Source organism: Anopheles gambiae, chromosome 3 (genome assembly GCF_943734735.2).
Source record: "Anopheles gambiae chromosome 3, idAnoGambNW_F1_1, whole genome shotgun sequence".
Classification (NCBI taxonomy): domain Eukaryota; kingdom Metazoa; phylum Arthropoda; class Insecta; order Diptera; family Culicidae; genus Anopheles; species Anopheles gambiae.
In genome coordinates, this window is record NC_064602.1 from 17,391,028 (window position 1) to 17,679,385 (window position 288,358).

The window sequence follows — 288,358 nt, forward strand, 5'->3', positions numbered from 1 at the left end:
GCGCCGCCGACAGCACCATCGATGACGAAACGCGCTACGGGGAAAATCAAACCATAATCACAGCTTTTGACACCCGGCCGGAAACGGCGGTGACGACGGTAACCGTGTAACCACCACGAACGTATCGACAGGTACGGTTGGAGGGAATAAAAACGAACCCTCGTGTGGTGCGATTCGGCTGGCTCGCTCACTCCTTGGTGTTACTAATCATGTTGGTCTCTTTTGCTTACACAAACAATTGTAGTCCTGTGAAAGTTAAGTGCTTTCTCTCTCACTCTCTTGTTTGTTTTTCTCTCACTCTGTCTCTCTTCCACTGTCTATTTCTCTTTGTTTCTTTTTGTTTCAAGATTTTCTTGTTCTGTGGGGAACTCTGCGGGAAAGGACATCACCATTGCGGCGGTAACAGCTGGTCGGAAAACGGTGTTTGAGTCGTTTACGATTTTTCGCATGTTTACACAACAAACGAGACTCGTGGAGTGAGTTGCACCCGACTTGCGGCTCGTCGCTCGGGCGTTTGTTGCAAGAGTGAACGACTAAAGGGTGACTTATAATGGTGAATTTAAACAAATGAATCCGGATGCAGTGTGGTTTACAAGAAAAGAAAATAAAACAGTTTCTACTGTACAAAACGAATGTATGGACAACTATAAAGCATTCAACTTACTGCTTGATGGGTACAATTACACTGAGAAGCGTTGTTTTGCAAAACATCGTTGTGAGAGAGATCTGTATGCATGGTAGAAACAGTTTCTGCTTCGGTATACAGACGCGCAGTATTATGATGATTTTCCGTCTGGTAGAGAATATTACTTCTGGCACGTGGCACAACAATACAGTGGCATTGGATTTCCGTTGGTTGTTGTGGTAAGTGTGCCGATGTTAAGTGGAAGAGGGTTTATGTGTGTGCAGATATTTTTAATTTTATCATGGTTAGTATATTAAATTAGTCAAAGATTGACTTAAGGTTAAATTGTTTAGTAAGTTAAGAGTTCCGTGACAAATAACTTATTTTTAATATATGAAAACATATTCCGCCAACATCCGTTAATTGGAATGTCATAGAAAAATAATGTTAATTATGATTTATTTTAATATTTTCACATACTATTTACTTATTTTCAAAATATCAACCCCTGCCATCGCTTTATATTGCATCATTTAAACAACTTGAACGAGCCCATGTAAAGAGACTTGCTAACAATAAAAGAAAAAAACAATCCGAAAGCTAGCATATTTTCCCTTTCAGCTTCAACAGACATGTCGCGACGCCTTCATTCCCATCTTAATAGCGCAGTCTATTTCCACTTTACCTAAGAGGAAGAAATCGCAAGGAAATGGGCACTGTTTGTTCTCCTTCCCCAGCTCCACATCAAAACTGGCCGCTTATTTAGATTTTGTGCTGATTTCGACTTCTTTTACCTTCCATCGAGGGAGTGCAAAACGAGCGTAAAAAACACGAGCGAAAGGTGGAGGCGAAAACGATGAAACGAGCATCAAATCGAGGCCAGTCAAAAAGTTGACCGGTAAACGATTTGGCAACAATTATCACCTAATTAACGAGCGAAGCGAATCGGAAACTTCCACGGAAGTGTATCAGCGTTTTGCCGTGTAGATTTTATTTTTTGCTCAAGGGATGCAAGAATAAAAAAATCTGCTGACCGATGGTGGTTTTGATTGGTGGCGTAGATTATGCCCTGGTGAGGGAGAAAGTAAAAATAATAAAGCGAAGAAAGCCGTACAGGAATGTGGTATGTTATGTTGATGAACAAAGTTTTAAGTAAAACAGTTAGGCAATTGTTTCACGATGACGATTCAATGATAATTTAAGTTGATAAGTTGAACTTTTTTTAGTAAAAATGTCCAAAAGTCTGATAATGTAGTCGCATCGTCCAAATTGGAATACTTTAGTTAAACGTAGAGATACATAAAAGAAAACTTGCTATTTTAACACGATTTCTCATTGGTGTTGAAATACTTAAAAGCATCCCACTTATTCTGTAAGCTATACGGCTGTGCTATACAATTTAGCATACAAGGGTAAAGCTTTTGCAGCAGGAAGCTTTTATACGAATGTAGTAGATTTCTCTACCAACCACCAGGTGGCTCCTTTCTGCGGGGCTTTACTAGCAACCATGCGGCTCCATTGTAGTACGCAGCGATACTTGACTCTGATGGATGCAATGTACACAAAGGATGATGTGATGACCAAAAAAGCTACATAATACCAACTTTCAAAATAATTCGAGGATTTAACATTATTTCAATAAAAACTGAGCATTTTTCATAGCAATCAGTGTGACTTCCTTTACGTCAAAGCTATTTTAAACAAAACGATTGTTATTCACTTTGCAAGTAAATGTCATACGTTATTTTTTTATAATTTGATAATTACTTTTTAGCGTTAGAAAAAGAGTTAGTGGAAAAACTTTTTTTTAAATAGCTGGAAGGACTCACAATCGAGTGGCCTTTTTTATAAAAAAAGAGAATACTAACAATCACCACATACAGAATTTTACAGAATATTATGTCGTTCTGGCTGTAAAAGTCGCCCTAGCCACCTACAGGAAAGGCACTATATAAAATCTGAATATCTTGCTATAATATGAAACAAATATTTGAGTGCCATATTATTCATCAGTGGCTTTTGGAAGTTTTGCATCGTTCGTTTGTTTCATCAATGAAATAATCAATAAAAATAGCTGTTACAATATTTTTATTGTTTTTTTTTTTTAGTTTCTAGTCCAAATAAAAATAGGATTAGCGAACAGTGTTAGCATTTTTCTGCTACGTTAGCAGTTTGTAAGAGACTTTTACATCTATTCATGCGTACACACGAGATACACTTTCCACGCACACGATATAGATTTAAAATCTGTTACTATGAAATAAATCATCACAGCGTTTCCTTGGATTAAGTAAGTGAAATAATACAAAAACTTAGATTTTATTTATTTTTGGTAAAAAGTACAAACACATTTATTGATATTCGAATATTCCAGTACCTATCACCACATACATGCATTTATTGATCCCTACAACAAATCACCGGGTCCTTATTAGTCGTGTTTTGAAATTCGCCCGAGACACGAGTAGTTGAATGCTGAATAATTAGGAGACGAACAAAACCATGGACTGGTGTGCATCGTTCACCGCCCCAGTTGTGCGTTCCCGATTTGAGTTTCCAATCAAAAACATATCTCCGTCTGGTACAATATCCCCTATCAGCGTATTGTAGGTCGGTTCAACGTTGCCAGTTTGTTCGACTCCCGGGTGGAACAATGTGCAACCTCAAGCGCGATGATGAGCATGGTGACGTTTCGGCACAATTTTGACGCATCTTGTATGAATACCAGTCCCGGTGGAAATTACAGCCACGAATGGTTGATGAATATATACGAATATCGGATCAGCAGCAGCAGACCAGCAGTTGTCATAGATACAGCGAGCGAATGCTGAACAGATATGCAACCTCGGGACCCAATCCGGCAGCTGTGGTCAGAGTGCAGTTGGTTCCCCGCTGAATAGACCGATGACATCGAAGGACTTATTAATTTCAGCACAACAACGCAGCCCACTGCCGCTTGCCGTCTCGACCGTTTGTAAGGGCAGCTGGAGCTTGTGCGCCTTCTTTACACTTGCACATATTTTGGGTCGGGAAAAGGGAACGTTCTGAGTGAGACTTTGTAGGTCGTGTGCGGTGTAAAGTGATGTGACGGAAGAATAAAGACATGGAGAAAATATTATCAGTGATGAAGGTACGATAGTCCTAGAGGATAAACCATCTAGCAGATGCGATTCGTTTCGTCACGTACTGATGGTGTGGAAATTGACGATGAATCGTTACCAAGTATGATTTGTAATTTGTCACCACTGGTGGAGTATTGTACAGGTTTTGAGAGGGATATTTTCTATTATAAAACATATTTTTATCCATTTTAGTTTAAAAACAGTCAATATCAATATCAATAGTTACTTGAAAATATTATGTTTATAATATGAGAGACAATGTTCAGACGTTTCTCTATTTTTTATTGGGTACAAGTTTAAACTGCAAATTGTTTTAATGTCGTTGCTTCAAAAGTGGTTTCTGTTCAATATTTAAACAAATGGGTTTTAACTGCAAGGAATTATTGTAAGCCATGAAATGTGATTGATTTTATGTATTTATGACCTTAAAATATTTTGTCCTTATTTTTGGTCTTAAAACATTTACTATTTCTTTTACATTTTCAGTTGCATTTTAAACTCCCCGTAATGTATTATAACCATAACTGGTTGATTTGAATGTAAATGTATTACCACTGCTTCTATTAAATAAAATAAGGCCGATCCGAATAGGAATCGAACTCGCACGGGTTAGTAAGATACAAAGATACCAGGGGACAGGTTCTGCATAAGAACTCTTCTCCCACAACCACCGATTACTGCACGCCGTACCGAATTATACTGTGTGAAATCAACTTTATAAAGTAAGCACACAACACACCAGCTATCTAATCCTTGACTATTTTCCAAGTATCGCCTCTCACTCCTACCCACTCAAGCACACGCTCGCCCATCTTTCCACAAACGATATCCGGCATCCAGCGGAGCCCGTAGTAAGCGGTGGGTAACGTTCTTGACGCCCGTTTTGCCATTTCAGCAGGAGATCAACGCCAACGCGGGGGGTCGGCCACTTTCCCACCGTCATTTGGAAGTCGACAGACAGTCGCATGTTGCACAACGTTGCTGCTTCATCGGTTTGCACGACCATTTGCATGGCCGGGCTTGAGATGGCGTTATCTATCACCGGCCACTCGACTGCTTGTGCACTCGCCCTCCTCTCGTGTACGGAGTGCTAAAAAGTAGCGTGCACTCTTTACATACGTACATTCCGTTTCGAGGGATCCTTGCAATGCGTCCTTTTCGCCCTGGAAAACAAGGCCGCATTTCCGTCAGCTGCGACGATCGCACAGTTGAGATATGGCAATGCAAATTGCATCGAATGTCTATAAATTTGCATTTGATTATGAAATCTATTGCTCGAAGTTGCTGGAGCTGCCCGACGGAAGGGCAACAGAAACGTATGGTGGGAAGTGTGTTTCCCAGATAAGACCTTACCCGTACAGCTTGTAACGAAGGAAGCAACTTTCATCGCCATTGGGAAGTAACGAAAACATAAAGAAGATTTGAATAATTAGTACAGAGCAGATTATGTTAACATTTTTGTTCCTTTCTGTTTCTGAAGTGAAGTTCTCCAAATACGTGACGGTTACACCTCATTTTGACTGACCGAATGGTCACACAGCATACAGCATGTGCGATAGTCCTTTAAAATCATCACTCTTTGCTACCACACAGCTGCCTCGTCTTTCCTTCCGTTCTTCCCACCCGAAAGCATTGCTTGCCTTCCGTGCAGACGGAAAGGATTTTCGGACACGCTCGATAATGGTTGAACATTGCCGTAAAGGATAAGCAGTCACTCGATGCCCGGCGGCCTAATGGACGCGATGCCGCTAAGGACAAAATTTATGTCACCCCGTGTCAGTCGCTGCGCGTTCGTGTGCCGTGTTTGTGCGTTGTTTTTGGCAAACTCGCAACCACTTCTCCGGTACGCCGATGTTCATTTCGCTACGGGTACATACGACACTACTGCTGCTGCTGCTGCTGCCACTGCTACTGGCGCGAAGATGAAACAACATCGCACTAGACTGCAGCAACGCCATCCCCGAATGCCACGAGTGACTTACGTTGAAAATCTGTAAATGATGGCAACATATGCTGTGCCTGCGTGCGTTTGCGTGCCCTTGCGTACGGGGGCGGACGTACCACGTTTGCCAAGTACGAACTGGTGCGGGCCGGTGTACTTTCTGCGCGGGATGAGATTTTAATGAAATTCTGCAACATAAAACACACCATCTACACCAGCACGCTGGTAGCGCAGGCCGGCGTGCGTGAGTGTGTCCACCCGCTACCGTATACCAGGGGTAATGGGGAGTGAAATGAAGCCAATTGCATTTAGTCCCGCGACCCTTTTGGACGGCCAGCACGGTAGCAGGATGGTGAATTATAGATATTAGCGGGCAATTTTCACGCATAAGCAGGCGGTACCGGTTGGTCCCCTAGCCAGCAGCCGTTGATTCGGGTGTGCCCGTGTGCCGCTTTGGCGGTGGATTTGGAAATAGAAGCAAAATTATGACCACTTTAGAAGCTAAATGATCTGTTCTTTATGTTTCGCTTGTTCACGGGTTGTTTGGCGCGAGAGTCATACGGCGAAATTAAGTGTTTCTTCTGATTGTAGGTGTCGGTTATTGTTTAATGAAAATGTACTATTTATTGTGTTTTTTTGTTGTTTTAGATGATTTACCGTTGATAGACAGAATTATAAGTATTTTTAATGCAATTTTTACATCTTTTTATTGATGTTTTTTTTTGTAATTTAATTTAGCAAAAACATTGGAGACTTTAGAGACTTTAATTTTTCATTTTGAATATATTGATTACTTGTTTATAGTTATTGTCGAAAGGTATCAAGCCTCTTTCTTTTTCCTGAATTTTCTGAAAGTTATTTTTCAATACAACAATGCGTTTTGAAGCAGCGTTATTTTAGTTATCGCAAGTAAAACACCGCTCGCTTGTTTTAGGGTTAATCAGAAAATTGCCTTCAGCTCATACCCTTCGTCGCTATTGGGTGCATTGGATCATTTGGGAATCCTAGGCCCGTTCAATGCAATCCGCTGTTTTTTCTAAACTGCATCTGTTAGCTTCCTTAGAAATCTGTGGGCCAGCGAGTGAGTATCTTCTATAACTAAGTTTACAGTTTATTCCTGAGTAACTCGTGTTATATGTTCTTAAGAGATCAGAAAATTCTTCAATCATTAAGCCCGTTTTAGACCTTGCGTGAAAGTGTACATGAAATTTTGGTTTTTGCTATATTTTTTAGAGTATTGTTCGGAATATTGAGGATCGGAATATTCACCATCAAAAAAGTCAACGGCCATATATGGTAAATATATGGTTCAAAGATTTTTATAATATGTTAAGTTTTAACTTTAAACTTTTATATTGATATTTTTTCATTCAATTCATTTTAAAATAATAAGTAAATAATATCTTTCTTCTAATATATGGAATAAGTTCATTAATAGATTTTTAAATAATGAAAACATTAATTATATGGAAACAAGCTTATATGATCATCCAGAGTCCTACGTATAGATGATATGGTCCTAACGGGTCATGTTTGAATTCCTGTATTGTTTATTTTGATCTAAGTTTTGATTCCTCGCCGACAAAGCGACTAAATTTGCCAGATATTAATAAAATAAATAATCGTTTCGCCTGGCGATTTTACTTTCACGTTCATTTCGACTGCAAAGTGACCTCAAGTTAGATAAATTCAATAAGTCGTTAAAAAATGAATAAATTTTGGGAAACAGATAGAAAATCCTTTAAAAGAGTGTCAAAAAATCTTGTGTGTGTTACACAGTAGTGTTTACTGACAAATTTGTACAATAGCGTTTTGTTAATAATAATATTAGTCAGTAATGATTCTATCAAAACACTGTCATACATTTTTCATTTGAATTTTCTCACCAAAACTGTTACGAAAAGGAAAATAAGCTATCTTGTTTCAGTAGTTTCATTCTTCTTCTTTGGCACAACACAACCGTTGTCGGTCAAGGCCTGCTTGTACCACTAGTGGACTTGGCATTCAGTGACTTACTGTTTACACATTGCAGGGTAGTCAGGCTTCAGAGCTTGAACCCATGACGCGCATGTTGAGAAGACATACGAGTACCACCAGACTGGCCCTTAGTAGTTCATAGCAAACAGATTTAAGGAACCAAAGCAACCGAAAAGCTCCATTTTTGTATGCTTCGTGTGGCTAAGAATTAAAATGATTTTACTTTTATCGACGGGAAATTGGATTGCACTCTTCCAGGCGTGGTTGATATTCTCTTCTTTTTTGTCATAATCCTTCTTCTGCCCTATTATTCGGTGCGAAAAATCTTCCCTGGCTGGTGCAGGCAATGTCGCCATATGCAGAACGGTAAGCCAGCATAACAAATTGAATTTATTACTTGATCTTACACTTTGCCTTTTTTTCGATTGCTTTGCCCTTTCCGGCGGCACCGCGCTGCGCCTAGCGATGTGAGTTTTAAAGCTTATGAAATATGTAAATAGCCACTGACATGGCTAAGCGATCGGTGGCATCCTTGTGCTCAGCAAACCGCAAACTCCCCACCACATTCGTCGCACACACACACACACACACTCACCCACATACCCGTCGATGGGAAGGAAGGTGTTTCAAAATGCAAGGTAAAGTTTGAAGGAAATCCGGCGATTGACCTGCTCCGACAAGGCGGCCGATGGAAGAACCGGAGCAGGAAGACGTCTGTGCAGCAGGGCGATGATGATGCTGTCGACGCCCACACCACACCGCTGACAGGATCCACTCGACGTAAGATTTAAATTGAATGAAGCAGGGCGCCCGTCAAACAAAAAAAAAAAGAAGGACGAAAAGCAATGGCTGCCGGTTGAATCCATCCGGGCTAAAGTAAATCGTCTGCAGGTATTTCCCTACCAGCAGCACACTCACCGTACGCGACTTTCCCTTCTGCGCTTACCCTTGAATGCTCTCTTTCTTTCACGAAATGGAGCATGATGGTGAAAGAGATGCGCTTTTATTCCAAAACCGTGTATGGTGCAAAATAAAACCCCCCTTCCCCTTTTCTAACACACCGTACCCCTTTGCACGGTGACGATGGCGTAGCACCGTATTCTAACGAGCTTAAATAAAGATATAAATTATGCAAATGGTAAGAGTGCATTTTTACGGTCGAAATCGTTCGCCGAAGTGGCGATGAAAATGATTACGACACTACGAGCTTTTCACGTGTGGTGCTCGCTGTAGCATATGCTTTGCGCTCATACTACTTGAGCGTGGGGTTTTTTTTTTTGTTTGCTTTCACGCTGTTGCTGCTTGATGATGGTTGTTAACGTTGGAACTATTGTTTGGTGAAAATATTTCGTTCAACGTCGTTTGCTGCTAAACAGAACATGTAAAAGCAAAGATGACTCTTGCGCCTTTGGTTGTGTAGATAATTACTATCAATAGTGATGCCCTGGATTGAATTTTATATAATTTATTGAAGATGTAGTGGTAAAGATTAATAATAAAAAAACAAGAACGTGTGGATGTTTAAATGTAATTTTTATTCCTTTATTAGTTTTTTGGACCGTATTTGGATTTAAATTGAATAATTCTGGTTGAGCAGAACCTTTCATGTGGGAACAACAATACAGAATTTTTGGTAGCGTACCTTTCTGATTTTGTAACTTATTTTATAATTTTATAATAATCGAAACAAGTTATTTGATTTTTTTATATATTTCATTGACCATATCTTCCAAAGAAAGATGCACCAACAAGGCTAGAAGTAGATCGGTTTCGAAACAAAAAGTTGCATGTACTTCTTCATTTTCTTCTTCTTCTTCTTCTTCTTCTTCATTTTCTTCTTCTTCTTCTTCTTCTTCTTCATTTTCTTCTTCTTCTTCTTCTTCTTCTTCTTCTTCTTCTTCTTCTTTTTCTTTTTCTTCTTCTTCTTCTTCTTCTTCTTCTTCTTCTTCTTCTTCTTCTTCTTCTTCTTCTTCTTCTTCTTCTTCTTCTTCTTCTTCTTCTTCTTCTTCTTCTTCTTCTTCTTCTTCTTCTTCTTCTTCTTCTTCTTCTTCTTCTTCTTCTTCTTCTTCTTCTTCTTCTTCTTCTTCTTCTTCTTCTTCTTCTTCTTCTTCTTCTTCTTCTTCTTCTTCTTCTTCTTCTTCTTCTATTTGACGAAACGCGGAGATGCTGACCTATACAGGCACTTGAGACTTAATTTATTATCACACCGCCGAATAGTCAATCCTTGCAACGGGGGAAACAGTTTATTTCAGGCTTGAACCCATGACGGGCATGTTATTGAGTCGTTTGAGTTGAAAACTGTACCACAGAACCGCCCCCCTCAAGTAGTTACGTGATGTACGTAAGGCGAATTACACATTGATGAGATTTAGTACACATTAGAGGCTTTCTAGTCATAGCATGTATGGCCACGACCAGTGTTACGAACGGTGATACTAGTCGACATGAAACTTTACCAAATGAAACTGTTTGAAGCATCGCAACAAACATTATTGATTCACGCTTTCGTGCGAAAGTCACTTTTTGCAATTATTTATGCAAAAAGATACGCCTTGCAATTATTTAACCAACATAATCACAATACGATGCTCATATGCATAAAATGAGTATCGTCTGTAACATTGTCGCAATATCTCTTCAATCTTAAACCATATTACAAGTGGCAACAGTAAAGCAATGTTGCTATAACATAAGGACTTTTTTATTATTCCACTTGATATGCAAAAATCAACACTTTTTGCTACAGATTGTTTTGTACTTACCTTGTCTCAACATGCATTCTGCCATCTACAAAGGGCAAATATCGTTCACTTACCTTATTCTTAGTTGATTCCTTGTCTCGCAAGCGTACCAAGCTGCTCGCCACTGCAAACATCCCACAGACTTGATCAAACAAATGCTCACAATTTCCACACCCGTAATCATATTAATGCATTTTACGTGTAACGTCACCAATTGCTCTGGTACTGGCTCTGCTTCTGTCCCATTTCTTACGCAGTACGGTGTTCTCTTCCTTACCTGCAATTTCGTATCAAACCAAAGGTACAGCTACTTCAGGCAACTCTTGCACGGTGGCACAGTTCATTGCTTTTCATCCACATGAACACAGGTTTGCATGGTAAATTTGATTTCTTTGAATCGAGATTAAATTCTGTCAACCGGTGCCGGCTGCCTGCTTGCAGCTGACCTGGTGAAGATGATGGTGATGATGGTGGTGCGTGCGCCCAGGCCATTGCGGTCAGGTTGTGGTAAGATTTTATTGACTTCGGTGTCGGGTTGGCTTGTTTCCGTTAGCTGCAAACGTTACCAAAATCGATTTTTTTTTCTCCCATCGATTAGAACCAGATGACAAGATTGCTAACAAACGAATGAACGTCCGTTCGCACATTGTAACGACAGAGAAGGATGTGAAGGATGTATGCTTTGCATGATTTGCTGAACGTTACTATTTGCTGAGTTATGAAAAATGTATGTAACAACAGTCGGTTTCATTATTTACCCATTGCTCGCATCGGAAATGCGACGACAAGCTGCAGTGCCGGAAGTGGTTTGCAAGCAACACAAACCCCCTGCCTGCCTTACAGCTTACTCTCTCACTGATTTGTCTGAAGGCATCTACAAGATGGGTGGAAAAAATCGCCTCGTTGTGAAATAATATGCATCCGTCTCTTCAATGCTTTTCAATGCTGTTTGTATCCTTTCTCCATCATATTTCAGACTCACAGTAGCAACTGCCCGAAGGAACTCGTTTGGCTGGAAGTTGAGCTATTATTTGCTCGTTTCTTCCTCGTTTTTTTTGCTACCTTCTCTTCCGTATGAGACAGAAGGGCAGACACTGGTTCTAGTGCTCGACGTGCACACAGTGAAGGAGATTTTTGATGCATGATATTTCAAAGTGTTCAACACTAATAGGCATTAACAGTGATTTCTGCCATGCCTTCATGTCAGCAGCTTTGCTGCCGGTTCTCCATCAGGAGAGGATGAATAGAGCATACTCTTGGGTTATCTTTTCCTTCCCTGTCGTACCATCCCTAAAACTCACTCCCATAATCATGCAACCGTATTGACTGGCTTCGTACTACCAGAGCTACCAGGAGGTCTTGCGGTCATATTTCGTTCAGTGTTTCGGATGTCAAATGGAAGATGTTGACCAAGATTTAAAATTTCAATGACACAAAGAAGAATAGCAGCCATTCAGCTAAGTTGCGGAAATACTGCCCCGAGGTTGGCAAAGTTTGCTACTGACCATCGAAGGCATCATGACTTGTACTATACTTAAAAAAAAGTCACAACCTCCCACAACCCTCAAAGTACCTCGAAAGTGGTTGGAAAAGGTAGAGCTGGCGAGAAGTACGAGGACATGTTTTCATAATTTTCACTCCTGTAATCATTGCCGTAGTGATCGGCGAAAGTTTTCCAAACAATAGCACCCAGTGAACCACTTGGCTTATGTGGCGAGGGGTTCAGGGTTTTTAGTGGCCTTTAAGTCTGCATGGTGTAAGTGTGCCGTTCGGTTTGGCTAGTGAACGTTTTCTTTTGTTTGCTCTTGTTGCCGTTGCTGCAGTAAGGTCAGTTATGTGAACATTGCAGCTATTCGGTTCGGTTCACACGTTCCCCACTGACAGTGCAAGATGTGTCCCTTTCGTGCAGCGTACGGGACGAACGAGACGGACGCTTTTCCCCACATTTCCCAAGCATCTGTTTTACGCTCGCAAGCGTGCTTGCAAACTACTCAAAGTGGCAGCGGCCGTGTGCTTGATCGTGCCATTGAAGCAGTTTGGAAGTTTTCTCTACCATCCCGAGCGGTGCCTCTTGGGTGTGTAACTTTCCCACATCCGCATCGCACGTCGTTCGGTTCGGCTAGGTTAGAGTGGTGAAAGGAGCAACGAGCTTACGTGATGATTTTTAGATTTTCTGACAGGCTGAAAAGCTCGTGTTTGGCATCAGGCTTATACAGCGCCATCCACTTTTTGCAACCCACGCCCAGCGCTCGGTTCTGCCGTAGGACAGGCACCCGGAGCACAAGTTGAATACAATGAGAACGGCCCTGTCCACCGACCGGTTATGAGTAATGGGCGCCTGATGAAAAAGCCTTGCCCCATGCAAAATGGATCAATGATGAGGTGGAGTGAATGTTTTCATCCCTTCCAGCTTCCTTTGTAGGTGTGCTCTTTATTCAACTGGTTTCGGGCTCACTCCGACGGCCACCACGACGGAAGTAAAGGAGAGAATTGCTCATCATTGCACCGCTCGCTCAAGTGCCTGTGGATGGTTATTGTCTCGAGCACGGTCATCGCAGTAACGGATCGTCCTTCCCGGCAACATCTTCGCTCGTATTTGGTGATGGAAACGTTTGCAAAACCAAAGCACCATCGACGATGGGATTATCGTATAGGTTTGGGGCAAAATCTGCACTGAAAAAGTAAGCTGCCTTGGGTAAAGCCTAAGGGGTGCTTTTACATATTGCGCAGTCCGGAAGCTGCTGTTTGGGCGTTTTTTCGGTGCTCTGTTGATTCATTCGTATTCGCACATCGACGATGTGTGCTGTGTAAACCAACTGCCCCTTTTTTCCGCCATCACAAGCTACTGTTGCCCGTGCCTAGATTACAAGAGCAAACATTGATCGGCTTCATGATAATGGGCAGGACCTGTTTGTGCAGGGATTGTTGTATTAAACGGGCTGCTCAGAACTTTGTACATATGGAAGGATGTTTACCCTATCAATAAACTTACATGCTGCACTTTTTGTGGGTTATTTTACAGAAAAAGAAAGAAATATTCTACCTTTGAATTGTTTATTTAGAGATAACATTTCACATGTTTTATTGTATTTGGAAAATAATAAATAATAAATAAATATGACGCTGCAAAAATGTTACTCTTACAATATTTGTTCGTATTTTCTTTTCTAATTTTGACTTCTACACGTTTATCATTGAGTCTGTAATAAACATGGTGTACAGAGTGACTAGATGTTTTATTCCTATTACACAAGGACCGATATGAAAGAATTTTTTGCCCAGCTAGTATATTAATTTGTTAATTCTTGAGCTAGTCGCGTCATGGGTTGATTCTTTGTATGAATAAGTTACTAAAACATGAGTCCATTAGTGACTTAGGTAGACCTCGACTGACTTTAGATTTTGTTTAAATCAACAAGACGATGAGAAACGTTTTTATTTCACAGACTGTGATTGCCTGATTTTATTGCAAACATATATCATTATCCAAGAAAGTCCATAAAAATAATAAAAAATGTTTTAAATTCCAAAGTGCTCAAAATCTAAAATTGAAAGTAATGGTACCTTTTGAAACCTTTAAAAAATAAGTTAAAATGTATAAAAACAAACCGACTTCAAAAAAAGTAATCATTCAAACATTGGAACTAGTAAATCAGTTTAAAGCTATCCATAATGATTTCCATCCAATATATTAATTCAAATATTTATTAGTATACACATAAATATTATTGTCCTAGCAATATTTAACTTAAACTGTTTCCTGTACAATGCACCACTAATTCTAGCTTGCGATGATTTATTAAAAACAATTCCAATCCGTATTCTGTGCAAAAATGCTACGTTTCTTTAGAAGAAGAAAAACCAGTACTCCACCAATGCAACCCTTCTCACTGCTCACACTATACCGCGCGATGGCCGGAAGGAAGGAAACACATCTTTTCCCCACAACCGGGGCACAGGAGCGTGACATCGTCCAATCCAGCAACCCGCATCCGGTCACGACATAACTCACCCGAAATCCGACGACCGCCTGAAAGACGCTCCTGGAAGAAGATAAATTCCTTCCCCAACCAGTTCGCAGGAGTGCCGCGCCAGGGAGCCACCGGATAAGTTAAATAATAAAATATCATATAAAATAAATATATAGCTTTTCACACCAGCTGTTCCAGCTCGTTCTTATTGTGGCACTCCGGTCGGCTCAGTGGATGACAAAAAAAAACGCTCGAGAGAAAGCTCGATTTTTAAATCCTGTTCCATCGAACGGGCTCACTCGAAAGGGTCACACAGGTGACTGGTACGACTGTAGCGATGCCACTCGGATACTCGGATTAAGCTTCAAATCTAAAGCCTATGACACGTTTTTACTTTTGCAAAATAGAAGAAAAAGAAGAGGTAAGGGGTAAAAAAAACGGAAACACAAGATACAAAGCAACCATTTTGCAAACCTTTTCCACCCGCCCTGGCGATGGTACCAAGGCCACCTTTCGAACGTGCCGCGAATGTGCGTCCGGCGATGATCATTTTTGAGATAAATGTTACGGAAAGGTACTCCAACTTTCCCGCCTTCTCCCCGTCTATCCCTGGTGCTTTCGTCTGCAGCAAAAAGTCATTCAAATCGTAAAAGAAAAGAAACGAACCCGGGCTGGGAGGCGTCGGGATCGGGTGTGGAAAATTGCATTGAACCATCGTGCAATTTCTGCAACCGTTTTGTGGCAAAGCGCAAACGAGCTGTGCACGATCGACGCTCGCGCTGGATAATGTTAAGAGCGAGCTAACGATGGCGAACGGTGAAAATGAATGGTGGCCATCCCCGGACGTACAGGATGGGGCTCCCTTTTTTTTGCTTTCTTTTTGCAGTTCCGGCGTGTGCCGTAAGAGAAAGAGGGCCCACACGCTGGGAAGGAAGCATAATCGTCACGTAATTTAACGTCAAAATGCTACACAATTTATGATCTATTTTGTCCAACCGGTGGTACCGGGAGTAGTTTCTAAGGATTTGTACCGGCTGGAATGTTCCGTTTTTATTCTCGTTTCATCTTAGCAAAATGGTCACATTCACGGGAGCAAAAGGGGGGCGGGAGAAAGGGGAAGAGTTAGAGGATTTGGTGTCCGTTAAGCCGCAGGACAAAAAACTGTCCTGCAGAAGAGATAACACTTGTGTGAAGCAGATACTGTTTCGGGTGGGATGGAGCACGGGAACGAGGGAAAGAATTAAAAAAAGAGATGAAAATATAAAGTAGAGACAAGGGTCTGTTAGGGTGCGCGCTCACCATGAGTCGGTATATTTTCTTCGTCGATCGTGCAGGATTTGTAGCAGTCGAACGACGTTGGGGACGCGGGTGGACGGGTGGGTTGACCGTCTCATAAAATATCTTAAAGCACGAACGTCAACCGGTGCAAATGTGGGAAAGGTCGTAAGGAGCCAGCTGCTAACCGTTTCTGCTCGACCGAGCTGTTCGGGGCAGAAGGGCCAAGCGGGCGTTGGGAAACGGTTCCAGCAATGGCGTTGAAATCGTTTCGTAGCGAAATAGAAAATCCAACTACTATATATCGCCAGGCCCTGTCTTACGTTCTCCCTTTTCCGTGTGCATCCCCCGAGCACCGGAAACGAGGTTTGATTTTTATCGAATTATAATGTGAGAAATATTGTAGAGGAAAAACGACGTCGTTACGACTGACGTTGTCGTCGGGGTGACTCTCTGCCGGCAGTGCTTGGTCTTTGCAGCGTTAGCTACGGGCACTTACTAAGTGCCAGCCTGAGGAAGAAGTGTGTGATCCGTGGTGTGGGGTTCGGTGCGCGGCAAGGACGAGATACGGTTGACACTTTCGTTATTCGAATGGAATATGTTACATGCTTCGAGTTCTGGCGCGCGTGGGGAAATATGAAATTGGAACCTGGAGCTGCGAAGAGCGGAGGGAAATGTTTTATCGAAACTATTCGCCAGAGCAGCAGTTCGCTGGTTTTGGGGAGTCGTGCGAGCAGGAGTGGATGAGACAGAAGTTGCTTTCAATATTCAATATGCGATTTGCCAGACGGTGCTGCCTGAGTTCACATGTCGCCGGAATGTGTTGCTTTATTGGGTTAAGGCAGTTTAAGGAAGTTAAATTTGAAGTATTTTGCGTAGGATTACCATTTTTGATAAAATTAATAACACATTGATGCTTTTGAAGATGAAACATTGGAAAGAAAGAAAATCTTCAGCTGTGTTATTTGGAAGCTATGCTTAATATTGTTGGCAATTTACTAAAAAACGGTTATGATATCATGAAATATAAAAGAATATAAGAATAAATATTTAGACGCCAGATTTTGATAAAATTTGGCAAACGTTTCAACAATAAACAATATTATCATTTCGCAACCCTTTCGCACATCGTTGTCCAAACCCATAACCCCATCAAAAGCGATGGTACGGTCATAAAAATCGAAAGGATATTGAAATAAAAATTTATGTGCCAGGTCTGCACAGTGACTCACGTTTCGATTTCTTCAAGAATGTCCATTTGATTTTTTTGTTGCTCTGCAGATGGTCCATTGGAAGAACCGTGGAGGGTGTGTGTAATATCAATAAGCTGGCTTAAAGGTGTCAATTTTGGGGGTCCACGGGTGTGAGTAAAAGCATACACACAGATGCTTTGGTCGCAAGAGAAGCTCCCGAAGCAGCATGCGTCGATTCATGTGCTGGCGGGGATAGCGTTTTGATTCAATTTAAAACCGAATATTGTGCACACTATTTCATCGCGAAACTGCAGCGACATGTGCGAGGGAATCAGATTTCATACTGGTAATAATGATTTCGTACCACGTAGATTTTAGATAAACAGTGGCTATCAAAATGACGTTTAACAAAAATGATTGATAAGCTTGATTTTTAGAATGAGTAATAGTTCTTAAAAATCTTTGGAGAGTGACTCAAGCATGTTAAAGGAAAACTCGTATCAAGGAATGAATTTTCAGTTATACAGTATTACGTCTACGCCTTACGGGCTTGCCTGTAAAGGCCATTATGCTCGCGCAGGACTATACGGCTAATAAGCAGAACGAGATTAAGATACATCGTGGATGTTTGTAATACAATATTTTTTCTCCTAAATGTACTGACTTTTATACTAAGCATTTTACCTTAAATCTTTAAAGCAATTTCGAGTTATAGACGTTATTCTTCTTATGTTAAAACAACAAATAAACAAGAAATTATAGCTTTGTATTCTTTTAAAAATATCTATTCTGCTTATGAACACATGAACATGAAACTACCTGACAAGAATTGAAATGAAAACTTAGGTCATACTTTAATCCAGGGGTTTATAGTTTATAACAGCAGTGGAAGAAGAAATCACACTTGGAGTTGATTCGTTAGAGATGTTTTCTCAAAGCTTTTTGGTTGTCTCACAAATACTTGTAGATACATCGACTCCAGGATTTATTGAATTTTCTTTCTTTGGCTTATATTGCTACTCTGATTTATTGACAATTAATATCATGATATCATTATTATTTATTTATTATATTATATTTATTTTCAAAAATTACAAAAGAAAATAATTAAAACATAAGTTGAAAAATAAAGTCAAATTTAAAGTAAAATAAAAATTTAGTTCAAATTTGAAAACATAATTATATTCATAACATAAACTGAGCACATTGAAGCACCAATACAATAATTTCAAACTTAATCATAACAATCATATATGATAAATAGCTATTTGATTATGAGCTACCAAGTTCTACAGATTGACGTTGCTCCCACAAGAGAACTATGTAAGACATGTCCAATATTTGCCCTTCTAAATGTACCAGACACGTGGTAAATTTTTTCCATATTTTAAACCTCAACCTGCTCTAACTTGTTCACTTATCCTTCCGTAAAGCATCAACGCTACGCATCCCAAGGTAATCTGCCTAAATTAGTGTTGCCAAACTAGCAGTCGATTGCAGCGAAAGCAGCACCGTTCAACCCCTAAACCCATCGACAACTAAATCTTTCCTCACTATTTGCTAGTACAAAGATAATGCTGTAGAGGGAGAGAGACGTAGAAGCAAAAAAAAAAAAATAGACCAGAGACGGAAGCAGTCGAGTTGCAATTTGGGCGGTGCTCGAATCAGCCGTAGAAAAGTTACACAAAACCGAGGCCTCGTGCACGGTGGTCTCGAATTTGGCGTCTGGCATCGGTGCCGCACGAAGAAGTGCACTCGCACGATCTAATTACGGGTGCCAAATTGAGTTTAAATCATTAATTTAATTCTCATAATTAAACGAAATTGACTTACCGTCAATGAGTTGGGGACTGGTTTAGGAGTTGGCTGGAAGGCCGCGAGTTTACCGTTGATGCTCCCGCTTGGTGCTATGAATGCAATCACGGATTGAGGCTGGGATTCACCGGCCCGCAGCCGGTTGATGTTACGAAAATTTCAGATTTAAATGTAGACACAAAAATGTCCCACCGAGGCCATGCCACTGGTCCACAGGATAGCATCCAGGTGCAAATGCAGCCATACTGCAATGGTTCCCAGTGCCAAAGCGGCACAGTTAGTAGCGAGTACGACAACCAAGGCACTGAATGTTGGAAGGCTTCCTCAACAGACGGTCCTTAGCGTGTCCTTCTGAGTCTGTTCCGTTTCCTTCACGCCCTTTCCTAGCCCAGCACAGCCAGCACAATGGAAGCACATCCTTACCGCGCTGAAGTTGAAGTGGATAATTAACTTAAAAAGAACATTTATTTTCATCTTACCCATGGCTTGCCTCGTTTTCTTGAGGATGCTCAAGACTCGGGCAGAAACTGGTGCATCGGACTTGGGGAAGACTTGGAATGGGCTTGCTTCGGTTCGCTATAATCCTTGAGCTTCTTCGCGAGTTGCTGCTTCGTCGTCGTGCCAACAAGCCCGAACCAACGGTGCAGTGCAGTGCGGTTTGCGGGAAGAAAGTTTGCGGAAACGGCAGAAACTGGCAAGATTAAAACGGGTACTAATGGAAGTGAGGTCCCTGGAATGGGGCTCTCCCGGCGCTCTATACTGTCTCCTTCACCATCCCCGTGGCCCATGTACTACACTCGCTGTAGTGTTGTAAATCTAGGAGAAAACGCATAAAAAACCGAGCTTGGAACAGCCAGTCCACCGATTCTCTGACCAAACTGGGTGGGTGCAAGTAAAATTTAGAGCAAGCAAAACAACACTTTATCTTTATTCTGAGCGCGAGACTAATGAACCTAAAGTTGGCAATGCTTCTTCGGATGGTTGGTGGAACGGTTTTGCTATGGGGCGATGATGGGTGACGACGGCCTACCCATACCCCCAACGTTCGTATGCTTCTCTTTTGCGACTACGTCGTCTGCCGCACAGCAGTCGCCATTTTGTGATAGGTCAAGGTTTCTGCATTGTTTCTTGCACAAGTAACAACGGGTAACAATCGGCCTTTCATCGACACCACTTTCCGTTTGATAAAGTGCAGGGAGCGGCACGTTCGCACCGTCTCCGTCGCATGAGCTTGTTTCTTGATGACTGCGGCACTGGAAACAGCCTTGCGCTGGAACTTGCGCTTGCTGTATAGATGGCAATGTTTCGCTTTTATTTCTAAAACGTTGCACTATAGGACTTAAAGACGATGAGGGTGAATTGTTTCGTGCGACACTTATAACCAGCATGGTTGGAAGCATGTACTATATTCACGCCCATGAAATTGACTGCTAGAGCGTACATTGTTGTTGATAAGTGTCATAAGTTGCTGCTCCACACAAAAATCGGTGGTGAAGTCGCCCAGCCAAAAAGTGCAATTTGACCTTAACATTGCTTTAAAAGCATTCGTTTTGGCTGAAATTAAACACAAACCCGTAAGTTGGTACTGGTTTGAAGAAGACTGTAAAAGTTAAACGTTTGACTTCTGCGGGACAGCTTTGTCCAACAGTATGCGAAAACTTAGCCAAAGCCTTCGAGCTTGGTTGACCAACCTTCCTTACGACCATCTTGAATGTAAGGTATTGTTTTCATTTACTGTAGCTCGTTTCCGTGATAACGAACTCGTCGTACGCGACAGGCAAAGCAAAGTTTTTAAAACATGAAGATCTATGCCTGCCCCTGGCTGACGATCCGCATCCACTCTGATGCGGATGCGACTGTGCGCAGTGCCACTACATTGAAAACTCTGCCACGAGCCATACGAGGATGTTTTGTCCGGCGCATCTGTGCAGTTCCGGAAGGAACAATCCGGAAGGGCTAAAGGCTCCAGTTGTTGCGGTTTGTTGGTTTCGGCTGAGAGAGGCAAAGAACTAGAGAGAGGGAGAGAGTGAGAGAGAGAAGGTACCGTCGGTGGAGTGGCCTATTGCTGGTTCGGGGTAGGGTTTGATCTGAGTTGCTGAACGTACTCGTTGAGGAAGAGTTATCTCCACTGCATCCGGTTGTGGGCTTTCCGCACAAAACTCGTTTGCCTCCTTGCCCCATCGACTGCCGGTTGCTACGTCTCGGTTGTTGGGACCACAGAGAGCCCTTGGCAATGAATAAATTAAACCATACCTATGGCTATTTATCCGTGGGTACAAGCACGGAAGGCAACTGAACTGGAGGGAAACGGAAAAAAGCTCGAGAAGAATGATACGATCCAAATTAGATGTGTGCAGTAAATGATTATTGTGAATGAGGTTTAAATAACTGCAATTAGATTAAACAAATAAATGTAAGTAATCTAATCATGTACAACTTCCATAATACGATTGGCTTTTTCTTGAAACTTGAAACAAAAACAAATATGCACAGTGCTTAGAGTTATCAGACACTGCAATTCGAGAAACTACGTTCAGTTATTGATCATATTCGAAATGTATTATCGAGCTCGAGAAATCGAGGAAAGATACATGACTAGACTATAATTTGAAGATATATCTAAGAACAATGTTATGAATAGCTTGCACTTGCTAGTTTAATAAATATTTAGAAGCTTCAGTGAGGTATTTTATGGCGTTTAGCCTTCAGACAATACCCAGTTTGTATACAGGGTTTTCCAAGGTTTTTTGGTTATGTCCCGACATTGTTTGATTATCTTCCATATTTTTTTGATGTGTTACCACGATTTTTTGGGCGTTTCCCAGAATTTCTGATTCAATTGTATTGAATTCTAATGGGACGATACAAATAAATCGTGAGAACGTGCCCAATATATGTAGGATTCGTTGAATATATCGTGAGAGGAGCTCAACTAATTACGTTAATCAACCAATCAATCATGGGAAACCTCTGTAATGTAAATAGAAATCCAGCATCAATTAAATGTTTAATTCTGATCCAATATTTTTCGATTTTCAGAAGCAACAGACCTCAACCCTTTATCATTTTATCGAATTCATCATGTCACTAAAAGTAGGGAGCAGTCATAGAAGATGATAGACCCATCTATTCCTCAGCATCGTGTAGTGTAATTTTGTCATTTAGCGGAAAAAGTGATATCTTTGGAAAGACAACAACGATTTGTTGAAAGGTCTGCATCATACGATAACGGAATCATATATAAAGGTGTCCCTGCCAATTAAGATCGCGAAAAAATCTACTTTTGAGCAGGATAGCAGGGCCACAACAGCATAAAAATACTATACAGACCATAAATAACATAATTTATCACTTTCTGTTAGGCTGAGCGAAACATTATTCATGCAATTAACTTTATAAATAAATGAATAAATAAATAAAGCAAATGAAAACGATAAAACGTTGCAATTTTATTCAAAAAAAATCAAACAAACAAGTTCGGGAGCTTTGAGTTCAAGAATGTAAATAGAAAAATCAATCTGTCAAAGTTAACAAAAATATCGATAACGTGCAAGTGAGCTTCCGTAAAATCAAGTAAAAAGCACAATTATTATCGTTCTACTTCAATATCTTCAAAACCCTATATTTTGTACTGTCGTTGTATTGAGTGTTTTGTATCGCAAACAGACGCCAAACCTCCAGCGAAAAACATGCATTGTTTCAGAAACTTCATAGTTTCATTCAACCACTGTTTGTTGGCTGCCCCTTTTTTTCTCCTCCCAAACCAAACGCCTAAGGATTGTTTTCCGCTGTGTTGTGATTTCGGTTCCAACCCGCCGTAGCCCAACTCGTCAGCTTTGATCATGATCCAACCACATTCAGTGGCTCGTGATTGAAACCACTTGAAGCAGATGCATCTTGCATATGGTGGAAAGAAAAACAGCCTCCATCTTGCCACCCGAGGTCCTTCCGGGGCGTTGCGTGCCACCGGCAAGCACGGCACTCGAGCGGACCAAAGTGTGCCACACGGAACGGAACAAAGGCACCTGCCGATTGGTTGTCATTTAGTGTGGCTCCCCAGTGAGAATGGAGACCACTTCAGCCCGAAGGTGAGAATCTCTTTCTTCCCCCCCTGTCCCGGAGCGTACGGTGAAAAGCGACACTAATCAGCAGAAGCCCCAACCGGTCGGGCAGGCAGGCAGGTAGATGCGGAATGGAATGGCACGAGGGGCTGTGATCTTCAGGGTGAGGTCAACAAGGTGCGGATTATCCCGACAATCGAGCAGCACCGGTGGTGCACCGGTGTCAAGATTGTGCATCCTGATTGCTAGCAGCTTCCGAGCGGTTTGCTCGGTGCTTGAGGTACGGTGATTTGTCTTTTCCCGTTAACCGGTGCCCCGATTGTTGTTGTTGTTGGTGGTGGTAGTGGTGGTACCATCGTCCACAAGATCGTCCATTTTACGGTGTTTTCAATCCGGCCCGGTGTTCTTCCTGTGCGTCTCGTTCGCACCCGTTCACCACCACCGTCCAGGACGATGTTTCGACAGGTGCCGAGAAGAACCACTTCCGGTGCTTAAAAATCTCACCCATTCCTGCTTTTGCTGCTGCTGTCAGGCTGAGAAGAGGAGTCAAAACCCCACGAGATCACACGCTACCCAAGCCGTTACGGAGTGATTTATTCCGCTGGACCTAGCCCGTGTTTCCGTGTTCCCAGCATCCCTCCCAGGTCCGGTAGTGTGCGAGAGCGCGCGCGCTTGCACCGTTTTATTTATTCAACTACTCTGCTCTTTTGTGTGCAGTCGTTGTCATTGCAGATGGAACCGTCTCACAGTAGGGCGTTGCGGGAGGGTAGCGGGGGCTGAGCAGAGCAGCACGTGCGGGGGAGAAACAGTGTTTGGTAGCGTTTTTCATTAAAGGGTACATCTTGCTTGGTCGATAAATATTCTCACGTTTTGCTTGGACCCGGTCCGATGGGATTAATTGACGTTGTTTTACACGACGGCAGAGGGGATTGTGAGGTGTGCTTTTATGTGTGAGTTTAAATGTTTCATCAAACGTGCAGCTTGTTTGACAATTGAGCAATGTTTGCATTAGATTTTGTTTCAAATTGGTTTGACATTCTTGCTTCGATTGTCTCATCTATCGATGCGAAACATGGATAGTTTGTATGAAACACTCAACATCATAGAAATAATTCATGTAATTGTTTCGTAATTGTCTAACACACAAAAGCTATATACGTAAATCAGTGCTTTAGTGTCTGTATTATTACACTTGATAAAATTGAAGGATTGTTTAGGAACTCTAGCCAATGTTTGATACATACACTGCGCGACAGAGAGTCAAAAAATTGTGCAGAATATGTTATACTTCAAAGCATAACTGCATTAGAAATCAGGTTAAATACAATGTTTCAGAATTAATAACACCTATAAAACGAGCACTTACCTATGCATTTGTGTAGCTAAAATACTAAAAAAAATCAGAAATTGTGGAATAGTTTGCGTACTTTTTTCTTTCCCTTTTTGTCTTTCTTTCATTGTCTCTGTTTTCCTCTCTCTCTCTCTCTCTCTCTCTCTATCTGTCTATCAATCTCTCTCTCGCTCTCTCTCTCACTCTCTCTCTCTCTCTCTCTCTCTCTCTCTCTCTCTCTCTGATTTGCTTAGGATCAGTGGTATAGCCTTAAATAAATATTCTCCACGATACGTGTTCATTCCTACTGTGTTCATTTACAGTTATTTTATTCATAGCCTTTAACTAAAATTTTATTTAATACAAATTTAAACTAAATTATAAATATTCATTATTTCATCATAAATTTGAAAAACTCTAAACAATATCTGACATCTTGGTTAAAACATAACAAAAACATGGAAAATGTCGAAACAGCTTTGCAAGAAGCATCAAATCATCTTGCCAAACATCGATAACTATGCTTCTTCCCTAACCAAAAATTACAATTCCTGTCGCTTGGTAAAATTGAGCATTCAATCTCTTGTTGCTGGTTTTATTGCAATTTTTATCTTTTGCCTTGATTTTTTCCTTCCCCGTTTTCCGGCGCATTATCTTCGGTCGCCGCGTTGAAATGCGGTAAACGTTGTAGCAATCTTCCGTTTTTGTGCCATTCCGCGATTGTATCCCGGTCCCGTTCCCGATCGTCATGAAAGCATCTAGCACCACCCGAAAAGCTCTCTCCCGTAGTGTCTCCGCCGGAAGCATGGAAAAAAGGGAAACCGAACCCGAACCCATCCGAGGGTGAGCTTGGGAGGAAAATTGCTACTCACCGGCGATTTTCCTACCGTCTTGGTGTCGTTTACCCAAAAGGAACGCTTCGGCGAGCCAGGCTGCGAGAATGCGGTAAACGCTCTCGGTGGAAAGACATAAGAAGACATTAACCTGGACAAGATAGATGGATGACTTCAGGGTAAATAATAGAGGGTAATTGAGGTGAAATGAAACCAACTCTTCGCAGAAACGTATGCTCGAGACGTGAATACCCGTTGTCGTCGTCGGCGGCGGCTTACTTACCCCCACAGTAGCAGGTGAGGTATCGTTTGGCACTTGTGCAGGTTGTGAGCTGCCGTTTGCTGTCTGGTCGAACCAACCGCAGCGTTTGCGAACAATTTTTGCTATTAGTCTTCTTCACTGCAGTCCTTTTGTATTTTTTTTTGTTGAGACAGATTTTTTCACCATTCACCTTCCTTTGTGGGCGATGTGTTGGATTTGATGTATTTTTTTTTGTTTCGTCCCACAGTTCGTTGGTCGTGCGAGCAATTGTTCTCCGTTTCGTCAGGTACAAAGTGTCTCCTCTGCTCACAATTCGTGCATTGTCTAACGGTGTGTCTTAGTGCGGGGGGTTATGTTTCTTTTCTACAAAAACCGTCTGCAGCGCACTGGGGGAAAGCTCTCCTTCAGCTGGAAAACGGGTAACGCTCGTGGGCACATAATGGCTCATAGTGGAAACATAAGTCATGCGCTAACAGTCAAATGCTTCGCCGGAGTGCTAGAGTAGAAAAAAAGCTGAAAATATTGCATATGTGGCTGGGTGTAAAAATGTGATAAGCGATACAATGGTTGTGTGAAGAGTAGAATAGAAATGTGTGCTACTGTTTGATCAGATTGTTTCACAAGTACTGCATATGTTTCGAAGCAGAACACGGAACCGAACGGAGTAATAATGTGCTTTGCATTTTACTGCAGACAGAATTAGCTGTTTAATGCATGAACAATGTGTTACACCATTATAATTGTGGTATAATAATGGTTTTGAATTTTAGTACATTTTCTTTCTACTAGAAATGTTTCGTCGTAGATTTTTGCATTGAATTTTGTTTAATTATTTTTTTTAATAATTCCATTTATTATACTAGCTCTTTAACTATGTTTTGGCATAAAAAAGAAGTAACATATATGAGAAAACATACGATTAAGATAATTAATTATTTTACATGTCGATTGAATTAAATATTGTGTGAAATAATCAATGAAGCTAGATGGAAAATAATTTAATACTATTTTGCTGGGACGAATGCCGATAAATAATTAAATATTAAATTTTTTGAATCACTTCATTCGATGTATCGATGACGTTGAAGTGTCATCCAATATGTAAAAAACCATCATTTAAATAGCGCACTAAGTTGATTTTATTATGACGTTTATGCGCAAAATACTTATTGTTGATATCTTTTGAAGGACACATTCGTTTATAGCCTTTAAATTTTCTCTTGTTACACTTTCTCACTCCTCCTCGCCATTTCAATCCAACGATCAATGTTTCAAAAATCAAACGCAATATTACAATTGACACGTTCTTTTCACTCACCTGCTACCCGAAGATTGATTTGGGAACGGTGCTAAAAGAAATGCTCAATCCAGCAAACCAACCAGCGTTGGCAGCATGTGCGAACAGCTAAGCTTGAAACATATGTGCTTCTCATTCTTTTCGTAAAGCAAAGAGTTTCCTCTCTTCGCCTTATTGGTGCTCATCATTCACCCAAGCAGGTGGTGTTTGCAAGGGACGCCAGTAAGGGATATATATGTATTCCCCGGCAGTGGCAGGCTCCATCAGACAGACAGACAACCCATTTAATACACATACACTAGCACAGCAAACACTCTCGCACACATGCGGTGTGTCGAGTAAAGCGGACCGCCAGAGCGCACTCTAATGTATCATATTTCGATCTAATCTGCATAAATCAATAATCCATATCTTCGATTCCGGCTGGTCGGTGGCGGTGGCTTTGCAAACCCTTCGAGCTTCTCTTCTCCGAACCTGGAATTTGCTACTGCCATGGCATCGGGACCACCTTTTTCCCGATGGCTTTTTATTTGTTTATATATTTATGTGCATTCCGACCGGCTGGCTCAGTACGTGCGGGACCCATTTCGCACGTACGGGCCGTGAAATATCGAGCCTGCCTGGGCCGTAGGATGGAACACACGTCTACATATATTGAAAATATTGATATGAAATAATATCCTCTCCCCTCTCTCTCTCTCTCCCGCACGATCATACCGATCCCATTCCCCAAACGTTCCGGAATGCCGAAAAACCCCGTACCCAGTTTGATCGAGCATTTGGGTAGGGAGCAGGTCTGCGTTTCTTGTTTGCTTCGTGCTGTTTTTTTTGTTACTGTTTTTGCTCTAGTAACTGAAAAGCTTTCACTCTTGTTTATTTCGGAGCACACATTTATGGAAGTCACATACACTGCCTAGCCGGTCTTGCTTTCTCGTCGCCTCCTCATTGCCTGAAGCTAGTTGGCAGGCAGTCAAACGTATCAATCGCAATTCGCGCACGTTCGTTTTCACGTGGCCAGGCGAGATGGAAATCGATGCAAGTAGCGGGAAAAAAGCACTTCTGCTCAATAGGCAATGAAAATTCGTGTACGCTTGCAAGCGCAGAAACGATCGATAGTTGATAACTGAAATCGTGCCAATGCATGGACGGATGTGTGTTTATACCAGTGATTGAATTTGATGCTTGAGTGTTGGACTGTAGAGGTTTGTAAATAAAGTTGTAAAAATTATTCAGCTATTATTTCCTTACTAATTAGCTCGTTCTTGCAATGATTCGTTCTTTAAAATCATGTTTCAATGTTACAAGTCAAAACGTGTTTTGTATGCTTAGCTTTAATTAGCTGGGTTATTCCAATGTCTTTTGTGAGATGAATGTTTTTCCTGGCGCATTTCTGCCATTTATCATCAAAAATAAAAATCGACAGACATGTTTCAAACTGACGTGCTAGCTTAAAGTGCCTAAAAAATGTTCAACATACGGCTGTAAAGAAAAAAAAATAAGTAAAAGAAAATTGTAACATCTCTCAAGACACGTCCCCTTACATGATGGAAACATGAGAACATAATGTGCAATCGCGACGAACACGCCCGTGTCGGCTGTGTGTGTGTGAGAGAGAGAGAGAGTGTGATATGTTTGAGCAAGATTATTGATGGCAAGGTTATCACTCACCAAACCAAGCACATTGCGGCCAAATCTTACCATGCGCATGGTGATTGTGTCACGCTAGCAATCGTTTGGTGGACATAATTCGCAGGAGGTAGCAGGTTGTAAAGTCGATTCAGAAAGGGTGGGTAACCAACGCTCAGGCCTGGTCCTGGGGTAACCTGTTATGGAGAAGATTTATTTTGACACGTTCGTCTGTACGCCAAAGTCCTGGCACCAGTTGAAGTGAGCGATCCTTCGGCACAACCCTTCCCCGGTGTAGGCAAATGAAGAGAAGGTTGGCATTTGCTTGAACCATCTTCACGAGGTAGGCCAATGTTTTTGCTTGCAATGTTGCCTTGGACCGTGTGAGAACGTATGCTATCTGTGGTTATCAATCATCGGTTACCCAACGCGGGACTAAATTACAGAATGTGTGTGCTGGTGGCGAACAAGAATTTGCTTTAAAATGGGTTAAAGCATTTCGTTTTTGTTGAGTTCAAACAATTTTAAATTATGTTCTGTCTTCAAAGATACATTCTCGTTGAGGACATTTGTTTTTCGCTGTGATACATTTGTTAAAATGTTTAAAGTATATGTTTTTATATATATTTTATTTGAATGGTTTGAAATGAAATATTTCATTCTTTTAAAATACATTTCAACGATAAGGAACTCGAATGATCTGATCATTACTCACATCATTTGATAATGGTGATTGTGATTTTGGGGATTGAAAATAAGGCTTACGATATTGAACTGGCTATAGAAATCCTGCATGTCTGAACAACATGGTATTTAAAACCAATTTGGCAGAAACACAAAAATCTTTTGACGTTTCTTACTGATACTTCCATGACCGTCCTCAAAATTCCTTTACAATCTTTAAGAGAATAACAATTTTTTTCAACATACTCAATAAGGGCGTCTAAACTAGTGATGTGCTCTTTGGAGCACAACCACGACTCCGATCCGACTCCGGCAAAATCCGAACCACTAGTTTTGAGACTAGTCGTTCAAATGACTCCGAATGACTCCGACTTCGATCATCTCCGGCGGACTCTGAACTACTACGGACGACTCCGGCTGATTCCGAACAAATCCGAACGTCTCTGGTCGATTCCGAACGACTCCAAATGACTCCGGTCGACTCCGGGCGATTCCGTACGATTCCGAACGATTCCTGTTGGGTGGATTCCTGCTAATCATTGTGGGCGAACCTACCTTCTGGAGTCGATTCCTAAGTTATCGGAGACGGGTCGGAGTCGACACGGTATTTTTGCCAACTTTACCGATGCCAAGGACTTACTATCCGGGTGCGTCGTACTAAATAGGTCTTGAAAGTCTGTATCGGTCGGCATGTCCGCATATGACGTTACAGTAAAATAGAACAAAAAGAAGAGAATAATTCATTTACACTGGGAAACGTGATGAACGGTTCAATAGTACAATTTTTACGAATTAATGTTAACCAGTTCACCTGAATGTTCATGCTATAGATCGATATGAAATTGATTCTATTGTATTTTAATGAGGAGTGCTTTAAGAGAAATCATTATCCACATTCAGGCATAATTCATCTCTTTCCTCAGAACACAATCGATTAGTTTTCACCAGAATGATTTTCCAACCGTCCAGCGCAACACTACCGAGAAAAGTGTGTCGCTTTTAAATTAATCACTTTCATTTTCACATACTCGCACGTTAATGTTCGCTCCGTTGATGCGTTCGTACATCGTACGCAAGTGAGTGAAACAATCTCTCCGACTGATACTTTTAATTGCCATTCCGTTATGTAGCACACCGTGAACATTATGCTGCATATTGTAGTAGCATTGATATACTTTTGAGCAGCATCAATTCAGTCCCGAGCCCCGAGTGACGCTCATAAACAATGCACACGTACATGTTCTTGATACACCGCTTTAAAAAACGAAGTTCAAAATTAAAAAAAAAGGAAAGCATCCTCCCAGTTTCCATTGAAGTTTTTTCCACATTAGGCTTCATTGGTTCGAGTGATCATACAAAAACCAAACATGATATGAAGAGCCTGCGTTGGCATGCTGAATGCGGTACGGGTCACACGAGCACGAGGAAATGTGCAAAAGCCAGCTTAGGAAATGATGAACGTGCGGGCATGATGGTTCGAGAAGGTAGCAATGGTGCGGGTAGGCAAGAATCGTTCGCGCACATGTCGCGTACGCCGTTGCAAATTATTTGCATATATTCCATGCATTTATAATGCAAATTTGCCGTTATCATATTATTTGTACATATGTGCGGAGTGTTACTATCATTATTGCTCTGCCCACTGGCTGGCAAAAGTGGGAGAAGGGATGATAGGACTAAAACAAAAAATCGACCGACCGAACACACCCTCGTACAGGGCGCTTTGACCGTGGCGTGGTATGATTTTCCCAATCACTGAGCTCACGTAGGCCCGGAAGTGGTGGAGGGAAATGAACATATGAGGCATAGCCGGGGGCTCTTCCACTCGCTGAGCGTCAGTTTCAGTGCCAACCCAGTGCGGTGCGTTGAAGCTATGGAGTCAGCGGTGTGCATTTTCTCCATTTGCAACCAAATGGATAAAGCCTTTTGAAGGTTGGCAACGGTGAAGTTGAAATGCATGACATTTAGCGCAATTGCTTCGAGGTCACTCGAGGTGGTGCCTGAATGTGCAAAGCCGAGTACATTTTAATGGATGTAAAACAAAGGACGGGGAAAAGTATGGGTTCATCAATGGACGTTCTGTGGTACGTTCGGGATGCAACAGATTATGTGGAGTTTTAATTTTTTACAGGGTTTCCCACGATATATTGGTTGGTTCCCATCAATTTTTGGTGGATTCCCATATTTTTTTGGTGCGTTCCCACGATTTTTTGGTCGTTTCCCAGAATTTTTTGGTCTAATTGTATTGATATCCAATCGGAAAATACCAATAAATTATAGGATCGAACCAAAAATCTATGGGATACAACCAAAAAATCGTGGGAACGCACCAAAAAATCATGGGAACTGACCAATAAATCGTGGGAAACCCTGTAAGAGAAACCATCTATAGTTTGTCATGAAATGGATATAAAAACCATTGGCACATTATTGTTTGATAGTCAGAAACAATGCAATCTATCATAACCAAACCAAATTCAATTTTTTACTACTTTTTTCAGCTTAAATTGTTCTCATTACGCACAATATATGTCATTATTCTGCGCAGTGTATTCATTGGTGAATAATAAGGCATTTGATTGCTGTTATCTATATTTTCTGACCTGTGAAATCCATATTTGATTCCCATTTCAAATGTAACATAAAATTTTTGGTATTGATTGGTGTTTTATAAATATCCTAAATAAATTATTACCATCAGGAAACTTCAAACTACGTCCCGCTTGTTAAATAAAGTCAACGCAGAATTATGAAATATTTAAAAACATTTTTTAGTTCTTTTCGTCTGATTTAGATTATTCACAAAAAAAGATTGGTATTTAGTACATTGATTGATTATCACCACTTTAGTATCTGATTTTTATGAAAATAAATATGAACACATCGATAATTCAGAAGACAATCGAATGATGACAACAATAACCAACCGCTAACAACCAATCCATCCATCGATTCCATCGTTTTCCAATTGCATGGCAAATATGCTCCGGCAACCTGCACGTACATCGCATCGCTTCATCGTTTACCGATGAATGGAGAGCGCCTCACGAGTGATGAAGCCAACCTGTCACAAGTGAAAACCATCTCGCTGCTTGTCAACTGCCAAATCCTTCGAAACAACTTTGACGAACCATTGCTGCGTCTGACTGTGTTTGTGTGTGTGTATTCATGAGCGATTGCTTTGATCGTGCTCGCAGTTTCCGTTTCGGTGATGCTAATACCAGCCCCAGCGTGGCTTCCCTCCAACAAGCAGCACATGCAGCACACGCGGACGGTTTAGTGACGCAAAACATGACAACCGAAGGCTTTCGCAGCAGACGCCAGCTAATCTCGGGAGAGGAAATGCCATCGAGACACGCGATGCCTATCAGTAGTCAACGCGTCACGCACAATGGTAAGTCGCTTTTACTTTCTTCCGCCGTGCCGATGTCGTCGTCGTCGTCGTCGTCGTCGTTGTGCTTTATTATCCAGATTTCCAGAAGATTTTGCTTCCCCCGCTCGGTGATGAACGATGAAGAATTCATGGAATCATTTCGACGGAGTAGAATAAAGAACAACTCTCCGGCGCCTTTTGCACGAGCTGCTGTGCGAGTAAGTTGTTGTTCGCTCAGGGCTTCGGTTAGCTTTCCCGGCAAGCAACTTGCTAGCGATGTGTGAAATTTAGGACATGCGTTTTTTCTGTTTGGCTACGTGCATTTGCGGGAAGAAATTTTGCATAACAAACATCAAACGGAATGAATTATACATGCTACGGGACACAACACACAGCAGCAGCTAGACTTTAAATGGTTGAGGCAGGACAGGTTGGTTTGTTGATTGGTTTGCTTGTGGGAGTGTAGTGTAGAAATAGGCAAAAATTTCGATGAGTCTGGGAGAAACATGAAACACTTTAGAACAGTTGATCATACAAGTGAACTCTTGAGGTCTTTCGATCACTTTTTGTTTTGATTTCTTCTTTTTCAGTTTAGTTCTGTTTTATTACTCAGAAATTATTTTATTGAAACTTCTTTTCGGGTACCTTTCTAAAAAAATATTTCATAGGTTCAATTCCTTTTTCGTTAAATTACACCATTTTTAATAAAAATCGCGTTCATTGTACAAAACAACTGCTTCTTTTTATTATTGCACTAACAACTTCCAAAGATCTTCCAATTTTATCAATTATTTTTATAGTAAAGTGCAGTTCATTATTGCTGTAGTAACGTTAAAGTTTAAATTTATACAGCTTTTCATTCAAAAACATCATTTTTTTCCATTCGCGTAATTTTGAATTGCATTTCTCCCTTAAAAATACAACCGTATTTAATGACATTTTTATTACAAAATAATGGTTTTATTTTCCATTACTGATTGCAGTATTACCCGGTCAAATCAATCGTAATAGATCTGTTAAGATCTGCGGTAGAAAAGCTTTTTCTCGACATACCTTCGAACAAAACTAGCGTAGCGTGTTGTTGCAATTCCAGCATACCTAGAACTACCATCATCAGTCCAGCAGACTGGGGTACGGCAAATGTTTTTTTTTGTCTCTCTTTATTTACGCTCAGTTTTCCATGTTTTCCCCCAATCATACCGCAAAAGTTTGCCAGAACGCTAGTCAATATTTTAGGGAAAGCAAGAAAACATGCGAAAAACTATTAAAAGTTATGACAGAAACAGATTTTGCAGAATTCATCTGCAGCAAAGCGATTGAAGAAGAAAGTCCCCGCCACAAAGAGCAATGCGCAAGTAAGCGAGAAACAATTGTTTCAATCATTCTGAGCCGTATTGTTTTATTTTGCTGTGGACGCGTGACACACAAAAACAAAACAGCAAAAACCACCTCAAGCAACCAAGGCGAACTGAAAAAAAATAAAGCCTCCGTGCAGGGAAGAATGTTCTTCGACGCCAAAAGATGACAACGCCAGCGGGAAACGTCGAACGTGCCATTTTTCTAGACTTCAGTTTTTAATGAGAAACAAGTACCGTTTCGCGCCGCCCAGCGCCACACTTCAAGCCGGTACGCTAAGCCGCCGTAACGTTTGCACAAAGATCACGATGCCGCAAAATGACGCCAATATTATGATCTCTCTTACGACGCGCCAGAGGATACCGACGTATGCTATGTGCGGACTAGGGATGAGCCACAACGGTTGGCACACTGAGGCGGCGTCCAAATGCACCAGACGATGGGAAAGTTGGAGTTAGGGCGAAACAGACCGAGCACCGGATGAAGTTCTCGATGGATGAAGTTATGCAATAATCGTTAGCGAAATCGGACGCACAGAGAGAAATAAAACTAACGCGCCACCGTACGGACAGTCGTTTCGGACGGGTTTTTGGGATAGGAGGAAAAGTTCATCGTTGGAAAACGCTGGCAAACTGTCCCATCTCGAAAGCGGGGATTTGAGAGAGAGAGAGAGTTAGCGGGAGCGGCGGGAAGATCCCATGGAAATCATAATCTCGAGAATTCATAAAGTTTTCATTTTAGATTTTCATTAATTTCCAATTTACAGTACCACCCGAAAACCGTGTCCGGCCGGTGGGAGAAACGTCTCAAGATTGCGAAGCTCGGTGTCGTCGAGTGGATCGAGTTTACATTGCATTTAGCGGAGGCCGGTGGGAAACATTCTCCAGACAGTGAGGGAAGGGCTCTGTTGATGGTCACGAATGAGACAATGTTCACAAGATGAATTTTCACTTGACGAATTATTTGCATCCCAAGCAGTAGCTAGAAGACACGGGATGGGTGGAGTTGGCGTACAACTGAGGGATGGAATTCATTGTCTTGGATTATGATTCGTTCCTGTGGTGTTTGTGTTCACGGTGAGTATGTTTAAGAATGTTGTGGTATGAATTTAGAATGGAATTGAGTTTCTGTTGAATATAATTTCTGCACATTCTTTTCATGTACTTGAGTATGTTCTTGTGGTTTAACATGAGTATGCAAACTTGCTATAAATCAACGATGTTAAATATTGTCCCGAGAACTCTCACATCGTCTTGTATAAATCACGAAACATCGTAGCTTTTAAAATGATTTTTGTGGGTCTTTTACGTTTTTAACATATCATATTGAACTATTTAGATGTTTTAAGCAAAAAATAGCATAAAAAATCATTTGCCAATCATGACATTTAAATTCTTTATAGTTTTGAACGAAAAAAACTAATAAAATGAAGAATCTTAAAATAACGAATAGCCTTAACAATATTTGATGAAAGATAATATAAACAGCGGTTCAAATTATTGTCATGTTATCTTTATGTGAAACTCATGAAACACTTTTATTCTGTATCAAATAACGACCACATACGTACCTATTCTCGCACATTCTGAGGCACAAATTTCTACTTCCGTCTCTTCCTAGCGCGCACGCTCGTACCGACAAATCGCTCCATTTCGTAATTGGCCAAATGCGATAAACTGTTGGCAAAACAAAGAGTTACTTACTCGAGCCAATAAGGAAGGGACGGAAGCGATGCCGGATATTTTTTTTTTGCAACTGCTCCCCAACCAACGCTCATGTCGAAGTTGGAAGCTAAAACATCAAACGAAAACAAAACCAAAAAAACGAACGAAAAACCACCAACACTCCCACGTGCCTTCCACCTTCTGTTACACCTCCAGCCAGGGGAAAAAGTTGGCCGCTGAAACATAACGAAAAGTTCTGTCAGCTTCCAGCTGGGTTCTTGGGTGCCTTGAGTTCGGGGCCACTTTTGCTTCGTCAGTCGAACGAGACGAATTGGTTCGGAAACAAACACAGCCGGGTGCAAAGTAATAGAAGAAATACGGTGGGCAAAAAAAGTATCGCAAACAAACACCCGAGACGGGCAAAAAATGGGGCTAGAAAGAACGAAGTTGAAAAAAAAACAGCAACGGCACAATGAAAATCAAACGACCTAGGCGGAAGCAGAAACAAAGACAACACATCGAGCAAATTCATAAGAAACGTACAACGTGGAATGGAAAATGTACGAGCAGGATGGCTAGCATGAGAGTGAGATAGCAAGTGAGTGAGAAAACCCCCTAAGAAGGGCACCAGTGTGCGATGGAATCGAAAAACTTTCCCGAAACACACCCGGCATGAATATATCCTCTGACCTCCGTGCCGAAAATCAACTCCTGCAGCGCTTAACCAATATTGGAAGGGAAGGGCTGGGCAGGGGGTGAAAACCGCCAATGAAGAACTTCCCGGATTGTTGTAAAAAGTACACATCCGAAAGGAAAACACTTCCTTCTTTGGTTTCGGAATTTTTCAACACCATACTACCGGGTGGGCGCTCCGGATTCCACAACCGGGTGGGAAGCAACCAGGATGAAGATCAATGGCAGAACGATAATGGTTGTGTATTGGTGGACCTCCCCAATACCTATCCTTCTCGCAGCTCCCCCTCGTGTAACGGCGTCGCGTGAGATTAAAGTATTGAACAAACGAAAACGGTGCGGTATGGTGGGACTCTGTGTGCCCAACCCGGCGAAGATTTATGGGAACTCACCAGAGTCGATCTATCTTTTTAACGTTTCAGTAGGTGTGTGTGTGTGTGTGTGTGGATATGTATGTGTGTGTAAGAGTTCTATTTTTTTTTGTTACTTCTTGCCATGGAATTCTCTAAGAATGGAAATCCGATGGGAGAATTACTTCCCCTTTCGTTATATCCCGTACACCACACTTACTTCCACGGTCGATGCTAACGCTCGGTAAAGATTTTGCTCAATTGACAGAATGGTGGAAAATTTATTGGGACATTCGATTCGATATTCGAATTCGTCGTGTGATTTCTTTTACTTTCTATTTTTCGTTCGCTTTTTTATTACGCTTTGAACCCTGTAAGCGAAGAACAAAAAAGTATAACGAAAGAAACACCAGGAATAGAATTGAGAATAACAAACAGCTGAAAAAAGTGGCTTGTGCAGGTCTTCACAAAAATCAACGAATCGACAGTTTTGGTCACATAAGAAACAGGAAATGTAAGAAAGCTGAGAACTTGTTGTCTACTGTTGCGTCGGTAGGAAGCAAAGCTGTTCGAATGTATTGCTAGATGTATCTGTCTTTTCTTTGCATTTTACAACGCTCTTCTAGGAAATAGAAGAAGATAAATTAAGAGCTTATCGCCTTAAGCATAAGCGTTAAAATTACATGAAATATCTAAGCGGAGAATGTATCTTTTTATGATTGGTGGTATAACTAGTTTACTTTGGAAAGGCCACCTGCAAAAGTAATGAAAAATGGGATAAAAATATGCATTAAAGGGTTTCCCACGAATTATTGGTTGGCTCCCATAATTGCCTGGGATTTGTCTCACGATGTATTCATCGTATCTTGAAGATTTTTGGCTTGTTCTCACGATATATTGGTATCGTCCGTTTGAACACCATTACAAATGAACCATAATTTTCTGGAAAAGGCCCCACGAGCCATGAGAGTATACCAACAAATATGGGAAGCAACCAAACACGTTTGGTAAGCAACCAAAAACCTTAAATATGTGTTATATGTGAAGAGCATCTCAATGTAACTTTACAATCCAAGAAACAAGTAAATGTGGGAGTTTAAGTGACTGTGTATTTAATTAGACATTGCATTTTGAGAAGCATGATAACCGAATACTTGCAGATGTTGATTGCACTTACCTAAATACCTATCGAGAGTCGGGGTTCAGCCCCGTATAGACTGTGCCTCCCATACGTTGGACTGACTATCCTACTAAAGGTAGTCAACAAGTCAAGGAGAGCCAAGATCATTTAGTGGTAAAAGCAGACTTAGACCGACAGCTTTTACAATGCCAAAGGATAAGAAATACCTATCGATCAATTCTATTCAATTAATCGTAGTACATGACGCTTTATCGGGGTTAAATGTTAGATAACAAATGACGGGTAGGAATCAGCTCATTATTTCTTAAAAAGAGGTACTTCTTATAAAATAACAAACAATATGGTAAAAAATATAGATATGTTCACAGGTGCACAGACGCAAGCGAGCCGTCGATGTAACTCCACGCGCGGTGTCTTGTTCCAACAGGAACCATACTGGAAGCGGGTTCCCACGACAACCGGCGCGGATCGTGAACGGACCTCCGGTTTCGGAGTCGAACATTAAACATCTCTTATTTAAAACTCACTTGGGACCTTCCCAAAAATAATTTGGGTGAAAAGTCGAACCTAAAATCAGAACTAAAGTCTCTCGTAGAATATAATCGAATTCAATACGTGCGACATGTCACTGAGCGGCCTCAAATTAAAGTTAATCCAATTCTGATAATAATCAACGGATTATTGGAAAGATCGACATTTCGTCATAATTATTCAAAGACTTGTATTAAAACGCATGTCCTTTTTTTAACTGAATATTTTAAATATAGTATGTACAATTGTCAATGATGCATACTATGATTAAAGAAATTTAATACGATCTTTACGTTAGAATAACAAACGCATTTTAAACAGGAACATATTACAAACCTTATTTTGTTGTTTCGTTTTAGATATTCTGGCTTGATTTTGCTTCCGTAAGCAATTCTTTAAACATCCACTCCCTCCGTGGAAGTGAGTTTTATTATCCCAATGTCATCAGGTTTCAATAAGTCCTTGAGCATTCCTGCTTTTGCTTTATTTACTTTCTTTCGCTACAATACCCCCAGTGAAAAACGATTCTTTATGGATGAAGTTCTTTCATTTGGTTAATAAAAGAAAAAATCCCTACACCATTTTTCATGACATTCACCGACGCTCCTCCGACCCTTGCCAGATCTAATAATGCCTGCGGTTTCGGCAAGCGATGTAAAATTCTCATTAACTTGCGTCCAGACTGTATTAACTGCCCTACCATTACGCCGCAGCTCGGTCGAGCACACAAATGGACTCTTAAATTTTGTCCATCAAACACCATCCGCTTAGCAGCTTAAGCTGTTGAAATACGGCAGACACACACAAAAAAGGCGAATATAAAAGAGACGTCTCCTACCTGCTGGAATTTATCTTAGCCGCCTGTCTCCCGCTTCCACCGCGAAACCGGATTAACAACGATCCAATCGATCAGAGAGGAAGCGGCACCGGGAAAGGGAACATAAAATTTACTATCATGCTTTCCCGATCGCCACAAAATGGTTTAGCTGTCGCAGCATTAAAAAAGAAAGACTTTGTCGGAGGAATTATAGCAACGGGGAAGCGGAAACGGCCGCTCATCATATTACGCTACAAACCGCCGTGCTGCCCGTGTTTAAGCGGTCAGCTTGGGAATTTCTGTGTCATTCGCTTTCGCACCGTGGTTGGAGATGAGAATTCCTCGTGGCCGTTTCCGGGCAGATAGCTACTGCCGTTTCAAGACGGTCCAGTCGACACTCACAATTTGAGATCGTGAATTGTTTCCGCTTTTGCTGTCCATTCGTGCTCTGCCGCGCTCGCTGGGGACGCTGCATGTGGGCAGGAACGATTAAACGAATGGTACCGTTTGGTCCGGCTATTATATCCTTCTTACGCCCTTTTTCCGGTGCCATTGGGATACGATAGAATTTTATGTACGTTCGTGCACGTCTTTTCCACGATGTGTTCGCACGTTCGCTCTTTCCGATTTCCACGCTCTAGCGGCAATCGTACCGAGGCTTCGTTTTCGGCTTGTTAAAAACTCATCTGCGACAAAGAGGAAACAGCGAAGCAAGTGCTGAGGACCGGGTAATTTTAACGATAAGAGGATAGTTTCATTAATGCGGAAACGATTTACACAAAGACCTTTGCAATACCCGTATGTATCCTGTCCGCATCGCTTGGGGCGATCGTCTGCAAAGGGAATATTGGAAAACAGTGCAGCAATCGGGGTGGATTTGTTTAACACTCTTCGGGGCTTCGTTTTCAACACCCAAGCAATCGGGTTTTTGCCATCGATTGAGAAGAATCGCTTTTTTGTTTTTGGTTTCACTGAAATGGCTTTCTTGTGCTGGCAAGTTTAACGAAATGGAGAAGCCCTCCGAATCTTCGAGCAAAGTAAACCACAAGGACCACCAAATGCCATCCTTCTTATCGTAACATTTATCCTACGAGACGGAGGACAACGATGCTACCAACGTCACAACGTCTGCGGTCTTTTCTTTGTAATTTTCCGTTGGTGGTGTGTACCCCCCCCCCCCCCCCCCCCCCCCCCCCCGAAAAGCGATAAAGACGAAAGCCGACCATCGGTGGGCTAGCGACTTGGGGCCTGTTCCTGATCTTTCCTTCTCACTAATCCTTCCTCAATAACACACTCTTCCGCAGTTTCTGCGACTGATTTAACCTTCTGCATCTCGTGCATTTATCAGCATGCAAACCGGCTGCACCTTCTTTTCACGACCCTTCCACCCACCACCCGGTTCGGGTCGCTTTGTTCTGCGGGGATGAGGGCGCCCGTGTAAGAGTGCCACCGTGTGCGATTACCTCTGTATGACACCGATCCTGTGTACGTGCCGGATAAGCTAACAGGGGATTAGGGTATTAGGGCGCGCGGGCGGACCCACCAAACCCGACCATTTCGGAGAGGGCACAGCCTGGGATGTCCTATTACCGAGTGCGGTGCTAAATCCTGTCAGCTGAGACTGTGGAACATGGCTTGCCCAAATGCCTTCGCTTCGGGTGGACGTTGCTGTCATTTCCTTCTCCCTACTTTTAGAAGCGTTCGTTTTGAGGTATGTGTACACAGTTGCTTCTTTTGTGTAATCGGTACACTTTTCTTTCGCTCACCGCAAGCAAACTCCCAGCTTGACTTTCCTTCCCCGTCTCAATCTCGATCCCGCGCGAAAGCGCCAGCATCAACCCACTCGGACAAAAGGGGGACAAAGGCACGCAGAAGGTAACGATATTATTACACTCATTCTTTGTTCACTGCTCGCTTCCGGTTGCGCACTTGGTCGCTGGTGCTTGTGTTTCCCTTGCACCGGACGAAGCTCGTCAGTGCTTTCGTTTGGTTCGGACAGGGGGTGTTTGTGTGCGGGGAACAGCAAAAAAAAAGCTGTGAACTGCACGAGTATGTAATTAGTATGATGAACTAACGTTGTACCAGACAAGACAGTGTTTCTCATGTGGGTGTGTGGGTGTGTGATCTTGTGTGAGCCATCCTGCGCTGCGAACGTGTTGGGAAATATTTATTCTGGACCAACTAATTCGTGGTAACATCATAATTGGTCCTGACAGATAGTGTACGTGGGGCCGGATTTATTTACACTGCACCACCACCACTAGCTGATGTTCATTATCATAGTGATGAAACATAATTCCACTCTGGTTTTATTTCTTTGTAGTTTAGGTTTGTTTTCATCTTTTCAACATCCTCTACAATTAGTAATCTTGAGTCAGTTTTTGGTCGAGAAATACAAGGCAGCTAGTGATTGACACTGAAATGAAACAAAGCACAAGTAATAACGGTGTTAGAAATTCTACTGATTTAAAATATGTGTTTTTTTTCAACAAGATATTGGATAAAGATTTTTAGTGATTCTTGTATTATTGCTTAATTATGTAAATTACATTTAAATAAAAAAAATAGTTATTCTGTAGGGGTTATGAGAAGAATCATCTTTTATTTCAGTTTTGATATCTGGTTTTCAATTTGATGCAAAAGATTTCTGAACGGAATAACATAGCTGGTCTTAGAGCCGTGGTGCAATCGTCAACTTGCCTACATGGCCGTTGAAATAACATGCCCGTAATAGGTTCAAGCCTAGAATGAACTGTCTTCCCGTAGCAAGGATTTGAATATCCGACTGCTACGTTGTAATGAATTAAGTCTCGAAAGCCTGTATAGGCCGGCATGTCCGCGTAGGACTTTACGCCAAATAGAAAAAGATTCCTAACGACGTTAATCCAAACGACAGGACGTTACGCCAAATAGAAATCCCTTCTTCATCTTCGGTGGTGTTTAACGTGTTTAGATTCATGTGCATTGTTTTTGTAGGATGTCACCCACAAGCATTCATCAACGTGATTGATGATTATTTTTTATTTTATTTTTATTCTGAAATAGGATTTTTATTTGAACAAACATAATAAACATTGGTGAGAGTCTTAGTAGATTTGAGACTCGCGAGCGTAAAATTTACTATGAACATATGTCAAGATTTTTGGACTTAGTTTTGGATGGCTTGGTAAAGTTCCATATCATCCTTTCATAAATATTTTATTTAAAATAATGAAAACAACGTATCTAACGATAATTTCGTCCTTACCGAACCAATGAAGGGAAAAGGGCGCAATCATCATCAACATCATCATTATCATCTTTTTGACGTAACGATATTTTTTTTATCTACGCGAACATTCCGATCTTTGCATAGGCTTTCGAGACTTGTTAAGTACGATACAGCCAGTGAGTTACTTCTCCTTGCTATAAAAAACGGTCCATGCGAGGATTAAGCGCAAGACGAGTATGTTGTTAATTTGTTCGCCTTAACGATTATAAAGACGATTATAAAGGTACTCGATTCACATATGATACTCTTCAGCGATGAATTTGATTGCAACCAGATAAGTTGACCTATTCGGTTCAGATCAATGATTGTAGCTACAGAAGTTACTTAAACACCTCGCTTTACATTCATCGGTAGGTTTTGTTGATTGAAAAAATATAATTTTTCTTCTGTCTTTACACAATGCTTTCTAGTTTTTTTACGTGTTGATCATGCCTTGCCGTTGGCATGGTCATTTAAATTTTTCAGATTTATAGCAGTTCCTTTCCAGTCCCCTTTCCAAGGTATCATTTATCTTTTTCTTTTTGTAGTTTTCAATGAGGATATACCTGTTAAAATATTTTAAATTCATATAAATGATTGAGGTTAAAAATAACACATCATGAAACTTAAAAAATATGTACGGAAATTTAACAATTAATGTTTATATAATGTATGATATTATTTTTATTTACCTCAATGCCTGTAGCTCTCTATCATCTGGATACTAGTCACATGTAAGTATTACATTTATCGCCATAATCACACCCAGCGCATCGACACAGTTGTTGTGCAGCTCTTCTCAACGCAGAGGGAGAAATTTAACAAGCACCTAACTCATAACGACTGCCAGCCAGTGTGGCAAAACATAGCCCCATCACGGTAAGCTGGAACACACTTTGCGCCGCAACACAAGTGTGTAATCGAAACCAGCGGCCAACCAACACGCCGTTTTTCCTCAAAGCTCCACATTGTTCGCAGCCCTCTAGTGGTGGAGTGCTTCTTAGCCTTAGCTCCGCTTTTCAGCTTCCCTTTCGAGTGCCATCGGCCGTTGGTTCCACCCGGAGTGGTGCCTCGGCATTCATACGAACACACACACACACACACACACACATATTGCCAGCACTTAGTGAGGTGTGTTTGTGTGGCGATACTTACCTCTTTTAATGTTGATGATGCTCCTGTTGCTTGCTTTGTTGCGGCTTCGGTAACGCAGGTCTTGCAGCAATGCTCTCCTTTACCTGTGATGTGAATGCTTCCCGGAGCTGTTTAGGGAACAGGAACGCTCACCTAGCTGGAATAAATTCCTACTCAACAGCAGATTCCAGTGGCTGCCACCCGGTTTGCCGCTCAACAACTGGGTAAAACCGTAGCCTCTTGTCGCCTTCCAATCCCTGCTTTGATGCATCCATGTGCACTGCTCTGCTACGGCCACGACATTCATGTGAGCTGCAGTATGCAGCCGGAATGGCATCTCCGACGTAGAAACCTCAGACGTCAAGGGTTAAAAACTGCCGCATCAAACATGGAAGTTTCAAGAACCGGTGGAAACGAGAGCTGCTGCGTGAGGTAAAGCGAAAAATGCTTCTCCTCGTTGAGCATGCACCGGCGTATAGCCGGCAGTTCCCAACGGGCGAAAACAACTCGTCCTGCACATTGTTGCACCGGGCACAGCGTTTGCCTCTGCTGTAGTACTCATCATCAGTATGCTTCTCGCCTATGTGGTAGATGTCTCTAAGCGTTCCTAAGCGAAAACATTTAACGATAACGTTGGCTGTATAGTATAGTACACACCTAAGGAAAGAATGGCTATTAAATCACTACAAAAAATACAGCACACGACTTGTGTCATATTTTTTTTTCTTCTGCAAAGTTTTCCCATTCTCGTTTATTTCATCACGTTTTCATCCTCTTTTCCTCTTCCTTCTTTTCACATACTCTTTAGCGCACACACGCACACATACAAATACACAAACATCTCTGTTTTAACAGCAGCTTTGTATTTCACGTATTTGCCATTTGCATTTATTACTTACTTGTAGACCTGTTTGCCTTTCTCTACTATGCAACCGCGCTGAGCTGAACTCGTCCCTTACCGTTTCACACTCCTCTTCAACCCTTTTGCACGCTGCACTTTATTGGTAGAAGCAGCGTAATAAGACGGCCAATTTTCTACCTTCTTCTCCGATAACCAGCGCTTAAGAACTGTTTGTTGTTTGCTCTGCAATTTCTGTGTGTTTTTTGGTTTCATCTAAGCAGCAATATTTACACAACACTACACCTTATACACGGGGGATTTTGGTTTTGCTCTATGAAGTAAAAGGGGAAGAGGGATACAAGTTGCTTTTTGTTTTTGCCTTTACCTCTTTTCCTACATTATTGTACATCGTTTGCCCGCACTTGCGGCCTTGCCACATTTCTCGTTGACTGATTCCTGCGTTTGACACGATTCAATATCGTTTCGTTTCTTTTGGTGGTTTTGCAACAATGCGATTTTTTTACTTTGCATTTACATTGAAAATACCTTTTCTTTCCCATTCAATGCAGCTTTATTATGTACAAACGGAAACGGTTTCGAGCAGATGTGTTTAATGAACTAACTCCTGGCTTCAGGAGCTTGTCTGTGTGCGCTGGTTTGAATCGGCATTTTGTTTAGCTATTTTAACAAGTGCGTGTGCCTTATGACGTTCAGTTGATTTGTTGGCGTTCGAATGCTACAGTACGAATGCTCAACCTGTTCGCAATAAGCATCGTGAAACAGGTCATCATCAAAATATGATTTTGATACAAAACATTTTTAATTGGTTTTCAACAAATTTCGTGCTCAGTGTGGAAAAATATAAAAATTAGAATTTAACATATGATACCTAAAGTGATCTTAGAACTCATAATAAAGCAAATCATTTACTCGCAGGATTAGAAAGCAACGCGGAAAATCAAAAGTAAAAGCAACGTCAAACACACTTCTACCGCGCTCATGACCCTTTGCGCTTTTCAAAGCTTTTTGAAGGATTGTCACCAAATGTCTTGTTTCCTGTCGTATCGATACGTCGACCATACAAAAAGGATACAGACTGAAGTCAACGTAGCATCTCCTCTGTCACAAACAGCAAGCCCGATTAGGGGGCACTGCTGGTGAAGTGGCACCGAGGAGAAGCTTATGCTTCGTCCCCTGCCCATACCAACGCGTTCCCTATCCGTATGCCTTATCCTTTCGAATCATTGACATTTCCTATCACCATTTGCCTGTATTAACAACCAGACGAAACGAAATGAGGAACGTCATAGGAACATGAATAGAAGCCAAACAGCCCACCTCTCGTTCCATGCCGTCAAGTGCTGCCTTCGTGCAATTTCATCAATATTTGAAATTCGCAATTCCACCATCGTCGAGACCGTTGCCAGTTGCCGAATTCCCGCTGTGTGCATACCCACACACACATACATACCCACCATTGCCCTGATCGTGTGTTTCCATTCTTACTGTGAAAAAGGCAGTGAAAGGGAAACGAGCTTTACCGCCAAAAGCAGGGGGCAATCCGGTGAAATTACTCTGCACGGTTTGGTGAAGGTGAAATTTGCCAACCGAAGAAAAGGCAGCACAAGCCCAGAAAACGTGGGCTGGAAAATAATTTGGTTTTCAGTTTAAGCATTTCCTGCCACCACTGCTGTCATGCTCCCTACCCTGCCGAGGCTGATTTTGAATGGTGGTGGTGGTGGTTTTTCTACTGCTTCGCTACTGAACAGGCATGTTACTTATCCGTTATCGTTCTGCAATAACGTTTATTTGTCTGCTTCACGTTGTTCGATACACTGATTGGGCAATGTACAGGGTACTCATTCAGCCAGTACAGGTTACGCGGGACGTGGTTGATCTGTTCCCCGTTGAAGTGGAAACAAATATGGCCATACGAGTGATGAGCTGGGAGTGAATGTTGTACCATTTGCGTTCGGCGATGGGTTTATCAAAATCATTTATTCACGTTCGCTTAATCTGGTCCTTCACTCGGGCGGTGGTTTGAATTCTTGTCGAGGTTGGCAGTTTTGTCATGGTTGGAGTTCTTAAGAAAACTCTTCCCAAAATTGCCATTTCCTGTTCGATGAATCCACTTCAAGCGGGAAGGTTAATCGGGGAAGCTACGGGCCCGCGAGCACCCAGTCAATCCAGACCCATTCATCATCGATGGGTGAAGTCGTTGCACCGGAAGGCAAAAAGACAGTCCGGATCGTGAATCGATTTTCTACCTAATATGAGTTCCGTGATTTAACTTCAAGTCAATTGAAAAAAAAAAACACACTGTAAGCGGGTGAACATCCCGCAAAGTAGAAGCGGTGGTGGTGATGGGGACATTTTTTGATTACTTTGCCTCATTTCTTCTCCTTCCAGACGCTTCGCGGGAAGGTGGGATAATGCGGTGGCGAGGGATACAGATACGAAAGATCGTGGAGTAACGAAGTGTCTCATTCGTTTCGCATTACTTCCTAAGCTCTACCGCGCTGCCTCCTGCCCTGGTGCGAGTGATCAATCATTACCGTCCGGACTGTTGCCGATGTACACATATTCCCAATGCCAATGGTGGTTGAAACACGGTGAACCTTCAAAATCATCTCATCAGCTTGAAAGTGACAACTTTCATCGCCGTTTCACGGTATGGCTTCGCGAGCTGAAGTTCGATCAGCATCCATCATTTGGTGGCCCCGGGGCTTTCGAGCACACAAAATGACGTACGAAATTAATTTTCCTACGAGTGCAAGTGGAAAACGATGTTTAGTTCTGAAATAAGTATCCATGAAGCGTAAGTATCTTAGAGCGCGCGTCCGGAAGGACCCAGCATGCTGCGGGAAACGAATGCAATTCGATTGATTGATGTAATTCGATTTCTAGCAAGGGCATCTGGGCAAGTTTGCTCGCGAGCCAAAATGTGAGTGCCTGAGCAGAAAATCATAATGTTCGATTGTTCTAGCGCTCTTGAATTTGTCAATGCGTTTCCAATTATTTTGTGCGCATTCATTAGAAAGCTGTTTTTTTTCGCAAGCCTAGTTGCGACACAAATTTTGCGCAATGGTCGTTTCGGTCATTTAGCAGAAATAGGGCATAGTTTGCTCGCGGAATAGTCTATTGATTATTGTATGACGAGTTGCACCACACCGCTTGCTAATGTGACCACCTTTGATGAGATCCTTAAAACTGTCGTGTACTGTGTAAAGCACCATGCGTACATTTTGTCATAATCAAAAGCATCTAACGGTGTTTCATCTCTTTCGAGTGTGTTTTAGACCGCATTGAACGTTCCCCGAGAGCATTCATTTCCCTTACCCCTAGTGGGAAGTTGTTCATTTGGTATATAAAGTGGAACATTTTCCCAGTGAAATCAATTAAATAATCATCAACCGATACGCATAAGGATCGTTTTGTGTGGTTACTAACTCGTTCCATTGCGATATGAGTTGCTGCGTAATGATGAAAATTGTATGACGGGGAAAATCATTTCTAGCATATTGGTTAGCCTTTTCAATGTAACTAGGCTCGTTGCAAGGGAATAGCAACACTAGAATCGCAATTATTGCTTTGCACGAATTGAATGTATGTTTCACTGATGTTGCACAGCAAACATTTCTTATATATTAGTTTTGTGATAAACAAAATGGGCTTAGAAATTAGAAAAAATGTTCTTAAAATAAATGAAAAAATACTGTTGTTGAAATATCGTGCAAAAATTATAAAAAAATATTAGCTTAAACGCCTCACAAAACTATTCTTAATTAGGATTATTAAATTACTCAATTTTGTCAATAATATCCGCTTAAAGACACCATTATTGTGAATCTCATCCGATTTTCATATAAGATGGTTACAAATTGACGAAAATTACTTTTCAGATAACCTTCACGACACTTCCTTGCCAATGTTTGAGCTTCATCCAATCAACCCAACCCGAACGTCATAACTCCACAGAAGCTTGAGTGAAGCTCTCTTCCGCATACCATATGAAACTACTCTGATAGTAATATATTTACAAGGTGTGTTTCAGCAACACAGACCGTTTTTTCTCTTGTTTTTGTTCTGTTTTGTGTTTCCTACGACTTATATCCTTTACAGTTATCAGCTGACTTAAACTTAACCATTGTAAATCAATCAACACTACAGCTTCATCCGGCATGTTACATTCGTGTTTTAAATGCATAGAAAAAATGGTCTTCTATGCACACTCACAACATGACCGCGTGCCGGGTGCGTTACGGTTATACTTACAGCTACCATTTCCTACACCACGTCCCACAATCCCTTTGTAAGGGATTGGATTTTAATTTTATTTTTTTTATATTTATGTTTGTTGTTTTGTTCTGGAATGTCCACTACGCAACTCCCTACTCACTTACTCGGTTGGTTTCGTTTGGTTTCACTTCTCCCCCCCGGTGCTACGATTTCTAATCTACCGGAGTTTCCGTTCGTACGGCTGACCGTTGCCATCGTTTGCGTAAAAGCATGCCGCTCGCTGCACGTCCCTGCAACCGTTCCAGCCAATGGAGCGTGTGGAGTCTCACTTTCATCTCGGCTGGCTGCGTTGGTATTGAAGCTGCGATGTCAGTGCCGATACTAGGCAGTGTAGCAGGAAGAGTACGCCGCAGCAAACCGTGACGGTATGTGCAGTCGGGCAGACTGCACCGTTGTGGAATGCTCCCGGTGGATGTCGTATCGAAGGTCCTGTTGAGAAGGTTGGGAACGAGAAGGAAACGTTAACCAGCTGCCAACATTAGTGGTGAATGTTTTCGTGAAGACTAGACCACATGAACTGTTAATCGTATCGTGTTCGGGTGTGTTGCGCGATGTATCATGCGTGACAGAAGGATGGTAATTAATTCACGAAAGCTCACTACATACTTGCATGGTGGCAATTTGATAACTACAGAGCTGGTGCTCTTTGCAGCGTTTCAAGTGACATAGAGAATGGGACGGGAAATTAAGGCCTACGCAATCACTAGCACGTGGAATGAAATCATAGCAAATCTGTGAGTATGTGTGTGCGCGCTTCCTTTGAAGATGTTACATTTCTCCAAGTGGAGGTGAAGTTTCGAATCGCCTCTAATCGATTCGCAGCTGCTCCCACGAAAAGCCTACCCAGCACGATGCATTGATAAATGTGCGAATAATTGAGGCACGCTCGAACATAATTAATTGTACTTTGAGAACTGGAGCGTTCCCGTGCCTTAATGCACAGCCTGTAACAACCCACCGCCAAGCACGTTTGTGTGGCGGAGAGAGACATTGACGAAAAAAAGGGGAGCAAAAGCCCAACCAAGCAAAGACACGCTTCGCTGCTCCACGCTAGTGACCAGCAGGGACCCGTCCCAAGCCTTGTCAAAGCTGTCAAATGGGATCGGTCTCGGGGCTCCCGTTCCGTAGCTGTAATTAATTACCTTCCGGGGACAGTCGGACAAATAATGTGCACCCTGTGGCTGTCGAAGTTAGTGCCTCGTTCCGACCCAACACCCCTTTAGCCAGCGAGCTTAGAGTGTTGCCGTTTTAGGCCACCGCACACACCGACTGGCAGGTTAGAAAGTGAGGCAACGCACCGGACCATTTGTTAACAAGCTGCGAAACACAACCGTCCCGGGATGAGTGTACAAAGATTTATTGAACCACACTTAGGGAATCGGGCATAAACACGTTTCGGGATCCGCATTTTAAGGGTGAAAATCGTTGCATGATTTGCAGTTAGTTAGAAGCCAAGCCTGCTGCTTGGGCGAGAGTGATTTTGCCCCGCAGCCGGTCTCGCTGCACTGTGTGCTAATTGGTGTTTTATGTTTGGAGGATAATTGAATAGTCATAGTTTTCGGCTGGGCGCACCCAAGCTATGCCAAGCGCTCGGGCCCAGAAGTGCTGGAGCGTTTGGGAAGGAGATTAATTATGATATGGTGATAATCGGATTACCGAGGTTAATTTATATCCACCAGTGAAGGTGTTTATGATTGAGATGATGTGCTAAAGTGTTTGAATATCAATTAAAATGTTACTGTTACTGCCGTTAATGAACTGTTCGGCATGGGTGGATCTCGCATTACATCATCGACGTGCACTGTGTGGCTGAGAATGTAAATGAAATGGAATATGTTCGTTGTAGGAAATGGAATGTTTCAAATCTATGCAAAAGTATACTTAAAGCTCAACTTCATTTTCAGGTTTATTATTAGCTAGTATGTGTGTTCAGCGGCGATCAGGATCGATTGTGATCGTCACCATCGGAACATGTTGCTTGTCGCTTTTTTAACTGTATTTGTGCTGTGTGACCTACTTCGTGTTAGTATATTTTCTCCGTATTTAGGTTCTTATATTACATTTTGTGTACAATTTTTTGAAATATTACTTAAAGAGAGCCTTCTGCAGTCCCTTAAATTTAAAAATATATCTAGATCAATGTATTCAAAACATCAAAATAAAGTAAAAAGTCTTCTTGATACCGATAATGTATCGTATCCGTTAATATGTATTAAGTTTAATATCATATGAATAAAATTGACCAACGCTTTCGCCTCGTCTGCTCTGGGTAAGTCTACCTCTCTAAATGAATGTAAAATATCTTTCAAACGCATGATTTGGATGCTAAAATATATCATTGTAAAATGCTCGTCACAGTACAAAGTGCTATTGTTAATCAAAGGACAAAAGGGCTCTTTTTTTCGCCAACAACAAGTGTTTTTAAGCTGTCTTATTCTTTACGTTTTATTTAGAGATGCTAAAATATCCGTCACCTGTCGTGGGCTTTGACGAGGTCGTGTGACCTTGCATCTTTCGCTTAGCCTAGATCGTGATTCTTCTGGAATGCTTATCCCGATAAGTGGTAGACGCTGATCACACTAAACACTATTTGTGTCGTCCTCTTTTGGGAATCACAAGAAACAACACTGTGCCAGCGAAACCGTTAATAATTATAATCACATTCTTTTCAAATAAATAATAATTCTCATGGTATTACAGGGTTTCAAATCATATAATGGAATTTGAAATCAGTTGAGAGATTGTTTCAAACCAATAAAGGAATCGTGTAAGCATTCTGTGGAGGTTTGCAATCATATAATGGAGTGTTGCAACCGAATTGTGGAATTTTGCAAACATACTGTGCAGCGGCTGTCAGACTGTGGGTGCCGGTTTAAAAAGATTCGGTGTTGATACCAATGATGTTTTATAAAAAAGCATGATTTTGATTTGTTTTCGTATGGTATTCAGCTTTAGTCATGATAAACTAAGTAAATCCTGCCGCAGAGGCATAATTAAACATGGAAAAAAAAATAAAATTAAGAAAATGTTTTGGGATATTTACAGCGGCACCCATATTCTGACAACCGTTCCACAGTATGCTTGCAAAATTCCACAATTCGGTTGCACCACTCCATTATATGATTGCAAACCTCCACAGAATAGTTGCACGATTCCACTACCCGTTTGGAAGACCCTTAACCGGAAGAATTATCCATTATATGACTCAAAACCCTGTAATAAGTCTAAAGGGGTTTGATAAGCTTTTCAGGTACAAACATCGTAAGCTACTAGTGTTATTGTTGTGAGCGATACCGCAGCAATACTTAATCCTTTTTAAAGTATGTTTTTCCCCAGGAACTATGGATTTTAAGAATGACATGAAGCTATATTTTTTAATTGCCTTTAAGCAAATTGATTATCATGTTTCTCTTTTGTTCATCTATAAAGGATAATAAAAATGATTGAAACATTCAACTTAAACTTATTTCAACATCGGTGTCTATCAAAGCACCATCTTAAAGGAAAATAGGGCCAACACAATAACAATCAAAACCTCAACAAAAGTATCGCCTAGCAATATTGCATGCTAAAGGCCAGATGAGCCTATTTAACGTTTCATAAATACATAAAAGCAAGACAATAAATTGTTGAAAGTATTTCGTGGTCATATGAATGCATTCAACATACAAACACTGCTATTTCATGCAGCACCACGCAAAGCAAAAATGTCTGTCATTACGTTTTGGCGAGAAATTTTAGCTAATGTTACAGTTTTTTTGTCAACAGCGTTTTGTCGGTATTTAATTCTAATGTTTCTTCTTTCCGGTATGACATTTGCGCATTCCAAAACAACCAAATGTGATAACTATTTTATGAACATGCCTCACTTGGAAGCGTGCTGGCCCGCCCGGCACATGTACACGGCCTTACGCGCCGCACAATGAAGTGATAATTGACTCGTAAATTTCACCGGGATGCTCCAAATTTCTGGCGCTTGGTTTGTTTTGTGTAACGCACGAATGCATTCCGCCAGATGGTCGCTGCAGTAGCCATGTACCAGTAAACCATTACGCCATCCGTAACGGAGTTTCTAGTTTGGTGGTGAAGTTTGTTATTTTTTTTTACCCCTTCTGCTGTTGATTGTTTGCCAAAAGCGTGATCGCGCGGTGGGTGGATCGACACACGTTTCGCCACGTACAGCTATTTTTATTTCATTTGCTATGCATGCCTGCTGACCAAGTATTGGCGTATGGTGTGTGGCGTAGGATGAATGGTGGTGGTAGGACTTTATTTATTTATTTTTTGCCAACCCCCTTCACGCCTGTTCAAATGGTAGTTTGATTTTGCGGTACGTTTAAGGCAGGAGAGAGAAAATCAACAGCAAGCGAAACACGAACAACCAATAACGTCCAATTGAAAAGAAATTGATTGTCGATGACCGACCGCACAGCGAAACGAAAAATGCAACATGTACGCCTACCAACATGTGCATTTGCATTGTTTTTTGTTGTTGTTGTGTGCTTGCAGTTGCGATGCATTCTACCTCTTTTTTTAGATGCAGCTTAGATTTCAGCTTGTTTATTACGTTTTTCAATGTGGGTTTTAGTACCGTTACTAAACCGGGTATTTGATGCAGTTACGCTTTTTGCGTTAAATGATGTGGCACATCCATGCGAAAAGAAAAACCACAACCGATCGTGGTCGATGGTATGGTTTAGTGGCTCGCTAGCTTAAACAGAGCGCGATTAAGTGCTAACGATGGTTTGCACTTTTCGCAGCCACACGGTAATTCGCTATACAATATACAATCAGGGCGTGTTTCCGTATCGGTATTAGATAACAGCATTGCAAGAGCTGAAACGCGTTTGATCAGGATGGGAAAAATGAACCGATAATAATGGTTTGCCATAGGGATGGGCTTGAAATGTTTTAAAATTAAATATTTCATGCGTGTTGTATTGGCCACAGCAATAGCGGAGACAGCCAAACTGGTTTCAACTTACCATTTTCCTTCCACTCTTCCACTCCGTAGTCACCAACCATCATCGGATCATGCTTTTTGTTTGCTTTCCGTCCTGAAAAAAGGGAAATTATCAACACATTAAAGCAGGAAATGACCATAATCCTATTGAAAATAAACAAGCCATGAGGAAATAATGACATTTATTTATAATATTTTGTTAGTTTGTTGTGCTAGTTCAAAATTTACCACAGATTTTAATTTTTTTTTTATCCGCAGGTCATTTGAAAGGTCCAAGGTAATTCTGCTAAACAAAATAGTTGTTACAAAGAAGTGTTCCAAAGATAACAATCACGAAGAATTACGCACAGAAGATGGATATTTTAACTGGGCCTTGTGTGTTGTAATCAATTTCATTCAAGGAATTCAAAAAAAGAACTTCCTCACTGTACAAAGCCTAAAAAAGTAAAGAAACATTTGCTCATCAGCAACCGGTCCGATGCTGCAAACACCAAATTGCTGTGGTGAAGTACATTGACAGCGAAACCCGGAAAAGGTTCATCAGCGAGCCGCAACGAGCTTTAGTTCCGTATCACAGGGGTTGAGATAAGGCATTGAAACGAAGCGGCAGAGGTAATGATGAGGAAAAGTCCTCTCCAATATTTTCCGTTTTTTTTTTTTGGTTTGGTTTGGCCTTCACCTCTTGCAATGAATTCCACTTGCGGTCGGTACAGCACGATTTGAGCCAGAGAGGACGAGCGGAAAATACACAAACAACACCGACAACAAGGGCTGCTATCGTAGGCGCTGATGGCAGAAGTGCTCTCATGAATACGCTCAACCGCACGATGCGTTCTTATGGTGGCATAGTGGCGGACGCGAAGAGCAGAAGGGAACGTACCGGCCACTCCGCCATCGGCTCGCGCCACGACGGATGAAATGAAAATACATTTTAAAATTTACATTTAAATTACCTTTTGATCGATTGTTATAAAGTGATTCGGTTGTCAATATTGTCGTCGGGGCCGGTATTTCTGCATATAAATTAAAAAACGGAAAGCAAACGAAAGGAATCATTAGTTCGAGGGCGTACCGGTGCGGTGCGGGCCGGGGCAAGGACAGCTGGTCGCACTTGGTGGTTCGGGGAAAACCGGGAATGGCTGGTTCCGGGCAAATGACTGTTGATGTAAGCGAGATCGGTTGATCTATTCCGTAACTAAGTTTTCTTTTTGGTTATTGTATGCAACGTGTGTATGTGTGTGTGTGCGGGTGGGTGATCGGGTTTTCATTGTTTTCCAGTAAAAATGTATTGCGCTTCTCGTCGGCCATCGTCCTGAGATCGGTTGCAAAGGATGTCCTTTTGCGTTGTGGTTGCGTGGTTTTGAGCATGATGATGATGATGTTTTCCTTTGCCAGTACGGTCGATTGACCACCGTGGGATGGGCGTGTTAGCCGGCGGTGAGTGTTGATAGATGTTTCTAATTTTCGCAAGCAATTGGCTTCACCTACTGGGCTTTGTTGTGTGGCGGGCTGTACGACAGAGGGCACAGGGACCATACGATATCGGTAAATTGGTTTTTCACTTCCAGGCGCAACGTGAGGTGGGAGGTGGCAGGTGTCAAATCGAAAGTTGTTTGTGAAAACACGAGTCCCAGGCTGGGTGTTGCAGAGTGTTGTAAACAATTTACCTTTGCAGCAGTAGCTAGGAGGGCGTTCAATGCAAACACCAACAATAGCGTAGAACGTAGCAAGTAATGTTTTCTCGAGTTGCAGAATGAAATAAGTCATAACAACCAATACTATTTTAAAAATAACTACATAAATTGATAAATGCCACAAACCAGTTTGTATATGTTTCTTTAAGAACAATTGTAATTGTTGTCATGTGATGCAAAGACTACACATTGCATTTTGTTTTTATGTTTCACGTCCCAAACACTATGTTACATTAAAAGAAATGTTTTTCAAAGAGAGCAAAAGAACAATATAGAGAGCAAACAGCCTAAATATATAGATATGCAATGTGTGATCCAACAACAACTGTAATAATGTAAATGTTCAAGGGTTGTATGCATAAAATTTACACATTTAGCAACTAAGAATTCATCTTAAAAATAATCCAATACGGTAATTTCAGGATCTCTGATGTCCTTAAAATTTAATAAATTGGAGACATTTTCTGCGCAAAAAGATACTATCAGATCTTTAACCAATGAAACCTTGCGCTATTTACTCTAAGCATTACCTGTCAAAATTTTTTGTTTTTGTTTTTGTGTTTAGATTTACTAGCTTCAAATATTTGTTAAATTCTTAACGAATAGGACTACTTTATTAAGACTATCATAGCATAAGATTTAGTCATAAAAAATGTTATAGGTAAATGTAGTAGGGGGCCGTCCATAAATTACGTAAAATGATCGAACACCCCCCCCCCCTTAATTTGGTTTTGAATCAACAAATACAAAAAATATGGGTTTATATTTTTTTATTTGATTGCTTTTATAAAGTATGCAGAGTTGTTTTAATTAATGTTTAATTAAAATTAATGTTTAATTAATGAAAGGAAAGTTAGATAAAAAATTTATAATTAAAGAAACGCATAATATATATGTTGAGCATTTTTAGACATCTTGCCAGATTGGCTTCAATTGTAAGATTGAAAACTACAGTCTTTACCTGAGACACACGGCTCTTAAACCTGTATTACACGGTGGATTTTTTCATGGCAATTTTCTGTCAAACCTCTGTTTTGGTATTTTATAAATGTCAAGTTCGTATTCCCTATCAAAAGATATAAAGAAATAAAAGTGCAAAACTTACCCAGGTGGGCGATCATTTGTCAGTGACCAGTGATAGGATTGTATTACGTTACGTAACAGAATGTGAACCCCCCTCTCCCCTATGTAACAAACCGTAACGCTACAGGGAACCCCCTCCCCCCACCTTTGAGCGTTACGTAATTTATGGACGCCCCCTAGTTGGACAATTATACTGATTCAATTGAATTTGAAATTGAAATTCTTTAAGTTTTACTTCAATAGCTTTGATCAAATCATTTCTAGATTAAAAATATTATATTTTTTGGTAAAATAAACAACAAACTTATAAAAATAATAAAAAAAAAACAAATAACAACAATCACCAATTTCAAAATAAGGATATTAATACACGGGTAGAAAATTGAGTGTGCAAATACAATTTTAACTTACAAGACATGGGCCCACAACACATAATTCTGACAATAATTTTATTTGCGTTCCTTGAGAAGCAAGAATACATCAGATAAAGTGTCATTGTTGACTTTGAAACCAATGAAGCAAACACAATAGTCCATTTTACTTTACTTAAGTGTTTATCATCGTAATACAAAAAATAACACAATTTCATCAGCTCCAAAGTTATATTGAAGCGTCGTATATTGAAGATATTTATATCATGCAAAAATAAAATACCATGTAAAAAAACTCTTTTGTTTAATCCCGATGGATTTTTTACAAGCTCACATCGTTGTTCGTGAAATAATCAATCCCCGATCTCAATCTCGTCTAGTACCCAGACAGCGGATAATCGATTCGAAAGGTATTGCTAAAGAGCGAATCATAAAAAGCTGGAAATCATTAAACCACAGCACATTGTACAATCCACAAAACCGATTCGGTGAAGCTCGATGCCCTTCGCCTATAAGTAGATGCAAAATGAAGGCAGCCCATTCCTATCAACGCCAACCTGCTTCAGTCCCGGGGGCGATCGGGACGGATTTACAATCCATACCCCCCTCCCCCCCCCCCCCCCTCTCCTCCATCATCGACCATCGATGGGCTGATCACGTTCATTCGTGAGCGTAAATCTGCCAGCGGAAAAAGTGCGTAAAATCACTTCCATCATGCATTCCTCCTCTTTCTCTCTTCCTCTCGGTAACGTTTTTGTTTCACTCTCGGCTTGATCCGGCACAGTTTGTTGCGATGTGCACGGTGAAATTCCATTAGCTCAGAAAACTCAATTACATACGGCTTCGAGCGAACGCGCGTTTCCGGCGTTGTCCTCTCCGCGTGAGCCTCGATGCTCGGTTGCAAATCACATCATCACACTGCCCTCCGGGGTTACTATGCGTGTATCGGTTGCATCATGGAATCGACGCTCATCCTTTCCGATGCACAACATCCGCTAATTATGCGATGGGAAACAATGGGGAAATGGGTACGACTAAGCAAGACTTTTTATTCTTGTGTTTCAGTGGCTGCGATCTACTCTGCTTTGCCCACAAAAAGGGAATCAAAAGTTTTACGGAGCGCGTGTGGTTGGTTCTCTGTCGTAGTGCGTAATCGATACCGAAGCGCAAGGGTTTTTTTGTCGTTTTAGTGAAAACGAGCCTATCTCCTCACCGGGCGATGCGTCACATCCTTTCACGCATCCATCGTTTATGCGCTTGCTGCTTTAACATCTCGTCTACCGTTCTTCGCCGTCAATACGATGCATAGATGCAGTGGCAAAGTGTGGGGATGAGTGAGGTTTTTTGAATCGCTTTGGACGTTTGCATGCCCCGCAGAAATACGGCACTCACACGAGAGCACATGAAAGCACATACCGTGCACCAATATCGGGTATCTTATCCGCTCTTGACCTGGGACGGGTCCCCGTCTGAATGAAAAGTATTGATCCCGGGTTCAATTTTGTGTTCTACACTGTTCCGGCCACAGTGCAAATAGGCAACCGTACGGGGGGCAATTCATGAGGGGTTAAACTCATGCTTTTTTCTGTTCTATTTTGTATAGTTTTTTGTCTCGCTATCCCTGAAGCATTGCAAACACGATAGTCTATACATAGATCGTATGGATGCATCGACACACGCACGCACAAACCCACATTGCAAGTGAGCTGCAAAACTTTCATCGAAAACGCTCGGCATCCAGGAACCCACAGCACGTCCAATACAGGCCATCCCAGTTTTTAGCCTCGAGAAGAGAGGGAGCGGGTACCGGAACAAAGGGAACGCGGGCAAGGATGGGAACAGGAATGGAGGGTTTGGTTCATATCGGAAACTCTGGAAGCTCAGTTACCGTCCAATTTGATTAGTCCGTCGGTTTCGCCTAATGAGTTTTTCGCCACGCATCGGTACGAGCCAAAATCCGCCAGTCCGACGTTGCGAATCTTCAGGCTCATATACTTCGTGTAGCCGGTGTTGCGGGACATCGTTTCGAACTTATCGCCCGTGCGGGAGGTATCTGAAAGAAATTACAAAAAAAAAAAACAGAGAACATAAATGAATGAGCGGTACTGCGAAACACTGGAAAAATGCTGCTCGGATGCTGCGAAAGGTAATAATAGCCATATGGTTTTTACTTTAGCCCCGTCACTCCTGTCCCTTCTGTAAGCTTTTTGTTTAATGAAAATGTCAATCAAATGCGCACCTGCATTGAATGCAAATAAGTTACGCTTTTTGTTTCTGGGAAGTAAGATGTATTTTTGGAATTTGAAGCAAATTAAATGATTTTTCAAGTAGAGCACCAGGCGCCTCCATGAGAATTTTAGTACAAAAAGCCCACACCCCTCACAGGATGGCTGAACAACAGTTTGAGTGGTGTTCAATTAGTTTTAGACACATCCCAAACACAAAACGCTCATTTGACCTAATGATCGTTTAGAATTTACTTCTCCGACCGGGCATCGTACGTGGCCGTTACCTGCCAGCGTGGGTCGATGTCACGCTAATGTGTTTGGATTGAGTGGGCTAATTTTGAGAATCGTTTCCTGTTAACGAAGCGCACGATGGACTTCAACCGGATTATGCCAATCAGTGTAATGGTTTGTTTATCGAGCGGATTTTCTGGTGCAATTTTGGTGAAATTCAGGGGAAAATAGTAAGAGTTGCGCAGAATTATCAATATACCTGACTTTAGTAACAGATTATTATTTTTTATAACTGTTTCCTGAAACTTTTCAAATTGATAAATGGAAATGTTGATAGGAAAATATTTCTAAAATTTTCCTGAACATAACAAGAAAATGTGGCAAAATGACGTTCTTGATTTTCTAGTTCTCCAATTTGCTACTTTTTGTATTTTTTGTGTCCTTCCCCAACTTACCGGATTCAAAGTTGGAAGAACAGCAACGTGCTGGTTGAGGGTATAGCTTGAATTTTACTTTATTGTAAATGAAAATTATTTCAAAAAAGAACCTTGACATAATTTCAAACCATAACTATCAACAACAAATCCATTTAAAGGATCTAAAAAAAAAACACACACACGTGCAAAACTCACCACCAACCAACACCGACCATTGGAGATGTTGATCTGGTCGTGACAGATCTGTACATTTGATGCAAGCGGTCCACCCGGCACTGCGGTCAAAATGGTGCCAGATCACTCGAACCGGCCACCTCCCGGGTGGTCGATGTGCTAATTTAATTGTTTTATTAGCAAGTGCCATAATAAAACCCTCAACACGTCAGTCACACAGTTCGGGTGTGCGGTTGCACCAAGAGTGTGCTGCTCACTCTATTGTGTGCTTTTTTCCAGCAGCGTTATGAGAGCGCTAAAATAGCTTTTGTATGATAGTATTCAGCACTAAACTATTGCTGTGTGGTTGCGGAAGCGCATATGTATGATGCTTGAAATTTGATGGTGTAGTTTTTGATGACATTTGTTCAAGTCGGCCTCGGTGGTATTGGAAAAATGGGGTTTGAAAAGCCCTTGAAATTATTCATTGCACTTCAAATAAGTCCATAAACAGTTGGTTAAGCAATTTGAGAATTTTTTGAGTAACAAAATGGTAGCAATTACGATATATGTTGCATTTTTTGAAGATTAAAGTCGGCTTGAATGAATATTTGCAACAAGCGTTTCAAGTGGTATTCCTCTGTGGAAGTACACACAGTGTACATTCCTAGAAAATACCTTGAAAAAACGTTCCATACGTCGTAACGATTACTTGTGAAACGACCCGGTTAGTCTTAAAGGGTTCTCGTTGAAAAAATAGCCGTACATGTGAATCGATCCACAGCCATTCTGGGCTATTTCCTCAGCATTCTATTCAAGCCTGTCAATGCCAAGGCTATCGAAAGCGCAAACGTTCCTTGCATTTCCACTCGGGACTTGAATTGATACCGATTTAGGTAGATTCCATTCCACAGTATCATCTCCGTTTCAACCACAGTTTTAGTGTTGAAATTTTCTCCTCCCCTAAGAGCGGGAAAAAACGAGAATCCCTCCAGATCTACGCCAACGAGTTGCACGGAACGACACGAGTAGATAAAATGTAGATCTACAAACATGTGTTCCCGTGCTGCCTGAGTTATGGTGGGCAATTTAGATTCGAATGAGTTGATATTGGAAATGCGAAACCAGTCTTTCGGCCTGCACCACACTCTTTCACCGGTTTCACGTTAACGAGCTCAGACGAACCAGAACCAAAGCGACAACGTATCCGTTTTGCCCGCTCCTATACCGAATCGATTCCGTTGCACATTGGTGATTTTCGGTGCTGTGGTCCCGTCCCACTAGCCTGTGCGGCACTGTGTGCCATCACCAATAGCGGACGACATGTTAGCGGACGTAATTGAGATCGTCCTTGTCGGTGTTTCCAGCATCCAGCTGGTCGAGTTCCGGTATTGTACGCCCACCGCGAGCACTACCAGGGTGGGGGAAGCGATGTGCACTCGGAAAGGTGCGCTCTTTTCACCGCGATCAGTACGGACCTCCCGCTTTGCCAACATTAAATTGATTTAATTATAGCGAATGAAACGTTAACATAGATAATTCTGTTTCGATGAGTTTCCACCGTGGGTGGCCAGCGGATGTAGCAAAGGCAAGGCTGAAAGAGGCGGACGTTGTGTTGTGCGGATTAATTTATCGCAGCATTACGCACCAAGAGCGAGCCGAGCCTCCCGAACCGGTAGTGTGTAGGGCTGGCCGGATCCAACGAGTCGATGGATAGTGTGTGTGTGTGTGCCCGATAGCAGCAAATGTGAACTGTAAACCACAAGCCAAAATACCTTCTCTGCTTTTGTGTGCTCCTCTATCTCACTGTGCCCTTCCGTGACCGATTACTGCGGACAGTTGGGCTGGTGTATCCGTTTTTGTAAGAGTTTACTATATCGATTGCTGCGATAGTAACATGTTCGATCGGTGCTAGATCTGAGATACGGGCGCGAAGTTTAGAAGGAGGCACTGTGAAAGGGGGAACCAGTGCGTAAAAGCTACAAAGCTCCATCTAGCGACCGAGCAGGGTTCAGGTCAGTTTGAAGAGCAAAGCGGCGGCTAAAGAGAGGTGACAGTTGCGGGTAATTTAATATGCATGCCATCGATCCTGCTCGGTCGGGCTGGAGTCGCATTATCATAACATAACCACAACCATAATGAGCCAGTTGCGAACAAGCGTTTGATTAGCCGAGGGAGCGGCACTGGGGCATTGAGAGTGAAAGATTACTGGGATCGGTCGTATAGCTGTAATAAATGAGCCGTACGGTGAAGTAACTAACAGGAAGGTTTTGCTGAATGCTGAATCATGCTTGGAAGGATTGATAGTATAAATATTACTAAAATACTAATTAAAATGCTCTCATAGTTTTAAGTAGTAATAATTCTCCCTATTTGTCCTGGTATCAAATGCCTTAAAAAAATGTTTAAATGTGAACTGCATGAGGCTTGGTTTATTTTATTAATTATAGTTGGACGCCTACGATTGAATAAATATATTTCAGAATAGTGGTTAGTTTTTAGCATCTCTTACATTAATTGAACGAAGAATGAATACAAAACAGAATATAGCTCTAAATGTTAAAGAACTTAAAGCGCTTGGTGATATCTCTCAAACTACATAACGAATGCTCCGTACACATAAAAATATATCTATTGATGATTAAAAAGAACATTGAACATCCTGAGTCTTGGTCAAAACCTAGGAGGGCCAAGACACGAACTTCGTATGGATGTGATGATAAATTCGCTTGCTTGCTTAAAGTTAATGTTAGATTTACTGTAATAAGCTTCTTTTCTTCATGGTAAAGGCTAGTTTTTGAACTATTATGGATTAGGTTTCATAATTATGTAAATGATTGCCAAAAATCGTGTTTGAACATACATTTGATTATGCATACAAGCAAAATACTTTGTATAAATTTAACAGTCCACAATGATTCAACTAAGATCAAAAACACATTAAATCGATGAAATAAACCAGCTTATCCATTCCGTAGAAACATTTAACCTGCCCTTGATTGCACATGAAAGCTTAATACGTATGTCGCAAAGTGCATGTTTATATTGCAATGAATTCTGGAGAGTTCGCTTTACGTTTATGATACGAAATACGATAGAAACAATGCCTGGCTTTGTTCAATATCTGTAACAAGGCCATTCAAGGAATCATATTGTTTACAGTTTCGCAAAACCACTCATCCAAAGTGTTTCTCTGTTTTGTTGCAATTCTTAAAAGCCGTTCCTTATTGAAACGGCATAAGTACATGGAAAAAGGTATGTTTTAGAGAAACACTTTATGGGAATGAAGCATGAAGAAGTTTCGCAATAAAAACAACAGTGTTTATTTGTGATTACAATATTCTCTGAAATGATTTACTACAACTTCTTCATTCGTTAGCCGCTGATGGTAGCTGATATTCTGTTACTCTTATATTTCGTTGAGAGTAACTTCAGGTCATAAATTGACTTGTCGTTTTAGTCGACAGTCCGTTAGCTACCAGTTAACAGTGGCTAAGAAAGCCGCATTCAATCACTTCAATGGAATAATATTGCTTCCGTATTGCGTAGAATTGGTTAGCGTTTTTTTTTTCTAACTTGCCCTTTTTTCCGATACGATTGCTCACATACATCAAGCGAAAAATCATTCAACCGTCCTGCGAAACGGTCACTTATTTCGCACATTGGCGTTGTCGTTTGGCAAGCGCTATGTTTTCGTTTTTTTTTTATTGTTACACCGTGTCCTAGTGTAGCTCCATCCGGTGCGACACACAAGCATCAGCAGCTTTGAACTTCACACACAAAAACCTGTGCATGTCACTGTTGGAACGGTAACTGCAGTCACGAACCATCGGTTCCTTCTTGATGGTACCAAAAATAAATAAAAAAAAAAAAACGAGAAGCAAGATGAATCAACCGGTATTGGACATGAACGTTGCGAGATTGCTTTACAGGACAGGTTCCGTTATGTTAAGCCCTTCTCAGTGCATTGGATTTCATGCGCCCTTCTGCAGTGGCCTGCATCCGACAGCAGCCCGTTGATACCGATTAAGGAAAAAAAGGTTAATATGAACGGGAGACGTTTCTCACCGAGCACGTGTTTATGTGTGCGTCAATGGGTATCTATCCACCGCGCGCACATTTTAGCTATGGAAAATGGGTTCACCCTCCCCACCAACGGCACATAGCTTTTCATTCCCTGGTGTGGTAGCCGGGTGCAGCAGGATGTTTTTCCTGCAATGTGAACCCGGCTTCCGGTTGTACGGCCATTGCCAAACAGCTCTAGTGCATATGAGTTTATTAGAACCGTTGTGTCCCTGTCAAGGCACCGTGGTTTGCGTCGTTTGCGTGCGTACAAAAAGATACCATCTATTGGCGGTTATCTGATCCACTAACAGAATGCGCTGCACACACACACACACACACACACACACACACACAGACACAAACACGTTCATAAAAGGACACAAAAGTGCAACTGGCAACGGGACAACGGGGATGAAACGGGAGCTTACAGCTTCCTCCGCGCAAGCGGAAGCGAACCGGGCCACGATATCGTGTGCGGGCGGAATGACAGCAGATTGAAACTGACTACACGGTCTGGAATGTCTCCGTCCATGCGGTGGAGTGCTCCGAAGGGGTTGTTCGGTAGACGGAAGGACAGTGTGCGATGAAAGATACCGCCAGTTAACCGGGTAATGTGTGAAGCTTGGCTCCGTTATCATCGAGATTTATCTCTTTATCGAGCGCTTTGATTGTGTGTCGAGTGTGTGGTGGAGGCGCAGGAGCAGGAGAAAGGCTAACATATCTGTGGTATCTTTATTCGCCTCAATGGCCCTCTAAATAGGTTCATTTCCTGTTGAAACCCCCACACGCTTGGGCTTGGTGATGATTGGTGGTAGAAGAGGAAGAAGGGATGGAATGGGGTTGGTTTGCTTATTTCCTGTGTGGGCATGGATGGAGCCATACGCTGTGAGCGTATAAACGGTATAAAATTGGAAAAGAAGACAGTACACATTTTAAGCCGCTTTTCAATGGTGATGTTAAATGTTACATTTAAAGGAATATTTGTTTAAACATGTAATCGGAAACCATGATTATTGCACCATGTGAAAAGAGAATAAAAATAAAAGGATTTACTTGCGGTTTTTAACAGCAGTAATGTACTCAATTAAACGTAAACTCATAAAATTAAAATGATCTTTCCATGATATAAAATGACTGCATTTCGAGCCATTTTCCAGAATCAGTCGTTTTGATTAAAATTTAAATTTTAAGAGTAATAAATATGCATACAGTTTTTTTTTTATTTACACTCCTCAATGTAACTGTCACTCAGAATACGTGGAATCTGTCATCCATGCAATAACAAAAACCAATTATTAATTATTCTCTGTAGTGATCGTTGCGACATCTATGCGTCAGGCACGGGAACCACTCCACTCACTTAGCATAGTTCCAAACCGTATCAACCAGGAGCTAGGATCGAGCTAGGTGATAAGATCGGATGCGCCGATCTGATTACGAGAGAGGGTCGGATGCGCCGAAGATAGGATCGGGTCGCCGATCTAATGAAGAGAGGAGATCGGATGCGCCGATCTAGCGAGACGATAGGATCGAGTGCGTCGATCGAGTTAGGGACGGACCACTTCTCACACGCACCTGAACCGAAGCACACGTGCCAATAAACGAGACCAAACGTATCACAAAAGTATACAGAATACAATACAAGTGGTGACCCCGACGTGATACAAGTGAAACACAAAAAGTTTTTTTCAGCTCGGTGCTTATTTGCTCTCGTTTGCCTCGTTTTCGTGCCCGCGAGTGATTATCGTGCACGCCAGTGAGAGTTGTGCCGCGAGTGATACTCGATTCCGCTAGTGATCCGTTCCGTCGTTATTCTGCCAATCGCGATTCGTGTGCTGAAACAGCCAGTGTCTCCCCACTTCCGTCGAGATACAGCTTAGTCGAGACCATCACGGTGACGTCGGACTAGACGCTGGCACCCTGCGCAGCCATCGCGAATCTGCACCAGACGGACGGACCACGTGGTCCGGCCATCGCGATAAGCCGTCGGAGAAGACGCACCCACGCGGTTCGGCCATCGCGATTCCACGTCGAACAAGACGCAACCCAGTGGTGTAATTTCACTTCGGACGAAACGTGCCAAGCGGTGCAGCCACTGTGTACAACGAACGTGACGTACCACAAGGTGCGCCTACGGCAAAAATCGGCGGACGAGAAGCAACACGTTGGTGCTATCATTACATATATACGTCGTGTGAGACGCAACAACTCGGAGCGCCAATTCCGAATCCACATCCGACGTACGTACCACGCCGCGTAGTCACTGTGAATAAGCGACTGGTGAGACGCAACCACACGGTGTGGCCAGGTTCCACGTCGGACGAGACGTGCCACGCAGAGCGGCCACTGTGAACAGCCGTCGGACGAGACGTAACCATCGCAGTTCCACGCGGTGCGGCCATCGCGATTCAACGTCGGACGAGACGCAACACGGCGGTTCGGCCATCGCGGTTCCACGTCGGACGAGACGTGCCACGCGGTGGGGCCATCGCGATTCAACGTCGGACGAGACGCAACACGGCGGTTCGGCCATCGCGGTTCCACGTCGGACGAGACGTGCCACGCGGTGGGGCCATCGCGACTCAACGTAGGACGAGACGCAACACGGCGGTTCGGCCATCGCGGTTCCACGTCGGACGAGACGTGCCACGCGGTGGGGCCATCGCGACTCAACGTAGGACGAGACGCAACACGGCGGTTCGGCCATCGCGGTTCCACGTCGGACGAGACGTGCCACGCGGTGGGGCCATCGCGATTCAACGTCGGACGAGACGCAACACGGCGGTTCGGCCATCGCGGTTCCACGTCGGACGAGACGTGCCACGCGGTGCGACCATCGCGGTTCCACGTCGGAAGAGACGTGTCAGGCGGTGCGGCCATCGCGAACAACCATCGTACATGGCCAACGCAGGAGTATTCCGCATCGAATACAGCTAAGCATTTTCATTTTTTTTATCATTATCATTCTTTTCAATCATTATTATCATTTATATATATATATATATATATATTATTATAATCATTATATGATCGTTGATTGCGTGTGTCCGGAAATATTATATCTTAGTTAGGATAGTTTTTTTTCTCTATCATTATTATTACTAGTATTATTCTAAATATTCATTCATTTATTTTACATTATTATTGCGTTTTTTTTATTTAGTTTTTTTTTTTTCAATTTACATTTCTTGGTTTTCGACCAATTTTCCAAAAGAGAAAAATTTAAACACGATTACTCTGTAATAAGTCACGTGAAAAGGATTTAGTTTTTACTATGAATGAACAGAGTGGTAAAGTTTCGGTTACCGTGAGTGGGGAACCTTCCAAAGTGCCAAAAACGCAACCATGCTCGCCGTCACGCAGCGAACCTCAACCAGAGATCGAAAAAATTTCTATGAAGCTTCCTGAATTCTGGGAGGATGCACCGGACGTTTGGTTTGCCCAAGCTGAGGCAGAATTTGAAATTTCAAAAATCATTCGCGAAAGAACAAAATATTCGTACTTGTTGGGCGCTTTACCGAAACAAATACTGGTAAAAGTGATTGACGTGTTGAAAAAACCCGATGTGGACAACCCTTACACCTCACTCAAACATCATATTTTGAATAGAGTTACTCAAAGTGAAGAGGCAAGATTAACAAAATTGCTCTATCACGTGGAGATTGGTGACAGGACCCCTTCGGACTTGTTCCGCCATATGGTGCAGTTAGCAGGAGATTCGAGTATGGTAGGTTCGGCCCTCATTCAGAAACTATGGAAATCGAGGTTGCTCAAAGCAATAGAAACGGCACTAATAGCAGTTGACACAAAGGAACAAGAAGAACAGCTGCGGATCGCAGACAGACTGTGGGAGTGTGCTCAAGTGGGAATGGTAGCAGAGGTAAAGAACAAGAGTGAATCTGATTATGATACACAAAATATCACCTCTGAAATAAGGGCAGAAATCCGCGAGCTTCGCGAGGCAATTAAAAAATTGACTTTTCAAGAGCGAGGAAGAAGCCCATCGCGCTCTCAAAGTGGTCGTGCTAGGCAACGTTCCAAGTCTGCTCGGTCAACCTCACAGTCGCGCATGTGCTGGTACCATTTTCGGTTTGGAAAAGACGCCGAAAAATGTGTTGCACCATGCACCTTCAGCAAAAATAACAAAAAAAACTAACGAACTCGCGTGAACTAGCGGATGTCCCGCGAGCTCACATTAGCTTCTCGCCCCGTCTTTTTATCGAGGACGAAATGTCCAAATTAACATTTTTGGTCGATACAGGAGCTGATGTGTCTGTAATTCCGCACACCATGATAGGAAAGGCAACGCGTAAAACAGAGGCAATGCTCACCGCAGCCAACGGCAGTGCCATTGCAACGTATGGTACGATGCTGCTAAGAGTTAGCCTCGGATTACGACGTGTTTTTAGCCATATATTTATGGTGGCTGCAGTCAACCGACCTATATTGGGAGCAGATTTTCTTTTTAGTAATGATATCGCAGTAGACTTGAAGCGACGCAAGTTAGTAGATTCGTCTACTCACATTACTGCTCAAGGGAGAATTGCTCAGGTTGACACGCCTACACCTAAACATTTTTCACATGAACCTTCCGCATTCACGAAGGTGTTAGAAGAGTTTCCAAATCTACTGGAGCCTCCGAATTTCAATGAGCCAGTGCGTCATTCGGTCCAACACCACATCGAGACCAAAGGGACTCTTCCCTTCTCAAGGCCTCGGCGCCTGGACCCCACAAAACAGAAGATTGCACAGGCAGAGTTTCAACAGATGTTGCAACTAGGAATCTGCCGTGTGTCATCATCACCTGTTTCGTCACCTCTACATATGGTGCCTAAATCGAATCAGGATTGGAGACCGTGTGGTGATTATCGGCGACTCAATGCCATCACCACACCAGACCGATATCCAATTCCCCATGTACAGGACTTCACCATGAACCTCAACGGGTGCACATTTTTTTCAAAGTTGGATATAATCAGAGCCTACCACCTGATTCCGGTTGCAGAAGAGGACATTCACAAAACTGCAATCACCACACCGTTCGGATTATTCGAATTTGTTCGAATGCCGTTCGGCCTTAGAAATGCTGGACAGACATTCCAGCGATTCATGAACACCATATTCAGTGATTTAGATTTCGTTTTCATTTATATAGACGATATCCTTATTGCCAGTCCAACAAAGGAAAAACACGTGGAACACCTTCGAATAGTGTTGAAGCGTCTCTCAGAGAACGGCGTAAGGATAAAATCGTCGAAGTGCCGTTTCGGGGTAAGCGAGATAGAATTTCTCAGCCACCGCATAACGGCCGAGGGCATTATTCCTTGCCCAAGCAAAATAATTGCTATCAGAGATTTTCCGACTCCAACTACAGTTAAACAGGCCCAACGCATAGTTGGAATGGTGAACTATTACCACCGGTTTATTAAAAATGTTTCGGAAAAACTGCGTCCTATTCACCAACTAATAGCTGAGCATAGCAACAAAAAAAATAAAAAGATTTTTGAATGGTCTCAAGAATGCGAGAAAGCATTGCAATCCATAAAAATCGACCTTGAAAAAACGACCTTGCTGGCCCATCCCATCAGTGATGCCAAACTATCGGTCTCAACGGATGCCTCCAATTATGCCGTCGGCGCTGTTCTCGAACAGACAACAAACGGCAAGCGAGTACCTTTAGCGTTCTTTTCAAAAACCTTATCGCCAACGGAAACAAGATACTCGACTTACGATCGCGAATTACTTGCGATAGTTCTCGCTATTAAACATTTCAGACATTTTCTTGAAGGCAGATCTTTTGCGGTATATACCGATCATAAACCGCTGATTTCAGCATTAACTTCCAAATCGGAAAAATCACCGCGACAAAGTCGCCAGCTAGATTTTATTTCCCAATATACCTCTGATATACGCTATATTACGGGAGATAGCAATGTGATAGCTGATGCACTCTCAAGGATAGGGGAAACAGAGGCAATCACGAGAAATAGCTACGAAATTTTTTCTAGAGAACAGAAAAATGATGAACAACTAGTGAAGCTCATGCATAGTGCAACAAAAGACGTGAACTCAAAATACAGGTTGGAACGCCTAACCTTATTCGACACAGATTTAGTGTTCGAGTCCTCGACTGGGACTAACAGACTTTACGTCCCATCAACCTTAAGGAAACAAACTTTTGAGAGCCTTCATAATCTGGCACATCCAGGCATACGCGCTTCACGCAAAATTGTAACGGATAGATTTTTCTGGCCGTCCATGAAAATAGATATTGGCATGTGGACGCGAGCTTGTCTGGGATGCCAAAAAGCTAAAGTGGTTCGCCACGTGAAATCCCCAATCGAGGAATTCAAGCCTACGAAAGGCAGGTTCGAACACATTCACATGGATTTGGTCGGACCATTGCCCCCGTCAGAAAACATGACATACCTACTAACAATTGTGGACCGATTCACAAGGTGGCCAGAGTGCTACCCGTTAAACGATATAACTGCACCCACAATAGCTAGAAAATTCGTTGACGAGTACATCTCACGTTTTGGCTGCCCTGCAGTTATTACTACCGATAGAGGTAGACAGTTTACTTCAAAGCTATTCAACGAGCTTACACAAATAATGGGAGTACACCATATTAAAACAACAGCATATCACCCCCAGTCAAACGGTATGGTGGAGCGTTTCCACAGACATTTAAAGGAAGCAATCAAGGCAAATGAAAACACCAATCAGTGGACGAAATGCCTACCATTGATACTTTTGGGAATCAGAGTCGCTTTTAAAGAAGACCTTAAAGGCGCACCTGCGGAAATGGTCTATGGCCAGAACCTGAGGTTACCTTCTGAAATATTTACCCCATCACAAGACAACTGCTTGACGGATCGAACCGAATTTATCAAAGATTTAAAAGAAAAATTTAGATCGGTGAAACCAAAGACCCCAAGGTACGATCGTCATAAGCACGTTTACTTTCCAAAAACCTTAGAGGATTGCAAACAAGTTTATGTTCGAGTTGATAAAGTGAGAACAGGACTTACTGCACCATATGAAGGACCCTACGACGTTATAAGAAGATGTCGAAAATACTACGTCGTAAAAATTAACGAGAAAAACGAATCAATTTCTGTTGATCGACTGAAACCAGCGTTCGAATCGGAAGAGAGCCCAGACATGGTAAAATCACCAACCTCACTTCCGGTTTGTCCTTCCAGAGGCGCAAGGAAAAAAACAGTCCGTTTCAAATGATACAATTGTCCGCGTTTTTTTCTTCGCGTTTGACTGTTCATCGAATTCGCGACTGGGTCACTGGGGGAGGGTCATGTAGTGATCGTTGCGACATCTATGCGTCAGGCACGGGAACCACTCCACTCACTTAGCATAGTTCCAAACCGTATCAACCAGGAGCTAGGATCGAGCTAGGTGATAAGATCGGATGCGCCGATCTGATTACGAGAGAGGGTCGGATGCGCCGAAGATAGGATCGGGTCGCCGATCTAATGAAGAGAGGAGATCGGATGCGCCGATCTAGCGAGACGATAGGATCGAGTGCGTCGATCGAGTTAGGGACGGACCACTTCTCACACGCACCTGAACCGAAGCACACGTGCCAATAAACGAGACCAAACGTATCACAAAAGTATACAGAATACAATACAAGTATAGTATGGAATCGCCGAAAGATACTCCACTTGCTTAACACTAAAGATTGTTAAGAGTTGATCTTTTGTTTTTATTTTTTTATTCAGTAGGGACGGCTTTGCTGTTGATCTTTTGTTTATCAACAGTGGATTCATCTTTGTCGTGGTAATTGTAGCGACATCAGAAAGCGTGCTGGGTCGAAGCAAAAGCGGCGAAATGACGAGGACAGAAATATTTCAATTCGGAAGATCCTTGTGCGTAATGTACAAACTGAGTAACGAATGACTGCAATCGAGGTTTCACGATGTTCTAAAAAGGGTTAGAAGGTAGTAAGTAACAAATCTTATGAGCCGAGAAAATTACCAATGCAAGAAAACTTATTAATTCATCAATAGCTCCGGTTTTGACTAAGCTGTTTAACGAATTCATACACACAGGAACCTTTCCATGACTGTTGAAAGGTCTCGTGGTTAACATCCATACACAAAAAGGGCTTCAAACACGAAGCATCGAATGATGGTATGCAAGTCGATGCCATTTACTGTTTCAAAGTGGATAAAATTGTATATATGTGATCGTTCATATGTAGTTAGATTGTGTTCCCTATCTAGATCTATTGGTGCTACTTCCGGCGTACCCCAGGGCAGCAACCTAGGGCCTCTGTTGTGCCTGCTCTACATAAATGACTTGCGCACGATTATCTCGGATAATAGTTGTCTACTATACGCAAATGATGCTAAAATCTATTGTAAAATCCGTGACCCAGAGGAACATCTTTGACTACAAGCCACTAAGCGTCTGGAACGATAAGTGCGCCATAAACTCATTCAGTCGGTTAAGAGCTCCAGCGCTGTTTAATCATACGCTTGACGATCAGAACCTTGAAAGAGTGTGCTGCGTCAAGGATCTATGAGGAACAAATAGACCAAGTAATCGCTAGTGGCAATCGGCTACTTGGTTTGGTCATAAACATGACGCGCGAGCTTCGTGATCTTATGTGGTAGAAGGATCAACTGTATTAACACTGTGTAATCAGACCACTGCTGGAGTACGCTAGCTTTGTTTGGTGGCCTGCATCTACCCAGGCGCTTGCGCGGCTAGAGTCCATCCAACGGAAGGCAACACGCTTCGCCCTGCATGATTAGCCGTTTCGTCTCGACTACAGGTCTAGGTGTTTACTGCTTGGGATCCCACCCCTCGCCGAATGCGTTGAGCACGCCAGAAATCTTGAACGGAACCAATGACTGTCCCGAGCTGCTTTCGCGGATTCACCTCTCTATTCAGAATACTCCGTCGCCGGCCAATACTGGCAGTCGCTGAAATCCAGACAACCTTTAGCTCTCGTAACCCCTTTCTTTGTATGTGCCGTTTATTAAATTCTGCTGACGATCTCTACGAGCCTAGAATGACTATAACAGAACTGAATTCACGTTTAAGTGTTCGAAATGCGTCCAAACATAACAATATATAAACGTTATCTTTGTTATCTATTGTATATTGTAAACAAAAATTAACTCGAAAGGTCCCATTGTTAAAAATCATATAAACCATTGATTATAACCATTAAAACCATAAATCATGAGCTGTTATTTGAAACAGCTCAATGGATTTTTTTATATAGCTTTAATGAATCATCCTCCTAAAACACGAAACAGAATATACTCTTCCTACCCATCCACAAAAGCAGCAAAACGTTACATAAATTGTAACGCCACACATTCAATGGTTGAATTTCATTGGGCAAAAATCAATCGTGAAAAAGCAGAGGGAGAAGAAACCCCCAAACCAACCAACATACGACTGCTCAATTCGATGCTCATCAACGAACATGTCGAACCTTCGAACCTCTTCAATTTCCACAAAATTGGCTGTTAATGCCACTTGACAGGGAAAAGCGACACCATTTAGAGTGCCGGGCGCCCAACTGTACATCCCACGTCCGGAGGACCTAACCACGCCAGTCATGGGGGCCCGTTACAGCACGTATCATCCGGCCAGTGGAAATGGAATTAGCAGGAAAAGCCCCTCCCGAAAAGTCGACAAGTATCTCTATCACTTAGTCTCAATTCAATTAACCGAGGTGTGAGAGATGGTGTGCGGTGAGTGTGTGTGTGTGCGGAAGATCAAATCAGACTGCTTGGCAGCAGGTTTCCTTGGGTAAACTGACCCTCGCCGGCCACCGATACCAGGAACCGATGAGTTGGACTTCAAACGCATGGGCGCAGATAATTTATTTCGGTGTCCTTCCTGATTGGATTTGACTTGCTTTTTAAGCCAACCGAATCGATACGCCGTCTCGTTCCGTTCACGCATACACACACACACACACACACACCTACGCACGGTCGGTTCGTGTCAAGATGTTATCCCGCTCCGCTGTGAATGTGTGTTGGTTGTGGTGGGTCTCCCCCGACTGGTTGGGGTCCGGTTTATTTATTCACGAAGGAAACACACACTTTCGCTCCAAATCGGAGGAGTTTGTCGTTGCCTCAAGGGTCGGTTTGGGATACGGTTCTGTTTGTTTTTATCCTGCTAGCCAGCGGTCGACGTTTGAACTTGTCGACCGGGTTCGACTGTCCAGTATGTGGTCGGGATCGGTTCAGCTGACTGGCTACGGATTGGATTGGTGCCATTCAGCTTTTCCTCCACTCCATTATGTAACTAATTCACGAAATTGAGTTAAGTTTCATTGATTGCCAATTGATTGGTGTTAAACGGTGCAAGTTAGCATTACAAAGATCACGCCCCAAGCGTGTAGGACCATCGTAGTCGTATTGCTTACCCGGGCCGTGCAAAGAATTTCACATGAAATCAAACAGCGAGAAAAAAGAGCAATCGTTTCACCCCGTACAACTTTCACCTTACACCTTGAATTTCCCCCTTCATTCTGTACGATTCGGAAACATTCATTCTCATTAAGGGCTTGTTTGCGTTTGAAATGTGTCACCGGGTGGACGGAACGCCTCCGGACTGATTTCCCAGCAAATTAATTTCTATCCAATGCAAAAGATTTGACAGGAAGAGGATGTTTGTCGCTGTGTGCTTACCGGATATTATCATATCGCCTCGCTCCGTCGTCCAGTAATTGATTGATGCTGGGTACGCCTCCGTGTGACACTCGAGCACGACATCCTGGCCGACGTAAGCTCCCTCGAGCTGGTTCGGTATCGACAGCATCGGTGGAACTGGGTATTTCCAGTGGAAAGAGAAACGAAGAGAGACATTAGCATTACGGGTCGAAAGTCAAACATAAACTAGCTATTGGCAGTGTAATCCATCAAAATCGTTTTGAATTAATGCTTTGTAGGCTCCTTGCCGCTGAATTTAAATACTTTCACATTGAATTCTATATTTAGCTCTCGACCTTAACACATTCGAACAGTTCGGTGTATACTTACACTGTACCCTGAGTTGCACTCGCTTGCTGATGGACGGTGGGACGCCGTTCGATGCAACGCACAGGTACGCCGCCATGTGGAGCCTGCTGACCTTGGTTATGTGTAATATTTCACCATCAACGACATTTACTGCGAAGTGAAAGAGTGACGCGTCAGTAACGTCAGCAGGGATTGAAAAATTGGAATTCATTTGTCTTACCATTTTCTCCACTGATCGCCATCTCGTCACCATCCTCCCGCCGCCACATCACGTACGGCTCGGGGAACCCCTTCGCCTTGCAGTTGAGCGTTACGTTGGTACCTTCGCGCACGACCATATCGTTGCTGGTCATCGATTCAATGATTGCGGGAGGAACTGGAAGTAAAATTATAGGGAAAAAAGTATGTTGTTATAGAAATTTTAGTGTTGAACCTTATAAAGTTTGCTTCTTGAAAAAATTCTATAAACTTTTCGATCAATTTTATAACTAAAATACAAATTTTCGGACATAAAAAATAGTGTCTCCTCTGACGAGAACGATTTACATTCCTGAAAACAATAAAGAACCAACATTCTAAAATAAATTCATCAAAATTGGTTACACATTATAACAACTGTTGAGAATCGTTCAATTAATATGTTGATACGCGCTTAGAATGTGGGTATTATTCTCAATAATCTTTTAAATTAAAAGATTTTCCATATTTAACTAAATATGGCTCAAATGTTTGAAATTGTGTTACATTATCCATCAGTAAGATGATTAAGAAAATTAAAAACCTTTCGCAATGGCTGGATATTGTATCAAGAATACGGAACAATTTGGTTTTAGGCGGAATATTTACAACCGCTTAAGGTTATTCAAACATCATAACGACAAATGCTTTTCACATATGACGCAAACATCAGTCTCCTCTTCTCTTGCATGCATTATAAAACATTCCTTTTGAAATATATAGAATGATTTGTTTTAATCAGAACGAGCTGCTTTTTCCATGTTTTTCATGGAAAAATTTCCATATTGTTGTATTCGTATGCAATAATTTATAATTAAAAACATCCCGATAACAACCATGTACACGAAAATCAAATCAAAATATGACATTTAAAAATTCAACACTGATCAACCAACCACCCGTTCAATAAGCGTGTCAGCGCGTTGCGAACAAGCGGGCCCCGGGGGTAGCGATGAAACATTAATTCGCAAAGCTCGGGCATTATCTCGCTGCTCGTAAACAATGCCCGGTGGCGATGCTTAATCGGGTGATGAAAATATTGAAAATGCACCAGTGCCAGGCACGCCGCACCAAGTGTGTGAATTCGGGACGTATCCGTACAGACAGACAGATCGCTTGCAATGTTAACTTTACCCAGCACACACGCCGCACACTGAGAGGCCCAGTTGCTGTTGAGCATAAACAAACAGCCGACGGTGTCGTTAATCGTTCCCGGGCCATCCCAGCGCCACCGTTTCGCACTGTTTGTTTGACCGCCGGCCACTGCAATAATGGTTCGTGCATAATGTGCAAAAGCATAAAGAGCTTTGCCGTTTTTCTTCCATTCCCTCCGCACAGCTACTGCTCTTTTCAGCCGTGCCGTTTTTGGTGATAGGTGATAATCGTGTGAGCAGAAACACACCCCTTGCCCGGGTGGCTAATCCGTTAAGCAGCGTGGGGACGTTTGTTTTTTGATGTCTGGCCCGCATGATGTTTGGCCCCGGCCGGTATCGGTTTACCCACACTGTGCAGAGGTGTGACACGGTTGTGATATGTTTGCGCGATAAATGCTGCACGCCGGCAGGGCAGATAAAGCTTAATCGCATTGCTGATGAATTGAATTTCTGTTATGCTTTCGGGGTGTAGGAAGGGCACAAACACAAAAATACACATACACAAAAACACGCGGAACAATTTCCTATCGCTGCTATCGGAATGTTTTGGCGGTTAATGCAAATTGCATTGCGATCTCACCGTACCGTTGGCACTCAATTTACATTTCACAAGTCGATTAGTGTGATGGGCAATGTTGTGCAATAAAGCAGGAGTGAATGTTTCGCTCTGAGGGCTAGCAGGCGGTGCTGTATTAGTAGTGACACGTTTTGTACATTTTTAATCTTCCTTTGTGCGGCGAAGGTAAACAATAAGAAATGAATAATTTCTGGAATTGGACCTTTTAAGAGATGAAACGGAATTGCGTGTATTTGTTGTTGCAGAAAGCAGCACGAGCTTGAACGAATTATTATTTTTCCGCGAATCTCAATCTTTTGCAATTGAGCACTAATTGGCCGAGTGCTCACTCAAGCAGCTCTAGAATTCCTGGAATTGCTCTCATCCAGTAAACTTATGTTTGTCTGTTAGGAGAGCGGTCGATATTTTTGTATCATCTTTCCATTTCCAGGAGCTTGAGGCTAACCAAAGTTCAACAAGAAACTAAGTTGTAGATTTTAATTTTACCACGTTAGAATAACATTTGGATGGTGGCTTTTAAGTTTTCAGCTTCCGAAAATTTAGAGGAATGTTGGTAACTGACGTAAAAGACAAATATTATTTGTGGATATCGAATGCAAAACAGCTTCAAACATTGGTAAAAAGTAAATTGAAAACTTTAGAATGTACAAAAAATGTAAAATACTACTTTTAATTATGATTTGTAGGGCGGTCTCGTGGTACATTCGTCAACTCAAATGACTCAATAGCATGCCCGTCATGAGTTCAAGCCTAGAATGGATCGCGTGGTAATGAATTAAGTCTCGAAGGCCTGTATAGGCCGGCATGTCTACGTAGGACCTTACGCCAAATAGAAGAAAAAGTTAAAGAAAAAGAATAAAAAGAAGTATGATTTGCAGAGGGCAATGTACGTAGTCAATCTAGATTTTTGTGATATTAAAAGCAATATCTACCTCATTTTAAAAGGATCAGACAGTCATTTAATCATAATTTAGAGTGCTAGGCGATACTAATCGTAGAAATCGATAAAGTTAGCTATATTTGAAATTTGAATACTAATAAAACCAACTGTACTATGTCATTAGAAAATTACAAAAATTTATTAAATAAAAAAAATGTTTCTCCTTTTAAGATACACATTTTTAGAATTTATTTTGGCATTTTGGCAACCTTTGAGTGCCTTTAATGTGCTTTGCGATGATTACGTAAAGTTGAAAAAAATCGATGTTTTTTAATAATTTTATCTAGATTTTATGTTTTCTTTAAGGTCTAAATCAAGCTGTAATTACACACAGCTATATAAATTTGTTATATTTAGTTACTTCAACGTTAAGAAAGGTAAAACTAATTTCGAAATGGCCCTCAACAACGTTATTTGCGAAGAAATCCATTTTTCCAAATGAATAGTTTGGAGACTCTTGCTTGAAACGATAGTTATTATCTCTTGAACAGATATCATAAAACTACAACAATTCTTGTCGAAACCAAATTAATCACTTAATATGTTTCTTCTAAAATGATTTAATTAAACTTCTACTCTTGCATTGAGTTGAGTATTTACCATATTAAATATTATTGAAAACCTCCAGCACTACTGGTAATTACTTTGCAGTGCCGAACGTAATTGCTATACTAACTAGCAACGGCTTCATAAGAATGGCATAACAGAATTGAATTACAAGCCCTGCAATCGGTGTGGTGCACTGTTTACCATTGCGCCATACTTACCCACAACCTGTAAGTAGCCCTTGCGAGATCTCATGGGATCGGTGTTGACCTGGCACATGTACCAGCCCCGGTCGCTCTCCTCCACCTCCCGGATGTGCAGGTACCAGGACCGGTGGTCGTTATAGGTGAGGCTAATGCGTGGGTTCTGCGTTATCACGTTGTGGTGTATCGAGAGGATGGTTTGCGTGTCCACCCGCACCCAGGCCACCTGCAATGAAACGATACAGCAGCAGCGCAACGAAGGGAGAGAAGTGGTAAGAAAATATGTTGAATAAATAAGCGGGTGGAGGTCAGAAAAGGGTTGGAGGGTGGAAGGTATAGCATGGGCAAAAGATGATACGTTGCGTGCTTAAACCGGTAGCACATCGATGAGTTTGTCGATGTCACAGCTTGATTCAAGCGTCCCCCGTCCCCTTTTGGTGGTACTCGTGGTCGGTCGTTGTCCTCGCCCTGTTCACCCACTCACTCGACCGTAAGGGGCAGGTTGTGTGTTGTCGTAATAAATAACAAATTGAATAATAATATAAATTGCTTAATTCAAACTTTGCCACTGCATGAATAATGAATTTTAGAAATTGAATAAATCTCTATGTTTGTTGTGTGTACTACTGGCGGGCTAGCCTTCGCCTTGCCATCCAGCCCAACGAAGGGGCGCCGTTGACATCGACATCGAGCAAAGTGCAAATGAAATTACCATCAATCGGCAACGAAGCCAAGCAGGAAAAGGTGTACCAGCGTACCGGTGCGGTCCGCCCGTGTCGTAAAACCCACCAAAGACGGCATAAGCTCCCCCAGCGCGGCACACACCGAGGGACAAAACTACGTATAATTCACCGAAATGACGCAACCCAACTCACGGGAGAGAGAGAGAATGTGTGCGGAGTGAGAGATGAGAATCTGAGGATGAGTGGTTGGCAGCTAGTCAGTGGGTCCGCTGCTGTAACTGCTTCTTAACGGCCACTGCCGGGCACGTTCTCTGCTCACGGGCGTATAATGGTCACCCGAAAAACGGGGGGACCCAACCGAGGACGGTTCGTTTCGTTCTCGGTCCGGTGCAAAGAACGGCGCAATTTGGCGGACTGTTTCTTGGCCACCATCACGGACGGAAAGCGACAGCTGGGACGAAATCCAATTGACGCCTCATTAACCTGTCTGCCGTGACCGTGACAGCAGGGCTCTGTGGCACTGTGAGCCTCCGGCACGAGGCTGGAGTTGCCCGTTCGACGGGGGTTTTCTGGTCATCGTCGTCTTCGTCAAGCTTGCAGCGGTAAAAACTTTGCGAACAGAACTTCTCGCAGTAACGGTGGGAGTGTTGCAAATGTCGATTCGCACGAAAAAGGCGAAAGTCGTTCATGTCTTACAAAAAGATTTATAATGTAACCATTAGGTGAGGGAGTCTTTCTTTTGGTTGCTTTGGTGGTTTCTTTAGAGCCATTTGCTATCCTTGGGGCACTTAAAGCTCGTTTTGAAGTAGAGTTTTTAAGCATATAAAATTCAATAAACTCGATTTCGATACAATTTTATTTAAAAATAAATAAATTCAAATATTTATTTCAGTGCGTTGCCTTTTCTTGCTATTTGCATCTGAGTCATTAAGTTTGTTTTTAAGGGATCAATGTTTGACTATTTGTGTTTTGTTGCTTACAATTTTTAAAATAATGTCAATTCGCTGTTCTCAGAAACAGTATATTTCAATTTTTGTCACATTAAATCGCATAATGACGTAATTGTATCGCCGATATTAATAAGGTATAGTAATATCTCAAATATTACAATTGCTATGCTGATTTTAGATATTTTCATAGAGTCTTGCAAGTTGGCTTACAGTTTAATGTAAGAGAATGTAGTGTAAAAACATTAAATTGTATTGTTTTTTCACATACTACAATAAAATCAAAGTCGGTTGAACATTAAACTAAGATAAAATGAAATCAAAGTTGGCAAAATCTGCTTAAATACTTGCTCTGTTTAATAATTATTTCCTAATGGAAATTAAAATATTTAACAAAAACAAAAAAACAAAAATATGGGCGTTTCAGGCATCTATTGATGCAAACAGTAAAATAAACTAATACAATAAACTAATATAATTACTGCACTGCCCGTCCGTGATGACCGATGTTCGTACGTTTGCTCAACCACAAATCGCTTACAGAAATTCCACCTGTGAAGGGTTATTATATATTCAACAGTGCTGCAATGTGCCTCAACCCCGTGAGAGAGCTAGTTACACACATCCACATATGGATCATCGTATTTGTGACTCAATTGAATAGCATTACGGAGTTTTGTGCACCGGAAAAAAGGGAAATATCCGTTAGACTTTCCACCCAGCCACCGTTCAACGAGCATCCGGTAGCTTGCTCTTACTTCAAACGAAATCAAAAGAATCTCACCCACCAGCTCCGATAACGAATCCGTCAGATCATGGAAAATAAAATTCAAACATAGACAAACACATGCTCGTATGTGCGTGTTTGTGTCTGCTATTTGGCTGGCTATATCCGTGCCGTAATGCAACCGTGCTTCAGCGATGGCCCTTTTTCTTACGTTCGTATGCTTTTGTGTAGATCTCCAAGGAGCGCTTCTGGAAGGGACGAGCCAGCACCAAACTGGACCTCGGAAACCAACGCCGTACGCTCGCAACGAGCGCAAAGGGCAATACCATCACATAAAGGATGAAAAGGGGAAAATTTCAACCGGACCGGAAACCAGATCGGATACCGAGCCAAATATCCTTGCCCTTCCGTTCGGTGTGTTTGAGTGTGTGTGTGTGTGTGTGTGTGTATGGGTTGAGCTGGTTGGAACACTAAAATTGGAAGGCAAACGAGTGGATTGAAACGATTTCCTTAACTGTACAGCGTGCGAAAAACCATCAGTAGCGGTCCCGAACCGAGGACGGCCACTTTTTGTGTTGCTCGAGAACGTGAGGGAGAGTAAGCAGCAACAAAAAAGCTCCTCTTCAAACACTCCAACACACACACACACACACATACAGACGCACTGAAGAAAGTGTAGAAGAAGAAAAAACACACCGTGTGGCCGATATACACATTGGATTGAGTAATACTCCGGTAAGAGTTTCAGGGTTTTATTCCATTTATATTCAAATTTTATCAATTTATTCTGCAAATAAAAAGGGGACGTTGAGTGAGTGGCCAATGTTGAGTGCCGTGCCGGGCAGCAGCAATTCGGGAGTGCCATTTTTTTTCGTTCGTTCTTTCTCATCGTTGCCGTATAGTCATCATCGGCACACACACATACATTCAGAGCATGGGAACGGAAAAAGGTGAAAACAGCAGCAGCAACGGCAAAGCGAGGTCGGCGCTTTGTGAAACCGGAACAACATCAGCCGCACACAAACATTCAAAACATAGCGATCAGCGGGTGTGCCGAAAGGGTTTTGCAGGTGAGCGTGCAAAGAGTAGAAGGGTATGAAAAAATAAAATACAAAAACAACATCACCCCATCACATCCAACAACATTGCACCAGTGAGGAAAAACAACAGCCAAACGACCAATTCAAACGACCAGCCGAATGAACCAGCAAACGAACGAACCGACGAACGAACGAACGTATGAACGTACGAATGAACGGGTTGAATGGTGCCTCCCCCCCTCTTTATTTGGGTATTCTGAAAAGGCTCAAGGCAAAATAAGAAAACCTCGTAATAGAGTATGCCCTGCGGGCCGCAGGACATGACACAGAAGTGGTGGAGGCTGTATCGTAAAGTTGTTTTTGCTGGACGTTTATGTTGTCACTTGTACACACCCGGAGCCCCAAGGATCCCGATTGCAAGATTGGACGTCGTTTAGGGAGCCGAATTAATGAACATCAGCATCGACAAACATGACCGACGCTTGCCATCAAGGTGAAATATTTTCTAGCATATTCGGTCTTCTATTGGTGTTGTTGCGGTACAGGTAAGAGTGTGAAGCGCATTTGGAGTTTATTTGAATAAAAGGTGTGAACTGAAATTAACGTGAAATATAAAAAAGTGGACTAGCGCATAAAAATGATTGGTAACAAAAACTGTGTTTTTGTCCAAGCTTATACACCAAAAAATGCATGACAAATGTTAAACACAAAGCTGTAGTGTAGTATGAAAAAAGGTTTTATACAATGTGTACAATGGAACTAAGCAAACTTTTAGCCAAGAGAATTTTTTCTTGAATAAAAATATCATTACAAACTGTAAACCGGAGCTATACAACAAGTAGACGGGAGTGAATTAGCAGTATGCAAACTAAGTGACTTCGTAGGGCCCTGAGGTCTGAGGCCCTGAGGACCCCAATAAATGAAAATCATCTCCCGCTTACAAGTAAATTTGCTTCTCAATTGTTTAATGGTTTAGAATTTCCCATACCAATACTCGCTGGACACTTCAGAATGGCCTACATTTGTGTGATCACTAACGGCCTCCAGTGTTGTTATTCCACCACTAAATTATGGGTATAACATTTCATTTAAATGCTTCTTAATGAGTTTTTACATGAACTTGGACGACTTCTCTCAGAATTCGTTCTCGAGGGACCCTATTCTCTAGCTTTCTGTTCATCGCCCATTGCATTTAATCAATGAGATATGACTTTCTGAGATACTCCAAGGGTTTTCTCAATGTGTTTGTGCAGTATTTTCCTCCAGCATCTTCTGTAGCTGTCCACCCTGCAATGTTCGTGGCGTTCTGGAAAGTTGTTGATTTATTAGAACAAAACTACCATTATTATATCAGGAAAACCGCTTCCGATAAGCAGCTTTAACTAAAGCATGCAATAAAGCATCTGCTTTTGGCTGATATTGTATCTTAAAAGGTAATAGTTAAATTACCTAATGAGAATTAAAATAGGCTCATCAGATTGTTATCCTATAATTGCATTGTAATAGATTGTGACATATCTCTTGAATGCTCAGTTGAACAACAGGCTTTTTGTCATATTAACTCTACTGTTATCAGTAGCTATTTCAGGCTACACGGATTCAGAGATCCAATTCAATGTGCTAATTATCTGAAAAATAAATAATAAAAAACATTTCCAAAAAGTATGTATTCCACTTATTTTACTTTTAAGCCCTGAATAGTCCGTGCCCCCATACGTAGGACTGACTATCCTGCTATGATAACAAAGAGTCACTTAAAGCCAAGCCCACTTTCACTAGTGGGTGCACGCAGGCCATAAATTCCAATAGTACAAACATTATAACACTTCATTACTAAAACATAATTTTATTAAATTTTAACATCTTTTCATGTAACAAAAAATCACTTTTCACAGTTTTACTGCATTAACAAAAAAAACTCAACTGTGATCTTCGCCTTAATACAGGGTAAAATAAACTCTTCTGTTTTTGAACTTCCTATGAAACCCTATCAAAAGCTAATTTCAGCGTGAACTTCTTCAGAACTACCGCCTTTTTTCTTTCATCGTTTTTTGCCTCACCTTGCTCTCTATTGTCACATTTTCCACGTCAAAAGAAAAATCGAAACACAATGCCAATGCAACACTGCCTTCGAGGGTAATGAGTTGACGAAGAACAATAACACAGGGGGAAAAAACTCTCCACCCCTCTACCTCACGTAACATAATTGAGGTGGTAATAATTGAAAATTAATTGACTGCAGCTTGATCAAACAGGAGCAACTCGACGCGCAGGTTAAAGCAAAAAAAAAAAGTTTGTCCTTATTGTCCGCCCCGGGATCGCCCGGTTCCGTCTAGCGCGGCGAGGCGCTGGTAACATGACACGCCAGTCTGCTGACTCATTAGCCTTCTTCCATATCGACACCATCCCGGTCGGTTTGTTGTTGCTCGGTCGCCAGACCCGGGCGCACATGCAAGCTCATGATCATTCATACAATTTTTCCTTATTTTTTTTTTGCCTGCACCGTGCTCGTTTAGTATGCTTAACGGCGGGAGATTTTCACTGGGAAACGGGGGTGTTGTTGGACGGAGGGTCACAGGGATGATTGTCCTTTCTTTGCGTCCTTTGATCGTTTGACTTTTTACTTTCCTCGTTTCATCGCGTTCATCAATGCATCACCTTGTACACCTCCTGCTCACTACCCGGAGAGTGGTGCTGACTTCTTGGCTTCTTTTTGTTTCGCCCCTTGCTCCTGTGCTGCTAGTCTGGGAGTTTGTATCACCCTCACAGCAGTGGCAGCCCGCGTGTAGGACGGGAGGTTTCTTTCGCTTTAGTTAGTTTTACTTTTTCGCTACCGAGCACAGTGCTAAATAAGCTGTCTTATGAATAATACATTTCCACTTTCCCAGCCCGCCCAGCGTATATTGAAAGCCTCGATTGGCCATGCCTGCTGACTGGGAGTGAAAAATCTTTTCATTCACGGTGTGTATGTGTGTTGGTTGGTTGGATGGATGGCAAGTCGCTTGCTAACGCCTGTGTCGTTTCTTTTTTTTTCAACATTACCATACAAAAACAAAATGAAAAAAGGGGGAAAATGGAAGAAAACGAGCAAAAGCAAACTTTGACAGCGGCTGGAAACAGAATGCCCAGACAAAAGAATGCTTGAAGAATAAAACAACACAAAAAACTGCCACACAGACACACACACTGTATTGAAAATGATCGACACGAGGTTGAAGTTAGCCGGTTAGAAGGTATAAAGCAACATGCCCTTTGTAAAGTGACTTCATCTCGTTGACAAAAAAGTGGCCAAGAAAACACACGATCAGTAAAAAAATAATTATTCATCATATTTTACTTGTGCCAGGGTGTCAACGAACGTTGGGAGTAAATTCATGGAAGAAATAAAGAAAAAAAAAAACGATGGGGCTCGCAAGTCGCTCAATGCATGCACTCCAATGAGTGTCATGATTACAGCAACCGACAACAGCTTTTTCCCATTCTTAGCTCCTTTTAGAAGCCATAAGATATCTGTTTGTTTGCTTTTTTTCTTCTTATTCCATCAACCACTCCTTACATGGCTCGTTTTAATTCCATTCTTAAGTTCCGTTTACGGCGGATGGATCGTTTTGAATGGTAAATTGATTTTCCTTTACCCCATACTTTGCTCAAGCATTATCCACGGGGCGGAGGCGCTGCAATGAGACATGTTTGTACGCCGAATGGGTTCCCGAGCTCCCCTGCACAGCACCCAGGACCCAGGACGGGGTAAGGCGTAATAGCATATTCATGAGCCACATTTCACTGCATGGGATGATAATTTATCTGCCGCAGTGCGCACGGCTTTCGGTGCTAAATTTTCATCAGCCTTGATGGCCTATTAACGTTTGCACTGGGCCCGGTTGCATGGTGATCTTCACCCTGTGATAGCGATCGAGATTGATGCGCACATGGAGACACGCTACGGCACGCTGGTGAAATGGTTTGCTAGTATGTGGATTAGCATGAGTCGGAGCTTTTGTGGATATGAAACAGAAACGAATGAAACTCAATGAAGTCCCATCGGAAATGTCCATAAATACATAATTTTGGAGTCAACCTAATAGTCGTGATAGTACATTTAAGAAGATACTTTGTGCGAATAAATTAGCGAAAATTCATTTATCATGCTGTCGATGGTTTAATTGTTGGTTTTGGTGGTAATTATTTGCCGTTGCTTTCAATTTCTATTCGATTAACTACAACTTGAAGTTAACATATAAATGACAATAATTGTAAAAACTATCGAATGATATAAATGAGAGACTTTAGAGCAAACCAAACTAGAATAAGACTACTTTATCATTTCTTCAAAACTATTTCCATAGCTAAACCGAAATAGAGAGTTCTAGAAGCATTTTCTTAACGGCAAGACTGCTACTTCCCTGCGCCAACCCTAAACGCTGAACCCAGTCCATGGTAATCGGCAAACATTTTGCTTCGCCAACGTGAGTTTTGGTCATCCGGACACCGGAAGTCATCTGCCAGCTCCAACCATCCTGGCGCTATTGACAGAGTAGCCCTTCCTGTTTGCCGAGGGCCAAGCGACCACTCGTCCGGATGCAACTACCCGGAACAATCGACATCGAGGCTCATGCCTGCTTCCGGTGTCGGTGTCTCACTCATTGGAAAGATTTCCGGACACAGTCGAATTATTTGCATAGAGTGTGGCACGGGATGGAAAGTTGAAAGCTAGCACATGACGAGAGAAAAAGAAAAGATAACTCACTCCCGAAGTGTTGACTTTGAGGCCTGCCGTACGCTCTTTCACACCCAACGCCAATATCTATAACCGATCGAACATCGAGGGAAAAAGGTCACGAGCGTAAGCCCATCCCAAACCGTCCGCAAGTGTTTGTTCGGGTCAGGGTAAACGCTGCCCTATCGAGAACGCTCTATCCTCAGTGATGGAGAATGGTAACGTTTAATTATTTTACAGCACATTCTGAGAACGGAATATTGATTTCACCTTCTCCCTGTTTTGCACTAACTCGTGGGATTAGGAACAATTCAATTGGAAAGCATTAAAAGGTTTAAAGCGTCACGATCGTCATGGTCGATGATTAATGTTCGATGGTTGTGGTTCGGATGGGTTACTGAGTGGTACAGCGAATCTTGATAACTCCACTGTCACTTTTCTGAATACAGTGAAAAGTAAACCTCAAAACACAGTGAAAAATTCAACGTAATTTTGATGTAAAAAATATTTGAAAGAAGTGTAATAAATTTTGTTTCACAAAGTTATTTGTTAAGTGCAATTTTGTATTTCAACCAAATGAAATTTAGAAAATCAACTGAGTTTTAAAAATCACATTCCTGGCCCGGTTTTCTGTAGGATTTCACTTTACAAAAATATTTTTTATTAATTTTTCATGATTCTTCTGAGACATAATAACAGTACTTTTCAAACTTTAACATTTCGTACTTCTTCTTCTTCTTTTGGCACAACAACCGCTGCCGGTCAAGGCCTGCCTGTACCCCCCACTAGTGAAGTGTGCTTGGCTCTCAGTGTCTTTTTGTTACCAAAGCAGGATAGTCAAGTCCTACGTATAGGGGCAAGGTCTATTCGGGGATTGAATACATGACGGACATGTTGTTAAATCGTTCGAGTTGACGACTGTACCACCAGACTGGCGCCGTATACATCTCGTACACAGTTAATAATTCCCTCCAACTACGACGTAAGAGTCATTGTAGTAAAAATGGCTTGGCTGTATCACTAAAAACGTCATCTTTTTTCAAAATTACATTTGTTTAATGTGTTTGTGATGATGTTCAAATCGACAGCAGGCGTCGAATCGAACGGTAGCAAAATTCACCGTATTGCAAGCTATACGAATTGATCATTGACAAGTTGAAGCTATCAAGCTGAAAAAACACACGACAAAAGGTTCATCATCTATACTTGATGTAAATAGACATTTTTGTGTAAAGTCTAACATGTATTGGGAAAATTATATAATTTCTTGTTAATAGTTGAACTAGTGATGATACAACTAGTTTCGAACAGTACCTGGAACCTTCCAATCTTGGAGCATGATCAGGTTGCAAATGTCAGATCTTGCAGTCGAAGTATAAAGTAACAATACTGTGTGTTGATTTACAACATTTTGGCTGTATTACTATAACTGTTATAATTTATTGTTAAATTAACTTAATAAAGATGGAAGAGCTGTTATTATTGTTATACCAATAAACCTTTGTAGCTAATGTCTTTCACACGCTTTTTCATATCTGATACTGTGAGTTGCTAATGAATGGCATATCTATTCAGAAATATGTCATTCAAATGATAGGTTCAGTGTTTTTTTTAGAAAATTGATTATCGATTGGACAGTTACTTCATAATGATAACATCCAGAAAACCAATAAAGAAGCTTTCCGAATCCAATACAAGAGAGGCAGTGCTTGCATTAGGCTTTATGCTGGACGAGGTGTAGAATTACATTGCAACTAATAATTAGCTGTGTGCTGCATTTAATAAAAGCACAAATCCTTTAATGCACAATAATTGCAGCCAAGAGCTACAACGCTGTCTTTGTAGTCTATTAAGTGAAGCTTCATAATATTCTCCCTATCTTAAACCATCCATTTAATTGCTGGTATTAACATTTCAAACACCCACACAGACACCTAAAGGCAAGTAATGGTGCGTGCAGAATGGGTACGAGCTGGGTGGAAACGAAACTGTCATCCAATCGAACTCCCAACAGCACGATAGTACCGTTTCCTGTTTGTTAAAGCATACTTTATTGGCATCCCGGGGACCGCTTCCCGGGACAGTGCAACACGTTAGCAAGCGGTACGGTTGAACGTGCTACGAAGTGGCAAATAAAGTTAACTTTTATTTGGATGTATGCCCACCACTATCTCATTCTCTCTCTTTCTCCCTGAACCCAGCGTTTGTTTATTTATATCGGTTTTTCTTTCGCTGCTACCGTTTGCTTTTTTGTGCTTTCGTTCTGCCCATTTCTTATAACCTTTTCGCTCCTTTCCACTCACTTGGGCTGTATCGTACGAGATCCGGTTTGTTAGCTTCCTAAAAAGTATGCCTCACACAAACCATACTCCAGGTCGGGGAAAAAGTTTCAAAGTTTACAACAACCCCCGCAGCAGCACCTTCCGAACAAACTTATGGCAGCAAAAAGAGTTCAACAACAACAACAACAACAACAAAAACAACTTTTTTCAACAGAACTACCCAAAATTGCACAAGCTCTTGGTGCAGTTTTTCGCTGTAAACTAGCAATGCCCTAGCTCGTTAGATTTTTTGTTTTATTTCGCAAAACCACTTTGCGCTGCTCCGGTACTTCAAACCAAACCCGGCGGGCTGTCTAGCCCGGTACCCGTTGTGGATCATAAACTTTAGTGGCCTAACCGTTTCCTTCTCTTTTTTTACTTATTCAAGTCTCAGTACACGGAAAGGCATTGCCGCAAGTACAGCTAGACGCGGGCGATTCCTTTGGGATGCAGCGATGCAACAACGGTTCGTTCGAAGAAGCGAAGCCGTCTGCTTGCTTCCTGTTTGCTGGTCCCAGTTTGCTGCCCCTAACAAGGCACTTCAATTTATTTATGTTTGCTCAATCTCAATTGTGCGGACGTGCGCGTACAGCTTGTGTGTGTGTGAGTGTGGTATAGTTTCATCCCTCATCACGAGTGTGGGCATGTGTGTAAAGATGTCGAAGTGCAGAGAAAAATAAAATTCCCAACGCGTGGCTAACAGTTCCCCCCGAGAAGATAAGGATGGCCCAAGAAGATTGTTGGAGAACAGTGGAGAACGTAGTTGAGGAGAGTTGTTTGCTTCTTACAGATCGTCAGGAGTGGAAAAGGAATGAGTTTGATGCGCTCCCGTGCATCCCAATTCTATCGTACTAGCGAGCTTCAATTCAATCGTTTTACGCCATGTCAGTTAGCGCAAGAGAAAAGGTTGGAGGAGTGAGATTGAGAAGAAAAAGAATAACTACATCAGCCATCAGCTACGCTGCAAACATCTTCACTAGCAATACAACAACAGGCGCAGCGTCTATTTTCCTTCCTTCTGATCAATCGAGCGAGCACTCTGGCGGAAAAGTGAAGCTGAATGGCTGGCTCAAGACCGTCCCAACTAGCGCCAAACGAAGTCCTACCCATCGTTATTACAAGAATTTCTCAAATGAGATTTCCCGTTCCACTTACGATGTCGCTCCTATCGACTGGCTACTGCCACTGACCTGAGCACTTTTCTGCGTCCCCGGGTAGACTAACACGAGTAACATAACAGGCAAAGAGAAAAAGCAAGTGAACAAAAAACATAGCAGTAACACAGCAAAAAGTACACAGTAAAAGTACGGAAAAACGTAAGCTGCTTTTCTCTTGATGCCATTTCCTTGATGCCGTTTGTTTTCCAGCAGGGCAATGGTATTTTCCTCCTTCACGCTGAACCAATTGTGGGATGCTGTGTGCTCGCGAGAGAGAGAGGAGTTTTCCAAATGGAAGTCGAACCGGGGTTGTAAATTGATTGGAAGAAAAATATAAATAAATGTCAATTACAGCGTTCGGCACCTAGCTCGGAAGGGCACGGCAAGGCAACGAGTTGCTTGGGGATGGTTCAGGTCGAGAGTGCTGTGCCGGTGAGTGGTGGATGCACTTTCGTTAAAACGAGGACTATCTCACTGTGATAGTATCGGCGCTCCACCACCGCTTCAAGCTAATGCTGTCGAGTTGGTTTGTTTATTTGCATTCCAATTACATTCCATCGCAGGTTTAAACGTTGATTCCATTTCGCTTCATAATTATATTCCTCCACTAGAGTCGTATGAGGGTAGGGATTGATCCCGTGCAGAATAAGTAGTGTTTAAGTCGCGTAAATAAGAGTCTTCATTCAAAATGTGTATGGCAATGCAAGCAACATAATTTTTCCTAATTGTATTACCCAACTATGGTTTATTTATACCGTTTATTGATTTATTTATTTGATCGCGAATGAAACGGTTTTCCATGATTGACTAAAGTTAACAGTTGGAGTTAAATTGTTGATAATATTTGTTTGGTTCTTGAAAGCTATTAAATAACCGCGATCAATATTCCTTTACAACAAGCTTCCAATATAACTTGAACATCTTTAACATTCCTGGATTCATCGATCCTTATTTTTCCTCGCATCTCAGAAAAATTGTTGAAATGCCTGTATTTATAAGACTTCTATTGGTTTTTTCCAAGTTTTTTTTTATTATTTCGTTATTGATTTGTGTCATTCTGGGTAGGTGCAATAATAAAATTGTGACTACTTTAGGTTTCTTTTTTAAGCTTTATTAAGATCTTATTTTAGACTGAGTCGATTTTAACAGGGAAAAAAATGCTAATGAAAATGGAAATTATTGAGCTTCTTTATTTTTTTTTTTTCATTTTTTGTACTTAGGCATCAATAAAAAAATTAACTCATTTTAACATTTTAACAGTGAAAACGGTATGACAATTTTAAATTGTACTAAAAAGCAAAATTTTGGAATTTAGTTTTTGGATAATATGAGATAAGTAGCTATTCCAATAAAATTGTGTGATCACGGTGGTAATAATACACACATTTCCAATCTTAGACCAATGTGTTTATCTATTGTGTGTGTGTTTTTTTAAATCAGCCTTTGCCGTTTTACTTTTGACTGGTGTGTTTAATTTCATTTGCCCTAAATATATTAAACTTTCATTTAAAATGTAAGAACTCCAACAAGGTTCTTTCCTTTGGCTTCATTTTAAATTTGCAAAAATCTGTTTACCAGTCAGTAGGCCAATCGGCGTAAACTGAGCTGAACAACTAAGCCGTTCACGTTTTTTCCACAATTTGTACCTACCGCCATACACATCTTGTTTGCTAAAGCATAACTTATGCAAACAAAACAATGGTTGTGCATTTTAGCCATGGGAATCCACATTTCTGTCCGAGACTGAATTCACACACGCCAATATGTGTGGCTTGTCCAAATCACATCGCATCTACACGCTACCATAAAACTGTACAAGCTGTTCCTTATGCGCATGAATAACTATACTGCTACTGATTTAGTAAATCACAAAACACATTAGTGGTTAAGATCAGGACTATACCCATTACGGTTATTGTGATAAATATTTAAAAAAGGAAATGTCCTATTTAAATGGAGAAACAGTTTAAAAATATCACGTAAATGCAACAACTTAGCAAATGTGAAACCTTTCAAACGAGCCAGATTACAAAAATCTCACTTAATTCAATTATCCGCTTCTTCACTGATCCGGCAGAATCTCGTTACATTACGCTAACAATTGTAAGGATAAAGTCTTTAATCCACACTTGAAAAGCTCTTTCAACAATCTTCAGCAAAAGAGAAAAGGTTGGAACAGCATCATAGTAGTGCGAGATGGTCCGCATCTTCTGCAATGCTTCCAACAAACGGTGTACTACGTATTTGAAAGCGCACTGTTTCATCTGTTTGATAAGCTTCCCTCTTATCCTGCCCAGTACCGATACGGAACGGTTACGGCGCACGGCACGGCGAGGAATGAACTTCTTGTACGCCAGTGCAAGTGTTTGAAGCTTTTCCTTCATGCCAATTTTCTTTAATATGTGGAAAAGCGGTACAAACAGCAGAAAAACACTTCAACCTGTCCGGTACCGGGCACAACCGGGCGGGAAGCTGTAGTAAAACGCTAACGAGGCTCTCGGTATCGAAACCGAGTATCCTGCGTCCATGGCCGCTCTTTTCCGCATTTTGTAAGCCTACAAAAAAAGAAGAAGAATGGTAGAAAGGCGAGGCAACGTCCAGCAGCGAGGAACAATTGCAATAAATGCAATCAGAGAAAGAGATGTTTTCTGTTTATCGAACACATAAACCTTGAGTAGATCGGTGGGCTGGGAGCTGGTGTGCCGCTGGTCGAGATTGCTGTTAGGCAGCATTCCGTTGCCAGGGCCATTTGGACGGCATACATCTTTCGGGTGCTTTTCCGGCTCCATTCCTTCTATTCGATATTTTCTAGCAGCTTCCACGTTCACACACACACACAGCTCTGGCAATGCTTTTGCCCGAGAGAAAACTGCAACTGACCAGCTACGAAGAAACAATCGAAGCTGTAGTTTTCCACCAAATCATAGCGGTCAGAGTTGTATTGGTCGGTCGGTTCAGAACCGAAAACGAAACAGCCGGAGAATGCGGTTCGGTGCAGAAATGAAATGAAATTCCTTCGACGAAGCATCGTGGTCAGGCAGCAGACTTGTGGCTGGTCCGCTGGCTGGCAGGTGGGGAGGATGGTTGGCAAATATATATTACCATTCACAGTCACATCACGTACTCGTGCTAGTCGTTTTCTTCGTTGCAATGGCCTGGTACGAAAGCGAAACCCGAGCTCACATTCAACTGATGTACCGATGTTTTCCATGTTTCTTGTCTCAACAGGGGGGGGGGGGGGGGGCGGGGGAGGATATGCATTCCAGTCACCCCTTCGTTCCACCGTTTCTAGGGACCACAATAGATAATAAGACGATGCTAGGATATTCCCCCCCACAAGTGTACGGTGAAGCTTTTGCGTGTTTGTCCGCATTGATGCAAGTGCTAAGCTGTTAAGCGGTGTTATGAAAGAAAAAAGGGGATAAAATCAAACCAAAACCTATGGAACTTGAATATCTGGAGTGGGATCGTTATCCTTTTTACGGTTAATTTGATTTCGTTTGCCGGTAAATGCTTCCAGTGCTTTATGTTATCATTTTGATCGTTAAAACGTGTTTTTAGCATACGTTTTAAACTGGACTTTCAAATAACAAACTGATAACGATTTTCTTACGCTTGACCTTGGGTTATTTCACCCAAATAGTAAAAATGTCCGAAAAAAACATAATGTCCTGATTTTTTCTGATTTTATGACTATAATCACGGCAGGGACATGCTTCTTTTATATACTTGCTATGGCACAACGGGAAAAACGCCTTAAACATGAGAAAAACGAGTCAAATGGCAACGAGTTTCATTAAATCAATGACATTTACTCATAGTTGTGATGAAAGCATATTTGATTTCACAGTTTTGTAGTTATTTTAGTGCATTACCACCACCATGCTACCATTACTATATGTACGTTGACAATACTACTCTATTAATAAGAATATTTTCTAGTAATTGAATAGTGAAAAATCTCATTAAAAAAATCCCCTTTATAAAAGAATGATGAAGGTCGTAGATGTAAAATGCTTTAAAAAGTGAAATAAGTAAACAACAACTAATTGTTGATAAGGACCAGTATTGCGGTCTATCTAACTCTATTAGTGCCATAATCAGACCTGGATCAAATGTTGTTGTGCTATGTTAAAAACTGTTAATAACTGCCTGTTTGAAACAAAACAAAGAAAAAATATGATTTATAAAAATAAATTTTAAGTAACTAAAAAACATTAAAAATCCTAAGAAACCAAACACTATTTATATGTCGCATTTTGACATCAATTACTCGTTAGCACAGAACTTCATTTGGTGAAACCAACAAAACAACACTATAAGTATATGTTTTTTAAACTATTTGGAATACGTCATGTACCCCAAGCACCAGTTCACACTTCACTCAATAATGAAGAATGAATAATCATGATGAAATAACATGATCTCTTTTCCATGAAAAAGTCTAAACAATCCATTACACAAATCTTAAATTATCATAATATCATAAACCCCTACATGCGCATAATTACGTCAAAATCAGAGAAAAAAACGACAGCAACTCGCTATCTTCCATAAATGAAGCAAATTTACCCATTGCATAAACCTTACTTAATATTTTCGATGAAATCTCACCCATAAAGTCCCGGAGAAATGTGCGCTACTTAGCAGCGGAAGAAAATCTCAGCATCCAATGCTCACCAGACCCAATTGCTACCGTTCGTCCAGAGAAACACAGTGGTGTTCGGATTTAATTTGTAAGTCCCATATTTCAAAGTGCTACGTGAGCTAAATTGTGAACCCAGTTACTACCGCGCCTCACCACCCTCTCAGCCCAACCACAGCATTCACCTGGGAAAATACAATTCTGAGGCGTTCGCTCGTACTGTGCGGCTTTCTGTTTGCCGAGTTGTTCTGTTACGGGTTTGATTGTTTTTCATCGTATTGTTTTGTTTTCCTTAAATCTTCCACAACGCGCAAGGCGACGGGGTGTGTAACTCGAACGTGAGCGGGCCAGCTTTCGCTCCTCGCAAGCGGTGAGGATGTGTAGCGGTGGAGGATCAAAGTTCGAATTCAATTGCAAGACAAACTTAATTTCCCGTTTCCCCCTCGTTTCTGCACCACCAACATCACTACCCGCACCACCGTCAATGGTTTCAACGATCGGTTGAGCTGATTGTTGATGCTACAAACATTTCTAAATATTTTCTTAACACCATTTGCCAACCGCCATCCTCCGCTGTCTATTGCCACGGAGGTTGCTGCCTAACCGAGCAGTAAGTTTTCTCACCAAATTGTTTCCCCGAAAGTAAGTGACGAAAACAACAAAAAAAAAAACACACACACACAGACAACACAAAAACCATGACCCAACAGCACACAACACGCTAACACGGGAGGAAAGCGGATTGGCAAAAGCAAACGAACCCCATTGCGGATATCGTTGTTTGCTGACTGCGAAAGATCACGTCCCGGCTTACCCGGGCTAAACGGGGACCGGGGCTCGGGCTTCCAAGGAAAAAGGCATTTTAATAATAAAACATAGATTTAATGATGAGTGAAAGTGTTTTCGTCGTTTTATCCCGCCTTCTCGGGCCGGTTGGCTGTTGCTTTTTTTTCGGCAGGCATTAGCGATGCCACTGTTGCTGCTGCTGCTGCTGCTGCTGATGGAATTCATTGACATTCATTTATCTTTTCCCTTTGCAAAACAACACCGCACGGAAGGAGCCGGTACCAGCAAATGGTACCAGAAACTTTGCCCGTGGCCTTTGCCTCCCTTCCCCGGGCTGACAACGGAGGCGAAGGATACGACAAGGCAGGTCAAAAGAAAAGAAAAAAAACTGGGACATTCTGGAAAACGTCTGTTTGAAATGACTTGGAGACACGCTCGCACTTACGAAAATGTCCTCGAACGGTAGAAAGGGACACCCGACGCCTTCCGAAAGCAATCTCGTGGGAAAGGGAAAAAATGGCATACACCCAAAAAAAAGCTCAAAATGAATGAGATGAATGTTTAACTTCTTCTGTCCTTACTTTTTCTTCTTCTCGCTTCTCCCTGTTGCTCTCGTATGTGTGTGTGTGCGTGTCTTTGTGTGTGTTGTCAACTGCCCTCCCCTTACCAGCAGAAGCCCGCAAAGCTTCACTTCACTCCCGGAGAGGAATAGTCGGCGTTTTGATTTATCGTTCGCCAGCGTTCACCCTGGGTGCGGTCATGTCCTTTGTGCGGCTTGCAGCTTATGCGACGCAACAACAACTACTAGCAGTAAGCAACAGCAACAATAACAACAACAACAAAAAACCGAGCAAAGAAACCGTCAACCATCCGTTTCCGAGATGACATTGTCCACGTCCGGCAACGAGTCTGGTCTGGAGAGCTAGGGAGCCAATGGACCCATGTAAACAACATTAAGTTCTCCCCGAGGGCCACATCCGCCCGTGGCTTGCTCCGGTTAAACAGAAACATGCCCCAGTTCCCCGAACCCTTTCTGACGAGGGCAAATCAACGCACAGTGACAGGCTCAAAGCCCGGAACGCTTGACCCGCTGGGTGTCGGTCCTGATGGCCGTGACCTGGGACGCGCGGTTTTGAAAAATGGAAAATCTCAGACTCAAGGGTAGCTCCCACCCCGTAGTTGAAGGTCGTGCAAGATGGATGGCAGACGCGCGCCGAGGCGCAAACACGTTTGTGATGTTTGCAACGTGATTTTTGTGCGATGCAAGGACTGAACGGGATCCCGTACCTGGAGGCAAACAAATTGCACTTTGCCAAGAAGTCAACTCTTTTTTTCTAATGGGATTGTGTTGCCGCTGGCCAAATCGTGTTTGAAAAGACCTTGTCTATACAATCTTTGTCGTGGGTGATAGTATCGAGGGTAATTTGTCAAATGATTTTTGAATTGGCATTCAATGCACAGTTCCATCCAAAATCACACGGAATACATGAATGACTGGCAAATGTTTATTACTGTAACAGGCATTACAAAAAAATACAATCGATGGAAAAATAATGTCAAACGTATGCGCTTATGCTAGCAGTCTCGGGAATTTCGCTATGTAAAATATAGAATGACAACTGGTTAGGCTTTAGCAAGATTGAATTATTATAGTTTTTAGAATATAAATGACTCCGTTCATTTGATTAATTACATTATTTAGTTGTGCATTACAGATGAGCTAGTCTTATTCGCTATTTGTTTTACTTTGACGTTGCCGAATAAATGTCTCCACCCAATGCCCACATTCCTTTTTTGCAGTTTATTCCATAGCGATCTATTATTTAAATAATCAGCATTTATAACCTGTTGTATTGTATTGTATTGTATTGTATTGTATTGTATTGTATTGTAGTTATTTATTTATTTATTTATTTATTTATTTATTTATTTATTTAAATCAAAGCTATCGGGCAGTATGCCTAAATAAATAAATGATTACAGAGTACATGTTTAAAGTATGACCCTAGAACTAACTTGGATATACTAACGCAGCTGACTAACGGATTGATTGAAATCTGATAATAACCTTAACCTATTATAAACATCATTCATTTTGAGCAATCATTGTCACCAAAACCAGTCAATCTAAAAGGGCTTCTTAGTAGCTCTCTACTTCTAGGACCTCTTGAGGGGGAAGAAAAGCAAATAAAATTTAAAATGTCAGGTGCATCAAAATCTCCAATTAATAATTTATGCATAAAAGTAATCTGAGCAGTAGTTTTCGTATGCTGTAAAGTCTCAATAAATTAACACTCACATCCGTTTACCTTTTACCAGAAAACCTTAACATTTAATCTAATTATCTCACTCATTGGTTTTAAAAATATGCTGCGCTTGATTCATACAACCACTTGTGTCTATATAAAATGTGTTTTCTTCTTTTAAGGATGCTTCAAACACACCCACGGTTGGATTTCTATTGATCTCCGAGAAGATTCAGCACAAGAAGTTCCCAAATATTTTCGCCAGAATCATGAAGTGCTCTTTAGCAGACACACTGACCATCCTACGAATGAATGAATCATTGACGGTTAGTCAACATGCACAACTGATAAGATAATCGTGAACTGCTGCATAGTGCATCCTTATGTCATTCATTAAAAAGAAATTTACACGCTGTTATGGGACCGTAACTGTAGTCTAATTAGAAAATCAAACCGTCAGCACTTATGATGAAATTTTGTGATAGATATGGATACAGTGAGGCAGAAAAGCAACCACCAGCCGTGGTAATTTGAATCGATCTAAATGGCCACTTCTTTTTATCTCTTCCAGCTGAACCCGAATCAGACTGACTTTTTGATCCTTTTCTCCTAGAACCAAAAGTTGTATCATCAATATCGATGAATGAAACTTTCACTCTGCGATGCGAATGAAAGCATGAGCGTGCGTGTAAACACTACTGGGATCATCACATTTTCCCAGGGCTCACTGATGCGTAAATTATCGGCACCGTTTCGCCTCGCTTCCTAATGCTCCTTCACCCTCACTTGTCTGAAGTTTTCTCCGCTTGACCTTCATCAACGCCAACCGCATCCAAGTGACATGCTTAACTTTTGACTGGGATAAAATTACCAACGCATGCCATCCTTCCTTCCCCTTCCTTCTAAAGCTCTTCATTTTGTATTTTTACGCTTACTCCAATCAGCTTACCATTTTTTTTTCTTCGAAAAAGCGGAAAGGCTCATGCGTGCTTGATAGGCAAAGTACCTATCCCCTGTCAGCGGCAGGATGATCATTTGATTTTATTTATTTATTTATGACCCAAACGCTTGCCCCATCACCACCGTTAGTGCTCGGCGTGAATGGGTTTTCCACGCAATCGCGTGCGTTTCGTATTCGATTGGGGTTTGGAGGAGGTGTTGAAGCATAACAACAACAAAAAGCCTTCACCCACAACATCCCATTCAGCACCGTGTTGCGGATTGCTGTCGATGGATATCTCCGGAACGGCAACTAAATCCCCTTAATCTGCGTGTTGTTATGATATTATTGCACCGAAACGAAGGTGCTAGATTTGGAAGGATTTGGAATCGCTTTGCGTGAAACAGACCAAACACACACACATGAAACAAAAACAAGGAGCAATCGTCAGTGGAAAAGTTAAAATGCGATGCGAACTTTAACGGCTATACGCTGAAACTTCTCGTAACCTAAACCCCTCGCACTCGATGGGTCAATCTTCTCCTCCCGAGAACCAGTTTCTAGGTCGATGGGAAATGCTACAGCGGTACGGCACGAGCTCGAGCTTAGGGAGATAAACGAATTGATTTTAAATCAATAATAAAATTATGCTTTATTGATATTAAATCCAACCCACATCATCATCAACATCGTCATCACGGACCATTTCGGGCGACAGGTTTACGATGCCAGCAGATACTTCCCCTGTTCGCTCCTGCTCGGGGGTTTGGTTTGGAAAACTCGGCGCCCCATATGAACCATCGTTACACGTTTGATCCCAGTCTGTTTCCTTTTTGGACAGAAGCGTATACAGTTCCATGAGACAGCCGTGCGGGCAGCCGTGAAAGGGATGCCGCTGGAATGAGCAACCGCTCGAGTTTTGATCCAGAAAGAACGTGTGATTGCTGACTCTACTAACCCCGAAGTCAATCGCTTTGGCTTGCTGCTCCTTTTTGCCGTAGAGTGGCTTTTGCTGTCAGTGAGCTGGCGTCAACCGTCACCCTTCCAAAAAAGTACCTCACCAACCTCTCCAACAACCTGCACCATGGCACCACAATGGATGAAGACGATGCTGCTGCTGCTGATGATGATGTGATAGAAAATATATCAATTTTTATATTTCGTTCTCGCCCTAAATCTTGCCATCGATCATCAGCTGGATTGTGCCGAGGCAAAGACACATGCTTTTACCCCTGGCTCTGGTGGTGTGCGGCGCTCTTGCAAGATCTTGACATTATCACCAGGACGGCAGAGAAAACGTCGTAAACGGCACTGCTCGAATGAATGACGACGATGTTTGCTGTCAGCTCGTTCGCTTCGAGCGAAAGTGGATCAACGTCAACGGGACTGGTCGCTTGGTCGGCGAGTTAGTGTCTGTCGCTTCACGGAACCTGACATGTGAAGCTCCGTGTAGCAAAATGAACATGTTCCTGTGAACTTCCCTCTCTTGCGCTTAAAAAGGACCAAACACTACCCAAACGGCCGCAAGCCTCTTCCTTCGAACAACATCAGCATTTCGTGAGGAAGAAAATTTCTAAACGTCAATTTCTATTCCCTCTCACACAGCACCCTTTCCTCACGGCCCGCTGCAAGCAACGAAAATCACTAGACGCACCAAACACAGACTACGTGAAATTATCCATCCATCCTTCCATCCGCCACGGCTGCATTCGTCAGGCAGCAGGGGAGGGGCATCAGTTCAAATCTTGCATTTCGATCACGTACCGCACAACTTTTATGAACCGATCGAAGAAGCTTAAATTTCACAAATGCTGAGCAGAAATGTGTTTTCTGACGCCGATGCAAGAAAATAAAGCACCACACAACAACACCGAGCCACGTGAGGCTGGGGATGACTGGGAAAGATTGTAGCTCGCCTGGTTTCCCAATCATCGACATGTCGGTTAGATGCGAGTTTCTAAGAAATCTATCAATACTAACTGGATTTGACAGTCTACTTGTAAAAATCTGGTTGAAAAAAAATTATATTCGCTTCCATGTCTTACAAGACCAGGAATTTTGAGACAGAAATTTAGGAAATGTGTAATTTAATCTTGCAAGAATTTAGTTTTATCTTCTTTTGTTGACAGAGAGAGCATGTGTTTCTTTTGAAAGTAAAATTTCAATTTTATTTTCTCTTTATTCATATCAACAAAGTTTTTAAGTTGATTGAATACCGTGTCGTTATTTAAATTTAAAAAAAATATTTCGCTCAGTCATAATGCAGCATCTCGTGACACACCATGCGCCTCCATTATAAGCAATTATTTCCCCGGCGATTGAATAGCGCATGGACTATTTAAAATAAGTAATAAATAAGTAATAAGTAATAATAAATAAAGTAAATAATAAGTTATAAAATAAAGTAATAAAGTATGTGCCGTCTATTAAATTCAGCTGACGATATTTACGAGCCTAGAATGACGATAACGGAACTGACTTCACTTTTAAGTGTTTGGAATGCGTTCAACAATAATAATATATAAATGTTCTGTTCGTTATCTAATGTGTATTGTAAACAAATTTTGACTCGAGAGGGCTTCATAGTCCATTGATTAATAAACTAAACTAAACTAAAACTAAACCGAATCATAGCTATAATGACTCATATTTCGTATATGTGTCTTTTGACGTAATGAATAAAAAAGCTGTACTTCCAATGACCAAGCTACTTTGTACTGAAATCAAAAGCACCAATCATTTCATAGATAAGTTTCCGGTTCAAGTTTTAACTCACATAAAAATTATTTTTTTCAACACAAACTGTCCAAAATACCGTTACTCGTTGATTAACCATGAGATTCCTAGAAAAAATTACATATTTACAAGCTACATATTTTAGCACGTGTTTCCCCAATCTTTATTCGTGTGATTTTTTTTTATTCAGTAGGAATGGTCAGGCAAAATTAAATGCATATGTGATATAAATAGGCAAAATCTCCTTCCACGAAGGCTAACCAGACCATGATTTTGCACAGTGGCTAGATCATTCGGCTTGCACGCTCTTTTACCAAATGATCGATGCAGATTATGAAACGCTCAATCACCTTTAACTTTATTCTGCCTTCGTAACATTAAATACACCGGTTGGTAAAAGACTCGACCGTTTGAATACATTTAAGTTGAACGTCACATTCTACTTAACTCAACGTTATATTTACATTTAAAAATATATTTGAAACATGCCATTTTATCTTTTCAATTTACTCCACAAACATTGACCAACATGCGCCTTCAAAACAACTGCAGCATAGCACATGATGTAGTGTTTTTTTTTTTTTTTTTGTAATGACTTAGTGAAATATATTCACGAACGTTACTGCACAGTGATATTTGAGTGTAAATTTGATGTAAAAAGCGTGCACCTTAATCACCGGTCTGTTTGCAACTGTATATTCGTTTGTCCCATAGTTCATTACATAATTCATTACAAAGTTATTTCGTGTAGTTCGAGCAGTTCATTTCATGCAGTCTAAATAAGTCTATTAGTTTAATCTATATGCTGCAGTTTAGTTACTTCTAACTCATGTGTGTTTTCTCATTTGAATTCAAATTCGAATTATTTAATATATAAACCCAAAAATCCAACAGAACGGCATATTCTTACTTGAATCGAGAATTTATGTTGGGTTTTTCATAATTTTAAGCTTTTAAAATTAAAATTCATAAAAGACAAATGGACAAGAGTCGATTAAGAGTTGCTTTTATAGGAAAATTTTAGCTATTGACAAAATTAAAAGGTAAAACCGCACAACACATACTACAAGAGTAATCTCCATTCTGTCAAGCATTCGGAAGTATCACCATCAACGGTTCAGATTGCTATCAAAAAGCTGGTATCGTCTTCAATTATTTCGTCCAAATAGCTCAACAACATATACACACTAACAAACCTCACTTATTTACGAACTAAACTGTATAACTTCCAAATGCGGGCTCTACCATAGCAGCACGCATCAGCCTACCGCAGCTTTTGCAAATTTTTCATGCGATAAATAGGATCGAACTAAAAACACCCACCATAGCACTCACCGCCAGAGTAAGCGTGTCGACCAGTGTGTGTGTGTGTGTGTGTGTGTGCCGTCCCAAAGTAATCCCACACGAGCACGAAGCATAGTGCGGTTGAAAATCGGATTTCACACCCGAACGCACCGACCACCAGCATTGATCCGCCCGAAAGGTGCAAAGGGGCAGGTTTTGAAACACCCCCCCCCCCTCCACAAAAAAAAACGAGAATCGGAGGAACATTCCTAAAAACCATTACTCCCCCAAAAGGGGAATAGAGTTTTTGGTATAGAGCGTGGCCCGTAACCACGTGTCATGCATATCGCCCCCGGTGATCGGTGGTCTGTTTGTGCAATGGTGGTCAGGAATTGAACAAAATTCCGCTCCGGTACTGTTTGCTCGCCTGCCTCTTAGCCCTGTGCGCATCACACTGTGTGGGGTGCACGGTTTTGATAATGACCAGAGCCACTGCGGATGCAAACAAGCCCATCATCAGTGTCCCGGTTCTAATCTGTGTCATTCTTCTCCACTTCAACCCCGTACATGGAATACCACAGAAGCCACAGAAAGTTTTTTTTTATTTATAAAAAATAACACAACGTATGCACAGTGCTATGATTGCGTACACGCGCTAATTGTGGTGCGATGAAATGCGTCCAACGCGTGACACCAACAATGGGACACAAACACTCACACACTTACACAAAAGATACGTCAACACAAATAAGCTTCTCATCCAGGTACGGCCTACAAAAACCGCCTGGACAGTGCTATTGGGACTGTGCAAATGGGAGCTTTTTTTTGTTCGCAGTTTCATTTTCCACTCTGTAAAGCATTCACTTATCACTAAAAGGCTGACCCAAAATCCCCACCAACACCCGGGCGCCTGGATGCGGAACCATTGAACCATTTTGTTACGGGGTTGTTTGTGGGTGGTTTTATTTTATTTTTTTTACTCCAAGCTGGTATCAGGTCCTCTGTGTCTGTCCTGTTTTGAAGCAGCTCCATCCGTTCGCGGGATTCGTTTCACACTTGCAGGACACACCATTTTTACACTACGCTGTACACAGAATAAAAGCAAAAAGCTCCACCGCTGAAGTCAGCCTTACCTTGTATCCTTTTAGATTATCCACCACGCAGGCCAGCAGTGCGTCACGCCCTATCGTGACCGTTATGTTCGGGATTGGCTCAGCAAACCGCGGAAAGCTCGCTTCTAGTGGTCGGACGAAGAGGAGAGCATGGAAATATATATAGAGAGAGAAAAAAATGGAAAGGAAATGTTCAATGATGATGTGTGACGGTTGATCAATTCTTCAAAATCGCACCGAGATCAGACACACGCGGGACGGGTGACACGTGAAGCTTAGATGTTGCAAATGAAAACCAAATAAACTGATCCCGCCGAGGGAATAGGTACGGAACTCGAACTGTCACAGTTAATAAACCAAAAAAACCCGAAAAAGGCTTTGATGATTATAAACCATGCCTTCAATGGAAGTAAAAAAAAAAGGTTTATTTAATTAGAAAACTGCCCGAACAGCCTTTGGTACCGTACGCGAATGAATGCAATGGGCTTTCACTTCCGTGCTTTCAATCATCGACGGAGTTTCGCGTTCGAAAGATCAGGGAAGGTATAACTTTGTCCACCACACTTCATACATCATCATTTAGGGCTCTGCATTTTGTGGGAATGTTTTGGACAAGGGTCATTTGAATGGAAGAAGAGAAACTCGCTGTGTTGTCGTTCGCCAGAGGGCAACAAAAAAGGCATGGAATATATGAAAAACTGGGGCAATATGGACATGTTTAAAATATCAGTTTTTTAATATTTCTATACTTTTTAGCATAATAAAGCATGTAATGTATGTACAGTTCAGCAAGCTGGTGGTTCATCCTTCTCCTTCAAATTCCATGCTTTAACACACCAATAAAGTTGATTCGGAGGATGCGTCACTCAAACACGCCCTGAGCGTTTACATCCTCCGCTCGGATGGTCCAGGATTCGTGTCCGAAGAGAACCACCGGGCGAATCAATATGCAATATATCTCACATTTCGTGCGGGCTTGAAGTCTTCTGGATCTCAGCAGTCGGTGAAGCTCATAGTAGGGACTATTCCCCTGCACAATGCGTCTCCGGATTTCGCTGCTGATGGCGTTGTACGAAGTAACGACCGTCCCGAGATAGCAAAACTCCTTTATTACCTCTGAATTGTCGCCTACATGTACTACACTACTTCCCAAATGGTCTGAGTCTCCGGGAAGCAGGTACTTTGTCTTCGTTGCATTGATTCTCAATCTAGTTCTTGCTGCTTCGCGTTTGAATCGAGTGTACGCCTCACACACCTTCGCTGTTGTCCTGCCGATGATGTCAATGTCATCCGCGAAGCCAAGATATTATAAAAACCGGTAGAGGATCGTGCCACGGATAAGAGTACCCACCGGCTTTTATTACAGGGTTGCGAATCATGTAAGGGAATAGTTAAATCACTTAAGGGAATGTTGAAAATCGGTAGGGGAATGTTGCATGCAAGCTGTGGAAGTTTGCAATCATATAGGGGAGTGTTGCAATCGACAAGGGGAATTTTGCAAGCATACTGTGGAGCTGTGGTCAGACGGTGGGTGCCGCTGTAAATACCTCAAAATATTTTCGTCAATCTTATTAACTTATCATGTTTAATTATGGCTCCGCAGCAGGATTTATTTAGTTTATCATGTGTACAGCTGAATCCCATACGAAAATAACTAATTTAAAAAAAAACATCATCGGTATCAATTCGAAGCAACGATTGCAACACTCCCCTATATGATTGCAAACATCCACAGCTTGTATGCAACATTCCCCTACCGATTTGCAACATTCCCCTAAGTGATTGAACTATTCCCTTATATGATTCGAAACCCTGTATAGCTTTATTTAGGTCAACTTTACCTATTTTACCATTTGAATGAGGCTCGAACCCCATCCGGCTATGTAAATTGTTGTCAACAGTGTTTTCCGATTTTTATAATAAAATGATGAAAATGTTTCAAATTTCTGCAAACCATCGCTCTCAATAAAGCCTAGTTTAGCTTGCCCACTTCACCCCGTGTGCCCATATTGCTCGTGTGTTTTTGTATGCTCACCTACACACACGCAGCTAAACGGGGACCGTTAACACGCTCCAGTTGCACGATGGGTTCCGATGTGTTTGTTTGGACCTTGTTTTTTTTTTCGTTTCTCCGTTATGGTTATTTAGGAAAGGTCCGGCAAAGGAAAACAAAAACCGCTGGCCACACGAACCGTCCCCGCCATACAACGGTAGCAGCAAAAACTGAAAAACCCCCGTACGGGCTGAATATTTTGACAGGTTGAAGAGCAAATAAGCGACGTTTACAAAAGAGTGGGACGGTTGTTTGAATCGGTCTCGAATGTATGTAAGCCTGCTGTACTGCTGCGGGGCAGCGTAAAGCTTTGCTTCAGTGTAACATTTTTCAGCTGAACCTTTTTATATGAATTATGCGTGCGTACGTCGGTATGGATGTGTGAAGCGGGAGCAATGCGACTACCGGTGAGATTTATGCCACTGTCCTTTTCCACGAGGACTCATTAAGCGTAGCCTCGCTCTTACCGAAGGGGGCAAGCGCAGAAGGAAAACAATATCCACGGATGCTGTGGATCCGTGGACCAGAGTGACACAAAATTGGGATTAATTTGCAAACCATTTTTCCACTTCGGCACGCGATGCGTTACTTCCGGACCCCGCCGGGCCGGGGTTTGTGTGAACGCATAAAAAAAGAGTCAAACAACCGACAAGAGAAAAAAACAACAACATTTACACAAGCACAAACACAAACCAACGGAACTATAGAAGGTCGGCTGAGGGAGGAGAGTAATTAAGCTTAATGAAGGGCAGCAAACCATTGCTGGTATTGTACGCGAGTAAACGGCAGAACCGCCGCTTGACTGCTTGATCTCACCCACTGTCCTTTTGTGAGGGCAATGCAGCCCTTTTTTTGTTGTTGTTGACCACCATGTCAAGTGTCCGCTTGCGGAACATTCTGGTGAAACGAACTGGTTACTCTAGATACGTACCGGTATTGAAATCCGACGGATTCTCGTGCATATGTGATTGTTTGGCTGAAAAGAGAATACAAAAAGAAGAATTAGTCATGTGGCTTTATTGGCAATTTCATTTGGATGCAAGTGTCTCTTAGTGTCGACTTTGCGGGAAGAAGAAGTAGTAGTCTGATAGAACAAGGCAAACATATTACGTTTGCACAATTCAAGAATGTGTATAAGCCTCTAGGTTCTATATGTATCTGTCTATGTATTTGTATTTTATCAGAGCATTTTAAGCATTACTTTGTATACTTGAATAATAATGACATCGTTTGTGCTTGAACTGGTTTTTTTCGGATCAGTACTATCAAAGACAAGTTAAAAGTGTAAGCATTGCTAACCCAGCATCTGAAAAAACGCAGATTTCATAGTGTAAAATTAATTAAACTTTCATTTTCATTAGAACTCTTCTATGGTTTGTTTCGGTAAATTATCATGATTAGAGAATTTCATTGCTATTTGTGTAACAAATTTAAGGCTGAATAGAATAAATTTTCTTTAAACTTTACCGTTGGTATAGGAAGTTGTAGCATTGAATTGAGTTTCATTTAGCCACTCTAGAGACAAGAATGTCATGGTCATGGTCTCCGAACTTTAAAGGTTTGCAAGACACTTTAACTTCCATTGTGGAGCACTTGAGCAATTTTATCGTTTTGATAAGAATATATATAAACTGAATTAATCAGAATTCTACTGCTTTCAAATTTTCAAGATTTAATTTCGTTTTTAAAAAGAAAAACAAATAGAAAATTGAATTAAAAAAGTCTCAAAAATAAGATTATGTTTACTTTTACAAAGTCATCGCGGGCCGCTGACGAACCACATTGACCCCAGTGCTGTAGTTTAGAGTCTCAATGTGAAACGTACTAGATTTCTACGTTATATTGTTTGCAACTTTTATAAAAGCTATTTTCAAGTTAAATAGAGTATTAAACTCTTGTGGTGGACTCTTAAAACTTAGTTTTTATCACAGTCGATCTGACCACTTTTAAAACCAAAATCAGAATGCATCACAAAGAAATCATTGTGCATTCATGTCATTCTAATTTAAACATTCTCAAGAAATCTCTTCTCAAACATCTTGAAGCATCATCACTTGAATAACACAGCACACTAAACCATCTCACTACCCCATCTATAACATTCTTCAAGCATCTATTAGTGTAGTGCTCTTGTAAAAACAGAAAAACAAACACCCATTCAACCATGCACAGAAAACCAAAACCTTCGTGTCAAACTTCGTCCGACTGCTGTCACCGTGAGCCATAACACAAGCGACTGGAATCATAAATTCTAAAGAGTTAACAGCAACCAACATACACTCTCCCTCCCTGTTACACCCTCCGAGCGCATGGGCCGTAAAATGTAGCGGAATTCCCATTTTAAAAGCAGGTGATGACACATCCATCCATACCACGAAGGCAGACCGACGACAGATATGTCACTCCATACCAAGCAGCAAACGGTACGTTTTGCCGTTAGACTAAAGAGGGGATTTTATTACCTCGCGCTTTCATTGTGCGGTCACACCGATGCTTTCCACGCCGTATAAACGGAAAAAGGCTCAAATTGTTGCGCCGTAAAGAGCCACTTAGTTCACACCTTGGCGCTGGCGCGCGCGTTGGTCGTCTTGTGACGCGCCCGGCACCGCGAAAAAGGCGCTTTTTGATGGAACGCAACGGCAAAACCTGCCAGCCTAGTCGCCCACAAAGACGCAACACGAAGGAACGGGTGTGGGTTTTGGTGCCGAAATTTATGTTACCTCAGCAACGCGTGCCATTCCACGAAATAACGATGGATTTTACGCAAGAGCACGCTGCGCGATGGAAAGAGAGAATGAGATGGAAGGGAGAGCTAGCAAAGGAAAGACGGTGGTGCAAACCTAACCGCACCAAAAAACGCACCACCACTGTTGCGTAAAACGAAATTGGTGAAAATATAAGAAGCTTTTTGCTCGTTAGTGGCTGTGAGCTGCGGCAAAAAACCCCTATCCTGGCCGTGGGAGTCTTCTACCAGCTTTTCCTGCATTAGTGTTTGACTTGTTCTGAAGACCTGAATAGTACAATGGAAAGAGGGAAGAGAGCGGAAAGGTTTTCATTCGCTACCTTTACCACATACCGAACCAGCCCGGTCCTAGGAGGGCAATTACTTTCGCACAGCAGCATCTCAGAACAAATCCGTCGATCGATCGGGGCAAAAGCCGATCCGTGAAAACAACCAGACGAACAAATACATTCTACCGACAACTTTTATTTATCAATCTTCGGGACCTTTTCCCTACGTCGGGGTTACATCGGTCCGATTTCATTGCGTATCGTCAGCCGGGGATGTATCGTTGTTGTGTAGGAAGGAACGGGAGCCATGCTGCCACAGAAGCTGCCACCGTCTTCACCTGGTTAGCGGCCGAGCGGGAAATGATGATTTCGGGTGATTTAGGGAGAAAATATGGCCAAATATCACAAACCTTCTGCGATGAAGGAGTGTTTCCTTGTTTTCCTTCCACACCCGGTAATCAGACAGTCAAGGGAGCGAGGGAGCACCAACCAGTGCTAGTTTGGGAAAAGATTCCACCCAAGCATTCCAAACCCGTCCGGCGTTCCATTTCGGGAAAGTTTTTCGGCATCATCGATTTTTAAGCCTTCCGTCCAGGGAACGCGGGCTGCTGGAGGGAGGAAACTTTCAAAGAAACCAACCAAAGCCGAAATATATTCTGCAAGCTTTCAGGAAAAGGCAATAAACGGGCGTCGAAAGAGTTATCACCGGAAAACTGTATAACCCTGCCCACCAACCACCAGGACACTAGGTTGGTATCGTTTGTGGCCACCCATCCAATAAATGGGATGATATAACCATTTTCCAACCCAAAACAACCGGTACACACACACACACAAACCCGCACACATATTTGCATCAGCAGTATTTCCTAGCGATGGAACACAATAAAGAGTGGACGCTGGAGGTTGGCTCGGGTTGAGCTGTTGTTGGCCCTTGGACGAAGGAAAACGTTGCCGCAGATGAAGATGCGAGGAAGATACATTTTAATGATATTCTACCACCCGTATCATATCATCTTTCACGGGGGCTCGGAATCGGGCCGGTTTGTGCCAATGCAGCACAAATTAGTCCCTGCTGGAACGTAAATGATGACCTATTGGTCATTCACGTTCGATGGGGCCACTTTTGGGGGCTGATGTGTACATTGATTGGTTTAATAGTTTTCATAATCACTGGGACGACTGTGTCCTGGTTTGGAGTTTGTGTTTGCAATTGATAGCATCGTATTATCTAATGATGATCCTACGGTAAGAATTAATATTCCAAAAGGTTCGAAAAATGACCACGACTTGTCCTCGGTGACTCCTCTCATTATACAGGTTGTGTGTGTGTGTGTGTGTGTGTGTGTTTATAAAAAAAATCCAATCGACCTGTGCCAATTCTTGTTGCAAAGCATCCAACTATCACGTTCTTCTAAAAGTCCCCTGAGCAATATGTATTCTGCGACCCACCAGAGACTGCACAATGTGTATCACAAAACGCTTCGGAGCATTAAATTTCCCTAATCCAAGCGTTAAGCCCAGCTACATGTGGGAAAGTGGACCAAACATAAACAAATGGAGCCGTTTGCCCATTCGCCGGAGTCAAAACCAGGGGGCTTGTGTTTGTTTCGCCATGTTTGCTATTAATTATTTATGCATTTTTTATGTGTTCTACTCCATGTGCGGTGGAAATACGAGCAATGGTTTTTATCGGTAGTGGTGTTCGATAAAAATGGATGAATCTTTTCGTTGTGCTGCTGCTTGAATGAAGCGGCCATGTGAAGCTATAATATTGAAAAGCTTTTCTGAACTCTTTTTAAGTGTATCGATCATAACTGTGTCAGATGGTATCGTAATATCATATAGTTACACTCTCTCAAAATTTTAGTTTAATTTATATTTTATGTAAAAATATTTCACTAAATGTTTAAAGCAGTCTAATGCAATGTGGTAGTTTCCTTGAAATATGATAAACTAGTTGCTCACATGAAGATGTTTGTTAGCTAAAGACTCATTTTTATTTATTTAAGAACTTAAATTCATGCGAAGGATATTAAAAATTGTAGTTTATTTATTCTTTTTTTCATCTTAAAACATACAAAACTTAAAATCACAAACGTTTATGTTACAATGTACAATATAACATTGTTTACATACTCAAGCATAAATCGAACGACTGGCCCTACCGCATCAAAACAAGCTTCTTCTATTTGGCGTAACGTCCTACGCGGACATGCCGGCCTATACACTTAAATAGCTTTTGAGATTTAATTCATTACCACGCAGCCGAATAGTCAATCCTTGCTACGGGAGGACAGTCCATTCTAGGCTTGAACCCATGACGGGCATGTTATTGAGTTTGAGTTGACGACTGTACCACGGGATCGCCCCAAGAGCTTATAATCTGATAATGGGGCCCTTTCCGTTTGAATTTCGTCGGCTGAAATTTCAGCTGTTTGCATTGTATAGCAGTTTTCGAGCAGCTATCTATGTGAGTATAATATACAGGTGGGTTTATCTCAAGGTGTATGAATTTAGAAGGCTGATTTTTATCGCTTCTGCTTCCGAATGAAGATTTTAAGAATGTTTTGAGTATTCGTCAAGCCTTCAGAAAGCTCGTTGGAACCAAAGTTTTCACCCATCCTGTCAGAAAGTGATATTCAAATTTGGTTTGAAAAACACGCTATGAGACCACCTGGACTACATACACTTTGATTCTAGATTCCAGCACCTGACCTCTTTAATGCACCTTGGGATAAATGTAACCAATACCGTGTTTTCGAGCAGGTACTTGAATCTAATTCTAGCTTTGTGGCTAGAATAATCTTGACTGAAAATTGCAGGCTAGTTTTTTGTGTTGTTTTGTATGGAGTGTTTACATGATTTCATCCTCCAACTGTCAAACTCCATACAAAAAACTAACTAGAATCGTGAAGGCCCCCAATAAAATGTTCTATCAAATATATAGTCGCTTTGAAATATACCAAAGTGCATTTTTCTGTTCAATGGTTAACAATAAATACATTTCAATACTATTTTTGAACTTGTATTGTTTCATTATTATATATATCAAAATTTTCAATTATCTGACAATCTACAAAAGAGGATTTATCTAAACAAGAAGACAAAATTTTGAGACTATCGACAAAAATGTAATAAGTCAAAACGTATTTAAATATTTAAATAAACTATTATAATTATATTTCATATTCATAATAAGCCAAAACTTTCCATTTATCATTCATAAACAATAAAAAATGATTTCATCCAGGTAATTTTAATAAACCAAAGTGCGTTAATGCACAAGAATCTTTCACCTTTTATAAACGATAAAAATCCAACTCAGCCCAAGCGACACCGCACCGGTCAGCAATAGTTTGAGATACAGTCGAGGAAGCTTAATCTGACAGCTTCTTTTGCTCTTTCGGAACATTACCATCGCTGAACTGGCTGCCTTCACAACCAATAGCAGTAAAATTGTAAACTGTGACGAACGGCCAATCTGACCAACGGGGGGAAAAATCTCCAGTTAAACCCAGCTTTCCCTTCCTGTGGGGGCCACTGTCAAGTTCTGCCTGCTGCTAGTGATGGGGAAAGAAAGCGTTTACTATTCGCGCACTGTTCTTTAAATTTATGTGCGACGTTATTACGGTGACAGAATTTACGTGTTCAGTTTTTTACTTTTTACATTTTTAAGCCGCTTTTTCGCTCCACCACCGCGGGCTCAACAAATGCGGACTGAAATGGAAACAGGCTTGTCTGTAAGTGGGTATTCAAATGTCCTTCTGGTGCTGACTATGGAGAGGGGAAAGTGGAGAGTGGATGGAGGAAGAAAAAAGAAATTTAATATTTTTTCCCACCATTCACAGCGCACCGGTAAAACTGTGCGCTTCCCACCCAACAAAAAGAGTGGAAAAATATTTCACAAAACCCAAAAAATAAAGCACTGCAACTACTGATCCTGAGCTGACACAGTTGCGTTTTTTCCGTGGCAGATGCACACACACACAAAAAGCTGCCTCCGAAAAAAGAACTTTCAAAAAAATCTCCCACCGAGCAAGCCAACAGCTTCTCCATCGTCGTCCGAATTATAAGCTCCATAGATCGTAACTGGCACGCTGGGTTTGCTTTTGACGGTTAAAGTGTGTAGCGCACACACACACACAAAGAATGCTCACACACTTGGACATCCCCGTCCGATCTACTGTGGTCCTTCCCTACCCTTCCCGGGCGGGTAGAAAGTAATCTTTTATTCAACAAACCGTGCTGCATCTCAATGGCCGAGCTGGAGGAAAAAGTTGACAGCAGCACCGGGGAAAATGTTCAACCTCCTGGATGGAAAATCTGTGCCATGCGAAAGACAACAGCCCGCGCGTTTAAGCAGGGAAACGACGAACGCGCTGCGCCACAGCTCCTCGGGAGACTTCGCATCGCATGGCTCTGCCCTGCGGGCCAAGCCATCCTTCCCAAGGTTCCCAAGCTGACTAGATAAAAACTTTGCAAAAGAAGACACTTTTTTCTTGTGTGTGTTTGAGTGCAAATGTGTCTGTGGGGCTAACGGACAAGGAAAAAAACGACACCATGGCAAACACGGAAGCATGACTGTATGACTGACTTCCAGACGACTTGGTTGACGGCTTGCCTTTTTGCCAAGATTCATCTCGTGCAACTTTGCTTCTCATCACACCACGCAAATGGGAGGGAAACGTTGAGAAATTGATCTTTTGATTTATTGCACCTTGGCACCCTTTGCCGGCAGTGTGTCTGTTCGGGGCCAGTGTCGGTCCATCCCGAGGCAAAGATGATGAAGTGGCGTGGCCAGAATGGACCGGAATATTAAATTCTCATACACTTCAGCGCTAGACAAGTGCAGCGAACAGTCAAGCTGTGCGTTGGCATGAATGGTGTACCGAAAACCTTGTTCTTTTTTTTCGAACTCACGAAGAAGCAAAACGAGTGTCTCTTTGTGGTAAAGGAAAATGTTCAAGATAAGGAAAATTTCATTTTTATCAAACAAAACCAAAAGTAAATATATATAGCTAGCACGTTCGTGATCCTCTCGAGCACACAGTCTTGCTTTAATGCCAATTATAAATTAATGTTTATTGTGACCGAAAGAACCGATCATTGCGAGGGAATTAAAACGGGATGGCACCGCATAGGGTTGGAGATAAATGTTCCGGCGCATTCATTTATCTTCCAGGTAGGCCATTCCCAATCGCATTAGTGCGGAAAACGTACTGCCTGGCTCGTTTCCTTCTGCCGACTACCGAAACTGCTGTACTGATTGCGATCCAACACGCATTCGCCCCTCCGGTAATAGTACAGCCCGGCCATTTCAGCCGGCCGTTTTACTACACCGCCCAAGTATTTCGATTTAATCCTGCCCATCGAAACCACCCTCACACACATACACCCACTCACGTGTCGCTCAGGGGGCGTTATGTTCGATTCCAGTTTTTTGTGTGTGCTTTTTTTTTGTTGCTCGTATTATTTCTTTCCTTTTCTAGAGAAGCGCTTCTTCACTGAATGCTGCAGCATCCCAACACGTTTCCACGAAGGCGCTGTCCGGAAACATCCAGTAAATATTTATAGAGCCTCCCTGTTTCGTCTTAAAGTCCTGTATGATTGCTTGCCCGGTGGGCCGGAGGCAGTTTGACCGTTTCGAAATCGTTTCTTACCAATGCTAGATGAGGAAGGTGGGAGTGCGTGTGCTCCCAAGAGTAAGTGGGGACGGTTCAAGGATCGAAGCGGGTCATAAAAATAAATTCCTATTGTACTGGCAGATCGAACATTGCCCCTCCCTTCACGGGATTTGGTTTGCCACGCCAAGCCGTTTGGCCCGTTGCCCGCAATGGGCGTAAGAAAAGCGTTCCTTGCCTGCAGTCAGTCAGGGTTTGGTCAATGCTGGGACTGCTTAGTGTGCTTCTTGGACATTAGGCCATCTCACAGCTCTCGATACAGCGCTACAAACTGCAAAACGATTCCCTCAGTGCACAATGGGATATTTCATCCTTTAAAATTGTTGTTTGTTGTAATACACACATAACAAAAGAGATCTTTCAAACTTGTCCAAAAACATTTGTTTTAATGTTTCTATCAACTCTATTCGTTTCTGTTCTTTATTATACATTTCAAACAACTGATAAACTAATTTAATGTACACTCACTATACTTATACTTATTAAATAATTTCATCTTTTTCGTCAAATTTATCAAAAAACACTAAGTACTTCTATATCCTTCGTTCCATTTAGTTCTCTTTGAAACAAAATAAATAGCACAAAAAGCTTCCTGACCAGCAGTTAATGAAAAATGTATAAAAACAACCGCATGTAAAGGCGCATAACATTTTTGGAGTTATTTTTCAATGAACTACAATCATCTGTTCCTACCTTTAAAGCGTTTGTTTGAACTTGAATCGTAATCGGTCACTTTTTTGGCTTGATTTTAAGTAAGTTTTTCTTCTTTGTGTGTCTTCATTAGATGATAGGGTTTTATCATCTTTTGAATAATATTTTCGATTTGAATTTCTATATTAAAACTATTATATTAAAAACAGTCGTTTCAATACAATTTAACTGCATTGCTAAACATTATTCCATCATCTAAATAAAGCCACCCACTGTGCAGTGGTGTGCAAATAAAATACAATCGTTCAAAAATTGCACAACCTGCTCCCTCAAACTAAGATGCAGTAAAATAGTGTTATTTATTTTTAATGGGACAGCTTCGACCAGCCCAGATGCAGCCCAGATTCCGCATTCCCCACAATCGATGTGCTAAATTGCTTCAACAGCCTCAGCACCGGGTAACACCTTCTTTACGGAGCCGATCACTCGATGGGGGAATTTATTGTGTTTCCACTTTGGTTCAATCTAACTTTCCCCCTGGCGCATCATAATCGAGCATAAAACATGACTGGCTGTCCCAGCGCCGGTCGTCTTCGCGAGCCTTCGAACTTTGCCAACAGCTTTATCTTCGGCGGAAAAGTTATGAAACTTTGCTTCGGTGTTCGGGGGTTTTTTTTGCATTATTATTTGTCCCTTCCGGGAAAAGGAAAGAGGGTCCAACCGCAACCGCTTCGTGGGTTTTCACTTTAATCTCTCCCACGGGTACGATTACCGGATGAAGTGTGGTGCGGATCAATCGAAAAGCGGCGAGATTGTAAGAAGTTTGAAATGATCAGAACAGTTTACCCGGAGTCGAGTGTTGCCGTACTGAGAGAATGCTTTTTCGACTCCTTCGATTGCTTTTGCTAAGATGCTAACGATTTCTTCGCTCATCATTCACTCCTTGGAGAGCGAACCAAATGTCTACACCCATAACAATCGACGGTGGGAGTGCCTACTTATTAATCTACCCACGCACTCTACAAGAGCAATTTCCTTTCATTAACGCAAACCAGCCGTCGGGTAGCGCAACGTGGACCATAAAATCATTTAATTCCAATTAGTCTGTCATCGATGGTTGACAAACGATAGCGGCATTCAATGGCACTCTCTGTGTGTTTGTGAGTATGTGTGAGTGGGTGCAGGAACAGAGAAAAGGACACTCTCCTCCTCCGCTCGGAACACTCAATCGTAAAGAACGATGACGGTGTTGCCAATAATTGGTAGCGATAAATTATGATTTTATTTTAATGGTTTGCCAGCCTGCCTGCCTGCTGGCGGGCTTTTCGTAGGCGCGCCTAAACACGAACACAAACACACCACTTCAGCCGCGGCAATGGGACCGACTGGCACCAAACCAGACACGTTAAAGGCAAACTCGAAAAGAAAGCCCATCAAAAGTAAATAAAATTGCGCCTCTCCCCCTCCAGCCACCAACCGGCTCCACCAATCGGTCCCCGGGATCAATTTGTGAGTGTGTTTTCTCACTCCAGCTTGCCCATTTGCCTTCCGGTTTCCGTCCGGCCGCAGTGTGATGCATTTCAAGAGGAGAGAAAAATTCATTCCATAAAAGTGTCGCCTCTGATTGTTCTTGTTCGCCACATGCCCCACCCCCCGTCCGCAGTGTACCACCCAACGGTGAGGCACGCAGAAACAGCAGCAAAGAATGCCCATAAAACAAAGATTTTAATGCCATGATTATAATTTATATGCAATTGTTTCGCCTTAACATTGCCACATTCCCCCCCCCCCCCTCTCGGGGGTTGTCCTCGCAGCGACGGGGCCAGCAACCAGCGGGCCCGGCAATAACGCACAAGCACGATTGCATTCAATAAAATATTTTAATTGCCCTGTAATGGTGCTCTAATTTCGTCGTTTCGGCTTTCATCATTGCGCCCGTCGTAGCTTTAATGTGAGCCGGGAGCTTACAGTCCGGGGGCGCCCGAACGCGAGAGTTTTGCCAATTGATTTATCCAATCAAAGCGTAGCAGCTGGGCGGATGGCGATGTGAAGTGTAAGGGGGAGGGAAGAACAGCAGCAATTAAACCCCAACCCAACCAAGCGAGGCCGGGGCAGCAGTCCCGGGAAGCAATTGGGGCAGGTTTTATCGGTGGAACTGATTTAACGTCGGCTAATTTGCTGTGATACAGAAATAGTTTTACAATTTGGTTAAGGGAGCTAAAGAGAGCTGCTGGACAGCAAATAAAACAGTCCAAGTGTATTAAAACACCGTTGTTAAAAGTGAATTTGTTATTGGCTTTAGGCGGAAAACGGCATTTAAAACAATTGCTTACAAACATCACACCAGTAGCTGCATGAAAGGAGTAGCTTTCAGTATTATAAAGATTAGATTCACACATCCGTAATTATAATATGATAGAAATATATCAAAGCTAAGTTAGTTTAAATAAGTAAAATAATAAAAAATACATGTGACATATGATAGCTATTAACTTACTTTTCAAGTTCCAAAAATTACAAGATTTTTTAAATCTAATTTCATAGAACATCACATAAAGCGAATTCATTGAACGACATTTAATGTTGAAATGGCGTGTGGCTTTTGAGAACTTTTTTATGTTTAAATATCTACCCATTGATTATTTTCATCTGTAAACTAATGGTGTGATGTCTTTGATGCTGTGTTAGTAGTATTTTGTACTTCAATTTATAATTTAACTTGAAAATGTCTTTCGTGTGCAACATCATTGGGCGGTCCGTTGTACAGTCGTTAATTCTCACGACTTAACAATATGCTCGTCGTGTGTTCAATGCTAAAATCGACTGTAGCAAGGTCCATCAAGCTTCGTGGTGCTGAATAACTTTAGACAGATCGGCATGTACGCAGAGGATGTTACGCCAAATAGAAAGAGAAGAAAAAGCCGAATTTTGACAATCATTTTGGAAAGAGTTTCTAACTAATTCAAACGAACTTCTATGTAAACTTACAAAGAAACTTCAAACAAATCAAGCCATAATAATTTATAACTAACGCCATTTTTGAATTAAAGGCTTTGATATTAGTATGTGTTTATATGAAGAGTTGCAAAGACTGATTTCATAAGTCTTTTAACTACTTATTTTTACAATAAAACCCTTTTCTAAAAACAAAATTTGGATGTTTTACCCTTAGAACTAATCAGTGTAACCATGTCATGCTTGTGTTATATCTTACTTTATGACTCTTTTATAATATGATTACTGGACTCCATGATAGTGCTCTTTTCACTGAACACATAACACTTTCTACTAGAGCGTTTAATGTAATGTTCATTATAGTTTCACATAAAATGTAACATGTACAAAATCTGTCTTATGTGCTACCCCGAATACCCTAACATCACTGTTCTAGACTGCCCGAAACGATACCACAAAATGTCTGCCCCAACCCGTCCAAAACGGCAGGGACTGAAAACATCCTTTCGGGGACAATAGCTAGCGGGCCGCTCGCGCACAAAGTGCATTGCAGCCGAATTAAACATTAGCCATGCGAACACATGTATTATGCACGATACGCTGAATCCACTCTAATCGTGTATTCTCACTTCCCCCACCGTGTGCTGGGTTCTATTGCGCACCGCACAAAATCCACCCATTCCAAGCGCAGGCAAATGCCAACGGTATGCACATTAAAACCGCATTAGAAATTGGTTCACTACGTGTAAGGTGTTTTGCAGTTGATTTTGAACGGTGGCATTGAACAACCGCCAACTCACGTTGCTGCTGTTGTGGTGTTTTTGCTTACCCGCACTCAACCAAATGGGTTCGTGATTTTTTTCTTTAATTTTCATTTACCAACAACCAGCATTACCCATCGGAGCAAAAAGGTGAAAAGGTATGAAAAAGTAATGCTTGTACTTTCGCTTCAACCCTAGGGGAGTGAGGGCCGAACAACTCTCGATAACGTGTGGTGCAAAAATCGACAGTGCTGTTGCTCTTCGGTTTCAAAATTCTTATTAAACTTTCCTGTACATGAAGGGCAACTCTCTTTCTTTCCTCCATTTCATTCTCAGAAAGAGTCAAAACGCTTGGTGCTTTCGTAATGGCAATAATTTGTGGAAAATATATAATTTTCCCTCTATCCTTCGATACTGATCAGCCGGCCCAACAGAGCATAAAATTGTAGCCAGCAAGGCTCAATTTTTCTTGTTACTGCCATTTTTAAACTAGCTGCCCTTTGTGTGTGTACAGAAAAATGGGGAGGAAAATTATATTCTCACCCTTCTGCTCCTAGCCAAAGGGGCAAAAGGTTCTACGAGCTCGGTAAAATGTGGTCAACTGTAGTTTTCATTTTCGCGGCCGTTCGTTCAACGCCGCCGAACGTGTGAAATTCAGGGAAAAATGGATTTTTCGTTTTTTAAGGTACATTGTTTTTGTGTTGCAGCCACCACCTAGTGGCTTGACCAGCATATACACGAAGCATTGTAACGCTTTTTTCGAAACCTCTGCCATCATACATCCATTGCATTCTATCCCGATGGTCCCACAGAACCATACCGGGTCATCCTTGCCAGCCAACTACTTTGTCGAATGTTTCACCTTCGACCGAGCACGGCCCGAGGAAAAGTATTCGATTATTTTCCATCACACCTTACCATGGACATTGTGCTCCTTCGGCCCCCTCGTTGCCCATCCCACTTGCTCCTTTTCCTGAAATCGATGCACCAAACACTGGTGCAGCCTTTCGGTGCTTTTCGTCCAGCCAACCAGCGACCGATCGCACTGCAGCATGTTGACCTTGCGCAACCGGTGAAAAACTGCCCTGCACCACTGCGAAAGGTGCTGACCCAAAACCGAGAGGTGCAGGCTGTGGAATGGTAGCGTAATGAAGGGCGAAAAATGGTTCCCAAAATCTTGATACGTCATGCAAACGGAAGCGGTCGCTGAAGCAGGGCCGACCGACCACTCACCGACCGTTGGTTGGAAAAATTAAACTTTTCCACCCGACCCGAATGTGACGATGGCTGGTCGGTTGGGTTGAACACGATTGGGGTGCGGGAAGCAGATAGTGGTCAATTAAATTTTATGCTTTTGACACCTTCGTTCGGGTTTCTTCGTTTCACGTTGCATGCTGCCCTGAGTTGCCCGTTGGAGCGCAGGGCCATCGTGGTTTCGTTTTGTGCACTTTTTCACAACTGATACTGGTCTGCTGCCAACGGAAGTGAGGTGTGAAAATTGTTCTATTAGCCAAGGAGCAGCACTTAGTGGTGGTTGCTGTCATCGAGCGGGTTTCGGTTACGGACGACATTAACGAAGTATGTTCGCTACCGACATCGCTGCAAAAATTGGAAGCGAATGTTAAAGTCACTCAGCTTGCAATAACAAAACAGTTTGATACCATGTAGCATTTTATTAAGTTAGCTAGATAGAGGTAGATTAAGTTAGATAGACAGGAAAAACACCGAAGATTTTAAAAAATCAAATGTGTTTTAATTCTAATTAGATTTTTTCTTGTATGAATATTTGTTGACGACTTTCTCAAGTTTAAACTTTGAAGGGACGTTCTGGTGGTACAGTCGTCAACTCGTACGACGTAACAACATGCCCGTCATGGGTTCAAGTTCCGAATAGACCGTACCCCCATACGTAGGACAGACTATCCTGCTATGGTAACAATGAGTCACTGAAAGCCAAGCTCATTTCACTAAGTGGGTACAGGCAGGCCTTGACCAACAGCGGTTGTTGTGCCAAAGAAGAAGAAGAAGAAGAAGAAACTTTTTGTAGCTTGTAAAATTATAATTGTAAACAAGAAATATATTTACTATTTACTATTGAAATATACAGAAAATTTAAAAGAGAATCATATATTAAAATATTCGCAGTTTTAGTGCAAGCCCCTTCAAAGAGCAGCAGTTTTTCATAAAAAGGCTATTTTTTGCAAAACTTATGGCAAATTAAAATGACGTAGCCAACGCATTAGATAAATGGTAAAACCAACGGCACATGATAGTCTACAGGTGTGATAGTTTCATTCTAATTCAAAAATTCTTTCATTCTTATTTTATTTGGAGCAATTTTTCAGAACAATACAATACAATGTATACATCAATAACACTTTAAGTACTTCATATGTTGTAATTTCATTCTTGATAGAGGGTTTCCGATGGTTGATTGATTGATTCCCAAAATTTGTTGGTCTCATCACACGATTTATTGATCATTTCTTATATATTTTTGGATCGTTCTCATGATTTATTGGTATTTTTCCATCAGACATCAATACGATTTAACCAAAGCATTCCGAGAAACGCTCCAAAAATCTTTGGAGCGCAACAAAACATATGAACAAAAACATACGCCAAAAACTGTCGGGAAACATAAAAAACTTGGGAAGTTTTGTAAAGCTCTACTTCAAGATTATTGCTACTGTCAATGATCTTTAAGCTACAAGTAAAAAAAAATAGGATACGTTAAATTTGATAAAATACGTTAAAATTAAACTTAATTCCAAACCACATTCAACGCATATATCGAAATACAACATTTCATACCATTTTCTCATCTTTCACCAGCCTGACAAGAGAAACAGCACGCCGCAAACATTATCCAAATCACAGTCCTTCTACCATTGAGGGGGAGGGGATGCTTTCACCCGCCCTAGCTCGTCTCAATTACCATCCCAATGCGCTCAAAGCTTACGACATGTTTACCGACATGTCAAACAGTGGCGAGCCAACACTACGTGAGGCACAAGCACAGTAAATAAACAAACAAATCCATTCCATCGACACCTCGACAAGTGTTCGTGCACGCGCGCCGTCGGTTGTAGTCTGTACGTTTTGTATGTGTTCTTCTTCTTTTTTTCCATCAGACAACGTATTTATTTCTTCACTTTCTCGTTCCATTTTTGCACCGACTCACAGCGTCGACGTTTGCCTTTCGACAAATTTTTCATCCATTCCCCAACACCGGCAGCATAATAAACACATAAAGGCTCAACAACTGTCCTCACGCTCAGAGGGTCGGCTGAAGATGCTGCACGCGTCAACCGTCAACCGGCAATCTCTTAGGCGATGATGACACAGCCGTTTACCACACTCGCGTGCACACACACACACACACGCACACGTATTGTAACGAGCGTCTTTCCAACAATTCAATGTAACAAGCTCAAGTACACACAAGGGCAGAAGGTTGAAGAATGGGAGGGAGAAAAAATAAAAAGAACGGCCGAGGGAAAACACGAAATCATCTCCAACGCACGTGAGCTTTCCATCCAATGTGTGTGTGTGTGATTGTGCCTCGGCAAAAAAAACGAATCACATTGTGAACCCCGGGATCAAGGGATCGGAAAATCTCCTACCACATTCCACAACCGTCTGAGGGTGTTGGCACGTGTGAGTTGGGTGCGAAAATCCACCACAACCTTCACCCTTAAAGGACCTGCCAGCCAGGGTGTGAAGGGAAGGAGAAGGAGACATTGACGATAGAAAAATGTCTCCATCAACAACAATGAGAGTTATTCAATTTCAATTTTTCCCTTTCTGGCCTCTCCCACCACAAAGAAAAAAGGAAAGAAAAAAATGAAGGAAGCATTACCCGTCTCGTCTACAAAGTGGTAAAAGGAATTTCCTTACCAAAAAAAAAAAAGAAGGCACGAATAAAAGCTGAAGAATGTTTGCATCCCGTGCTTATCCGATTGGTGTCCTCCCGTTTCTCCTTATAACCCATTTTCCTCCCAACCCCCCTCCCCTTTCTTCCCAAAGGCCCGTGTTGCGTGTACCGAGCTGAATTGGGGGTTCGGGAGAAAAATCTCTATGGGATTTGTCGATGTATCCTTTTTCCCGGGCCAACTCCTTATTCCCTATCACACTTCTGGGAAACGCTCTCTTCCAGCAGAGCCGTTTGGTGTTGCTTTTATCTGTCGTTCGACCAGCAAAAAAGCTCCCCTCCCCTACATACGGCTATGTTTCCTCACAACACTCACACACACACACAGAAACACACCTCAGACACACACACACAGGGCTAGCAAAGTGAGACGTAATGTCGTTATGGCCATCGTGCGCCGGGCGTTCTGGTTAGCATTTCGTGTTTACATACCCGCCCGGCGGCCCGGCCCATAACCCATCCGGCACTCCGGTGCCGAACGGGCGCTGTATAGGAAAAACTCATTGTCATGATTCTATTATGCGGCCACAGCCATTGCCGCAACAAGAGCGAGAGAAAAAGCGAACGTACATTATGTTATTGGGTTTTTCCTGCCGCCCTGCACCGGCTGGGCGCCTCCATTCAGGGTTCCTAATTCGCTTCCGGATTTGTTAAAGCTCATTGCTTTGTGCGCATCCGTTGGCTGGCTGTGTGTGTGTGTTCTTTTCTTCTTCTACTACTACTTCTGACGCTTACTTCCATCGTCTCGCTATTGTGGGTTGAGTGTGTTGCTTCGCTTTGTTGCTTCGCTAGAGCCAAAGCAGAAAGTGTTACTTCCGAGAGAAACCACACCTAACCCTCGCATCTTTTTTTACGGTTGGTGAAATACATTCAAATAAGATTTTGTACACATTGGCGTAGCTGGAAAGTGGATTTGAAGTACCTTTGTGGCAAAATGGTTCTTCCGCTTTGCCAATAGCTGGCGACACACACAGTGACACCGTTTTTTGTTGCAATAATGAATTCCTTTAAATCGTACAAATACCAGTGAGGGAAGAAGAATGTTCCTTAAAAATTCCTTACAGCTCTTTACTATTGTCCCTTCTATTCCTTGTTTTTTCTCCTCTTTCTGAGGAATGTTTGAGTTGAAAAGTGCACGGTCAACACCTTTACATGCTTGTGTTCGTGTCAGGAATGTCATATTCTCGTGGTCATCCACCGGGCTGGCGCAAAGCATTTCTAACCTTCAAACACATACCGCATTCGCTCGTTAGCATTTCCCCGTTGGCCTGAAGCGCGACTGACCAACCCGTCGCAATCGATGAGCATATTTTCGGTCAAGCAAAAATTCTCCTTCACTTGCATTTTTGCCTTTCCCTACCGTCTGCTTCTTCCCGGTATACGATTGCCAGCCGAAACCCAACCGTGCTGTGCATTCCGGTGGGCAGACGTACCCCCTCCCGTTAAGTTGAACGACTCACAGCATTCGAAATAAAAATGGATTATTTATAACCGGAACGCTGTTTGGGTCTGGTGAAGGTATTTTTTGTTGCCTCCCCATTCCCCCAGTTTTACCTCGAAAACCCGTCCCAACAGCGCACGACCACGGTGTATGTAGGACATGCCGGAAGGCAACAGTACGGATACCGATCACACCTTGCAAGCAAATGCATACAAAACAAACGATTCAACCGCTTCTCGCTTCTCGTGCCATTCGGTAGACCCTGTGGTCAAAACTTTCGACCTCGGCTTCTTCCCGTATCGTATCGTAGTGCATTTGCGTCATTCGGTACGTGATGATAAAGGGAGAATGCAGAACATTGCGCTGGCTGAAATGGTTCACCGTTTGCGAATTGCCGTTCGAAAAGCTAGCAGTTGCAGCTCGTTTACTGCTCGCTGGCTGCAGCAAAGTGCAGCACGAGCAGTCCCCTCTTACGAACGTTTGCTGGATGCTGTGTGCTGGATGAAACATAACGAGATAGCAACAGAAGCCTCACTAACAAGAAAAGTACCACAAAAAAAGAAGAAACTTTGCAAGAAGTAGAACCTTTTGGCTGCCTGTCTACCTAGCACATGGGTAGTGCCGAGGGTACAGGCCAAACAAACCGGTACGGTAACATAAAGTATGATTTTATTACTTTTATGGCACGAGTAATGTTTCTTGTTTTATGATAATTAAGTGTACAGATTCTATGAATTCTGCAGCGAGAGTGCAATGCATACTGCACCAGTGGGGGGTATTTTTTGTGATGCTGTGCACTGAAGAAAATCGATAAGCTATTTAAGTGTAAGTAAACAAAATATTCATGATGCAGATAATATCGTACATCAGCGAACGACATTAATATCACGCGCTTCTTTATTGCTGCGCGTTGTTAACGATTATGTGTACTGATTTTCTTTACTGTTTACTTCATTTTAACGCTCCTTTTTTGTATTGTTTTGCCCAAAATCTTATCACTTTTAAATACATTCATGGTGTTTTAATACACTATTTACTCTGTAGCTTGATTTAATTGAAAATAAGTGCTTTCAAAATAAAACATAAATGGATTTAATATACAAAGCTATATTGCTTAACCAACAATTTTATTTGTGTGTCGATTTTGAAACTGATGCTACTAAAAACATTTTGATATTTAAATTAAGCTTGAACCTAAACATCAATCATATATTCATACTAACCGATCTGCATTGCCGCTGTACTTTAAAGCTTTAGCGCCAATCATTAAAAGAGCCTCACAGTTTTGCAATGAAAATAGCAAAAAAAAACAATGTAAAATATCCCTTTTAATGATAACTTTTGTAATTCAAATAAATTCTAGCTACATTGGTAAAAGCTATTCTATGTTACGCTTACATGACCATCGTTTGATTCGTATTGGAAAAAATGCAAAAATATTCATTGTAAATCATTGATTATCACTATTAATTTATCAATTGAGCAGAAAAAATAAATAAATATATAGTTGCATTTGTATCCATTTCATTCATTGCATAAACTGAACAAATTGTATCTGTTTGTATAATATTTAGCCTAAAGGAATTTGAATAAAAAGCATTCCATAACATTAAATCACTTTGCAATCCAATACAATCGGATTAAAAATAATGATAAAATCACATCAGTCTTCTGGTTCATTCGCTGAACCAGAATGAAATCAGCTTAATAATTCTAATCATGATTATTATATTCATTTGTGCACTGCCCGCTGTGCCCTCTTCCTGCACATCGCATCGAAGCGAAAATCCTTCAACACGATTGCCGTACCATGAATTGCTGGCGAGCTGATGCAGCTTAGCTTGATCAAAAGCAAGCAAGCAACAACAAAAAAGAAACGCGTACAAAACGGACAGCGCACAACTTTATCAGTCTCGACTGACAAACGGATATTAAGACATGCCACGAGCCGGAACGCTACCCAAATCCCACGTAAATTATCCCTTCATTAAAGCTACTTCCTGCACTCAATTTCATTACAGTGCCACTAGCACTAGCCACCCGTAATGTAAATACTACACTTCCAAGAAGTTTTACTTAGCGAAAAGTTAATGCAACAAAAAGAACGTGGTTCGAGTTCATTCCACTGCGTAGAGAGTCCCCTTTGCTCGCTCCCGGGCGTTGTCGCAGAAAAAAGAAAGCGAAAAGTATCGTCAAAGTACAAGCTTAAAGATCAAGAAGGAGACAGTTCAAAGAAGAAAAAAAAACAAAACGAAACAAAGAATTGAAATTTATACAAAGCAACTACAACCGGTGGCACAACATTTCCAGCACCCCTTTTTCGCTTACTGCACTTCCCGCCTCTGCTTCCATTTGATTGAGGTCGATCATCTCATCATTCACTTTCTTTTTACCGTCCCACGAGAGGGTGGGACCCATAAGCATAAGTCAGTGGCGGAGAGTGAGGAAAGGGAAAAAAGTTTTCCTTTCGCGTGGGCTTCGCGTTTCTTTGCTGCACTTCGGTCAACCCAATTTTCGTGCGAGAAGGTGTCTTTTTTTCTCTCTCTCTCTTTTTTTCGTTTATTTTCCTACTTTTCCATTTTGTTTGCCGTCCTGCCAAGCTCTACGTGCTCGTGCGCTCGTTCGGTTCCAACGGCCAGTATGAACCTTTGCTCCCCCTTCAAATTGCATGCAGCGAAGAAGCAAGCGCTTCGCACTAGTTTCATATCTCCTCCTTCAGCGGCTGCCTGGGTGGCTGCCAGGGTGGCTGCCAGGGAGCGTGTTAATTTATTCAGCAGCACAATTTAACGTAAATAATGAATTACGCTGCGTTTCTTACATCGGGACCGGTTCCCGTTACACCGGCCGACCCACACACACAGATACAGTGGAGAAGGAGGAGGGGGACGAAAAATGGGTCGGAATCTTTTCGAGCTGTTAGCAAACCGTGGCCGTGTGGTTTCGAGCCTCATTCACTGAAGATGATGAAATTTTTGCGGTTGTAAATGAATTCAAGCTTCGCGTTAAGAAGGCTTTTTCGCCCTCTTTTCTTACCCTGCAGGAAGCAGTGGACCCATTAGTCATGAGTTTTTTTTTCTTTTTTTTTTTTTGCTAGTAGCACGCTTCAATCTCAACAATCGAGCACGACAGTATGGATATCGCACTGTGTGCTCGCGGACAGCTTAGGAAGCTTTTCTCAAAAACGTTCTCAATTTTTTTGCTTGTGTCGACAAGGTAAAACCAGCCGTACCTTTTTCACACCGTACGACGAAAAGCGTGTTTAGTTAATTGAAAGCGATAAACTTCTGGAGCTGCCTTTCAAGCACCGACGGTTGCAAGGAAGATTTTCCCACCAATTTTCCCATTGCCAGAGATGAGAAGAGCGTGGGAAGGCGAGAAAGGTTTCGAATGCAACGCGTCATTTTATTCAATTTCTTTTCGACCGCTGTTTACAGCTACCTCGTGCTACCGATCTTGTTAAGAATTAACGCCTTACGGTGATGATTTTTGATGAACATTCTCTTGGGCGGGAAGCTTGCGAAGGAGGGTGCAGCTTCCAGAACGAGAAGAGGAAATAAATTAATTGGATAGAACGAGAGAAATGAGTGAAAAAAGGAACTCAAAGACGGTTGGAAGATTCTTATGAGAAAAGGCGATCGAAAGAGAGCAAAAGTAAGAGTAATTTTACAAATTGGAATTTCACTGATTGGGGACATTCGTTGTTGTGCGAAATCGCTAACGAACTTCCGGCACTTCTGCTCCTGGGGCTGGTAGACGGATTTGTTGTGTTAATTAGAGCGGTCATTATGTCGCGGACCGCACACTGACCGTTGTCGTTGCCATTAAAAGAAAGATTTTTGCTCTCCATTATCGTTCACTGACGTTCAAATTAAAACAACTTTTTGACGTTTCCTGTTGTGCTCTGCTTTATCGACGGAACAAGATAATGTCCTTTGAGGACCACTTAAGTGACTGAAGAAAAATGGCCCGACAGAATGATGAATTGATCCATTTAACAATCTGCCTCGCTCTCTCTCTCTCTCAGTCCAACTTGCAAATCGATCAGATTGTACAGCGGCAAGGAAGGGGAAACATTTTTATCAAAACAAACAATCTTGTCGGTGTACTGTGCTTAAACCAATAATGTTCAGATCGTTTGTCGTCGATCATACAACCACAACTGCCCTAGCATAAAGGAAACCCATTTCAATAAACTATCGAGTTGAAAAAAAAACCTAATCAGGCAACGGATAAAAGTCATCACCCTCTTTTCGAGCATGAGCATGTCAAAACAGTACAAAGGGCAGTACGCAAACAAACAGAGACATCGAATGACATCGATTATTCGTACCGTTGGTCGTTCGTCTTACACCATCTAGGCGTCTCGTAAGCGATACACTTGCCTTACGATTGAGAGTAAAAAATACAAAAATACACTACCTCGAAGCAAAAACAACCAGAGGCAAAACAGGGTGAAATAAAGCGAGGGAAAAACATACATACAACAAACACTTCACAAAGAACCTTACCAAAACACCCCCTGGAACTAGGAAGGAAAGGAAGGCACAAGTAAATGGCAAACAAGCGCACCGAACGAACAAGCTCGTCCTGTGTGACCATGTGCTGTCATAAATAAACTATAGCACCCGGTATAGCTACCCAAGCGCCCTGGCTGCTTCTTCGTTTCTATGAGTGTGTATTCTCCGCTCCTGCCCCCCTTAAAAAACCGAAGACGAAGCAGTTGAATAAATTATCATATCAAGGTGACGCACGTTACCACCACCGGGCGGCGAACCACCGCAACCTGCACCGAAAACTACCCGAGCCCAGAAGACAGGAGGCAAGTACCCCGAATGCAAGGGAGATAGGCAGCCAGACCCACGTATAGCTTTCCGAACCTCGGATCGTTACAGCCATATACTCGAGGCTGCGGGAACATTTACTGCAATATGGGCTCCGGATATTTATGACGCCATTCGTCATGACCGGGAATGGCCAGACTCACGAGGTGAGGTGCAGGGACGGGGCCAGAAAGGTTTGCCACCATTCAGCCGGAATGTTTGTTTTGGAAGGTGGCGGGACAAGAAGACACGCGCGCCGGGTCCCCAAAAGCCGCAGAAGTTGACGAACGGCGAAGTTTTGGCATCGACCACCGGCACAAAAAGTTCGTGCGTGCGTGAGGCTGTCTCTCTTACAACCTACCTCTAACCCGTGTCGGCATTCCAGGGCTTTTTTTTTTCTTTTTTAGGAAGGAAAATCAAAGTTTGCAACGGTTTGTAACGTGTCCACATAGTTCAAGAAAGAACCGGATCCGGACCTAACAACCACCGAGGGGAAAACGGGAAAAATTGTCCATTTAGCTTCCACGTGGGCCCGACCGCTACGTCCTGAAGCCGGTATTGTGGTTTTGTTAGCGCGCTATTTCCACTGCCAACGCAAAGCGCACCCGGCGGATGGCCCCTCGGGGAGAAACCACCCAGCCAATACTAGCTCAATTTGTGGTGAAATGGCCTACCCACTCTACCGTGGCGGTGTCACGGTTTCACAGACAGAGGCTCGCATTTGAGCAGGACGAATTCGAACGGCCTCCGGATGAACTGTTGATGAAAGCTGACCCGCTTGTGGGTCATTTTGACAAAACAATTTCCTGTCTTTGATCTGCAACCATAACGAACAGGGAACGGGAAGCCGACGTCACATCCAATGAAGAGACACATTGGCGCAGGGCCAATCGCCAAACCCCGGGCCCGACTCGAACTCGTCTCCGAATCCGTTCTCCGAGGGGCGCGCGCGCGTACGCTCATGAATATGACATTTGACGTGCAATCGGAATTGTCTCCGCCAGGGGGTGGTTGGGAATGTTTGCAATTTATTGCAGCATCGAGTGAGAACCGAGGCACTAAAAGCATATGCCAAACGTTGAAGTTGGGAAAGCGGGAATGAAAAAAAAACACCAAACGGTAGGCAGTTTTGTTGGTGAAGTTTTTACAGCTCCAAACGGGAGATAACTGAATAGAAGTGCAGCACGAGACGAGTCACGGCATAACCAAAATTGAGCCGAAAAACAATATCAACAGCCAAACCTTGTGCCTGTTCTCTGTGAGTTTTGACTCCTGTGCAGCACAAAGTGATACACCCCAGACTCGCTCCACTTTATCGGCCATTTTTCCTAGCCATTGCACACATTTTTAAACCACGCACGTGAGAGAGAGAGAAAGAGAAAAAAATGGCTGCAGCTGAATGTTTTAATAACCATATCCAGAGGCCATCCCGAACCGAATCATTCAAATACACTTCTACAGGGCGTTGTGTTTAATTTGCAGCATTCCCCTGATTCGCTGACGAACTCACCTCGCTCTTTTGACAGCTCAGCTCAAGCATCCTGTCCTGCCTTCCTGTAGCCGGTTGACCCTTCAGCCGTAGCTCAAAATAGAAGCTCGTCTAAAATAACCTAGCTCGTCAAAGAGGAGCTCGCTTTAAAAAAAACCATACAAAAAAAAGTGAACCAAGCATCATCAAAACGTTGCACCGACAACCCGGCGGTTGGCAGACCGGAAAGCGACCAGATACCGTAACGACTGGAAACAGATTTTTTCCTCCGCCGTTCGGTGAATAATGAAAAGAGCGAGGAAGGGGAAAAAAAGAAACCGTCCATACTCACCGACCCAGACCCCATCAATCATACGTGAGTGAGTGATTTTGAAATCGGGCATGATGAGTTAGAAAGCTGTTGGGAGCAAGGTGGAGAAGGGGCCCAGCCCCTATGTCTGCTGGGAACGATTTTTCGAAACACTCCCGAGAGGACACGAGGGTCGGACAATGCACAGTGCATGTGCCGTAATGTGGACCGTGGCTGTGTGTTTGCATGTGTACTGGGGTGTCCTGGGCAAGATAAGCGTGTCACATGCCAGCGAAATGAACAGCAAGAAGTCCATTGTTTGGTGCACAACAAGTTGACGGAAGCCATTCACTATGAGAGTTTTTTTTTATTGAGAAAGATAATGTTTTCTGCATGGCATTTTCTAGTTAAATGTAATGGGTAAAGTATTTCCTGCTGTAATGTATAGAAAAACGAATGATTATTTTTAATTGTTTTTTTACTCATTGGCGCAAAACTGGCATGTTCTTACATGCTGTTTTTTTGGTTTTACGATATAAATTTTTAAACATATCGCTGATCAGGACCATCTGATCAATAGATACAAGATATATACGTAGAGAGTAAGGATATATGCATCAACAAGTCTCATTAAGTATTAATATTGAATAATATTGAGTATTATATAGAACTTGTCTTCCGATGGCATCTGTATGCTACATACAAGCTAAAGACATGAGCTGAATCAACAGAATGAAGCAATCGTGTAAACTTCCTACTCTAAATTGTAAAAGTATCCAAAAATTTTGCATTGAATGTCCCAACCCTGAATTGACATTGAGATTTGTTTTGTTTAGGACCATTTTGTATTTAATAGATTGATGGTTATGTATGACTTAAGCTTTTTTATCCTTGTATATGAACTCAGAACATATCACGAGTTTTGATCAAACATGAGGTATAAGTAAATCGAGAGTAAGTAAGTCCAAGTATGAAATGTTCTCATCAACATTAGTGGAATAAATATATATTTTGCATAACGACGCCATAAATTACTACTTATTTCAAACAAAGTATTTTGAATTGTTGTTTTATACCTAACACAGGACTTCCAAAGTTAAGGATTGATAAATAAAACAGCCAGTGTAGGTATTTGGCAAACCAAAATTAGATGATGCTATGGTATCAGCTATGCAGTGCCCATAGCTAGTTATCTAACTGTTTATTTTTACAAAAGCTTGAATCATCGAACTATTTATTTTTACTTAAGCTTTGCCATTTATATGGAGCAATTAGATTAATTAATTATTAGCTGAAATTGCATATGCTGTCCTTATACGTTCCGGAAGATAAGTAATTGGTGAATCCGGGTAACAATCCAACAATAAATCTTCAAAGAAAAAAATCTTCTTCAACTTCGGAACTTCTCAGTCGTGCTGGCCTATATATAGACTATAGGGTGAGAGGCCTAAATCTAGACTTATTTACAGGGTGAGATAAAAAACTGCACCAAAGTAAAACTTTGTATTTATTTTTTAATGTTCAATTTTATTGAGTGAAAGCAAAAAATGTTGGAAAGATCATCAAATTTTAGAATAAATTTTTGTTTGTACGAATTGTCTACCCTTGGTAGTCTTAATTTAGTTTGTCTTAATTATGGCCTTCCGGCGGTCAATGAAGCCTTCGCACGCTGCTTGAAACTGGCTCTACGGTATTTTGGCCCATTCTCGGTGAAGCACTAGCTTGAGGGATTCGACACTTTGATATTTTTTGGTGCTATCACTACTGTCCAAAATATCCCAGGCACAACAGTCCAACAGATTGTCGTCTGGTGATTTTGCTGACCATTGTGCGGTGGAATTGAATCGAGGAACCTCGTTTCGTCACCATTCTTGGGTAGCGCTTGCTGAGTGCGATGGTGCTGAGTTCTGTTGGAATATCCAGGGCCTGCGGCTAAAATGTTTGCGTGTCCAGGGCTTCAGACGTCCCTCAAACTCTTTGGATATTATGAGTCCAACTAATTTTGTGTAAAATGCTCGTGTTTACTAGCAAACAACATACTGAGCTGTCACTGGAATAAATCTGACGGTTCAGAAATAATAACAATCTGGACAAACATAAGTTTGATGCCGCTTTTTGTATCTCACCCTGTAGTATCACGCAGCAGTCAGTCCTTGCTACGTGGGGATACGAGGCTTGAAACCACGACTAGCATTTGAAGTCTTACCAGCTGATAACTGTACCACAGGACCACTGCTCCGAAAAAATATATTGTTCATTTCGACAATTAGTACTATTTTTATTTCTACTACTTTCATACTGTCCGAAAGAAAACGGCTTTTACCCAACATAATCGCTCATTCCTTATAGACCACAACCACTTCATACCTTTTCATTACACAAATAAACAACTGATAATGTGAGCAAATGCGCAATTGCGACTAACAAAGCCATTCGGGGGAAAACCGTCTAAAGCAGTGCGGCCTCATATTGCTATGAATTAATCAACCTGTTCCGGGATAATCGCATTAAGCCACCGTGCTTTGCATAATTTAATGCCCGCTCCGTCTCGGCATCTCAGACCACGATCTAAGACGTTGGTCCTTCAACATTCTTCCGTTGCTTTTTTACCTCTCACTCTCTCTCTCTCCCGCTACCTGCATCCCCTTACAACATCAATCTTTCCAATTTACCATCTCGCGTCAACTCGCTCGCCCGTCTCGAACTTCACAAACAATTCACTAATTTTCACGCCAAATGCCCCGCGCTTGCCCCGCGCTTGTACACGTGCTGTAAAAACTGTTGATTTTTCACCGCCGAGCAAAAACGCGCAACCGAAGTGGAAAAGGCAAAAGTATTTTTTTTTCTTTATCATTTCCACCTTTGCTGCCACATTTTGGACCACAACTTTTGCCGATGATTTTGAGAGAGCAACTTTCTTTGCCCGATTTTCCAACTTCATCCGGCCGTACTGCTCCATCCACAAACGGGCGGCTTGCAAAGACTTTCGGTCGCGGTCTTTTGCTGATGAAGAGATTAACAGCTTTGAGTGGCAAGATTAGACATAATTTATGCCAATTTCAACGTCAGATCGACCTTTGCCGACGCCACGCTGAGCCTCCGCTTTTATGAAAATAATTGTTTCTAGGACCTTCCTAGTCCCAGACGTGGTTCCCGGGAACTGTGGGTTTGTTTTTCTTAGCCAGCGATTGTAAGCGCTCCTTCCGTTTCGCTCGCAGCGGTGATAGTTTTCGGCGTACGAGCTTCCGCTCCGTATCACAACGCTCAAGGCAAATGGAAAAACTATCAAAGCTGTCATAACATACGATTTGACGACCGTATCGCACGACAGCCAGCTCATCACCAACCTCATCAACCCTAAATTAACACCACACACACACACACGCACGCACCTTTGGCTCTCCGTTCTTCCGCTGATCATCGCCAATACACCCGACGGATGCTCGGGAAGCTAATTAACACGGTCTACCGCTGCTCGTAACGTGACAAATCTCTTCCCTAAACATCACACTCCAACGCTAGACACCGTACCCACCCCTTTCACGGATCACGCACCCCCAAACCCAACCCGGTGCTTATCGTTCGGTTCATTTGCTTCCACCGAAAGCTTACGCTTCGGTGTGTCCCGAAACCAGGAAGATGCAAAGCCTATGTTTTCCTATTATCAATTTAATTTCAGATGGTAGATTTGCTTAATAAACATGTTTGTCTACCGAACGCCTGCCGTTGCGTTCTGTTCGTGCTTCGCCCGTCCGTTGCCGACGGTGATGCAAGAGGGGAAGGACATCTGCTCTGATGAACAACAGACAGGTTCTGGCGAGTACACGGTAAGTTCAGACCGCTCCGTCCGATAGAAACCCAACTCGACCGGGTGGGCGAAAAACGGAACCGTGGGTAGGGTGAGCCAGTCGGCTGCCTAAACACCTGACTTCACCTGTGTGCTGGGGCCTGCTTCTGGAAGAAGTTAATCTCTCGTTGGCATATGGATTAATTTATGCGTCTGTGGGAAAAAGGGTTATCGCAAGGTGTTTTTGTTTGTGCGGTGCGGGTATGACAGTCGGGCTGGGAGTGCGTGAGTGGGTGCGTACGTGTGTTGACGCTAATTACGCACGTGAGTTGCCAAGTCATCTGAGGGAGCGGGCAGACGGCAAAAGGTTGTTATCGTTATCGTAAGTGGCACAACACATCATCAAAGGAGGTTTTTATTCTGTCGTGTTTCGCACAGTTTTTGCATCACATTTTGCTGAAAAGTTTCCACCGGTATGAGAGAAAATTGGGAAAATTTGAAACAAATGAGTTTTTTTGCAATTCAAGCATGTAATCATCGTTTCAGTCGCTTTTGCTTGATGTTTGTTTTCACGCTTTTTGATTTTTTTCTAATTTCGAAGTAATTACGACAGCTGTGGGAAGTCAAGTAATGATAAATGGAGAATTATTTCTCTTGACACATCCAGCGAAAACTTGTTATTGGATTGACTTATTGTTGATCCCTAGTGTATACAGGGTTTTCCAGGAGTTATATTAGCTGTGGAACACTTTATTGACTCTTTCCTGTGTGAAACGAACTTAATAAAACGGAAATTGGACTCTATAGCACCTTTGTTGGACAATTCATATAGGAATTTCCATGAAGCCTATCCAAACAGAATGCCTTTGAGTCCAATGAAAAGATTAAAACTTTATATAAAAAATACTACATCCAATAAACTTTAGGCTCTTCAATACCTCTCAACTTTTATTTTATAACTTCTATACTTCTTTTCTAGTCTCAAGCACTCACACCAGAATCTCCTTCCTGCTTTTGCTGCAGTTACCCTTTAGCTCCTTCATCCATCTTGTCCTCTTTTTATTTCCACGATCAGCGTTCTCTCACATTTTCTCCTTCTTCACGGTACACGACTACGAATACGGCCGCCTTTATCAACGCCTTCGACGGCCTCTATCGTAGTTACCAAGGTTGCTACACCAACTTCTATCATATGAAGTTCACTTCCCATAAGAAAGCCTCAAGGTAGTGCCACAAAACTATGATAACCGCTGTAAAATCCTGTAAATTTTATTGAATAATGCTATAATTTGAATGTCCTGTATTTGTTGTTAGCTTTACTTTTATAAGCGAAACTAAAATGTTTTAGTATTGTTTTTATTGGATAATGTTACTTTGAATTTTTAGCTTTAAATTTTAACAGTAAAACATGGCAAAACATTTATGATAATGCATCAGTTAGCTTTAATCTACTGATTTTATTTTAAGACTTATAAGTAAATTTGAATAACATATTTGTAGCTAAACTTAATATAATATATGTCATCGAGCCATTCAGACAAAAAAAGCTTCAACAGCTCAGGAATTCTTTGGTATACTATAAAAATTACACACATTTTTGACACACTAACCGCTGCTGTTGTGCGAAACAAGTCTCTCATAGGCCTAACTATAAGTGACTGATGGATAAATGTATAGCTCAGTTAAGACTGCAAAAGAAAAACGCATTATACAGTGTTTTCCAAGTCAGTTTCGAAGGTAAACATTGTTATTCACCGCCTCCAAGATGTTTTTCAACAGCTGTCAAATGGTTTATTTGCTTCAAAATGAAATTTCTGTTTCAACACATGATTTTCAACATATAACAAAAAACTGCCAAACTCAATCCAGCTTGAGTCGTGTTGAAAATCATGCTAGAGAAATTAAAAATTATTGTGATGAAAATGAAATGTCAGATTGATGTGGGTTAACATCTTGCAAGAGGTGAATAATAATGTTTGCGTTCGAAAGTGACTTGATATTCGAAACCGAAACATTCGAAACCCTGTAATACTATCTAAATCTATCCACATAATTATATCTTCTTAAATCAACGAAATCAGTACAGTTCAATTGATAAATTAAACATAAAATCTTCTTGTCTTTTCCTTTATTGAAATACATGTCCAATGAGTTGACTTTATCACACGTTATCGATTTCAATCCTCCTACCGTTGCACGAAATCTTACCCAAATGTTCCACATGATGTGAAAACAATAGATCGCGACAAAAACTTGAATCAGTTTCACACCTCGTCTCTACAACGATTCAAGTTCTCGCAGTACGCTTCGGCAGTACAGAAATGACTTTTCATCTACAGCACTCGCTGTGCCAACACAAAATGGAAAGTAAAAGGAAGGCACAACCTACGAAACATTAAGCGACGCTCGGAGCAACGCCACACACACACACACACACACACACACACACACAAGCAAAAGTTTTCCATTATCCTTACCGGGGTTGGAAATTGAGGAAATTGAACCTAATCATTCTCTATGAGCCACTGTCAGTGCGATGCGGTCGGTTTTTGTCACAGTCACGCCGTCACCGTTTGGCGAAACCGACCAACCGTCCGACCGACCATACGTGGAATTTGGTCCTCGCTGAATGCGATGAAGTAGAATGCAGTCGCAGTAGTATAGCGTCGGGCTTTGGGTCGGTGAGGTGGTAATTCAATTTATTAGAGATGTTTTAGCACCGTTTTCTAGCTCCCGGATGACGGTGGTGACTTTAAGCTAGCGATGCCAAAACTTGTCCTTGCTATTTTGATACGCACGCAGTAATATACTTTCGCGAGCTATGATTTTTGTAGGACAGGTTAGTTGCGATACCTTTAATATGGAGATATCGAACGGCTGCATTCTCTTTTTATATAAAGTATCAATGAAATTTGAATTAAAATCAGACCATACTGTCTCCTCTGTACTGCCAATGTTGAACAAATACACAATACAATACTCATGTAATAGAAATACTTGCCTCAACAATGTTGCACAAATGAACTTTGCCATTTTTTTTTTCACTCTTTTCAAATCGTTCCACTCTGCCTATTTCCATGCATATCATCAACATTAAAGCAGCGGCAGCGTACCTAACCGCAGGCAAGTCTTGTTTTAAACCATGTTTCGGAAACCGACAGACAAGCACTTCCTTTACTGCACAATCGTTTCAACAAAGCACAGGAAGCCTGGCCATTTTCCACTGGGAAACGATTACCGAAGCAGCACTTGAAATTCAGCACCAAACCAAAGCAAAATGAGAATAAAACCGAAAAAAACCAGCCCGCTGAAAACATGCACGCAAACGACTACACCAGTCAGTCCCGTCAGAGTGGCACAAATGCAAGGTAGGAAGGAGGTGTTCTTTTTTTTCGTTTGTTCGTTCGTTAATGTTAAAATTCAATGCTGATGCCGCTACGCGAGTGCATAAACAATTAGTGCTAGGCGATGTAATGGAAGTCACTAGCGATCGGTAGATTTGCTGCAAGACGATAAGCGTTTCACAGAAATGTGCAAGTAAGGAAAAGCGAATTTCATTAATGAAACATTACTGACCGGATGATATGTAAAGTCAATTGACCGTAATTTGTTTGCAGCATTAGGTTGTTACAACGTTTATGGTGAAGGAATGTTCCTCACAAGTAATTTAATTTTTTATTAAAAACAATTTGGTTGTTGTAGCTATTTATCTTTCAGAAGCATAGTTCGTTTACTCGTCTTCATATTCACTTTATTGTTACAATATCACAACCAATTTTCTTATTGTGGAGTAATGTTATGCCATAATCATAAAGTATAATCTATTTTTGGTTTTATAAAAGCTTTGAATCCATTGCCCTCAATCGTCACTCATTGACATGAATTTATCATAAATATTCTTTGAAAACACCTACACTTGTATGTGTCTTACAATAAAAGTAGTAAAACATTCGTAACCAACTCCTCCGTAAACATACATAATAACTACAACAATTGACCGATATTAATCCACACTCAACATTTTAAATGGGAAACCAACACAATGAGCTACAATATTAACTGCTTCTTCTGTCTGCTTGAACGTGGCATAATAACACTTCCCGTCCCAATGCTGTCGTTCGGTGCTGAAAAAGCATTATGGCGTTATTATTTCTGCGAAAAATCTTTACCCACATTTGGCGCACACATCGCATGAAGGAGGGAATTAAAAGCAAATAAATCATCAACAGATTATGTTCTCCAATGTTGTAACGCGCACGCATTACCACCCGAAGCTCATCAAAGCGCGAGCACGACCCTCCAGCCTACCGGATCAACTGTGCGATGGTACGGTTCCATAAAGCTTCGGTCCACTTCAGCTACCGGTTTTGTGAATCGAGTGGATGAATGAAAAGCGCACAATAATGCTAAAGTGTCTCATTTTCATAATCCACCAGTCACTGAGCGGAATCGTCATGGAGGCCTGTGTAACCCTTCAGAAAAAAAAAGGAAAACTCACCCCTCACTGTGCTTTTCTGCACCAGCACAACACAACACCTTGAACCGCCGAACAGTGATAGGAGATTTCATCTCGCAAGATCGAGTCATGGCGCGTTATCCGTGTGTGTGCGTGTTTGTGTGTGACTATTTTTTCTGCACCAACCTTACCATATCAAAATACTCATTTAGCTTCCCCTTTTCCCCATTTTCCCAGTACTATATGATGTGCCGTTTTTTTCCGTCAACGAGGAAGCAAACGAACATACACACACTTGTGGCTAAATTTTCTCCTCATCAACAAAATCCAATGAAGCCACCCTGGGAAGCACATTTTGCACATATTTACAAAGCTTAATCAAACAAAGATTTCTTCTCGTATTCTGGCGCCAATCCTACCAGCGAGTTCCACGGAGCAACAGCACGAAGCAGCACGGGGAAAACATTTTCAAAACCTCGGCATCATGTGGTGTGATACCGCTGCCTGCAAAAGGGATGGTAGAAAGAACGAGCAAAACAAAACATCTCCTGGAACGCTGCAACACCCACACAAACAGCCACCATCACACACGCGAGCACAGTAAATGATGCCGAGCGCTCAGGGTGGCGCAAATTTTGCCAACCACATTGCATGACGCTCGTCCGCGGTGGGGTGGCTCGAGCAGCACGACGCTTCTTTGGTGATTATTTGTTTTATGATTTCTAGTGGTGTGGAAATAATTTAAATTAATTTATTTTCCCAACTTTGCCAGCTGCGGCGGCTCGCGCAGAAGGTGAGAACTGCATAGCGATGGTGAGTGGGAGATTCTATTCCAGCAGACTTTAATCATTAATTTGGATGAACAAACAAATGGGGGTTTGAATAATGTTTGAAGTGAAGATGAAACAATGTTTTATAGTTACCAAATTGAGGATATTTTCCAAATATGTTTAATATACCTTATTTTATAAGGTACTAGGCGTCTCCATTGCTATTCATTAAGGATCAATATGGTTAATTCTTTATAACAATTAGCATATTTAAGCATCATGACAAATAAGAATCGCCATAAATAGTTTAAAGAAAAAAAAATCATGATAAGAACAATTGAAGCCTTCACAAAGTTGTTTTTATAAAGAAACAACAACGTTCCTGAAGCCCTACAAACAATGTTTAACTTAATTAATTATATTAAATTATCTATTTTTCTCTCCGAGAAATCTTTGACAATGTTCTACCAACTCACAACTTTCATCTAGCAAATGCTCTCATTATTGATGAACCATTTTCCCCGAATCACTTTCATCTTGAATGCTCCCAAGAGTTTACCATCGCTACCATACTTCGCTACCAGCGCCATATTGTTTCTTTCTCAATTTAATGCTCTGTATCACAATAACCATACCCAAATGCCCCTCCCGCAACTCGACTCATTGTTCCGGTTAATTACATCATAATTATCAAACATCGAACAAAAGTCTTGCGCAGTGGTACCACGCTTCGCGCCAGAAACTATCACAACAACCATTTCGGCCCGTCCCCTTTCTGCAGAGCACAACTCCATTATGAGCCTTTATTGAACTCTTTGTTTTAGCCTGATTTCCCTGCGGAGGACAACAACCATTATCGAGCTGCGGGCACAAGCCTGCTGTGCAGCTGCGTGTGGATCCCACGGGCATCCACCATTTGCTTACCGTTCCCGAATATGGTGAGAAGATTTTTTCCCCGTATAAAACAATACGGGTAGAAAGATAGTTTCGTACGGAGGGTATTTATTCCTACACGCACTGATTCCTCTTCTTCGAAAATCATACCAGTTGAATGTTTCATGAGAGAGGCAATCGATAGGTAAGATCTTCCTAATTTTAAGAGAGCACACACTTTAATATGTTATAACATGTTTAATTAAAAATGGCAACATGCCACCGCTCACGTCATTGCTTAACTTTTGGTCCTCACTTTAACATACTCAGATAGTTTTGCTTCCCCAAGAAGATGTTCAAGCATTACGCTACGATTATAATTACCGTTTCGGGACCGAACAGGCAAACCCCATTTGCTATCAGCCAAACGAGCGGTCACGTCATGCGTCAAAGTTTACTCTGGCAGGCTTCGTTTAATCACAGACACGGCCAATCGAAGCCCAAGTGCCAACCGATGCGCTTGACGCGTGCTGGCAGAGATCATGTTTTGCGCAAGTTGAAGCGAAGCTGCAGGAGGTACAGCTGGCGGACGAGATTGCCGGCCCGGGATGGTGCGAAATGGTAATGTGGTTAGCAAAGTTTCTATACGTTTCTAGTAGCACATTTTACCGCCCGGCTAACGATCCGGGCCGTTTGGAGCGGTACGGCCTTGAACGGACCGAACGGGAGGCCGGACGGCATGTAAGCGGCAGCTTTAAAAGTTAAACGAGGAAGCAAACACACTGCTGAGACTGCCGAGGCGAGAACACTTTGCCCACTTACAGAGTGTGCCAGAAAGTGAAGTTATAAATGTGTTATTTAACAACAGAAAACATGGCATAATCTGGTATAACAATTACTTCAACCAGCGAGGCTTTAACCTCGCTTCGCTTAAAGCACACTCGAGACGCCCGGTGGAGACGCCTGGTGGTTTGTGACGACTTTCGTCCATTGTTTGATTTTTCGACTCTCCCGGCGTGCAGCAGGGGAATGTGTCAAAAAGTGAGCAACGGCCCAAGGAAAACAGACGCTATTCAAACAACGCACCGTGCGCTGAAGTGCCTGGAGTAGCTGCGAATGAGTGAAACATTTTCCAACCAGTTGGACTTACAATGAGGCCGTGCCGGGCAGTGCCAGGGCTGGTCAAAAATTATCCCACCCATCCACATGCACGGAAGCATGCTTTTGTATGCCGTCCATGTTCCAGCCGCTCATCCAGCTGTTGCAAAGCAATGGCCTGCCACCGGGCTGCCAGCAGCCATCAACGAGCGGAAGGTGCCTTTGAGAATTCAATCCACGGCTGCCAGCCAACGTGCCAACGTTTACCGAGCGGCCCCGTTACTTGCCCAAGCACCGGAAGACCACTCTCAAGTTCCCATCTGTGCCTTTTCTTTACTGTTCCAAACCCCCAAAACCCGACACCGAAGTCAAAATGGCATCCTCATAGACCGAACCACACGGCCGATCCCTTTCTGCACTCCCACTCTGCACTCTGTGTTTTCCTTTTGTGTTATTTTTCCCCTCTTGGGGGAAATTTTTTGTTTGCCCCGTTCCCCGGGATCCCCAGCTTCTGCCTGCGATACAGACGCACCCGAAATACAAGCACACAACCGGAAACAGTGCTGTCAGGAAGCAGGGCTCAGTGTGAACCGAATGCCGGGCCTACCGGCGTACCGGACGCACTATGAAATTCCCATCAGCTTTGTCCGGGATGCTGCTTACGCTTACGCTTCCCACCACGTACACTGCATGGGGTAGGGTCTTTCGGGTGGTTGCAACCGGACGGACGACGCACGAAGCGCTCGGATTATGTTTTGTTAATGGCGTGTGATGGCTGTGCAGCATGGATGACCTAATGTTTGCCACTTCAGTAATTGGATGAAGCCGGGGCCGGGGCCGTCCATTGTCAAGGACGATTAGAGCCGGACGAACATCAAAGTCAGGCCGGTTCGGTTTCCGGTCGAGCGGGTCAGTGAACGATATCCGGCTTCACATGTTCACCATTGCTCAAGGTGGCAGCAGCTGGGTGGTGCGGAAAAGGGGTTAGCAAAAGCTACAGGCTACAGGTCTTTGCCTCGGGGTGTGTGTGTGTGTTTGTGTGCTTTGCAGCTTTTCAATACAAAATGTAAACAATTTCTCTTTGCAATGAAGTAGAAAGGTAATTTTTCAAATGGATGGAGTTTAAAAAGATAGTTACTATGGAATGAACTCATTCTTTTGCTTAAGATTTAATATCTGATTTAACGTTTTATATGATATTAAGATAAAATAAACTTTCCTAGACGTTTCCGAAGCTTAATTCTGAGGAGTTTTTGTACGATTTTATAATAAAAAAAATTCTAGTTTTTTATAGGGATAGCTGCTTTGATTGAATCTTAAACCTGCAACTCAAGCAGGAACGCTCCAACGCTCCTTTACCAGCTATGATACGACAATGCAATACGTTTTCGAGGTATTTCGATTGCAAAACGAGTTTCAACTGTTAAACGAGTTAAACGAGTTTCATACAAACAAAGTCAGACCCTTGGAAGACTAATCATTGGAGCTAATCACGGAAAAATGAAATAATTTGTGTTATTGTTTATCTAATTATATGTTCACATTTCCTATACTATTCTTAAGACTAATATTGTATTCAATATGTACTAAGTTTTCAAAGCAGCTCGTTAAGCCCGCGTGGTGGACGAGCGTTGATAATAAAATAATAATAATAATATCTCAACAGTATATCATAATAATAGTCAAAATAGTATAAGAAATGTTAATTTTAAATGCTGGACGCTGAAATAAATGTATTAAATTTAAAAAAAACATAAAAATTGCAGGGTTTATGCCTCTTTACTCTGATTGAACGGACTCACTCAGAGTTTTCCAAGGTTTTTTTGTTATTTTGTGAAAACTTTTGGATGCTACCCAAAATTTTTTGGTGCGTTCTCACAATTTAATGGTCGTTACCCATCATTTTTTAAGATCAATTTTACTAATAACCTATTGAACGATTCCAATAAATCGTGGAACTCGATCTAAAACTACATGGCAAATGGTGAATGAATTGTGAGACGTACTCGAACAATTACAGCAACAAATAAATAAATCGAGGGAAACCCTGTAATAAAAGCTAGTAATATAAACTATTCAGTAAATAAAATATGTCTTGCTTTTGTAATGGATATTCTGCAAGCCATACATAATGTAAAATGATAAAAAATACTTTGGCAATTCACATTTGATGCATGAAATAATCATTTTTCATTGTGCTACATACTACAGTTCATAACAACTGCATCTCCTTTATTGCCCAAGATCACATTCAAGTGTGCAGGACCCGCATAAATCTTTCGTCCGTTTTTACCAACCTCGCTTACAGCAATGGCATCAAGCGGGGGAAAAAATCAATCCGCACTAAAAGCAACTCGCAACTGCAAAACTGGAAACACTCAAAGGCAAAGAAAGCTAAAGCTGGAGAAAAAGAAACCGAAATCCAATAAATAGACGATTCGATTCCGAACGTCAGCGTGATAAGAAGCGAACAAGAAATATGTCGGCCAATCTTTGGTCAGTTGACCTACCCGATCGTGCCCCACTCCCGTATTGCTTCATCCCCATGGCAAAGGTAAATAAAGCTTCTGGCTGCTCATCCCACAGCAAACCATCTTCAAAGCAGCTTATGCCATCCAATACCACCTCGAATCCTCGATCCGTCTCCTCCGTTACTCGGGTGAACAAAAACTAGCAAAAGAAGAAAAAAACACACAAGCAGAAGCAGCACCACAGTATTGCTTTGTTCGTGTCCCTGACCGATCGCTCCCGGGGAGCTTCATCACGATCAAAGCCCCGACCGAACCGAACATATAAACGCAACCTCCGGCAGGGCTTTGCTCAAACTTTGCCCGCTAACTTCGGGGCAGAGAAAGTAGCATCAAACCGACCGTAACAACCGGTCGGAACGAAGTTCGACTTCGACCGAGAGGAAAAGCAATAAAGCACGGCACGGGAGTAGCTTCCTTTTCAAGCTGCCGTGCCAACCCATCGAACGAATCATTCGCTCGATTCGCTTTCGTCTTTCGCATTGCAGCTATGGCGAGGAGCGCACGTCCTTGCTGGATCCCAACCCCTGTTGGCCGACGTCGCCAATTCATCAGGACGCAACTTTAGCGTCGCTGAAAGCGAAAAGCGTGAAACAGTGACGGACAGATAATGGGAGCGAATGAAACAAAACCCAGTATCAACATCACCATAAAGACAAAGTCTCATAGTCTCTACTCGAGACGTTTTTTTCTCTCGCCACTCCCGCATTCTGCACTATCTTATATCTAAAACAGGAATAGAAAAAAGTATGTGTATGTGTGTGAGTGTGACCCTTACATTCCAAGGACCTCCCAAAGGCACCAGGAAAAAATGGTGAAAGCTCGAGAAATTCTCCCAAATAAAGCGTGAGTGCATCAAAATCCTAGCCCAGTAGGGTCAGTAGAACTTTAACCCACCACCCAACCTTGAACTCACCGCCCATCCAGGGACTCGGACGATTTTTCGTTTTATTTTCTCCTCTTCGCTTTGTTCCGTTTTTGCACGCAGCTCCTTTATACAAAAACAAGCTTCAAGAACAACGGCAGCAGCTTGATAGAACTTCCACCAGTATACTTCTATTCATTCCTTTTTCGGTTCAGTATTCGTGATATTGGCTTTTGGGGGAGAACTCGAGTCTTGAAAATCCTTTAAAAACAACCCCCGTGGAAATTGAGTGCGGCCAAGTAGCTTGCCGCGCTGAAAGTGAATGAAGCTAAAACACGAAAGCTCATTTTTAGTTTGGCTCTGTTGCTTTTTTTTCCTCTTCTTTTTATTCACCCAAAACACTTCACCAATTCAGAAGAGCTTCCAACTCCACTTTTTTTTATCAGCACTTCACAGAGCTCATGCCGGGCGGGGGTGCAAGAAAGGGAGAATGTTAAAAAGAATCAACCGAACGAAAATGCAGCTCACGATGTTTACGAGAAAAGCGTGGAAAGCACCAATAACTGAGAGTGATTTTCCTCCCACCTTCTTCTCCGTTCAACTTCACCACACCCCCTACAGACCTCCCACAGAGAAGGATCAATTTTTATCGAGCTTGATAAATAGAAATCGTTGCTCCAAATACATGATAAATGACCCGCCAAACAGCCAATACCCTGCTTTTTTGGAACACCCCGATGCACTTTTGCAATGCATTACCTGGGGTTTGGGGTTTTGTGATGAAGGCAATACTTGCACTCCTTCGCCGTGCTGTGCACGTCGGTCGAATCAAGACGAATTGGAAACCGCAATAGTGTTTTGCGGAGAGAGAGTTGCAGCCCTTTGACCTACATTAAGGTTTCGATGGAAATTCATCACACTCAACCATGCAGCAACTCAGCGCAACGTACCTGTGGGGGCATCACAGCGAAGGGCTACAAACTTTACCGAACCGGGCAACTTGCGAAATATGCAATACACTCCTGAGTTGGCATTGAGCAGTTGGGGAAGGTTGCTACTTGTACGAACAATCGATAAGTTGGTTTGCATACGAAGAGCGGCTCGCTCGACCGAACCTCCGCTTCATTGCCTAAATGCTTCTGCAGTACTGGCACTTTTCAAATGTGTATCAATAGAGGATTCATAAATAAAATATTGACCCGAGCTTTCGAGTGCCCGAAAAGATTGACATTTCTCGGAAGGCAGGGAGAAGGATTGGTCGCATACACTCAACCCGATTGCAATGCAAATACCGAAAATTGATTCCCCATTCGGGCCACCACCGAAACTGTGAATAAATTCTATCACTTTTGCTCCGATCGAATTGGAAACATATGGAAAGAAAATAAAACAGAAAGGCAGCATTCCAGCAGGAGAAAAAATAGAAGAAGGACCGAAATCCCTGCCAGTTCAGCCAAAGTGCTGAAGGGAAATAGTTTTCTATTTGCTGAAGCTGTCACCGATTTATCCGATTTTACGCTTTGGCTGCTGCAACAACGAAACAACGAAAATCACTCCGATGGGCAGCTGATAAATTATCGAGCAGCTTTTATCGCCCGTTTCACCATTCTCGTCCGCCTGCCCGACCGTGCCTTTCCACAAGACAGTTTGTAATTTTTCCTCCATTCCATCATTTGTTTGTTATTGTTCGCTTTGATTTCTTTTCATTCTTTCTCCACTCGTGTGAAACAAATCCTCTGCAAGCTGGTGCGATACAACTGCGAATCACTCGCAGACATGCTCGTGTGTCGTTCGGGTGAGCCAAGACAAATTATTCTCCAAACGATTGGTATTCATCAAGTTCATCATGCCCTACTACCATACCACGCTCTGGTACCCGTCCGGATCACCGCTGCACTTTGCGCAAACGGAGCCAGACGGCATGCAACCATTCGAAGAGCTTATTTGTTCGTTGGCCTCAAAAAGGCGGGGTCAATATGTGTCTGTTTCTCGGGCTTTGGTTTACTGCTTGCGTCTTGTTTATTTTTATCCGCTCCAAAACGCTCAAACCCTTGGCCGATGATACAAGCGAACGTAAATGAATGCTGATCATGGTTTGCATTCGGTTATCAACTCTCCGGGGTGCGATGAATGCTTGAGTAATGCAATCAAGCTGCCCCTCGGGACGGTTTCTTCTGGCCAGACTGTTTCTTCTGGGCAAATAGCTTAGCAGATTGAAAATTTAAAGAAAAAAATACTAGTTTCGAAGCTTAAACTAACTATTAAAGTGTTCAATACTAGATTCTGGTAAATAATGGTGTAAACTAATTTGGCAATTATTTATTAATTTAACTCTTGATAATTGTTACCCAAAAACATATGTAAACAATCAAGAACGAGTTTACGATTGAAGTTACTCGATTAATTAATTGAACTGGCTTGAATTAATTGTACAGTACATTTAGAATACATTTAGAATAGAATCTTCTGGGCAGTTCAGAACAAGAACATAAGCTTCACATATCCTTATTCGATGAAACTTATTTTCTTGTCCTGAACTGTACAGAAGATTCTATTCTAAATGTACTGTACAATTAATTCAAGCCAGTTCAATTAATTAATCGAGTAACTTCAATTGCAAACTCGTTCTTGATTCTTTACATACGTTTTTAGGTAACAATTATCAAGAGGAAAATGCAGAATACAAAAATAACTTTAACAAATAACAAAAATCAAAAAAATAATAATAATAATACTCAACCACCACCACTTAAAATAGCTATTTCTGAACCATTCACAACTTCTACGAAAGAATCATTCATGAAACATTGTTGATGCATGAACGATGCACGCCACTCAACTAATGGAACGGAACTACATGCGTATGACTATGAATGTATGAACGTATGATGAACGTACAATATCGTTTAAATATCCAACACAATATGTTATATTCAGCTTTCAAAAAATGACTACACTTATAGTTCTTTTTACTTTAATTACTCAGCCTACATGCAATGCTACACGTTAGTAAAATGTATTTCTGATAACAACAGGGTTTCCAATCGCTTTCCAACGGTTCCAACTTCGCACGCGTCATCCAGCCGTACGACTAGATCTCCATCGCATGCAGCCGATCAACAGTTGCATCAGTTGCCCACTGATCCCCGGTTCATTAAGTAAAGTGATATCGAAATGGCGTTTTAATATCAACACTAAACAAAATGTTTCTTCCGGCTGTTGCTATCGGCTTACTGTTTAGCAAAAGCATCGACAAAAAAGTGCACTGAGGTCGACAAAGTTCCCTCTGACCCACTTTCACTACCGGGCATGAAATAAACGGTCCCATTTAAGTGTTATCGAAGCGGGTGAAATTCTCACTTCACGGAATCATTCTGTAGCGCCGCCAATGCTTGAAGCCATGATGGAAATCGAGCCATAAAAAGTCGCTTACGGCACACGATGAAGGTGAAGAAAGGTGTTGAGGACTGAAATGGATGCTGCCTTTTATCGCACCGTGTCTGCATGGGATGGTGTTTTACGCGAAAGTCCCGCAAAGCACATCATTTCCGAACTTTCTTTTCTCAATAAGCGGCCCGATGAATATATGTTTGTGTGTGTTTATGAGTGTGTGTGGACTCCAGGGTGTGCCGAAAACAAAAACACCTTCCCTGAATATGGTTCGATTTTTCACCCAGTTTCGCTCAAGTGCTCAAGGGTAGTAAAAAGTGATGTCTCGGGGCGTAAAATACGAAGGAATGGAAAGGAGCAAAGCAAAAGGCTGTAACGCTTTCCAGCAGAAGGAAGTTAATATTTGAGTCTGTTTGTTTTTTGGTAAAACAAAAACCGTTTTCCCATTCATTGCGATTTACCGTACTCTTTGTAGTCGAGTACAATTTTCGGTACCATCGCGTAACTTTTGGTGCGATTCGTTTCTACCAGCTCAACCGTACGGGTCTTTAACCTCGGGCGCGAGCGTCTCGTTGAACAGATGCGTGCAAGGTGCGAATCTGTCCCCTTCCCTTACCTTTGTCAGTATTTTTTTTTTGTGTTGTTTGCCACAGAAACGACCCCACAAAGATCGCACCTCCCGGGTCGTGGCCGGTAGCGGCGCGACGAGAGGCGCGAGTGCGAAGCTGCAGGTGCAGTCGGGAGAAGTTTTCACGAGAAGGCATGAGATAGAGGTAAATTATGAATGATTCACTTCATTACATATTAATGGTATTTTATGAGCGCGCTGCTGCATACCGGGAAATGAAGTAATTTCAAAGAATTGTTCCATCCAGCCGTGCCGCTGTTCTTCTGCGCCGAAACGGCACCGGTTGGGGATGGGGGCTTCATTCCCCCCCCCCCCCCCCCCCTTCATCTTATCAACCACTCCCGAAATATATGAATGTCCTCCCTGAAAGCACGGGGAACCATTTCGGCCCCGCACAAAAACCGTGTTCGACCGAATGCTTCGGAATGCTTCGCTACGCCCTGTTCCTCGGGAATGCGATATTTGCACCGGTCTATGAGGTGGGTATGTTTCCGACACTCTCGGTACTTGTGCCGAGCGCGTGCCATGCGTACCAATCGGGGTGTGTGTGTAAGTGTGTCTGTTGTGCCGAGGCGAGGCGCACAAACGTGCCACAAATTAACACCGCTCTCTGCACGCTTACGGATCAACGCCGTGATTTTCAACGCCTTGCGCACACGGTTTGCGCGTCATAGTAATGGCGTCATTACCCTGCCTCTTCCTCTCTCACCCAGTCACTACTCCAGTGGCATTCGTGCGAACGTACCAATGGAATGATGTTCCAATCGTTAGGAACGGAAACTAGGAAGGAAATTTTATACTTTTATCATTTTAACGTGTGAGTTAGTGCGAAGCGCACCATATTGATGCGGAATAATTGAAAAGGTTCTTGCAAGCATCCGCACGCGTTGGTGAGTTTGGGGTGTTAACTTCACTGCATATGACACGGCAGGTATGGTGTCGGATGTAATCCCCGCCGCCACAGACATGCTGTTTTAAATATTGAATGTATACCAAGAATGGAACATGTCTTACAACTCGAGGTTTACGTTTATCGTACATTTTGTATGCAAAATACCATAACTTTTATTTATAGTGTCGTACAGTATAATGCACTCAGTGTAATGATAATGATTGGTTGCTCAATGAAAAGGCTACAAAAAGTAGGAATGTTTTAATAAATCACTGTTTTCTATGAACAATTCAATGCACCAAATAGTTTAAATTGCGATTTATTGCTATTACTTTACGTGGAACAAAGCGATAAACACACAAGCATTATTATTCTGTGTCGATTAACTAAACTGTCTGTTTTTTATTTTTAGCTTTTATCACTCTCATTTCACCTATAAATGCTCAATATAATATGCAAATAGTAAATCATTTTATTATTCAATTGCCTTTAATTTCTAATACTAGGGTAATTTGCAAGTTGTTGCACACTTAAAGGAACAGCCAAAGCTTAAGTTACTTTAGGCGGAAAAATTAAGCCAAGAAATGATTATTCAAAAATCTTATTATTTCATACTTACAAAAACTCCCCAATCTATTATTGCGCACTTTATATCCATTTATTGCATACTCTCCAATACACTGAAACCGACGATAAAGAGCCCTAAACTGAATGTGTTTTCTTTGGTATAGTGTTTAGGACGATACGCAACGCTTTTAAATTACACGTTTGTCCTTGGTTCAATCCAGAATACTGCAAAATAGGTAAAACACTTTAACCTTCTGCCGCACGCCAACGGAATGAAAAAGACGCTTTGCGCTGTGCAATAAATAGGATCAACTCTCGATTACTAAAAAGTGGATTAAAATAAGAGTTTCACAATAAATATTTTTTCCCCAAATCCTAATCGTGAAAATTAACTGTATTAATTTGATTTCAATCACAGGACGAAGTATACCTTAATACCTTAAATCCAAAGAGTTATATATTTGTTTTTAATCTCTAATAATCACTTTCATTCAATGGTTTGCAACTTACAACTATTATTATGCTAAGTCATTTTGGTCGATACAAGCTCTATCGTTAGGTTCAAACAATGTCAGAGAAATCAATATTCATAGCCACATGAACGGACAAAAAGTCACACATACTTCACAAGGCCCCCACGATTCACGAGTGCTACGTTTCGATCAAAATCTGGGCCCAAAATAACATCCTAACCACTCTGCAACACTACACAACAAACTCTCACTAACAGTCCGTTTTGGCAGACGAATGGAAAGAGAAAACGGAGAACACAAAAAAGCGCATGCATTTTCTCGCCGAATGAACGTTCTGCTGAGCGGAATTCGCAGCGAAATCACTACATAACTGTCATGTTTTGATAATGTCGACCACAGCCGACAAATTGTGGCCATGCTAGTATGTTGGTGTTGTTTTTTTTTCCTCCTATTTCTCCCCATGTACATCGTTCCATCCAACTCCCGCAGCGGCTGCACAGTGAAGAAAGGCATCATTTCCAACGGCCCAACGCCTTCGGGTTGCAATGTTCAAAATCAAGAAAATAGATGTGCTTTTCGGCCCCTTTCCCAGGCGCAAACGAGAAACGGTTTGCCGCTGCTTGAACGCTATTCATGCGATTCTGCGTTGTCCTTTTTTGCGCGTCACCACTACAACCAATGCACCAATAAACCTACCAGAGTAGTGTAGTTTGAGCAAATGTAGATGTGCTGCAAAGGATTTAAAAAATACCAGAAAAGCAAACGAAACCACTGCACTCGACGCGTTTGCAGCGACTTGCCGATGGGCAAAACGGGGAAATCTGTTGCAACGAAAACGAACACGAAGGCATGCGAATCGGCCAGGCGGGTTTTCATACCGAAACCATTGCACACTGCTGAAAGAAGCGGATTTTCCTTTTTTAACCACCTTTTGCCATTCCGAGACGGATTTTTGGTGCAGAATAGAATGCATTCCAGAACATCGAAAGCACACACACACACGATCAAGACGATTCTCTCTATGCCATGGATGCGCCTTTTCTGCGGTGTGCAATAGACAGATTTATCAGCATGATCCGCATGATTTCGGTTTGAAAACAATTTTTTGAAGCAACATCTGTTTCGAATGCCAAACCGTCTAGGTTATACGGCAATAATGATAAAGCTAATAATAATAACACTTTCATATGAATCTGTAACTATCCACGGTTCATGCCGCACCAAAAACGCTATACTTCTGCACAGCTTGCCGTGGATTTTTGGGTTATGCACCGCAGCTGAAACATTCATAGCATCGAGCAAGATACTGTTATCCGCTCAAAAGCGTATCGATTCTTCTCACGATCAATGCTTTTCCATCCATCAGTTGAAACGCAAAGTTTTCCAACCCGGTGTGTGATTTCCGATCCTATACGGATTCGCCTTCCCCGGTGAAGGTAAAGCATATAAATAAGGCAAATGATACAGTCACTACAATCACTACAGCGGTAGAGGCAGCCAGCAAAAGAAAATGACGGCCCCCACCCCGTCAAATGTGTTCCACATTGCGGAGAAGATAAATTGGAAATATTATTAGTTTTCCCTGTCGTCGAAGTCGATGGTGCCGAAGCCGGGATTTTTCGATTTCCTTCCAGCATGGTACACCCTCTTTCTCTCACACACAAAAAACCAGTGGAAGGAAAAATGTGTCTCGAAAATCCTCCCGTCCCTGTATAAACGTGACAGAGAAGAGAGTGTTTCGCCGCGTTTTGCTGTACTGCTTTTTCCCCATGCGCTGCTCAACAACCCTGCTACACGTTTACAGTTCTGCCGGCGACCATAGTTTGCACAAAACTTCTGAAACGAACGGCAATTGCACGTAATTGAGCGTAAAATTGTGCACATTAAGGAAAGATGATCGATTTGCGCAAAAGTTTATCGATTACAAGGGTTTTTGGGAAATTGTAAGCTAACTGACTGTATCGTAACGGGCTCGCAAAAGAACTATTTGTTTTAACTAAATTATGGAAAATATGTTTGTTTTCAAGTCGGGCTAAACGCGTTGGAGGAGTGTTGATAGTTATCTGTCTGTGCTGTGTCTGTGCTTTCGGCGAGAAAAGTAGGTATGTCGCAAAAATATAATAGTTCACCAATTTCGTATAATAAAGAAAAGTTAATTGAATAACATCTGTATCTCGATACAATTGCACAACCTTAAAAATAGTTGTTATGCTTATATTGTTTTTATTATTATTATTATTATTATTATTATTATTATTATTATTATTATTATTATTATTATTATTATTATTATTATTATTATTATTATTATTATTATTATTATTATTATTATTATTATTATTATTATTATTATTATTATTATTATTATTATTATTATTATTATTATTCTTTTGGCTCAACAACCGTTGTCGGTCAAGGCCTGCCTGTACCATTTGAGGGGTTGGCTTTCAGTGACTTTTGCATTACCCTCCATAGCAGGATAGTCAGTCCTACGTATGGCGGCACGGTCTATTTGTGGCTTGAATCCATGACAGACATGTTGCTAAGTCATACAAGTTGACGACTGTACCACGAGACCGGCTTCCATCAGATTAAAATAATAAAGCCTAAAATATAAATTAAACAAAATTGCTTTTTGTACCTTTAAACTTAAACTGAATTCTTAGATTAAAAAAAATCATAAAACTGTGCCAGGAGATATGTTGATTTTCTCATTTGTATGATCAAATTTCATTTTTTTTAAACATTAGTATGATACAATCCTTAAAAACATGAAATACAACACTTTATGCAGAAAAATAAAGCTGTTTCCCTATTTTACTTGTGTGTAAGTAAAACACAAGAACAAATGTAGTGTATTACTTAAACAAACTAAGAACAAATCATACCGGACAAGGAGCTGAAGAAGTAGAAAAGCTACTAAAAGTGGTAAATTGTACACCCAAAGCTCTTAAATTACTGTTGAAATTACTGTTGCTCCTATCAAAAAAGATCAATCTCCTGTTTCAATAGTTCTTTAGCATTAGAGTACATTTCGAGAGCTGTATTTCATCGTTTACGGACAGTATTATTTTTGAATTTAAATATAAAACCCACAACATACTCCAGTCGCTATCAGTGCTTTTACCGTTCGCAAAGCGAACCAATTGTAAAAAAAACCTTTTTTCCAAAGACAATAATCGTTGCCGGATTTAAATCAACCCCACAACTAGAAGCAGCTAGAAACATCCATTGAAACAACTTTTCCAACCACAAAAGTGCTCACTCTCAAAACTACCATTTGCCTCCCGAAATGCGGGAGCAATTAAAACATCAGCTTTTTCCTGTCCTACCGGCTGCAAGGAATCTGAGGAAGGTAAAAAGTACACTTTTCGCTTTTCACATTTTGTCAAACAACATAAGCTGACCTGCACTCTAGACGCAAGCAAAAACAGTAGAGTGGCTCAGCAAAATCTCGGAAAATGATCTCCAAAGCGTGGGGTGGGGGACGGCGGAAAAAATGCTCACAATTCGACTACTAAATCGTACGGTTGCAAAATGTGTGTGTGATGAGAAGAGGAGGAATAAAAAAATAGCAACCCTCGACAATAGTTCCATCCGCTATAATGCCAAGAAGTCGTCGATTCAGCTGACAGCGGAATACATAAAAACCCACGCTCCCGCCCCACAAACACTTTGGTGGAAAACAATATGGGAAAGCTTGCTCAAACACTCACCTTTCGCTAATCCTAGCATGCTCGATGCGACGCTCCACAGCAGCAAAACTGTTATTTTAATAATCTCCATGATGCTTTTTTGCCTTCCGCCTGCTTTGGTGTGTGTGTGTACGGAAGATAGTTTTTCCCGCAACGTTTTTTTTTCACCTCCTCCTACCACCCAGCTAAAGGGCGCAGATGATGATGATGATGATGATACTCGTAAACTGTGACTCAAATTCCGTGTGGTGCTCGTCGTGTTCGCCAAAAAATGTCACACGCCGCGCAAAATTCATTCACCGTGGAACGCGGACTGACCTTTCGTGAGGGTGCATGAGGATAGGAAGGAATGCGGAATGCAAATAATCGGGTCGAAATACGGGAAAATGAAAATGGAGTCACAGATGGGTACTGGGAAGCATCAGCAGAATCTCTATCCCAGATGAGAGCAACAAAAAACAAACTGGACGTTTCTCCACTACGAATAATTCTACCGGTCCTCACTGGGGAGACGATGGCTGACGACGACGACGACCGTGCTGACCGGAAGTGGGATTGCGGATACCGCCTAAACTAAAGGAAGCACTGTAGAGAAGGAGGTGACTTGGAAAAAAACACAACTTTTGCACGAATAACAACCAAACGGAAAAGCTCGTGGGAAGAGAAAAAAACCAATGCAACCGCGCGGTAATTCCACCGAACTGAAATTGGGGAAAAATCTGAAGCACCACACAAACACACGCACACACTGCGGTACACTGACACGATAGAAACACTTCTGCACTTGGTGCAAAACCCAAAAAAAGAATCACGCTTAAACGCCTTTTTTTGTTGCTTCTTCTGGACACAATCACACACAGAAACACGGGCACACACACACTCACACCAAAGCTACACAATCACAAACACCGTTGCACTTTAATGGCGGGTACGGGCAAACAGGGGTAGCCAACTTTTAAGCCTAGCCAGGCAACGCTCGACGGGTTTAACCCTATCTTCTCGAGCGTTCTCGGCAGAAGATGCAAGAGCGTGTAGCGTGTGTACTTCTTCTTCCGGCGATCACCACAGCGAGACGGCGGTCGGCAATCGGATGGGAAATAATCACTAAAAACACTAACAAACAGTGACGACTTTTCTTTTTGTGGTCGTTTTTTTTTTTGTTTTGCCTTTCTTTTTTTGCCTTTCCCTCGCGCTGTTGCTTAGGACGATCGGGTGGATGGGGTATGAGCGCAGGTGGGAGCTGGCCGCGTTTGCCGTGTTTTGCGTTTTGTTTGGCGACCGACGAATTTTCAGATGATGGTTTTCACTGCGCCTAGCAACAGCTCTACGCCGGGGGTGCCGTTGGACATTCGCTGCCGCCCATTGCCAACCCACGTGCCACTGGCGGATGGCCCGCGATGGTTCCCGCTGCTGTACTGCTCGTGCACTGGCACGGCCATTGTTTTCACTGTGACTAGATTTTAACTTCCCCCTTTTTTTGGGGCAACACTTCGTGGGTTCCCCGCTCTCCGGTCTTGGTGTGTCGTACGGCACATTGAGTTTGGGGAGGAACTTTTTCGTATGTTTTGAGCCGTTTTATCTTCTTAACGATGATCGTTTTTATTCAAACGTTCTAGTTGCATTCGAAGCGATGGCAAGGGAATAAAACGCGAAAAACGCTTTGCACTTGCTTGTCTGTGCGGGCTGACAGATTTTTTATCGGCTCCGAAATTATTTCTTCTTTCACTTTTACACGAACTTTTTTCGCCCTGTTATTCAGTACCACACTCACAATCTGCCATGAATATTATTATGATAGTAGTATTTGTTTTTTTTCTGTCTTTCACTCTCTCTTTTTTCACTTTCTCATTTTCCCTTCTCTTAACCTATAAAGCAAACCATACAAAAAAGAAGATTTTGTGTTAATTCATATATGCTTCCTACTAGTCCCGTTCCTGCCGCACTCCAGCCATTGTCGGCCGAGCCTGGCGAATCTCGCTAAGCCTGCTGCGGGGAGGAAAATTATTATTCTATCAGATGTGTCCGTTCACCGTGCAGCTCTCTAGCTGCACTATCCAGTGCTGTACAGACACACGGATGCTGTACAATGTTTCAACAGTGAAGCGATTTCTCCCCCCTTCCCGTGTAGTACGATTTATCTCTCGGTTTGCCCGTAAGTGGGCTCCTTTGTTACGCCCGGGACTATCTGTTTACAGCGCAGCGCTTTCATCGGGCCAGTGAAGTATTAGCATTTTATCGCGTTGTAACACTGCCGTTTTTTTCTGTAACACCACGTAGATTGTTGTGGGTTTGTTTATGGCTGTGAGCTGTTTACACGAGAAGAATCTGAAACGGAAAAAGAAGAAAAATAGAATCTTTAAAGTGATCTTGATTTTCGTAAAATGCTGGTTTACGAGCTTTTACAATATTTATTTTTTATTTAAATCTCAATTTTTTGGAAAAGAGATCAATTTAATGCGAGAACATTACAGAACTACACATATTATTTAAATAATTCTATAAAATATATGAAACATATCAATGCAATGATTGAATGTTGTTATATTATTTTTAAAAAAACATCTCATTTCGCTACGTTTAAAACTTTTTTTTTTCGTGTGGCATTTAGCTGTACACTTGATTAAGTAAATAAATCCTGCTACGGATCCATAATTAAACATGATGAATTCGTTAAATTAATGAACATATTTTAGGGTATTTACAGCGGCACACACAGTCTGTCAATTGCAACACTCCCCTATATGGTTGCAAACTTCCACAGCATGCTTGCAACATTCCCCCAACGATTTGCAACATTCTCCTAAGTGATTGAAATAATCCCTTATATTATTTGAATCCTTATATTTGTATAAAGAAAATGATTGAATATCGAATATGTTTATCAATTGGTTAACTGTTCTTTTTTTCATATTTTTTTGACCACTTTAATTATTAAACTTCGTAATTTATGATAATCATCAAAAGTGTAAGTGTGTATTCACGTTGTTGCAAACAGAACATCTTAGAACGCATAGTACAAGTAGAGAGAACCATTTGACCCATTTTCTTAATTTACTCCTGTACGTATTACATTTTAAAGTAATAACAAACACAAGTTATGCAATAGCACCACTTTGTCGTGAACACTAAACCGCAAGCATACAATCATCTTCAAGCAAGTCCTAAAAAATGACTATTCATGGAATGTACAGTAAAGTAGCTTTAAAGCTCATGTCAACCAACATAAACAATCATTACAATTATTTCAAAACAAACATTTCTCCGAGCGATTTTTACTGCAGCCACATCTCTTCAAGCATCCAAAGCAAAACATCATCAAAATATCACTCCAACGCTAGTGCAATTATAGTTTCCTTTCACGGCATCCTCACTCCCCACAAATCTGGCCCGTTTCTGCAACAGTCATTCCCATTTTCGTTTCCATTCAGATGGGTCACAAAGGCTTAAAAACGAATTCCCTTTATTGTCTCTACCTGGGTGCCTCTTCCGAAAACAATACATTCCCAATAAGAGGAATCACCCGGCATCCCCTCCAGCATCCTCACTGCCGGCACGCTACCATTTTAATTACACAACGATCCACGGAAGCTCTACCAGTGCGGCATACCAGACCAAAACCAGGCCGCAGCAAATATTTACTCCCCAAAGGTACACAAAACAAGCCAACCCCTAAAACATCCTTACTTAACCCTTATTTGCGCTTTGCGTCTCCTTTCCGACCCTTACCCAAAGTGAAACCTGGACACTCTTACCATCTCCAACCAGTTTTTTCCCCGTCCGGTTTCACCGTCCCTGGCCGATCCCTTGTTCCAGTCGGGTGGGTGGCTTTCTTTCACTTAGCCGCTCGGACGACGGGAAACATGCCCAAAACATTTTCTCACTTGTCATCAAGTGAAACCGAAAATTATTTTATCTTCACCCCAAACGGACCCCGGTAGGAGTACCCACTTCCCCTCCCTACCAGGGCGCCTTTTGCCCTTGCGCACCACACTCCGGCTGGACCGAGAGGCTTCTGTTTGGTTGCGACAACAAAGAAACAAATGTTGCTTTCCCGGGCCGTGGGTTCGGTTCGGGTGCTTTTTGCTGGAGTTCATGTTAAAAGCTGCTTTCTTCGTCTCTCTCTCGTCTAGGGGTGTTTTTTTTTTTCATTAGGAGGTCAGTCAGTTCAGCATTGATAGCAACCTGCAAAATCGTTCCGGATTTCGGGTTTTTCAAAGTCTCATTAACATCGTATCAAAAGGTTTGCAGACGGTCGTCAGCCGACCGATGTGTATTTAACATCTCATTGGGGAAATGGGACGAGCTCGGGCCGGGACAGGCCGGGTTGGTAATGAGGCAACAACATTTTCATTAGATGTCCCAAACTTCCGGGTATGCTTTTCTTTCCGGTGACGAATCTTTTCAAATCACCGGCCAAAACGCTCACCTCTGAATCAGGCGAGGGAGAAGACCGAGTTGCATACAATGTGGAATAAAACGAGATGATAAATTTGAATATTTTCACTCATTCCACAGGCAGCTTTTGACAGATAGTTTAGGAAGTTTTTGCAGCATTTTATCATTTATTGCTGCCGAAACTCACAGATAAAGAAAACTTTGTGCGCATTTATTGACATCTATCGGACGAGCAATTAATTTAATCCTACGATCCATTTACATGCAAAGAACTTGCACAAACTCTACCTTCTCCCAAATGATTGCACATTTTTGTTCGGAAGTTCCCCGCAGACTCTACACACCCCTCAGTACCAATCATCGTCACCTATGCCCGTGAGCCCAATATCTCCTTAATATCATCACAATATCTACGAATTCGATATTTCCTTCCACAACCGCATCACAACTGCCCCTCCCGGACAAGAGCTTTCCTTCCCGACCGCCGGCTCAACCATCACAGCATCGGAAACTTTCCGTAATCAAATCGTTAAGATACCTTAAACGCAAAATTTACGACATGTCCGTCCGTTTTCGCCAACTATGTCGAAAAAGTTAAGCCAAGAAAGGCCAAGAACTGTTTGTTGTGGGTGCATCCACGAGCTGGGGCACACTTGGCTCGCTCCAATTTCCTAGCATTTGGCCAATTTTCCAAACTTCCCATTCGGAAGTGTGACGAAGGGGAGCCTGGCAGACTGAGCCCCACCACCGCAGGGAAAAGCGTTTTTCTCGCCGGGCAATGGCAAAGTCAACCGAGACTAACTTTTCTTTCGAGCACAGCAGCTCGGCACAGGAAAATCGTTCCGGCTCGGTTGCTTCTGTAACAAGATTGAGAAACTGTCCACTCCTGGCAAAACCCAACCCACCCTCCACCCGCTTGCGCTTGCCCAAGCCAATTGATAGGGGGCCGATGCCGAATGGAAAACAAAAGTAAAGCGGCTCGGTTCCCGTTTGCCCACCACGAAACCACGGCTCGGGCTTCAGTAAGAGGCTTTTTTTGGATCGTTTGGGTTGATTTGGGGCTCCGAAACATCGAACCGCCAGCCAAAACAATCGACAACAGAAGAATATATTTTTGGATTTAAGTTGAACGGTTCCGCCGTCAACCATCCGCCCCAAACCGTAAGATTCGATTCGAGAAGCTGTAAAGGCGAAGGCTGCGACGAGTTCTAGGATTTGGTTCAACCGATACACCCTCACCCTCTTGGGCGCCATGGAGACGCCCAGAAGTTGAAACAATCTCCGTCCCATTGCTCCTGCAATCATCCATGAAACGTATATTTTACTTCCAACTTGCTCTTTCCTCCTGCAACACCGGCGGTAGCGGCTACACAGGGCGAAGGATGAAACAAACAAACAAACGTACGTAAAAAAGGGGCTCAACGTTACAAACCATCAAACCGGTGTGACCTTTTGTGACACATTTCGATTCCGAAAGCAAAACGGGAACGGGTTGCACAAATAGTGACGCCAATGGTGTGTCCACACAACATGTGCGAAACTCGCAAACACACACACACATACATTGTGTGTTTGCCGGTTGTTTCAATTGCATGTTTGGAACGAACTGAAAAGCTGTATGAAAAGTGATCCCATTTTCTACCAGCGTGTGTGTGTGTGTGTGTATCTGTTTGGGTAGAAATTTCGGTAAAATATTGTCACGCAAAGGGCTTCTTTGTGAAGCGGACCGAACGGAGCTATTTTTAAAACTCGAGACTAAATTTGCTTTCAAGAGCTTTAACATGTTGCAGGAAAATTCCTGCGCAGTAAAAAGTTTATCTTGCATATTGGGCTGTTGGAAACTTTGGGAAAAGAAACGAAACGTGTAGTACAGATTAAAGTTTTATGGGTGTTTTGCGCTGTGTTACACTTAGACATCTTCTTGTTAGACATTACAAATTTTTTTTATTCAACTTAGCTCTCTAATCTGCTACTATTAATGCATGAAAGCAATATAGAAGATTTTTTCTAAATATATCGTTAGACATTCATCAAATTTAGATTTTTCTCAGTCATTCTGTCATATGATAGACGAAAATTATGTCAAAATTAATACTATTATAAACCTAAATTCTCTTTTACTCTCTTAATACCATTGAAGGCATCTGGTATCACATGAGGAAGATTCACCTTGAATCAATTCAAAGCAAGTTGACTTTATGTGACGGAAAGTGAACTCTACGGCACCATTTTCGAAATGGCTAATATGGAATCCCATAGGATTTTACATTGTACCTGTCAAAGAAGAGTACCGTACAATCCCATATGTCGTTCACTTCCAACTAGAAAGAGTGAACAATATGCTCCTGAAAACCCCTGTGTTGGGGTTTATCTATCAATTATTATTATTTATTTATTTTTAAAGAGACTTTGAGCTTATTATTAATAACTAATCAAAAACTATTTAACTTATTTAAATCATATTATTTGGACTGATTTTTCAACATTTGTCTAATACTTTGATTTAAAAAGATTCATATTAACTTATAAGTTCCCATGAACAGTAAATTATAAATTTGTAGCCATATTTGTTTCGATCAATTCGGCTGAGACAACTCAAATATAATGTTAATTCTACCTTATATATTTCTCTTTCTAGTTTTGCCGTCACAAAAGCTAAAATGCAATCAATGCAACATCAATTGAAATGAAAAATAATAGAGTTTCAAGTAAAAGTAAATACAACAATGATATTACAAAAAAGGTTTATAAAATCTAGAAGAGTGAAAATGTGAAACATTGCTTTATCTCCGTCATCACAAATTGTTTCTTTAAAAACAAATATAGAAATTTTCATTTATATCGGCTGTAAAACCGCGCATAACGTGTTGAAAGGCATATATAAAGTTTTCTTGCACAAGCCTTTAAATATTTCTATATTTGTGATGGTTTTCTTTAATGTGGTTTACTTCACTCATTTTTACAAGCTAGAATACTTGTTATATTTCAACTAAGAATTGTAATCAAATCAAATTATAATTACAAACCTCAAACCACACAACGTTATGTCATCGCGCGTGCAAAACCGCCCAATTTAATTCACTCATTTTCTTGTGTACTATTTCATCAACGTTCAAAATGTTTCAAAAGTTGTGTTTGTCTCATCGCTCCGCTTGCTTTTTCTTCATTCTGCACCGAGCATCAGCTCCCGGAGCGAAAATCATTCCGGATGCCATTCGCACAGCCCCAGCTGTGAGTTCATTCAAGGAATATGAATAGCCATCGTTCGTCAATCGCAGCCTGCGTCCGAATCTTGGCTGCCTAAGTGAACGATGCCATTTTTCCCGCCCGTGCCCGCTCAACCGAGCTCCGAGCTGGCAGACCAGAAATGAAAATGGATTGCTCGCTGCCCCAAGGGATACTAGGGGCAGTTGCCCCTACCCTCACCCTCAGGCCAAAATGTCAAACTCAGAACGGTGGAGCAACTGCTTCTGCTTCATCCCTTTTCGGTCCCGGGACGCACACACAGAGCATTTCAAAAATAGAGTAAAATAAATCGACAACACGGAGGCAAGTGGGGGGGGGGGGGGGAACACACTGACACACACACATAAAGACCATGAGGATGAAAAATCGCCCGAAAATACGCCGGAAGCATCCGCTGCGAAATTACCCACTCAATTTCCACCGCTTTCGGCCATTTCTTTCGCCTCTACCCTGCCATCGTCTGTGGGTGAGTGTAACTTCGTTAAACGCTTATCATATTTGTGTTTATTATCTTTTAGTGTGACCGCCTGGGTCGGGAAACGGCGAAAGCAAGAGAAGGAGACAGAGTGGGAGAAAAAGATCACCATCAACCGAAAACCCGATGCTGCCGCCACCACCAAGACGATGATGATGTGCGCGTTATGATGATGGTGATGAAAATAATGATCTGCCGTTTGCCTTACGCTTCCACCGCGCCCATTGCGCCGTCCGCTGGTCAAATGAAACGGAAACGCCAAGCGGGAGCCCGGAAGCTCGCCGAGTCTGGGAGGCGTCCGAATGGAATTGAGCCAGCCACTCCTTTACCCCCGTAGCCCGGCAAATAAGCTGGGAGCTGGGAAAAAACAACAAGGATCAAGCCTTTCAGAACAAACACACACACGTGCGCATCTGCTCCACGAAGGTCGATGATAAAACCTTGTCTGGTCTCTGTTGTTTTTTGTTCGTCCTGTTTGGTAGTGCGCACCAGTGGGCGAACGAAAAATGATCCTTTGCGATACATTCCCATGAGGTTGGTCCCATCGGATGTACCGTCTGCCAGTTCCGAGAGGGCCCCAGAGTTTCCAGCCATAATTTCGTCCTCGCTTTTGGTGTGTGTAGGTGTGTGGGTATGGGAGCATTATACCCCGCACGAACAGCGTATACCCGCCAGTAGGATGGTTTTGCTTCTCGAGAATTTCCGCTTATCAGCCTCGCCGTGTAGCCCGGGCTGATACAATTTACGCTAAGCCTTCGGTTCGCCGGCTGAGACAAAGCTCCCTGTTAAAAGCACGAGTAATGTTGTTAAGAAGATCTGCTCAGCAAGATGCAGGAAAATAAAAGCAGATAACGAAGATCGAAAAATGTGCCCACCGTGTGGCTGCGTGTGTGTGTGTGGCCCTGTGCATGCGTCGGTGTATGTTTACGAATGGATAAAAGGAAGCGGGCCAAGAATCAAAGATGGATCACGGATAGAAAGCGTTGCGTCTGCCCGACCAGAGCCCGCAAGAACATCAACCGCCACGAGATGCTGTATCGGCTTTAGCGGTTGGTTGGTGGAAATTCCGTTCCACTTCGACACGCTCAGATCAAAATAATCGCTGCGAAGACAGTGTGCAGGAGGAGCAGCAAGTATCACCGGTGGGGTGTGGTTGTTGTGGAACAAGCAAAAAAGCAACCACGTCAACACACACACACACACACACACACATTCGAGACGGCGGTAAAAGAGCCAGGAATAGAACGTACAGCGAACCAACCGGATGCTGTGATAGGGTATTACACATCCCTTCTCCGGATTGTTTTCACGTTCGGAAGATGCCTGGATAGCTGGATAGGCTGCTCCCTTCCGGTGCTCAATTGTGCGCACAGTTGTCGACAAAGATGTCTTTTTAGCCGATAATGGCTTTTGGAGCGTAAAGAGCTTAGTCGCATTAAAGATGTTTCGCTGCGGGGCCGATGTTGTGCTGGGCGCTGCGGGGTTTGCGGAGCTGGAAGGGTGCGGCTATGGTATCCTTTTTTATCTTGTTTATTGACACTTTAACCAGCGAGAGCGGTGTTGTGATTTGAGCGGAGTGGAAATGTTACAGGAGATTCCTGGAACACATTTCAAAACTGGTCGTTTTATGGAGTCGTTTTTTGTGTAAATGGCACTGAAAGCTGTGTTGGAATGAACATTATTTTTATCAAAAGGGGACGATTTTAATTTTGCAACTCTATCTATTCCTAATTACAGTTTCTAATGCTCTTTTCTAGGAATCAATCGCACAAACTATTACAGAAACCAATGTTGAACGATATCGCGAAGAGTTTTCTGTTTGATTGACATACCACGTTAGTACATCCTGGAATGCTAAATCAGCAATGCATGGAATACTTTCATGGAAGTCAGAGGGAATAAACATAAAAAAAACATTGCTTCTCTAAACTACAGTCAGTGCTTGTTGTTAGCTTTATAAAATACTATTTTTGACGTACCTAAATGTGAGTTTTTTAATTGGAAGTATGTAAGTTTTTAAGATAATAAATGTTAAAAGTCCTTCCATTACAAGCATTCTTGAACAGCTTCTGGATATAGAAGATGTGCAGAGGAAGAGCAGCCACATATAAGGAATTAAGCCAAATCTTAGCCTCGATCGAAATTATTATACATCTTACAACGAACCAAGTGATGAAAACATACTTAATTAAGATGAAGGTTATTTTCAAACTCTTTGTTCAGATCAACTATGTGTAGATACTCTCTGTATTCACTCAAATTTGTTTGATGATTTTGGTTACTATGACCACTATCCTCCTCCAAGTTTAATGAACAATGTTTAAAGGAGTTCAAAGTTTATTGAAATTGTACTTACAATAAATATGCGATATTCTTGGATAATTTCATCTTTCATAATATATTATTAACGAAAGTCAGGCTCAAAATATGTGATAGAAGGGACAGACCTTAGAGAAGAGATAATATTTTTGAAAACTAAAAGATCTTCACGATAACTATCAGTGCACAGAACACAGTAAATGTTGGTTATTTAAAGCATTATCCTTTACTTAAGACATTAATTTCATCGTGTTTTGGCAGATTAGATTAAGAGGAACAACTCTGATGTGTTACGCATGTCAAAACTGTTTACTAGCTATGTCCAAAGATTTAACAAGACAAAGTTTACCGTCGGTTCCCACCGAATTATTGGTATTGTTTTAATCATTGGCTAAAGCAGGAAACATTTTATCATTTAACTTTTAGCGCCAATTTCAAACCCTTGTTCATAAGCTTCTCCTGCACCATTTCACCACTGCCCGATAGCATCTAATAAAAAACGAGCAACTTTTTTTATTACCATCACCCTTCCCATCCAGCGACCATTGCCGTGTAATCTCAACCAGCGTACAAACCACCGTACAACAGCAACGCCGCAGATTCCTATCCCAAAGCTAATTTCGATCCCCTTATCCGATCCCCGTTTGCCGAAGCTGTATGACGATTTCTCACAAAATTAAGCCCGGAAATGAATCCAATTTAACATTCGCTCGGACCGTGGCCCCCATCCCCCTGGGCAGGGCCTGAGCATCCCGTACATCGAACAAAAGAGGAAATTAAACGCCCACAGCCCATTAAACAACACTTACCTCGCTGCGTGTCGGCCGCCCTTAACTCAGCGGATATCCGATTAACTGCTTTTCCTCCCTGAATGGAGAGTATCGGGTGTACACGGATTCGAGCGCACACACACACCCGTAACGTTCAGCTTCATTGTGGGAAACGTATGTTTTTTTTCTTCCTTTTTTTTGGTAACTTCACCCCTCGACACACAACCCCCGTGACACCGACAGCTTACCCCCGAGCTGGGTGGGATTGAGCATCAGCTGAGATTTTGCGGCGAAATGTTGCCAAAAATGTTGCTGCTGGCTTGCCGGCACACACCTACACACACACACACACCTACACTCTTTACCGGGACTGCACCAGGTACTCCGGCCAGACAGACACACTAACCGGTACGACACTAACGAACGACGTCACGGTACGGTGCAGCTCGAGAGTGAAGTGCAATAACTTTGCTCCCGAGCTGCACTGAATCATGTTCACTGACCCCATAAATCACGGCCAATTTCCGGTGCAGCAGAGGTGGTGGCGTGGAGGACGCACTGGCCCAACCTGCTGGGCGGTTTGGTTTTGCCAGCGGGGAGCACCGCGGTCAGTCACCGCGGGCACATCGGGAGCAACTTTCGTCCGATGAGCTTAGTGCAATGAGACGCACAGTTTCTTTTTGCCCCCTTCCTTTTCAACTGACACCTATTACACGTGGTTGAGGTGATGTCGTGTTGCAGCTAATTTGATAGGAATGCTCGGTTTACCCATCCACGAACAAGTGTTTTGTGGTAAACCTTCAAGTTTGATTCATCGATACGCAAACTCTCACATATCGCAAGCAAGACTGAAATGCTCAACACAAAACACGCTCCTACACAAGATTCTAGCGACTCTCCTACTCCTGCTTCACACCATCAACAGATTGTCAGAATAGCTGCCGGCAGTACCGAAGCGAGCAAATTAATAATCCCACCGATTGTAGCATCCGATAGCTCATCTCATCATCATCATCATCACCGCAATCATCGCCTGTCGTGTTTGCACGGTATCACTTTTCACGTCTTACAGCGCTGCCACGTCTCCATCGATTTGCCACGGGAAAACATCATCATCATCGCGATAATTGACGCAGCAGCAGCAGCAGTATCGATATTTCGCGCCTGTCGGTATCGGTTATCACTCGTTGGGGTGGGCGCGAAATCTACGTTGGGGTGGTAGAGACGAAAAACAAGGAAAAGGCCGCTGCCGCTTCGACAGCTGCCCTTCTTTATTTTGCCCGCTCGTTCGCCGGCTCGCCGCTGAAACGCCTAAAGTTAGGCATCACGCTTTACACGGCCTAGCTTTTTGGCTTGACACGCACCGCCGCGCGGGATGGCGATGATCGTTTTTTCTACCCCTACCCCGTTCGTTCACGCCTTTTGTTGAAACATCTTTAATCGGATTAGGTTTTCAGTATTGCATTAATTATTCACTTTTCGCACAATCGCTCTCGGGGCTTCCCCCGTTGCCCACGGCACTCGCAAAACGACGCGTTCTTCGCGAAAGCGGCTGCGGTTTAGCATTACCGATCGATCCGTAATCCGGAAGGGTTTGTTGGGTGGATTCGAGGAAGCGGGGTTTAGTCGCTAAACGATACCATTGAATTATGTTCCTCTCACGTTACATCGCGGTCCCTGCCGAAAAGCAGAACCAATTGCACAACGCGCAAGTTAAGTAAGCTTTCCGATATTAGCTTTTAAAGGACACAAAGACGAACTTCAAGCTTTCCCGGTACTTTGTTTGTTCTGTTCACCTCACACACATAAACACACACACACACACACACACATACAACAGCCACAAACTCTCGCTCTCTTCTCGCACCAAATCTCTGCAGATGACTCTATCAGATGTCAATCTCGCCTGCCTGGGGTCACTCCACTGCCCCCGACCAGCAAAACCTAAACAAAGCGAAATGACAGCAATCTGTCCATTATCTCACTGCCCCGGTCGCGTTTTGCTCATTGTCAATCTCTGTGAACTGTTTGCAGCAGCTGCTCGCCATCACCATCAGTCGCAAACACGCCGTGAACCGGCCCAGATGGCCCCCGGGAAAAATGGCGCAAGGCATCCACGCAGCAGCCCTTCTAGGTGGGTGGGCAGCGCCACAAATCTCTACTATGAATAATTAATCATCTTTATGTGCGCTGTATGCGAGGCCGTTCGTCACTCCGCACTCCGAGTGTGTTTGTGCTTGTGTGTGCCTATTGGATCGTAGTGTATGTATGTATTTATATTTATCTCACACGCGTTCTGTTTCGATTTCTCTTCACCATCAGCGCGCAAACACAGACACCACCATCAACGGGTATCGAACGGTACGGAAAAATATGCACAAATTATGTGACGTGACTTCCCGGAGCCGTATAGATCCAGGGGAAAGCTCACGTCAAGCAGCCGATGATGCTAACCTTGCCGGAACACTCACTTTTCGCTGTACCGAGCAGTGCCCAAACCTAGGGCAACTCGTCCGCGTGCACCATTGCAAACAACACCGTCGAAATGGCGTAGAAAACGTACAGAACCACCGCGTACACACGAGAGCACACACCGGGAAACGCGCAGCACACACAAAACACATCCGCCCGGAACGAGCGACACGTCGAAACTAACGAGCTCGCCCCGGCAAGCATTACGGCGGGAGGGAGGTCGACCCGATCCCGAAACCACCGGACGGCCCGAACGGAGTTTCCCGGTGCCGAAGGAAAACCGATATCAGCCTCCGTGTGGGAGAAAAACGTAGCGGTCGTGTCGCTCAGCTCGAATCAGCTTGCGCTTCGGAGCTCGAATCGAGCAGTAATGCGATGTGCCCCCGCGAAGGATAACACACGAGGGAAGGCCGAAACACTCACGGAAAACCCCAAGGTCACTCAGCAGGTGTACAAACAAAGCCCCGGGGACGCTCAGCACTGGAACGACACTGGCGGATGAGAAATTGAGTTCCCGAACGGTGAGAACGCTTGCTCTGCGAGTGGGCACTCATTTTCCTCACTCTCACTCGCAGCATCCTGCAAGCAGGTGGAAGGAATGCAAGTAGAGCAGGAAATGCAACGAATGGTGTCTCTCCTTCCTTCCCTTTTGCTCACTAGGCGTGTGTGCTGGTGCGAAACTTTCACCTACAAACCCATGAATGTTATTACCACCACCACCACCGGCAGTTCCCTCGTCTGCAGTGAGCGGTTTTGGAGTTCATTTTTCTACACCCCGGATCCAGGTGTGCCTGGTGAGAAGCTGGCACATAAACAGGTTTGTTTTCTTATTTTGATATTTTTTCCACCCACTGTTCTATTTATTATTTCTACGCTTCTACGTTTTAGTTTATCCGATTCATTTTACTCCATTTGCATTCAAGTTGCCGCGCAATGGTGAGCGAAACGTGAGCACGTGGCTTTTGCTTTCGTGCTGGCATTGGCGGTTGTTGCTGTTTTTGTTCATCTGATTCCAAACGGTTGGAAAAGTTTACCGTTTGGGGGTTGGTTTCACTGGTTGATTTTGTTTTTTTTTTTGTTTATCCATTATTTTCAAACAGTTCAGCTCAAAGCGAGCTATTCAACATGTTTGCCGAAACTTGACCTTCCTTGGCCTAGTTTTTGTGAAACTGATTATGGGGTTTTTGGTGTACAAATCGATGCCAAAATTGAATGACTTTTCGTGCATCTCCAAATGATTTCATTTCATGAATTGCTTAGTTACTGTTCCCAGCTAAACAGAAGGATTTCACCGTAAATCTCAACCTGGAACAATGTTTGCCAATTTAATGGAAAGAAATCCTTTCTCTTGGAAAAAACGGCGACACAAAGTAATTCCTCAGCCTTCGGCCACACACTCAGCTACTAGGAAATTGGTTCCGCCAAGCCACTTCATGCCCATTCCTGTTTACAGCATTCCTTTCCTTCTCTCTCTCCCTCTCATTGTCTCTCATCATGCTATACTCCTGTTTGGGCGAGTCGTTTGTTAGGTACTGTGCTGTATTCCCAGAAGAAAATAAATCGTAAAACCTGTTTTAACTCCTGCTTTCTGCAAAAGTCGTCCACCGACCACCACCAGCGACCGTGCAGATGACTAGGATTTTACGATTTTTTTTTCTACTCCTCTTCCTCCTCCCTGCTCTCATTTACTACCAAAGCCCACACCTCCTACCTCACAATTACAACCAGTGAGCGCGCCCGTTGCACTTTTTGACCACGGCATGGCCATTCTTTTGAAGAGTTTGTAATTCCCCCGCGGACAGGGAATGCTCATCGGAGCTATAAACTTGAAGCACTCGCGCGTGTGTGTGTTTGTGTGTGTGAGTGTGATAGGGAGTGTTCTAGTGGATGGGAAACTTCCGGATGGGAAAATCTTTCCCCTGGGAATGAGAGAAAGTGGCAGCCAAGCGCTGGGAGAGCGCCGGCAAAAGTGTTACCCCGGCTGGCTTGTATGTTTTGAGGTAAGGTAATAAGGAGTTTAACGTTTCCTTTACTGCATTGTTTTACGTATTTAGTTCCCTTAACGCGTTTGTCAGCGCATGTGAATGCTTTACATTGTAATGCTCTGACTCTTGCTCTCGTACGATCGATTGTAGCAGCAGTAATAAGCAACATACATGGTATGGCGATTGTTGCATGATAAGCTTATTGTGTGTTGCTATTTTTATAAAAATAAGTATTTTACCCTCTACATTTACTGAAGCCGCTCATGTGTCAAGTACCTGGAAAATTAACATTTGATCCACTTATACACCTGTTTCTTCACAGTTCGATGGAATATAATTCAACAACGATCCCTTGCGTTTGTCGACCAATGCTACTTACCGGGCTACAACTCTTGTGCTGCAGCTTTCCACCCACCCAAACAGGACCAATCTGGCGTCTTTCTATCTCATCGATTTCTCTCTGTCTCTCACATATACACATAACGTCACAAGCGCTGGGGAAACAAATCGTTCCCCAGGCGTGATATGCAGCAGTCAAATAATGGCTCATAATAATCGCATTACTTTCGCCGCCGAGAAATGGGAATTAAAAATATATGTATTGGTAGGCGCGAGAAGCAGCTGTCTTCGCGTCATGGTACGAGTTCCTTTGGGTAGATGAAATGTGTTTTTTTTACGACGCTTATGCCCACCAACGTACACGTGTACGAAAGCACTATTGTTATCCGACACTCGTTGGCGGTGTTTATCACATGCCGGTAAATGTTGGCGATAAGTAGTCATTTGGTGTGATGCTTTTGGCATTTGGCAATGTTTTGAGGTGTTGAATAAACTCGAGTTAAATTTGTTGTTTACCTTATTTACCTTTTTCAAGAAATTGCTACATTAGAACACATTGTGATGTCATGAGATACAACGTCTTTTTCGCGGATATGCCGACCTACGCTATTTTATACAATCGTATCAGTCATTGTTTTGTCTTGAGCTGCATACGTCAATAGGCCATAACGAGCATGGCCTGAACAACAATTATGATGATGAATGATCTTTCATATATGATTCATACCCAAAAAATAGATAAGATTTGCAAAATAATTTTCCTTTACTGTTCTTCCCTTGAAAAGTGATATTATCATGGTAGATTTATCGTTTATAATATTGTAAAAGCATTGACAAGAATGTGAGTTCAACTTAAACAAAACACATGAAATAACTTCATTACTTTAAGTGTAAGTTGAACTCACATTCTTTTAAAAGAATGTCAACCAAGATTTTAAATTCTAAACCAAGCTTTATATTTAAATTAAAACCAAGATTTCAAATTCTATACAGTTCTCGATAAAAATAGAGGAATTCGTGTTCTTTCACACAAAGAACCTCAACTCAACCACCACGTATGGAGCACATCAATAGGAAAGCATCGTTCGCCTTCTCTCTTTTGCGTATCTTACCTCCCTTTGCCTATCTTTTGTAATGCAGCTTGAGCTTTTCGCTCACTTAAACTTCATTGAGGGCTTGGAGATTCCCTGAACGCAGTACGGGAGCAACCGACGAGGTTCCAGCGTCCAGCATCAGGAGCAAAAGGATCATCCGCTCTACCCGTATCTCGGGGTGACTTTTAATCTCGCAACAACCGTCAGTTCCCTGCGCTTTGCGTCCGAAGGGAATTAGTCGCTCCGCTCGTCTAGCCCGCACAGCACGAGTACGAGTGGTAAAAGTTTACCCACTATTAAAAAAACTTAATAAAAGCGAACGGTATAGCGCCGGAAACGGGCCCCAGCCCAGCACAGTAATGCTATGTACATTAATGGGAATTGATGAATGACATTTTTATGGAGGACTTCACCGACCACTTCACAACGCTACCATGCTGTGCTTCTCTTATTTGTGTATGTTTTGGTTTTTTCCTTCAGTTTTTTTTTTACAGCGGCACCACTTATTCCAAACTCGAGAAAGTGAGGGAGACTACCTCGCCACCCCACGGCCCATTAAGACGGAAGCGGATGGAAGCGATTTGAGAAAGTTTTTTTCTCCCTCTTCCTCTCTTGGCCATGCCCACCATCGACGGATGCGGGTGGACACAAGGCACAAAATCGCTTCGATGTACACTTTCGCATGGTGTTTGGTTTTATTTTTCTTCCTCCGTTCCCAACCATCCGCTGCATCCCTGCCCGGGGAAGCAGCGCTCCTGCCAGCAGTGGATGCCTTTCTTGATTGCTGTTTTTCTTCAACCTCATTCGAACCGCTTGTTGGTTCCCTTGTTGCTACTAAAGACATTAAAAATATGTTCATTTCCCTTCCGCCGGCTTTCACGGCATTCACGGGACATTCCGTTCGGTTTTCGGACCGGGCGGTTTTTCTGAGCAAAGCAAACCCCGGGTCGGACAACGCACGCTTGTGCATTCCGCAAATGCTTCCCAGGGTAGAGACCGTACCGTGCTGGCCCGACACAGGAAATCCCCCACTCCACCGCCTAGCATTGTGTAGAGTGTATGGGAAATCTCGATGTTTCCCAGGATTTGTTTTCGTTTGTGTTTTTCCTCCCGGGGAGCCGTATATTTGTGAGTGTGAATAAGCCGAACAGCTTCGATGCACCCGATGCCCGGATTCCGAAGGAAGGGATAAAGGGAAGAAAAATACGGAACTAATTAAATTTTATGCTTTTTAAATAGAAAGTTTCCGCAGAAGCGCGAGCGCGCGCACACCGAACGTGGGGAGAGGCCGTCCGGGGACCCAAAGCGGTAATACACTACCCCGAGGCGCTCGAGGTGCTCGACTTTATAGACAACCATCTGGAGCTGTTTGTTTAACTGTGCTTCAATATTGAAGAGGAGAGTTGCATTGGTTTACACACACAGCAGGAGCTGGAGTGTGATTATAATGATAAACAAACATAGGAGTCGTTGAGGTGCTATGAAATCGGATCATTAGATAATAATAAAAAACAATGCATATAATAATTATATAAATTTATGTAGACAAAAACGGGGACAATAGGACCGGATAGTGCAGTCGTCAACTCGTACGACGAAACAACATGTACGTCATGGGTTCAAGTCCCAAATGAACCTTGCCTCCATACGTAGGACTGACTATCCTACTACGGTAACAATTAATATCTGAAAGCCAAACCCACAGGGGGTACAGGCAGGCCTTGTCCGGCAAAAGATTGTTGTTGTGAAAAGAAGAAGAATAATGTAGACAAAAGAGGCTACAGTACTAAAAGAGGTTTGACAGTTGGAGGCTGAAATTATAGAGTGTTTACATGATACAAAACACATACAAAACCACACACAAAACTAGCCTGCGATTTTCAGCCTAGATTTTTTTAGCCTGAAAGCTAGAAATATTTTCCAGTACCTGCTAAAATAATGGCAAAGCAAAGTCGTGTGTTCAATTGTCCCAAGGTGCATTAAGGAAATCAGATGATGGAATCTAAAATCAAAGTATATGTAGACCAGGTATGACTTGTTTCTTATAACCAAGCTGACGTTCATCACTTTTGACAGGACTCTTTTCCTCTTACAGACTTTCTGATAGCTTGACGAATACACAAAACATTCTTAAAATCTTCATTCAAAGGCAGAAACGATAAAAATTAGCCTTCTAAATACATACACCATGAGATAAGCCCACCTGTATACTATATCCACTGATAGCCATGATATCCATTGATAGCTGCTCGAAAACTGCTATGCAATACAAACAGCTGACAGGTTAAAATTTCAGTCTACGACCTAAAATCGGAAAGGGGCCCAATTCTAGATGTGTGTGTGTTTGGAATGAAATTCAATCTTTCAATTTCAATATGTTCTCCTTTGTTTATAAATCTTGAAATATTCCATGTTGCTAAACAAATCAGAATTGGTGGTGTTGGCACGATATTGACCACATGTAATTTGACAGGCGAATTGGGATATTTACAAACATTTACAAACATCGAGCTGTCATGCCCCATGAGCTCGAATAGGTAGAAAGAATCACAGCAGATGGCGCCACAGTACAGCAACAGATAAGGATAAAAATATGAGACAGATATATTACCAAGATTAGGGCCAATTAGGATAAAGTTCGACAGCGGTCACTAAAAGGGTCAATTAAGTTCATTGCCAAACAGCTGATCTGGAACAGGGCGCCATCGCGAAACGCGGTTAGTCACAAATTAGAAAACGGATAGGCAACACCAATTTTAAAACTACGCTGCGAACATCACCAAAAGCTAGTTTGTGAATTTTGTCATCCTCTCTTTTTTTAACTCAAATATAGATTGCTACACACGTAGCAACAGGTGGGTTTATTTATTTATTTCAATTTACTTTTCTAATTTTTTCAAGTTCTAAATCAACTAGTCCAGATTTTACTACATACTTCAATTTATAAAAGCCGAATTCATCTTTTAAACTTAACGTGATAATTGCTTCAATTCCTGTTTATCTTCCTGCGGGAGAATTTCACTTTAAAATATATATTGAACATAATTGCTGAGTAGGTTATTGTATGTAATCAAAATGTTGCTTATTTATTTTAATTTACTCTTTTTTTTCATGTTCAAAATCAAATTATTTCGGTGTTATTGCATACTTCTATTTATTAATACCTTTTTTATATTTTAAACTCAATGTAAAACATCAATTCAAACAGGACAACTTTTAAACTTCAATTCTTGTTTATTTACCTGTGGGTGAATTTCACTTTTCAGTAAACCTAGAACATAATTGCCGAATAGGTTATTATATGTCATTGGATACAGTTAACAACATCTCACTTCCTTCAGATTCAGGATTCAGATTCATGAAATGCAACTTTAGATGCAAAATTACCTACATTGAATGATAAGTTCGCATACTATACGCAGTAAGAATTGTTAACTAAAATGACTACATAAATTAAGATACAAAGTATATTTTTGATCCCCCCTTTTCTTTTGTTCAGCTTTCTGAGATAAGTTGAATAGAGAGTATGACCAGTGGACAAGATTTCTGCTTCCTGATATGTGTGTTCATGTTTCCCAGGTACTATTTCACTGTTTGGCCGATTGCATCGAACTCCCGGCCAAGCAAATGCAGCGATGTAGCGACTCGGTTTCCATTTCAGCATCATTTGAAGCTTCTTGTCGCTTAGTGATGTCGGCCTTTAAGAACTAGGCATTCTTTCGATGCTCTGATTGTTGTCTAATAGTGCTAAGATATTGTAGATACCAGTCCGTTTTAGACGCTACGGGGTGCCGTTCTTTAATCGCGCACGCTTCTAAACGAAGTTGCTTCATAGCCATCACGGTTAGAGTTCAACTGATAGAGGTGTCAAATTTGTCTGCTGACTCATGTGATAAAATTAATGAAAGTGCAATTTTTGTCCATTTTCTTAAAATGTAAATGTTATGTTGAAATAAAATACCAAAGCAAATAATAATATCAGAAAATCAGAGCGTCTATCACTCCAGCTACATTGCCGCAAGTATTTTTGCTTGTTCTATTTACAGCCAACTTCAAAAGGTCTGCTACGTGTAATTAAGCTATGAAATCAATCGCACTGCATTGCAAATTCATGGATCGATGGCCGCTGCTCGAAATGACAAGCTCTCAAGGTTTCCCACTCCTTCAATCCTCCTTGCCCGGTCCGTCATGCTACCCGGAAATCATTAGACATCGAGACGCAATGTTTCCATTGGCATACTGGAAAGCAAAGCACTAAATTGCCCATTCCGATGTCCTTCATCGGCGGTAAAATGGCGATTCTTCATAATACATCCTTCGAAATTTCAAACGACCTTTAAAATACAACAAAAAAAAACAACGACGCCGGTAGCAAACCAGAAATAAAACATCCACGAACAAAGAACGTCCCCAGCGATCGAGGTAGTGGAAAACACCTTTTTTTTGCTTTTTTTTCCTCTCCAACCCATTTCTACGCGCCTTCCACTTTGATGGAAAGCCATCGCTCGCTTGTTTCGCACCACCGAGACGGTACACAAATTCCATCCCGCCCCATTTTGCAGTTTATTTTATTGTTATTTCCAGCAATCTTTTTTTCTGAGTTGAGTTTCTCTTTTTTTCTGCATCCCTCCCGATTACTGTTGGGTTGTATGTTTTTTTTCTCCTTCTTCTGCATCCTCCTCTATTTTGTCCCTCCGTGGCTCCCTGTGTTTGTTTGTTGCTTGAGACTTCCTCTTTTGCGGGAGGACGGCACCCCGGATTGAGCAATAAAAAAGACGAACAACATCTCAACCCTCGAGCCATTTTCACTTTCCTACCGGTTTCCGGTTTCGGTCTCGTCCAACGATGGTGACGTTCCTTTTTCACACCGCCTAGAAGATGTTTTTCGCATTCCTCCGTATCCCTGTTACCCTGCGTGACGATTTTGTGTGGCTCATTCAGGAGAAAGTACACAATACAACAGCGCAACACCACGGAACAGTGTGTGCGGGAGGCAAAAGGGGCCCAGCCAAGGGTGGGCAAAATGAACCAGTTATTTTCACGCCCTTGACTTTACCCAATTCGTCACTGGTGTAGGTTCCTTAATGGCGTGGGATTGCGTACAACAGCTGGTACCGGGCTGGTTTGACGGTCGAGATTTCGGTCTGCTTTTCATAAGCCCCGCATCCTCATCGTTTTTATGGCTATTTTAATTTTATCTCTCGCTTTCCGATAAGATAAAACTGTACCGGAGAGCTTGTTTTGAGCATGTATTTCCCAGCCCCTGGCAGTGGAAAGCATTTGGGCGTAGCACGACTACGATAGAAATGGGGCGACACTTGCAAATCTCGATGCCATACCTCGTACACGGCGCTCGTTGAAATTACACTTTCCGTGGAATATGGTTTGGAAAATACTTACAATACCGTCACAGCACCATTTAACCAGCACGAAAGCAGCCGAAAGGGAAAGAACCGTCACGATCTACCCCTCCCAAAGGAGGGAAGGGGAGGTAAATACGAGCTAAAATAAAATAACAAAATAAAACCCATCTCACGCCTCACCATATGCCCGTCGTCAAAGAGATGTATAATGTGTGAAAATGTGGCATGGATTGGAAATGGTTCATAAAAATGTTGCCACCAACCCGAGGCTACCGGGTTATCTGTTGTGCGGGGTAAAGCCAACGAGACAGAGCAGTAAGTCGAGACGGTTAGCAGGGCAGGTCGATTTTACGGCCTCGTTTGACAGTTTAACACGGCATGGTACAATCGTTGGCGAGTGTCGCCGGAAACATTGCGAAGGAGTTAAACCAACCATTGGAAAGTGGGAGGGTTTTGATGGTGCCACATTTTCGAAAGCAATCGTGTATACTATTACGAAATTAAACTATACGTCATTTCGTTCCAATTGCTCTATTCCGAGCCCCGATCGTTTGGCACAACGTTGCTGTGTGGGACGTTAAAACCGGATGGTAAATGCAGTGCTTACCGCAGTCAGGAATAAATGGAAATAGGATTTAAATTGATATTACAAGCATTCGGTTCGTACTAGAGAGATTGTGAAGTAAACCTAATGTATTTAAAATTGCTGCATTTTCAAAGTGTGGAATGGTTTATTTTACGGAAATAATAATTTTTCCAAGGTAATGATTGTTTACTTTTCTAAACGATTTGTATCTAGCGATACATGGAGTCACAACTAAACCGATATTTTAATCAATATTAAATACATAATAACAATGAGGTAGTCAAACGAATACGGCAGCTTGTTGGCTAATATAAATTATAGTTCAATCTCTAAGTTACTAGTGTATAATATAATTTGTAATAATATTTTTAATGTTTCAAAGTTATGTTTAATATTTCTGAATGATCTTAGCTGTTTGAACAGACTTCTGCGTCAAAATTTTAAGCAAAAATAATACCATATCCATGATAATCGGTCCAAACCTACTGTCTATTGGCGTCGAGCCTATTACCACCGACAAACCGACGTGACACTTGCGTTACAAAACTGTCCCACACGAAAGTACTGTCATTTGCAATGAAGGCGATCACTTTTGTCATAATGAGCTCTGTTCGCTGCTGCTTAGATGGAAACAACTTTTCCGAGTACAAATGGCGGAGGAAGTGTTAGGCAAGATTTTATGAAAATAATTGGACAAAATACCCAGAAAAATCATTTGATGGGTTTCCAAATCAATAAAAATGATCTGAGAAATGGAGAAAATTTTCTTCGTTGGAAGTTGGGGAGAAAAACAAAAAAGGGGTTTTAGCAGTTCCTTCTCTGTGTCAGTGTAGTAAGCGAAGCCTTATAGAGATGGCGCTAGTGTTTAACGTATTTTCATTTGAAATAAGGAGACAACTTTTGAAGCTCATTTCGTTCGAAGTGTCACGTCGGTTTGTCGGTGCTATTACTTCCAACCAATTTGTATTTCGTTTTTATTCATTTTCATTCATACATTTATAATTTCTATGTCATGGCTAAACCTTAACACTCGTCTCGCGTCCACATCACCCAACTAGTTATCCCGATTATGGCATTTAAGGCGGACGTCTGCACGCCATCTTGCCACCTAACCTTTGACGTGTGGTAGGTAAAATCTTAGAAGATTATCACATCTATACGTCACTTTGGTCAAGTTTTGTTAGTAGGACCAAGGTGTATGGATATTAGGAGGTGAAGTGCTTCAGAGCAAATTGACATTTCACGACTTGACATAACAATACTGGGGGCTCCGGTATTAAAATCGGGGAGGGCTGGAGGGGGGTATAGAAAATTGTATGCGATTTGACATAACAATACTCAATGTTGGCGCCCGGAAAACGCGCTAACAATTCACCTCCTTAATAAATACACCTTGAGTAGGACCGCAGATTGGTCGATGTCTCATTTATCTGCCATTGACATTGAAGCAATACAGGTTAGTCCATACCCCTGGCGCACACTTTTCGTTGTAGTAAAAGACACTGAGAGTTTTCCATCCAACTCTTGTTTATCTAATCTCAATTCGACAAGAATTATTTATCAAGCAAAAGCTTTTTACATTAATCAATACTCATACTTCAGGTGTGTGCCATAAAATCTAAGCCAACAGTTTCCTAGAAAGTTTTTATCAGCTTACAAAGAATGGTTCTAGGAAATCATAAACAATTTTAAATTAAATTCTAATTTAATCATTAGAGTATTATAACATCCGAAAAGTTAAATTTATAACAAACAATAGCATCAAAGAAAGAATTTACCACTTTTCTTGTTGAAAAATTGGCCTCTTTCATGCTTCACACAAGTTGTTCCCAAGTCTTATCACACTGTTATTGCAACCGATTAATATTATCGTTACCATCAACCATTTCCATAAACTATAGTTAGCATTTTTATTGCTTCAAACATCTTTCACCTACATCACTCATCGTTATATTGGCGTACCAACTCGAAACAAAAAAAAAAAACAAAACAAAACGACAAACCCACTCCCATTTAGTTGATTACTTTGCCCTGTTCACCCGCTGCCATTTCTGCAAACCCATAACAGAGCGATGGACACTTTTCAACGCCATAACCACCCACCACAGCGCTGGGCAAAGAAAGAGAGACAAAGTTTTCCGGCGCGGTTGCGGACGGGAGGTGGTCGAAGAAAAATTGAAGCCTATTTCAGGCCCAACAAAAACAGACCGGCGGGGCAAAACTGTCCAACGCCCGATGCCTCCAAGGAACTGGTGACGAAAACTTTACCTTTATCTCCACTTGCCTCTTCCCTTTCCCCAGCCACCCTGCTACTGTTTCGGCCGGGGAACGGAACTTTCTATTTTGGTTTCCTTGCCTCAATGCCAGCAATCGGCTGAGGTCTCAAAACGTCAACCTCCCACGGGAACGATGCCTAATCGATTTTCGCTGTCGGCGGAAGTGACGTTTGCCGCAACAAACATTCCAGCAAACTTTGCTCTCGGCTAGTGGAGGTTATTTTCATTCCATTTCATTTTTGCTTCATTTTTTTTCGATTCGGCATTCGCAGTACTTAATTTTTGCTGCTTTTTGTCCTATTTTGACACCAAAATGGACTGTGGTTCATTTTCCCACGCGTGAACAGAGAGAGAGAAAGCAACAACGCAAACCGTACTGATTGCTGTTGCCCATCAAAGTTCGGCACCTGGGCCATCGGGAAGGGGAGGATCACAGTCCAGTCGCAGTCGCGACAATACCATTTTCCCAGCTCCACATTTTACACCATACGATGTATGACCATTATTACGAACAGTTTCCACTTACTCTCAATTTAATTCCTTCATTTCGTTCGATCGGCTTCCAACCATGGGGGCAAACCCGTCCATGCACTCCGGTGGAAGTGGAAAGACGAAACGAAGCAGCAACAAAACACTTACGCCCGCTAGTCATTGGCCAAAATTGGCCTACACGAACGCATGTTCCACCATTAACGTGGAACAATTATTGAATTGGCTGCAATCAAACGTGCGGCCATAAATTTCCAAATGGCTCTCTGCTGGCAACCACCGCCGTCACCTTTGCGCAATGTATTTTTCCGGTCCACGAGATTGCGGGGCTGTTATTTGCTGGGCTGACTGCCCATTCTACCGACGATCCGGTGCTCTCCGTCCCTTCGTTAGCGTCGTAAAAATATCGCACCGATACCGACTGACCTAACAGGATGAAAACGGTCCCGCGCAAATGTCGAAACGCGAGACAGTGCCGTGTTCGTGGAATCAAACCGATCATAAATCGTTTCACTTTTCGTAGCCAGTGTCTAGGACAAAACAAAAAAAAATACCTGATGCCCATTAGTATGCTCTTCCTCCTGCACAGAGCTGCTTCATCCTGGGAGGTAGTGTATTCTGATTTTCCCCCAAAAAAAAAAAAAAAACATTCACAACATTCCTTTGTTCCGGGAATTTTTTCGTTGTGGCTGATAATTAACAACATATTTTTACTTGTCAGATCACTTTGGCCTTTCAAGTACCCCATGCCCATGCCCGTTTGAGCTCCAATGCTCATAGATTACACCACAACGGTGCCGGCATGCAGCACGTGCGACAGTACTCGTAATTCTATTTTCCACGATGCTTCGGGGTATAATTCTTCCCACCAGTCCTCCGCTGGTTAGAATGATTCCAATGTAGCCGAAGGGAAATCCTCATTCCGTACACCGTTTTCATGACGTTGCAGCGTGTGAGCGATTTTTTACGACACAACACATGGCGCTGACCATAAAGCGGCGGTCCAGTTGGCATGGTGTCGATACCGTGTGCACGCATTCACGGACACATTACCCGGAACATGGACATGGAACATGAGGGGGGGATGGTTACTACCACGCATTACCGGGGCCATTATATTCCTATTAAAAATGTAACTAGAACCCTACCTACCTACCTACCCGCTCCACGCAAATGGGAATCTAATACCCACCTCGAGAGCTGGTTTGAGCGCCAAGGACATGGTAGGAAACGGGATCCAAAGCATCCCCACATATGATGGGCATTAATATTTCATCCATTGGACACCGCGAGCCGAACGAGCCGGTTGGAAGCACACGGTTAAAGATGAACCAAGCAAAACACAAAACACATCCACTTGTTTTGTTTTTTTCGTTTTGCTCTTCTCCATCAACAAATCCAGTCCTTTAAGTCGTAACGGAAAGTGGACGAATCCCTCGCCGCGAAACGCACGAGCATGTATGTTAAAGGCTTGTGCGCTACCATCCATCGTGAGTGATTATGATGTGCGGTGGAAGGTTTTATCGTAAGTAGGTGTTGGGCTCCGTACGACCGAGTCGCCGTGTGAATGGACAACTGACGAAGCGCGTTAATGTGGTGCGATGGGTGTGCTGCTTTTTGGTGCGTGTAATGTAACTGTAGAATTATTGAAAAAATAAACTCCCCTCAGGTAATGCTTAATTGATTATGTTTAAAGCTTAAGCAAACTAACTAATATATCCATGGGAATTGGCGTGTGTGTCGGTAGAATGGTAAGTTGCATTTGTGTTTATCCGTGTTTAAAGAATGATGAATTTGCAGTACAGGGTCTTTTAAACGTATAGTGAGTTGAGTTTCACTACAACACTTTGTCGCCCGCACTCATCGCATCATTGTAACACTAATCGTTCATGTCCACTTTTACATTCACTTTTACATTACATTCACTGGTTCCATTCCGATTCCGGTTAGGGTGATGCCGGTTCCGACTCTCGAGAAATGGAATAGACAGCTACATATGTAACCGTTCACAATCGTCAGAATCATCATAATTGTTCGGAAGCGCTCAGAATTGTTCAGAAATTGTCCAAAAATGCAATTCTTCGGAATTGCTTGAATAGCCCGGAATTGTACGGAATCGCAAGGAATATTAGTGAATTCATTATTTTCTATCGTTTAAAGAGCATTTTCTGTCCCACGAATTACTTTGCATTTCCCTAGAGAATGTTGAATTTTTCGTAAAAAAACACGTTGGGACAATGCCAATTATTCTTTGGAACGAATAGAAACTTCTTCTTCTTCTTCTTTGGCTCAACAACCGATGTCGGTCAAGGCCTGCCTGTACCCACTTGTGGGCTTTGGCTTTCAGTGACTAATTGATTCCCCCCCATAGCAGGATAGTCAGTCCTACATATGGCGGCGCGGTCTATTTGGGGATTGAACCCATGACGGGCATGTTGTTAAGTTGTACGAGTTGACGACTGTACTACGAGACCGGCTAATAGAAACTATAAACTACAAAATAATACGAAGAATCCAATAAATTTCTAATCCAATAATACAAAAAACCAATCAAATCACTATGAAGAATACGATGTTTATAAGCATATTTGTATCTGTCAAGTCAAGACTGGGGGCGGTCCCGTGCTACAGTCGTCAACTCGAACGACTCAATAACATGCCCGTCATGGGTTCAATTCCAGAATGGACCGTCACCCCGTAGCAAGGAGTGACTTCCGGCTCCGTGGAATGAATTCTCTCGAATGAAGTCTCGAAAGCCTGTATTTTAAAGGCCGGCATGTCTGCGTAGGACGCAACGCAAAATAGAAGAAGAAGAAGAAGAAGAAGAAAAAGAAGTATCTGTCAAGCTGTATGGCCATAACCTCATGCTCTTCATCAATGCCGTTTCCCATTACATCGGACATTCTAAGGCTTTTAAACGCATCGATGTAATACTGCCGATGGCAGTATTTAAAATGCTTCTGCTTCCAGTCACTAATACCAGTCGACGCCGATTCCGAAAGAGTCCAACGATTCTAAACGATTCCGAACAATTCCGGACGGTCCCAACAATTCTGATTGAACTCACCCACCGGTGATGGTTTCTAAATTGTCTGGAGCCATCCGGAACAAGTAACACTTATTGTGTTAATTTTACTTAACTGCAACTCTATTTCCAGCTTCTCAACTATTGAAATAATTGTTTGGATTTTAAAATTAGACATTCAATTACCTTTTCATTAATAAGTCTTCCATGTTTTGATTGCAGCTTACACAATTACCAGACAAAATCAAAATCCCCGCTCCCCGGAGGCCCGCTGCTATTACTCTCACTATCTACGCCCTAATGACCAATATCGATCCTTAATTCCACGAAATAACTCTACCAAAAGATCAAAACCCTTCAAAAAGAGGTAAAAATGGACCGGTAAATTGATAGTTGGAAGTTTAGCTTATGATAAGAGAATGAATAAGAAATAAAAAATGCTGATACAGCCATAACAGAGTCAACGAAAGCGATTACTCATCAATCTGTCGAAATGATTATTGAGCTCCAATGAATCAGTTTACACTTTCCACTAGAGAAAGGCACACACATTAGCCCACTAATTAACACACTACGTTTCCAAATCCAAGCAATCGACGCTTTGCGTTTCGCATCTCAGTTATCCTTGCACGCGCGTATCAACTGTCAAAATTCTAGTGTCTAAAATTTCCGCCGAAAAAAAAAGACCTACGGCCCCAGCGCGCCGATGGCGATCGTGTTCCAGTTTTGCCAGGCTCAGCTCGTCAAACTGCATCGTTTTCTGCTCGGCAACCATCAAAGGCTGCTGTTTACCTCGCTGCTGATTGGCATGACCACCGGTACCGTGCACTGGCAATCCATACGCCACCCTGCCCTGGTGGATCATCTCCACGAAAACTTACGCACCTTTCCGGTGGAAATATCGTTCGGTGCGGTCGCCCTCCTGTCCTTCGGTGCGCTGCTATCCTACGGCCTTTACCGGCACCATCTCTGTGGCAAGGAGCGGCGTGCAAGGGTCGCCATTCGCCAGCGCTACATCGACTACATCGTGCTGTGTCTGATGGTAAGCGTAGCGAATGCCGCCCGCCAGCACCTGCACTGCCCGGATAAGGAGGGGCTTGGGCTGCAGCAGCTCGAAGGCTACCGGCGTGACATCGAGGTCGCCATCGCTCGGTTCCGGGCTAGTGCGAGAAAGCTGCTCCAGGAGCCGCCCCTACCGCTGGCCAACTCGCACACCTTTCTCGAGCGCTACTTCCGCCTGGACGATGAACGGTTCGGGGAGGAGATCCTTAGCCTGAAACGGTACGTGTTCGTTTCGATGCGTTGTTTTCTAATCGGTTGCAACGAAGGAAAAAAATCTCCGGAGTGGTTCATTAATTTGGATGGCTCCATTCGTTCGTTCGTATCTTCCCGGACTTATTTCACATACGAACGGAGCCGGTTTTCCTTCATTCATTGCCTTCTTTTTCAACGGTTTCTGTTCCATTCAATAGAGACGCTGGATCACTGATGAACGTACCGGGCATCAAAGGACTGCTAAGTCGGTAAGCTTCGCATGGATATCCGGAGTCTAGCCCTGTTCCGCAAGAAGCAAACCGTTTCGGACGATATCGACGGAACCAACCGGTACCGGCATAAATCCGAAACTCGAATCAATTAAGAGATTATCAAATAAGCTTGCCGAATGTTTGATTTATGTCCCAGCAGATTTTCTGCCATTTGCAACCGCTGAATTGCATTTTTGCTACCAGTTTTTTTGTGTTTGTGTCGATTGCTGAAGCTCAAGAGTCGGACCCTATTTTGTGTGATCGCTTTCATCTTGAATCGGATTGAATGGTCATTTTTGCTAACAGACACATAAAAGAAGCAAAAAAAGCACATGATACAACCGTATAATGTGAAATCGATGTACCCCACCAGTAACGATATTGCGGGAGAATTGGTACACAGGTTGGAAAATTAAACGACAACCCGTACGGATGTGTCAATTCGATTGATCGGAAAAATCAAACGCAACTGAATCGTACCAGGAATGAGATCTAAATCGTTCAATTTGCTACCGAAGCTAACGACACTTTGTTGAAGCTGTATCACAAATAGCAATTATGTTATTTACCCGGTCCGTTTCAGCATGGACGGTAGACCTGTACTTGCGTTTGATCGCTGCAATAGAATGCATATGATGAGAAGTATAAAGCAGGCTCTATAATTGAAAGTTTGGGAGCATGTTTTCATTACTGTTAGAAACTTTTTTCTTGTCTTTTCCCCAAAATAACTCTGCTTCTTTTTTTAATTTTTCAATTAATACTGCGCTCTCTCATTTCCCACTATATAGGATACGTATTTTGCCCCATATAATTCTAATAAATCTTGTTTAATAAGAGTTTTATGTTAACGTTTAAAACTATATTTTCTTTAGACGCGTTTGTGTCAGCTAACTTTTTAAATGTATCGTAATTCTAACCTGTTGACAGTTTTTTAATCAAAGGAGGCGTTGAACTATTACTACCTTTCAAATTGCACGTTGGGTCCTGCGATATGATAAAAACAATGTTTAAAAAGTATAAAAATAGAGACATGAGTTAGAAATGACAATCGTTTAAGCTAGAACAGTAACAGTAAAATATATCTAATATGTGTTGATGAGTTCTGACTCCATCATAAACACATCATTATAACTTAACTCCTACTGCATCATTCAAACACTTGCTAGCTGTAATCGATAACATCAACCTTTTCCCTTCGATTTGGTGCTAATGACAGTTAAAAACAGCTTCCCGAACCCAACTGTTCCAGATTGCAATGTAACGAACCATGTAATTTTGGGCACCAGGCTCCGTTCAGCGAGCCCAACAGGCGCAAAAAAAGGACAGTCAACCATTTGCTCCAGCTGTTCCCTCGTTAGGCCTCGGCGTGCAAATTGTTTCTTAAATAACAACTAATAACCGTACCAGCTGACCTGGTGGGCCATCCTTGACCCAGAACTGCAAAAGAAAGCAGAACGAAAAGCTTAGTCAATGTTTCTTGTAACGTTTTCTCTTTTTTTTTGTTGGTTCTCTTTTAAACGAAGAACGCACCCAAGAACTACGACAACCTACAAGGCAAAGAAACTAACTACTGCCGTCTGCCTACACCGACCCGTGCCCCGGGGATATAAAATTGACCCACCAAAAATGGACACCGACGAGACGCCGCTGCAGACGTGCCTTCTGGTGTTGGACATAATTTTAATTAAAAAACTTTTCCAGCTCATGCTGCACTGAGCGCGCCCGCTGGAGATCTTTCCGCGTTTGTGTTTGTTGCTATTTTTTTTTTTGTTGCTTCCTTCTTTTTGTTCTGCCCGTTGCGTTTGGGTGTCTTCAAAGAGTTATTCCGACGCCAGTAAAGTATCGAGAACCGTGAAGCGATGAGGCACCATCTTGCGCTTTGAAGATACGGGATGCAATATTTTCAGCGCAATATTTTCGTAGCAAAATAGCAGAAGGTAGTATGTTAATGTTTTGCATGGGGAAAAGGTGGACATAAATTAATGAGCCAGTTTGCCGTTGCCGTAAGGAGTGTCTATTAGTTTCTTTGTTCTTTCGCTTACGCTGATAAAGTTTCCTTACAATATTCAAACTAAAGTGCAGCATTTCATTCGTTTACAGTAGCACCGTGGATAGATTGAAGAAACATTGCATGAAAAGCATGAACAGAAGCTGGTAATGAAAAATAAAACATTATGTGATGGGTTTTTTTTCACGCTCAACTAATTTCTTATTTTGTATGCTTTTATTTTCAGTTAAAACTCATACATCAAACCAGGAGCTTAAGAATCGTTGAATGGTAGGGGAACTGGGGGTAGTTTCGACACCTTAAGGTTTTCCTCTCATTGCAATACTTTTGCCAATGTAAACTTACTAGTAGACATCGAAAAAGCTTTTTTGGTGTATTATGTACCATCTTACGAGAAACTACGGTTCCTGGATTGATTTTGATAACATTTTGATAAAAATAAAAAAAAGTGTTTTTTGTTGCGTCACGACTGCAGTGCGGGTAAGTTCGACACCATGATGGGGTAAAATCGACACCTTGGGGGTGATTTCGACACATTGGTTTTAGCTTTTAAAATAACAAATTCTGATGGCCTGTAGTTTTCATTGAAGTTCAACAAAGTATTTCGCACCAATTTTATGAAAAATTAACACACAACATTATTGAAATAAACGAAAAAAATGAAGTTACAAGCAAGAACAAAAATTTCATAACAAATAGCATCGGACCAGACTCCATATAGTAGAAGCTGCGGCGATAGCATTTGGTTTACGGAATAATTGGTTAAGATTCCTTTAAAAAAATAACCTGGCCATCTTCCAGTAATCTATTTCTTTTTTTATAAAATCGAAGGGTGTTCAATTTTATTTTTCTCTGCCAAATCGAAAGCCAAAAGGTGAACATCGGTCAATGTGATTCCAAACCAGCGACTATTTTTTTCTTCAGTTAAGCCTACCCGGCCTAAAGTCAGCCTAAAATACGGTCAAAGCCATAACAATATTATTTTTTATAAGCCTAAACCATATACAAAGTACATGTTTTGAGTCCGAGTTTGGCAAACGTTCTGTGAGAGAATAATAGCTAAATTCCATAATTATAACTTCCTAGGTTTGTTGACATCTTAAATTTTAAAGCTTCTACGGTATTTTTAATTGCGTGTTTGTTCAGCTTGATTATTACGTTTGTCGTACATCGTTAAGGGACATCTTTATTAAATACAGGCACTTTCAAATTACGATATGAAAAAGTTAACATGCTACAAATAAGCATTACACTACTACCAAGTGGGGTGTCGAATTTACCCCCATTGGCCGCACAAGTTTTAGTGACATTTTATATTATATAGTCCAATATAAAAATTACGCCCTGTGATACAGGACTAATCAATAGTATTTATAAAACAATACTATTAACACGGAAACTATAATTTTGTTGAAATAACGCCACAATTCCTTAAGTCCCAGAAGTAAAAACTTACATCGGCTGTCAATCAGAACCACCATGTGTTTATTTTGTTGTTTTTTGACAATTGACAGGTTTCTGATCAGTGAAATGTGACTCAAATATTCGAAACAATTGACATAAATAATATGTATAAGTTTTTTGTCTTCAAAAAGTTTTAGAAATACAAAAACGAGAAGGTGTCGAACTTACCCGCAGTGTCGAACCAACCCCGACTTCCCCTATCAATAGAACTACGCAGAACCAACTGCGCCGAAATGTATGCAACCATAATACATCGCTTGCATACATTTGATATCGCATGGGAAAATTACGAGATACAGTGCACTACAAATTTAATTCAAGTATGCATTCTTTTGAAACTATTTGAACTTCAAGCGTAATGAGATTAATAATGCAAAAAAAGGAAAAAACAATAGTTTGCATTAAAAACGTCTTTTGAATAAATCTTATGTTCTCACCCGACTCCTAAAGCCTCGGTCCTCGATCCCATTCGGATTCGAAGCAACGATTTAGTGAGATTGTTACGTTAAAATCTTCAGACTGAATCATGCTGATAAATAAAGTAATTACCAATGCTCAGAAAATTTGTTCCGAGTGTCTTAACCAGCAGAATATTATTATAATAATTTTCAAAATTTACCGATTTCAGCTAAGACATTTATAGCCCTGGGCAACTTTTCTGATCGGCATAACACATAAAAAAGGTTACATTCTTTATAATACACAAACCAAAAAATATAACCTTAATTTAATGATTGATCTGGCAACAAAAACGTTCTGCCTTTGCAGATGCTGGGTGTAGAGTCATTCACCCTTCATCAAACCATGTAATTTCTTTCGCATTAGTTGCGATCTTCACAGTCCGTTATGCCGAAAACTGAATTAAAGCCAAAAGCTCAACTCGAAACAGAACCATCTAATTACTGCAATAAAACAAGTAAAACAAGTGATCAAACATTAAAGAGAATCTTTAATAACTTTACAACCCCGATTTTACTTCAATCAACTGCCGTTTTCACGGGTTGATGCTTTGTTCATAGCTTCATAGTGCGCACACGAACCTATAAACCGGCTGCGCAAGCACTGATGCGTAAAGTGCGTCTTCACGCCAAACCTTCTATTTCCTTCGTCTGGTTTCGTCACCAATCCATTACGACTATCACCCAGCCCGGTTGCGCTTGAATTCAGCGTTCAGTGCCACGATCAGTGTCGATTTGATTATGAGCTGGTTCTGTTGTCAAATTTTACATCAATTAGCGATCGGTTTCAGTGTCAGCGTCGGAGACCCCGGGACGCCCTAATTTCAACCGGGGAAAAGAATCACCCAAACGCACCTGACGGTCAACTCCGTCAAACCTCTGCAAGAGTTGCCTAAAAGCTCTACATTATCAGCTGCCTCCAGGCGTCCGAGATTAATGGTAGCCAGATACAACGACGGTGGGAGATTCAGCTACTCGTTCGTTACATCATACCGTTTTGAAAAAGATACAGCAAGGTCGCAGGCTTTTTGGCATGAGAAATGTCCTCACGTTCTGTTGCTAATCGAACGACCAGAAAGGGAATAATATGTTTCTACCAAACCATCATTATATCGCTTGTTGACGCAAACCACGTGAAGGAGAGTTCATTATCATCATCGTGGTTTTAATCTCGAACTCGGATGATTCTTCTTCCGGTTAAACCAACAGCTGAGGAAAGCTGCCTGTTAGATCCAAGCTGCGCAAAATAATCCACAAAACACCGGCCATACGAAATGGTCCGCTCAAAGTATTTGTGGCTCATTCGCACGTTGGTGTGCGTTAAGTCACCAGTTTTTAACACATTTGGCAGCACTTTGCTGAATGTTCATTCAATACCGGTTCCCTGTATTAATTTGAAATACACTGATTAGCTTCCTTCACTAGCCTTTTCGATAGGTTTTGTTCCAATGTATGCCTTATTTCAAAATAAACAAACCACAACAAGCATCTAGAATGATTTCATATCTTCCGTGATTTGTGTAGCACGGCACAAACTTACATTCTAAATTATTCCAGCTTTATAACTCCTTTTTAATACAGAATCAGCACACTCTGCTCTTCACATAATGATATTACTGTTCTCGCACATTCCACACGTGGCTCGTAGGTTGTTTCCCCCTTCAAACAGTATTTAATAACATACTAAATAACACAAACATACGAACACACACGTACACATGCAGGCAATCGAACATATGGCTTGATATCACGCTCATCTACGCTTCCGGTACGAGGATCATGCGTCAGGCCGTTGGGCTTTTCATCGAAGGGCAAACAGAAACAACGAGTTCAGCGATCTTTGTCTGTTGTTTGTCGGTGATGATGGGTTTTGATGCTATTAATCTACCGACTAACTGACTGACAGGCCGGTAGGTAGTCTTTAAACAAGTTTATTCTGACAGTTTTCATTATTTCTCAAATCAGAATCACTCAATTACTTTCGATGTTATAGCTAATTTGTCCAATGAGGTATCACAGTTAAGGTACAGTTAAAATATGTATCCATCAGCTTTTACATTAATTAGAGTTTTACTAAGTATAGTTTGACGGTGTTAAGAAGGAATGCAATACGAAAACGTATTACTAGTCAAATTATCTATTCATGATTACAGTGCTATATTTATTGTTTATTTTCAGCTATTTTCTAATTCTTGAAAAAAATAATTACGCACTTTTATTCTGCTCAAGCCATATTGTATGTCTTTTTTATTTGAATACATATGAATAGTTTACCTATGCTGCTGAATATACTATATATCAACACGAATCAAAATTAAAAAATCACAAAGGAGTAACAAGAAAATCGCTCTTTTGCAAATGAAGTTCTCAACAAACTTTTTGTTCTTAATTTCATTTTTTTGTTGCTAATGTAGTTAACAGTCCTGGGATACGACCTGGGTGTTTTATTAAGCCAAAAATAGCATGTTATTGCAGAGCAATATCAATTGCTCATAGTTTCCTCATAAAAGAAAATAAAGCTAATAAATTCTGATTGCAGGTTCAATCACTAAGCACGATTTTATTTCGTGTTAATCACTTACAATAATAATATATTTGACGAACTCTTCAAACAAGACAACAGACCGTCCAATCATTTACGACGCACAATTGCTCACAGCAGCACAAGTCCGGTACGTTCACGATCATCGCCGCTGCGAGAAAACGACGCGAAGCAAAGCGATGAAACGTCCCCAGATGTCCACGCCGTAAAACAAAAGCTCAGCCGAAACAAACGATCGCCCGAGACGTTGGGTGGGAGAGCAAAGAAGAAACAAAAAACACTTGCGCTGTGGCAAAAGTTTTAACGCATAATTTGTTCATATTTCTTAGCCAGCCAGCAAATATGCGCCCCCAGTTGCCAAGGACATCTGTGCCGGATCCCGCTCCATTGGCTGTGGCTGCCGCCGCCGTCACCGACAGTCAACCTGCTGTCCGGTCAGCGATGGCCAACCGGCGAAAGGGTGAGTGATACGGCGATGGTTGACCTGCGGCTTTTACCTTCCTGCCAACACTAATTAGATTGATTGAGCGAAAACTGTGCCAACTATCGCCAAAAAACAAACGTGCTCCTGTCAAAACAATGTTGGCTCACCTTCGGAAAACGGGGACAGCCGGCAGCCGGCGTGGACAGCGCCGATACGCAATGCGTTGCACGCGTGTAATATCATTTTTCACAACCGTCTTGGTTTTATCGCCCAACCGACTGCTTATCATTCAGTCTTAAAGTAGTGCCCTGCCCAGCTGGGTGTATGTTACTTTAAACATCTAATTCACCACATTGACAACCCAAACGGCATAGTCAAAAGTCTGCCACCTTCAATCCACAAATATGTTTAACCTGTCCGGGCACTATAATCCGGATCTTGCGCAACCGTTTTGAATCACTTTCAATTTTGTGCACTGCATCCCGCTGCACGAAATTCATCGGAAAACCGATCGGATCTTACCGTCGGTAATGGCCCGTTTGCTAAGGGTGCCGCCGAGGGAAAGGGAAACAATATGTTGACCTACATTTCACAGCCCCGAAATGTACCGAAACAGCCCGAAACTAGAGTGACGAGTTAAAACAAAGCCGGGTTTAGAAAGACACTAAAGAGTTGATAGAAGTTTGACAACTATTTCTACCGTTGAGCTTTAAAAGCATACGGTCTGTTCGACACGTCGCACGCTCCTCGTTTCGCAGTTAACCAAAGCCCAGCCACACGTAGGCATCCGGTTTTTGGAAGATATAAATAGACCCGGTTGAAAGGGACAGTGATTAAGCTTAGGCCACGTGTGGGTAGCTCACAGAGCGTCATTCAAACGTCCTCTTTGCTGTTTGTTTTGCGCCGAGACGTATAAAATACAACAAAAAAGATTCTGAAGGGAGTATTTTTCCATCAAAACAAGACTTCTAAACATTCGCAACAGTTCCTTGAATCAATCATTGACCTCCAACCTCTACAATACCAATTAATGGTTAAACCTGAAGTCCAATGCAACTCAGCAAAGATCGCACAACGAATCATTTCCAAGTGATTTTATGATCCCCCAATATCAACATCCACTTCACGCGTACACCAAAGCACACGTTTGACTGCATGAGATGACTAACATGAGATGCAGACAAAAAAAACACAACACAATTGGGAAGCTTTCCGGACTTCGAATCTATGGAATCCGCATTAACTTCACCCAAAAGTCGTCAACTGGCGGTGAGCGCACCGTGCTTTGTTACTAGCTAATGTCCAGCCCCAATCTAAATCCGGTTCTAGTTGCTTCCGCAAACATTTGTGGGCTGTTTTTTTTATTACTGTTCCTTTATCATCTCCCTGCCTGCAGAAGGACGCCGATTGTTTTTTGCCGATTGTCTTCAGCAATCCGGAAAAAGATTCCAAAAGTTTACACCAGAAATCAAACTGAAATACGGTTGCGATAAACGGTAATATTCACGGCCATCCAGTTTATTGCGACCGAACGCGTGTAGCCTGCTCCAAATGCCGCCACATCGGTCAGCATTAGCTGGCGTTCGTCTAAGTCTCAAAACTCGATTCCACTCCCTTTCCGACCGAGGGGTTGTAACATCGAAGAGGATCGATACAGACGACGGTCAACAGCGCCCGTTGGTGGATGCGCATTTAATTTTATAAATCTATGCGAACACAATCGGAGGGGTGCGTTTCGCAGCTCGGGCGACGTCATTTCGCACCAGCACGAGCACACATTTGTCTTTCCTAAACTGCCTGACAAACAAGTTTTTAAAGAATGCTTTTGACAGTGGTTCAGCAGAGTTGGTTTGATTTCAAATGACAATTCTTTTCGCAGAACGATTGGGCGGCTGTTTCGCTTAGTTTCATTATTGATGATTTTCAATTTGGTTTAAGCTGTTCAATTTAAAACATTTTAATATCTTATTTAAAAACAATATAATTTTCAAATATCCTCCATACAACGAATGATTCATGTGTGAGTGTACCGTTAAAAACAAGCTAATAAATCATGGTTGATGTCATCCATAGCAGCACAGGTGTTAAAAACATGTGAAATAATTTCTTTTAGCACATCTGCAGCATTTTTGCGTTTATCCATTATGTTCTGAATAGCTTTTCCAGCCAAAAGCAACATTCTAACACAACATTCTTTTCCCATGAATTTTGCTGAATCCTTGTAGCATCTTTCTATTAGTTTATTGATGACATGACTAAACAACATAAAGCGCAAAGAAAAGGCGAATAATTTTATTGCATTCTGCTGTTGGAAGTCTTCCTTTACTCCTTCAACCCACGCTGTTTTTCTAAGGACCGGTTTTCATTAGTTCAAGCATCACGATCATTAGATCAAGCGTCTGTTTAGTAGTTTGGAGCGACGATTAAAATGACAACCAAAACATATCAGGTTTTCTAGCGATGGCACTGCAGCTCTGCGTTGTCCCAAGACAGCAAACAGTCCAAGCCTATCTTTAGCTTGGAAAATCTACAATACTCTCTACTTTGTCTTAGATAACAACATTATAAATAACAAATTACAACTTATAAATATATAACATTTTTTGAGAATATTTGTAAATTACTTTTGTTTTTTTAATCCAAAAAAGTAATCAAAGCATATCTTCAATTTATGCGATCGCCAAATATCCTTCCTGACCTATTCTCCTTAACCAATTCGAAAGAAAAATCACTCAATCAACCAATATCCCCGAGCGTCTCATCCCAACATCTACGCACACAAAAGAATGCTTTGCAAATGCAGCGCGAAACCTTACTGACGCCTTATTTGGGATCCACACTTTGCGTTTCAATGCCAGAGCAAGCCCTGTTGGATAAACAGGCCCACCGTACCGGCTAGCCTTTGGCATACGTCCTTGCACATCGTGCCTGGAGTGATCATTCGATGATCTTGGAACCGATAGATCCAACCCGGGCCCGCACTGCTCCGTACGCTTGTTTGATCAACGTCGCACCACCACCACCACTCGACTGCACTTCACCTGCTAATGTCTAGGTCGCTGGCGCTGGCCCAACGTTAGCCATTCGATGATCGTGAATAGTGAAGAAGTACAGCTCGCTCGCAACGTTCGTGGCAAAAGGATGCTATGGCCGCGCATAATGGACGCGTAGGGGAGGCGTTGGTGACGCACGGAACCTTGAGTGCAGCGAGGTAATTGTCCGAATCGTACAACAAACGGAGGGGGGAGGGGGACTCGTTTTGGGCTTTGCCATTTGCTCGGCCAGGGCCTTTCTCCGCGATGGGGAGCGTTACGCAACGCGCGATGATTGATCGAACGTACGGGTCCAATAATGAGCGTGGATCATTCCAAAGTGTTTGACTGATCAGCACGTTAGCCTCGCCATTTGAGCGATATATGCGTCTGCAGAAGCCAAACATCGGAGGGAAAACAAAACGACAATCATCATAAAAGAGCAACGCGAAAACATTTAATTGTACCAATCCAACGGGGCTAAAATGTGTCCACTGTGCTGTTTGGAGTTAGCATACCCATTTTTGAGTTTTTGCTACCATCGACACGAAATTACGCGGGCGAAATATGAACAGAAATATTATAAATCCAAACTAGTCCGACCTGTTCGGCCCGTGCACCGGTCAAACGCTCGCACGTAACCCACCGAAACCCATACACAACTTGTGCGGACTGTTTATTTATATTAATCACTTTCAAACACACACTCCAGCACTCCGCCACCGCACTCCTAACGGTGTTTGCAGACGAGAATGCAAGGCCATCCGTGCTGCAGACGGCCGGGACGGGATCTAACGGCACTCCGGCACCGCTGGAGCAAGCGCGTGTGCGCGCGCGCGCGGAAAACGAAAAGCCGCGCTTCCGAACTAGATTTCCTTGAGCCAAAACTGAAAACATGAAACCGCACGAGACTGGAGAGACACATAAGCACGGTTGAGTGAGGCGGGAGCTTGACAGTACGCACTCCAAGTGCTCCGCGAGGTGGCGGACGGCTGTATTGCTTAACCCCTGCTACCACTCCAGGACAAAGATCTCCTGCCACCTGACACCGAGCGAACTGACTCTGGAGGTGAGTGGCTTTGATTTTATTGAAATAGGTGGGAGGGAAATGTCCATTTGATGAACTATCAATGCACAATTTGTCGCTTTCTGTATGGTGGAGTAGCGAGAAACGTCGAATGAACCTTCATCTGAAGACATTTGAAGAACAATTTTGTGCCAATTAAATTCAATAATCTGAAAAAAGCTCAGCTATCTGATTGAACATTCGAGAAGACGATTAACCCGTCGTAGACAAACGCTCACCACACTGAGCTTACTGAACCATCACCATTGTTCTTATCCGAAGATCGTAAAGCCAACATTAAGTAACATGTGTTTCAAGCAGTCTTAACTTCCGTTCAACAGCAGAGACAAACATTGATCATCCCCTTCCCAAGCATAAGCTTACATGCCGTTAATCGATCGTAAATTGCACTCTACGTACATTGGCTCTCTCCGACACTGACATGCACAGACGTCAGAAGACAACGTCACGATCATTAGATCCGCTAGCAAAACAGAGAGTTTTACTCGGGAGGCAAAGACTGTTACACTTCCCTCCGAAAGATAAACACACCATTTACAACTGCATTGAGTATGTGTGATACCTAAAACGATCTTTACCCAACACCGGCTCATACGTAACCGATCGATTAGTAACTCTCGCACTGCCATCTGGATTAAAAATGCTTCCGAGAAAGTGACAGATCTTGCGTTCCGCTGAAACACATTCATACGTGCCACTGTTGTAACACTTCTTTTGTTCATCCCCATACGCCCTCTTTCTCTCTTTCTTTCTTTCTCTCCTCTATGTCTCACAGCCATGAAACTACTGCTAATTTTTGCGCACTTCCTCTCCTTGGCAAATAACAAAAAAAAAAAAAACACCACCATCTAACTGACTGCTGACCGACTGAACGGTTGAATGGTCAGATTGGTTTTGGTATGGTATGTTAATTTTTCGAAACCTCCTTCAAACCAGCGTCCGACATTACACGTGCCCAGAGACAGAACCGACCGAAAGTTCGATGACTTACCCCAGACCAAAACGTGTTTAATTCAGAAGCCAACCCAACACGATGGCCTACTAACCGAGGGCTGTAAAGGTATAAAGCACGAGGGAATTTGCTTTGCTTGGAGGATGTTTGAGCTAATTTTCCCGAAGAATAAAACCAGTTATCTTAATCCCTAAATATGTCATGGTTGTTTGTTTTTGGTTAGATTTTTAAGTGCTTTTTTCCTCCCTGAGGCATTCCCATGTTCAAGGATTGTATTCTTCAAGACAAAGTATTCAACAACAGTATACCAACTATGTTGGAAGGCTCTCCGTTGAGAGCATTTTCCACCTTCGCAGTGGAAAAAAAAAACAATTAGCCTATGTTTCTACGGCACCCACAGCTAGCACAAACCCGATAAACAATCATTGTCTACCACTTAGCGCTGCTAATGCACTGTCAGTGCACTCTCGACGCATACATCGCCCGACCCCCACATCGACCGCCGATCGCTCTTGCACTGTGAGCGATCTCCCCCAATCGGTGGCCACCCTGCATGGCCCCCGTGTGTGTGTGTGACGTGTGGCATAGACCTTGAGCTAACTGTTTGAACGCAACCCGCTCGAAAGAGAGCCCCGCAGACGCATATGTATGCCGCGGTCTTCGGAGTTGCGCAACGACCGCTTCATACAAACGAAATATAGGCTCGTCGCCCAACGCCCAGCGGTTCACCCGGGGCGGCTTCAAAGTGGCTAACGGAGTGCGCCAAACGTGTGCAGCTCTCGCGGACGGTGGAGTTCTTGCACAGCAATCGACCCAGTGTACCGGCTTTCAATGTCGAGCTCTTCATGTCGATCTCTCGCGCTTCGTCATTCATCAATCCACGAGCCATGAGCCGGACGGAGTTGGGAGGGTGTTGGAGCAAACAGCAGACATTGAACCGTGCAAGTGCTGTTTATTTTCGGTGTTCAATTTTCAAACCACTAATTGAACGTACCACCCCCCCCCCCCCCCCCCCCTGGTGATGCCTTCTTCAACAATCGTCTTTCACCCGAAAGAAGTTCGAATCGTAAGTCCAAGTTCGCCTGGTGGACGCGCTGGTGTCGTCACTCGAATCGATGCCCATGAACATAATGCCACACACCCTTGGACGGTGATCACCGCACGGCTCGTGCAATTGAAGGTTGAAGATCATTGACGCTCGATACGATCACTGCTGAAGAAAGGCCTCGGTCATGTATAATTTATAATTACACTGTACACACTTGACCACGCTGGTGCTGAAATGCCAACTCCGACCCGGCTCCATCTCACCAGCAAGGTCGGGCAGCGCCGAAACCGTGGCCGAAGGTCAACCTTCACCGAAAAAATTATCCTATAACGGTAAACCACCCAAGCCCATGCCCGGTTGGTCACTGCATCACCTCCATTACACCTCATTACACTTTCGGCCTGCACTGTTGAAATCCAATTAAAATCGGACAACCACTCCCCTGGCTGGCGAGGCTTTACTATCCGCGCAGAAAAGGATTTGCTGCAACACTAGCAGTAGTTGTAATTGCAACCACTCCAGGCTGCAAATGCACGCCAAAACAATGCACCCATTATCCAGCAATCGTCGTGTGATACTGTGCAGGATGTCAGCGTGTCATACTTACTCAATGCCGCTCCACCAGTGCAGACGAAAGCGAAAATTGTGCCCGCTAATGTATGCTATCTTCACCGACATGCTCTGATTGTAACGCTGACCCCTTCGGCTTTGGCTTCGCCTTATCGTGCATTTTGGCTATGGCGTGTCTTGGGTCATCTTGGATAAATTGTGAACGAATAACGCACGCTGTTGCTGAAAGCATCATCTTGATGTGATGAAAATGGTAATTCCGGATGCAGCAACGAAACTTAAAGTGCTCCTTACTTCAGCAATCTTCCGTTTCTGCTTACACGGCACAAAGAAAGCGATCGTCTCCGAGTTCCGTCAGGTGTTGGTCCAAAATTCTGCACAAATAACGCTCGATAATTTTTTGCAAACAAACAAATTTTTCCCCCACGCTAGAACCTGCCCCAAAACCGGATTTGTTTCTTGCTGAAATTTCGCCCAAAACATTAGGAATTACCATTTTATTTTCGCATTCTTCCTTCTGCTCACTCTTACCCTTTTCACAACCTCTCTTTCTCTCCATCTCTCTCCCTCTCTCCTGTTTGGCTTGAAACACATTCCAGCGCATCTTCGATTCGCTTCCTCATTCACCGTAAACAGCTTCAGCCCCACGCACAGGCCCGTCCGATACCCGATAGTCAACCAGTGTCCAGTGCCGCTCCACCGATTCCGGCTGCTGGAAAGTGTGCTCGAGAATCGCGTTCTCGAACAATCCATATTTGCAACCCAACATGTCAATCCGGTTCAGTGACCGGTAACCGGAGAGGCACACGCGGCGGTGGTGGTGTATGGAAAGTCCTGAGCGAAAAGTTTCGTCCAGAAAAAGAACGGCAAAGCGCTTTTTTCCGGTTACTTTGTTTTATATTTTGCTTGTTTGTGACGTCAATGACGCAGCAAAACAGTGATGCGCGCCTACTAAAAACACACCTTTCCAAACAGCAAAGCAAAAGCTAGAGCTCTTCGAGATGGTTCCTGGCTGCTTGTTTTTGAGCGGCATCACTATTCGATGCTGTCACTATCATAGATTAATATTTTATGCGACTACGCCATTTAGGCACAGAGTGGAACAGTGCCTTGCAAAGGGACCAAGGGTGCTGACCAAATCTAATGGATCATTTGTTTGTTGTTGAAAGTTTGATAGAACGCGATCAAGTAACGATCAGTTTTGCGGAAGCCAACGCCACCAGCATGGTTCAAGGTCCGAAACGGACATGGTTCTTCAGACACCCATTCTTGAGGGCAAATTAAAACACATTTAAAGAAGATCACGCGTTATCATTCTTATCGGGAATGGAAGAGACGGCTCCTCCATTACACACACACACAAAAAACCTCTCAACGTGTAAAACTTTCCGCGCAGTCGCTAAATTAAAAATCAACATAAAAATCCCATCTCACCCAAAGCCCCCTTGTCGCTATCGCTCGCATCCTAGCTCCTGCTCTAAAGCAGCACACTCAAAGCACGATCGTTGCGTCCTGAGCGAGATGCAATGCCGCTCAAGAGCGCTTGCGATTTGAGGACAGAAGTCTGCGACTGTTTCTATTTACCACTGTGTTGGTGGTTTGCTGTGTTAAACCACACTTTACCCTCACCCGGGAAAGGTTGAATTTGAATTCCAAAGTCCACACGCAGAGGGTTTTTCGTATCAAACTTCGTCGTCACAGCACAGCACACGTATTTTTCGGGCCCCGCGTATCCATCGAGCGTATCCGACAGCGAACTGCCGGGGAGCGGGGCAGATAAGCGGGACACCGGAGGCAAAACGAAACGTATCACAGAGCGCCTTTAAACCAACCAGACCACTAACGAATCCGTTTAGTTTAGTTGCTGCCACGAACGAATTCGGACGTTTTGTCTTGTCACATCCAGTCACAGCGTACAGGGCATCTGGGTGTCTCCTAAACCAAGGGATTTGAAGCGAAGCGAACCACCGAAACACTTCATCTGCTCCATGTGAACAGTAGTGGACGGAGAGAGGCATCCGTGTGATCCGTGTATGCTGCTTTGCCTAGTGCTCCGGAGCGATGAATGTGTTGCCCAGGGGTTCGACTATGTCAGACTCCTGAGTGATGTTTGCTGATTAGTGAACCTAATAGTGCGTGTTTAGGGTCGGGTCTGACTAGGGAAAAAGGTTAGTTGATCGTGTCTTGTCACATGCTGAATAGTTTTTTTTTTATTGAAAAAGAAAAGCAAAACTTTTAACTCCACATCACCAAGCGACGAACCTTTTCGCAACTCGTCCATCTTGACTCTCTTCTGCGTCATTAAGTAAGCCGCCTTAGCAAAGATCGATGTGTGCAGGCAGTTTTCGCAATCATACGCATCAACGCTGGTTTACGGCTACAGTACGATGAAAATCGAAAATCGACCACAACACTGTATGTGAGAGTGCAAACCGCTCATCAGTATAGAATCCTCGCGATCTACCCCGATCCACTCGCCGATCTACACAGCATCTCCTCATCAACTGTATCCGTGTGCGTGTGTGTGTGTTAGAGTTGAATTAAGAGCGCTAGTGTGAATTCACTTTGCGCACAGCGCATTAGCGTTAGAGACAGAGAGAAAGAACGAGAGCGCTAGAGAGAGGGTACGAGCCCCTACTGCGAGCGCACGGCCGTCCAGCGCCACACCGGTGGGGTAGTTTTGATCGCTCCCCCTTTTTTTCTCAGTGTAGCTTTTATAAAGCGCAGTGTCGTACGGTGCGTTGTATTTAATTTAAAGCGTCTCCTCGCTGCGGTCGCGTCGCGGTTCTCTGTGCGTTGGCGGGTTTTTTTTTCGCTTTCGAATTTCGTCTCCTACCTTCCAGTGCCGATTCTGTTCTAGTGGATTGCGCGTCCATTAATGCTGCGGCTGCCCGTGTGCTGAGTGGCAGAAAGTGGACACTTGCAGAAACTGCGGGAAAGGTACAGAGTGGCGGGAAAAAGAAGTCCTTTCGAAGGGAAGCACACGCTCGTGGATAGTTGCATGCCTTCAGGAGGACTTGCTTTTCATGTGAATTGTGTCAGCAATATGAACGAAATATTGTAATATCGTGCTTAATTCTCTCTCAAAACTGTGACTTGTATCAACAACAGACTGGTGTGACAGTTTTCCATTGAGAAACCTTCACCATACTCCAAAAGAAGCGTGCAAAATCTCACCGTGTGTCTGCAGGATTTTTCGGTTGTTTGCGTTCGTGTGCGTTATCGTGTGACAGCTCCCGTACGCTATCGTTCTCCCGAAAAAACAACCACCAAGTGTTTGCATTTGCGCACTACGCGCCCTGCCCAGCAGATACGGTTTTTCCGCGCCAACCCGTTGTCAATTTTTATCTTCTCTCATTTTCATGCAGCTTCATCCCTCCTATCTTCGGTCTCTGTCGGTCCGTGCACACCGTTTGCATGCGTCGTGCCTAGAGAGTGTAGAGCCTGTGTGCGAAGGATTCTCACCGTGACAGTGCGTAGTGACTGTTCGGAAAGCGCCCCCGAAAAGTGACAGCAGTTTGTGCCGGCGGGAGGAAACAAAACATTTGGCAAACAGTGAAAACGAAACATTAAAACGGAAACCTTGTTTCTAGTAGGAAGAAATTCCAGTGAACTGAAGCTGCTGCTGTTGTGTGATAAAAGAGTGTCCCTAGGTGTGGTGTTGTTCTGTGCTTGATAGTGAAGTTGCTGAAACACTTCTGCTCCCTCATCCCAGCACAACGGGCGTGGGCTAAAGATTTTGACACATTGCGAGCAGTTGAGAGGTGGAACAGCTGTTCTTAGTTTGTGGTAAGTTTGTGTATTCCTTTCAAGCGTTCCCAATTTGTTTTCGGGTGGGTTGATGGTAAACAAAATGATTGAAAAGCTAATTTTGCTGGATGCAATCCAACTAAACCAGACAATCATGTTCACAGGGCAATAAAATCAATTCATTTTCATGGTGAGAAATTCACCCCAGCTGACCTTGGCTACCGCTTGACAAGAGCGGGCGTACAACAATTGCAACCGGTTTATAATCTCACCGGAGCAGTACGAACAAATTAACGCATCGCGGAAAAGCGCGCTCGCAGCAATGCCAGCATGACGGTGGGAAAATCGGCGGGAAAACACGCGCCCAACGCAGACACTTCTATTTTGCGTGACATTTGTTTTTTTTGTGTGGATGACAACAGGCGGCTCCACTTCTCATCCACTTTACCCCGTTAGTACGGCCGGTTACATTCCAACAGCCGCCGGAAAGGTCACGCCCGAATATAGAGTGGCATTGCTTTGTGAACGCCCGCCAGCGTTCTCAGTTTATGCATTTTTCAACAAAGCACAGTAACTCCACTGCACACACTTTGATTGCTGGATTGCAGCGATAAGGCTTTTGACAAATTTGGCAACACTTGGCCAGAAGGGTAAGCATTTGCTTCATTTGCGGGAGGGTTTATAGTTTAAAGTTCGTTAGCGGCAGCCACCTGCGCGTCCATCGTTAATGATCGGAGCGCCAACATGTGTTGGGTGGAATTTTCTAGATTTTTGGGGAGGTTTTTTTGTTGTTGCCCTCTCGCGTTGAGTTTGCTTCATGCTGCTTTTTTAATATCGCTTTGAACCTGCATTAGACAGGGGGAGCCAACGCCGCTTAGTTTAAGCCGCTGAGATGGAACAGGTAGTAGATCAGTCTCCATCTCTGTTCCGAAAGCAAGGTTCATTAAGAAACACACAAAAAATCCCCTCAAACCTCACATTTGACGAAAGCGCGTTTGTCATTTCCATCCGGGGAGAGGGCCCGGGAGCAATAGACGGATGACCTTACAGCTGGCTGTGTGTGACTAGCTACTTTTTGTCTGCCTGCTTAGTATCTACTATCAACAAGCTACCTCAATCCCTGTCGCGCAGCTATCATAAACGTCCGACGAACTCGTAAACACATCGTAAATGTCAAATCAGAAGGGAAATGCCTTGGCGGGAGGGTTGAAGGCTCTCCGCGGTGACCCAACAAGGCACACAAGCCTCATGTAGCTAAAGACGAAATTTCCTGCCTTCCTACCGGGTGATCTTGACTTGTTTTGTGATGTGTAAGTTTGTTTTTCTGTTTGTTTGATACACTCTCTGTCTAGAACCGCCTGGAAGGGCTTCGGCAAACACACACTCGAACAGCATCTTTTGTGCAAAATAAAACAGGTTTGCAGTGCTAGTGTAAACAAGCGGTACTAATACTACCATAGAAGCCGATTAGTGTATGCAAATAGTCGTATATCATGTAAGAAGCGCCTATCTTAATCATCTTCCAGATCACGATCGGGTGATTGAATAAGAATCGCCGACGCGAATCTTTGTTTGAAAATGAGCAAAGAGAGAGAAAGAGTGAGAAATTCACTATCCGCTTCGGAAACACACCCAACTGCGAATCAACTTCCTTTGCTTTCCTTGCGTTTAATCTCATCCCGTTTGATAATACCGCATCTTCCCATATTCTCATTGAACTGAACGCAAGTTCTCACCCTGGAAGAAGGAATTTTCCACTTCCAACCTTTCAGTACTGCCGTCTCATTATGATTCCTGCACGGAACCGGGATCGTTACATCCAAAGGTGCTTAGCGTATTAATAAGTTCACCCCCGTTTTGTGATTGAGCAAATGCGTACAAACTCCATCCACCATCCATACCCTACCTCCCTACCGGCCGCCGTAACGCCACACAACCGATCGTTACCAAGTGGCACATGTGTCGTCCCGTTGCGTGTTGGATGCTCAATCAGATGAGCAGCAAATTAATTGCAAAAGGTTTCACGCCAAAGGTTTCAATCAATGGGGCGTGTAAATCGATGGCATGCTGTAGCCCGTGTCTGACCCGACGAACGTACGCGGGTGCGCGAATGAATCTAATCGTAACCCTTTCACGTTGCATCCATCGTCAAGTGCGCGGTGCCGGCGTCAGCTAACCCTTTAATGCGCGGCAAGTGGCAAGGGTTTAGTTCCGGTTCTGTGACTACTTTGCTGTGATGAAATTGGTCGGAAAGTTTACTGAAACGAAAGCGGCGGTAAATGACGCTTTTCATTAAGCTACTATTAACAACAAGACAACTGTCTAGAGGGCTAGCAAATCGATGAGATTGCACATTGAGCGATCGGAGCGAGTGTTTGTACCTGAATAAGGTCAATTACACGACGTGAACCTACGGCAGTAGCTAATCGATTATTGGTGAAACTGTTTCAGCACAAACAATTCATCCCTTTGCCCTTCGACGGTTGTGACAGACACACACACGCACTAACTCAACCTATAAACTTTCCAGTAGGGTATGGAATTATTGCTCATCATCAAACCCTAACTAAACATTGCTTAAACATTAGTCTCAATTAATTATGATTTCCTCAGTACCACGCTTAATACGTTAATGAACCCATAGGTTCTCGAATTTCTATCGATCTCGCTAGGGCATGATCATGACATAACAGAGAGCCAGCGGGAGAGAAACCTGTTTCAATTGCCAATCCATTCGAAGACGGGCAACCTTCACCAGCTACAACCATTATTTCGTACCTGCAATACCAGCAATGTCGCCAGTACGCAACGGGTAACGAGAAGGAAATTGAACTTGACCCACGCTCGTCGCCAGACCGCTTAGGCAATGACCCAGTGTGTGTGTGTTGGACATTTCATTTGGAATACAGTTCCATCTCCCATGGTTTTGATACATTTTTTTTTCTTTTTTCGCCTCGTTACGCCTCCGACTGCAACGAAAGACTTCAACACCATAAGCGACGAACCTCTCATTCACAGGGTATACGATCGTACGTGGTGTGCGATTATGTGTTTTCTTTCTTTCGTCGCTCCAAACCACTTTCCTTTTTCTCCGTTGGTGTTGTTTTCAGCTTCTTCCTTCGCTCATGATGCTCATGATTAGGTAATAGGTCGCTAGAGCGGCCGCACGCAGCACGATGCTGTGTCGCTAGCTCGATCGTCAACCAACCGACCGGCAACGGTCCGGTAAGCTCGATTAGACTCACCAAATATGCATCGACCCAGTGGTTGCCGGCTGTCCTATTGAGCTGTTCCATTTATCGGGAAAGCATCACGTCAGCTCGTTGGTATGCCCTCAATACGGGTAGTTAATGATTTTTCGAAGCCGAACACTCGCACCGCGTTCGCGGATGGCTCAGCAGGGATGGTCTCAGCAGCACCTGTGGCGAGTGTATTAACAGTGCCAGAAAAAAAGCGCCACCTTGCTTTCGTTAAATCTGGACTTTATGTTGTGCTCATACTAATCATCATACTAACACACCAATACATGTCTATGCAACACTGTGAGGCAATAATGCGCTTAAAACATATTCAGCAATCGAGATAAACTGTTACCAGTTACTACCAGCACCAACACCACAACCACCACCAGCATTGCATCAGTGGAAGGCAGTGCAGTTTTTTGCCACCCCGAAAAGTATGCTTCGTTTACGACAGGGCCCTATACTTAAGACAATATCACGCAAGACTATCGCATCGTTTCGGGCATTTCGGGCACCCTTGAAGTTGATAAATGGACTGCCGTTTGAGCTGGGAGATGAATTATTTAATAAGTCGCTAATATCGGCTCGGGCTCCGATCGGGGTGCGGCTGTACGATCACTCAGCAGTCTAATTCAACACATTTTGACAGCACTGATCGCAATCTGATCGATGCTTTGACATATATATTTAATTCTTTCTTTTCCTTTTCTTGTTTTTTTTTGCTGCCGTGCACAATTCAAGGTAACGCATAAACTATTTCAAACCTTCTCGCGCTAAGAATAATTTAACCTTCTCACACCGTCCTCACGTTGGTCCACTTGTCCGTTTGTGCAACGGTTGGGAGTGAAATCGTACCAAAAATTTACAAACAATCCAACACTTCGAAACGACACGATTGCCCAACCGTGTTGGCGTCCGGATGATGATAGACTCTGCACTAGGTCAGGTGGCTGCTTGTTTGGTGACAGCCCACTTCCCCTGTCCTCATCTCAACCCCCTCGCCCCCTCGCTAACCCATGAATCATTTTATTTTCATCTTGTGTTCATCTTTACTACAACACCATACCTTGAAAACGGGAAAGATCGTTCAAGCATCAGCGGTACAAACTGTACAGCGCACCCAGGCCCGTACGGGCGGCGGGCTCTTCTCGGAGGGCAGAGAGTGTGAGACGTGGCCGGCGGTAAATATTTGCCACTCTCCCCTGGTGCATGTCTCCCAGCGCTTTACACGCCGATCGTCACCAGCGAGCGGACAAGTTCAATTGAAAGCAAAATCATACCCGCTGCATGTGTTTACATTTCACCTGCCTGACAGCTCGGCTGGCGGACCGATTTGACATTGAATATTTTTAAGTGCCCTAAAGCGGGAAGGCATTGGACGCATGGCAGCACAAGGACAGATATCTTAGAGAAATGTACAAAGCAGTGCAAAGCACTTATATATAAGCTAGGCGCTCATTACGATCACTCAAATGTCATGAAAATTCGAATCGGCAATCTAATATGCATGTACAAATATGATCAAGATCACCTCACAAACTTTTTTATAAGTAGATATTTCGTGATATATGTTTTTTCTTAAAAAGTAATGTTATCGAACCATCGAATGTCATCAATTGATGTTCACTGAGTCGCTTAGAATTTCCTCCACAAATGATCTTTAATCGAACATCGCAAAAGACTTGCTTGTATCAAACACATGCGCAAACGCAACACAAAATAAATATTTGCGAACATAACAACGCGAGAAGCGCATGTTTATTGATCAATATTGGTTCTTTTGAATATAATTAGAAAGACACTTTGCAGACAAAATTCTAAATCAACACAGAAGGCACAAACACAGCCAGAATCAGTCACAGCAATTTTGTATCTCTTTTCATACGCATTTGCATTTATTTACCACCGCACGGTGTCTCTATGTGTACTCTCGCACCGAAGTCAACGTACGGAAGGGCATCTCTAGCATCACACCAGTACTAACGATGTTGCAAAACATCTGGCCCGTCGGCTTCCACATTCCGACTGAAGCGCATCAACATAAGCTAACAGAAGTCAAGGCCACTATGGGGCGATAATTTCCTACCAGCCGTGGTCTCGATCGTGTGTTCGCTCTTTGTCACATCCTCACTAACCCGCGGCAGGGCCCTTCTAACCCCTTCACGAGCCGGACTGCGGCGTGCCTGCTCGGAAACGTTCTTGTGCCGATTGGGAAATTGCCCTACTGATGGGAAGTCGTAAACAAGCATAAGCCACGCTTGTGACGATCAGTGTCACCGGTCGTGGTTTTGCAATGCAATCACCGCTACCGTATCTAAACCTTTGCAAGGCGGCTGGGAGGGAGAAGAGTAACTGATTCTAAGGTCAACCGGCCGCAGATGGTAGAACTGCCATGTTTTACGATATCGCTGTTACACGATCTGCTAGGTGGGATGCAGAGACGTTGTTGGCTTACTGCAAGTCGAAGTTTAAAGACAGTTGAAGCAATGGTTGACACTTTTCAGCTCAGTTAGTGTTTATTTTTCATATTAACAAATACCTCACAATGTAATCAATCATGCCGACTTTCATAAGTCTTGTAGGCGACAAATGCTTGAAAATTAGGCATGATACTTGAATAAGCTGCCTTATTCGGAGAAGAATTACTTTGGATACGCTTGTCATCATTTACTACACTACAGCAAACCGCAAAGACTGTCACGACATGATAGATACGATCACAAATGCACCTTTTTTGTATGATTTAATTAATCATAATACTAATGCCATTCACTTCGTATTTGTGCCGGAAATAATCCGATCCGTTGAACCCACAGAACCAACTGCAGTGATGCTGAATTTTTAATCAAACACCGCCTTGCGAGTTCCTGCACCTGCAACAAGGAAATATATTCCATTCAGGAAACGAGACGATCTATTGCCATTCAAAACATTCAGCATAAAAAGCTTTGCTACACAAAAGCTTACCAACTAAACCTGTACCGTTTCAGATCAACTGTGAGAAATAAACGGTACAGTGTCCCTGAATGGGACATTTTCCGTATGATATGTTTGTATTTTTTATTTATTTTATGGGGAAACACATCTTTGAAATGTTGTCAACGACCGGTGAGTTACCGGTGGCAATCGTCACGTGTTGAATAAATTAGATATGGAATGTATATCATTTGCCAACAAGGGCTGGGATTTATTTACAACTTGTGATGATAATTGCGTTTGCATTAAAACAATCAATGAATGCTAACGCAATTCCTACTTCTATGGCATATAACTTAGCTTAAAAAAGAACTCTCCCAGTACATTGACATTCCCTGCTGTTCCCAATCATGTCACCATTCAAACCCTCCAACGTAATTGATCTACCACACTCATTAACGCGTTCTTTACGTGTCCTTATCCGCCTCTTTTTCTCTCCTTTCCATCAGATACGACCCCAAAAGACTTTAGACAACCTGGTCAATGTCAACACTGCCTGCAGGCGTTCACTAGAGCTCCCCATTTCACACTCAAGTGCTAAACGTGTAGGCTATCCGGCTCCGGTTGCGGCTTCTATAGAGCGCAAACCCCGACGGCATAGTGCTTCTTCTTAAAAGTCTGAAAAGTTGTTCCAAAAAAAACACACACCTAATAACACAAAATGGCTTCCACAAATGCAACCACCTCGTCCAACTACTGGGACTTCCTGTTCACCGAGCTGGCCGATCCGCGGACGAACCACTGGCCGCTGATCTCGTCCCCGGTGCCCGGTCTCACCATCATTGCCAGCTACCTGTACTTTGTGCTCAACTTTGGTCCCAAGTATATGGCCAACCGGAAACCGTTCCAGATGCAGAAGACCCTGGTCGTGTACAACTTCATTCAGGTGCTAGTCAGCATATATCTGTTCGCGGAGGTATGTTTCGGAGTGCGATCATGTTGCACGCGCTTTTTGTCTGATGGTTCTGCTCATTTCGTGTGTTTTCTGTAGGGTCTGGACGGTGCCTGGCTACGGCACTACAGCTGGAGATGTCAACCGGTGGACTTCAATGACAATCCCGCCGCTATGAGAGTAAGAACTTTGGAAACGATTCCAAGGTATCTCAAGCACTCATTACCTATAACCGTACTTGCTCTTAGGTCGCCCGTGGCTGCTACATCTACTTCCTGGCCAAAATCTCCGAGCTACTGGATACGGTGTTCTTCACGCTGCGGAAGAAAGACAACCAGATCACCTTCCTGCACCTGTACCACCACACCGTCATGCCGATGATCTCCTGGGGCGCTACCAAGTACTACCCCGGAGGACACGGTACATTCATCGGTAAGTGTTTGGCGAGGTCGGATGTTCTTGTTTTCCGGTGATAGTCCTTACCAATGCTTTTTTCGCCCCAAAATCTTCACAGGTGTGATCAACTCGTTCGTGCATATTGTGATGTACACCTACTACATGATGGCCGCCATGGGACCTCAGTAAGTGTTTCTCAGTAACTGTTGAAGATGTCCAATGAAAAAAAAGAAACCTTAAATGACTTTACGATCTTAATCGTACCTTTACAGGTACCAGAAGTACCTCTGGTGGAAGAAGTACATTACCAACCTGCAGATGGTAAGTAGAGAAAAACATTGTCCTCCAAATGACCTTATATCTTATGTTACGATTTATTTTCCCTTTACTTCTTCCATCCACAAAACACCACAAACAGATCCAGTTCGGTATGGCATTCGCGCACTCCGCTCAGCTGCTCTGGACCGACTGTGGCTATCCGCGCTGGTCCGTCTTCTTCACCCTGCCGAACGCGATCTTCTTCTACATGCTGTTCAACGACTTCTACAAGAAATCGTACGGCTCGAAAAAAGCCCAGCCCACCCCAGTCACTGCCACCGATAGCGCCTCCGCCGTCAAGTCGATCGAAAACAATAACTCGCCAAAGGTTGCCAGCAAGGAGCTGTGAGGGATGTCACCACCGGCTACACACCACAGATCTTCAACAAGTCTTCAACGTAACCGAAACCCAACACAACCCAATAGACGACCTAGCGGGCACCATCACGCCCGATGGTAAGCTGGCCACCAATCTGCATGCAGCAGCTACACCTCGACCACGACTGGTCCGATATGCCGCCGCACCGTACCATTGGACGGAACAGTGTTCCGTGTTGCTCAAACCGTACCTTGAACGTACCCATGATGACTAGTGTTGCGTACCAGGTGGCCCATGGTTTCCAGTCTTTCTCTTGCGCGTGAGGGCGTGCACAGCAGCGGGTGGCTTACTGATAGAATCCTGCGGCGAGGGAGAGACCATCCTATGGGAGAATTGCTCAAAAACAACAAAAGAAAGGGGAAACATGGGGCGCATGGGACAAGTGATCGATTCCGAAATCAATAGAAGGTTAGGTAGCGATCTAGGGTAATCTTAGCCAGTAAGTCTACTTCGTTTTATAAAGAAAAATAAATTAATGATACAACCTGAAACCCGGCTGGTGTGGTCTCTTACGCGGAACTGTTGATTGATGTGAAGCGGATTTTACATCACCTCAGCGAGTGGCTTTCGTGAGGGCCTAAACCCACGACTTCACAGTACTTTTACTTTTTCGTGTCACAGCTAAAGGAAACGGGTAACAGGTAAGGGTCGATCGATCACCAACTAACCACAACTAATCGCTCTCCCGACATTCCCAAGGTCGATTGCGTAGTGATTTGACCGACTTGTTATTTCTTTCTTTTTTCTCCTTTTTAACACCTACCGTTTTTTTTCGTTTGTTTCTTCACTACTACCCACCATTTGGCACAACGGCGATTGCCCAAAGACTTTTTTTTCGCTTTCGTTCTGCTTACTATTGATTTGACGTCAACTCGGGTGGTAAGTTGTCTCGTGCCCACCAGTTCCCGATGAAACTTTTGGGGACATATCGTTGTGGTTTAGTTTGCATAATTTAACTAGTCTCCCTTCATCAGCTTTCGAGCATTCCGGCATACCTACAGCCGGCTTGGAACAAGTTATGCGAACTTCGAACAACAAAAGGCAAAAAATGGTCATTTTTAGATTCCTGTCCGCTGGGTTTCGAAACGAAGTCGAACTCTGCGGACCGTATCGTAACGCGCCCCAGTGTGGTGGATTTGCAGCAAGCCGGCCTAACCAAACAGAGTGAGACATAGAGATAAAGGGAGAGAGAGAAAGAGAAAGAGAGAGAGAGAGAGAGAGAGAGAGAGCGAAAGAACCGGTTTAACAATTTCGGTTCAATTTCGGGAACGAATCTTTGGGAGCGACTGATCTGCTGTCAACCCCTGAGACCGTGCGACTCAACATCCGAAATTGGGTGGATATTAAAAGTGAAACAATTGGCGGCTTACAGTTTAAGCAGTAGAGTTTATTTTCTTTTTCTAAGCTATTACAGCACTAAGGGACAGCTGATGACTGGTTTAGCAAATAAATAAAACACGTTTAAACATTACTGAAGTCCAACCCAATTGGCCGAGTTTAGTCCGCCTTCACAGTAGCGGGCCGCTTCCTGTACGCCTGCCGGTAGAAGTTGATGAACAGAAACAGAAAGATCGTAATGTTGCTGACGAAAAAGTACGTCAGTGCACGCGGCACCTGACACTGCATGCTGTTGATCAGCACGAAATAGCACAGCATAATGCCGAACTGAAGGAGCTGCAGTGTCGTCAGATGGCGCTTCCAGAACAGGTACTTCTGGTCCCAGAGCTTCTTCTCCTTGGGCGACTGCGGTCCGAGAGCCGCCAGTAGGTAGTACGTGTACATGAAGATGTGTACGAACGAGTTCAGCACACCGATAAAGGCTGCTTGCGTACCTGTTGGCGGGGGTCAGAGAGTAAGGTTGAGTTAGTTTACGGCTCGCTAGACTAATTACACGTCACCGTGATCCACTTACCGGGAATGTACTTCAGATAGAACCACGTAAACAGGACCATTATTGTGTGATGGTAGACGTGCAGAAATGATACCTGGTTCTGTTTCTTGCGCAGCACGAAGAATACGGTATCAAGCAGCTCGATGATTTTGAGAAGCAGATACATCCAAGCTCCGTTCCATACCTATAGCGGAAATAAGTTGGTAAGTTAGTTCCATATAATTCTGTTTCATATGAAACTTGCTGTAGTTTTCAGAAATCATTGACCAAAAAAGGGCGTTCTCTATGGATATATGACTTACTACTTCTTAGATATCAACCAAACTACCAACAGCAATGATGTTCACAACCACTCCAAATGACTTAATTACATCATTCCATCTCATAACTCAAAAATTCTGCCTTGTCATTGGAGTGAGAAAACAACAAAACCAATAATCCAATCAAGCATTAATACACCAAATTACTGGGCGCATTGATGATTCTCATGATCATGATTCTCATGTGCATGATCTGAGCCTGCAGTACCTGTGTTACTTCAACAGGATCATATTCATTCAATCGGCTTCATTACACAATGCGAACGAATCATTGAAGAGCTACAAAACTAAAACCAACACAGGAAGCAGGCGTTCATTTTTGTTTTTGTTTTTTTGCGTTCCGTCTCAACGCAAGTATCGCACCGTCTGAGCCAACGAAAAAACAACGAAATAAACAAAACGAATCCATCAACCAGAACTGCTGAAAGGAAATGGCAACATTAGAGGCGAGCCCAACCAAATGTAGATAGTAAAAAAAAAACAATCAAAAAGGGGATCGCCTGTGTTACCTACACACACATGCCGGTGGAACGAAATTAATCACTGTAATGAGTTTAACCTCCACCCGGGCAGACGACTTTTGCGTCTGATGATGGCAACTGCTCCCAAAAGCTTCATCTCCATTTTCCAGGCACCTACTTATTCCTCTTGCTAGTCCGGCTGACGTATGCCACAATAAGGTGTTACAATGAGGGGGTTTTCCCTCCCCATTAATAAAGCCATGTGCCATGTTGATCACCCAGAGGAAGGAAAAAATATCCCGCACACAAACACTCCCCAACACACGCGCGACCCTGTTCTCGTACGGTAACCGAACAACGTTCTATCCACGATCGCGATCTTGAGGGTACTGGAAGTTAATAGCTAATTTTCTGCTTACCGACAGCTGGAGATCTTTGCTAATGCCAGTCATTGGTTCACCGCAGGACATCGACATGTACTGTCCAAACAGGCCGGTAAAGAATGGCGTCAGACAGAACGCGGTCGAGATGATGACTTGGGCCGCATTGTACACGATCAGTGTGCGCCGCAGCTCGATCGGTTTCCGATGCTCCATCCACCGGGGACCGATCCAAAGGACGAACAGTAGATAGAGGCCCGAGATTGTGAGGATCGGTGTGGGCGTCTGCATCAGTGGCCAGCTGTCGATAAGAGGATCTACAAAACACACAATCACATACACACATTAAATCAAATTCCACATTTCGTTTAAACGGATCAGTCTCTCGTACCTGCCCCTTGCGAGAAATTGTGGTACTGCACCGACATTCTTTCCACGTAGTTACTCATCTTGCTTCACTGTTCACTTTCGTTCGTTCCACACCAAACTGCAACGTTGTTCACACCAAACTATCAACCTCCTGATCGGTACACCGCTTCCGGAACAGACTGAGAATTGCTGGTTCGGTACTCCGCTCAAGCTCGCGCACCGTTACAGACTGATCGGGAACTGCCTCAACTGTAACCGCGAAAGGGCTCCGGTTCGCGAAATTCCGGCCAAAGAAAGTGAAACCGACGAAAGTGTCTTCCACGTGCCCGGTGACCCTTCTCCCTCTTTCCCTGTTTACACGCTGTACTGCTCACCAAACGAGCAACAACAACACATCTCATTTATCGGTCACATTACTGCACGGCGAGACCATGAAAGGGATAAAGTGAAGAGGATTTTACAACCCTGTGAAAAAGCGGCCACACGACCACAAACCCCTTGGACCCTGGACGATGGAAAGTTATTACTTGTCCCTTTTTGAATTCTCCTTTGCTCATTCTGCAACCACGGCCAGCATTGCATCGATCAGATAGTTTTTGTTTGTTCCTCTTTTGTTATCTTTTGCATTGCAGCTCCGTTTCTTTCGCCCTTCCGGAGGGCCATTTTGGTAGAGACGGCTGGAAGAAAGTCCTCTGCTACCCGTTGCCATGCGGTGCCATTCCTGCCGGCAAAAAGGGGAAAGTTTCGTTACTTAAGATTTTGCACCTGAGGTTTTGATGGTGATGTGTGGTGCTTGGCAAGGAGTGCGACAAGCGCCACAGACAGAGTTGGATGAGTTGATGAAGAATTTACCGCATTGTTGAGCGCCCGGGTGGCTGATTGACTTAGTGACTTGGGGGTTAGTCACTTTGAATATCTGCTCCCTCATTGCGCTTTGCGGCTGGGGCGTTGAATGGGGTGCATTTTGCTGAGGTTAGGTTGGATGCTCGGTACTGGCAAGCGTTTGCCGGTTAGATGTGTCGACTCTGTCAATCGAGTGAGTGTTTGTCTGCACTTTCTGGAAACATTTGTTTATCGGAGGCTTTTTGCATCAGCACGGTGTGCAGCTTTCTCCGAGTGTGGAAGAGACAAAAACTACAGCAACCAACGACAATTTAAATTAATCGATGATTTAAGTACAGTGTTGATAAACTGAAGATTTATCGATGATGAGACATGCAAACAAAGAATGTTTTAGTAGCAATGCAATGAACCTGAAAACAAATCATCATTGTAAATAAAAACTAAGCACATGTTTAACACTACTCAAAAAAGACGTTCGTCTAACTTAGGGAAAAAACATGAATGGTTTTACAAGTACGGTTTTTATGTTTCATTTTGAAACTTTGTTCGCAAAATGGTATTCGTTATTATTACAAGAAATTATTCATGTAGATCACTTATCTTGCACTTTCTAAATAGTTTCTTTGAGGCCTTTTTTAACTGAAATATGTGAACTTTCAAAGAGAGTTAATGAAATTAAGAACAAATAAATTAAATTAACTTACAGTTTCTTAGCGAGGAGTAAGAAACAAAACAAAATAAAGAAATACATAGTGATAAAAGAAAAGAAAGGAAAAAGCTTTTAATTTTAAAGTCAATAAAATCAGAGTAAATTGTACAGCATACTTGTGAAGAACTAACAAACCAAAACCAATCCATCAAATAAATCATTTGTTTAATAACTTTCAACTACTTTTAGAAGTGCTATGATAGTTTTAGCTAGTTCGACATTTGACTCAATATTTACATTTGTAAAGTTTGATTTTGAAGTATTGTTTTTTTTTACTTGCATACTATACCATCGATTTTAATTGACTTTTTACAAGAGATTCAAACAAGAATATTTCACTGTTTTCTAAATCTGTTTAAATAAGTTCACGAGTCGGTTTGAACACATTTAAACGATTTAAACATTACCTATCTAAAGATTATGTTTCTTCTTCTTCTTCTTTGGCACAACAACCGCTGTCGGTCAAGGCCTGCCCTGTACCCACTAGTGAAATGAGCTAAGGGCTTTCAGTGACTTATTGTTACCATAGCAGGATAGTCAGTCCTACGTAAGGGGACGTGGTCTATTCGGGACTTGAACCCATAACGGGCATGTTGTTACGTCTTACGAGTTGACGACTTTACCACCAGACCGGCCAAAAAAAATTATGTTTAAATTTCTCAAAAAACAGTAACCAAAAATGCATTTAAGTAATTTTAAGCATAACATGCTTCCCTCAGACGTAAGATACTTTTTGTTTGGATTAGGCAACTTACATATAAATTAATAATTGCATTAGCTAATTAAAATCATGTATTCCTAACCTATAGTATTACATTATATTTAAATAATACTTTTAAGCTCTTAAACTATAACTAAACAGTTTTGAGATGTACTTAATAAATCATAAAATACCTATCAGTTTCAGAATTACAAGACTCATACTTTAACCGTAGTGAGCTAGTTACGAAAAATAAAAAGCAAAAATTCCTAATCTCCATTAATATTTACCAATCGATCCCAGTGTGAATTACTCATTCTTTCAATTGCATACAAGCTTTCAGCTGTTGAACCACGATCATAATACGCCTAAATGTAGGCAACCATCCGTTTCAGCCGGGTGCGCCCAACGGCTTAAGGGCATGAACATTCGAAAAAGTTTACATCGCCTAATACTATACTGACAGCCAATATTTAAATGCATTTAAAAAAAGAACAAAAACTTGATCGACGTAACGTAAGCATCCTATCAAAAAGCACACTTCATTGTAAAAACAAACCGTAATCACTTAAAACGATGATACTTGAACAAGCTATCGCTATCAACACTTACCGGCACTTCCGTTGCAACGTCCATCACCTGCCAAATGCAAATTCAGGCCAAACACTGCTATACAGGTGCGAAATAAAAATACAAAACACAATCAACAGCTCTAAAATGCTCCAGCTTCAATCTAAAGCTTCCCCTTCCCCTTGCGCTCAGCGCCGGGTGATGGTGTAAAATGTGCCGAATTTCCATTTGTCCACGAAAAACGCTCCATTCGATGTAACTAGCACCATTTAACAGTGACGGCAGCTACCATCAGCAGTGTTCCCAATTGTGTTGATTTTTTTGTGAGACTTTTTTCCCTGCCCCTAATCCTGTCCTCATCGAAAGCAAAACCACCGAGAGCCATTCACACATTTGCATGCTCGCAACACACCACGAAATAGAGCGAGATTTCGATTCCATCACCAACACACACACACACCAGGAGAGTGGCACAATCGATGCAATTGATGTAAATAACCACTTGATGACGATTAGCAACCGATGGACCAGGAATTTGCTCGTTTATCTCGCTTCGCGAATGCGTACTTGGATCAAAAATGCGAAAAACTCGTCCCGGCACGATGGCGATCAACAGAGGAACCATTTTAGGTGGCATCCCACGGGATCGCTTGACACCTTGCCAAAACGATGCCATTGTGAGATATTTTGCATTCACTAGCAAAGGTCACACAGGCTTTGCCGTGCGATGATGGATCCAGAGTGCTACCAACTCAAGACTGATAAGAAATGGCATTAAACGTTTGGTCAAACGTTAGCCGGCTTCCCGGAATGCTCCTCCCCCCCGCCCGACTCCTGTAAAGCGCGCTCGCGAAACGAAACAATTGAAAGCAAAATGTTGTCGACATGAAATGGAGATTACAAATGGCCCCTCCAAAAACGGCCGCACCACCGAACGGCCACCGAGAATGGGCACCGTGTAATGGTGCCAATTTTCAGCAACCGTTAGCGTTGGCTAGGAAACGTCTCCCAGCAGGCCGTGCTAGCGGCTGAGCGGCCGTTTCTCTTCCCGGTGATGCGGTGATGCGGAGGTAATCGTTCACAAGGATCAATTTGTGGGTGTGCATGCGCCTTTTGCAGGACACAAAACATGACCATGTTTCCGGCACAGGCCGACATACAGCATAAAGGACGATGCCGTGAACGTTGTTCCGAGCAGCTTAAGATGGTGGCGTGACCGGTGGGAAGGACCGATGTAGCAGAGGATTAGAGTTTAGTGTACACTTAATCCGGAATGAATCGAAAGCACCTCCACACCACACGCAGCGGACAGTTGTACACGGGGAGTACGGTGCTGTTTAAGCTGTAACCGAGAACATGCTACATCTCTCTTCTCCGTGCGATGGTCGCACACCTTAAGATGATTTCTGTGATTTCAGTGCGATCTTCCCTCTACTCACAGCGAAATAGAGGGAGAGAGCACAAATAGGGAGAGAGAGAGTGGATGGGAAGGGGGGCATTTTGTTAGGATGCATTCGAATGCAAATCCAAAACGTTGGCAGCTGGCAGCAAATGTTATTAATTGTACTACTGTTTGGGCCTGTTGGCACATCAGAAACATTTCAGCTTGTCTGGCCGGTATGTGAGGAGCGCATTACATGCTCATGCTTTTAGTCGTCTGTCTGTTCGCTGCTGCTAGAGTTATGATCATTCGGATGTGTGAGCAAGATACGAGTACGTATTTCCCCGTATCGAAATATGGTTCAAATGCTTGCTGTTTTACATTCCCTTTTTTCACGGAAAATACATATTTAGAAATAAGTGGGATGATAAGCTGACTTTAAAAAACTTGAGCCTGTAACACTATAAATAATGTTAAATAAGCGTGTATAATGTTCAATGAAATTTCTTCCATTAGAGCATTTGCTTTACTTACTTCCTCAATGATGTTGACTAGTTACCAAACAATCAAGCCGAATACAAGATAATAAGGGACATTTAAATGATTCAAAATACTTTTGTTTCCTACAATGTTTTATATAGCTAACAACCTATCGAAAGGCAAGATTACGCTTACTGTGTACTAACATGTGAATTGATATAAAGTCTTTATTAATTTAAAAGAGGTGTGCAATTTAAAAGAGGTTATGCACAATTTTGGCTGTTTCTTAGTAAACAAATTCACACGCATCTAACACGAGCCAATTTTAGAGAATAATTTCACTAAAGATTTTACTTTGTATGCTCTGACCGCCTTATTTGCCTGTTTGATGTCAACCAAACGCGCCCTTTGCTTTCCAGAAAAGCGCCAGTCACTAACAAACAAACATTGCAATAGACAAATAATGTCAAAACAACACCCCACTCTTAACGACTCTCCGCCTACAAGGTGCAGGTGGCGTCTGGTTACGTCGTCTCAATTCTATGGTGCGGCTCAAGCTCATCCCAATCGTTTGTAGTCAATTTAGTCCGGGCAACCCACCGGCTAAATAAATTGTTTGAGCGAAGAAAAACACCAAGAGCAACTTCAAGACACATGCCGCTCGCCACGTGCTATATAAACATGTGACTCCTGCTCATGTCGCCTATGTTGATGAGAGTAAGCGATGGCTGCAATACATCTGTGGTGCGTAGTGACAATTCTATCGAGCACAGTCAGCCTTTCGGCTGGGTCACAACTCACGGCAAACCCATCGCATTCCTACTGTTACCAGCTTATCAATGGCCACCGGTACCTAGAACCGGGCACATCGGTCGATCCCAATCAGTACTATCACGCGTACGCCGTCTTAGCTCCCACACAAACAAATTCCACAACCTGGAAGCTCATCAACGCACATCCCACCTGCTTTCACCTGTGCAACGTCCGAACCGGACAGTACCTCATGGTGGCACCCAACAACGGAGTCTACGCGGTCAACAAAACCCAGCTGCTTTCGAACCCATTTGCCGCCTTCATCTTCGGACCATCGTATCCGGACTGGCCGTCCCGGCGTGCTCGTATTACCAACATGCTAAAGATGCAACCGCTTTGTGCATCCTCCAAACAAGAACTGATTTCCCAAAAGCCACTAATCGTTGCTTCGTTGACCCAAGCGGGGCAAGAGTCGACCGGCGGGACGGCATGTGAGTGGGAGCTAGCTGAACAGCCATCCTGCCCCAGTGACGATCTATGCTAACGAAGCGACCCTGGCCGATGGTTCCCGCACACGACGATCAAACCCATCGATACCGTCGATTTTTGTGTGCAAGGCCATGTGCATATCACCGGAACCATTTCTCCCGCAACGTGCACTAACTCATCCAGTACGTTCTTATCTATCGCTTTACATCTCGCTCGGTCTCTGTTGCTCCCACGCCGGCGGGTTCGTTGTCTCTTGTTGCGCGTGTGCTAAAAGATAGCCAGTGGCGGTCATCTATTTGTAAAACGATCATCAACTCGATCATTCATGGGTATTTGCTGTGCTACAAGCGCATTCTTGCTGATAGAGCGACCCACCTTCCGATGACAGCATCTGTGTGTGCCGCCCGTCGTGTCGCAATCGAATGGAATCTCTATAAAAGTGTGCACAGCTGGAGCAGTGGCCAGCAGTACTCAACCGTGTGTCTTCTCAGTAACCGTGCGTGACGTTTCACTCAAACTCACCATTCAACACTGCCACATCATGACGATCGGTGTGATCCTTGCCGTCGCGTGTGCTCTGACGTTTACCTGGCCAGTGGAGGGGATGTACCTGCAGGAGCGAGCAAACTGTCGCACGGAGGGCTGTGCCACCCAGTACGGTTGCGTGCCCCGGTACTCGCAGTACAAAACCGCACTCTACTGTCCACAGCGTTGCATGATCGAACGGTGCCGTTCGGTGGAGAACGAACCTCAGCCCCGTGTCTGTCACAAGATTACCTCGGTAGCCACCGGCCAAACGTTGGCGGCGATGGACTCGTACGATCGTCGTGGCGACCAACGGTACTACGGTGCTACATCGCTTCAGAATCCTAACACGGGCCGTGGTGAGCAGCGGTACGCATCGCTGGTGAACCCCAACGCGGGCGAACGAGACCGCTGGAACCTGATCGTCGGTCCGGGCAATTACTACTACATCCAGAACAGTGACACCAGGGAGTATCTGCGTGCGAGCGAAAACAACTATCTCTACCTTGTGTCCGGCCGTCCCACTGACGAGAGCTTCCTGTTCAAGCCCGACCTTGTTCAGGGCAGCTGGTCGAGCGTGTTGCTGCAGTCGGTATGCTACCGTGGTTACATTTTCGTCGAGCAGTACAGTGGCAGATCCGCCAGCTATGCAATGATGACCCACGATCTGGATCGTTGCTATCGTGAAAGTGTTTGGAGCATTAGCAGCGTCAACTGTTGAGGGTGCAACCTGTGAGGAGCACATAAATTAACCTTTCCTGCCGTTCGAGTCGCTCGAACGCTACTGCCATATTTGTTTGATCATGTATCCAAACGAAATAAATGAAAGATAAATATGATATGAATTGCATTACCTTTTTGTTTTTGTTTCTGACCAGGAGTAATTACAAAAATTAAGAGCATTGCGCTTCAATTATGGCTGCACTTCACAAAATGAGAGCAAAGTCATTAGGCTTCGTTCGCCGCCGATTGGGTTGCGTGAAATCACCTTCATGTTAACCCACATAGCCATTGATGTTGCAAATTGACATTGAGCCGTGAGCAATGCAATCGATCGATTACTAATTTCCCAGAACCATTTGATTTCAGTAAAGAATACATAATCTGATGCAAAAATGATATACCTAGTTCAGTACTATTTTTGGGATTTAATAATCAGTTTTGTATAGGATTCATACTAGATTTACGCCTTGTACTTATAATACGAAAGCCTATATGCGATGATATCCAAGTTCGTTGTCTAAAGATAGAGTCTACTAGAATCAATCGAATATGATAAGCACTAAAAAATTTGTTATTACTGAAGATTCCAGGATTATATTCACTAACATATGCTGTTGTTTTGTAAAACAGTTTAATTGTAGCAATTAATTACTCTCCAACCAACACAGCGCTACAATCCAATCATCATTATTAACGAGTAATTTCAATTTAGAAACAAAATGCATTAGATCCGCATTCAGCACTCGACGAATTTTAAAGACCTTGTCTTGTGCTGCTGTAATTGTCCCGAAATGGTAGAGCGTAGAACAAATTACAATGCAAATTACCAGTGCCATGTAAATCTCCAATTCTCGACGTTCATTATCTCTCATTCCCTTATCGCTGTAATGCTCACAGCGCTCAGTCGTATCTAAGGTCGCGGAACCGTAAAGACACACGTGGCTGGTGGTCCCCTGTTGGTGCTGGCCTGTTGCCAACTTTTCGAGGAGCAGAAGAAAAAAGGACAATTTGTTCCACCTCGTCAAACTCCAGTTCAGAAGTCAATTAAAAGCCAAAGGATGTTTTGGTGTTTTTTTCTTATCCGCGCCATAACATGAGCTTATTGTGAAAGCTGACAGTTTTCAAAAACAAAGCAAAAAAAACGAAAGTAAGCAACTATGTGTAGTCGAGAAAAAACAGTCAAACCTAGCGCACGCCACTGCCAGGTCCGTTTTTGGCATGGTGGTCTGGTTTGGGCAGTTGGGTAAATCCCTTTCGTTGCAAATTTAAGACAAGAAGCTGCACCGAAACAGGCCGTAATGGAGTTGCTTATGGATGGAGCAAAAGAAAACAAGACAAAAACACAACAACATGACAAGAACTAACGTTTTATAAAAAAAAACCTAAATTGCAAGAACAATAAAAAAAACACACACATACAAAACAGAACAAACGTAAAATCACGCCAAAACTCAGCAAACCGTAAAAATCTCATTTTATGCAACGATGATGCAACACACTGGTGACATTCGCTCCGCTTGCAAATGGTGGCCGGCTGCTGCATCGGACTTCCTCTTTTCTTCCTTTTTCATTTGCGCGTTTCATTTGCCTTCATTGTTAGCAGAAAGTGCCACCGAATGGGAGGAAGGAGGGCTGTTTTCGGGTTCTCTCAAGATGCAACTCGTTAGAGGTGGGCGAAAAAAAAAATCGAGCGGCAAGCGCACAATAAAAGACACAATGACACAAAAGACGCAAGAAAGCACACAAACAGACACACACACACACACCCACACACACACACACACACACACACACACACACACATTGGTAGCAGCAAAACAACACCCCAACATAACGGGCCCCATAAGCCCAGCTGCATGCCAAAACGAGACCGAAAAAGGGAAACTAATTAAATTTCTACTAAACTTTGCTTCCTTCGACCGGGCATGGAAAACGATCCGAGCGCACGCCGTAGCACCCGGATGATGAGGGCTACGGCCCTACGTTTGCTTCTCTTGTTCAATTCCCTCCTACGGGCTTCCTGTGTTTTTTTTTTCCTTTTACCATCCACTGCTTTTTATGCTCATTGCATCACACCGTGCTATAGTTCATCTTCGGTGCGGCTTTGCTAGCAGCCTCTAGCGACCTTAAAAGATGGACCCGAGCCCGAGATGGACTCAGCGAACCTAGACCGCCACCGTGCTGCACCGCGCTGAGCAGCGTGGAAATAAATTAAAGCAACGTGGAAAGCCGGTAGGGAGACACCGTTAGAGACCGGCCCAATTACACCGTTTTCGGGAGCTGACAGACCGACAGGACGTCAGGGCAAAGTAGCCGGCGTTTGCAACTCTTTGACACAAAACAGACGCCAGCCTAGCTTGCTGGGACCCAATCTTCTGGCATCCCGTTGTGCAGCTGACCATAAGGGAAGGATGCTTTGGATGGAAAATGCGTCCGAGAGAGAGAAAGAGAGAGGGAGAGAGAGAGAGAGAGAGAGAGAGAGAGAGAGAGAGAGAGAGAGAATGAAAAAAACACATCAAGCTGATTCGTTTTTTTTTTCGAAGACACCAAACCAGCATTCTAGCGAATGCAGGGAAATTGAAGGCGCTACCAAAAAAGCAGCTGCACGAAAGCGTAGAACATCATTAGGACAACGAACGCTCCGTTCTTACCGGATGCTGAGCGAAAGGGGGAACACAAGCAAAAGGCTCTAGCAACCGACAATAATAAAAAAAAAACAACAGCGTGCCCCAAGTGCCTTAAAAGGATTTGCAAGCCTTTGGCCAATTTCGGCGACAATCGAGAGACCATCCGTAGTGGAATTTTGCTGGAAGTTTTCATTCAAACCTTATGCCGCTTTTTGCTTCAAAATTCCTTCCGGTCCGGCACACTGGGCGAGATGGCCGAGTTTGCGTGATTTTCTCCCTTTTCGGTACGATATGAGTCGGCATTTCAGGCAAAAGTAGAATGTTAATGAATGCACATCCGCCGGACGCACAATGTGCTGCTTCCCACTCACCCTCAATACGGACACGGAGCTAATCTGGAGCCCAAGTGTTGTCACACTGCCACGCAGCAGTCCAAAAGTGCCCGTTGGAAGCAAACGTACTACAAATCCTTTCTAAAGAACACATCAAGCAGGTACACGCCTGATCGTTTGCTACGGAAAGGAGCTGAACGTACAACACGTCCATATTATTGCTACAAGAATAGAAAAAAAACGGGTTGTAGATTTCTGAAAATAAAACAAGACCTACTCGCAACACATTCATTTTGAACAACAGCAAATGCTTCAACACAAACACAATGTATTGCATCACGATCCAGCTCGGTGTCGCTCGACGCTTTTGTTCTATTGGTGTATGTTAGTCACCATTCGCCACAGTTTGTACGTTTTTTTTTTATTTTAATCTGATTAACCGGACATGCACTTTGTTGACACGCTGCACCGGAAATGAAGTAATAAATGATGGTATTGACCTTGTGGAGCGGCGCGGCACCCACCCAGTCCATGGAGAAGGGTTTCATTTTCCGCTAATCATTTCGTGCCCAACTGATTTGAATTTTGTGAGATAAAGTTGAGATAAGCAATGTTGCACATAGGGTGCGGCAAACGGTCCCACGCATGGCAAGGGCATTGTAATTCGCGTAAAAATGATCTATTTGTTGAGCTGCCAGTTTGAAAAGCGATAAAACATGCAGTACATCATTGCAACTAATCATACGGGATGGGTTTCCGCAGCAAATCCAATAGAAAAGGCACGCATAGTTGTAAATGCATGAACCAACCTTTTTTCGGTCGTTACCAAAGATTGTTGCAGCATGTTATCATGTTTTTTTAAACTACCAATTGGAGCATTATAGCAAAAACATCAAGAGTTAAATATCACGTTCGAGTAAATGCAAACAAATCCGTCAATAAATCGGCCACAGACAATGCAGTATTTTTTGCATTGCAGCTAAATTGCATGCTTCATTTTTCTGAGAGAAAAACGCATCGAATAGAATGTCAATTATCCAGTGCTGGATTATCTGTGGCCTTCTGAAGCCTTTTTTCGTTTTTCGAATTTCATGCCCATTTTGTTTTATACGATGAAAAATGCATTGTAATATGGTTCTTTTTTACATAAGTTAAACCCCAATAGAAATGAAAATATTGAATAAAACCATATTAAATTGCATTTTGTATAACAATTTGAGTTGCCTTTTATAGCTACCATCCCTACAGGGAATAGATCCACGCCTGTAGTTTTAGATGTCAGTATGATTTGATTATCGTGCTGTCCAGAGGCGTCTAAAACTTCTAAATTGTGTGTAAATGACTCTATTGACAATACACTAGCTGGTATTTAATAGCAAGAGACCAAACTTCTTTTCAGGTAATTTCATTTGTAATCCATATTATCCGATATGTCCCGAATGTACGACTTCACATAACACATCATTCATTTCTTTTCGCTTCTATAGGGGGCTTTTACGATATCAACCAGCTGTTTTATATAGAGTATTACACTTGACGATTTAAATCATGTCAACACTCCATACAAAACCACAAACCAAACATGCCTCAGATTTCCAGCATTTTACGAAGAGCTCGCAGAAAATTTGTCGCGGTACAAACGTTGATCGTCTGAAAACTAAATAATGATCTCAATTGAGACACTTTTGGCAATTTAATTATAGGTGTTCCTTTTGCCTATTTGCCTCCAAATTATTCTTCTTCTTCTTCTTTGGCATAACAACCGCTGTCGGTCAAGGCCTGCCAGTACCCACTAGTGAAGTGAGCTTGGCTTTCAGTGACTTATTATTACCATAGCAGGATAGTCAGTCCTACGTATGGGGGCACGGTTTATTCGGGACTTGAACCCATGACGGGCATGTTGTTACGTCGTACGAGTTGCCTGTACTGTACCACGGGACCGGCCCCTTTATTACCCCTTTTATATTTTAGGCCTGTATTTTCCATAACCTGTTGACAGTTACGTTCCACCATATTGGATTTCATCAAAAGAGACATTACAAAATCCTCTTTCAAATGTTTCTGTTTGAAATGAGTTATAATACATTTGATACGATTTCAAGCATAGTTTTAAACATTGTCTAACTTTTCTTGACAAATTATGTATACTTCAGCAGGCGGTCCCATGGTATAGTCGTCAACTCGAACGACTCAAAAACATAACCGTCATGTTTTCATGGGTTCAAGCCAAGAATGGACTGTGTGGTAATGAATTAAGTATCGAAATAAGTATCAAAAGAATTATGCTTCAGCAATAGTTTACCTATTTTTCAGTCTTAAATAATTTACGAGTGGTTTTGCATTGAGTGTTGACATGATCTCAGACACCAACTCCAAACAAAAAGACGCAAAGTCCAAATAAAAAAACGGTTGTTTTGTAAATGCCTGCCCAAAATAGAACGGGCAAAGTTTTATAACTTTCCAGTTAAAAAAATTTATAACGATGCCCAGAAGGACTACCTATCGAATTGCATCAACATTTTCAGCTAAGATTGTAAGCTGATAACGATATTTGCCAAAAAAAAACTATTAAACCTTGAATATTCGTCAATTTTGCCTAACCTAAAGCTATTGCTTGAAGAAAATGCACCAGTCAGAACACATTAGAGCGATGATTCCAACAAACTGACTTTTTTTTTTCAACATCTTTAACTACACTCTACGCCTTGAAACGATATCCCGATGGTGGTGCGATAAAATGACAGAATTTTACACTACGCGCATTATCACATAAACCCCAAACACAACTGCCTACTACAATCCTGCTGCTAACGGCGTGAAGACGACCGCGATCGCTGCCAACGCACACGCAAGCACGCACGCAGGCACGCAAAATCTCTGCGCGCCGAAAACTCTTCAGCCCGTCACATAAATCAACGCGGGGGGGCGGGAACGTAAACGCTGTCAAATTAAGAGAGAAATAATAATATTTATGGAGTTGCGTCTCCACGCTCGGTCGCTTCTGTCACTTCGGATAAGGTTCCGGTATTGGTACGGCCGCCACCGTGGATGATTTTATTTTTCCTTGCCACTTTTCGGCTGTAGCAACATTGCCGGGCGTACCATTTCACGCCGCGCCCCAAAAACCACCCCAGCGCTGCGATACCCATCATCGAGCTGCGCGATTTGCGCCACCGAACCGAACCAATGCTACCGATGCCAGTCGCTCGAGTGAAGGCATCAATTTCCATGTTGTAAACATTAGCATTCCCTAAGCACCGCTGACTGAAATGGGCACTCTGTGCTTGAGCCGAGGCTCTGGAGCTTGGGGCTAACCGCCACCTCGCAATCCCTTGCAATCCCCCACGCTCCCCCCCCCCCGCCCCCATCCAAGGTTCGAGGTTTCGAGTGGGTGCCATCCCCACGCCCGATTTTACAACGCGACACACAAATGATGGCGCATTTTCCACGAATCTAAAATGAATACAACAAGCAGCACGAGCAATGCGCGCCTCGTTCCGTACGCGGGGTGCGAATAATTTATCGCCGAACGCTGTGCGTGAATTTACAAATAAATGATACTTGGGAGCGCGAAGCCGTCGAGCGTTGCATTTCGGTGCTGATGAGCTGGACCAGGCATCCTATCGACCGGTGCTGAAGTTAGTGCTGAAATGTAACGAAACAAAAAAAATGATGCGGTCGCTCAATATTGCAAATTACACCCAAGTTCAACATCTGGCTGGGTCAATATATTGACTAAGAGCCGTCTGTTGGATATGAGCGTGTATTTGAAAAGCACGAATACGAGCACGGCTATATTTTGGGGTTTGAAACGTTCATTATTACTTTTCCACTCGTACAACTGTATCTAAAATCATATATTGAAGTATATTGCGGTGGGAATACTGTTGGTTTTGTTAAACAGTGTACAATAATCGTATGTTCAAAGTAAAATCAAATGTTAGCTTTAATAATACAAAAAATGGCTAAACTGTATAATCAAAATACAGTGCAAAATAATAAAAAATAAATGAAGTACAAACTAAAAATTTAAATATAATACAAGTACAGTGAACCCTCGTAGGACAAGTTTAATTCTGTAACGTAATCTTTATACGTTGTATTACATCCAATAAGCGTGATACAATTGTAATAACGCATCCGAGTGTAAAAAATACCATAAATAAATAAATTACTCAAGAAACATAACATTTTATACGCTTTAAGTATAGTATCATCACGGCTTCGCTCGTTTACTGATGAACATAACATCATCCCTAAATACCAATTCGGCTTTCGGCCTTCCATGTCAACTACACATCAAATAGATAGATTAAAGCAACAGCTTCTAAAAAATCGATCAACAAGGAAATCAACCGGCCTAGTATTACTTGATGGTGAAAAAGCCTTTGATACTATTTGGCATCAGGGTTTACTGTTCAAACTAATATCTAACAACTACCCTTCATACCTAGTGAAAATCATTCATTCTTTCATCACAAACAGGAACAATAACGTTTATATAGGCAACATTAAATCAACATCATTCACACCAGTAGCAGGTGTGCCCCAAGGCAGCCCATTATCACCACTACTCTTCAACTTATACATCTCAGATATGCCAGTCATGAAAAATTGCGAACAATACCTTTACGCTGATGATTTCGCCCTTACAGCATCTTCTAAACAACCTAAAGCAATAGTCAGATCTTTAAACATGGGACTTAGGAAGTATAGTAAATTCTGTATCAAATGGAAACTAAAGATTAATGAAGCAAAATCTGAGGCTGTTTTCTTCACAAGATATACGAACCGGCGTAAACTCCCTCAAAACAATATAAACTTAAACAACATAGCAATTCCATGGAAAAATTCCGTAAAATATCTCGGCTAACCTTTGAAAAACGCATAACATTCAAAACCCACATAGAAAACTCCATTCATAAAGTAGAAAAAACCCTGAAAACCTTGTATCCATTCATGCATAGAAAATCAAAATTAAACACACATAACAAGACACTGCTTTATTATGCTTGCTTCAGACCATTGCTAACGTATGCAGCTCCAGTTTGGAAAAACTGTGCCAAAACTCATATAAAAAAACTACAAGTTTGTCAAAACAAATTACTTAAAATAATACTCAATGTCCCACCTTGGTACAGAACTAGCGATTTGCACTCAAGAACAAAAACATCTAAAGTAAAAGATTATATCGACAAAATATCCAGGCAATACATCATCAAATGTCAAATGAACGAAAACTCTTTGGTACAAAACCTTGCACTATAGTTCTATCAAAACATTAAAGCACTTAAATCCTAATGAATAATTCATCATTAATATATAGCTTAGGTCGTAGGATTAATGTAGGATTAAATTAGGTTAGTTAGGATTAGTTTCATTCAAAAATTTTGCTCGGGGGTTTTTTTCTTCTAATTTTTCCAACAACGACAATCCTAAACACAAAAAAAAAAGTTTAAAAATTCAACTTGGCAGGGCTAGCTAAACTGTTCAAACAATGAGGAAAGAAAACGAATTCGAACCCATTACAAATCTACAAGAGTACCCATTGTACACTGTACACAAATTTCAAATCAATAAAAACTACTACTACTACTACTACTACTACTACTTATACGCTTTAAGTGAGATTTTATTCATTTAAAGGAATATTTACAGAGAATATAAACAAAGTCGACTGTATTATTCATTATCTTTTTGATCTTTTTTCACATTTATTTTATTAGATGCATTAAATTATATGGGACATACAAAACATGCTGTTGAAAAATACTCGAAATTAATCCTATAAATTCCTAAGGCTGTACTAATTTATATGATTACAGACCACCATAAAAAGATGAATTAAAACAACGGTTGTCAGGTAGTTACCGTTTTTTCAAGTGCAGCTAATCGGTGAATAAAATCTATCTAATCTAAAATAGCAGCATATAATTTTAAAAGATTGGTCGATTTTAAACACTAAATTCACTATACAGAATTCGTAACAGCAATAAACACATCACGAAGCATCCACCACTGTTCAGATTATTCTTTCACTATCACCACCGACAACAACAACATCTTTCTAATGTAAAATCACGTACCCTGCTGTCTGTTTCGCTACCTCAATTACTACTCGAGGGCCTCGTGCGGGTTCACCTACTCCCGCTAGCCGACCCAGAACGAGCCTGGGCGACTTCAAATAAATTACCATGCTTAACGGACATCGAAAACGTGCCAAACGGAAACGAAACCCTCGGCCCTAGGAAGCCCGCTACCGGAAGATGTACTGGTCCCAGACACCGACAGCGACCTCCAGTTCTAATTTGTGCAAATCGATTTAGTACTCACGCCGACCGTACCAGCAGCACTAAGGTTGAGAAGTGGTGGACAAGATATTTTTCGTACTCAGTTTTGAAAGAGCACATCGGGCACACATAGCGAGAAAATAAGAAAAAACATACACACACACTATTTCATACCAAACTTCCCCAACGTTCGACAAACCGTGCTTTCGTTTACTACTATCTCTGCCAGCCCCCAATACCCAACGGGTAGGGATGGTTGGTGGGGTGGTGGTTATCGTGACCAAAAATGTTTTGCACCGAATCGAACCGATTCCGACGGTGCTTCGAAAACGGACAAACGGTGCTTGTTATTGCATTTGAATCACTTCACCGTCCGCCGCACCCGCCACATCCGCAGCCAGGGCTCGCTCAGAGCAGTGTCGATGTCCACCGGCGAACAACCAAACGACAACTTCAACATCGACCTCCGACCGGTGCACGGTTTTCTTTCATCTCGAGCAGAAATCTTCACCATATCAGCGACCTCTCAGACATGCCATACAACACCGGTCGTTCATTCCCTTCGTTGCCAGCGCCAATCACGGGAAGACTTTCCGTTTTTCTACCCCTTCCCCGGTACCACCCGGTTTTACCCCGGGCACACGCTTTCGCTGGCCGTTCGGTACCGGTCGATGCTGTCCTCTGCTGCTTTCATATTCCACTCAGGTTCCGATTGAGACTAAAGTGATTCTCATTTGGAGCAAATAAAATTTCGCTTTGTTACCGATCCGCTTGACTCCGCCAGCGTTCGAGTCAAGGCGCCCGTAGCGTATGCAATCGTCTTTGCACTCACCCTCGGCTACAGGTCGATACGGGCCCCGGGGTGCGTTCCCGGGGAAAATGTGCCACGGTTTTCCTTTCGAACCAGGAACCAATCGAACCGGGAAGGGAACTCCCGCGTTACCTATCCGCACCTTACCAAAAACCCTCCGTCCCGTGGAACAGTTTCTCCCCGGCCCAATGACAAAACGGGTGGAGCTTGATTTTTCCTATCGATTTCTCTTACCTCGGGACCAATCTGGACCACCTTTTCGCCTGTTTAGTGCCGCGGGATGCAAGAGCAAAACTCGGCAAACCATCGAACCATCGTACCATCGCTGGTCGATCGAAAAAGGGACAACCGCACTCGCGGAAAAATTTAAATTGTAAAATCTTGAAAATATAATTTGCATATTTTATGGCCGCGATATTTATTCAAATTGAACTTTAAAAGATTATGTGCCGGTGATGGAGCAAAGCGGGGAACGGTAGGAGCACGTGGTGATGTTGCTGGACGGCACAATTGTGAGACCGATTGTCGGGTATGGCGCAAACCGGCAGGAACCAGAAGAGAACGAAAGAAAGCAACAACAAAAAAACCCTCCACCACCCACAGGAAGCATCGCGGGTGGAAATGAGATTATATTCCTCCAAAGCCGACAACAAACGCGCCAGCAACGAGCCAGCGAGTTGATAAGCTTAATGCGAACGTAGAAATCACGCCAAAAAGTTAGGCGAAGTGATTTTTGTTATTTTTTGTTTTGTCCTGTCTCCCACGCGCTCCAAATGCGCTTAGCTTACGCCGGCAAATTCTAACAACAAATTGAGCCCATTTATTCGGCAGGGATGAGATTCTTTTTTTTTTGTCGAGCACTGCTTTTCAGTCCAATTTCGCTAATGCCCACCTCTTGAACAGCTTGTAGGAATTTAAATTATTTAAGTAGCGGATGAACGCTAAATTAGCCAGTTGACGCGCTAGCGCAAAGAGAAACTGTTGCGCTGTGGTTTATTTTATGTTGCACTTTAAAAAGTGTAAATGTTCTAGGGATCATTGCAGTGATGAGCTGACAAATAGTAGAGTTTTTGCTCCGATATGAATCGTTTCGCGATAGCAAGTTATCAAAGATAGGATTATTTAATACATTAGGTACAAACAGTCCATAACTTTATCATTTTAGCACAACAAAAAACACATTTAAATAGTGCAATGATAGTTAAACATTTAAAACCACTTAAAACATCTCAAAACTTATTCGTTCTGCAGAACTTTTGACTAAATTATGACGGTAGCAGATTACATCGACACGAATGAAATTGTTTTCAGGATTGATTGATGATTTGTTGCTTGTTACCCTGTTTTTTTATGTTTCTCATTTCTTTCCTCCCACTTACTTGTAATTGTAATTCTATCATAAATTTTTGGGAGCGTTTTATTAGTTTTAAGATAAATCACGTTTTATAATTTTTGAGACAAATGATTTTAAAAACTGCGAGACAATCCATAATTCATGGAACCAATTGGAAAATACGTATAAGTAAGAATTTAACTACAAACAAAACAATTTAAGAAACGACAAAAATTCAAAAATTCTAGAAACTGATGTATCATCAGTTTGGAATTGAGTCTATCCTAAATTACAATATTTCAGTCACTAAAATCGCACTTCCGACTAGTGATGAGGGCTCTGGAGCGCACCAACAACTCCAATTCCATCTCCGGCTACTATTAATCCGATTCCAACTCCGACAAAATTGTAACCGTTAGTTATGCCCAGAATCGGAATCGTTAAAAGTGATACGTAGTCGTCCGGACGATGCCGATACCGTCTTCCTTAAGGCCTTGAGCTTCTTGCCGTAAGGAGACATAACGCACAGTGCCTTTTCATCTGTGGTCTTTGTATCGGTGCCATCGACTCACCGTCGCTGTTGTCCTGCATCAACTTATATGCACCATCTTGCCCACTAAGGACTAGAAATATTCTACGAATACCTTAGCTTCGATCCTGAGCTGATCGGTCAAACCCTATGATTCGTATGTCTGCGGAGTTCAATGGTAATTCCGATGCATTTGACTTTGGGTTATGTTCAGAGCAGTTCAAACATAGACTCCGGCTCCAGTTGTGGCCAATATAATGCTGCGCATTTCTATTACTATCACTTTTGTAATAATTTTTGCTGTAGTGGAACGTCATTCTATTAGTTGTAAATCTTGTAAACGAACCGACTATTGTAAACGGTTTTTGCAAATCTCCAATTAGGCCACTGTGCCCACTGAATTAAATAAATAATAATTAGAATAATAATCTATACAAAACTATGATAAATGGTTCAGAGACACATGCACAACTCCTTTATTTTGTTTAATCAGCTAGTAGCTATAGTAAGACTTGATAACATGCCCGTCATGGGTTCAAGCCCCGAATGGATCGTGCCCCCATACGCAGGACTAACTAATCCTGCTATGGGTAATCAATAAGTCACTGAAAGCCAAGTCCACTAGTGGCACAGATAGGTTTTTGTGCCAAAGAAGAAGAAGAATAAAAAGAATAAGAAGCTAGTAACTATTCTATTGATATCAATTGTATCTCAAACTGACATTTAAGCAGCAATGCTTCACCGTTTCGAATGAAACTAAAGACTCAACATCTCTATTGAATACATTGAGCTTCAAACACCCAATAGTACGATCCTTGTTAAACCGTTAAGCGTAGTGTGATTGCTGTCAACTTACATAAATGGCTTAACAGTCTATGCTTAAGTCTTTTAAGATTGAAAGAATACTCAAATTGACACCAAAAGCTGACCATAAGCCAAAACAACATTCACACATAAACACGCTCACAATCGTGTATGTTGCAAACGTTCTCCATCTCACTATACTCCTCGCATCGAATATTTACGCCCAATTATATCGCCCATTCAACGCCCCCATTCGAGGCCCTACCTTCTGCCAAACACCCGTTTTTACTCACACCACCAATCAAACCCACAGCAAAATCTCCCATTACAGTGAGGTCAGGAAAAAAGTCAATAAGACTTTCTAAAGGACATTTCATCGTTAGCTGGTCAAAAAGTTTCTCCTCACGTTGTGTGCACCTTTGCACCCTTGCCGTTTGGTCCTAGTTTGGCCACCATCCAAAGTCCACACACGATACCGTATCCCTCGTTTCCTTCTCCCGTTTTGAGCCGTTCCCCAAAATGGAAGAGTGATTTGAGCAAAAGTTTTGTTTTTCGCCCGAAGAAATCTGCCCAGCCCAGCGTTCGCCAGTCCGCCCAGCACGTAACCACAGCACGAAACAATCCAAATCGCCACCGGCGGGACGCATTTCTTCACTGTATTGTGCCTGGCCAAACAAAAGTCAAAGGAATATCGCATGAGCGCAAACCCCAGTATCCCACCACCAGTGAGAAGGGAAGGCTGGTGGGAAGGATTTTTCGGGACAAACTTTTACCGAAAACTATTATTACTTCTTCCACACCCGAATAAACATGCTGTCGGGTGAGTTTCTTTTTTTCCATTTTTGTCTCGTTTTCTCGAAACCGAGCTCGTGTTCATAGGACGGAGGATAGCGGGAAGGATTAGTTTGGCAGTTTTCTTTCACCGCCTGCAACACTTCACTCACCGCCTTCCGACCACCCCCAACAGCAGTCAGTTCTGCAACACAACTTTCCACCGTCCCTCATCCCTTGCACCGTCGATCTGCACCTTTGGACCTGCACCGTATCCAAAGGGCCCGGTTCTTTTGTTTGCAAGCAGTGGCGGGAATAAAATTTTACTTTTATTACTCAACGCATTGCCCTTACGGGTCAGTGTCTTTCACGGCGTCTTTCTGGAGCACCAAATGTGTAGGGCTCGGGAAAGGATAACTATCGAGAACGTGCCCCAGTGCACTGGCCGGAACAACTTCTCTGGAAAACAGCTACAAAATGCAAATGTATGTTCCCCTTGTCAGTGCCATTCCCCCATTCAGATCTAGAGCCCATTCGGCAAGGGCCCCCCGGTACTGCCAAGCCATAGAAAAGCAGTGAAAAATCATTGCAATCTTAAACAATCCCTTTGTTTTCCATCTCCCAGCAAGGTGTGTCTGGACTGGGGAGAACCTTGCAGCCAGCTTCAAGCGACCCGCTTTTCCGATAAACACACAAATCCGCTCAATTTGCTGCAAAGATAAAGTTTGTCATCCCTTTCCACACCAACCGCACGGCCAGAATGCGAGTGATCTCCATCTCTAATGCCCAGACACACGGGCACACTTGCACACCCATACCTCCTCTTGCAGCTCTAACAAAATACAAAAAAAAAACTTTCCAATCCGTGCACGAAAGCATCTCGAGCATTACCGCTGCTGGTTGCCGCATGCAAGGATTACCCCCGTAGCTTAAGCAGCGTATCGGCCACTCTAGTTCGGCCAAAAGGCGAAAACTTTCACTCCGTGATGAAATTGTGCAGAAAACTAGTTCCAAAGCTTGCCCAAATCCTATTCGCTAAATCACTAAATCCGGCTGCAAACAAACAAAGCAATAAAGGGGCTAAAAAGATGTAATGCCTGCAACACTCGCAACACCTTCGCTGCAACCGGGCGAAACCGTGGCCCGGGATCGATAGAAAGTGTCGCAACGAATTTTCGTCCACTCGCTTGCTCTCTCTCTCTCTCTCTCACGCTGTGGAAGAACACACAGCAGATAAGATAGCAACATACAAGTGCTTACAAGTAAGCAACACTGTTAATTTCGTTTTCCCGCACCTAATCGCACCTGCCAACCTTACCCGTTGAAAGATCAATCGAATGTGCAACGGCAACACGACACCGAAACCAATTTTCACCAGCGAGCGAATGTGTCGATGTGTTGTGTCGAGGTAGAACCGACTAGAACATGGACGATTGTACTATAGTAATCACACCTCAGGAACAATACTAGCGTCGTTACACGTACAATCCAAATAAACACCCGATCACGCTTGCAACTGGTTAAATGTTTTGTAAATTGTACCACTTTTCTGCACGATTGCTTCGCCGCAATGCAATAGTTCCGAAATGAACATCCTATTTTATCGCATCAAAGCATGTGGTGTTGGAGATAAACTTAACGATTTTAGTTTTGGTTTGGACTATTTTGTATTTCATTTATTTTTCTACTTTTCAGTGTTTTTTAAGAGGGTCGTTACAGATAATTATTTTAATTTCAAAGAAACATAACTTCTCAGCTTATCTTACCATTTGTTAAATCACACAAAAATATTATTTCCCTCATTCGTATATGGGTAAACATGATAAACACAAAGTAAACATAGACACACGGTAAACATTGAACTTCTGTTGTCTGTGAAGCAAACGGCCCTTCCATCAGCACCATCAAGCCATTTAAGCCAATAACTAAAAAAATTCTGACCACGATCATCCAGTTTGTATGAAGGCTTACACTAGAAATTACAGACAAAATATTAAAAATACCCAACATGTCATTTCAAGTCGAGCGGAGTCTGGGACTTTCAAGTTCTCTGGCCTGGATGATTATAAGACATTGGAGCAACTTTTCTCGCCTTGAAACACTTGCCAGGCTTGGTGGCTTCATACCGACGTCAATATCATCGACATAATCCTTCGTTGGCAGCAACAAGTGTGCAGCAATGAATTAAAAATAAAATTACATGTTGATACTCCATCACGTACCGTCATTAATAAAATCAACAAAATAGTATTGTAAACACGTGACGGTATTAAATTTAAGATTTATCTTTGAAAATCAGTTCAAATCATCATCAGTGATATCCGTTACACTCAACAACTTGTCCAATCCATTAGTTACGTATTTTTTGTTTTTTAAAGTCGCAAAAGTTTAAAAAAAATTAAACCTCAATCTGTTTTAAAAAATTTTAAAAATTATATTTTAAGTCTTACTTTTCCTATTGCAATCATTATAATTGTACTCATTCTTAAAATCAAAATGGAATACTTGTGATTAATTATTAGGTAAGCGGTAGCTAAGTTAAATGAAGCCGAATGGTACCTTTCATATAAAACCAATTTTGGAAATTATAATAATCAATTGATACAAAATTTATATCAAATTAAGTTTCCTCCTTTAAGCAATACAGCCTTTTTGCACCGTTATTCCTGAATAAAAAAAGCTTCCTCCTGCATGGTGTAGCGTCCTACGCATTCGTATAGTTCATGCTAAGGAGTGACAGGCCATTTGAAATTTAAACGCAAGACTAGCATGTTGTTATGTCGTACGAATTGACGACTGCTCCACAGGACCGCGAGAAAATGAAACTTACACAAACTCAATGATATTAACTAAAACCTGAATTATACATCACAAGCGAAATATAAACCTATGAGATGAATGAGTGAGAGACATGAAATGTACTGCTAATTTGATGGATGTTATAAGTTTCAAAAGCACATAGCCTGAAAATTACACACTTCTTGGGTGTTTGTCATGGCTATTGTATTCACCCTGCTGATATGAAAACTAAGGATGAAATAACTTGATGTCTTACCGGCGTATTGATACCCACAAACCCCCGATCTGTAAGAAGCACCAAAGATTACAAAAAGCTCGTCCGTAGAGTGTAGCAAACGAGAATATACCGATGATTCGATGCAAATTGATATGTATTATTTAAGGTTACATTTACAACCAATGTAACTTGTAACAAAGTTCTGATACATTTCACATATTAATTAAAACAATATTATTACAACTATATTAATCACATTAGTATATTAAAACAAAGTTCACCACGAAATCTTATTTTTACACTAATAGTCGAAGCAAAACATCTTCTTATCTTATTGAATAAACCGTCATCTTTACGCCAAATTCTTGTCTCAAGAACAAAAACATTTCGCAAGAAAATGTTTACTCCATTTCCTTAACAACTCTTTTTGATTCCCCGTTTCCTCCATTGCGTTTGCAAGCAAAGACAACGCTGCAATTGCTTCTAATAACCCCCCGAAGCATCTGCCATTCGCCTTCATAAGTTGCACCAATATCGAGCGTTCGAGAGCAGCACAGATGCATCGGATGGCTTCATTCTGTTTCCTCGCAACTGGTAAAGGAACTGGAGCATGACACAAAGCAGCGATAGAAAGCAAAGCAAAAACAAACACCAGCCTCGAACCCAGCGCCCGGGCGTGCTTATCGATATCAATAAATTTACCACGGCTATCATCATAAATTTTCATTATAAAATACTTAGCAGCGCCAAGCAGCGAATAAAATCTTATGCTTGCGAACGGTTGCTTTCCCTCCTTGTGTTTCACATTTTTGCATTGTTTCCCGCCTGCAATAAGCGTGAGGGGAGGGAATGTTTTTTTTTTTTCATTCTTTGTTTTCTGCCAACACATTATTCCCTCTGTGCGAAACGTTTTCCTTTGCCTGGACCAAGAATCACGGTAGAAAGCAAATAATGCCGGCAAGTGGAAAGTGCCCAAGCAAACACGCCCCATGAATCCTTATCGAGAGCAAATAACCATAAGATTTAATTTTTATATTGACAGATTTCTACTTCACCAAACCGTTGCCGCAAAACGCTTTAAGTCACCCAGAACAGCCCACCAGCGATTGTTTCGTGCTTACGGTTTGCTCGCGGCTTTTTTCATAAGTCTGCAAATTGGCTTTTGAGAGAACGCCCTCCTTCCGAGCGTGCTCTCCGTAATTCACCCAACGAAACCGCCATGGCGTGTTGCAAGGGGGCAGCAATAAGCCCAAAAATCATCGTGTTATACCGTCACGATAGACGCCCCTTAAAATGGCGGTGGTTAAGGAAAGGAAAAAATAACACTGATTTTTAGCGCTCCCTACCACGAGAACCACGCCGGACGTATTGCCAAGGAAACGGGCAATAATATCGAACGATGGCTTCCTCGGCGAAACGAACTTGCTGCTGGGAAATAGCACATTACAGCGCGTTATAAACATGCTAATGACAAAGAACGGAGCAAATGTTTAAATAATCTTAATGGACCCCACGCTCTAGTACAAATACTCGAGTCGCTCCGGCGAGAAGTGGTGTGGTGGGGGAAAAAAACCAACAAATTCTCACCCTCCACCACCATACAACGCCAACCCCGCCAAACGCTTTACAGATTATTTCACCCACTTTGCAAAACACTCGACCGATAGCCCCAGCCGTTGCCGCAAAGGCTATCGAAAGAGGGAAGAGTCTTCGTTGGTCGTCCTACTCTAGTCCCCCTCACAGGCTTTCCACAGGCATACGGTTCCACCTCATCAAACCGATCAATCGCTTTCGGTACGCAAAATCAGAGTCGCTTCCGTTACGCGACCAACGCGGCCTTTAGTACGCCGTCCGTTGGACGCACTGCACGTGCCCCTGGCGGACTGGCAGCAGGGAGTGCATGGGGCAAGTCTTCCTGCGCCGTTGCTACACTTGCACACAGCGCTGGACGGCGCATCGTAAAAACGACGACACTGATGATACGCCGTGCTCGTAAACATAAAACGTAACGACACTTTCCAAGGGCCTGTTAATCCATTAAACGATGGTCGTGAACGAACTACCGTATCGCACATCGTTTAAAGCCTAAAGCTTCGTTACAAACGTCCGCTCCAAGCGTGCAATGTCTTTTTTTTTGTTGGTTGGTGAACACTGGGAAAATGGAAAACATTGGAAAACTTTGGAACGTTTCGCGAGTTAATTAGTTTCCTCGCAATACCAAGTTTAGTTCAAATCGAGGATATTATATCCTTAGTTAATGTTTAGAAGAAATACAATAATTGAGTACAATATGTTCATGCAGATAAGTAAGTGAGTAAGTAAGTTCATGAGATATTTTTTAGAATGTCAACAAAAACCGGTTTTACACTCCAACCGTATACCTTAATCTGTAAATTTACTATTCTCGCTCACATTCCCACTGTGAATTGTCTCGCACAGCTCTTGTGGTTTGTGATGGCGTATTGATCCGCGGTTACCAAAAATCTGTACGGTTACCTCGAATCAAATCCCCCCCCCCCCCCCCCAATTCCACCGCCGGAAGCCATCATTGCCATCGGCAACACTGTAATGAATCAATAATGATGTCTTCATCCACAAGCCTACACAAACGCCCACAAACCCGGGCAAAACGTCTAAAACATCGCGTGAAAATACTAGACCTCTTTCTCTCTCTCTCTCGTACACCACAAGCCTATCGAATCAGGGTGATGGAATGTGGTGGAAAATCGGCTTAAAAATATGTAACCAGTAGCAGGGCCTTTTTGTACCATCGTTGTTAGAAGGAAACATATTTCACGCAGATCCTTCGACGAACTGGCAGAAAAATGTCGATACACAAAATATCATCAATTTTTAACTCACCAAAGAAGCCGGCCAGAGTATCGACAGAACGTCCCAGGAAAGGATGAACATCGTTTACAGGCAACGGGGTTTGTGAAAGGAAGCAGAAAGGAACTTGGAACACCTATGCTGCCTGCCTTTTGGGGACGTGAAGAATGTTTTATCGGAATGTACGTAGTGATTCGTAGAAAATTAACACCAAATGCCATCGAGGGCAGGGAAAACATCATTGAGGGGAGCAATGTGGGTTGGAATTTTTACCTTCACCTTTGCTGAGGCAGTGCTTTCGTTGCCGGTCGGGTCAGATGAAACATTCTAAGGTGTTGAGTAAAAAAAAACATGGCATCTTTAAAGGCAATTTAAAACCGCTTTCACCATTTTCAAATGATTTTTTATTATTTCGTAATAACTTTTGAAAATTCGCCATTTAATTTAGCCGGTCTCGTAGTACAGTCGTCAACTCGTACGACTTAACAACATGCCCGTCATGGGTTCAATCCCCAAATAGACCGCGCCGCCATACGTAGGACTGACTATCCTGCTCTGGGGGGGAAATCAATTAGTCACTGAAAGCCAAGCCCACAAGTGGGTACAGGCAGGCCTTGACCGACATCGGTTGTTGAGCCAAAGAAGAAGAAGATTGTTCATTAATACTACTCAAAGTTTTGTTTCATCCTTCATTTAATGTAAAGATTTTTTTAATATGTTTTCATTAGTCATCTGGCAAATTAAGCGTATATAACATAGCATATATATGAACCTTTTTCATACTAACAAACGCCTTTTTAAAATGTTCCTAACCGAAAACTACCTAATCCAGAGCAAAAAATAACATAAAGAACTTGTAAAACTTATCGGAACAATAAGGGGGACGAGCAGAAAAATTAATTGAGATAAATAAGATAACAATATGTGATTTCTAAGCTGGTTCAAACTCATGTGTAGGTCAGCTTGATTGTTTAAAGCGCTATCATTTATGTAATTGGATCATTTGCTCAAGATGCAGTACTTCTGAAATCTGTTCGTAAAAAATGTCTCATTATTGCCACCTTCAGCCACCAAATGTCCAACCTCATAGGGGAAAATGTATATGATTCGTAGAACATTGAATCATAGGAATATGCACAAATCTCTATTTCGAAGAAACCTCTCTTCTTTGAGCTTCTGTGTGGTTGTCGACACAACTTGCCGTTATAGTTGTGCGATTTGTATTACATTGTAAGATATTTTCCCACGAAAGGGATTTAACAAACAGACAACTGGTATCGTTTAACGTTGCGAACACATGTGTGGAATGCGTAACGCTACTTTTTCCAGAATTGAAGAAATCCTCCGTGTGAGCAGCTTGCACTGCTACTGGTTATTGTAGTCTTTAGATTAAGTAAAACATATTTTAATTTAATTTATTTAAATATAGAATTATTTATTATATTTAGAATTTAGATCCATTTTAAACATATCATGAGTATATCTGACATAATTCGCTTCAAATCGAGACGATAACAAGTGTCTGATTTATGTAAGGTATTAAACTTTTTGAATAGTCACAGCTACGATGGTTTGATACTATTTTGAATTTTCTTTATGATTTTGTAACTCAAAGGTTTTAATAAAACTTACAGGTTAATCTTCTTAAAGTGTCGCCATAATTGCATAAAACACGAAGGAAAGTTTTCCACCAAGGTGTGCCTTACATGATACACTTCATATTAATAACATCATACATCGAATTATAAGCACAGTTTGCTCAAGTAACTACAAAAAAAAACAGGAAAAAAGTTATATATCTATGATTTTAGTTAATCTATTCTACATGTTATTGCAAGCTAGCTTTTAACATAGAACTACTGTGCATTGAAAAATTGTTTACGTCTTAAAATATTTTTTTTACAAACCACAGTCCAATCACTCCAACCACCAAGTATACTCCATCCTATGGCAGAGCAAGTGAGGAAGTGTTGTTTTTGGGAAGCTTTGCTTAGCGAAGGGATTACCAGAGTATATGCTATCCCTTGATTCCCGCTCCCATCGATTGGTTCTGATATTCGTTTATTCACGGATTTATGTCTCGGCTTTGTGCACGCATCATCAAACATTGTATGCCTTCAGTAAGAGTAAAGAGACAGCGAGAGAGAGAGAGAGCGAGAGAGAGAGAGAGAGAGAGAGAGAGAGAGAGAGAGAGAGAGCGAAAGACGGGAAGGGATTGGCTTTGTTTCTCATCGTTTCTTGTTTTCATTTTTCAAAAAATCATGTAAGCCCAACTCAACCCAAACCAGAGCGTGGGTGACAGCGATGGCACAAAATCAATGGGCGTCCATCAGTTCTCGTCAAGCAGCGAGGATTAGAGTAATTTTTTAGGATTATCGAAGTCATAAAGTATTCAAAACGTGCACACTTTTCGGGCTCACCGTCTCGGTACTCCTGCCTACTGCCGCAGTTGGGATTCGATGACAGAAGCTAAAATAAAAGTTACATCACCAACCGAAACACACACACACAAACGAACTTGGGACCAAACACATTTGCTCATCCGTCGTGTAACTACGACACGGCAGACAACCACTGCCGGAAACAAGACATTTACAAATTGGTGAAAATCTATGTCGAATTTGTAACGCGTTCAAGCAAAGCTGCCCCGATCCCTCGTACGGAGCTGTCGCGAAGCTTTCGCTTGAACCATTAATCTTGCAATGGGTTACCTCGCCATCGGAAGGGTTTTTTTTTTCATTATTTTTGCATACGGCGAAACTCGTCACACCAATTGCAGTACGTGACAGTAACGAAACCACGAAAAAATAGTTTCTCATTTTCCTTCTCCCCTTTGTACCAAAAAGCTTTCATTACGCTACTTGAATTACGCTCCGTTTAAAGAACACTTTGTGTGCACGATATAATTGTGTTTACTACTGATTAAATTTCCACTCCCAAAAATGAGACACCACCCGTAATAAATACACACACACACATGCCCTCAACATCATCCCTCTGACACATAATTGAAGCCCGTCTCAAACCACAGAAACAAACACGCCAACTTTCGGGCAGGGGCACTGTTGCACATCTGCCAAGCGGGCTCACCGTCATCGGGTCCAGCTGGCTCCATCCGTGGGAGGGGGTGAAACTTTTTCCCCTTTCCATTGCGACATAACGACCCTCACACTGCTTCCGAGCTGCTGTGTGGATTGTGGTTTGATTATGGTGAAATAACAGCGCATTTGGTCTTTTGTTTTCTACCTGCCATCAGCGGGTCTTCAGCGTCCTGTCTGGTTTGCAGATGACGCGTGTCAACGGGCAAGCGCTTTGTGTTTTTTTTTCGGGCTTATTTGTTTGTTTAACTTTTCGTCCTTTCAACTGGGAGATTGAGTGGTGAGGTGCGGGAAAACGACCCGAGGAGTGGATGGACTTTATTCTTTTGCGAGAGAAAAAGTTAATAGATTGTTAAGTGTAATTTCGTCAAAATTCTCGAACACTCAAGGGCATTAGTTGAACCATTAGAAGAGTTTTCGTTTAAAAAGTCATCTTTTTGAGTATTCAAGTATTTGTGAAATTATGTCCGTTTGTACTACTTTTACTACTAATTGACCGGATGAAAATGTAATTTGATGACATGTTGTTCCATGCTTTCTGTTTGCTGTTGGCGTTTGATTTTGCTGCAGAATATACATAGACAAGTAAAAAAAACACATCCTGCTATGCATTTGACAAACGTTTAAAAGTGATCAAAATAGCTTCAAAATATTTATGAATTAACACATTAGTCTATTTTATTAAAATTATACCGTAACGTAAAACTGTTCCTAGCTGCACAATTGATGCTATGTATTCCACTATCATCCTTAGCAAATTGATATTAGATTCGTTGAATTTCACTGTTGATAGTTTTTCCTCATACTAACATCACATTTTGTTTTAACACCGTTCTAGGATTGATGCCGCTATTGAATATTCTCATTTCCTATGATTCTTTAATATTTGTGCAAGTATTTCGCATTGACTCAGGTCATTACCGTCTGATAAACCAAATAAACCTTCAAAATCGCTCTGAGATGAAGTAGCAGAGATTTTTGGTTTGAAGTTATCATCCTCGTTTGTTAATTTATGCTTTTTATGGTTTCAGGCTGATGATATGTATCAATTTCTAAACAACAACAAATAAAAGAGGTGTTAGTATTTAACTACCTCAGTCTCCCATGGAATAGAGTGTCTCAAGGATTTTTTACTGCTTTCCCAGAATTTCTTGAATTGCTTCCGACAAGTTTAAGGATTTTTCCCACGATTTCAGCACTTTCTCCAGATTGTATTAAATGGTTTCTATCGATTTTCAATTGCACAATGCCCATACATCGTGAGAACGATTCAAACATATGTGAGAAACGGTAAATAAATTACTATAAGAACCCAAAGCATCACGAGAAAATAACAAAAAAAAAACAGGGAAGCCCTGAAATAAGTACTTTAAACAAAAAACGAACTTAGTTTTGGTTATATTTGATATAATTCATTCAAATTATTAAAAGTATGAGGTGAAATTATTTCGTAGGCCGTGCTCAACAGCTTAACACAAGCAATTGACGTACAACTGCTCAAAATCCATCCAGGGAAAAAAATACTAACCGCAATAAAATAATCCAATCGCTGCTTGATGAATTCATAAAACCGTGACAGAGCAAAAGGAAATCCTTCGTGTGCAGTGTAAATTATTACAAATTAAAATAAATATTTAATTCCCCATCGGCACCATTCACATCCATCAAACTACATCGATACAAAGCTACGTCGACTTTTGCCGCACGTAATGAAACATGTATGAGGTGTTGCACATATCACCTGCACGTATCACCTGCAGCTTACAATACTTCAAACGTATGACAGAAGAGATTTATGCCGACCTGTGGCCGAATCGCATACGCACCTTAAATTCACACATTGTTCGTCGCACATTTATTTTACCACAAAATATGGGACCATCCAGCTAGCCACAAGGCCGTGCTGTCAGGGCGGACAAAAAGTTACATATATCCTTACCTACGGACCTGGTTCAGCAGCACCAGGTGCAAAGCGGGAAAAGATTTTCCCGGCCAGAATAGCATGAATTATGGAAAGCACATTGCGAAGCGGCACATTCACGCGTGCTCGGGTGCTTCCTGAGATAAAATGAAGTTTTTTTTCTCGACATTCTTACCAAAAAAGGGACATACTTTCTACCTAGAATTACGAAAACAAGAAAGATGGATTTAAAAAAAAACACATTTTTGCCAGGGAGATGTTACACGTGCAGTGAATTATTAGCCTGAAGCTTAGTTTTACCCCCGTCATCAGTGTGATCGTAGGTGAGTAATTGTTATTGCACACATTTCAACGAGATTTCGCGCTGTACTACCAAAGTTATGCCATTTTCTAGTACAAAAAAGGTGCGTAGTTAATCAATTTTAACTAAATACAATGAATTGCATCTCTCGATTAATTGATTCCCATTCCCAGTTAGCGTACATTCAGTTATTAATCCATCAATGAATTATGCTAAAAAGTGGTCGAAATCAAGAGTACGTTTGCTATCGATAGCTCTGCTGCGAACACCGATTCGAGCTGATGCAGAAATTGGTGATAAATTGCTAATCATATTTAACAATTTTTCGACGATCAATCTCAATTTCAGATAACACCACCTCTAAGCGTACTGCCTCACCTTGAAGTGTTCGATCACTATGTCCAACCAATTTGTTTCAACTCCTCCTGCAGCTCTTCCCAACAAACCCCAGCAAACGAACCCTCAAACATTGGACAGCTTTCCGATGGGTCCATCAATCATTAACATAATGTATGCTAACATGCTTTGTATCCCCCTCCTCCCCCATCACCCTACAGTTTTTGTATCTCTCCGTTCATCAATTCCATCAAGCCCAGATACAGACTGAGCACCGGGTCCGCATGTTGCAGGAAAAATGGACATTGAAAAACCGAGCACCAGCACGCTATCAACACAACCTATCGAATCGTTGACCTACCACCGTGACCCTCTTGACCTTTTTTGTGCTACGCACAGAAACCCACAACTACCCACAACCCACCTACGCTTAATTGAGTGCGATGACAATTTAGCTCAACCCCTGCCAAGGGTGGGTTCAAATGCGAGGTATCAATTGCTAGATTAGACAGCCGGAAAGAGCGCGTGTGTGCGTGCGCATGCACAGATGCATTTCGCACGTACAGTGCGGCTCGTCCTCGCAGGCCATAGCGAAACATTTTACGGATAACCTCGTTATGACTCCCTGTCGACTAATGATCATAAATATTTATGACGCCATCGCTCAAAAACCGACCAGCAGTGACGGGTCGTCCTTATCATACGGCTGTCCTCCCACTTTCCGGCTGTACATTCCCTTGGGAGTTCGGGCGCTTTTAGGCTCATCGCCTTCATTATGTTAGGCGTCGTTTAGGACGTTTTGAAAAACGAAACGAATGGCACGCACGACCTCCAGTATGGTAAAGGTGAGAAGTATAACGATTGAAACTATGTACTAACGGGCTACAAAATCAAGCGGTACGCTTTCGATAAGTCCATTGAAACACACACACAGTCACACGCGCAAATGCTCTGCCAAAAACCTCAAATCAGATGCTAACTCAGCAACGGCAACTGATTCCAGCGTTCCGATATCAACTCGGATGAATTAATGCGAAAATCAATTATACGCTTTGCTACATCCCTTTGCCCGGGACCTTTCCGTGCATTGCACGCAGGGCGTAGTTGCAGCCAGTGGGAAACATTCCGTACCGTCACAGTCAAACACACGCGAAATGCATGCCAGCACATGGGCTGGAGGAGTTATTAAATCATCTGCAATACAATTATCCTACCGACGGTGAACTCACTCGAAACTTTCGAACGGGCGTTTTGCTCTTTGCTTGCAGCTCACATTAATCGGGCCAGCTTGAACTGATGCTGCCGTACGAATGTGTATCGCTGCAGTATGGTAGCGAGTGCACTGCTGGCGGAAATAAGCACGCAGCATTCGAACGTTTGCTATTTTGGTCGATGCTGGTGAGCAGCTTTTTCGCTGGAAAAACGCTGTAACGCACGGCAAAGCACCATCCGCCTCCATTGTAAGGGGGTGTGCTATTTTAAGGCCACTACTGCTGTGAACCATTTGAAGCGCTAAAATTGTTGTGGGTTTCATATGGTTATAGCACACATGAAAGTTGTTAGAAACTGTCTACGATTCCATTAGAATATGTTCGTTGTATTGTATCTTTTTCATATTCTTTCTGATGAAAAATTTAACTTTCCAGTAACAGTTAAAAGAGTGAGTGAAAATTTGGGTTATTGTTAACAACATAGATGACTGTTAACTAAATAAATCAGACATTAGGCACATAAATCAGACCCTTTTTTATTATGGTCATACGCTCAATAAACTATCAATTTTGATGAATTTTTAGATATTTCTATGATTACTTAAAATTTTGTCTACAAAAAAACGCGGCTTTCTAACACAGTTTTGACAGTTCTTTTAGCAAATTGTATTAATTTACACAACAATTATAAAATGCAACAAAACATCCCCTCTGGTTGAATGTTATAATTCTTTCAAGAAGGTTTATAATTGGAAAATATAAGTAGAATTTTATAAAATACCATATTTCAGCGTGTATAACAAACCCCCTTTAGGTCAAACATGAACAAAATCAGATTGAGGGGGGGGGGGGGGGGTGAGCGGTTTGAAAAGTGAGGAAACAGTTGACCTCGCTGGTTTAAAAAGTTAAGGAGTCAAGTTCATAAAAAGACACCAACTCAGCATGAGGTCAAAAACAACAGCTCAGAAAATCGTCGAAGCATCGGAAGGGAAACTGATAGCCTCCCATTAGCTTGTACTTCCTTTTGTCTGAATAAAATTGGTAACCTAGACAAAGTTATTTTAGATTTTTGTAAAATTCAAACTAAAAAACCTTTTTTTATCTCAAATATTGTACAATTCATCAGCGGAGTCGTTATACATGAGAAGGTCGTTATACACGCTAAACTATGGTTATAAATATATCTAATTTATAAATTTATATTAACCGAAATTACACAAAAAATTAGTTATATTTTGGCTGGACACCGTGAAATTCGACTGACGCGAAAATGCAAGATCAATTCGGCATAGTTACACATTTAAAAAGTCTTAATTTTCATATCTATGATATTCTTAAAAATTATGTACTCATGTCAAAAATAATTTTATCAATTAAAAAGGATACCACAATAATTGATAATAATTTACACAAAACGATAACAGATGGCTCAAATAACCATTCCAACATGTGTGTAATTACAGCTCAGCTTTGAAGCATAACATTGCATTTCATCATTCAAACTTAATTCCACGATCGATCACAATATTGCATCGTTTCCAAGAAAATGGCAAGGTAATAGGTTCGTCTTGTTTACAATACACCGGTTTGATAGGGGAGGAAATGCGACATACAACCGTACAGCGGCCTTTTTGCATTTTTTACCAGTCCCCAACTAATGGAGAGATCTTTCAATTGGTTAACTTTGTAGCATGGAAGGGGTTGATGTAATGTAAGCCTTCGAAGAGAGCTGGTTTTATTCCAGCACCGCATCTTCTCCTACTACTCGATAAGCTCTTGCTCCCTCGGCCCGATCCAGAGTGTACCCGTACGAGAGATGGAACGATTGATTAGATTTTCCTTCATAACGACGAACAACCAACCCGGCCCAGCATCAGGCAGATGGAATCCTTATGCTTGCTGTACCAAATATGCCATCCTTTATAACGTACAAATCTTCAAAAAAAAGTCCAAGCACTAGAACGAGTCGCAGAGCAAAACCGAGCCGGCAGTAGTACACAGGGCTTGCCGAATATGTTGTTGTTGTTGCCCCTGTTTGCAACAATGAACTAATCAAATATTGAACCCAAGATGGATCGAAGTGAAATGAGAGAAAAATCACCTGCTTCTCACGAGAAACGAGGAAGGGCGTAGATCGGCAGGATGTGTTACCATTGAATGGTGTTTGGATGCCCTTTTCCCTTCAACGACTGCTACCCACGGTACAAAAGACGTTTTCGAGAGGAAAAAATTTCCCCCAAAAAAAATGCCGATACTTCTTAAGGCGCTCGTTCCACCCTAGGAAAAAAGGGGTGAGCAATCATCGTTTGCCGAAGCAGGTGAGCAGAAAATAAATCACACGTGCTAGTGAAAAGGAAAAATGTACCTTTCCTTACCAGCCGGCTCTAATGGAGGGCTGGCTGACGAAATGCCCGAGCTGAAAGCACGGCCACGACGGACAGCCAAGGTACGTGCATTAGCCGAGATTGATGATTTTCCCACTCAAGAAGATCCATCTGCCCCGGGCAGAGAGCTTTGGCATGTTTTTCCTATTGGCCATGACGCCCTTTGCAGGTCCTATCATCTTCGAATGAATCCTTCCAAACCACCACACAGCGAGACTACGCTTTCTTCGAAGGGTGGATCAATGTTTCCCCTACCACCTTCCCCGCCCAACGTGCAACACACTCACTGTGATGCAAAACAGTATTCCATCAATTCGACACATCCATTCCGAACGGACCCGGGGACGACCAAATCCTTTACGGGCTTTTGTAACACTTGCCCGATGCGAGGAAGGATTCACACCACATTACCATAACAATCCACCGTGTGACTATCGGAGCAACTCGACCGACCGACCGGCCAGGGGGTCGGGGTTTTCGATTGGACACTGTTCTCGTGATCGCTGCGACCACAATTTTTCATCAACTCATTCGATTCATTTTCACCCGCCGAACCGGCCACGGATGGATGATGGATACGGTACGGGGTTTAGTCCGGATGAGATCGATCATTCGAGCGCAAGGTACGGCGTAGGCAGCATTTATTCTGCTCTGCCCCCCTGTACGCTTTTCGTTCCGTAAACGTATTCGTGTAGTTAATTCATATTCATCGTGGCAGTGTGGTGGATCAAATGTAGCTCATCGTGGGTATGACACCGCATCAATCGTAATCTATTGGTGGGTTAATAAATGGCATTTATTAGCCTGTTGTATTGTAGGTTGCATTGGTTAGGCCGGGTCGTTAGCGTGTGGAAAAGATTTTTGAAGCAAAAGCTCACCATCAGTTGGAAATTATGTATTGTAAATGTGGCTAACAGTATGACAAAAATATTTTATCTTAAAAACATACTTCCGGGAACTGAATAGCTGACTATGAAAGTTAGGACCTGATTTGATTTTTGTACTTGCAATACTGAAGCTGGGGGCAATCCCGTGGTACAGTCGTCAATGCAAACGACTAAATAACATGCCCGTCATGAATTAAAGCCTAGAATAGACCGTCCCTCCTCAGCAAGGGCTGACTATCCGGCTGTACGAGGTAATGAATTCAGTCTCGATTGTAAGTCTCGTTGTATAGGCCGGCATGTCCGCGTAGGACGTTACGCCAAATAGAAGAAGATGAACACTGCGTTTGTCCTTGCGATATATTTAATGCACAATTAAGATTTATTTCACCTTAAAGCAGGACTGGCATAATCACATATTGTTAGACATCCCTCACAGTTTCCAGGACATCAAAGTTACCAAAACTACGTTTTATTATTTAAAAACGTTTAGTTACTTCATATTTGCACCAAAACAATCATTCTTAAAGCCTTTTAAGTAAAGCCATCAATTAGTTTTGAAAAAGTGTTCAGACAATTGCATTCGGAAATGGTAAGGCTGCTAAAGCTCAACGCTCAGAACAGCCTATGCTGGTTGAAATCGATCAGGTAATGTATTCAGGTAGTCCTCTAGTATAACCAAACCCCTACCAAACAGTTTTCTTCACACTTACCAACCGCGTGTATGCTACCCCCGGGACGATTCTCCGAACATTTTGGCAATAAATAATTCCCTGGGACACACATCACACGTTCCCCTCATCCGAACCACTATCTCACAGCTTTTAAAACTGCACTCGGATCTGCATCACGCGCTAACAATATTTAAGATAATTTATAAGTACTTATATTTGGCAGCTTTCATAGTGACGCTAAGCAGAGTCAATGAAGCGAATGAACTTCTAACAAGCACCAAGATGCAACCATTACGCGATCCTTACGTCACATGAAACAGGGAACAAATGCAATCAGATATTCTGGGCTAGTCAAAATTGCACACGAATGTAGACCTTTTGACCATTTGGCCACAGTATACACGCATATACCATGCTTACCCATACAAAAAAAAAAACATTTTTAAATGAATCGATTGCACTTCCGACTTAAAAGTTCCATTTTCATGGGCATGCTCTTTTTTTTAATAAAAGGCATTCAAATAATCCGTTTTGTGTGCCTGCAACACAGCAGCTCTTCACGATGCAGCGGAAGGGACACGATTTCGATCACACATCCTGTACTTTTACGTTAACGCTTCGCATCGCTCAAGAAGACTACGTGCTGAAACAATCGCTGAACAGTAATGTTGCCAGCCCGTACCATGGCAAAAAGCGATCAGCCTCAAAGAAGAATCCCCACCGAAAATGGAAGCTTCTGCCAGGAAAAGTGCACACTGGCACACGGTGTGAAATATAAATTTAAATATTTTCCGCTTCCCTATCAATCATCGTTGATGGCATCGCACTCGAGCGCGGCAGCAATCGTTCCTGTCTTTGTGCCGCTCGTACTCCGATCGTAGCTCGGCTATTTTCCTCCAGCAACTCTGAGTGTGCTTGCATCCGACCGGGATTGTTCTATGGCAAAAGCACAGAGCAATCCTTACCTTACCGGTATCGGGTATGTGTGAGTTCGTGTGTGTTTTTTTTTTAAATATTTTTTCGTCATTTTTTTACACTCTACATATTAAATGTCCCCTAAATTTTCAACACTTTCCCACTGTATTTAGTTCCATCACCGACTCACGGTCGCGCTGCACAAAAGCAGCCGTAAACGTGCAGTTTGCAGCATTGCTGCACAATGCACATTTTCGGGCGATGTTACAACTTCACCGAATAATGCGGGACTTTCGGTCCGTTTGGATCCGTATGTCTTTTTTGTTCTCTCCATCCGTACGGGTTTTGACTGTATTTTGAGTACTATTTTTTACACCTACCTCGCAAAGAGCCACGCGGTTAGATCATGATGGTGCAACGCCAAAGTAACTGTGATTTATGGCGCGAGGGGATTTTTATCACAATAGCAATTTCGAGCCATGATCGGTGGCCATTTTTCGCCACCTCGGCGCACGGTGCTACTGTTTTCATTCCAACGAAGAGGTGAAACAACGGTAACTTTTGGAAAATTTAGATGAACATGTATGAAGATATTTAACAATGCCTGATAAAAAAAACTATGTCAGATGCATTTTGCATCAGTGCGATTATTTCTCTATGCTTTTTATAATGTAGAATAACTTCGTTTTTAAACTTTGGGCATAAGCCAATTTGGTATAAAAGTAAACTAAAAAACTGTTTAAATAAGGACTATAAACCTGTTACAATTTGTAAGAAATTAAATTTATTTCAAAGGTAACAAAGATGATTTCCGATGATTTTTAAAGATGATTTCCGAAATATTAAATTAAATTTTAACAAAATTCCCATTACGCTTTTACTTAAGTTTCGCATCCTTGTCTTTGTATCAAAACCGCTAATAACAAGTCAAGTACACGATCTCCCTCCGTCGAGCCACCGTAATCGAACTTGTAATCATCACCTCCACACCATCCACGCCCCCCATTCCATTACAAATCAGGTAAAATCTTCCCATTAGGCCCGACCGACAACGATGTCTCAATTACCAGCAAAGCTTCGCGTTCACTGTCAACCACACAGCAACGCTGGTTCATGATTACCCATAATTTAGCCTCAAAAACCACCACCGATAAGAACCCGCGAACGTAGAGAACATGGGGGTCAAACACAGTAGTCCCGGGCTGTCCCCACCCTCTACGCCAACAGATCCTATCGAGCGTTTCGTTCAAATGACAGCCGCTTTTACTTAAATAATCGCCAACCTCACACGGTCCAAAACGGGCAAGGCAATCAGGAGGCAACGTACAACAAAGGTAACGTTTCACACCAACAACGACGACGAAAAATCTTACTTCCCAGTGCAAAGGCCATGTAAAAACGATAACACCAACGACACACACACACACACACACACACACACACACACACACACACACTAATGCAGGCCGCTCGGCCGATCGCGAACGATTTGTTTTGTTGCTGCGGCAAAAGCGCCCACCGACCTACTGTGACTCTAAATTTACCCACCAAAACGCAGCCTAACAGCACGCGAAGCAAACAACTCCACCGAAAGCTTTCGTCTAATCGTCCCAAACATCTTGCTCGCCACGTTTCTGAGCATTTTCAAATGACATTTAAGGAAAACCAGCAGCTTTTCTTTTTTGTTCTGCCCCTTCCCCATTCCGTCGCTGGCCTACAGAAACACGGGACGCCCAAGGGGGGCGTCAGATTTGGCTGGCGACATGAAAGCATGGCACCACCCGTAGGCTGCTGAACGTTCCGCGGAACGGCCGTGGTTTGAGTGCTGTTTCCTAATTATTTCCTACCTGGGAGGTATGTTTCCATTTCCGCTTAGCCTCTTTCTACCACGTGCTCATTTGTCGTCTTTCCGTGGGAGGGGGACAAGAGGATGGAGAGAAGCTGGAAACTCATCCAACCAACTCGGTACGCGACCGAAAGCGAGGGAAGAAAAGAAAATTGTCCTACCCATCTTGGGCAACTGACAGCATCTTGTTCAGGTTAACAACAGTCCGCGGAAAGCCATCAGGCTCTTGGTGATACGGCCTCAAACGAAACTTTTTTGTGTGTAATGTTGCTGCTGTTGTTGCTTCTCTATTTCGCGATCTGTTGAAGAGTCGTCGGGTGGAAGTCATTCCCTGGGTCGTTGTCGGTGCTTGTCATTAGCAGAAAACTGCCACTTGCACACTCTCGCCAAGGCTTGATACGGTGCGAGGTATTTTATCCTTTTTTCCAGTTTTTGTTAAATGCTACAATTTTGTAACCGTTAACCGCACACAGCACAACCGATAACGATCCAGGGCACACGAATAGAAGACATGTTTATAACGAGAAAAAAGACTTACAAAGTACCTGTTAATCATGCGTATAGTCGAGCTAAGATTTTCTTTTTACAAAATAAAAGTTTTAAAATTGTATACAATACATACATGGCAATTGTGTATTAGAGTTTAGTTTTTCCATTGAACTGCAATTATTCCAGCTTATTGCATTTACTTTATTTTATACCATATCCTGATTCAAAACTCGTGCAAGAAACAATCAGACTCATTCTGTTTCTGATGCATAAATATTAATTAATAATACAATTGACAAACATCCTCTGGATGTGTTATAACACATAACAACATAACAACATTGTAGGTGAATGAAGAACTGTGAGACTGTTCACTTTGTTTCATATTTTTTAACTTTTCTCACATGTTTCGAAAGGTTCTACTTACTTCTAAATATTTTCAAAATTCATCAGTTCCATTAACATTCAATTTCAATGAGTAAATAAATCAATGAACTAATTCCAAAGTTTTTTGCAAAACAGTCAACCATTTTTTACAAACACTCCAACTTACTTTGAAGTCAACTTTGAAGTAAAACGATCGTTTTACTTTATTTTTGAGTTTGACTGCCTCATATTCTTATAATATGCTATTCGTCATTATTCAGTCATTATTCGTATCAATTCGTCATTATTCTGTATGGGTTGTGCCTTATCGATGAGAGTGATGATTTGTTCGCTATTAATGTTTCCCTCCAAAAATTTCTCTCTTTCTTATAAATTTCTTTGTTTAATTCTCATGCCAACCTTTGTTGGTTTTTTTAAAATAATTTTAAATAATTTTATGATAATGCGAACATCTCTTTCAATTTCAATTCACCTTTTGTTTAAACGTTTCAACCTTATTGCATAAAAAATGAAATATTTTTTATTGTTCTTTGATGTATCGTCAACCGCTGTTGCTCTGTAAAGTTTCTCTCTTTTAATTTAACTATTTGCTTCACACAAGCACATCACTATTCTTTCTTTCTACACCACAAACCACCACAAACGTAACACGCTCAATTTCATTCGCAATACAACACGCTGGACGTGATAGTTACCATCATCCGTTGTCGGACGGCCGGCCCCGGAAGGGCGCAGCAGATCGCATTTGTACAAATAGACCGGAGTATCGCCCGCCGGCCTCGAGTATCTGATCCGTTTAACTTGATTATGGGGAGGTTATTTTCTGATAAAACAACTAATCGAGCATCATTTAGTGTCGACGCCGAAGAGAAGGGCCCCAAGCACCGCAGCCCGCTACCCACCGGTACAAAAATAACCTAACGTGACTAAATGGATCGAACTAAATTAAAAATATGTAAATTGAAACCTTCGCGCCAACCTCCGTGACGCCAGCGCTCTCCGTTCCGGATAAACCCACGAGCTTACCTTTCCACACTGAAACTATCAACTTCTAGCAGCCCGGTATGGGCAGCAGGAAGCGTGGACCAGACGGATACCATTCTGCCGCCGGCAGGACCATCATCATTCCCATCAGCATGGCGATGATCACCATCGTCAACGCGTAATGTACACAAGTTCACATAAAAAAATCCAATATCGACCAATGCTGGCATCCTCTCCACGGCTTTTCAACCACATCGTTCAGTATGGCCCATTAAAAAAGTATATGTGCGTATATGTGTGTGTGGGGGTGACAAAAAGGATAACGGCACAGGAAACGGCACGAACGCTCGCCATCCTCCGCCCAGTGATAAACCATATTTTCATTATCTCGCCAAGTATTATCAATCTACTTTTCACCTCACTCAAAGCCGGCAACTAGAAATAACAGTTAGACCATCCGCCAGCCCGATGCCGGGATGCCCGATAAAGGGTGCCCCATCCTAACCGGCTCTCGCTTGCCGATTCCAAACAGCCACGCGCACTCAAATGGCTCTCGTTTTAATGCGACCACCCAACACTTCGACCCCGATCAAGCATCCTTCATCGTGCCGGAACACCCCACGGCCCCGGCCCGTGGTTCCGTTGATTATCCCTTCCGGAAACCGGAGTCTTTAACCCGAACCCCTCCCATCCCCATACACTGGTAGCGCCATCATCCGGAAATGAATATTTCATAAATCGTTCAACCCGCACCGAACACTCGGGTCGTAACCAATCGCATGGCTCTATTCAAAACCCACCCCGCACGCCCCATCCCACAAGCAGTTCCGACCACATCCGGTACCCACGCACACACGCACGTACAATCTACTACAACGCACATAGACGCGTGCATAGTTCTCAGCAAACCCTATCTCACTCTCTCGCTTTCTCACTTTCAACCCCAAAAGGGGACTTCCCATTCACCTCGACATGGTTAACCGCAGCAACACCCGCAGCGGCGCTCGAGGATCCTTTCGGCCAACCCCCTCCAGGAGTGTCGCCCGCCCTGGTAAGATTTTGGGGCCTCGATTGAATCGCTGCTGCTCGCAGAAGTACGGCGTGTGCCGTTTTTCTTATCGCAAGTACCGACCAAACGCTTTACGGTAAGTGACGGAGCATGGGGACGGAGCGTTTGCTTTATCAAATAATTAATCTGTGTGTTTTTCGGGGATTTTTATTGCCCCTTTCCGATTGTTTGTGGCAGATAGTGTGCTGTTTGCTTGCTGGCGCTGCTCGCACCACTGCTGGACGGGGAATGGTGAAGGATCATGAGCACGAAAACAAACACTTGTGAACATGGTTCTTTGGTGATTCTTTTTTTTTTTTGAGATTTCTTTGCAACACGATTCTATGGTAATGTTATACTCTCCTCGTGTAGTTTCATTTAATTAAGAATGGTTTGCGTTATTTTGACAATTTTAAATAAAATTCTCATTTTGTGTGATTTTAATTTTAAGTATTTTCTCTATTTTGTCATGTTGATCATCTTTTGATAACACTATGGTGACATTTTCGTTATTTTTATGTTCATTTACTTGTTCTTTATTGAACAAGTACTTGTCGTTGTATTTAAATGCCAATTAATATCAACATCTTCCGTATACATAAACTCACTTTCAACCCTTCTTGCTCTCGTTGAAGCAATGCTCCAAAGGACGCTTCAAACCTGACTTTGCCGTCCCCTACAACCTGACTTTCCCGGTTTGTTCAACCTGCGGTGAACAAAGATTAACGTGCAACTAAGTCGATAAACGGTTTTATTAGCACCGGCTGCCGGATATTGTTCAGCATTAGTTGCAACGCTCTGGTTTCATGTTTTTTGGAATGCAAACCAACGGCAGATCAAGGCGCAGGTCAGCGACAGGACGGCAAATGAGCTAGACCGATATTTATTTCGGTGAATGGAAAGATTAATTGTGGTTTTAATTTTCTATGCAAATGTCCCGAAAATACGCACCCCGGGGGCTGAAGGTGCGTATCGACCGGCCACCGAGACCGCCACTGTGCTTTATTGTGGGTTTTAGTGCGAGAGACGGATCATTAGCAGCCAAACGGACCACTATTGCTACCGAATAGTGCCAAGAAAGGTTTGCTGTCGTTCGGTAAATAAGCTTTGTACGACCGATTAAGCTATTAATGGGGTGGAAAATAAGTGACTGCTGTCGGAAGTTGTTTCTCGCCGAGATTGCTTCAATTGAAGAGAAAGGGCAGATAAATACATTAAAAAGATTAAACAATGGTTATTTTATTAATTTCAATTAAGATAATATTGCAATTGGATTAAATTGAATTAATACTTTGTCAAAACTATTATTTAAAAGCTTAGTTTAACATAAGTAGCAAAATATCTATCTAGATTGAAAAGGCGTCTTCAAATGTATCATTCCCTGTAAATATGTCGATACTTTAAACCAGCAACTACTGCGGGAAGCAAACTGATACATTAATTACCGAAATACATTAAAGCCCATTGCCCATGTAACGCCATGCACGCTCCACCGGCTTAAACGATCGTCCCCCAGCGGGCACGGCAAACATCAAAATGTCGTAAATTATATTATAAATATGCTCGTCCTATTTTCTCACTCGATTTTTTCGCACTTTATTTCCCGCCGACACCTGTACCTTCCGCACCGGTTTTGCTGGCATCAGACCAACAGTTAAATACTCTCGCCAACTCAACAGATTATTTTCCACCACAATACACCCGAGCCGATCGATGCATCGACACGCGGGACCCGGAATGCAATAAATCATACCAATTGCAACTGCACGGAGGCTTTTTCGGGCAGGTAAATAGGAACGGTGCGCTGTTGGCAGGATGCTCCGAAGCTGAAACAGAAGGGTGTGAGATAAAAATAAAATCCACCCATGCGAGTGCTTTAAGCGTGCGCCAAGCAAAGCCACGCTGGGACACGCCGAATCGAAATAGTGCGATTTTCGTGCACCCATTCCAGCCCAAACAAGGGGAGCAGGGAAGCAAGGGAACGTAGGTGAGGGTGTGGCACGGATGGCATTCCGAAAACTACGGAACATTCAGCGACGCGTTTCGCGTGTAGAACATAAATTCAATTAAGTACATGTGTAATTAATTGCTAATTGAAATAAAATTTAATTTTCAGGTTCATTGCGGTTTTGCATAAATCAAGACCGCATGCAGAAATGACAGTGAGCGGAAAGAGAAAGAAAGTGGAGGCGTAGCAAAAAAAACGCCTGACTCGGAAATAAAAACATTCACCCAATTGTTGTTCATTGCTAGTGCCTCCACAGTCACACATGCCCCAGTGTTTGGAAGAATGGGCTTTTTAAGCATCCTTTCTACGCTTCGTTTTCTAACGGATCACGGTTTTTGGAGTGTCCTGCTTTTCGCGCATGAAATGCGTGGCAGTGAACGTTTTGGCAAGCAGAAACTATATGCCCGAGTGTGGCAAAGATACGGCACTTCTTTAGGTAAATGGTGCATAAGTGTATGGTTTCCCAACGCGGTAGCATCCTTCGCATTTACACAACTCAACCCAACCCAGCCCCGTGTGTGTGTGTGTTGGCACCGATAAAGGAAGCTTATTTAAAAGCGAAGCAACCACATTAGTCCCAGCGGTAGCAACCGTTGGAATGCAACCGAAATGCTAAAATGGAGATCGCATGTATGCTAATGAGAACGTCGGATTCGTTCCATTCCGAGGGCGTCGTTTCGGTGCGGTACGGCGTTTATTCCGCTCAATGGAGCGATAGTTCGTTATCAGGCAGTGTCCCGGCCTCCGTAGGCACCATTAGTACAGGCACACTAATTTCGGCTGCATCCCTTCTGACGGCTCAACCGGTTTTTGGTGTTGGTTAGGCTGGGACTGAGCCTGTTTAAAGAACGGTTTGACCTAATTTGCCATGACAATAGTTGAATGTTGTGTAGTGGTAAATGATCTTTTACGATACTAGGTTATGGAAAGGCAAACTGCGATAGTACGTAGGGTTGTACTGCAACATTTCAATTTACCTCTGCCTTTATTGCAACATTCAATTTAGCAAGCCAGTTACATCAACAGGTCTGCCAGAGCAAATGTTCCATTTACAACGAGAATGTAATTCTTAGAAAGCTTGCGAAATCGAAACTAATGGCATTGTGGAGGTTGTAACTGAGTGCAAATAGATCGGTCAAATACAGCGCATACAATGAGTTAAAATGTCTTATTAGCTATTCAGTGTAGCAATCAATTAAATCGAGGATTTCTAGTTAACATGGTATGACTTGCACCACAGAGATCTAGAACAGTGTAATTAAATCTACAGTGAAATTGTAAATCAGAGCTTCTACGCTGGGTCCGAATCATTCAGCCAATCCATACACCCGAAATGTCCACGTTTCGGAAATCAGTTTTCCATCTCTTACGGGTACGGAGTTTTAAAGATTCAAAAGAACTAATAGAGATACACGATAATAGGACTTCGTTCCATTAGTATAACATCTGCTATGACATCTACAGGATCCATTAGTAGAATATACCACAGCCCTACAGGACCTAGCGTGCTTAAGAGTTGCACGACAGTGAGACCACCGTACAGCTCGAACAACTTGTGGTTGTAGCCGGCTCCTCCATCGATTTTCCGTACAAATGGGGCCAAAAATCCATCTGCGCATCTTCCTCTTGAAGGCGGTCGAAAGAGTTTCTTGAGATTTGACCAGAATCGATGTCTCAGTGGCGTATGTGAGTACTTGTACCATAACAGATGCGATGAACTACATTTCATTTTTCACTACTATATTACCCACAAACTTATAATAATGAAAACTCTATGTTTTCCAACTCAAAACAATATCAATTAATCTCTTGTAAAACACCAAGGTTCTCTATTTCATTAATTAAATTTAACTTAATGAAATACATCCAGTATTGAACAAAATGAGGAGATTATCTTTACAAAACTGTTTGTGGACATTTATTATTTAAAAAAATTCAATTCAATGTCATTAAAGTATTAAAGTTAGTAAATTTGCATAGGTATGAAATTTTTTGAACAAAATACATAAAAAGTTATAAAAAAAATACAAAAAACTTCTGAAAAACTATAAAACAATTAATATATAAAAACAGTTAGTCAATTATATACAGTTTGCTAAGCCCCTAGTATTGATTATTAATTACTAAAATGTAATGTAGAAAAAAGTTGGCTCATTGAAATGTATGCTAAAAAACGACAAAAATATATACATCAATATAATGTATAATGTCTAACAAAATAACAACCATACATTGCAACACATTTAAAGTTTGAATAAATCACTGCAGTAAGCAGAGCATTACATCACATTTTCACGTCCAAATCTGCACCCAACATCGAGCTTTACGTAATAAATTGTTTATTACTTTCCTTCACTTATCACCTTCAACTTGACTCCTCACAGCCAACCAGAGTAACTTGTAACCCTAATCTTCTCTCTCTCTCTCTACACACACAAACACGCCGATCCACACGGATATCATGACCTCCTACAAACGACCCACCCACATCCTGATGTGCTGCTACCATCCTGCCCGGATGGGTTTTTGAGTAAACATTAAATTTTAAGCGAACTCTCCGGGGTAAATATTTGCACAACTTCAGCTGCAAAACTCCGTCTGCAATCGAACCATCCGCGCACGTTGGTACGGATCCTTGCAGCGACCTGAATCAGCTCCACCGTCACCTTTCAGCCCCATTTACAGCGCGAGACCCGTAACCGCACCGTACAGCGGCACTAGGAAGTGGGTTCGTGCTGAACACCTCCTTCGAGAAACATCAATCATCTTTCATCATAAAAATTTCACACCAAAAACACATATTCATCCCCACACACACACACACCCACACACCCTTGTACATAGATCTCGGAAGTCACTCATCGAGTGTTCGTGCTCGGAACCGGCGAGTGTTTCATCGAAAGTGTCAACGATAGCGTCAGTAACGGGGCCGGGAAGTGCACCGACATCTTCCGTGTCTGCACCCCCGCGTGTAAAGAGGAAACACCCATTCCCGATTCATGGCCTGCACACGGTCCAACGCGACAGTGCGCTTATAACCGCACAGGAGAATAGCTTCATTTTCTTAACGGCACGGAAGCACATCAAAACCACGTGACTGGCACACGCCGGAAGAGTCAAGCGTGACGACGGAGCGCCAAACATTTAACAACGATAAATTACCCTTTTTATTGAGCTTGAAATTTAGTTGTCAAAATTCAGCACATACACCCAAACACACACACACACACACACACACACACACACACACACCCAGAGTGATACACGTACATCTAATAGGGTGGGCATACTGAAAATGCAGGGAAAAGTGTGCAAGCAAGAAGGGTTAAAGAATTGTTCACTAGTCCACAATATAAGAAGAGCTTCCAGCCACGTTTCCATGGTGATACGCAACCAGCGGCGAGTGTACGAAACTTTGGCACCGACTCTGTTTCCGATGCATTTGCAGAATGCATGCCTGAACTGATTGTGGAGTGGCCGGAAACGAGCGACAGAAGTAATGAGAAAAATGTGCAAAAAAGTAAGAAAATAAAGAAGGAGCAGGAAAGAAAACGAAACAGTTCTAACAAAGCGACCTACAGCAGCAACAGCACACAGAAAAAAAAACATTTCCTCTATCCACGGGAATGCGAATGGGATGCATATTTTTCCAATTAGGACAAACTTTTCAGCTCTCCGCTTGCTCTACCTACCCCATCCACGCCATACTATTTCCAGCTACACCACTCATTTAACTTTAACCCTCAACTTTCGCTGGACGGTCGGGAGCGGCGAAAACGATGAAGCCCGCCCGGTTTGAAGTGGGCCGTAATTTATGAACAGATTTTTTCAATTTGTTCCACATCAATGACGACCGACAAGCATCATGTGGCTGGCCATCGCAAACACACCGCAGGAGAACCAGATAGACACGATTGCAAAAAAAAAAAAACAAGCTTTTTCCACCAGATTTAGCATTTTCATACGATTCTTCCCCCTTTTTTTGTAATGAGAAGACCTCATCAACTCACTTCCCATTATCCGCACCGTCCACCTTGCGGCAATTCATTAGGAAGTCTTCCACCGGCGTACCGTTGCCAGTGGGGATGTCCAGCTTCCGGGCTTGGGTTATTAAACATAGCCTCGGATCATGCATTACCAACAGGGGTGAGGTAAAGAGATGGAACACAAAAAAATTACCACCCATCGATTCCTGTGGAGTGAAGGACTGTGGAACAAAAACTTCCATTCTTGCCAGGATTTTGTCGTAAATCTTCTTCAGCAAACTTCACTAGAATGGAACGGAATACGAGCTTTTGCAGTGGCACACGGTGATGGAAATGCAGGAGTAGCCATTCTAAACCAGCGGGGTGTTCCATTGTTTGAATGAATTCTGTGCGCGAATTTGGTAGTGGTATCTATCTTTTTCTTTGTTTTTTGCAGCTTCTTTAGGCACAGTTTTCAACTGCAACTGTTCATCTCATTAAGTGGAACCGATCGGTCAGTGAAAAGCCGAACGTGTTCAGTTTGGCTCAGAAAGAGAAGAAGAAACACTTGCTATTAAATAGTGAAAAATCTGCAATTTCAATTAATTTTGGCCAAATTGCTGAATAGCTGAGCTTTAAAACAAGTTCAATGGAGAATAGAGTACAATTTGTTGAACTTTTACGTTTAAAAATACATAAAAACACAAAATATTTTAAAATAATAAAATTTGTGTCGGACAATCAATCAACTCAGTTAATTATATTATTGATGTTGTTTGTCTTTTGGTATGGAAAAGACAAACAACATCAATAATATATTTAACTGAGTTGATTGATTGTCATTCATAATACTACAATACTAGTTTTAGTTTATGAAGGAAAAAAAATGTATAATAGTAAATAATTGATTAAAAAAATATCCTATCATTATTATTGCTTTCAGTTCTCTTTGTTTTATTATTTATACCAAATAATAGTTAAAATTCAGTGTAGTTCTAAAAACAATCGTTTTGCCATTGTGATCAATTGTCAAACGCTCTTTAATTTATAACAATTTAATGTTACATAAAATTACTGCTAACTGATTATCTTTTACGTCCATTAATATCCGAAAACATATAACTGGATGCTATTGTTATTCACTATTTTTGACCGTTTTTCTATAGTTTATTTTACTAGTAGGAAATAAAAAATCCCTAATGGTTCGCCTAGGGCTTTGGGCTTTGACCCAATCTATCCAATTTGTTTCAGTAATCCTATTTATATCAGCAGTCAAATTCAAAAGAATGGTATATTAAACCTACGCATTGATAATATTTTTACAATCTCAAAATATCTCTGTATCCTCCCACAAAACCGATGATAAATGTTCCGTCAATACAATCGAAAGCACTTATTTGTTCATTTGACACTGTTCAGTTTTTGTGCGGATTTTTGTCAAAGTTTTTCTCTCTCTCTTTCTCTCTCTTTTATTCTTTGGAAAACATTTCAAAATCAAAAAAGCCCCCCACTGACACTGATGGAGGATACCACCAGCTACCTACACACATCTTTTCATTACGAGTGTCACTTTTTTTTGAAAACTTTCGTCCAGCTTTTGCTGCAGCGTCCAGAACACTTCGCTTTGACTTCAAGCACATTCCCTACCAATTTACTGAAGCAACCAGAAGCAAAAGCGCACACACATACATCCATACATGTGGACACACACCAAACCGAATTCGAAGCTCGAATACACTGTTTATCCATATTGAAAGCAAACACGGCTATTCCATTAATCTCCAACAGACCGCTATCAATTATATGATAAATTATTCATAAACAATGAAATGGTGCCTGACATCGGTGGGCAGCTCGGGCAGTGCGAAGCGTTCATCCACCGGTCCAGCTCACACCGAACCACACACGAAGAAAACCACCACCGGTGGAGCAGGAAGGAACAAAAAGAAAGCCCTAGGCATGTCTTTTCCAGTTACGGCTACGGTGCACGATTACCAAGAGATTGCCAAAAATACGGACGATAACCGAAGCAACTTCAAGATAATGAGCTCGATTTGTAAACTTGCCCCTAAGCCTCTCGCCCCGGTTATGGTGGTTGTCGGTACGGAGAGACCGCTGCATGGCCGGAAAGGTGCCGAGCCTTGGAAACTGAAATCGAGGACTTTTCCCGGGAAATGTGGGTGAGTGAAAAATAAGAAAAAAAAAAGTATATTAGCCATCCACTCCGTCCCGAATGACATTCGACCGTCCTGGCAAGCGATTTCATTTTATTTCGATTTACCTCCAACACGAAACGATATTGGAGAGATAGAGAGAGAGAGAGAGAGAGAGAGAGAGAGAGAGAGAGAGAGAGAGAGAGAGGAAAGAAGAAAAAAGCAACTCGCCTTTCCTTGAGAAGTAGGCATATAATTTCATTCCATCAAATGAAATTCGTTTGCGAAGCACGAGGGAAAACTTTTACCCACCAAGCAGCGGGGGCAAAACCGTGCAACCAGGAATAACCGCATCGAGTTGTGATTGACGAAGAAAAGCACTCGATGAAAGTGAGTTCCACCGAAAGTGGTATGAAAAATTAAACGACCGAAAACCCCGGTATCGTGCCCGCGCAGTACGGCGCAGCCCGAAATGCTTTTGTACTTACGGACTGCTTCGAAACCGTTTTCCTTGGCGTTTTCCCGGAGTGCAGAAAGCACGGAAAAGGTCATTTAGGTCCAACCGCTTAATGGAAGGCATGGCACACGTAGGACATCAAATATGCAACGTGCACATTGCAAAATGAAAAGCCGCATTCAAATTTGGTGGATATGCACATCGGGCGTTATTGTTATTGACATTGCCTTATGAAAATCATGCGCTTCAATAATCTGCACTAATATCATCGTGTAATGGCACCAGCGGAGCGATGTGTATGGTTTAGTTGTGCTTTTAAAGAAATGCAATCATAAGATGTTTTGGACCATTGCGTCAAGCTATTGTTTATTCCAAAGTTTGACTTTTCCATAATTTTAGCTAACGACAAAAAATCTTTCGAGTGACGACTGGAGAGTAACCTTCCGTGAAGAACGGAATATTATTTTCAAAAAAGACAAAATAAACATTTTGTTCAAATTAAATTAACTGCTTTGTCTAATTGGTGGATAAACTGGGGTTATAACAATGCGTTTGTTAAATCAGGGTGGTCTCGTGGTACAGTCAATAATTCGAACGACTCAATAACATGCCCGTCATGGATTCAAGCCTAGAATGGACCGCCCCCCGTAGCAAGGATTGACTATTCGGCTTAAGTGGTAATGAATTAAGCCTGTAAAGTCTGTCTAGGGCAGCATATCCCCGTGGGACGTTACGCCAAATAGAATAAGAAGCAGAAATTGTCAATAATGTCGATTCAATAAATAACGAATCGAACAAACAAAAAAAACCTACAGAAGCTCAATAAATTTATGGTACCGCTGTATAGAATTTTCACATTTCTATACCTTTAGCTGTCTGTAAAATTTATATTGTTTGACCAGACTTATCCTTTTGGCATCAATTATGTTGTCATTGCCTTTGTTAATTGATTTAATGATTCTCTCAATTCGTACAAGGTGTTTAGGCATGAATTTGGCCAAATTTAAGTTTAAACAAAACATGAAAGCAAAATAATGCCGAATTGAAAGCATTAAATGTTGCGTTAAAAGAGGTTACACATTGTGGAGGCGTTACCAAGTCGTTTGTTGAGCGCGGATTTAAAAAAGTATATTATTCGACTAATTGTTCACACTTTTTTACAAATTGTCGCCTGGCACGCAAACTCTGACAGCTTCGAAATTATACAAACTAGGACAAATTACCATTAGATCCTTTTGCCTGAGAAGGCCAGTAATTATCGCTGCTCAATATAACTTAATTATAGCCTCAAATCCGTTTGTTCGTTGACTTCAAATTATGGAGTTTTTGAACCTTTTGACAATAATATCATAAGACAGGCTTATTATGATCATCTTTCACATTAAACACTACGTTGATGCTCTGAAAGAATATCCATCGAATGGTATCACAATTTTAAGTCTAGTTGGTAAATTGGCCAAGATGTTGGAAAATGATTGCCAAAATAGTTGGGTGTACTATAAAGCTACTGTATATTGGAACAGTTTCGAAATTCTAGTTAAAAAACTTGACATTGTAAAGCATTCCCTATAACATGCATTATATCAATTTGAGTGCAATGTAATAACTGTTCTCTTCCAAAATTCTACGTGGTCCTTATTGTGAAGTGCTGCTACGACACGCGCTATTATAGACTATGCTGTGAAATAAAAGGAAGACTGTTACTTTTATTACATTTCTTGTACGAAGACTGTCGTCTGTCAAGAATAACATCTACCTCTTCCGATCTAACAGTACGTAGAAACCCAATGCAAACATCAACCAGTACCATGCGTACACTCCGTTGATAAATGGTACACTATAAACAAGTAAATGATATCGCTTGGCGAGATGACATTTCGTTCCCTGTCCCTGCAAACGCAGCCCTTTCATCCCACACAGCACTTCAGCGCTTCCTGTCCATCCCCTTAAAGTGGTCCTTAAATCGAATAAAAACCATGTCCTTCCAGACCAGCAAGATAGCAAACGGTATCATACCTTGACAGCTACCCACAAGAATGCTTCCCAAAATTGACTTCCAAGCATCGTACATTTCCGCTCACAGCCTTTATGATACCTTTGGCGTTCCCTGAGCGACAGTAGCTTCGTACGTTCTTGGTACCGAGAGTCTTTTGCTGGTTGCTTCACCTCCTTCTGCGACTCGAGCTCGATACCTCCCGCGTGACTCGAGCACTCCGTTTGCGTGAAGATAATTAATTATTATGACGAGAGATTACACTTGTAATGAGTTTTGACCTTTTTTGTGTGTGTTTTGGTTGGTTATAACGTTGGTTTGGTTTGGTTGGAACCTCAACCTCTGCCGGGCGAAAGTTTCTTCCTTCCCACCCCAAACATTGATGACGATAATGTGCTTGTTTTGTGGTCGTCAGTGTCCCTACCGTCACTGCCGAGTACTTGAGCAGTGAGCTCGTTGTAACGGCACACTCAAACCACAACCTTCGTCAGCAGCTGGTACCGTACTGATGGAAGCTTCCTTCGTTGCCATCACCTGTCTAACCTGCGGAAGGTCACACTCATCAACCTTAACCCATCGGTTTGGGCCCTTCCTCCGTTAGTGCCATTGTTCTAGCACTTCCTAATGAAGAGCTATTTGAAGGCATTGAACAAGATGAAAGGCGACCTCCTTCCTTCTCGCCCGTACATTGTGCTCTGCTCAATCCCAACCGGAAACGGCGCCCATTGTTGTGTAAAAGGGCAGCGATTCCAGAAAGCTCTCCTCAGCTGGCCAATGATTGAAAGAAAAAGCCAAGAAAGTGATCACATTAAATTCGTTTCCCTTCGATGTAAAGCTACACTCCTGATGGGCTGCTAAGTATAAGTTATTGTTTCAAAAATTTAGAAACATAAACGGACGGTTCACAAAAGCAGACCCGAGTGTAGCAGGGCAATGTGAAGCTTTATGATACAAAGCCAACTCATAGAGCAAGAACGAAAACACAAGGAGGATGGAGCGAAACGCGTGCGGTGCAATAATAAATCTTGTACGACCTCTTTCAAATGGTGCAAAATGCTGGCCTGTCCCACCGCTGCTGCCCCGTAAAATTTCACAAAAGAAGTCATCATAAACACATACCGCCATTTTCGTTTCGTTTTCCCAAAAGCTTCCCATTTAACGATTAGTGCGCAAACAAGAAAAACATCTCAGCATGGCAACGGCATCGTGGTCGTTGTTGTACAGCGCTGGTGGTGCAGCCGTAAAACTGCACACACTCAATCTTGCCCACACGCATCAGCATCGGTTCGGTGAAACATTGTCCCCCGCACCAATATGGAGCTTGCATTCAGTCGGAGCATATATTCATTTTGAGCACCGAAAAAAAAGAAACAACAGCTTTCAATGGAAGCTTTCAAATTGGATTTCATCCATTCCATCCTTACCTCTGTATTGCTCCAAAAATCTGGCAAGGAAGTGGTAGGAAAAAAACAAACAAACAAACGAACAAAACATATCATACATCCACTCCGGAGCGTAGCAATAAAAGTCTAAATTCTAATTTGGCAACAACACATATCGTACACTACTTTGCAAAAACCACTGCAAACCAAACGCCACAACCACGGAACGGCAATGGGAGACGGCACCACAGGCATGCATCACCTTCGAAATGGCCATGGCGGGCCTCCCGGGGTGGAAGATCTCCTTCGGAACCCTCACCACAGGAAGGTGGTCCATGTCCGGCGGAGGAAGCACGAGGGAGCGTCCGTTAGGTTTGAGGAAACATTAAATAATGCTCTCAATGTTTTCCGGCCCTTCTTCCTCTGCCGGTAGCGTTGGAGAAGGAAATCATAAATTACCTTTTATCAAGTGCGTCCAGACGAGTGCTGTGGCCCGACACGTACGTGTGTATGAATCGGTTTAGGTTACGCTTTGTTTCGCTTTTGGTTTGGGAGGGCCAGGGCAGGGGCGCAAAACAAAACCACAACCGAAGTACTTTAGGTTAGGGCAAGCCCTGCTCGAGAATGGGCCACCCGTACGCCCGAATGTTCCAGTGTGTGTGTGTGTCTTTTTGTTGCTAACCAAACAAGCATTCCCTCTGCAATCTGCAGCTTCTTTGGAGTGTGGAGTCATGCAAAACGCACTCCCTTTTTGCCCCCACCATCTCCGGCAGGTACGCTTTTGAAGTCGAACCCCATATATCGACTGCCAAACCGATTGGAAAAATGGGAAGTACTTCAACGGCAAACCAACGCAAACCAACGTCCCTAACAGTGTGGAATGTTCGATTAATAACACTTTCGTACGGTACGCACTCGTTCCTCTAACCCCCCAAAAACACGATGTTGCTGGCGGTAGTTGAAATTTACGTTCAACAACTCTTACGCCCGAGTCTCGGACGACCCCAAAGCCAGACTTTTGCGTTACTCTTTTCTGTTTCCCTTTTGAAAACTTTGCCCCGAAAACTCAGCTGCCTTTGAACGATAGACTCAATCACACACAAACACGTACAGGAACAAAACCGCACAAATTAATACCCCATGGTAAAGTTTTACGAAACCGCTTGCCTAGAGTGACTCCTGTGCGGGTAGATGCTTCCGTTGTTTGACGATCCGAACCGCACCAATTAGTTATTTCCAGCCGTGCGTACATGGTCCAGGCGTGCTGTTTCCTCATCCAACGTGGCCGAAGAAAGTACGTGTATACAAGAAGGAAAATTTATTGAGTCACTCGCATTCGGGTAAATACATACAAACAAGAGCACACGGGGCACCAGCCGATCGATCGGACCTCACTCTTCACTTTTGTATCAAATCCAACGTGTCGGCAATGTCACCCTTGCGGCTGTGACCACAGGCTGCCACCAGTAGATGTATGGCCGCTTCCACCGTACGCCGCACGTCCTCCGGTGTGCCGATGGCCGGGTTCACCTCCACCAGATCGACCGCGGCCAGCCGGCCCGTCCCGTACGCTTCCTCCATAATGTAGATGCCTTCGCGCAGCGTCAGTCCGCCCCGGACGCTTGTGCCCGTGCTCGGTGCTTCCAGCACGTCCAGCGAATCGATGTCGTAGCTCACGTGCAAACTCCGCTCACCGTTGGGATCGATCCGTTCCAGCGCCATGCGCATCACCTCCCGGATGCCGTACTTTTCCACCTCCCGCATGCCGAACGCGTTGATGCCAAACTTCTCGATGATTGCCCGCTCGTACGGATCGACCGACCGCAGCCCGATGTAGGCAAGGTTCTTGATCGAAATGATCGGCTCCTGCCAGTCCATGCCGGGGATGTACGGCCAGTAATCGCACAGCTCGCGGGCAAGCAACGCCACCGGCATACCGTGAATGTTCCCGGACGGGGAGGTCGAGTTGGTGTTCAGGTCCGCATGTGCATCGACCCAAATCACGGCCACATCCTTGCTGTGGTGCAGATGACCATCGATCGATCCAATCGCGATCGCATGATCTCCGCCGAGCGTTATGCACAACCGATCGTCATCCAGCACCTCCGTCACCTGGTGCGATAAGTTCCTGCTACAGCTGGCCACGTGCTCCAGCTTCTTCATGTTGCCCACCTTACGGCCCTGGAAGTTGAGCGCTTCATACTGGATGTCACCGTAATCTTTAATGTTCAGCTTGGGCGATATCTCCTGGATGTGGTCGATCAGGCCAGCTTCACGGATCGCTTTGGGCCCCAAACCGACACCCTTCTTGCGCTGGCCCTTGTCGAACGGTACACCGACGATTCCAATGCGTTCGTAATTGATCTTTTTCGGTTTGATCGTCGCAAACGAGTGATCGGCCGTGGAGGTGCAGTAGCTGCTGGTTGACGCTCCAAACGTGACACCGGTGCGGCCTACCAGCCTCGCCAAAGCTATCCGTGGCAACATTGTATTGTAACTGCACTGCGCGACTGAGCGGTTAGAATGTTTTGCACAGAGAGATGCCCAACCGCCGGCGATGAGTTTGAGTACTGCGACTGAAGACGGTATTGATGTTTGGCTACGGACAATCGTTCAACCGTCGTAGCTCTTGCCTAATCGCTTAAACACGAGATAACCTTGCCCTTGAACAACAAATCTGGACAGCGCTTATCGCCCGCCCGAAGCGTTGCTGCTCAATGGGCTTGGTCGTCGTTCGTTTTGTGACTGTCACTTTCATTTCATGTGTACGAGGAAGTGTGATCCAGCAAAAGATCGTCTTGGAAGTTACGACTCCGTGTGGGAGAGAGACAGTGCGAGTGGAATCATTTTTACCCGATCTCTGACAAAACCATTTCAGTTTGGTTTGTTTGGTAGAGCTTGTGCGAACATACGGTCTTTTACAATTGCGTTTCAGAATTAAAGTTCATTGACCACAGTGGGAATAGAATTAGAAGATGTTCTTGGTTATAACCATAACAAATAAATAACAGATCAACTCTAATCATCACAATTCACATATTTCCCTTTAAATACTCTCAGTTACTGTCAATCCTTTGTACCAAACGTCGTCTTTAAAGCGCTTCTCGACTATCCAGACCACCGACTGCCTTGCAACAGATGTACCAGTGTCTGAGCTAATGAATCCGCAACCGAGGCGCTTGTTCATTTTGCGCTTTGTTTTATAATTCAACGTACACTGCCATTGCCATGGCAAAACATATCATCGGCTAGAAATATTCCCACCGGTGCTCACAATCACTCACTACGGAATGCTGACGCCTTGTAGATCATTTATATTTCAGCAGAACACGGCCCTGCACACCGTGTGCTCATTTCCGCTCCGAGACTCACCGTGTGCTAATGTGCTCGGTGTGGATTAATCAGTCGAGTACTCACAACCACAAGCAGGTTAGTTGTGAACTGTAGCACAGCAGACAACTGCAAAGGATTTGGCGTTGTTGTTCTTCCGGCGAGGGAAGTTTTTGTACTGAACCGCCCAACCGCTCCAGCATACAGTCAATCGCTGACTGTGCCAAATAAGATGCTACCATTAAGCGTCTAATTAAAATTGATTTCCATTATAATTAGTTCTAATTAAGTGGCAAGCGACAGTACAGCACAGCTAACATTTCGTTTGGGGGGAAAAGTCCCAGCAGTGTTTTTTCGGGAAGATTTTTCGTACCCACCCACAGGACTGATTGGCGTCTTTACGCTTAGAAACTGGTGTACGACAACGGCCCCGGGGGTATTCGGAACGCCTAAAGACTGCAGCCACCATTGACTAAGATTCGAGGTTCGAGCAGTACGTTGACGTGCGCTTCATTGGAATCACTAGAAGAGGGACTAAAAACGCAAGAAAACACACCACCCACAGCTGTCTGAGTTTCGATAGACGATCTGCAAGAAACAACAAACAAAATCATTGCCTAACTTCCGCTCAATGTGTTTGGTTGTTTAGATCGATTTATTGACAGAGCTCTAAGCGATCGCTTTTCCCACTATTGGCTGTGAATGGCAGTATGTGATGGAAGCAATTCCATGGAATCTCCTCTCCGAAAGGGAAGTGTGCGTCTCAAGCGTTAATGATTGCAATCAGTTCAAGACAACTGGCTGGCAATCCCGGCTGGCGTCGTTACAAATGAGGTGTTAATTCGTTCAACTAACCCATCTCAACCAATATCAAGGTGTTTTGAAATCTTTTCAAACCTCCACCCGTTTGAATGGCTTTCAGAAGCAATTACTAACGTTGAAGTGTATTGTTCATTAGACTTTTAACCACCTTCTTTTTGGGTGGTTGATTCAAAATACAACAAAAGGTTAAACCTATAATTAAAACACTCGATTAGAATACAATTTAATCTCAATGGCTCACAAAAACACACATCACACTCAAGTTATTTTTTTCAAAAACATTTTGTCCACGGCTGGTTTCAATCGTATTCCAAAAATTGTATTCCCCAATCCCGGTCTCAAGTGTGTTTCCCATTGTCCACGCACGTGATTCTGCCCACAGACATCATGTGCGGTGCAAAAGTGTTGATTTTCCCACAGTTTTCGACCTGCACGAAGTGGACCGACTTGATGGCGCAACATTACGCGAATGACGAAAATATGATTATCATTTTAATTTAATCTTCCCATTCATATGCACACATACCCGCGCGCCACAAATACAAACGTACACGCACACGCAGTGCTGAAACTGTATTAACCAGATGGGGGCAGGATCAGCAGGCCACAAGCGAGGAATGAAGCGACCAGAAATGTCATATTGTTTTGCTTTTCTTTCGCTGTTATCGTTTTAATTTCAACGATAAAAAACCCCCGTTTCGCTCCGTCCCGGCCCTGCCAGGCATGGTACAAAAATGAGAAAACGCAAAGTTAAATACTCATTTCGTACCGTACCGCTTTGCGCGAAAAACGCGCACGTGGACGGGCGGAACACTCACCTTGCCGCTTACACACGTCGTCCAACTCCAACTCGCTTTACCTGCTTTCGAAAGTGATGTGAACTTGATTAAAATTTGTGCTTGCTTCTCAAACCGCTGATTTCAACCGCCCATTGCGCTCGTTCCCCCGATCATTTGGGAAGAAAATCAGGAAAACTCAAACCCGTTGACACACACACACACAAACATACGCGCCCGCTTGCGCGGTACTATTACGCTTTGCCACAGCGAAAGCGAATGCAAATATTTGATTTCACTCACATGTTCGGCAAACAATTCCGTAGGCAGTTAAAATTCACGTACTACGCCCAAATCACGATGTGATTATATTACACATGGCATGCCCGCACGCACGCACGCCAGCCGCGGGTAGATCAGATCACACTTTTTGTTTTTAATGATTTGCCTCATAATTAATTAAGGTTTCATTTGACGGTAAGCTGCCTACTTGGGCGGAGCAGTTCGGTCGTCGTTTTCCTTGTAGAGCTCTTTTTTAATTGGTTAAATGACATTCCCGCTGCGAAACGAAACCAAAAGCACGTAGGGAATTTATTATGGACCGCTGGATACACCAAATGGTAATTGTTTCTTTTACTGTGGAGGTTTTTTTTTAAAGCACAGGAGATAGATTGTATTTCATGACGAATTTCATTATGATGGTTTTTGTTTCAAACGATTTCATCACTTGAGATTAATAAACCTTAATTGTTTAATTAGCTACTGCTTATTTGTATGTATACATTCATGCTGTTCATAACTTTACAAAAAGAAGATAAGTCAAGGTTTAAAACGTGAACATAAAAGAATCTCTTTTATTGCTTTGCAATAAGTAGCATGTTTAAAAGTAAAGCCAACCCAATTGGCGAGGCATGATAAAAGCCATAACTAACCATAAGTGGAAGATGCAAATAAAAAGCAGTGAATGCATGATTTATACGAAATTTCAGTTTACGTGAACGATTTTTTTTTTTAATTTTTAATTGTTTAAACACTTTGACTTCAAAAATATAAGAGTTTTTTCTTAAATCCAAACAATTGAGGTGATTATACAAGACGTATGTCTTCTGTAAACTGGGGTATGTCTGTATGGGTCTTTGCTGTACGTATCTCGGGAAACATAAAGGCCGGGCTACATTGGTCGTACTCGCAAGTGTAATTTTTATTTTCACTAGCGCATCTGGCGACGACCAGCGCAAGCTAGATGTCGGTATAATTTATGTGTCAAAATTATTCATACTTGGTGTCTCATCAAGTTTCGAGCAGGCTACTTGTATGCCGTATGAAATGTTTATAAACGTCCATAAATTGCAACAAAAAAGGCCGTTAATTGTTTTTGGTGGATAAATCGTCATTCATACAAAGCGCTAGGCAACATTTTTCCCCATCTTCCAACATCTTTCTATCATTGGGTAAAATTATAGCCTCCTGGACCCAAAACACTTTTTGACAGATAAATTATACCAGCCTCTAGCTTCGACCCGCCGCCGCTAGATGGCGTACGCGTTCACAAAAATTACACTCAGGAGTACGATCAATGTAGCCCGGCCTTAAGAATTTATAAAATGTAGGTATTTTGAACTGCACGTTTAAAATAATTTATATTTAATAATTATTTGAAATAATAATAATTGTAATATTTAAAAATATCGAACATTAAAATCAATAGAAAAGCGTTAAAATTTAACATAAAAAAATTAAATCAATGAGAATAACGCAAACAGTATGAAAGCATGTGGGATAATTCGTAATCGCATACAGTTTACATGTTTTACCTACTACAAAAGTCAAAATTGACGTAACAGAGACGTCAAAAATAAAGTGTCCCGTTTTGAAATTGCTTTCTTGTATAACTAAATCTGCAGGACATTTTAAAACGTCGACGACTAGCAGTAAATTATTCGAACCTTATCGTTTCTTTTTCCATCTTTTTTATACCCTGCTATCTTTAATATTGACCTTTACGCCATCTTAAATTGCCAATCTCAAATCCAGCTTACCAAATACAGAAAAAAGCGCACGCAATGTTTTTTTAGAGTGATATACTTTTTTCTGCATTTTGCATATTATCGCAAAAATATTCACAGCCGCTCGTCCCGAGACACGGGATCAGACTCGTCTAATCCGTCCGAGCAAATATGGATAAGCTTCAGCTTTCCAATATAACGCCCTGCGAGTAAATCCGCTTGCCTGTGTTCGCCCCAACTTCGTGTAACGTGTTTTGCATATTTTCCACCCTTACCCTGCAGCGCTCCTCACACCACATTCACATCGAACTCATTTCGTTTTTAATAACACAGTTCTTCATCACACTTTTTCCCTACCCATTGGTGCATTGCGGTACTGACCCTTTCCAACCTCGTTGGGGAGGAAATCTATGATGCTGGTGATGGGAAGATTAGCCGCTGCTGCAGGCAATCAGTAAAAGAACAGACGCTTCCTCGACCATTTACGCCGGCCTGTATCGAACTACCGGGAAGTACACTGACTGACGCGAGAATCGTCCCGTCCACCCGGGAAGGTCACTTACGGTGCCAGCTTGTTGGAAAATGCAACAAGCGCATTCTAATCCCTGCACATAGCACACACACACACACACCCATACACTGCTCAATAAAATGCTTGCCCTGTTCATGCCGTAGGGATGAAGGAAATGAAGAGTCCTTGCACCAAACGAGGAGAGTTAGGATTGAGTCTGCTGCGTTTATCCCTTTGGCGTACGATCGCACACGGTATGCACTAACGCCGCTGGTGTACATTAAGCATTGCATTGATTCCTTTGCCCATTAGGATGCACATTCCTCGATACCAGCGGCAAGTGCTCGGGAATGTTACGAACACGCTCCTCACTCACTCCTCCCGATGGTTGCATGTGATACGAGCTAGTCCAGATTGCGTCGTAAGATGTTGTTCAATCTCGGTACGGGGTGGGTTCGGTTCCGTGCTGACGGTAGACTGCAGGGTAACACATTACCTCAATTAATTTGCACGAGCTCTACTCACAAGAATGTGCCCCGCAGGTGCTGCCTGGGATTAGATGGGATTCTGGGTAAAGTCTTCAGCGAGCTTGCACCGGTGGGCCGATAGTGATAGGAATGTCCGTAAGCCAATCAAACTTTTATCATGCAATTCACGCTATGAAGATAAAACAGAGTCAAAGACTGTGCTGTTTAAAGGAATGTTTCTCTTGTGAAGACTGCATCACGAGGGTTAGGTTATTATTGTATTCGCAGACTTTCTTAATCAGTAGGTATATCATATTATTTAATTATCTTTTATGTTTGTGGTATTATACGGAATTCATCACAACCAAAATCTCCCATTCTTTTATTTCTTGCTTTATTTTTCACAACTAATACAATAGCTCAAGATCCAAATATTGCCAACAGATGGCGCTACATCGATTGTGTAAGGCTGGCAAGCGGCATACTAAGCAGCATACTACCTTGGACCTTCAGATTTCAATTCTTACTCAACTCAGATTCATACGCAAAAGATAAAATGAAGCCTTTCAATAAAAGGTGGTAAAAATCATCCTACAAAAAGACTCCACAAAAAAGGATGTTTTGTGGTTTTATCTCAAAATCAATGAGTCTACTCTAAAAAATAACTGGTTCTGGTAAAGATAACAAAGAATAATTTCTTACGTTAGTGTTTCATCGCATTATATTGAAAAGGATGCATTGAATAGCGCAGTCTATTGGAAAATTCGTTAAATAACAGTTATTAAGGTACAAGGTTTGTACATTTGTAACAATTGAGTTGTAAAAAATTAAATTTAAACATAAAGAAAACAAAATGCACGAGGACTTCAAACGAAAAACGGTAAAATCCGCTTTCAAATTTTTGTTTTTTTCATTTTTCAAGGAAACATAGAACAAGTCTCTAAAATTAAAAAAGAATAATTATAGATGATAAACTTACTTTTATTCCTCACATCAACGTTATAGCGAAGTTAGCTAAGACATGTGGGATCATCAGTAGATTGAACAAAGATCTACATTTCATTGCGAAAGTTCAATTCTACAAATTTTATAAAAAAATCTCAGAAATCAAACTCACTTCCAAAGATTAAAGCGCACAAAAAATAGAGTTTTGAGAAAATTTGGGCTAAAATAAAAAAAAAACTACATCAATCTGTAACACGCACGCGTAAAGTGGACCATGAACATGGGTCAATCTATAGAAAATGATTGAACTTAGTGGCACCTAATCGGATTTATTGGTTAATTTTTTTAGATTTTATATTATCGACTCTTAAAAAATTATTTAAAGAAATGAATTACTTTGTTTTTGCTTATTGCTTTAACATTAACAAACGAGATTAGAACTGGATTCGCACGTATGACTCAGCTCGATCATAATACGCCACGAAGTAGTCACCCACCCGCAAAAATACGCCGCACAAATCCACCGAAACGATTGTTTTCTGATGTCATCAACGACAACCGTTCAATGTTTACATTTCGTGCTACTTCCATCAACAACCTAAACAATAATTGCCAATTCAAAACTACACAGCCTATCGATGAACCCAACCGTAAGATTCGCCCACCACCCACAATCACTGGCACAAAAAAAGACACCGCATCATTCGCGATCAAAATAGTTCCTGCTCAATCTTCGGTGCAGAAATGTGCTTTGTACATTTCCCGACTTTCTCCGGATACCACCACTGACCAAATTGTTCAAATGGTCAAGCAAGCTTTATCCATCGAAGACGTCACAGCATATTGCCTTGTACGCCGGGGCACAAACACAGCAACACTCTCATTCCTGTCATTCAAAGTGTTAGTGCCTGCTTCTATAAGAGAATGTGCACTCTCCCCGGACACCTGGCCAATTGGTCTATCGGTGCGTGAATTTGTTGATTACCGATTGCAACAACCAACTGCAAATTTTCGCCTACACCCACCTACGGGACTTTCATCCCCTACAACCTTTTCTGCGACACAAAATACGCGATCACCGCAATCGCCGAACCGAACAATCCTGTCGGCACACACTCCACGAGCCTCACCCACACCGCAAACGAACTAAGTAGTGCTTGTGTGCGTGCACATTCTGCTCCACCGAATCCTGCACTAATCTCTAACGTCACGCACACACACACGCATATTTATCAAACGAGGACGGCACTTGAACACAAGAACACGGAATCCGGCTCACCTTTCATTAAAAGTGATTGCTCTCACCTGAATATTACTCCTCCATCAACGAATGAATGCGCTCATGTTCTTACCCAAATTCACCCAAATGATCACGAATCCGTAACAAATTATGAGCAGAACGATCAAAATGATGCCGATCCAACACTCACACAAATACGTGGCGCTAATGTCAACCCAGCAGGGTTTGCCTCCACTATTTTTCGACAAAATTATTCTTGCATATCTGAGCTTTCCGTGTATTACCAAAACACCCGAGGTCTACGGACAAAACTCTCGAGTTTCTTCAGTGCATCTTCAAGCTGTTCTTTTGATATCATCGCGATCACAGAAACCTGGCTCAAGGATGACATTGCCTCGTCTGCACTCTTCGATGACCGATATGATGTTTTCCGAATGGACCGTAACTCCTCAAATAGCCAGAAAACCCGAGGGGGAGGGGTACTGATTGCGGCTAAAACCATGCATCGTCCCTCAGTAATCACTGTTGCGACCTCATCAACCGAAAGTATCTGGATCCGCATGCGTGTTGGCACTTCATTCGTAATAATCGGTACCGTTTACGTTCCACCGATTCTTAGTAATAATACCGAATATGTTGCCGCTTACTGTTCATCACTTATGGAAATTTCTGAGAAATATCCACAAGACACGATCCTCGTGTTGGGAGACTTCAATCAACCAGGCCTTTCTTGGCTATGTGACACTCACGGTTCTCTACATGTCAACATTCAGAGATCCCGTGTATCCCCAGCCTGCTCCCAACTGCTTGATACTCTCAGCTTTGTGGGACTATCTCAGGTCAATAATAATGTAAACAATCATGGGTCTTTACTTGATCTTATATTCGTAAGCCCGCGTATAATTGAGAATGGTATGAGAATTTTCCGTTCCATAGATTGTTTAACTGAGGAAGACCGATATCATCCGAGCTTGCTGGTCAATATTACACTTCCATCAACAACCCAGACTGCTACGGAAGCCACTGGATCGAACAGCTTGAGACATCTCGATTTTAGAAAAGCTGATTTCCCAAAAATGATTGACGCTTTTGCCAATACTGACTGGTCATTCCTTAATTATGATAGCAATCCCACCTTATCAATCGATTCGGCAATCGACTCCTTTCAAATTAAGGTTGGTCTAGTCCTTCAAAAATGCTGCCCTACTTTACAAGAGCGTGCAGCTTCCGGTCCCCCGTGGGGCAATAGAGAGTTAAAAAGACTTAAATCTGCGAAAAATAGAGCTTTACATTGTCTCATAAAGTCTAATCTTCACTCCGACAGACTATTGTTTAACACTGTTAGTGGCAACTATAGAAGATTCAACAGGCATCTGTATAGAATCTATATCAACAAACTTCAACGAAGTATATCCAACGATCCGACTAAAATATTTTCTTTCGTTAACCGTAAGAGGAAAAATGCAAAAATCCCGTCAGTAATGTCACTAGACACCGAGAAAGCCACAAGTGAACTTGAAATCAGTCAGCTCTTTGCCAAAAAATTTAGTTCAGTTTTCGACCTTCAATCTTCGTCACCAATTAATATTGCAACTGCCCTGCAGCACACACCCGCGGATGTTCTAGATATGTCTATAAATGATATTGTCATCACAAATGAATCGGTAGTAAATGCAATCAAACAAATTAAACCCTCATTTATCCCGGGTCCGGACGGGATCCCAGCAATAGTCTTACAGAAGTGCTCAACTTATCTTTCAGAGCCACTGGTTCATCTGTTTAAGCTTTCTCTGCACAGTTCTACATATCCTACTATGTGGAAGTCTTCGTGGATGACACCCGTTCATAAAAAAGGTCCGAGACATGTTATATCTAATTATCGTGGCGTAACTTCCCTATGTGCATCAGCAAAAATACTCGAAATTCTTGTCCAGGAAGCGTTAGTCAGGGGTGGCTTGAATTATATCAGTCCAAGCCAGCACGGATTTGTTCCCAAACGATCGGTGTCGACCAATCTCGTTCAATTCGTGTCTGAATGCCTTACGGCAATGGACGGCAAGTCACAGATTGATGCAATTTATACTGATTTCATGTCAGCATTTGATCGGATTAACCATGACATACTCCTTGCGAAACTGAGCCGGCTTGGCTTTCATAATAATCTAGTCATATGGTTAAAATCATATTTAAACCAAAGATCATACTGTGTTAAAATCAATAAGTGCTTGTCCAACGTGTTCGTTAGTTCGTCCGGTGTCCCACAGGGAAGTAACATTGGCCCAGTATTGTTTATCCTATTTATTAATGATGTTGTATTTGCGCTCCCAAATCAATGTTTGCTTATGTATGCGGACGATATCAAGATTTATGCGACCATTAGAAATGATTCGGACAGCTCGACTCTCCAGCACAGCCTAGACGTATTTAGCAATTGGTGCTCTGCGAACTCGCTATCCTTGTGTGTCAATAAGTGTTGCGTGATTAGTTTTACTCGTAAAAAAGACCCTATCAAGCGAGACTATAATCTTGACTCGTGTATAATCCCACGTAACATAGAAACTAAGGACCTCGGCACTATTCTTGACTCAGCACTCTCCTTCCGTCAACAATATTCGTACGTCATCGACAAAGCATATCGGCAGCTTGGTTTTATTCATCGTCTGACATCTGATTTTAATGACCCTTTCTGTTTAAAACAACTGTTTGTCGCGTTAGTCCGGTCCGTACTTGAATTTAATGTTGTAACATGGTCTCCGCACACTAACAACTGGTCCACACGATTTGAGCGAATTCAGAAAAAATTCACAAAAATAGCTATAAGAACCTTACGGTGGAACATGGACCAGCCTCTAACCTATCAAACTAGACGGCTTCTTCTAGGATTGCAGTCCTTAGAGAGACGTAGGGAGGTAGCACAAGCAGTTTTTGTAGCAAAATTAATAAAAGGCGAAATTGATGCTCCCGAGCTTCTTCTTAAAATAAATTTGTACGCCCCTGACCACGCGCTACGTCCTCGAAATTTTCTGATCAAAATAGACCGGGCCCGTACTTCCAGAGGAGCTCATGATCCAATTATTTCAATGTGTAAAGCTTTCAATAAGTTCTACTGCTTTTTTGACTTCAACATTACAGTTGCCACGTTTAAATGTTCATGTCTGTTTTCAAATATATAGCAAGTAAGGTTATTTTAAGTATTACTTTATTTTAATATTGCAAAGGCCCCTGCGCGCGCCACGCAATTATCTTCAATAAATAAATAAATAAATAAATAAAAATTTCGTCCTTCTCGAACCTATATTATGGAAAAGGATGGGACTGTCAACATTAAAAATTAATCAGCTTTTGCAACAATTTCATTTCAAATTTAAACACAAAAAGATTCTGTTAAATAATAGCATTCGTTTTCTAATACCACTGAGCTAACAACAACAAACCAAGATCACGTTCTTTTATACTAAACGTTCAAATCACAGTTTGTCCAGAATACACTCAACAAACAAGCGCTTCGTACCATTGTCTACCATCATCAATCATCGTCGCGCTTTTCCCGCCTGCACGCCTCACAGCGTTTGTTCTCACTTCATCAATGCACTAGACGGTGCACAACTTCACGGAAACTATCCTGACCTTATTGGCTCAGAATTTCCACAGCACCTCCTCGTCTCGCATGTGCAGCACAGTTCCATTGTATCGCCGGCCGGGTAATCGAGTAAACAGATTTAACCATGATTAAAGGGTCCTGTTTCGCTCCGGATGCCAGCGATCTGTACGATTCGATGCCTCTCACTGCAGCGGTTCCGGCCATACGTAGCGGGGCGTACGGCGTATCATTCCACGGCAGCATAAATAAGCTGGAACATCATTAAACTCATTGCACAACCGATGCGAACCGAGCGGAACCACGAACGCTGCTCGTTAGTTATGAGGCGGGTTTTAAAAGCGATTTAATCTTCCAATCTACCCAAAGCCTTGCCCGAAACGCGACTGCCCCAGCCAACCTAAATCGGAGCTCATCTCGTTTAGCGTTTTTCCACCACCGATCGCAGCAAAGTACACGATACGGTGTAGGTTTGCGCGTGCTTTCATTCCACGCCGGCCTCGGTGCTACTTAACTGGAAAAGCTCATTTCGACCTGCGCTTTTGAAATTGAGCGTATATTTAATCTCATCTCGAAATCGGTTGGCTGCCGGCTTCAAACAGGCTTCGGCTTTTTTCCCCCATTCACCATAACTCTAAACCGCTTTCGGTCGTGTTCAAGACCATTTATAGCAAAGCACTACTACCAGTTTCGAAAGGTCCTTCATAAAAACACACAAACTGACCACTCGATAGCGCGCACAGGGGCACTATACATGGAATACCTTCATTACCTGTCGTGGTGGTGAAAAATGGACGCCCGCGGTATCGGCGGTTGCAAAAATCTGGTGCGTATGTAATACATTTTATTTTCATCCCCTCGCCACGATTAGGGATCGATCAGTGTGTGGTTTTCCGTACAGCCGAAAGGGTCATCATTCATTTACGGCAAATCTGAGCTGATTAGATTTGCTCGCACACACACCGCTTCGCAGTCGCTTTTAAGCGGATTTACATTCTCTGCCCAGGTGGAAAGTGGTTTTTGGAAAGGGTTTAAATTGTATATTCTACAGAGTAGTGCTTCATTGGAAGAGAAAGGTTTTCCCATTAAAATTAAAGGATTTCGTATTGAAGGCAGATAATTCAAAACGGCACCCATGTTAATTATTCTTTTTTTGCATGGAAAACCCTGAAACCATGAAAAAATGTGTTTAAAGAATGCTTAAAATACTTAAATCATTATCACGTTATTGCGGCAGCTGGTTAGCTCCTTTGTTGCTATTGTTGTGCATTTATTAAATACCATAAATAATGGGGTTTTATCCTGAAAACACCATCAACCAATTATTGTTTCTCGCATGTACATTCTTTTCATCACCAACAATTTAATTGAAATGATAATTTTCACACAATAAAGCGAACCAAGTTTCAATCAACAACAGAATGCCAACATATGAAAAAGGTAGGTTCGAAATCTGTAACTACTGATTGTTTTTCAGCGTTTTTCAGCAAAATAATTAAAGAACGACCCGTCCTTCCATGCGTTTAATTGATACAACATGGAAAACCTAAACATAGAAAAGTTTATCGAAAGAGATCAACGATTATTGTGAGATGATTCTCAACACATACACAATTAAGTATAATCTCTAAAACAGTATTTATTACCCATAACATACTGAAACACATTTATCATTATGACGATACACACCATACTGAATAAGAAAATCATGTTAAATCCAAAAATATTTTAACACAGTAAAACTTACCTAAATACCATGAAGGTCAGACAGCTCATTTTCCAATGAAAACGATTAAGAAAGTCCCACTCAAAAATAGAACCCTGAATCGATCTCCACCCTCCCAAAGTCCGTCCTTTCTGGTATTGAACGCATCCATTCAACTCGTAACCGCACTCGGGCGTACAGAATCGATTCGGAATCAAAATCGCATTATTGTCAATTTACGATTATTATCCCGGAATCTGGCCCATACGTTCGATCTTCCCTTTTCCGGTCCAAAACTACGCCAGCCAACATACGCACGTTTATTGCCGTCGGTTAGCTATATTTTTTTCTGACCTTTCTTGCATACCGCATTTTTCACTACCCGGTTGTGTCAATTTTTCACCAGCTCGCAACAACCTTGCCCTGAAACCTTCCCATCTACCTGCGTTAGCGAGACCGGACATAACAACAATCCGGTGGGGGTCTTATCGAGAAAACGCCTTTGCAAGAAAACCGAGCAAGCGTGGCCCACATGCACGCATACACAAACAATTCACCTCCTTGCGTTCAGCACCATTCAATCCGATTTCCGACCGTAAAAGTAAAAATCCTCCCGTAAGCTTATTACGGTTCCGTCTGATGAAAACGTACGCCGAAACTGGAACGCATCCGTTCATTGCCATATCTTTCGCCCCACGCAATACACACACACACACACACAAACAGGAAACCCAGGTTCACCTTCGTACAATAGTGCATACAATATGTTTTTCTCCATTTTTTCTGCTCACATGAAAGCTGCGGGTCAAACATTCACCTAAAGTAGTCGTTTCCAAGTGTCACGTTTGCCCAGCCAGCGCGCATTCGAACATTTTCATCTTAAATGTTTCATGGCTACAGCTTCCAAAGAACAGCTCCTTCCAACCTTCCACACACCTCCCCGAAGAAAAAAACCCAATACCCACGAAGACATTGAGCACGGTTCAATCACCCATCAGGAAATGGTGGCCGTTTCACGTTTGATCGTTATCCTTTTGCCGGTGTTGAATTATTTAAATCCCGCCAACCTTTTCCAAACGATCCTTGCCGGATCGGAAGAGGAATGGCACGGTTGCTACCGACGGTAACATGTCCATTCATTCTTCCGGGACCGGGTAGCAAGGGTCACTAGCAGACGGTGAAAACACTTTGCACGAAAGGTGTCGATTTTATGGACACTATTAAATTGGCATTGTTGAATTATTAAGCAAACAAGTAGCCAGCAGACCCGGGAAATCGATCGTTGAAAGTTTCCACCGAACTGATGGGTTGTTTTTTTTCTCGGACGGATCAGCAGGCGGAATGAGGTGAAGATTATTCGATTAACTGACTTGGTAGGAATTCGTTTTCGCAGGCAAAATGGAGATATAAAGAAATGGCATGAATGAAACTTGTAAGTCAACCTTCCAGAATCAGTAGATTGGATGGTATGATAAATTTAGATGTTTTAGCAAAAATATTGTATTTTTAATGTATACATTTAATAACTAAATAAAGTATAAATGTTAAATGTAAGTATGTAAGTAAGCACGCAAGACTTTGTACAATATGGTTCTTTTTTCAGATTTTCAGATCAATAAGTTTCATGAATATAAACGCCTTATATCAGTTTGACGCTAAGCAAACCAGACATGAATTCAAGATCTTTCCGCAATTCCGAAGTAGAAAAGCAGAGCACGTATATTATATATTCTTCCGATTAAACTATGTATTGATTTGTTCATGATAGTTCATGATTTAAGAAATCTGATTATTAACCTGTCTTTATTATTAAATTTGTATGCATTCTTGCATTACCATCCTTTAATTTTCAGTTTGGTTTTTATCATACAATCGACACAGGTAACAATAACATTTATCCAGCCACAACCATCCAATGGAAATTCCTAAATCCAACGCATCGATCCTTAAAGTTGCACAAAAGCACCATGGAAACGTCCGAACAGCGTGGCTGCATTGAACGTAATAATAATAATTCTAACATGGAAGCCCTTCCAAACCACAAGCTATCAGAAATTGCCACACCATCCAGCACACGAGCACTTTATGCGTGCAGTTTGACTAGCATATGAATCTATCAGCTCACCTACCGTCAAACCAAGCCCGACTTACACCCCGACCCGACACCCGTCCTCCACGAGCGAAATCCAATTATTTCCTCAACCGAATGATTGGACGGGAGAAGGAATTTTGAGTGATTTATTCGACGAGTACGATTCGCCGAATTTATTACGCGCACACGTGGCGCACCGGATGTCGTACATTATAGCGCATTCAATTCGCTCCTCCTGCTTCCAACGTGATGTGGAGAGAATTACATCAATACTACGATTTATTTTTTGTTTCCAACCTGCAGGTAGCAGAGCTTTTCCATTATTTTTCCAACAGATTACAATAGGGTGGTTCGAGGCGGGGTTTGGATTGTGGAGATAGGTCGGCTTTTTTATCTAGCACCTTACCAGCAAAGCTACAGACCGCATACCTCGCGTACGTTCGATCGACCGTAAGTAGCAGGATGCAGATGCATCCCAGCTATCAAACGATTCGCTCGTCATGTGGCATATTTGTGCATGTTTGTGTGTATGTTTGTGATAGCGTTTGTGTTTGGGAGGGTGTAATACTTGACTCGGGGACGCATCCTTTTTGGAAACGACCGAAAACATATGCTCACAACCGGTGAGGTAGAGCTAAATCCCTTTCAAAACCGACTGTAGTACGCGCTTGATAGGAACAGGCGAGGATGCGACTACAACGGCCCCAGAGAGAGAGAGAGAGACAGGCTAACAAATTGAGTTATTGTAATGCGGAATTGATATTACACCGATTTGAGGTGCATTTGGCTGGTCGCACAGTTGGATAGGGTTTGGGACTGCCGAAACTCGATCGATTTTGCCATTGGGCTGCACTAACGCAGCTAGCGAATATGCTGCTTCAGGACACTCGCGGTTGAGATATGAAGCAATTTTACAGTTCAGTTAGCTGCGCTAGACACGCTGGATGCACTTGGCGCTGGAAGCTGCTGGCGAACAGTTGTAGAAGCTGAAGGAAAGCTTAGTGTACTATCTTCGGTACGCCAAGACAAAGATTCTAAGAAAAAGACCGTACGATGCTCATTAGATGCAAGCATTGCAATTGATTTACGATCTCGAAATTAAGTTGTCTCATTCCGCACTACTTTTGGGTTGCCACGCGTTGCCATTGCATCCATTGCGGAAAGCTAAGCTCCCTGCAGGAAGGATCTTACCAACCAACCCAACCAACCAACCAATCGAATGAGATTTTGATGTCGAAAACCGTACGCTACCACAGGCAATATAGCAAGCGAACCACAAAATGATATTGACAACAGTGAATGCAATAGAAATTTTCCGTTCGGTTTCGTCTAAATTGAAGTGCCCTGCTTCCTGAGAATGGGATGCCACCGCATTAGAGAGCTTTTATTACGAACAATACATGAACTAAAGAGAAGCCCGCACACAGTATCCGACAGTGTGACCCGATAGAGTCACATCGGTACCGACAGCAGGACTCAATTACAGGAATTGCATTACACTGTGTGCGCCGGTACCGTCTGCCGGATTCGCCGAGGATGGAAAAGGGGGGCTCAGATCTGATGGGAAAACAATCAAAGAACAAACCACTCATCATTAGTAGCGAGCAACTAAGCTAATGATGGGCTTTTTCTTGTTATGTTACAACTTGTTTCTGCTAACGTTTCCTAGTTTGAATGTTTGGTTGTCGCTTAGGTTTCCATTCTCTACTTTAACGTTTTTATCCATAAAAATGCAGCAGAGCCGGAGCAAAGGCTCTGTAAATAAAAGTTCAACGATCAATTCCCCTGTAATTCGAAACACAAACAAATATTGCTTTCTCAAACCGATTGCTCACCCTCACAGCGTCGTAACGCAACTTAAAGTGAAACCTAAAGCTCCGTACCTAAGCTGCCGAATTCATCTTTCAAATAAAACTTTCAAAAGCTGCATCTTCCTTTCCTTCACGATTATGCATTCATTCCATGCTGAAGCACTGCACCAGCTGGTCGAGTTCGATGCTAAAAGAGAAGAAAAAAAACCTCTCACACCGCCCCTTTGCCCTATAAT

The 288,358-nt window shown here is 42.4% G+C and overlaps 7 protein-coding genes and 1 long non-coding RNA gene across 12 annotated transcripts; 4 read left to right on the forward strand and 4 right to left on the reverse strand.

Moving 5' to 3' along the window:
- Positions 1–48,000: 48,000 nt before the first annotated feature.
- On the reverse strand, positions 48,001–154,712 carry LOC1275637 (lachesin). 2 transcript variants are annotated; one of them, XM_314904.4, is made up of 11 exons: positions 154,571–154,712; positions 106,423–106,467; positions 103,460–103,560; positions 78,116–78,323; positions 74,661–74,816; positions 74,462–74,590; positions 74,111–74,248; positions 58,203–58,367; positions 54,120–54,179; positions 53,189–53,260; positions 48,001–48,632 (listed from the first exon to the last, which is right to left on the reverse strand). In XM_314904.4, the coding sequence occupies exons 1-11, from the start codon at positions 154,638–154,640 to the stop codon at positions 48,475–48,477; spliced, it is 1,302 nt and encodes a 433-aa protein (XP_314904.4). In that variant the 5' UTR covers positions 154,641–154,712; the 3' UTR covers positions 48,001–48,474. The 2 variants fall into 2 exon arrangements, with proteins under 2 accessions (XP_314904.4, XP_061513056.1); XM_061657072.1 differs by having other exon boundaries at positions 103,460–103,563.
- Positions 154,713–156,122: 1,410 nt separating this feature from the next.
- LOC133393231 (uncharacterized) lies at positions 156,123–168,401 on the reverse strand. 2 transcript variants are annotated; one of them, XR_009766031.1, is made up of 2 exons: positions 168,226–168,401; positions 156,123–156,414 (listed from the first exon to the last, which is right to left on the reverse strand). It is a non-coding gene; the product is annotated as an uncharacterized LOC133393231 (long non-coding RNA). The 2 variants fall into 2 exon arrangements; XR_009766032.1 differs by having other exon boundaries at positions 168,209–168,401.
- A 15,525-nt stretch (positions 168,402–183,926) lies between these two features.
- On the forward strand, positions 183,927–184,977 carry LOC1275639 (uncharacterized). Its single transcript, XM_314906.3, has 2 exons — positions 183,927–184,664; positions 184,856–184,977. The coding sequence occupies exons 1-2, from the start codon at positions 184,090–184,092 to the stop codon at positions 184,908–184,910; spliced, it is 630 nt and encodes a 209-aa protein (XP_314906.3). The 5' UTR covers positions 183,927–184,089; the 3' UTR covers positions 184,911–184,977.
- A 15,365-nt stretch (positions 184,978–200,342) lies between these two features.
- LOC1275641 (elongation of very long chain fatty acids protein AAEL008004) lies at positions 200,343–210,938 on the forward strand. Of its 3 annotated transcripts, none has more exons than XM_061658444.1 (8): positions 200,343–200,662; positions 201,863–202,283; positions 208,912–209,378; positions 209,454–209,534; positions 209,603–209,786; positions 209,869–209,935; positions 210,023–210,071; positions 210,169–210,938. In XM_061658444.1, exons 3-8 carry the CDS (start codon positions 209,124–209,126, stop codon positions 210,415–210,417), a joined length of 885 nt encoding a protein of 294 aa, XP_061514428.1. In that variant the 5' UTR covers positions 200,343–200,662; positions 201,863–202,283; positions 208,912–209,123; the 3' UTR covers positions 210,418–210,938. The 3 variants fall into 3 exon arrangements, with proteins under 3 accessions (XP_061514428.1, XP_061514429.1, XP_061514427.1); XM_061658445.1 differs by lacking the exon at positions 200,343–200,662 and adding an exon at positions 201,200–201,285; XM_061658443.1 differs by lacking the exon at positions 200,343–200,662 and adding an exon at positions 201,233–201,434.
- Positions 210,939–211,813: 875 nt separating this feature from the next.
- Positions 211,814–214,165, reverse strand: LOC1275642 (elongation of very long chain fatty acids protein 4). Its single transcript, XM_314910.5, has 4 exons — positions 213,891–214,165; positions 213,539–213,816; positions 212,360–212,522; positions 211,814–212,279 (listed from the first exon to the last, which is right to left on the reverse strand). Exons 1-4 carry the CDS (start codon positions 213,946–213,948, stop codon positions 211,945–211,947), a joined length of 834 nt encoding a protein of 277 aa, XP_314910.5. The 5' UTR covers positions 213,949–214,165; the 3' UTR covers positions 211,814–211,944.
- A 5,110-nt stretch (positions 214,166–219,275) lies between these two features.
- Positions 219,276–219,848, forward strand: LOC133393710 (uncharacterized). Its single transcript, XM_061659775.1, has one exon. It carries the CDS (start codon positions 219,276–219,278, stop codon positions 219,846–219,848), a length of 573 nt encoding a protein of 190 aa, XP_061515759.1.
- Positions 219,849–220,193: 345 nt separating this feature from the next.
- On the forward strand, positions 220,194–221,159 carry LOC4578016 (uncharacterized). The gene has a single exon (XM_061659774.1). The coding sequence runs from the start codon at positions 220,335–220,337 to the stop codon at positions 221,037–221,039; it is 705 nt and encodes a 234-aa protein (XP_061515758.1). The 5' UTR covers positions 220,194–220,334; the 3' UTR covers positions 221,040–221,159.
- Positions 221,160–270,114: 48,955 nt separating this feature from the next.
- Positions 270,115–272,199, reverse strand: LOC1275644 (arginase, hepatic). The gene has a single exon (XM_314912.5). The coding sequence runs from the start codon at positions 271,304–271,306 to the stop codon at positions 270,218–270,220; it is 1,089 nt and encodes a 362-aa protein (XP_314912.5). The 5' UTR covers positions 271,307–272,199; the 3' UTR covers positions 270,115–270,217.
- Between the last annotated feature and the right edge of the window lie 16,159 nt (positions 272,200–288,358).

What these genes read in the sequence shown, in the direction of transcription:
- LOC1275639 (XM_314906.3), top strand. Translation starts at nt 184,090, where the DNA reads ATGGCGATCGTGTTCCAGTTTTGCCAGGCTCAGCTCGTCAAACTGCAT. An exon ending in GAGATCCTTAGCCTGAAACG is followed by an intron (nt 184,665 to 184,855) that starts GTACGTGTTCGT and finishes TCCATTCAATAG; the next exon opens with AGACGCTGGATCACTGATGA.
- LOC133393710 (XM_061659775.1), top strand. Translation starts at nt 219,276, where the DNA reads ATGGCTGCAATACATCTGTGGTGCGTAGTGACAATTCTATCGAGCACA.
- LOC1275637 (XM_061657072.1), bottom strand. Translation starts at nt 154,640, where the DNA reads ATGGAGATTATTAAAATAACAGTTTTGCTGCTGTGGAGCGTCGCATCG. An exon ending in GGCGATCAGTGGAGAAAATG is followed by an intron (nt 74,591 to 74,660) that starts GTAAGACAAATG and finishes TTCACTTCGCAG; the next exon opens with TAAATGTCGTTGATGGTGAA. An exon ending in AGTGCAACTCAGGGTACAGT is followed by an intron (nt 74,249 to 74,461) that starts GTAAGTATACAC and finishes GGAAATACCCAG; the next exon opens with TTCCACCGATGCTGTCGATA.
- LOC4578016 (XM_061659774.1), top strand. Translation starts at nt 220,335, where the DNA reads ATGACGATCGGTGTGATCCTTGCCGTCGCGTGTGCTCTGACGTTTACC.
- LOC1275642 (XM_314910.5), bottom strand. Translation starts at nt 213,948, where the DNA reads ATGAGTAACTACGTGGAAAGAATGTCGGTGCAGTACCACAATTTCTCG. An exon ending in GCAAAGATCTCCAGCTGTCG is followed by an intron (nt 212,523 to 213,538) that starts GTAAGCAGAAAA and finishes TTTCCGCTATAG; the next exon opens with GTATGGAACGGAGCTTGGAT. An exon ending in CTATCTGAAGTACATTCCCG is followed by an intron (nt 212,280 to 212,359) that starts GTAAGTGGATCA and finishes CCCCGCCAACAG; the next exon opens with GTACGCAAGCAGCCTTTATC.
- LOC1275644 (XM_314912.5), bottom strand. Translation starts at nt 271,306, where the DNA reads ATGTTGCCACGGATAGCTTTGGCGAGGCTGGTAGGCCGCACCGGTGTC.
- LOC1275641 (XM_061658444.1), top strand. Translation starts at nt 209,124, where the DNA reads ATGGCTTCCACAAATGCAACCACCTCGTCCAACTACTGGGACTTCCTG. An exon ending in GCATATATCTGTTCGCGGAG is followed by an intron (nt 209,379 to 209,453) that starts GTATGTTTCGGA and finishes TGTTTTCTGTAG; the next exon opens with GGTCTGGACGGTGCCTGGCT. An exon ending in ACAATCCCGCCGCTATGAGA is followed by an intron (nt 209,535 to 209,602) that starts GTAAGAACTTTG and finishes ACTTGCTCTTAG; the next exon opens with GTCGCCCGTGGCTGCTACAT.